Source organism: Rhea pennata, chromosome Z, assembly GCF_028389875.1.
Source record: "Rhea pennata isolate bPtePen1 chromosome Z, bPtePen1.pri, whole genome shotgun sequence".
Taxonomy (NCBI): Eukaryota; Metazoa; Chordata; class Aves; order Rheiformes; family Rheidae; genus Rhea; species Rhea pennata.
This window is the reverse complement of record NC_084702.1, coordinates 33,118,275-33,406,632: the sequence shown is the minus strand read 5'-3', so window position 1 is coordinate 33,406,632 and position 288,358 is coordinate 33,118,275. Positions and strand designations below refer to the sequence as shown.

The window sequence follows — 288,358 nt, the reverse complement described above, 5'->3', positions numbered from 1 at the left end:
CTGGCTTTCGCCTACTGAAGAAAGGACATCTTTGAAATTGCTGCAGGACAACAGCAAGAAACTGTGTGCATTTATAGACATGCTAACATGTCTTCTTCTCATATACTGTGTTTAACTTAAGGCATTGATTTTTCACTACAAAACTTAAATGCTTCAGATGGTTTTTCCTCTTCCAGTAGGATACTACAACAGGCAAGATCATAAAAGGTCTGAATACCTCTCTAGCTAGCTAGAGAGAGGGTGATACCTGGGGCTGTGTGCAAGGTAGGATTCATTTCCACTTCTTTTTCAGCTCTGAAATTGTAGATTTTGGAGCAATCTCAAAGCAACTTCCTCAATAGCTGTCACTCTTCGGTCTTAGTTTTTATTAGTTCACGTATTACTGATCGCTTCTACCCTATTTGTGTTTTTTCACTTCCTGCAAGAGATTTTGGCTTGAGAAGTGAGGTGGGTGGATACATGGGCTGTTTAAAAATCCTCCTCTCTACCCAAGGAGATAAATTCCCAGGCAGTGTATGGGCCCGTTTACGTAGCTGTGCAAAATTACCGACCTCCGTTTGCATAGACTTTACCTCTAGGTTACCTGGTCGCATTTGTTAAATGGGGACAAAAACCGCTCCAGACAAAACTGCCACAAAGCACGTGCTCACTGTCTCTCAGCACACCGAAGCCTCACTCCCAGTGACCTAGGCACAACACCGGGGCATCCTGGTGCAAAATATCTGATAAAGAAATCAGCCTTTCCTGGTTGCTTACCGCATGCTTCAAGAGGACTTAATAAAATTAACACAGAAGCCTCCATCTCTCTCAAAGCACTTATAAAAAGTATCAGAACCAAACAAGATTAGCAACAATTACACTTGTCCATCATAAATGGTTATAAAACAATCGTACCATAGGCCACCGCACTTTCTGCTTCATCAGCAGGACTCTCACCACACACACTTTGTGCTCCAGGCACGCTACGCTTATAAATAAAGCATCACCCACTAGAGACACAGATGTCTACGTAACACTCACTGAGTATACCTGCATGAAAAAAAAGTCAACTTATGTCATACTGGTTACAGTATTTCAAATTATTCATAGCCAGAAAAGGTGCTGTGAGAAGCTCACACAATCTGCCTGCAGAATTAAAGTAGTCACAGAGGCAGCAGAGTCACGTCTGACTCAGCCGTCACACATGAGTGACTGCGTTTGCCTATCGGTATATGCTCTGCAAGGAGATTGCTTCAGGTAGGAATGGAGGCAGTGAATGATGCAATCGCCTCTATAACTGTTCCCATTTCAGCATTTCCATGATCTATTCCAAAAAGGTGTTGCATGCTTACAGGAGTCTGGACTTAAAAGATATTTTAGACAAATGACCTGTTTATCTAGGCCGCCTCCTGGGGATTTTTCAGGAGTCTGTAGATAACACATACAGCTCACACAACTACATGACTATATTTATGCATCTATGAGTATCCAACTGCCATCTCACATGCAGGAACAAAGCTTCATTCCTAAATCTTGGGAATAACCTTTGGGGATTTTTTTTTTTTATGAAGGTTGCAGAATGATAAGAGGTTTTGCACAAAGCCATTATTTCAGTGGAAAAGGCAAAATACTTGCAATCAGCACACAATGTGCAAATCTACCGGAAAGATAACAGGAGGAAATGGCTCATCGGAAGAGCTAGCGCCTTCTTCTTTGTGAATAGGTAGGCACAATCTTCACATAGGCGTATACATTGCCTTGGAAGGCCCCAGTTCGTAACTGCTTTGCAATGTAGCTCATGAAGCTGAGGCACTAGTGTAAAAGTCTTACGAAAGAACCAAATAGTGAGTTTGGATCCCCGGCTTCCATTCAGCTGTGGCGATGAACTGGTAAATTCACGTCATCATTGCTTGTCTCTTTAAAAGGCATGTGCTCTTTGTACAAGTAATATCCCTTTCTTCAAGACTCTTAAATGAAAAACTTCTAACCTTCAGTTTTCTTAAATTTTGTACAAAACTGCTCACTTAACAATAAAAATTAAGAGAGCAGACGAATGATGTCACTTACTTGAAGATAATGCATTTTTTTGTGGACTACACTATGGTTCACAGAATAGTGCAGTATATTTTGTAGTATATAAAAATGGTACCTTTCAAATGTCAGCAAAAAGGCACCTTGGAAAAGTACTTACAATCACAACAAGTACAGAAGTATGTACGTGTAGAAATGCAGTCAAAGACTTTGATCCCTTCTCGTGGGACTCATTCAAATCCTGCAGAAAGTATTATCTAAACACAGTGAGGGAAAAACTTATAATTAATTACAAGATGTCTTTCATAGTTCCATACAACTAAAGTTTTTCTTAGATTTCGTTTGCAGGTAGATCTAGTCACATGACAACATGCACAAAGCCTTTGCATGCTATTAAATTAATCTTTAGCTTTTACAAAATTTTAACAATGTGAGCTTACCCTTCTTGCTTTGGCATACCTAACTGAACAAGCAGCGATGTTTATACAAAGATTGATAAAAAAATTTGTTAAAACCAAGGAAAGGCTTGCATGCATTGACTACCTAATCAGCACGGATGTTAAGGATCTGCTTCATCTTTCCAGGAACTCCTATTTACTCTCCACACAAAAACATCCTTTTCTCGAAAACTACGTAGGCAAGCACAGTGAATATCAAGAAGCATTGTATTTACTAGGAATTTAAAGGAAAGTTTTTCATGAGTTAATGCAGTTAATTGCTGCTAAAAGCATTTTCTCCTCTATTTTACACATTGAAGAAAAATTGCTTACATCGATTTGTTACATAAAGTTTGTAGAAGGCTATTTTGGGGGCAGGGGGGAGCAAGTAGCAAACAAAGCTAAAGGATCAACTGAAAAGACCAAAGAATCAAGCCAGTGAGCAGAAGTCGCTTTCCTCCCAAGCCAGAAGAAAGTACCCTGCACTATGGCAGCGGAGTGAGGGATCCCCGGCAGGGCGATGCACCCAGGCACAGGAGCCTTTTGCCCCGTGGACAGCCCCACGGGCACATACTGCTCCCTCTGTGGCCCCATCCTGCTGTGCGGGGTCTGTGTCAGCCCGGCCAAACTAGCCCGCTCCTGTCCCCGGCAGGCCCACAGGATACGAGGACAGATCTCAAGTTCACTGACAGCCATTAATGTTATTGAACATCATTTTCTACGCGTGCACCTTTGTCGATTCTCCTCCTAACTCCCATAAAGGTTGGTCTCCTCCGAGTGATAAAAACAGCTGCTTTCTTTCAAGGTCCAACTGCAGGAGAGGGACCTGTGGTTAGATCCTTGTACTTCAGTGGCCCTTCAAGGTCAGTGAAACCTTAAGCAAATGTCAGCATCTGATGGGAGCCCAGCAATTCTGTGGACCTCCGAGGCAGCAATCCCTCTTTCCCTTGGGTATATAGTAAGAGTCTCCAACCTAAATAGCACCTTGCTGATCCAAAGGAAGAGTTTTGTATCCATTCCAGAAGCAGGGAGTCTTAAGTTGTGACATCTGGAGTTTTAGGTATCACTTGGTGCCAGGAAAACGAAGACGAGCTGCACTACAAACATTGGCTCTTGCGGTCTGCACTTTGTGATACAGCAGGGATTCATTTCTCATTTTTAGCTCATCTGCAGCTGATTCGTACAACCATGTTATTTCCCTCAGCTGGTGCAAGAGAACGAATAACTCCACTAAAGTCAATGAATCTATGCTGATTCGCTCCATCTTCCCCAAGTTTCTTTATGCATTCCATAAAACACACACCACAGTAATAATCATAATTTCTAAGGAACAAACTAAAAACCTAGCTATAAAATGTGATAATCCACCACTGGTGCAGGTGCCCAGCACTTCAGTCTCTAAGGAAAAAGCTCGTGCAGCTGCTGTTATTCGTCCCTCGCAAGCCGCATGCTACCTTGCCCATAGCTGCTGCTGTAAAGCTATCCTTGGATGCTAGGACAACGAGACTACAGAGCTCTTACGAACTGGAGACCTAGATTCACCTCTGGGTTATGCTCATAGCACAAAATTAATGTTGTGCACAACAGGACACAATGTGGAGCAGGGGACAGTGAAAATTGCTGTACCGTTTCCACGCTCAGAGTATCGACGATGTGGGAGCTGTGGTCAGCGCAATGCAATGAACAAGCACCCGCCTTCGGCAACTCCCCCCTCCCCGAGCCCAGATAGCACCTATAAAGATAAAAGTTGCTTCTGCTTCCAGTCGTTTCAGCAGAGACAAAATCTGAAGCACTGCTTTTCCACCCTATTTTCACAAAATCTAACATCAACCGGCTGTTATGCACTCAGATAGGAATATGACCTTTAATAGCTGAAATACAGTATTCACTGATGTACAAAGATTGCCAATATACAAAAAGCTGAATATGTAATCCCTTTACCACTACTGATTCTGTGTATACATAACCAATGACCATTAATTCAGAGAGTAATGAATGAAAGGCCTTGGCAACAATGTATTACAAAGTTAAAAAATGTCAAGAAATTCTGTGACAGCACAAATCGTTTCACTTTCACATAAGTTTTACAAGAAGCTCACTAGAATTACTCTCAATTTAGAGTGGAAATGAGAATCAGAGCTAACGATAACACAATCCTGTATAAAGACCTTGTGAAAGGATGCATTTTAAAGACAGTATTCTTGGACCCTGGAGTTATTGAAATCATTTCCGCATATCTCTGCCCATTTGTCATAGGATGGAAATTTCAGTATCCTATCGTGTTTCAGTACACTCTTCCTTTTCTCTTACTCATCCATCATACTTCAGATTTCTTATAGTGACCTTCCTAGGCATCGCTGGCCTATTCTCCAGCTCTCTGGTTATCTTAATAGGAAACTTACAATTATTAATATTTCAGAAGAATTTTTTGTTAAGTACTTATTCTGACATCTCACCGTCATTAAGGGAACGGTTCCCATTGAAGCGAATGGCAAAATTCCAGGGAGAGTAGCATCATGCCCAGGGCAATGTTCTGATGTCATTTTCTATTTATAAGTTTTAATAATGGAAAGATTTTGCACACCCCAAATATAAAAGCAATACCCTCATTATCTAAGTTTAGCTTAACTTAGCTTTGAAACTGTTAAAAAGAAAATATCTCTATTCATGTTGGATCCCTTTCAACACTGTCTATTGAAAATAAATCCAATTACTTCTTCCCTCCCTCCCCATCCAGTACAATGTGGTGTCATTATTTCAACCTACACGAAGAATATTTTTAATCAGTGCCTTAGATACAACTTTGGTAACTGCTGAGGCAACTCCTACATTCCTAAAATTGATATCCTACTGTGGTCTGCTTTTCATTTGTGCAAGCTGTCAGGAAGGCAGCCAAGGACTTCAGCCCTGGACTCCGGACTATCAGACTTTACCCCACAAAACACGAATAGGAGTGCAGCTATGCAGTCACAGCCCACGCTCCCGTAAGCCGGATGCTTTCAGGGTGCTTCGCTTTCAAGAAAAGTATTTTACCCGGTCGCATGTGCAACGCAGGTCTACCTGCGGGCTGTGAATCCCAACCTGCATTTTCAGCGTTCCCTGGGCAGAGGCAGTGCCTCATTGCCGGGGCAGGCTTCTGCCGGCTAGAAGCAGCCTCAGATCCAGCTGTTCCTCCTCCTCCAGTGGGGCAATCTGTTGTTTCAGGTAATTTCTTTGTTAGCCATCCAACGCCTTGGGGAAAGAGGAAGCGCAGGCCAGAAGTGTCGTTTCAGCTGCTGCACTTCACAGTTGCCCAAGTTTCTCTCAAGTCGATTGAATTTGGGTTTCCTAATTCCCAAACGCGCTCAGCTCCAAGATTTTGATTCCTACTTGTCTGTAAATAAAAAGGTCACAAAGAAGCATTAAGTGAGAATATCATGGTAATGACACGAGGTGTCTCTTGGAGAAGGACGCAAGAATGAAGCCCTGATTTAAATGGGCTTCTGAAAGACATTAACTTAATTTTGTCTCAGTTTCCTCATTCATAAGGTAATAAAACTTTATAACTTCTCTGGATGTTGTGCGCAATATATCCTTAAACAGAGAGGGGAAAGGAAGCTTTGGAAAAGCTGTAAATCACAGCTAAGGAAAAGAAAATATTGCTAATACTAGAGCACTGAAATACCTGGACTACCCACAGGTATTAGGTGACATGCTCCACCAAATGGGGTCAAATCGCATTCAGCAATACTGTCACTTACAAAGTCTAAGCATGCAGCAAATTATGACCCGCTTGCACAGTTTGACAAGCACAGATAATTTGCTTAAGTCTTTGCACAACAGAGCACTTATAGCCTTAATGGAAATCTTCTCTGTGAAAACCCAGCCCTAGTATTTTCAGTTGGTTCTTGTTTCTTCCAGTTGAGTATCAAGTTCAGCAACAGAACTGCATTTTTTTGAACTTGATTTCCAGAATTGAGAGTCCTCTGGAGAAAATAGAGTAAGAAAATATTTTAAGAGAGTTACGTCTGCACCAGGGCAGAAGAAGGCTCCTCACAGTGGTTGCACGCCTGGCTTGCTTGGCTTCCCACCTTGCGCCCGCAAAGCCTGTGTCAGCCCGTTCCACGAGCCACCAGCACGCCAGCAATATCAGCTCGATATATCCTGGAAGGCCCAAGGCCACTTCGAAAGTTCGCAATAAGGGAGGTGAGTTGCTTTCCAGGGTACACCTCTTATCCTTCCCGGGTGCTGCAGACAGGAGCCTCCTGGAAATGCACTCCAAGCCCTGCAATCACAGCTGTTAGAGCAGGAAAGAATTTGAAAAGTGATTGCTAAAGAAGCATAAAATACCAACTAAGAGATATTCATATCGATATTTGAAACCAGTCACACGTATTTGTCATGAAACTTTTCTGTGAGAGTAGCAGTAACTCTTGGCCACGCAGTATAAAGTAGTAGCACTACACTGATTTGGAGGAAAATTCATCAGTTATGCAAAGGAAAGAGCTGGTCTTATGCATCTACAGTAGCATTTTTCTTCCTGATGGCCAATGAAAATTTGAGTTTCTGTATATTATCTACAGATAGGAAATTGAAAATAAACAAGAAGTAAGTCTTCTTCTGGAAAAATTTGTCATGGTTGCCAGAACATAGCAATTGTCTCCTAATTTTCTGAGCAATTTCACCACCAGTCTCGGCACTGTTTTTCATAAAAGGTATTTACTAATTTTCCAGCACATTTCCAAGCTGGTAACTCTATCCATTATCCATATGCCAAGCATCAGTCTATGGCAGCTGTTTGGAAAACAGTTTAATCTCCTTCAGACAGCTTAAAATCCATGGCTTACAATTATACAAAGGTACAGCCAGGCAATATGTCAGGAAAATGTTAACTTCAAGGCAAATGGGATGTCAGATGCCATCAAGGACTCCTCAAGTTTCCAGGACACACTCCAAAGAAATCCCTTGTTTGTTTGATGTCATTCCCTACCCAGGGCATGTTGGCACCAGAGTCCTGCAAGTGAAATACGAACCCCTTCCAAAGCATCTGCTGGAAAGAACAGTGCTTCTTCCCAAGCTCATGTGAATATCATACATCATATGTGATGATTAAAGAATTGATCACAGAAAGCCTCGGCAGGCAGGCAGTGAGCAGCTAGAGACCACCCAAAGGCAGAAGAGGGCTGCTGCTCTTGCAGGAGGCCCAAAGCGAATGGCTGAATTGTCACCATTACACTCGCTTTTCACGCTGCTATAGGAATTACTGTATTTCCTGGGCAGTGTCAAGAGTCAGCTTGGCAAGCAAGACTTGTCCTGCTAGAAAAGAAGAGTCTGCTCCAGCATCTCATTTTGGTTGAAGCTGTTAGCAAGAGCTTCCGAAGGATTTGTAGGAGTCTCCATAATTTGCCATTTTTGAACAATTTGCACTTGTTCTTCAATACCAAACATCTAGAAGTTGGATTATTACAGGATTCTTTTTTGACCAACCTAGAAAACCTCAGCTAAAATCTTCGTTATTGACCATTCTGCTAATCACAAATCCTCCCACTTAGTCTGCTTAATACTTGATCTTTTCCTCCAGTTCAACTGAAACTATACTAATGAAGTATTTTTTTCATTCTCTTTGAATCTCTGAATTCTCCCCTTGGAGTCTCTTTCCCTGGGAGAAATCTAAAATGTTGCATTATATATCTCTCCTGGTCCCTGCTACAGAACTTCATACCCTGCATCCTGTTGAAGACATGATCACTTAAGCTTTTCAATGGCTACAGTTAAGATCCTAATATTTCAAGAAATACTCAGTTCATGAAAAGAAGAAATTAAAATCTTGAAGTGTTCATGAACTGGTAGTATAGGAAAAGGCACCAGAAAACCATTTTCTATGATGTTCTCAGTTTTCAATTACATCCAAACAAAAGTTTCAAATTCTGTCATTTAGGAAGTATCGAAACTGGTTCTTTAGCTGATTCCTAGCTTTTCTTTTTTTTTGTTTCTTTTTTTTTTAAAGCATCACAACCAATCTGTCTTTGAAAACAATGTTGCTTTGCTAAAGCAGCCTTCTCTTCTGATGAAAAGTCACCGTTTCCCTTTTTTGAGATCACCAGATGTGGGTTTCCCTCCTCCAATCTGGCAAGATAAAAAAAAAAAAAAAAAAAAAAAAGTGGCCTCAAAAACACTTAGTCTTTTCCTATTCATATATGTTATCTATCATTTTAGGGTTTTCCCAGCCACTACGGCTTATCCTTGCCCAGGTGAAAGTCCTCTAGGAATAGACTGCCGAAACATGCATCCTCCATCCCAGGATCTGCCTGCACTTGCCGTGGCTGAAATATGGGCAGGGAGATCGAGTCTTCCCGTCCAATACTGACCACAGGCTCCATGAGGGAGCTGCATGGTTTCATAGCAGCAGCCACACTGTAGCATACAGAAGTAGTCCCTTGCACAGGTGCCGGTGCTAACGGGGCCATTGCCCCATTAATAGCCCTAATAAATTTATGTCTGATGTTGTGTGGAAAGCATTGATGCTTCTTCTAAGCACCGTAAAAGAGCCAAATATTTATTTTTTATTCTTAGAGTTAATAACAAAGGCAATGCATTTCAGATGATTCTTTGAACGGTAGCCTTGATTGTTATATTCAACTGGATAGCTTCCAAAATAATTGCGGAATTGTGATTTTCTTCTCATTTGAAGATTTCACACTTCCTCTTGTTCCTCTTTAGAAACCTCTTTCAGGGCATGTTTTCTATGGCTCCTTTCAACTTGCATCCAGCCTGTCCCTCCCACAGCTTAGTTTCCTTTGCACTCTCATTTCTCTCCGTAGACTTCTCCAAATGCCTACAAGAGCTATGATGCAAACTAACATTAAAAGAAAAAGAGAAGATGAATCCTGGCAGCCTGGAGTTCCCTCCACGCCATCTGCTTTTCCAGAATCCGGCAGCTCTGGAGTAGGATTAACTTTAGGGCAGATCAGCGATCCAGTGAGGCGCTTACGGTTCCCCAGCCTGGCTCCAACACCACTAGGAAAACCATGCGTGAACTCCATGATGCCTAGGGAGGGTGACTCAGAGCTGCAGGAGACATGGACCTGGGTGAGCTCACCTCGCACTGCCCAGGCACGAGATAGCGAGCAGCGTGACTCAGCATGGCCCCGCTCTCCTCGGGGCTGCCCTGAGGTTACCTCTCCAAAGCCCTCCTGTGCTTCATGTGATCCTGATGCAACTCCTGTTACATCACCAACATCATGTTATGGCTCTGCAAAGCGATAGCAGATAAGAGCAAACAGAGCTAAAGCAGAAAAGTAGATCTTCTCTTTTAGCTCAGCCCCGTAAGGAACTTCTGAACTAATCAAAATTTCACCAGGACAACTGCTTTGTGCAGGCCAGGCTGTGCAATCACACAAGTTATGATAGGAAGGATATTTGACTATTGATATGTGCAACCTGTACTCCTACTTAAATATGCTATGGCTTGCATTCTTTGGTTTTCTCTTATCTGAGAGGAGACTAGGGAGAGAAGAGTGCTTTAAGGATTAATGCCCACCTCTGCAGCCCCTGTTTTGACCAGGACTGACTCCCTCCACGGTTTGCTCAGCACTGAATTATGATGGCCTGGACCAGAAAGCATGCAGGTGAGGATCCTCCCTATATTGGGAGAGCAGAGTACCTTGAATTATACATGAATTTTCTTTAAGAATGTGCTTATTCCTTCTCTGCATAATCCCTTTCCCCTTTCCCCTTTTCTAAAATGGTTATGAGCCATAAGCCAATACCGTAAATGAATATCTTTTCCATCACCGGGCTTTGAACCAGGCTTGCTGCCAACGAAAAATATGGAAGGGCAAACTTGCATTATTTTAAACTCATCTCAAAAACATAAGATCCAGATATCCTAGACCAGATTTCTTGCTCATTTTATTCACAAGGGCAAGGCCACAAATTTCGAAGGAATTTATTGCACCAATAAAATCCACAGGGCTTGACCAAGAGGTTATTCAGTGAGTAACGCTACAACCACAGTCAAGTTCTCCCTCACTTTGCTGTGCTTCCTGATGCAATTGGAAGTAAGTGAATTATCTCACTTTGCTGACATACATGTCTCATTACTGCACCTGAGACGAAAATAGAAGCTTACACACACACACTTCGCCACACCTGCCCTGTGCACCCATATTTAGCTGGCACAGCAAGAAGTAGTTTGTAAATAAAAGCATTTAATAAAAGGATTAAATGCCTTCACCGGGCGGACAGGAAACGTATCTCCAGAGTAACTTTGCTTGACGCTTGTCTTCATGAGACTAATTAATGATTCTTTGCACCAAAAAAGTAACAATCCCCCTGCAGCGTTCCTAATTAAATCTGCGGCTGCTGGGAAGAGTATTAGCCCAGCAAGGACTTCCCCTAAGCAAATCTACTGGGAGCCTGCCAGTGACCTTACCCTAGTTGTCAGCTGAACCGAGGACTATGTAACACATTATGCAATGCAGGCAAAAAAAAATCACGCTCGTGGCTGCTCACGAGGAACAACAAACCTTGACGAGGGTAAAACTCAGGCAGAAAGCACCTGCAGTTCCTTACTTGGTAATAGAGATTTTCCTATCCTTTTCTGAAGAGAAGGGGAAGAGAGAAGCAGGAAAGATGTCAGACTTGGGGCAAGCAGGAATTTCTTGTTTTTACATGCAGAGAGCTAGCTGGGATTTATAGCCAGCACAAATAGGCGTAAGCCTGCTTGCTCCCAGCTCCTCAGCAAGCGCCCAAGGAGGGGGGAGCCGTTGCAGGTGCAGCATCTCTTGGAAAAGCGACCGAGTCAGGTTTCAAGATTTTGTCCTCTAGCAGAGAAAATAAACGTATCCAGCTCTCTCTGCCTAGTGCGAGCCTTCACCAAAGTGCAGCCCAAACTGTATGATCGGGAAGGATAAGCAGAAAGGCAGATAGGAAAAGCAGCTGGTTTGGCTTCAGAGGCAAAGCTCTGACAGCCTGTGAAAGATGGACCCCTCTCCACTCCCTACTTTTATCTAGGATTTTTTAACCAGTAGACCTGTAACTTCCTCAGCGCATTGTTTTGTTTTAAACAACGGATTTGGAAGAATCATTAATGAAAGAAGAACACAAGGAAAAAGACTCAGCACGGGGCGGGGGGGGAGGAACATATCAACTTGTCAAAAGACAGGTGAATATGCCTTTATCTGATTGATTTTCCTAGGAACCATAAGACAGGAAGATTCATAACATATGCAAGAAGGCTGCAAGGGGTGCCAAAAGAGTTGCCACCAAGTGATTTTAGCTGGAATTTTCAGTGCCAACAATAGTGCAGAAAATGCACATATTTATTTGTGTATCCACAGCAGTCAGATCTAGTATACACATTTTTTTTTATTATTATTTCAAAGATATTAATTCTACCTCAGATGGACCCTCTAGTCTATCATGTCCTCTGTTCCTCCAAGGATACAGGTATTTGTAACATGCTTAAATATCCTGAGTGATACCTCAGTCCCCCTCCAGTCTGTTATGATGTTCAGCTAATTATCTCGTACTGGTAGTAATATTTTCCTAGTACCTGCTGCTTTCTATTATCCACAACAACTTTAGCTCATTTTCTAGCAACAGTGGGCTTGGAGAACAGTTTATGTCCTTCTCTGAAGTTACCTTTTACGTAGTTGAAGCTTGCTGCCAGGTCTCCCTTCAGGCTTGCTTTCTCTAGACTTCTTCACTCTCGTTCCTTACATCTGGAATGTTTTCCAGGCCCTCCTCCTTAGTGCTTTATTTTGGATCTTACATGGTTACCTGTTTCTTGGCACACAGCATCCAAACAAGGACCCAGCACCCCCGGTGGGGGTTGAGCCCAGCCGTCACGCGTCTTGCAGATGACAGCCCCTGGTTAGCTGTCTCAGGGCAGTGTTTACCTCTTACACAACAGGACGACATTGCTGGCTTGGGTTCAGCGCGTGAGCTGCTAGCACTGCCAGCAGCGCTCCTGCAAAATCCCTATTTTCTTTGGGATTGTCCATGCTAGATTTATTCCGTGTCATTAGCCTGACACACTCCCTGAAGCAGTCCTTACCAAATTGTATCTTTTTTTTTTTTTTTTAATCGTAACCCACTTGCTGCCATCATTTTGTCCTCTAGTCCTGTCCCTTGGCACGACACTAGCTCTCCTCAGCGTAGCGCCATGGGAAATTATTGAGCGCACTCTCCATATAACATAGAAGTAATTTACGGAAACATTGAACAGATTGCTGCAAAATCATACTCTGGAGCCTGACACGAGGCAGCTCTTTGACCCCGGTTTCCTCCCAGCTGAGCGCTCACTTTAAAGACGTTTTGCTAGAGTCCCTCTCCTTAACTTCCCTATTAGGATGCCGCTTGAGTGTCAAGAAAACTGCTCTAGAAATCAGGAAAGCCGACTGTTGCGCACAAGGCCTGCTACCCTGTCAAAGCAGGAAATTAGATCAATTTGGCATCATCGGTCCTGAACAAGTTCGTTTTCATCCCTGTATTTATCTTCTTGGTATTTTCAAACAGTTTGAGCATTTGTTCCAGGACTTTTCTGGGAATTGAAGTGAAGCTTACAGCTGATAATGCCACTCTCCTCCTCTTTCTCTTTTTTAAAGCTACGCACTACCGCTGCCTTTTTGCGGTCCCCGCTCAGATATTCCCAAAGATGATGGTTCTACGCTGGATTTGGCTGGTTCTCAAAGTTCAGGTCAGGTCTCAACAGTCTGGAAAGAGTGGTTTAGCCAAATATTCTCTAGCTTATTCTGCCCTTGATTTTTACTTCTATACTTGTTGGGGTCAACTGTGATTGCAGCTGGCCTTTCTAGTAAAGAATGAACCATAACAAACATCAAGCTTTTTAGCTTCCTCAGTACCATCTTACTTTTCCTTCCTCTTAAATGCTGGATTACATCTTGTCTTGCTGTTCCTCTTACTATTAATATATTTACAGAATGCTGTCTTGGTACCCTCTTGAATCTCCGTCCATGGCCTGACTTTTCTATTTCATCCCTACCAGTTCGTGCTTTTCCCTTGTATTCATTCTTAGTTACCTGAACAAGTTTGCACCTCTTCCATGTTTCTGTTTATATTTAAAGTCAAGATTCAAGATTTAGATGATCCACTTCCTAGACTTTCCATCTTCCCACACTGGGATAGGTTGAGCCCGGACCCTTAACCTATCTCCCTTAAGGAAATTACCAATTCTTAAACAGGTTCCCCTCCATCCACAACATATTTTCAATTAGATTTTTTTCAAGTATATTCTAAGATATCATCTGGCTTTCTGAAAGCTGATTGTTTTTCCCTTCCTGTTCTTCCTCTCCCAGAGGCTTTTTTTTTCTCTGTGATCCTTCTCACCCAAAATGCTGTCATGTTCATACTCCCACAGCTCCTTCCCTTGACTGTAGTCACATCTCTTGGTACTTTATCTTCTATATCAGGGTGTTCTGAGACATAGCACACAAGTGCATAGTTAATAATGCCATAACATATACCTTGATTTACTTCAGTGACCCAGTTCTTACCCCTCCCATGTCAGCCCCACTCATCCTACAACCCATACCACAGAAAAGCCATTTCAGCATATCGTGTTGCATATAAATCTCCCCATCGAATTCAGGATGGTTCCATAAATATATTAGCCCAAGAGTCAAACTAGCCTCATGACGTCTTTGTCAGTTACATGTACCTGCTGAACTAAATTTGGTAGGATTTTGTTTTGTTTTGTTTCGAAAAGGAACACCAGCACTGAAGTAAAAACTTTTGCATTTGAAGGCACTGAGCGTCAACTACTCAAGCAGGGATAGGAGCATAATTTGGCACCTCTGTACCTCTTTGGCACTGCCATACCTCTGCAGGTAATGCAGAAATGACACTTTGGGGAGACTGCAGTTCTCCAGGTTACTTCTTCCACATGCTCATGGGATAGCTTCTGCACCAGGGTGTAAAACTGGAGCTAACTGGCATTTTTACAAGCCTGTGCATCTCACAAGAACCCGAGCCTGTGTACATGTATTTCCTCTCTTTCTGACATCGTTAAGGGCTTTAAAGCTGTGCCTTCTGACTAACTGTATCTTTAAAGCATTAGTCAAATGGAAATAGGCCTGACACTGCAAAGTGAGTTTTCATTTGTAAACCTCAGTCCAACTGAAGTGGATTATGGCTTCTTAAGAGCGTGCTGGATAAATAGACATCAAACACAACCTGAGAACAAACCTAGCGCTCTTTTCAAGAGAAGCAAATTGAGATCTCCTACCTGCAAGCAAATGGAAAAATAAAAGTTACAAGAACAGAAATTGCGATTTCATACATTGTGCTAAGACGTGAAGGAATACACTCACAGAGCCATTTTTCTTCAGTATAAAAGGCAATGAGTTTGGAGGTAACAATGAGAAAACAACAAATTACTCCAGTTTGTGTAAAAACAAAAACAAAACTCAAAACAAAAAAGATTGCCTTTTTTCTTTTTATTAGTAGTAGTACTGATCTGCACACATGCTAAAATTTATCATCTACATCAAATATCACAGTGGACCTTTTGAGAAAAATCAGCACAGCTGAGAAGAATAGGTGAGCTTTGGAAGATTATTCCAAACTCGAGAAGCAGCGAATTAGTTTTTTGTCACCTTACAGAAGGATCTCTTTACATAATCACTCATTCATGCGCCACAAATGGAGTTTTATTAGATGATTATTTTCATGCATTTGTGTTAGTTATATTTAGTTCTCATGCATTCATTTCCTGAAGAACCTTAAATAAGGGTTATTTGGGTTGTGGCCATTCCTTTTTGGGCTATAGCAAAATTTATAGCCTTAAAAGGACAGAAAAGTGATTTTTATATGGGAAATATCTAGGTCCTGCAATATGTGAGGTTATCTGAATAACTGTCCCTTTTCTCCAGATACTGGAGCAATGGTTTGCCAGTGTGCCTCCAGAAGGACAGAAGATTTCCCTTCAAGAAGAGCCTGTTGTTCCTGTGAGGTAAAGTCCCACACTCCCTGGAAAATGAATTGAAACCAAGTGCCCACATTTCAGAAATGTTGACCGCACGTTTGACAGCTTGGACAGAGTTAAAGAGAATGGATTGGTCCAGCACAGGTTCTTGCAGCTCAGGTCTGGGACTTGCTGTGCATCAGCGTTGGGTTGGTCGAGTTATCTAGCTAACTTAGAGCGTGCTTGTCCTCATCTGGTATCGAGCATGAGAACTTAAACAACTAATGAACAAAGACTTCCCTTAAGGATTCCTGCAGTGCTGTTTTATTCCTTCTTCAGCCAAACTAAGTTTATTAACCCCAGCAACTTGGCCAAAGGCCACTTTGGAGAACACTGTGTTGCCTGACCAGCGTTCTCCCTGCCACTTCAGCTGCCTGCAGTATGCTTCAGTCCTTACTCTAGACCATGACCCTGCAAGGATATCTGCCTGCGTAGATGCTGACATTGCACCGACAGCTAAAGAGGTAAACTGAGCACAGCCCAGATGCACAGCGCTGCTGGGGCAGGTTTCCTAGGAGCCAACTGCACGGCTGCTGTGCAACCTTGTCACGGCCGTGGTAGTCACTTTTTGTCCTCCAAATTCCCCTGCATTTCTTTACTGGAAGAGTTGGTTCCTTGGCGACAATCCTGAAGCACTTCCCATTGCATCCAAAGAAGCATCGTCTTCATGCTTGGTTGCAGCATGCTATATTTAAACTGATCAGGCATTCTTCAAGAGGCAAGATTTTGCATGCAAAAATTGATGCATTATCTTCTGCTACTAGGATAGTCCTAATTTCTGCACTTTATGATTCATGTCAGTTTAGTGAGCTGTAACTTTTTGATGGGAGCAGTTGAATTCTACACTTGGAACTTGTTGCTGACTTCCATAATTTTATTTGTTGATTATGTGGCATCAGAGATTATATCTGACAAACTTTGATGTATTTTTATTGATTGCACAGAGCAGCAAGGCAATACTCTTATCTGTATTCTTCAGGTAGTAAATGTTAGAAGACTGACTAAAAATAGACATGCATAACTGTGCAAAAGACATACATGTGACCCATTTTCTGAAGATAAAATTCACACTGAAAATTCTGCAAGTACAAATCAAAATATTTGCATGTTACTGGTTTCCTGTGCCACTGAAATTTGTCCTGATGTTGTGCCTCCTTAAGGAAACCTCAGAATCAAGTCCCAGCATTGCACCCGAGATGGCCAGGCTGTCCTGGAAGCTGCCCTGCAATGTGCCCAGTGATAAGGAGCAAGCTGCTGCCTTCCCACTCACTAGCACGTGCCCATCCCAAGCATCTTGGTTTTGCACAACCCGATCTGGATCTGAGTTTATGTATTCTCTAAAACTTGTTACGAACTTTGGGGCAGGTACTGCAGGTGCTGCACCAGTTGGCCTGGAAGACCTGCCAATGCACTTGCCCCTGAGGCCATGTCCTTTGGTGGCCAGCGGCCCACCCCTTTTCTCCTACTTGGAGACCACCAGCAACTCGTGCACAAACATGAGACATGCAGAAATGTCACTATGTGAAATCACCAAACTCATTCAAATATGCAACTGTAAGAAATCAAACTATCAGGCTGCAGATGACAACACCTGATGAATACAAAACTATTTGAGCAAACCTCTCCCGACCTTAAAATGAAGTCAGTGGTCCGTAAATGATGCTTTATGATCCAGGGGTTTCTAGGACGACAAATACTATATTTATATTTTATATCCCTAAAACTGTATGCTTACTTGACATTAAAATTAGTATTCCACATCAAAGGAAAACAAGTACTTTAATTCTGTTGTCATTTGTCTGACTACAGAGAGGAGAATTTACTTCTACAAAGCAAAAACAAACTACTCAGGCCCGATCCAAAGAGAAGCATTTAAGCATGCACTTAATGCTGTGTTGATGCTATGATGTGCTCGGAAGAGAGCTGTCTACTGTGCATTTTGCTGGTCTGGAGGTAACAAAGTTATTTCAAAGCACATGATCCTATCTTTTTATAGAAAACACTGATTTTTCTGCTCTATATTTGCATTGTAATTTAAGAAATAGTCCTACCTACAGGTTTATCCGTGTTTAAACATGCAATATAGTTAAAACCCTACCCCAGTTTATAGACTGAAGGGAGCTTCGCTAAAATTCAGAAGCAGCATTTTCAGAAGTGGGCAGTCCAAAAATTAATGCCTGCCAAGACAAGCAAAATAGTCTCATGTCGCTGGGTTTGGAGTGCCTACGATCCACTGAAGTTTCAGGGAGGAGTCAGGAAATAATGATTTCTCTCAAGCACTGTCCTGGGCAACAAGTGTTTTGCAAGAACACCAAGTCGAAGACAACTTTCTTCCCTCTTCCCCATCACCCTGCACTGTTCTAAAGAAAACTAAAGAGCTCAGTTCCATCTGCCTCCTTTAGCCCACAAAGTCAAACAGGGATTAACCAAACAGTGCCAAATAAATTTTAACTAATAAGGTACTGTTAAAGGACAGTATCTTGGAAAAAAGCCCAGCTGGGATGACTTTAAGTAAACAGATTCTGGACCAAAATGGTAGTCATACGGTTAAGGTAGTTAGCTATAATATCTGGATTCATTTTGTTACTCCACCAGTATCTCAGAATGATTTTAAACAAATCTTGCTCTTTCTGTACCTCCAATTTCTGTCTGTAAATGAGAAGCAACAGTACAGTATGTCCCTTGTCATATACATTAAGGCTACAGGTGGAGATGCAATCCATGAGAGCCCAGCAAGGTCTTCCTATACCTGCATGTACTATGGAGGCGCATAGGACAGCACATCTTATTTGGGCCTCATACTGTAATACAGAACTGAAGAATTACTTGTATGCTTATTAACTCTAAAAGCTACATACTCTAACCATTATTGCAAAGTGTACTTATCATTCTGGCAGTTGCTAGCTGTTGAATGCTTGGTTTTAGAGTCTTAAAGTTCTTTTAACACATATTTTGGTATGTCATATTATTTGCAGATACGACTGTACAACTCATACAGCACTATATTCTTTCTGTGTCAAACCTTACGGAATAAGCTCTATAACAGCGCTTAATAACAATTACAAAATATCAGTCCGGATTAGTTCGTCCTATGCCTCCACTTGCCAATACCTTTGAACTTGGATGGTTCACGTAGAAGGTCAGAAGGAATAATTTCAGTAGAACTAGTCAGGGTTTAGCTGCAGCAATCAGTGGCACACAGTAACTTTAACTGCTTGCTTAGAGCTTCATTTTGTCACAAGTTTGTGGCCATCGGGGTGGAGAGCACATGAGCCAGTGCATGCACGCCTAGGCCTCGGGTCCCCCGAGGACTAGACCATATTTTCCCGAGTTGGCAACATAACAAAGCCAAAAGCTGATCCTATGAGTGATGGTTTAAAGGCACATATTTAAGATAGTCCTATGGGTGTCTCTGATCGTTGGCTATCAAAGTAAGGAAAAGACCACTAATTAAATCGTTGTCACAGAGTATTATTTCCATTTCCTTTTGCCTTCAAGGAAACAGAGGCAGTTTTCACAAAAGCGGTAGGCTAAGAAAACATTCCTGCTATATAAAACAGGACTTATACTTCACAAATACTCAAGCTTTTGACAGGAGAAAGAGGGAGGGGGGAAAAAAATAAAAATACTGTCTTTCTAAGTTGGGACTCCTCAAAAAAGATTTTAACACTGCAGATTTCACGTATGTCAAAAAGGCACAAGCAGCACCTTGCCAGATTGTGTGGGAATATGCCAACTGTTAAAGAATTTTGAAAAGGAAAAAAATCACAGGACCATTTAACCATTCAAAAGCTCTGACCAGAGTCTTAGCGCAGCTTTAATACCTTGAAGTCATGTCCTATAATAATTGACTCATACCTTTGCTGAGAGCAGGGAGCTGCAGAGACGGAAGGTAGAGAAAGGGCATTAACAGAGCACCGCCAGCTGCAGTAATTTAAAAGCAAGAAACACTAATATCCTTCCATGCCTTTGAAGACTTACAGTAGCAATGCAAACATACCGTCTCATGACTGATTTCAATTACTGCACAAGATCACTTTGCTGCTCTAAAATTATAGCTTGAAAAAAAACCCTAATTGTACGCTCTAAACTGTCAGCTATTTTTTCATCTTACAAAATAAAGGAGCTCTACAAATCTTTAAGATGAATGTTTATTGGCAGCAACCTCCAACTATAAAGATCAGTCACCTAGAGATGATCAAAGAGGTTTGTATCCGGAAACTGCAGTTTTCCCTTGTGAAAGTCGCCCTTCACAAATTGGTGTTAGATGTTTGAATGCTCTTCTGAGAAACATGGATCCTAATCTGAACTTAGAGATCCTGAGCAGGAATAAATGTATCTTTGTCTGCTCCTTGTAAACTGGCCCCTTACAGTTCTGTAGGTTAGCTTTTATTCCAGAGGTCATTTTAGAAATTTAGTGTATAATTGCAAGCAAAAGAAGGAAGCCACCATTTAAAAAAGAAAGAAAGAAAGAAAGAAAGAAAGAAAGAAAGAAGAATCCCTTTCTCCACGGGTCAAGCAAGTACACACAAATATTAAAAATAACAAAAAGGAAGTAATTGTGTCATGTGCTCTTATCTAGAAACTAAAAATAGTGCTGTTTCCGTTTGCAAAGAGTTATTAAGAATTATTTGTGCAGCTCTAAGTTATCAGCAGCTACTAACATAAAGCAGACAGTCACACATGCCACATTGTACGGTCTCCTGCAAGTGCCTGTCATTCCTTGCTAGCAGAACAAAAATGAGTGCATGCCTGCAGAATCAGGGCTCACGGGTTCATACTCCTCTGTGCAGTCTGCAAGGGGAAAACTAACCCTAAATACCCTAAATGCCATGACCCAGAGTCCACTCAATCCCAGCTGAGTGCACTGCCAAAACTTGGATTTGAAATAGGTTCCCACGTGGACTTTGAACGTGACCCTGGCTTATGGGAGCGGGTGTCAGCCGGCAACTGTGTCATGTTTTGCACTTTGGAGGGGACTTTTCTGCCTGCTGCTCAGTCTTGGTTGGTGGAGATCCTCATGGATCTCTGGGCGCCCCGTGAGTATGGGGTCTTGCCTTCCCTAGAGACACATAGCTGCAGGCATGGGGTTTGACATACCTGAGATTTCCCCCAACAGAACTTTCTCAAGTCCCTCTAATGCTTTAAATTTTTGGGTGCAACTCAGTGGGCAAAACCTAAGGGTCTGCTTGCTCGCAGAGAAATTCGAACTAGGAGCTTTGGTATGAACAGCAGCAGCAGGCGGCATCACTACTGTGCTGATCTGCAACCACTTGCTTTTCCCCATTAACATCACCAAGCATTAGAGGAAAAAAAAAAAAAAAAAAGTTGTGCACAGAGAGATTGGGAGGAAGCTGCCAAGTGATTATGGAGCAATGACAGAAGCATGTGTGTTTAAATCAGGTGCTCTCCTGGCCCTCCGCATCCTGCAGGAAGCCAGCAGGCTCTGTTCTGGAGGCCAGCAGCACTGGCAAGGTGCCCAACGGCAGTGTTGATGGACGCCCTGGAGAGCTGGTGACCTCCCATATGTGATTCCTGAAAGCTGCCCCATTGGCCGTCGCGCCTCGCATGTGGAGGGGATGGTGCTGGGCAGAGCGGGCTCGTGAAAAAGGTGATGGTGCTGGGCTCCGTATGCAGACCGCGGACATCTAAGGGATATTTGCCATGGCCACCTTGTCATTTGGTGGGGAAGCACCTGGCTATCAAGAGCGGAGGCAGTCTTCGCTCCCATCCAAAACAGAAACATCATTATCTCGTCAGATTTGCTTTCCCAACTAATTTGCGTGATTATGATGTACTATCACCTTTACAACAGGTTTTTTTCTTTAAAAGTTATGCCTCCCTCCGCAACCCAGCTTTGCCAAACGAGACCAAGCCATTGCTGCTGCCTCCTGCACGAGCAGGGAAGGAACCGGGAAGTATATCAGCCAATGCAACAGTGAAAAAAAAAATAAATAAAAAGAAAAAGAAAAAAGTGGCACAAATTATTTCACTCTTTTCTGCTCTGGTCGGTGAAGCTCTGTAGCTGCTTCACCCCTATCCATGTTAATGTCCACCAAACTGCCCCTTTCCAGGCAGCTGAGCTGAGGCATTGGTCGCCATGCAAGGTGGACTACCTAGCAAAATCCCTTCATAAACAGCTGCTGTCACCGCAACAGTAGAGTCTGAGCTTATCCAAAGGAAGAAATACATTTCCAGCTTAACACAAGATTATTAAAATCTCATTTAGGCACCTGAATAGACACAGGGAAATCTAGCACTGCAGGATAAGTCTCACATGCAAAGTCCCTTCAAGGAAAAAATCAGGGCAAGCGCTAGGAGTGCCAGGGCCTCTCCATATGCCCTCTAGGAGCTGTTATTTTTATCTTTCATAACGTTTCTTCAAAAGCATCTCGAGTCCAGGGTTCATCCTGTATTTCAGTGAAACTGCTGCATGTGCAACTCATTCTGTACAGTGACCAGGCACTGAAGTATGAAACAGCAGGTGAAACGTATCTAGCTCATTTCAATGGGAAATAATTCATTGTCTAATATAACAGGTCTCTTAACAAGAAAACAACATACTTTTAATGTCGTAAAGGCAAATATTTTGTAACGTACTAATGGCAGAAAAACACGCAGCACGGGCGCCACAGCTTTCTCCATTTCCATACTTAAAGGCGGTGGCGTGGCTCCCGAATCATACGTCAGCGGAGGGCCGTACGGGGTTCGTAAAGCAACAGTGTCCTCTCACCGGCAGCCCCAGGAGCCCCTCGTGGGAGCAGCGGCAGAGCCGCGACGCCCCTCGTGCGAGCTGCCAGGCTGGAGGAGAGCATCTCCCGCGAGCGGGAATGCCAACGGCAGCCGGACCTCCATGAGACCATGAGAGAAAAAGGCGATTTTGCCCCGTGACGCCGCTGTAGCACTCGTCGGTCAACTGCAATGCTTTGGGTGGTGGCATACGATGTCCCCAAATTTGGAAGACATTAATTAGCAAAAAAAACGATTTGCTATTTTTCAAGTAGATCCTGCGTTACATGTTAGAAGCAAACCCCAAGTATTTAGAGGAATTGCAAGTCAATGAACATTCAAACATGTACATGCTGCATATTCCCCTCTGCCTCCCTACACTTACTCCACTTCCTAGTAGCAAGATACCTTTTATATTGACAGTCTTGCTACCTAGAGGCAGAATAGCTGCTAACTCTTTAAAAAACACTGTTATTTTGAGACCCACCCCTGCCCTCAAAAGAAGTTGTTTCCTCTAAAATGTTTTTTTTGTTATTGTTATTTGTTTTTAAAAAGTGATTTTAACTCGGAATAACATTAAAGATACCTATTTGTTGTCCAAGAGTCCCATTTTCACCCATTTTAAAAGCAAACAAGACATGCCTTGTCATTACACGAAGACATCACACCAAGTTACGAGAAGAGGAAAATGATTATTCAAATATCTGATATGAGCTAAGGAAATAATTTCCCAGTTGGATCTCTGCGATGCTGCTCAGTGTGCATTTGCTCCACAGCCAATAAGCAGAAATGCATCCTATTTGGGACAATAGAGCCCACTGACAATGGCTACACCAAAAGAAAATTTTATTTTTATTTTTATATATATATATGCATGTATGTATGTATGTGTATATTCCTGGCTGTTCTAACAGGTGGCTAAGAAGCAATGTTATTAGCATGGCAGAATATCAGCAGTGTTTGAAACTGGAACAAATGGCTTGATTAGCAAAGGATAATCACTTCAGACTTCACTGTGTTTTTCACTGAAATGAGAGATTTTGATCCCTTGGAAAGCCAAGCACACGGCTGAATGTTAAATGGTCATAATAATTCTATACCCAAGCTTGAAACACAGTCTCACTTTGCCATTAAGACAGGCTCCTTTGTCAAAAAAGCACAGATTGCAGATATACTTGAGCCTCATGGTCAGGGACTGTGGACCTGTTTCAGCAAAGCTTGTACCCCTGCCATCTCATAAACTTTAAATAAGAAATTCAGAAGGTTAAATCAGCTGAACCAATCTGCTTATCCAGCTATAAAAGGGGTGAAACACTTCATACACAATCTGGAATAAACATGTGTAAAACATACCCGAAGGCATGAGAGAAGACACTAACTCAGGTAAATTATGTAATCCAATGCAAGCAAGACAAATGTACCCAATTTTGCCTGTTTGTGCTAGGGAGAGCATACTGTTTGCCTCCTTTTCCTACGGTCGCTTATGAAAGCCCCTCTGCCGTGCTAATTATCCTTCCTTATCAAAGCCAATTTTCTTTTGGACCAAATCATTCGCGGGTTCACGTGCATGTAAACACTGCCGCAAGCACACACGCTGAACGTGGCGAAACGTGCTGCGCTTGGGCTGGGACACGCGTAACTGCAGTGCTACCTACTGCATTAACCTAGGAACCCAGAACCTCGGAAGTGTGGTGGCAAGGGTTACCCATACAGGGGCAACCTTGTTGACGTACTTTTACCAATAAGCTCATCAAGCAAACTGCCACTTAATTTAGCATATAGTGGTTTTTTGTTTTTTTTTTCCCTCCCTCCCTATGTGCATGCACAAATAAGCCACTGCTGTACAGTGCCTCTGGCACAGTACGGCTCACACATTTTCATCTCGGTGGTGAGCATTTTCAACGGTAAATGCATTGATCCCTTTGTTCTCCACCCACGTAGCGTGCTGGGAGGCGCTAGGTAAGTGAGAAGAGTATCAAGAGCTGCTCAGCCAGGCCTTGGCGTCCCCGGCCAAGGAAAACGCGATTATACCACATATTTGCTGCCAGATCAGAGCCCTGTGACAAGGGCTGCCAACATCCAGCCCAAGACTGGTCATATCCTACCTCACTCCCATCCAACACTGTCCCAGCACAAGGCAAACGAAATGCAAAACTTGTTGGTAGCACAACTAGGAAAGAGTTGAGATAAATTGTTTTTCCTCCCACCTTGCTAGAAGATACAATCCCTGCATGAGCATACAGATCACTGTGCACACACAAAACAAACTAATTCTGCTCTGGCAAGTGACAGTCTAAAGGCAGGATTACCCCAGGCAGCTATATCACAGACTGGAAGGAAGATAATATAGTTCATGGGTATGACACGACATTTGGTAAGGCTCCCGTCAGCTTTTATTTGGTGATAATTAAAAGATAAGAAAGGGTTTGATGAGGAGCAATACAGACTATAGAAGGGAAACCCACAAAATCTCACTGAGAAAGTTTGACAGCTCTGCTTTCAGGGAAGCCTTTCACTTGATTTCTACTGCTTGTACACAGTAGGTGGGCAGTGATTGATCATCAGATAGTGCACCTTGCAGATTTTTGAATTATAGTCCATTTTCAGTTCATACTGTTTTGTCTACTTTCACGAAGTTTCCTCAGGATTTGGGGTATTCATCACCTTACAGCAGAAGGGACTGCTGGCAGCTGCTTTCTTCCATCCTTCTTTCCAAAACAACTGGGTGGGAATTTGTGACATTTAGATTTAATGCAATTGGTCTGAAGAGAACAGAAGTGGTTTTAATGCATCAGTGCAAGAATTAAGTAAGTGTGCACTGTAAGAATAACTTTTGTAACTTCATTCCTGCCACCAAGATACGGGCAGTCTGCAAAGGAGTCTCCTCATAACCATATTTGCAGGCTAACTGCAAACAGTTATCCCAAGGCAGATAATGGCTTGAAAGAGAAATTAGCTCTTTAATCATTTAGCTGCTGAAATTAAAAGAGACGAAGATCCCCATATTTCTGAGATACCCACAATATGGTTCTCACACATGAGCATATGACTTTAAAGGTACAAAGACTGAACTGTGTTTGGTCAAGAGGATCCCAAGTCTGAAAACTCCACATATCAATAATGTATTAAAAGTCCAAAAGAGATTTTACTGAGTGACAGGTTTACCCAGTGCTATGTAGTGCTATGTGAGCTCCTGAAAGAAGAGACTGTCCCACAGGACAGTCTACAGCAGCACTGTAAGGAACCGCGTTGCCAGGGACTGGAGAATAAAGCAGCTCTTGGTTGCCACATCCACCTGACCTTCAGCAGGGCCTGAGCCAGCTTGTACAGCCAAAATGTGCTGAATGACTCCCGTCCTGTTGCCCTACTGAGCTGGATCAAAAACTCCCAACACATTCAAAATCTTGACCTGAGATTTGTAGCTTTAATTCATAACCTGTTCGTATTTCATGTTTCAAATAAAAGCATTCTCCAGCTCTACACAGATTTGATAACATGTCAGGCCAGAAGAATGCATTCATCATCAGTACCTTCTTTAGAAGAGTGAACCATATGTATTTCTAAAAAGTGTTGGTCGACTCCAAAAAGATGCATTGTTTTTTCTACTGCCAAGAAATACATTATTATCAGAGAAGAAAGAAAAGAGAGATTAGCTAGATTTCTAAGGTCAAAATTTGCTCAGCTGTGAGGTTAACATGATGCATTCACTTGTATTTCAGAGCATATGCTTTCACTCTGTTGCAAACAAAGTGCAAGAGTCAAAATCAGCCTCACCTGTGCAAGTCTGCATTCTTCTGCCAGCCCTAACAGGACCTATACGTGTGTGCAGTAAGCTTGAATTTATGCATAAAAACACAGTATGGACATCATCTGTATTCATTCAAGCACATATGCAGCAATTGCTCATTTTTCACAGCTCTGTATATGCAAGGACACATCAACTCACTTTCAAACTCCAGAAAGCACCTTACACTCTCTGGAGATACTATTGCTGAAACACAGGCATCTCTCTTTATATTTTAGGGGGTAGCGGAGACATCTGAATGGGGCTGACAGATGGTGCAGGACCTCTGCACCCTTCTGGAGAAGTGCCTGAGGAGCCTCAGGCAAGATACCCTCACCTCCCAAAGAGTATTAGATGCTACGTTTAGGCCACAGACTCCCAACCTGTGCATCCACAGATTACAATTCCAGCCCTTTTCAAACTTGATTTCTCCTCTCTGAGCTCTAGCCCTCTGGAAGCGTTAGGCCAGAGCTAAAGGACAGTCTTCAGGCACTCCATGCTGTGCCACGCGGACCTGGAAAGCAGCCATTCCCGAGCAGGAATGCTTCCTAATTACACCCTGTTTATAGGAAAATGAGTCCAGAAAGCCCAATTTGTGTAAACAAGCTTTTCTAACAAATCCTCTCTCCCTTCTGAAGGAAAATCTCTAAACATGCCTTGATTTTTGCTTATTATACAACTCAGTAAAACTCAAGAATGTTAACTTTGCCCAATTACGAAGTTTTCCCGTGAACTCTCTAAGCAGCTATTCAGAGTCAGGTTTATATCCCTGTGACTGATCGAAGAATCGGGGAATTTGCTCCCTCTGATATCTCCAGACTGCCTTCTGGCAGGATAATATATCCCTGATATCTGTACAATAACAGGCAATTCAAGACTATAAGCTGTAATTTAATGCAAGGCAGGTATCAAAGAATAAAAGAGGGAAAGGGTATTTTAAGTAGAGCAAAGCCCTAGGAAATAATTGCTTGAATTGGTTAGGAAAGATGAGAGAGCTGAAAAGCCACCATTTTTTCTTCCAAGGCTCAGAAGAGACAACATTGCTTGCCTGGACAGAGTATAGCACTGCACACATTGGAAAAAAATAATCCACATAGTCACTGTTAAATATGGAAACTTCTCGCTTAAAGTATACCGGCTGTATGGTACGAAAACCAATTTAGCACTCTTAAAAATGGAGTCTCAGAGTTGCGTGGCATGTCGTAAAGGTGGCTGAATATCTTTCATTTAAAAAGAATTGAGTATTTCAGGAGACATCATTTTACTGCTGTTATTATCTTAGCGTTAAGGGTGGGCTTCCCCAGAACCAGACCAGGGTATCCCTGCACTCTAGGCACAACAAAATACACCTCTGCTCGTTAAAGAGTGCAACACAATGAACACACACGCACTCAGGTTCAGCGTGCTGGTGAGCAGACCCATGCAAGAGAAGAGCCACCGTCCTGCCTGATGGGCCTTTAATTCAGGATACACAGTGAGTGACAGCAGGCACTAAGGGTTCCTGCTCCTTGCTGCAGGCACCTAGCCCCGATTTCCACGAACACCTTTCTGGGATCAACATTCCCAGCTTAATCTTCAGTAATACCACGTATAGCAAGGCACACTGAAACCCTCTCTGACCCAAAGGGATTATATACTGAATAAAATCTCTCCACTTCAGTAACCGCGTTAGTGTCGGCTTTCGGGAGAGTTAAAGCAGGCAGTCCGAGCGTGCAAACCTTGGAGTAAAACCAAAATGGCTCAAGCTTGAAGTTGCATCTACTCTGAGATCAGATTCTGACTTCCTCCTTGGAAGGGGTTTTGATTAAATCGGGATGGCGCTGGCACGTAATGCCAAGAACGGACGCAGCAGGGCTTGGCTGTGCTGTACAGCAAGCATGCTAGCCATTAGGAGGAGGAGGAGGAGATCTTCATCCCCTGCTCCTCCTCGGGGCAGCCGTGGCTTCAAGCGGAGCCACCTCCGCTTCACCATTAGGTCTCTCGACAGGCATTTGTAGCTTTAACCAGGCTGTGCACGCCAAATTTGCTGTGGCACGAGTAAGCCAGCTACACGTTAGCCACTTGGCTAATTAGTTATCGGGGCTGGAAAGGCCGTCAGTACACCCGTGAGGTAGCAAGACCGGAGCGGCGCGTCCAGCGCAGCACGGCTTGCTCATCCATGAATTATGTAAGACTTTTTATCTTTCTGTCACATGTCTGGGTATGTGCATGTGCGTGGGGGCATGGGGAGCGCAGAACAGCTAGGTGGCCGTTACATAGGTATCCGGCAATGAAAAAGCCCATCTCCATATCCCCCTCTCCTTCCCCTTCTCAGAATTTCAGCTGTCATATTTCTTGCCCTGACATCAGATCGTGACTGCTGTGCCAAGCGCAATTTCGTGCAAGTCTTGCATCAGTGTTTCTCGGGGTTTAATCTTTGGGTTTATTCTGCAGCGGTTAATCACTGCGTCTGAAATTCAGCTCTTCCCACTTCTGCCTCCTGCCGTGATGCTTGGCACAAATCCATCTTTTAAGCACACAGCTCTCATTAGAGATCTGATGAAATACTAGCTGAGAAAATGTTGCTCTCCGATTTAATCATTTGCATCACATGTAATAACTCATTTATTAATATGCTCTATTAAAACAAAAGCCAATCCATGGCAATGCTAGAGGTGCTGCAAAACTATGACTAACACCGCTATTTAGATTCTGGACCTCTCTGTGCGAGCGGACATTGGATTCAACTATGCTAAATTATCTGAGGTTGGCAAAGACACATGAAGATTTCACTTGCCTGCACTTCCAGGACCTCCCTGCTCTCTTCCTGGGGAAGATCACCTGCAAGCAGGCAAGCAATGTTTCCTCTGCCACCTTCACTCAAGTTTACCAGGGAAAGACAGAAGGATTCGATCGGACCACATCTACTCCAGGGCTGCACTGTTTTCCTTGTGCAAATGAAACAGCAGCAACACCACTCTAGTGTAATCCTGCTTGGAGTCAAGAGTCTGGTCCTGGGGCTCCCTGCCAACAAATATGATCTAATATTCAACCCCGGGAAGCCCTTTACAACTGTAAGGGCTGCACCCAGACCATATCTTCCTATGCCTCAGTCACATTCAGTCAGGAACTTACCTTTATGGCAGGAAAACAAAAAAAGAAAAGAAAAAAAAGCTTTTGGAATAGTTTTTGTTTGACCAAAAATTTTTCTCAGAAACAGAAAATAGATACAGCTCAGCTAGTCGTTTTCAAAGGACTTTAATAACACCACAAGCAGCAATGTGCAGAGACCTAGCAAGAACATAAGCCTAAATTGCTCCTTGCTTTCTTAAAGCTTGTAAATCCCAACACTAATAGGAGTAGCTTTTTAATCATCTAAAAATTCTCAATAAATGACAATCAAAACCAGAAGGATTCATCTAAGATGCACCATCACAAATTAACCTTTTTTTCTCCAGCATTATTTTCATCTCTTTCACACTGATGCTGCATGTACAGTTTCTGTGGTTTCTATGGTACTTCCTAGAGAGAGGAGCCTTAAAGGACAGGAACATATTAATTGGCCAGTAGGATGTTTCTTGTTATAAATTTCTAAACACAAAATTAATGGGTGCCAAAGCACAGCAGCTCAGTAAAACAGCAGCCATGTAGCATGTGTAATGCCTCCCACACTCAACGTGACCAGCCAAAGACACCTTCCTTGACCTCTTCATCCCATGGAGGTTCGAAATTATTTATTTCGCTTGAACACAATTACGTATAACGACAGCCCGGTCTCCTCTCAGTCTCGTGCAAGCTACACGAGCACTTCGCCCACCAGATAGGGAGAGCGCGCAACGTCTCCGGCCACGTCACAAGCCCACGGATGGACCCGACTGACGGAGTAGTGCTCATCAGGACATGCTCATCTGGCATTTTGGGCTGAGAAGGGCATTTCCAGCAGTTTAGGGCTGTCAAGAGTGCCAAAACCAGCAACACCCACCCCAGACCCATTCCCCCCGGTCTGCTCTCGTGAACCCAGTTTTGTTCTCCTGTAAAGTAGGGAATGATTCTGCTGGACACTGTGTATTTAGTGCCACTCACCCTCTTCATTTTTCACATTAACATTACCTGGGGTGGGTGGGGGCGGATTTGGGGGACGGGGATAGATAGTTTTTTGCACTCAACTGCACTGATATATTAAGCCAGGCTATGGTGACATACATGGTGATTTTGTTACTGTACCCACAGAAATGACAGAAAAAAAATCAGAATATTTGTGTTTCCTTTAGCCACCCTGGTTTGCAGCACAGTAAATTCATTTAAGCTATTGAGCCAGGGCCGCTGTGCTGCTGTGCTACTCAGAGCCTAAAACAGCCACACATCCTACCCGACACCGCTGCAAAGGAGGTGGTGAACATTACCAGGAGGTTGCGGCTGGCGACTAGGACCAGAGATGTTTTTAATGACCATAGCTAGGCCTGCTCAGGGTGCTCTGCCTTAAAGGCTGGTGAGACATTTGAAAATTAGTCCATTGCATTTAAATGCCTGATTTGAGGCTGTCCAATTTCAAAACTTGTGCCTGAAATAAAAAATCTTATTACAGTAGGTTGATTAACAGGCAAGCACGGAAAAAGAGCAAACTGAACAGAGCCACACAAAAGAAAATTTGTGTTTACCAGTGTCTATTCATAACTGTTAAACTCCAGACAATTAGAGACCAGCAAGACCAAAATGTCATTTAAATAGACTAAATATCCTGTGATCTCATTAGTGAGAGTCATGAAATATGGCACGAAACACATTGCATAACATTTTCCTAATTAAGCAGCTGAGCTCTTTATCAGGGTGCCAGTTAAGGTGATCTGTCTGTCTTGTCTTCTATGTTCATCATATGGATGCTCACACATTTCTCTGACTCCGTACTGGCAACTAGAGCTGAAATCCCAAAGGAAGTAAACGGACAAGTCCTAATGAAAAATTCAAATATCGAGCAAATTGCAGCTAGAGCACAAATTTCAGGTAATTTGGCAAAAACCATTTTACTGAGCTGATGATTTTTTACTATTATTTCCATGGCTTCCTCCCCCCCCCGCCAGCTTCGCGCCTTTTGGACCAGTACAAACACCACTCTCTGCCAAGCGGGTCCCATAATTCTGTTGCCACTAGATCGTTCTGCTCTGTGCACTCGTCTGGAGGCTACTGTTTAGTGACTCAGTGCAGTATCACACCTCAAAATAATTTAGCTTCCTATCAAACCTGCTAAGAATTTGTGGAAAGGTGAATCGGAAGACATCCTCTGCATTCATGAAGCTTCACAAGGTTTATCTCCCTCATAGGAAAAGTTTTGTCATCATTCTAAATGGGTGAAATGAATGTAAAGTGAATATCAAAGGTCGTCGTCAGTCATTGTACAGCAACAAATAGAAACCATGGAAATAGAAACCACAAATCTATTGCTTGACAACTGGTTGTCATTTTTTCAAAAAAGAAAGATCTGTATGTCCAATTTTCCAGCGCTGCTGAATTACCTTTCTACCATACAAAGCATAGCAAAGCATAGCAAAAATTGTACCCAGCCCTATGAGTTTCAACTAGATCCTCATGAGTACTAGACCGTTAATTCTGGGTTATTTCAGAAGTTGGGTACTTCAAAATTTGGGTTTTTAGTTTCTTTTAGAGATCTGAGCTCATGGTCAAAATGAGAGAGAGAGCTCTGGAGTAGAAAACGTAAATACTGCAATTATTTTTTCAAACAAGGAAGCCAGGCACAAACAGTAAAACTGAGATATTTCCAGCACTGATTTACACATCCAAGACAGTGATATCAAGAATACCATTTGATTTTAATGACCCTAGAATTAGATAAACACAAGGGATTTTTTAAAAGTCACTTTGACTCTTGCAAAATAGTCTGTGGCAGAAATATTAACTGAACTGAGAGCTCTGAATTCCCAATCTATTTCCACTTCTGTATTTTTGCCATGTTTAATTGGATGGATTTTTTTGGGGGGGAGGTCTATTTTTTGATCTATCCCTAAAGTTTTACTTTTTCAATTTTCAATCTAAAGTGTACTAGCTTTAGTAGCGAACGGGAAAAAATGGCTTAAGCAATAATTACAAGGCTGCATGGAATCCTCAGCACTTCCTCAGACTCTTGAAAGGGAAGTTTGCAATCAGTCTCTGGTTTTGCTTCCATCAGAAGGTTTTGCTTCTTCAAACAAAATATTCTCCCTCTTAAAAACAAACAAAAAGCTTTCATGACAGCATGCACTTTCACAGAACTGGGCATGTTCAACCGAAATATTCTTTGCAAAGGACACGCTCTACAGACCTTAACACGAAAGTCACGAGTGTGAATCTTGAGCGATCAGGGGGTCGCCCTCTTGCATTGCTGTCAGCCAACACGACAGGCTGAAAAGAGAACAGATTGATATCTGTCTGGTTTAATCCCACAACAATAAACTCTGTAATTCTACAACAAATTACCTTTGACTTCTTATGATGGACAAACAGTGAAGCCATTAAGCATATCCATTACACTGCAAATAACATTGGAGCTTTATCAAGTTGGAGACCTGATATAGCCTGGAGACCGACATAAACAAAGCTCCTGGAGAAAAAATTACGAGAGCTATTCAGCTTCTTCATAGCCTGCATTACGAGAAGAAAAATAATGTGTATCCACTGTGGTGGTTGCGTGTCATCCATAAGCAATAACTTAGTCAATGAGAACATTATTTATGACTCTGTATTTGCAGCTCTGCAAGGATATTTTGTTTCATTATGCAATTCATTTTAAATGCAGCATCCCTCTTTAACATGGCTAGGATTTTATAAATACATCCTTGCCATTCCTACCTAATTGTGTATTATTTCATTTCCGTATACAAGCATAACAAGCAGTTGGTGATTACACTTTGCTGGCCTTCCCCCAGTCATCTTTATTGCATTATAGTAGCCTATAGTCTCCTAGTATTTTTTGTTATTTGACATAAAATTCTTCTTAGTGTTATTCATTCTTGCCCTTTTCAATATCATGACTATGTGTTATTTGAGAAAAAAGAAAGAAGTTATAGTACATTCTCTCAGACTTTGGGGAAGTCTCAGACTTTTCATCCAGCTGGAAAAAAAAAGTTAGAATCCCTTAAAATCTAACCTTAAGCCATATCTAGGAGTTCACACTTACGAAATTACAAATTTCACTAAAGAATCACTATGCAGTTTCATCATGGGTTAATGAACTTGAAGATCTAGCATGCTAATGAACAGTAATCCTCAAAACACAGAAGATCAGCAATATTGCCATAAAACACCGGCATTCAGTTTGATACTGCACTTGTGATAAGATTGGAAAGATGAGAGAGTAGTACGAAATTAACCTGCTCTCTTGACTGAAAGTTCTTGAAGAAACGTGAAACCCTCAAAGATTGTGGCATCGGGTCAGCTACAGTACCTTCTCCATGCTAGCCCATGGGAGCAGCTGCTTACAGATCATTTTTGACCAGCTACATTCCCACTTCCTTCCATAGCCCAGCTCTGGTCTTTTTATGGGTGAAATGCACTCGCATAATAACATACATGAGAAATTCACCCTTATCTTTCAGAATTACATATGGTTCTTACTTTGGTTTCCTCTGCAAGGTCTGACATTGTCATTATCTCAGAGCAGGAAAGGGGCTGCATCGGTGAGAGTGCTCTGGCCTTCAGGCCCAATAGCATGGACTGACTCAAGTAAACACAGCTCTTAGCTAACACCTTCCAGAGCAACAGGTCTCCTTTGGATCCCAAGGATAATCTCAAGTATAATTTTTCAGTAGCTTTCTGGTTCAAAATGCTCAAAATAATGAGAGACTATCACAGCCCAACAGAGCAGTTTTCACAGCATGATGCTAGGACTTAGCATGATAAGCCCATACTTTTCATCCAGAGGTATCCCAGAGCAAACTATCCTACCAATAAAAAACAAGAGCGGGAGGCAGGATCTTGGAGTCAAACAAGGCGCAAGTCAAATCAACACTGCAGACACCTGGAATGAGCCAAGTAGATTCCCTGACACAAAAACACAAGCTTAGCTTACACTCCCTGTAGGCTGTGGAGACACTTCACACAAAATGAAACCTGCCCACAAAAGCAATGGAGAAGAGCTGGCTCCTAACCTAACATAAATATGGCAGTACTAGGTCAGATCGAAAGTTCATACAGCACAATATCCTCTTTCCAGTTGTAGCTGTTATTTTATTAAGGACGGGCACAAGTATCTCTGAACATGGACAGCCCAGGTGCCCACAGACTCTCGCAAAGTTCCACCAGAGTTCCCTCTGCAATGGCAAGTTGGCCATTTACCCCTCCTCTATTTGCACCTTTTCACTTATTATTTATTTATGCCCTCGCTCACACACCTAGACTATTTATCTAATTGACTTTAAAGCCTTTGATGAAGGAAGCTTGCCAAAAGCCTTTCAGAAATCCAAGTAGGTCTATAGCAAATGGTCTTTCATACTTAACATGTTTCAGCAAACTGCTTCAAAGAACAAATAGGTTTATGAGGTAGGACTTTCCTTTATACAAGCCGTATTAACTCTTTCTAAACAAATTAGTTGTCTGTGCACCTGCTATTATTGTTGCTACTAGTTTTCCAGCTACATGCATCTCTCACAGGCCTATAGTTCCCTAGACATCAGCTGGAAGCCATCTTAAAAAGCAGTTATCAAAAGTAGAGTTGAGCAAGAGGTTACAAACCAATGTTAAACACGCTGACATTTCACACCAGATTTCCCCAGAACGCTTGGACTGATACCATCTGCTTCTACAGGTGTGTTTCCATTCATTTTCTCCCTAGTTTGTTCCTTTACTTTTAGAGTCTCTTCGATTTGGGGCTGATCCTCTGATGAGTCCCACGCAAAGAACAGGCCCAAGCCAGGAATCTCCCCAGATTCTTTTACTCCGCAAAGTGTTTATTTACTTGCTCTGCAACAGCCTTATCTCATCTAAGTGATCCTTTTATACCTGTATCATCTATTGGCCCTACAAACTCTCTGGCAGGCTTCCTGTTCTTGATACACTTGAAGAAAGATTTATTACTTCTGTGAGCTGTTCCTCAAACTCTTTTTCGGGGGAGGTAAGTTTATATATTTAATCCTCCAGAGTTTATGACCCTTTTTGTTTTCTTCATTCGGATAGCACTTCAACACTTTGAAGGATTCCTTCTAACATCAGATACATCCTCTTTCCCTGTTCTGTCACTTCTGGCTTCCTTTCACCCTCAGTCCTTCCTTAGGTGGTATGCTTGGCTCTGTGCTTTCGATACGGGTCTGCCAGAAACCTCTATGCTGAATTTAATTCCCTCAGCTGCTGCTTTTTGGCTCTTTCGAAAGAGCTCAGGTGCTTTGAGTCATCTTTTGAACATCCCACTGGCCTATGAATTTACCCTAACTTCCTATTTCAACACCAAATTCAACGCCTGAAGTTTCATAGGGTCAGCCCTCCCTTAGGTATCAGAAGGAAAAGCTAATTGTGAAACCTTTAAAAGAAGTATTGTAATAAACTGTTCTGACTTCCAATTGAAAAACTTGATCCTTAGCACTTACTTATTTACTAACACTTACAAGAGTAAGTATTAAAGTAGCATAAAGTACTTATAAGAAAAAGCACTTGAGGATTTGTCCTCAGAAAAGCTAAGCACACTCTGAGGCCAAGTCCACACAAATGCTGAGCACACTTTATTAATTTGGTTCACCCAGCTTTTATTGCCTTCAGAGGGAAGAAAGCAGATAGAGTCCCCTTTCCCCTGCTACAAATGTCCTTTCTTGCGGACAATCCCAGTATCCAGCGACTTACATGCACCTTCTGGAAGAGTGAGATTTGACTCACCATGATTAAAGGTGATAGAGTTAGCCCCAGAATGAAGCACTATAACATGACAGCTCTAGCATTACGTTACACTTCAGACTTTCAACAGCAGATTCAAAGAGAGAGCCAGTCAATCTTTGAATTTCTTGCCTTTGAAGGTGTTGATCAATGGAATTCTTTTTTTTTTTTTTTATAACAAATGGCTTTGAGATTTATATTAATGCAGGTCCTTAAGAAGTTTACTATTCTACTCGCTACAGAAAAGGAAAAGTCCTCTTAGCTGTACATCTGCAAATACACAGCCTCCCCGAGGCAGCTCCCAGAAGGCCAGGCCTCCTTTTATTTTTCAATGCAAAGTATTTTTTTTTCTCCTAGTGATTTACTGAATCAAGAAATCTTACTTTCTTGTTCTTGAACACAGAATCAAGAAGGACAAGTCAAGTTTCATGACCATGGCAAAATGCCAGCTAGCAGCTCAGGGCCCAACAGATTATGAAGCAGAGGGCTGCAATGAGGCTTTTGCCAAAAATGTTTTTTTTCAGCTAGTTTGTATAAAGGACAAGTGCTTCATCTCTTTGACATTCTTCTAATACTTGAAAGAGCAGCGTTCACTTCTAAATGCAGCTGCCTGCTTTTATAGGCATCTCTTATATTTGCCTGGAGGCATGTTAATCTGACCCAACTGAAAGCTGCTGATGGGCATCTGCCATCACTAAGCACAGTTAATCATCCCAGAGAGAGGCACCAAAGCTCAAGTTCTTCTCAATGGCACTTTGCAGTGGAGGGGGGGAAGGTGCCACATTTTAGAACAGTTCATCAGAAAAAAGTTATGTGACTGAACCCAGTGTTCGTAAGAGATTTGCTGCTTGGAGTCGTACAGACTCCTTGCGGATATCACCCATACTTAATGCAGCATTTACTATTGATTTCAATTTGACCTCTGCAGCGTCCTCCAACTGTCTCAGTTAAAGTTACAGCTCAAAGTCCTGTAGTCGACTGTGGCATGAGAACACCTGCAGTGGGACCAGAGTGGCCTTCATCTTTTGGTAGAAAAAAGAGCAGCATAGGAGAACACCAGACTTGCCCCGACGTTGTGCAGGTGGAAGACGTCTACAAGTATGACCCAGTCCGGTTGAATTTTGAATAGTGGTTTCCAGCTAAGGAAGAAATAGACTTTAACTACAAATGCAAAGGTCAGTAGTAGAATAGAAAGACCTGCCAAGCAGGGCAGGATATTTCCATAGATCAGTGGGTGCAAAAGTGCCCCAAAGCACCTCACTTGCCCTATTCCTTTGTACAGGAGGAGCCAAAGCAGTGCTGTCCTGAAACCCATCTGGCCCCTTTCTGAGGGCTGGAGGGGGCCAGAGGGCCTGGGAAAGGCAAGGGTCCCCCATATTTACCAAACTTGGTTACAACATCGTGCCCTGAAGACTGCAGTCAGTTATCCAAATAGGTTACTCTAACTTGCCTCGGGAATGAAGCTGATGCCCCGATGTTCTTGGTCACACAAGAGCCTTGAGGCACAGCTGAGGCATAGCTGACCTTTTGCTGCTCTCGTACTCTTTGGCTTTGCAGCTTCGGAGAGGATGAAATATCAGGACCGTGGACTATACAAGTGACTCTCCTACTGCTCTTCTAGGCAGGAGAAGGAAGCTGGCTTCTTGGAGAAAGTTAATTTGTAAGTATGTTCATGTGTATGAATTCATTGCTTGAGATCTGAATGAGCTGGGGCAGAGCAGTCCTAAAATATTTGCTCATTTCGGCCTAAGATTATCGTTTCACATTCAATCTGTTAAAAAAAGAAAGTGCCATTCAGCAAGGAAGCAGAAAGAGATGAAGCCAACCACTTCACGGAAGTAGGGAATGTGCAGATACACACAGCCCGTCTAGCATAAAAGAAAACATATAGAAATCCTGACCAGCCCACAAACACTATTTTAAGAAACTCTATTTGCAAGGAATAATTTGGCTCCTTCTAATAACACACATCAATATTGCTTTGCAGTTTAGGAGGGGGAATGTGGTCCTAGCTTGATCAAAGATTGTGTGCTCTTGCCAGGACTTTTGCTTTGAAAAGAAGCTATGTAAACAATTCTATGTGCTAGGAAGCATATCTTTAGTGTTAATGAAAAAGTCAGATAAACCTCTGGGGCGCACAAAAATGCAAGTTCATGCAAGCAGACACTGAACAACACGGTAAACAGATCAGCACGGCACCATAGCCTTTTCTGCGGAGCTTCACAAGGTTTTTGTGCGCTCCCTCCAGCTTCCCCCCTCACATCCGAAGCATACAACTTTTTTGTAGGATATTTAACACAAATCTCAAAATTTGCAGCTCACTTGACACCCATGTCCAAGCTGACGTCCTCAGATTTTAGTCTGAAGTTCTGTTTAACATCATGATGTCACTTTCCAAAGCTGAGTTTCATTTTATTTATTTTAAGGGAGATTTTTCTTTTTTGGGGGGAACATTATTTTCAACTGGTAGCACAGCCTGGAATTTCCACGTTTCAGACAATCTGCCAGTGATGCACCTGAGTTAACTTCCTCTTGCCTTTGATGTTCTTTATTTCTCACACAAGCTCTCCTTAGTTATAAGAAAGCTGGTTAGAAAAGATTTTAGAATCTCTTTTATCACAGACCAGAAAAAGAAACTTAAAAGCAGAGCACTACATTTTCTAAACCACCTGCAAGCTCATGAAAAAGCCTCAGACTTAAAAGAAAAACCTTACAGAGGTGCTTAACCAAAACAGGCTGGGTATGTACTGAAAAACCACAAGAAAAATTTCCCCTCTTATGTGGGAAGATTATTCAGAAGAGCTAAATATTAGTGGAGTTTTGTGGGTTTTATTACAAATATCAAAGAGGAGTTTGCTACATTAAAAAAAAAAAAAGAAGAAGGTGACTCAGCTGAGAAGCAAAAGTTTGCAGGATGTTTTTCATTTGTGAAGCTTGATCACATTTTGACTTTTTAACTGCTGTTCCACCTTGCATGCAAGCATTTCACAAGAAAAGAAATAGCACGATGGGCTTTGACACTAAGATCTTCCAAAGCATGTACCAATGTGCCCCCTCCTCCAAAACAGCCCCTCCGGACTTCCTTCAAAACCGAGCACTGCGGAGAATCACTTCTCTTCGCTTCATCCCACGATATTGTTTAACAAAAGCCCGTCTGCGGTGGAGGGCAGCCTGCACAGAAGGCCTGACAGTGATTTATCCCGTCGGCACCACCGAGATAGCCCGTGCGGACGCCGCGAAGCTCGCGCCCCGCTCCTCTGCAAGCGCCGCCGCTCTCCCCGGCCCCCCAGCGCGCCCTTCTGTACGCCGGGGCTCGGTCCCCCAGCAGAAGAAGCTCGGCTGCGCGTTTCCCGGCGGTGCCTCGGCGGGACGGCGGCTTTTTGCAACGCCGCCCGCCTTCGCCGAGCCCCAGCTGTGCCCCCTTTTTGTCTCCCGCCGGCAGCGGGCTCCTGCGTTGATATTTGCTGTAACCCGCCTTCCCGTCTCGGCAGCTCCTGCGGGCGCTCCTCCCGGGCGGGAGGGCACTGCGTCCCGGTGGTCTTCCAGCAGACGCGGCCCCGTAGGCTTGCACCGGGCAACGTCGCCCGCCGCCACCGGTGCGACAACCCGCCCGTGCTGCGAGCCACTTGGATGAGGGGAGCGGACAACCAGAGGGGCAGCCGTGGGAAATGTTTAGATTACTCCGTACCAGCCCTTAAGAGTTGACGCTGATCTTGTCCCGTTTTTGACAGCTCGGGAATAACTTCTACGCATTTGTGGTTTAAAGTGTTACGCAAGAAGATAATCCAGCCAGGGATGATAATAAGGGGGGGGGGCGAGGGAGTACAAGGAGATAAAGGGAAAAATGATTAAAGGAGTGGAAAAAAGCTAAGTGAAAGCTACAAAGCACTTTTCCTCTCCAAAAAGATGCCCCAAAGTGAGAAGTTGCCATACAGTGTGAACATCATCATCTAGGCTTGTCACCTCTTTGTCAGTTTGACTGATGGCCTCGCTGCACATTTGTGCAACACTAGCAAAAAGTCAGCTGCAGCTGGGTGACTAATTCAGTCTTCAATAGCAAAGGAGAGGAGACGTTTAAGTAATTCAGCTACGGAACGACATCATCTACTGAAGATTACAGACTGCAAGATGGTAAAATAGTGCTGGCTCTTGCTATTGCCTGCCACCAAGCTTAGGACAAGTCACTGGCTTGAAAAGTCTGCTGCTACCACAAGGGTTCTTGCAGCCTGCTTCTCACATAAAATATTTTGTGCAAGGTCTACTGCTGCTGTCACACATATCTGGGAGGTGAATCTTGACAGCCCTGAAAATATAAGCCACCAGTGTTTGAATCAGTGCGTGGCCACAAGCTGAGAGAGGAGGATGCTGTGGGGCAATGGCATGGGGGTCCTCAAGGCAGGTACACTCCTTCTCAGGCACAGCCCTGGCCCCGGAGGGTTGTGTCCCGATGGGAGCAGAGCGGCCGCTGCCTGCACGCAGGACCTGGGCTATTGCCCTAACTCTTTTCCACGACTTCATCGCTTCTAAGGGAGCAGAAGCAATATTGTAGCCTATTGCTTTTAAACACCTTTGAGAAGACGTGAGTTTTTCATATGCGCTTCCACTACCAGTCAAGGCCAGCAAATACCCTGGCTTTAAGGGCTATTTTTCTTAAATGCATCCTCAAAAGCAAGTAACAGTGGGTAGGTAGCGGGGGAGGGTGATGTTCACTGTCCTGGCTGTCTGCAGTGATATACAGCAGCCCTGTACTTGGTCTGCTGAATTTAAGACATATCAGGGCTAGAAGGTGGCACATGGACCCCAACCTAGCAGCTGAACAAACTTCACAGCCATAAATTATTAAAACACACAAAGAGAAAGGTCAGAAGGAAGTGCTTCCTCATCATTGCCAAGTGACAGATTCTCACTCCAAATGTTAGCATTACCCATATGAACTGCACTGGTTGGGCAGTTAAAGAAAAGCAGCTGGGGAGAGAGAGGATGTGGTTACTGCTTGGGAGACTTAGAATGAAAACAAGCTTTTTTTCTCGCTTGCTTTTTCTTTTTTCTTTTTTTTTTTTTTTAATAAATGCGTTTCCTTCAAAGCCTTTTCCACTTCATAAAATTTGTCTCCGAGAGGATTATGTATGCTGCCATGTCTTATGGCAGGAACTAGTACCCCTTAAAGTTTTCTTTTTGTCTTCAGTTTTTCTTTTTTCCCTGTCTTGGCCATATATCCTGTTTGGCTTTGGATTATCACTGCACCTAGAGCAGAGAGGTTTTTCAGGGCCTTCTCTTCACACTTGCACCACTACCTCCTCTGGAGTGGTTACAGAATCACAGAATGGTTGAGGCTGGAAGGGACCTCTGGAGATCATCTACTTCAACCCCCTTCTCAAGCAGGGTCACCTAGAGCACGTTGCACAGGATCGCAACCAGGTGGGTTTTGAATATCTCCAGAGAAGGAGACTCCACTAGCTCTCTGGGCAACCTGTGCCAGTGCTCTGTTACAGATAGTTTGAAATTCCCACCCAGAGAAGACGCTCTCCTTCAGTACCTGCTCTCTTCCCCTGCTCAGAAATAATGCATGGCTCATCAAGGCTGATCACTGTCTCTATATTTAGGAGGACACTGGTAAGACAAACTCAGCTTCTCAATTTCCACCCTCTGTGTGACCACCCTGGGCTTTGGGAGGGCATGTTACATGTAGCTGTCCACCCACCACACTCGTGAGAAGTGAAGGAGAGACACCATCCTTTTGGATGGGCATCTCTGTGAAGGCTTCTCCCCAGATGCTGAACTCCTGCATAGCTGAAAGAACAAGCATCGATTTCTAGATTTCTGTTCAAGAACAAATCTCTTATATTAGAAAGGGCAGCAGCATAAAGGCAAATTCCTTGAATTACTTGAGAGATGGGAAAATATTACCACGAAAAATGTGACAGAGAATTCTGAAGAGTCATTTGTAGCTTATTACGGTTTCATCCAAAAAGCTTTTAGCCAGCCTTGAATAAATACCCTCTGTAATATTGGTCTAATACACTTAACATATTTTTCAAAAAGCTTCCAAACAGTTTTACTTAGAACATAGCTGTCAACAAATTAAAACATGATTGGTTTTGGAGTAATATCTACTTCGTTTCTCCTTAGTCATTTGTAACATGACAGCCACTGTGGGTTTTCAGCTTATATTTGTCCTTAACTGTATTATTTTAATGGTAGACAAAGGTGTATATCAGTACCCAGGTTCCCAGAAAGGACAGACAAGTTAACTTTCCAGGTTAGTTTGACAGGACCTCAAGAGCCTGAATACTATGAAAACCAGCAGCTACTGTTAAGCAACAAGCATGTACACAGTGAGCCGGTGTTTAGATGACGTGGTTGTCAGTGTCTCAGCAGCATGTCTGTGAATGCTGAAGCAATGCACATAGATGCATCACTGCACTACAGGTGACATTCAAGTCTATAGGGCATTTGGAGTGCTTTATGTTAGAGGTTGCCATCAAAACGGGGAAAAAAAAAAACTAAACACAGAAGACAAATCCCTGTCATCTGCAGTCACTATGCCAATGATATCTGCAAGAAGGCCACCTTTGAAGACCAAGCAGTTCCCTGTTGGGGCTGGGCCATGACATACACAGAAGAATCTGCCTTTCAAGACTGGCTGAAGAAGAAAGAAAATATCAGAGAGCCATCTCATTTTCTAGGCCTAATAAAGGCTTTTCATTGAAAATATTAGAAATTGTCCTCTTTTAGTCCATATAGAAGAGGATCCTTTTCCCCCTTCACCTACCTACTAAACCAGAATCTGTTCACAGACTATATTTTTAACAGAATTTATTTCTAATGCCGTCAAACTTACAGGAGATTGAATATTCTTTCAATTCTATAGGTAGGAAAATCCAGATAATTGTGACAGGACAAAAACAACCATCCATTCTGAAAAAGTTTTTTTTTTTTTTTTTAAGCATATTGAAGTTGTTCTGATTTACCGAATTTCTTTAATCAAGTTCCATCAAAAGTTGGTGTTTTGCCCCATTATAATCTAATCACACCATAGTGTTATCATGAACAGCATGTAACCAATCAATCATGACAAAGGTGCACTTCTATGAAGCACATGTTCCCAGAGCAAAGTATTACAGAAAAATGAAGTCTTATGTTTTCATTAAAGTTAACTTAATGAAAGAAAAATCATGAGTTTTGAATATATTCCTCTAACTACAGTAAGATTTACATACCAGAGAACAAGCAGCTGGCAAGTGAGAGCTTTATAAGTCAGACTATTATTGGTGTTCACAAATGTTATAAAAGTAAATTCAATACTGAGGATATTTTTCTCCCATCATTCATATACCCAGCTATGCTACTGACCAGAAATCAACTTAAATAACTCAGGCTCCAGAAAGTTAGACTGGCACAAATGTACATTTTGCAGCAAGAAAAGAAAAGAAAAGAAAAGAAAAGAAAAGAAAAGAAAAGAAAAGAGAAGAAAAGAGAAGAAAAGAAAAAAGAAAAAAGAAAAAAGAAAAAAGAAAAAAGAAAAAAGAAAAAAGAAAAAAGAAAAAAGAAAAAAGAAAAAAGAAAAGAAAATCTCCTCCAGGTATTTTGCTTGTTTTGAAAGGGAAGTCAGAAGGTCGAGTTTGAGTTACAGTGGAATACCTTAAGTGGTGTTCTGCTTCTCTCATAGCCTCTCCAACAAAACACAAATATCACATTGAACTCTAACCACTACCACATTATTCCCTATGTCTTGCCTTTCATTACTGTCTTATAACACCAGTTACACACTGGGAAATGGATGGAAAAAGTAAAAACAGTCCAAAGGAAGGACTGTATCATGCAGTGCTTCAGCACACTTGCATTTTTATCCCTGTAAAGCAAATTTCTACGCAGTAGAGTTTTCACAATACTTACTCGCATTTTATTTGGACGCTGATGAGAAAATGATACATACATAGATCCTCCCCCTCCCCATAAGGAGAAAAAAGAAAAACATGGAGAAAAAGCATTTCACTCATGGGAAATGGCTTGATTAATGTGTTCAGAAGAGGATGCAGGAAAATGCTCCGCAGCAAATTAAAGCAGATAGGATGACTGCAACTTCACTGTGTAATGCACACATCAGAGACTACTGTCAACAAATCTGCAGCCCTGTTGAGCACAGGGCAGAAGGACAGCAGGTTCACCCGCACGCAGCCAACCTTGCCGAATGGCAATACAGCCATGGGAAAAAGCCAATAATGTTAGTGACACAATTAAAACTCCCCCAAATTTGCATTCCTCCTTCTGGATGCCCATCTTTGCAACAACACAGGTATCATGGGTGGTTTATTCCTGCGCCTGCACATTGCCCTTGTGCTCTGATGGGACTGCATGAGCCCCACGCTGCTGCAGTGTCCCCAGCCCCTGGGTCCCCTTTGATTGCCACCAAAGGTCTCCTGGGCTGTTCGAGGCTCCCGCCACAGTGGCTGCAACAATAGAAAAGGCAGTGATAAACATTCACCTATTGCAGCCTGCTGCTTACTCGCAAAGTCTATTTTGGATTTTATGAGAAAGTCAAGCTGTTTTTTCCTTTAGCCTCAGTAACTAATTAAAGAGCTGTGACCTAGGTGTCCTGCTAGGGAAGGAGAGGAGGCATCAGAGACCTCCTTACTCATGCTGCCAGCTTATCTCACCCTTTCCTGGTGGGCTGGGAAGCTAAAGACAGTAGCTACAGCTATTGTAGTAAGTCAGGTGCATGAAGGACCACTCTGGCACAGAGGATAACAGGCGCAGGATGGCCTGGACTCATACTGTTAGTCTTCTCTTCCCAGAAGGGGATGGCTGGATGCAAACTGGCTGTTGGACAGGGTCCCTGGCCCATTCTAACTTCCAAATAAGTGCCTGGCAACTGGTTGGGAGAATGTCACTTGGCAAGAGCTGAAACTGCAAGCAGGACACTTCATAATTTAAGAGCATAGATAGTCAGGTTCCAGCGCCCGGGAACATTTTTTGCACCGTATAGCTTACAAATATAGACAAAACCCACAAGCATAACTATGTACTGTCCTCAGCCCCATGTGAGCACGGTTTGGCAGCGAGGGAAAGGACGAGTTAGAGCATCAGGCTACACTCAGCAAGGCATGGGGCACCACGGCTGAATCACAGCTCTCAGGGCTGATTCACTGCTGATCTCGGTTCCACACATGGTTTGTTTTAAATTCTCTCCCCTGGAAGCCAAATAGGTTCCCCGATGCCAGTGACTAATGTAGAACCAGGAGGATGGGACAGGAGAGTTCCCCTTCTGCACAGCAAGAAGCAGCAAAAAAATTGTTTTTACTTCAGTGTCACTGGGACCCAACCTAGCTTAAATACTTAAGATTATGCAGGTGTTTCTGGATGAGCTGTTCAGCCTGGAATATAACATGCAAAAAGTGCAGGTAGCTTGGTGAATCAGTGGAAGAACTAAAAATAAGAGTGTTCATTACGCACGATTTTTTGCACACCATAAGGAACACTGCAAACCATACGGTTACAGTGCCACGGGCCATAAGCAAATATCACTCATTTCCCCAAAAGAAGGAAATGAGCTAAAACCATGAGATTTTCAATAAATAATGAGAGATTAGTTTCCTGCAGCTTCCCCGTGCCACCTCCCCCATCTTGTAACCTCAATCTCAAGCTATCTTTGTAGAAATGGTGCTCTCCAAACTATTATGAGAGCTGGCTAGAATAGCAACCAAATGCTGCCAGAAAGGTAACAGGTCCCCTTCTTCAGAAGGTGGCACGTGAGGACAAGAGGAGCTCCTCTCCCCTGCCCTGTTTGGCACGTCTCGGGTAGGAGCACAGGCTCCCTCGGCTCCTTCCACCACCATTAGCAGAGAGGCTCCCGCAGCGCTTGCACTGGCTCATGGTCGTGCTCCTCCGAAGCAGCAAGGCTCAGAGGACGAAGCCTATCAAATGCCAACACATCAGAACAGAAGCGGTTCACAGAAATTAAAGAGATCTTATTTCATTCCATTCCTATAGGAAATGAGACTTCTATCTTACTTCTAATCAACCTCTGATAGGAAAAATATATATATCATTTATTGAATTCTGTGTCAAGTTTCAGAAAACAAAGGAGGCAGGAGGAAGCTTTTTGGAATTGATATCTCAAAAAAGGGCAAGAGGACAAAGTATCTGGCACCACCAGGGCTACCCTTTTTCTGCAGTAAGATCCATTACCATGTTTAGGATCTGCTGCTGCCCAGTGGGGAGTGCGATACAACTGACAACTAAAAGCAAATGGATTAAGTTTCAGGTGTTAGAAAGCACTTTTCGCTCTAACCCTGCCTAGAGCAAAAGCTGCTTCTTAGACACAGAAGGCCGTATTTCAGCAGAGAAAGAAAACTGACATCAGCAGCCACCTCCAAGCAAAAAGAAGTAGATGAAATATTATACACAAAATCATGTCTGAGGGAAGACTTTAATAAGCCTTGAGTGTTGAGCTAGTTGCAATATCCAGCAGAAGGGCTCTGTCCATCCTTCTTCTCCTTTGAAGAAAATCTCTATAAATCGTGCTGAAATCTTAGCAGAAGACTTATGAGGCCATGCTTTTTTCAAAGACTAAACCTTTCATATTCAAGGCAGGTTCCAGATACAATTTTATATTCTTACATTAAAAGATAAGCTGACGCATCCCCCAATTCTCTTCCCCTTTCTTGCAACTCTGACTAAAGAGATCATGTTGCCAAAAACCATCGTGTCACCAAAAGCAATCTTATCTAGGGAACACACTGCACAGCAGTATTCCCCAGTCCAGATTTATATATACTCTATGGAAAGAATATTAAATGATTTTTCTGAAACATAAAACTTTTTACAGCAGGTGGGACAAATGACTATGGTTGTCATTTAACCACTTAAGAATAATTAATTGCCTTTATCTGACAGCTGGATCCAGTAAAACATGAAGAAATCTGACAGCTGCCAGAGCCAGGGACTGACTGGCTCCACTGTGATCCGAGCTGATCTGCTGCTTTGCACAGATAGCGACCGAGGGAAATGAAGGCCAAGTCCACACTCTGCAGCTCAGCTTTTGCCAGTACTATCATGTCAACAAGGGAAATTATTTACGATGACATTTCTATGATGGGAAGAGACCTGATTTCAGTGCAATTTCATGGAGAGCACTTTGCCACTGTCGGGTTTTTTCCACTTAAACTATACCACTAAACGTACCTTTACGCATGTACACAGTAAAGGGAGCCTGCACATGCAGCCATCCCAGCAAATCTTTTCTAGTGACTTTCTGAAGACAGTTGAGGAAAATCATGTAAAACTGAGACAAGCATTACGCCCCAAGAAGAGAAACAATGATGGAAAACGGCGTTCCTCAAACAGTATTGCCACAGGAGGTTTTGCTTCTCAATCCAGAGTGGGCTCTGCCACGGCTCATCCTAGCACAGCAATAACTGGAACGGGCAGGATGGGTGCACGACGCTTTGAGAACCACGTGGCTGGGCAATGCTTCCTGAGGGCCCTCCCAGGCAGGGGCAGGCAGGACTAGGGGCAAGGACTGCTCGCTGAGGAGGGCAGTGGGCTGCTGCAGCTCCTACGGAGCTGGAGCACTTCGGGAAGCGTGCAGCGCCTGCTCCCAGCCCAACCAACACCGGCACCACCTTCCCCTTGGCCTCTCACTGGAGAAGAAGCCCACAAGACCAAGCCATGGAACAAAGCGAGGTCTTGTCCTGTCCCCTCGCAGACTCATGAGCCTCTGGCTTCTGAATACTCTGCACCACTTGCATGGTTTTGTATTTATTGAATACCACTATGATAGAAGGGAGAAAGTAAGTTAAGATACAGCACAGAGAGGCACTTTAAAGATGTTCTGAGCCCAATACAGGATCAGCATTTTAACCAGTGGGAGAAAAGCCATCTGGATACTTTTTGGGAAAAGCAAATATCCACAACTCATTTATTTTTATGCAAAATATGCATTCGCAAACCCCATCCTGAATATAGACAGGGTTGCAAACAAGCATTTAAACATTTCATCTGCAAGTACAAATGCTTATTAATGAATGCCAAAGGCACTGAATGTCCTGAAAGAAGATCCTCCTTCATAGTATGGCTTGTACCAGTTATGTTTTGAAAATGTCATTAGATTCTAACTGTTACACCCTCGTGGGAGGAACCATCAAATATTACTTGAACTACATCTTACCAGGGATCACAAGTGACTTTAGGAAAGATCTCCGTAACTGACTCTGGAGACAAGTAGCTTCTTTACATCTGAATCTCTCAAACTAGAAACAAGGCAGGGAGGGAGAAAGAAATCTAAGAAGAACAAATGCTGCCTTACCATTTTACACAGTGCTGCGAGTTATATTAAAAAAAATGGAGACAAAAACCAAACGCAGCTACCCATTAGTTAAGTAAAAATCAAGCACAAAGTTTAGTACACTGAGTTATTTTGTAGTCTCTGATGTTCATAGGGGAATTTGGTTTTGTTTGGCTGGTACAGAAATCCACTTTTTCTACCCTTTAGATAAGATGTTTGATTCTGTAGCATTTTTATTTGAATGCACAAGGGAAAGCACTATTTAATTTGTTTAATTGATGAATACCCTGCCCAGTTATTGCATGTGATTATGTTATGATTGCTCAGTATGCTCTGATTTTGCAATCTCCACCCTAGTGTTTCAGTCTGGAATAGCAAAAGTACAAGAAAACAACTGCAATGGACAAGTTATTTACTTGACATTGTTTTTGCCTTAACATCTTTGGATAGTTTGAAGAAAGATCGGGTGAATTCGAGCTCAGATGTCACACAAACAGAAGTCATCAGTCTTTTAGGGTCTGCCCTGGGCAGGTTGAAGAAACTCTGTACGGGAGATTAGCTCCGGTTTGGTATGCATTTTTAACAGAGAATGGCCCAAACAACATTTTTCAAGGTTTTGCTTCTGTATCTGAGTCACAATACTCAGTCTCTCATCCAGCTCTGCGCGGGTTTCTGGCATGTCCCTGATTTTTACCTAAACAAGTCTGGATGAACAGCAGTGTTATGCAAGAGAACCCAAATCCGTTCCTAATGAGTTATATATACAGATACTCTGCAGTCTCTTATATTAGAGTTTTTAAAACTGCCGGCTAGCGGAGCAAAGCCTGTGGTACAAGACAACCTGAAACACAGACCCGTTTGTGCCTGTTCTCTGCAGATGGTAGGTGTGCGCAGGGAGGTCTCTTAGGCAAACCTTGCATCTTCGCTCCCCTCTTCTCTCCTCCTCCACAGTATTCACATTCAACAAAGTGCTTCTCTGAACACTTGTGTCCCGCTGGTTTATTCAAGCCAGCCGCTATACCCATGGCAAAGAGTGCCTTCTTAACAGCTGCGGACACATGAGCCAAAGGAATTGATTTTTACAGAGCAGAGAAATCAGAGAAAGTTTACACAACCCTAATACACAGCTATTTTCAGGGGAAGAAAAAAAGAATACACATACACACACACCCTGGCCGAATGCACTTCACAAGTCAGTGATTAACAAGTTTCTACCCAATCCACAAAATTGTGTCAGCACCTGCCAAGCATGGAAAGAGAAAAATGTACTGTCTGCAAAGTACAGTGCAATTCAGTGAAGCAGTACGTCGGAGTTTACGCCAGCCCCCAAGCCCAGGCAAGTAACCCCGGAAAGATTTAACGTGCTTCTTTCCTTTCACATTCAGTCAATGTTAACAAACGTAGAGCAATTCTCCTTTTCACAGAGGGAATCTCCCAAACCCGCAGAAAGGGTAAATTAAAGCGCACAGATACTACACAGATTAGCCTGGCATAAGAAACGCTCCAGTGAGATGCAGTTCCACGTGGTAAAAATGGTAAAAACGACAGCTCGCCGCATACGCTTATCTGAAACGCTTTGCTTTTCTGCTGTTATCTTTCATCAAGTTTCTAGCAACACCACTTCCTGCTCTTCCTCCAGCAACAGCCCAGAGGTTTCTTCATTTCGTGTGTTTCCTTTTGTGTGGGAAACTAGTATTTACGCAAGGGCAAAGTTTGCAAAGGTGGAAACTTAGGTCCTTTTCCCTTACAAGAGGCAGCGTAGGGAAAACTGCTGCTTTGGATAGCACAGCGTACCACCTCTATCTCACAGTACACTGCTTTTGTCCTCAGTCTTTGTTGGTGACACTTGCCAGTGACTTAGGGCTATGAGACAGCTTGAAGGCGCTTCTTGGTACGAGTGAGAATAGAGAGCAACTCTCTTCAGGAGAAAATGCCAAGCTACCTCTTCAGCTAGCATCGAATGGCCAAAGTCCACTTCACCTACATGGATTTACTGCAGCTGACAGTCTGCCTCTCCCTCTATCTAAGCGACAGGAGTTGATCCCAAGATGGCTCTAGGTATATTTTGGCTAGACCTGATAGGCTGATTGCAGCAGCTGAAAGTCTGACCTACTGGCGTGAGAAAATGTCAGCAGCAGAACAAATCAAGGAAGACAAGAAAAGCCATCATCTGTAGGGTCAGGCATGAAAAGACCTGAGCAAAGGCAGAAACAGAAATCTCTTGGGTCTATATCTGCGCTTAGGGAGGGTGTACATTAGCCACGGGATGGGAATCTCACCTCTGCCTGCTACAGGAGGAGGCAGTTACAGATTGCTGCAGCAAGTGCTGCTGGAAGCCCTTCAGAGCCAGCAAGAGCACCCTGACACCAATGCCTCCAGGAAGGCAGGGGCAGCCCACCTGCAGCCCTGCTCACTCTTGCCCTGTCCCCAGTGTGGGTCTGGGTCCCTCATCTCCCCAGAGGAGAGGGTTTCTTCTCCCACCTCCTCCCCCCACTGAGTGGACCTATCACTGGACTAACCTCTGTGGGCAGCCCAACTGCCCCACCTGCTTGGCCCTTTTACAACCTCTTCTAAAGCCAAGCAAAGGGTGAGAAGAGATTATCAGCCACCTTCGTTACAAGTTAACTGGTTTCAGCACTGAGATAGGGCGCTGCACTGTTCCAGCCAGTCTATTTTTCAGTTAGTATCTCCCTCACACTATGAAGTTCAAGTCACAAAATTGAAGCATGACCTGCAAAATACTGCACTGAGGAGGAGCTGAGCAGACTAGAGGTTTATGTCTGGAAGCCCATTTGCTTCCCCCACGCAGGTCCCCAGCCTTACAGGAGAAACTATTTTTAAATTATTCTCTTTTTCCTTTAAGGACATGGAACCTTTGCCCTTCACATAGGAATTTGCAACACTTCTCTAGTGAAACCTGACTCCAAGCTGCCACACTTCTGGCCTTTAAAAAGATGATACTTCAGTCACTGATGCCTTTACCTGTGTCTCACAGTGGGCTGCTAGGTATAAATTAACAGGAACCCTGCATGGCCACAAACAGTTGCAGGTGCTTCTTCTCTTCAGCACTAACATGTTAAGCAAAGCACCACATTCCAGGCCCTGCAGATCTTATCCAAGGTCAAATGCTTCCACCTCTATGCACCACAAGCTAGTTTTTCAAGCAGGCACAGACTATTTTGCAACAAACAAGCAACCCAGAATGATCCCAGTCTATCACTGAAGTTCTTCACTATTTCACAAAAAGTTCTTTTTACTTCTCTTCTGTTGGGACCCTCGCATGTCAGCAGCTCTCTGCTGCCCTCACACCAGCTTCTCCAATCTTTACCCAGGAAATTGGAGGACAGGCCAAGACATCTCTGCATTTCACCATCTCAAGAGTGCTAGCCCAATGCACTTGTTAAGGAGTCCGTGCAACCTCCAACTGCACAGGGAAAGGCAGCCCCCCTGCTCACGGCGCTGCAGCTCCCTGCTGCTGCTTCCCGGGCTCATGAGCAGGGCTGCTACTGGCAGGACACGGCAGCGGTGGGACACGTGCCTGCTCCTCACACAGGCATGCTTCTGGCTTTCAAGGGGGGGGGCAGGCTCCGAAATCTGACCCGCAGGACTTCAGACCTGGCCTTTATAAAATTAAATTAAGCAGCAATATATTGCACACCATTTAAAATCTCACACACCAGAAATTGTATAGGATCTCCGGTTATGGAGATCGCTGAGCACTGCTTCACTATTTCTTGAAAGATAACTAGAAACGGACTGCAAATAAATAAGAAAGTCCCCCATACACAGTTTAGCTCTGAAAAGAGAATTTAACGCCAAGGAAATGGAAGCTGTTGGTTGGACACCGTACTGCTTCAGCTGGTTATCTTCACTCTGGAGCAATATAGGTCAAACAGAAGTTACCCAGGAGCAGACGCAAGCTCAAAAGTAAAATGATTTAAAAAGAAAATTGAAGTTTTACAGGAATCTTCTCCAAACAGTTAGTATGTTTTGTTCACACACTTATGTATAAGTGTGAAATGTCAAGCATGGAAGACTGATATTTATATAATTACATGTAATAAAATCATTTGTATGAATGACAGGGGATGCTGGAATTTCCACGGAGCATGGAGCAGAGCAAAGAGGGATTAAAACACTGCTCCAGGATGGCACTACTCCAATAGCACTTAATTATACTCAGCAGAGATGTTCACCTAGAGTCCTGCTAGTCCAGCAAAACCCACCATCTCCGACATAACTGCACAACACTAAGAAGAGAAACTCCTCCAGAGTCTGTATATATAAATAGGATGAAGACAACTGCTACAGGTATAACAGTAGTATAACAGGAACTGCTGGTCATGACCAGGATATTTAGCTCCTCACTTGTACCGTTATGCACCAAATCGTATCTCAGCCAGTCTCTTAGCATTTAGCCTGTCAGTATCACACCAAAATCTGAATTCACAGGTGGAGTATAATCATCAAGCCAGGCAGAATTTCATTATAAATTAACATCCCATTGATAATCAACCATTGTAATCCAACAGTTGTGTTAGAGCCATAATTGTGCATTTAGTCAAAATCAACTATGCAATCGTTTGGGGGTATCTGGGACTACTTACAAGCGGGTCTGGAATAGGCTCCTGGAACAGCTGCTCAGATCAGCTGTAACGATATCTTTATGGGATATTCTCGTGCCGCTGAGCAGAGTAGGTGAAGGCTGAGTATGGCAAGGCCCACGTCAGGTACAAAGCAGTGCAGATTCTACCGTGCAGTGCCTGTGAAACAGGGTGAAAGGGAGTCGTTGTGACAAACAGACAAGAGGGGGGAAAATAAGCCTGAGTGTATCACACTGCTTAAAGCCTGATCTACATCAGGAATTTTTTTGCAAGAGTTTATCGCGATGATATCACGCTCACAAAACAAACGCCCCAGTATTGATGCACTGAAAGAGTGAAAAACAGAACGAATACCTAGCTTACTCTACTGATTTGGAAGCTTTTTACGGAGGAGAAGCTGATCATGGTGCCTCTGTCGGTCCAACCAACGGCCAATGGGAATTTTGCTTCCACAGGATACGCACCTTCCCAAAGTCTGCAGTATGCAAATCCACTGGAGAAAACACTAACGATTTTCTAATAGTTACCATGTTCTACTCTGGAAGCTAGGCTTTCACTTGAAAATAAATAAATAAATAAATAAATAAATGGCACTACTTCCCCAGCCTCTGGGCTGTAGAGACAGCTTTACAGGAAGAGTAAGGTGTAAATCAGTGCAGTAGTGCATGACCATGGCTGTAGACAACCTGAAACAACAGTTCTGAGAGATGTGTGCTCCTGTGGTTCATTTAGGTGAGCTCTTATCACAAACTATTAGCACATGTTCAAAGAGGAATGGAGGGTCCTTTGTTGACGTTTCTCAGTTTTCTCTGAAATTCGAAATTTGAAAGACTTCATGCAAGGATGCACCTGGTAGCTTTTGACATTCCGTTAAATATATATATTATTTATTACAAATTCAGCTTCAGTTACACCGCACAGCACTTGTTTTTTAAATGGGTGGTGACCATAGTTTCCAAAGAATAATAAAAATTATGATTCGACACCTATAGCGCTCTACTTTATCACTGCAGCAGAAGAGTGTCCTTTAAAGAAAGATTAATTAACCTCTTCAAATCATCATTCAGCTGGCCTTTTTTAGGAATTTTTATTGGTTCTGCTCTGTGTTATAGTTAAGCTTCCTGGATGGGTACATTTTAAGGTAAGCAGGAATCTTGAACAAAGCAGCTCCAGATGACTTTAGCACATCTTGAATATTTTGCATCACTGAACTGAGCACCCTTTAATACTGAAGACAATACTCTAGTGTTGTCTAATTTGGATAAAAACTTGGTCTTTAAGCAGAACCCATAGTTTCCTCTTATTAAAACAATTACATGACATACTATGTCTTAAAAGTCAGTTCTTTGACTGACACTTTCACACTAGATGTTCCATCAAGCTGTTGTTTGCATGACAGAAGTTTATTTGCGTTATGCTAGGTCTGTAGGTGACTACGTAAAACATTGCCTAAAAAGCAAGCATACGTATGCCTGCAGCATTTGTTTATTTTTATAGCTTTGTTATATGGAAACAAGGAAGATGAGGAAATACTAGCTTTGAAAAAGGTAGGATAATACTGATGAAAACACAATATTTCACCTAAGTAATCTGGAGAAAACGACAGTGCTTGTTAGATTTTGATGACAGGGACCTTTATTTGTGATTATACTGCTAGTGTTTCCAGTTACAACTAATAGTACCCCAAGGTAAACCTCGATGGTGAATGCCTCGAGTACTGGAAAATGGATTTAGACCAGCCTTTTGCTTAAAAAGTGTTCTCCAAGCACTGGCATTTCAGGGCACAGCACGGAGGAGCCGGCCTGCTTCATTAAGGGCCTCCTCGGCCAAGGTCCATTGTGGTGGGACGGAGACACAACCGAGCTGCAGCCGTCCCCTGACGGCTGCGCGCCCTTGCACTGCTCTAACCCGAATCGCCTACGCAAGGGTTTCCTCATCTTTGTGCAGCCGAGCCTGTCATCCTTCTGCCCCACTGCAATTAGAGGCCTGCCCAGCTGCTCTGACGTCCACGTCACCTACACTTCCCTCTACTTAAGAGCACAGATGCTGTGATGGAGGATTGTTTTTTTTTTTTTACCCATCACCTAACAGCATGACTCCCTTTTATCTTTTATGGTGCCTTTTATCCACCCACCACCTCCACCTTTCTACTATTTGAAGCTCGAACTTCATGTTTTTGCCCTGGAGGCTCTGCACAGCTCTGCCCCTTTTCCATCTCCCGCTGCTGCGATCCATCTCCAGAAAAAGGTGGCAGGACTCCCTCCCTCTGTGGAGGTTTTGATATCCCGGAGGGATGTCAGATATGCCAGAAATCACCTCCCGGTGACGGGCGTGGGGACCACACTGCTGCCCGAGGCCTCAGCAGCGTGCCCCACACAGCGATGATTCATCCGGCGCTGGAGGGCTGAGAGAGGAGCTCCAGCCTCCGTGCTTTGGTCCGGGGCTGAGCCTTCACCCAGTTTCAATCCTGTCTCCTCCAAGTGACTCAGAAAAGATCTGCACCAGCACATCTTCCCCCGCCCACTCCGGAAAAGGGCACCCCCTGTGAAAGGCATTAATTCAGAAAACCCCAGCAGAATCGGGTGAGAATTTGCATTACTCATATTGAAAGAGGGCTGGAACCGAGCTGAAGAAATGGCAAATCTTCTAACTGTACCAAATAAGCTGGAAGAGAAAAACCAACAGGCTGATTTCTGCAATAGGACAGGCTTGCTTGCACCCCGTGCCTAGCAAGAACCCAAGCAGCAATTTCCAATCATCTGTGCAAATTAATGCAGTATTACTTGTGTCCTGAATAAAAGGCATAGGAAACTCCTGCTCCTACTATGTCCTACAGCATAGGAAACTGCAGTTGAAGGCCCCAGCATTGACTTTCCCCACAGGACTGCAGTGCACTACCAAAGCAGCTAATGCAACCAACCCATCATAGAAAGCGCCACCCAGCAAAGTGCGAACCTCTCACACTGCCAGGCCTGAGGCTTTGGAGAGCTATCTTGCTCAACCAGACAGAGGTATCGCCAAGCAAGACTTTCAGGTTCGTAGAAAAGTATGAACAGCTGGAGGAGGGACACACCAAGCTGCCAGAGGGAATCTCTGGACATCCCTGGAGAAAACAAGAAATTCCCAGATATTCTTAAAATAAAGATTTCTCACATTAGAAGAAGTGGTCCATAGTGAAAATTAATGATTAATCATCACTCATGTTGTTTGAAGGCATCACATATGTATATCTGCTTGTATTCAGGTATCTCCCTGCAGCTTCCATACCTGACTTCCCCAAGCACTTCACAAAGTACGTGTGTGCAATCTCCCTTCCCTGCAGTCATTGCTTTTCTAGAGTTTCTGTTCTTTCGTTCCTCCAAAATGCATGTAGCAGTCAGAGCCATGACTCAAAATATTCAGCCTGTGTTCTCCTTCCTATGCTGTGAGAAGTTACTCCTATATTCCAGATAGGAATTGGCACCAAAGCCCCAGCTAAGCAAGGCGGGTACCCTCCAGTTGCTTAGGTTTTTTTGACATCTGTTAAATTCAGCAGCAGGCTTAAGTATTTCTGCTGAGCAGATGTATATGTCAGCACGCACCATAAGCAAAGAGCAGTCCGCAGAGCTCTGCTGAATCAGAGGCAGGGAGGCAGCACGGCGCGTAAGGTCAAGCAGCAACAAAACACGCATCTTCCGTGTGCCAGAGGAGTGCCATAACCACAAGACCGTCCTCCTTCCTTCCGGCGCTCCACCTCAGGCAGCAGCTCACCGAACGCATACACAGGCTGCCTGCATGCATATGCATGCACATGATACCAGAAACAAGGAAGCTAGCGCGCTCGGTCCCACTACCCTAAGTCTGCAGACATGCTAGAAGAGGGAAGGGACAAACTGTTGCTGTTCCTCCATACACCGGTAAACAGATTAAAATGCAAAGCGCAGTTAAGCTGCTTGGTCACTTGGATCCACTGCAAGTGATGCAATGATTCGCTGGCCCAAAAAGAAGCCAGGCTGGAGTCTGTGCCTTGCCTCCTGCGTTTTCCCTACCCTCCCTTTTGTTCCTGCTCTTATTCCTTCATTCGTGCTGCAAGGTGTATTTTCTCCTGGTCACGCTTTAACTTCTGGAAGGCAAAAAAGACAAAAAAATATAGCAAAAAATGTTCCAGCAGGGTTGGGACTATGCGAACAAAAGTTCTCCCCTGACAAAATCAACAAGGAAAGAAATTACATTCCAAGTATCATATGGGTTGGGAGGGCTCTATACTGTCTCTTTTTCTTTTTCTTTCTTTTTTTTTTTTTTTTTCTGGTTTCTGGAGAAACAAAAGCCAGTGTGTAGGAAGAAGAATGTTAATTTTGATGCTTACAAGGACATTATTAATATTTCCCTCTAAAAGTATCAAACATGGCCCTGGAAAAAAAATCAGGTTATGCCTAAGTGTGTATATTTACATATTTATTAGGACATGCACTCAAAAAAACATGAAGTTAAAAAAAGCCTGGGTGAGCCCTTCGGCTAGGCAGCATCTGCCAGGGGTTTGTTCCTTCCCATGGGAAGTCCCTTGAGCCCATCCCAAACACTAAGGCTCATCCAGGGGGTTGAATTTAACCCAGGACAGAAACTGGGAATTTCCAACAGCTGTATATGGAGCTAACTCACTTGCCAGCTGCAGCATACACAGGTCACCTGAGGCCTCCCGTCACTCACACTCACAAGCAGAAGGATCCTAATGTGTTTTAGAGCACACAGAGGACACGGGCCGTGAAAAACCCCTTTCTCCAGCACAACGGAGAGACGAAAGCAAGTTGCCTGATGTTTCCTGATATATTTGCTCCACATCGGAGAGCTGTAGTCTACACAGTTGTTTTACCACCACTGTAGACTGGTTGTATCTACTGCCTCTTAAACTAGTATTAAAACTTTCCTTACTAGAAACACCAGCAGTGCAGCCCAGCGGTGTCTCTCACATAAAGCCTTTATGTAAATGTCCTGGCAAATGCTGGACACATGAATTTGCTGTAGGTTTCGGTAATCACAGCTGAGGGAAAACTTGCTATCTGATTCAGAATTAGCATTCTGTGACCAAAGCCTATGAATTTTTCAAATCAGTCCCACTGGGCCACAACGTCTACTTGTTGTGACGCAGCCAGTCAAGGTACAATAGCACAGTAGTAAGCACCTTGAGACAGGAGGTTAGGCATTACTGAAAAAAAAAAATCTCTATTTTTTGCAAGAAACTAAAATGTGGCTCAAGTCAGGCAGAAACAAAAATCACTGGGAGCTGCAAGCAGATGCATACAGACTGTCACATGTATTAGCACTGCCCTTTAACTGTGATATCGTATTCTTTAAGATTAAGATGCATACATTAATTGTACCTATCTTACAGTAAATAATAAGCATCTTATTTACAGGGTTTACCATAGATAACATTTTTTTGCAGGGCGATTTGCTTTCAAGCATTCTTCTATCAGCTTTCGAGTTTCTAGAGCTCTCTCTAAATCCTCCTGCTTTCAGTATCTCCAAGATAGGCCGCGAGGGTTGATGATTTCCCATTGCAGCCTGGGTGTCGCTCCTCGCACTGGCAAAGGTCGGGTGTCTCCAAGTTCACCCCACGGCCCATGCTACCTGGGACGTCCCTGGTCTGTGCCTTGGTCGAAGTACGAGAGGCTGAGACTGGGGTAACTTCTAAGAAGCCTATTTTGCACCAGTCACTCCCACCAACAGGACAGCACGGCTTAGTGTCTGAAGAACCGAGCGGGAGGACAGATTTTCCCCACATCTAAGGTGTCTCCAGAGCACAGGAATAATTCATGCACCTAACTGTTCAAAGAAGTTACCTCTCCTTGTTGAAAATGTGAGAGATTTCAAAACAGTATTTGTGTACTTTCAGTTCTTTTACAAAAACATTTCACAAATGCCACCTGAGGAATAGCTGCCAATGCAAAGCTGGTATCCTCAAGCAACATGCATTCACTGTATTTGGGAACAAAGCACTAAGGCAATGTACAGCTTGCTGTTTTCCCCTGCTGAAGGTCAGAGTGCCCAGACATTATGCTCACATTGCCATAAAACATATAAACCTATGCTGCATGATGCAGCAGCAGAAAATTTAATTCATTAAACTTTGGCATCAAATACAGTTTATTTTTTTCCATGATCAAATAGAAACCAGGGGTTTTTGTGGGGAAAATTTCACAAAGCTTAAAGCATGCTTAACCCAAAATGATTTATCACCTCCATGCACAATAGCTGTGCATATGGTATCGCTGGCATTTGGCTTTTACAAGCTATGTGCTATCCATGATTGAGCAGAGGTGGGTAGTTCTACCTGCGGCAAGTTCAAGCAGATGCTACACATGCAAAGATGTTTATTGTAGTTATACCAGCTAGTTAGTTATTTTCCACCAAGACTGAGTCACCAGTGTTTCTCCGGAATCGCTGACAAAGGATTATTGATGATGGCTGTAAAAATCACAGGACCCCGTACTGCACAATTGCTGTACAACTGCTTGACTAAGTTTGAAGTTTACAGGCACCACAGGCCTGTACCACAGGCGTGCACCACAACGGTGTGACAGCACTCTGACCCAGCGCCGTGAGACCGGGGCTCTCCTCTGTCAGCTCCAGATCATCAGCTTCCTTCTCGCTATCAAGTTCTGGCAGAAAACATTGCGCCCTCGCAGTCTGATCCCACATCAAACTCCAGCTTTCAAACATTTCAGGAAAGAAGCTATCAATGTTGAAACAAGCAAGAGCATTCAATATTAAGCAACGTGTGGCTCCTCAGCATCTGACAGGCTTATCATTGGGGATGGTGCTCACCTGCTCCCCGTGTCCCCACTCGCCATCTGTTCCCCCGTGGCAGAAGACTGGCCACCAGCCTGCTGCCATTCGTCACACACAACCCTGCATGTGTAATTACACCACACATGAGAAGCCCTGCGTCCTCCCCTTCTGCACTGCTTGCTAGCACCCAGGTTGGGCAACGCAGCACCAGCTTAGTGCTGTTGTACAGTTGGGACTTTGGAGCTATTGAAGCTGGCCCTGCCTTTCTGTACGGATCTCTTCGACCATTTCCAGCACTCCTGTCCTGAGGACAACTCCTGCAATGCAACCTACCTTCCCTAATATGCATAAAATCCAGCTGGAGAATGGAATAATTTTCACTGCCAGCAACACCCGCATTTCTGGCTCCCATCCTACCATCCCTGCTCTGTTCTGACCTTCCGTGTCCTCCCCCGAGCCTGGGAAGCACACGGTTTACACGCAACAGTCTTCGCGGCTGTGGCCGACGTAACTACCCACGCAATACCTGGGGAAGTCCACATAACGATGCACACTGCCACTTTATGAGACATATACTAAGACACGAAAACCAGGGAAGACCACCTGTTAAGTAATTATCACTGGCGTGGCAGCCACAGTTGACAGATATACTGTGTATGGCCCCAGCTCTAAGCAAACACTCAGCCCAGCATAGCAAACATTTACAAGCATAAAGCTGAGCTGGAATCAGTGGGACTCCCCTGAAAAATCGGTGCATGTGGCCGCAATTATTTTCCCGCAGGCCTTGTTGACAGCCATATTCTCCTTTTTTTTTTTTTCTTTTTCCTATCTCAGGGATCATCTCCATAGGGGATTTCAGCCACTAATGACCAGTTAGAGATAAAGCTGGAGCAATTCAAACCCCTTGTGCATGATCACTATAATCCCATAATCCCTATAATTTGCACCAGCACAATTTATCCATTGCTTGGAGTTAGGATATTCTGCAAAGCGAAGCAAGTTGTGATTCTGTGCAATAGTGACTCAGGACAGAGCCCCTTGCCTTCAGTGAAGCAAAGACAGCGAGGTCCTGGCGTTTCTTGTTTTATATTTTAGAGGGGAGGAAAAAGAAACAAACATGCACATGCCTTTAAGACACCAGTTATTTGGCTAACGTGCTTTGGACTAATGAGGATAAGGAAGAAGTGAGACTACTCGATCCCTCTAGAAGCTTTGGAGCAAAAATGCGAGGAGCAGCACCCTTCAGGCTAAGCTCGGCCAAATCAGCAAGGCAAACAAGTGCATTGCTCAGCCCGGGCGAGCGAGTGGCGCCTCCCAGAAGACCAGCCACCGAGGTCGAGCAGATTGAGCCAGCTGATACTCACCTGCTGCCCAAATGGGACAGCGAGAGGCAGAGAGAAAACAAATGGGACCCATCGCGGCTGAACTGATGTTATCTGCAGGCAGCTGTGCCTTTTGTGCGAGAAGCACACAGCGCCACAATTTGCAAATGTCACTGATGAATTGCTGCTGTCTCTGCAGCGCATTGTAAAGAACTGCCTGCTCTTAATTACCAGGACTTTGGCTTTTTGTAGCAGTGATGCAGTAATGTCATCTAGTAATGAGTAAACCTATTCCCCAGGACAATTAACTTCACATTAAACAAAGCCTTCCCTACCTTTTTCACATACTAGCATACGGAGGGGAAACTGCATGCATATTTCAGTTTTCAGTTCACATTTCTTAAACCTGAAGCTAATATGCATGGCATGTGTGAGGATGGTGAGAGGTGGAAAATTTTAAACTAAGGTCCAGATTGAAGAGTAAATTTGGAGATAGTAGGAGACGTTAGAACAGAGGTTCTGGTTCAGACTGTCATAGTATGATGGCCAGCCACAGGAATACACCAAGAAAGGGCTATAGGGACTTAAAACTCACGTATTTCAAAAGATAGTTAAATTGCCAAATTCACTTCTGGAGCTGAGCCACGAAACCTAACTGCACAAAGCGTGTATCAGTTCCAACCCCAATCTTGAAAACTCTTATCTTGGATACTCTTCCTGACAAAAGGAGAATTAAAAGTCAGTCATTCCAAAGCATTCATGAATTAATCTCCATTTTGTACTTCTCACCTGCTGCGCCACTGCATGTGGGATACTGGTATTGACGGGTCTAACTTGACCAGCGATATAGAGATATTTAAGCACAACAATCACTCTAGTTTCAGTTTCAAAAATAAATTGTTCTGAGCTGTTTGGCTCTGGGCGTATATTTCAAGCCCCACCACAACGTGCAAAAGGAACAGTTTGAAATTGGGCAGCATGAATGATGTTGTGCCATAACGTGCAGTAAGTGAGCAGCGAGGAGTGCAGCTTTATGAACTGGTATCGCCACTTGTTCTCCGTGTTCAGAAACAGCCGCGTTACCATTTTTTCCCCTCTAAATAGCAAGAGAGAGACCTCACAAATGCCAGGAATGTCTGCTATTGTTCATGCTATTCTCAAAAAATTCTTCACTTAGTTCTTTTCCTTTGACCCAACAGAGCTGATGTGGCTGGGAGACAAGATACCAGACAGGAGTCCCGCTTCAGATCAAAACAAGCCATCAGGTGAACTGCATTTTTGACATTCACCGCTAAATCACGTTATGTTCGCAAGGCACTGTGTTGGTTTCAGTCGTCCCATATTTTCTGCAGCTTGCAGTGCTTATGCGCGCCTTTTTGCTCTTTCTAACATTTAGCAGAAGACTTGCCACGACTCCCGGCTTTGGAGAAGTTCCCTGCCTGTACTTTGGAACAGGCAAGCACACGAACGCTATGTAAACACCGGCCGGAGCACAGTACAGCTCCGGCCATGCTGACTAAACAGGGCACTCCGACAACTACTAAGCTCACTATTTTCCTAGATGAACATCATGAAGATTAACCTCTTCATTTCTCAAGCTACTGAAAGTTCTTGAACTACTTCTCAATGCAAAACCATACATTATGCCCCTTTATTCCCTGTAGTATCAATCTGACAGACTTGTGATTTCAGTGAGCTGTCAAGGATTAATTTGGCACCTGCACTGTATTCCCCAGAGTGAGTGATTCAAGCTTTCCTACACAGTGAGTATGGCCCAGATTCTCATTTTACACCTGTTTTACATTGGACTGTTTCCACCAGCATCAGTGGTGTCACACCTGCTGAACATGCCCATAATTTTTTAGCTAAAGAGAAGTCTGGGCTACAATTATCAAAGGGCAAAAGTCTCTAGTTGAGACAAGATCGAAATGCATATACAGAAATTAACAGCATGTCCCAGTGCATTGTTTTTCTCATCCTCAGTGTAACTTGCCCCTGCTTTATATTTCTATTTCCAGACATCCTCAAACTTTCTGTCCTCCTTTTTTTTGCAGGCACAGCATAAAGCTTAGGTAGAATACAGTCCTCTGGTATTTTAGCACAAAGTAAACTTTTTAAGCCTGAACAAACTCAAAATCAGTCAGAACAAACTGACATAACTCTGGTGAAAATCAATTTACATATTTTTGTGGAGTTCATCTCTGTCGAATCTTGTCACAGAAAACTGAGGGAAAATCTAAAGTGCAAATACACTGGTTTAAATGTACCTTGTAAATAAAACTAATGGTTCTATTTGATAAGAAAAATGTGCCAGTAATCCTGTGAAATAAAAAGACATTCGTCTTCTTGATACACGGGATATTTCATCACGATACACAGGATTCTTAGGATATATAGGATTCTCCGACGTCCGCCACGGAAGGGGCATTCTTCACCAGTGTCATCCACCCAGTCCATATACTCCTCTAGCTAGCTCCACGCCTGCAGAGAAGCCAGAAGGTGCCTGTTCAGGTAGGGCGCTCGAAGCAGCCAAAACCTTCTCCCGTTCGTGGCGCACCATCCCAGGCCGAGGAGCTGCCCCGGCAGCAACCGACCCATGGACACGGGCTACGAGCCGGGATCTGGCCCCTGTTCGGCCGCTCTTTGATACACAGAGCATTAGAGGCTGCTTCAATTATATCACCACGGTTATTCAAAGCTGCACCGCTGATTAAAGGAGCCACTTCTATGCTAGGGTTTCTGGTCAATTTGCAGAGTCCTCTCAAAAATATATAATTTCCCTATCATTCAGTGCTTTTGCTGTTTGCCCTGCATTCCTTACATTCCTCTGCCCCATATGCAGCTGAATGTGCTCCAGTTGCTTCCCTGTTTGACCACAGCACGACCCGTCAGAAAGCCGACCAAAGCAACGCCGGGGCCGCTGACTTGTGCGATCCCTGCTGACGGCCCAGCAGCAGGCTGCAACGTCGCTGCAGCCATTTACCCCCCGAAGGAGGGACCCGCACCAGGAAAGCCCAGGAAACATATGCCAGCAGATTTCAAAGAGGCATTCAAAGAGCCGCCTGCTCAAAAGCAGCACGGGGCCGGGCCGGGGGGAGGTGACGGCAAGCCTCGCTGCGCGCGCGCCTGTGTGTGGCAGCCCGCTTTTCCCAAGGAGCGGGGGCCTCCTGGAGAAGATCCCCGCTCGCAGCTAGCTGGCCTTTACTCATCTCTATCCGCCAGCGCCTGCGGCCGGGTCTTGCAAAGGACCGGGGCTGGCGCGCTGCCCCACGCCTGCTGCAGACTCCTCTAAGCCAACGAGCCGGGGGCCCCCGGCCGCCGCCGGGGCGACGTCCGGCCGCAGGCCCCGCTCGGCCGCGGGCCCCGCTCCGGCGCCGCGTGTCGGGGCGGACGACAAACGGCGGGGAGCCGCGCGGGGAGCCGCGGCCCGCTTCTCTGCCGTCCCGCCACGTACTTGGACTAATCGGCGTTCAAGTCCTCTAGGTGCAAACCTGTAACGGGAAAAACGAGGGAGAGAAAAGCGCGCGTGGCAGCACGCCCGGGGAGGCCCTGGGTGCCCCTCGGCGGCGGCGGCGGGCGCTTCGCTCCCCGGGGGCGAAGCGTGGCCTCCCCTTTCTTCCCCCGGCCCCGTTGTGTTTGTGAAAGGAGCGTCTCAAATTTCTTGTGCGGCAGCAGCTGTCGCTGCGCCGCGGCGGCCTTTTCAGCGGCGCGGCGGCCGCTCCGCCGGGCCCGGGGCCGGCTTTTCACGTCGCCTCCTCCTCCTCCTCCTCCTCCTCCTCCTCCGGCCTTTTGTCTCCCTCAAAGCACGGGCCCCCGCTGACCCTTCGCCTCGCTCCAGCCTGCCGCTTTTGTCCGCCGCTGCCGGCCACGTCCGCCCTCAATCAAGCGTTTGTCTGCGGCCCCAGCAGCCAGCACGTGCCCGCATCCCCCTAATCTTTTAATTTCCCCCCGGGAGAAGGCAGCTGTTAGCGATACGCGCGCTGCACAGCTGTCAGCTGGGGCCCCGCTGCCCGCCGGCCCCCCGAAACAATGCGCGCGGCCCCGCGGCCGCCCTCGACGTGCCTTCGGCAACAGTTGGCAGCAGGCGCCGCGCGAGCCGCCGGCGCCGGCAGAGCCCCCCCGCCGCCGCCGCCGCCGCCGCTGCCGCCACGGCCGCCGCCGCCGCGCGTCCCCGGGTTTCCTCCGGGCGGGGATGACCGGAGCGGGCACGGACAGCGATACGCGCGGGTTAGCTGGCGATCTCGCCACGTTAACGTGCCGCAAGGGAGAGTCGTTTCGCATCGAGGTGGAGAAAAAGGGGGTTATTTCGGCCCGGAAGAATGCACGGCGCAACTGCAGCCGCGCGAGCGCACGCACGTTTGCGTGCCGAGTTCGTACCTGCAACCCGGCGAGCGTGCGCGCCAGTGCTAAATGACACAACGCCGCAGTCACCTGCCGGCGCGGCTGCCACAAGCGGGCCTGCACACACAGCCGCCGCAGGCTCCAGTTAGTCACGTAAGCGTGCGTGCCTCTCCCCATGTGCCATGCATGCAACTTTCCACAAACCTTGCCTCTCTGCTCCCCGTTAGCATCTGTGGGAACACAGGGAAGAAGTCTCTTAAGGAAATTCACTTTGCAGACTCATGTCTTTGTGGTGAGGATATGTAAAAACCTCATACGTTGAAAAACGTTTCATTTCCTTTTCCCATGCAGATTTTTTTTAAGTATGCATGTATTCCTCTTCCCAACCTTCTGGCTAATCCCTGAGTGGGGACTTGACTGATTCCTACACGCAGTGGTTCCCAAGGACTAAGCGTTTTAGAAGTGACTGCCTCATCGGTTGCAGGTCTGTCGCACAGCTTCCTCTCCAGGCCAGGGAACGGACACGGCTTCCCCGTGCCCTCCATCACCGTAACCCTTTTGCAAGTCAAGCACACAGCTCTGGGTTTACTCCACTGGTCTTGGTCGCTTCGGATGATAAACAGCGACTTACGTATTATTTGTGCATATTCCCCCACTCGCTGCCTACACGTGTTTTTACTTGCTTTATCTCACCTGGCCTGTAATTTAAAGGCCTTTAAAGACCGAGCGTGCTGAGTAGACCATATGGCGAGCGGTACACCTGCCCCGTGCTCAGCACCTGCCGAGTGCCCCGCGGCTGTCAGGCTGCTGGATGCAACACTCCTGGCCAGAGGGCAAAAGCATTTCCACGCATTTGCATGCTGGACGGGGGCCACGTGCCTCGGCACATCTGACAGAGCAGCATGTCAGCGCTTTCAGCATTAGCAATTCTGTAGAAAGCAATGGGCTTGACTGCCAAAGGGGACGCCACATCCCCGAGCCCTGCGTGCAGACGGAGACCTCAGGGATCCTGGCAGCCCCGCAGCGATGGGCCAGGACCTGCAGCAAGCAGCAGGTAGTTTTGGGCAGCGAGTGTCGGTGTTAGGCATTTGGGCGCAGTCACCGCCGTTTCCCTACGGCACGCGACGAAATCACCACGGGACGCGTTTTGCCTTCAGTCAAGCACGTACGAGTGCAAACCCGACTTACGGCCCGTGCGCGGAGCCACCGAGGGCAGAGGCAGGTAGCAGCAAAACAGAATAAAAAAACGCTGGGCATTAAATGAAAAGGGGGAAAAGGGATGAAACCGGAGGAGTCATCAGAGAGAGACTCACTCTCCTGCTCTGCAAAAGCCAGCCAGCAGCCCCGAATTCCTGCTTCAAAGGTCTGCAAGACATAGTAGGGAGAAGGGGGACGCAGCGGGCGCCATCCATTACATCGCTGCTGGCAGCAGCGCGGGTAGTCGAGAGGCAGCCGGGACAGGCAGCAGGCGCGGGGGCTGCATCCCCCTGCCACCAGGCAAGGGCAAAACCAGGGTGCTGCGAGGGCCCCATCCCCCTTGCAGGCCCGCGGCAAGGGCCAGCTGGGCACAGGTGGGGACCACCGCAGGAGGGGGATGGCATACGCAGGGTCTGCACCCCCAAAAAAACAAAAAAAAAAGCCTGAATCTTGGAAAGCGTCGAGTAGTAAATTTCTTTTCCTTATGGAGTTAGCAAAAATACCATTTTCTTCCAACTCTGTCATTATTTCTACCTTCAAAACTTGCAAAGTAACAGTTTTGGCAAGTGGAGCTGCTGGCGGAGGTGCTGACAGCCGCCTCGGTTCCTCTGCTCCGAGGTGGTGTGGGGGCAGCGGGCTGGAGGAACCCATGGAGATGTGACACAGCAGTTCCCCAGATGCCCTGGGGTAGGTCAGCCAGCAGACGTTGGTGAACATCCCAACAGAAATCGTATTTTTTTAAAGCCGGTGTGATTTTGTGGCTGCATTTCTCAAACTCATTCACAGTGCTTTTGGGCAGTTCTCAATCATTCCCTCTTTGGAAAAGAACTGTTCCCCTGGCACGGTCCCAAGCCATTGCAGGACACCTAAACCAGGCACTTGGCCTTAAACAAGCTGACATCCCTTGTCTTCATGATCTATTTTCCCTCCAGTTCACGATCATGCAAATAATTGCTGATCAAGCAGCAAATGCAATTGCTCCCATTGGAAAAAATAATATTAGGAAACTATGAAGAGTATTTTTAGCTACAGAGGTGGATACAAGGAGAAGGAGCCAGCACCTTGTGATCAGTTCACTTTGTGCAGACTATCATCAGGCACTCTTTGGACCACTGACCATCCACAAAATGCTCTTTGGGAGCCGCAGGGTTGGTAAAGCTTGCAACTGCCATGTGGTGTGCAGCAATAAGTCTCAGTATTCAAATCAACACTGTGTATGCCTTCTTCAAATAGTTTTTCCTTGTCCACACTATGGAGCTTACACTTTGCTTTCTTATACATCTTTCCTCTCCTGGTTGATCTGGAATTTTTCCTGTTTTTTTTTTTTTTCTTTCTTTTTTTTTCTTTCTTTCCTTTTTTTTTTTGGTTATTCATGCGTTCTGATTTAAACTTACCATAGTCTACAATTTCAGATTTATTCTGGCCACAGCTCAACTGACCAGATTAGGAATGTATTGGGAGTGAATCTGGAAATCAGTCTGACTCCTTTTACTTTTTGCCACTGATGGGCTACTGTTTCTATTCTACTTTTTGCAGGTCCACCCCAGATCAGTTGAGGCCTCTGGCACACAGTGCACAAGTGAGGGCAGGCTGCAAAGCGTGGCATAGGGTGGCCAGTGGAAAAACCAGTAGGGGTGGAGATTGAGGTCTCCTTGCACTGGCATTGCCATTTGAAGAAACCACAACTGAATGAGGCTCACAAACAGGTTAAGTCACGGACACTAGCTGGAATCTGAACTTACACACCAGCCATGAAACAAATCACCGCGTCGTAAACATTTATGCAGATATAGGGATAGTTAGTGCTAACTTAAAACTCCCAATGTTATTCTTCACCTATAGCAGCAGATAGGAAGGAGAATTCATAATCCAATACAAACTTCTGAGAACTGGGAGACCTGATCTTGTATGACGTTGACAGCTGTGGTATCTCTTCCAAGAAAGACAAAACCCCCTTTCTAATTACCTAGGCAGAAGTAACTAGTTTTGAGCTAATCTTCAGATACTATGGTAATGAAAAAAGTGTAAATAGCTGTGCAAACAGGCTATGCAAAAAATAGTGCAAACTGGCAGCTTTGATTACAGAATCAGACACAGTATGGAAAAATATGGCAAAGCTCTCATACATGGATCTGCAAAGGGTTTACCCTCTGCCAAGATCAGTAGCATTCTCCTGTCCTGATCTTGAAATGTTACGTGCCATTTGCAAAGCCTGTCAGAAAATCAAAAGAAAAGAAAAAGAAAAGGAAAAGCAGTAAGAAGTCTTGCTCTGCAAGCAGCTGCCACATCAAACACTGGGACTACAATTTGTTGAAAAAATTCCAAAATTTTACAAGTATCTGACTAGCAAAGGGGATGAAACCTGCTCCAGAAAGCTGGGTACTTGGGTTAGAAGAGATTCAGAAACTGTTGGGCTCTTTTCACAAGAGCATTTTGCCTGCGCATTTGCAGCAAGCCACTTGGATAGTTTCCAGCGCTTTTGAGCCGGGTCCCTGAAGGTCCTTCCGTCTTTCTATTGTGAAACCAGAATGTTTGCTGCTGCCCCTGGTAACTTGGAGAGTCAAACCACTGCCGCCAGGAGCTGCAAGCTCCTTAGACCGGCCACTTCTCAACAGCCTTGTACCCACATTCCCCTATCTTATCGTTTCATGTCAATATTAATTCTCTGGATAGCATGATTGGAAAGGTCCAAAAAGCAAACACTTCTTCTGCCAGTGGAAACTTGCAGCACATGGGGAATAGTGAAAAAATAACCATCTGACTCTGACACCATGTTCTCGGCACGGGGCTTTCTGTCCTTCACTGCAGATGAGTTCATGACTCAGATGACAACAACTTTGCTCTCTGACCCTGCAGCAAATTCCCCAAAGCCAGCAAACACGCGAGAGGTAGGGCAAAGTCAAAACACATGCAAGTGGTGTCAATGCAGAGCCACTCTTTGAGGAGGAGACAGGGCTGTAGGGTCACGCTGCTCCTTTGCAGAGCACATTTCAGCCTGTGAATGCTGACAGATGCAGGCTACCGGGGGTGCAATGTTATAGCTGTGCCTGTGTCCTACTGCACATCACCTCTACAGTGAGCAAAAGCCAAGAATATCAACTAGATAGGAGAGGAACCACATCTCACAGGTCTGCAATTTCTCTTTAAAAGCCTTTAATGAGGTCAGGGAGCACATGTCTGTGCCTGTGCACAGATTGCAAATGTTTTAAGATCATATAGTGCTTGCACCCTGAAAAACTTCCAGCAAGCTTTTACTTGACAATATACAGAAATTAATTTAAGTCCGATAGAGACCTGCCACCAAAGTCGCCATGATTCTGAGTAAATTTTTTTCCATACAAATGTCTATTTACAGACTTAATTATTCATTTGTGCATGTAAACGACTTGCATTCATAATGCCCGTAACTATGGCTGAAGATGAAAGCACACTTTTTTCACAAGTGCTCTTGTTTATGGGCCTCAGCATTCAGTTTTGAAAACAGAGTCCTTGGCCACCACGCTGAAGGAAAACAGCCACCACACGCCGCTTAGAGACCTGTCTTGTCAAGAGGTGAGCTTGGCGCACGCAGGCCCTAACAGGGCAGTAGCACCAAGGTAAGCATCAGCTCTGCGGTGCCGGCACATGGGGCTGTTCACGGGGGAAGTCAAGTCCACTTCATTTCTACCTGGAGTGATTAAACCATGCAGTGCCTGTGCCAGAAATAATTTAAAACCGCACCTCGGGCAGCTGTTGCAGCATCTTTGTTTTTCAGCCCTTTTAAGTGTGATGAAAGGAAAGGATATATATGCATTCTTACCCTAGTTTCCAAATGACATGTAGTACTCCTATCGTCTTCCTGGAGCAGAAGTCACATGTACCCTCTTTCCAGGATTAGACTGCCCATTTCCTAGAAAAGAAGTTCATACAAATCTAAGCAGTTTGCAGGAATCGAGCTGTCTTCTAAAGCGTACGCACTTAGACTTTTTCTTTTGGACGCTCGGTGGATTGCAACAGGAAGTACCCTGAATTTACTGCTCCGTAACCGAGAGCAGAGTCTGGCCCGTACTCCTAGTGCGATTTCTACACGAGGGCGCCTTTTCCGACAAGGCTTCCGAATGTGCCTGTCCAAAGAACCACTGCATGCCTATTTGTGCCTTTTGGCGACACGTGCAAATATCTGCAGGCGATCTTCGAATAATCGTACACCTGTAAACATGCCTGTGTGCACGGCCATAAAATCAATGTATGCACCTGCACTTTCCTGAGCGTTAATCCAGTGCAGTGAAACCACAGGCAGGGCTAACGGAGACTCTTGGTGACGTGTAGTTTGTGCAGGCAAAAGCTTTGCAGCGGTGAGGCCGTAAGCAGGTTGTTGGTCACCTATCCGCGTTCGTTACCCTTCAGTTAAATGGAGTGTCGCTTTATGGTTTATGTGTTTTCTTCCATTAGAGTGTATTCAGTAAATGCAAGCATGCTCAGCAGCAGCAGATCCTTGCCCGCCTGGAGCTCACTGGATAGGATTTGGCTTCCCTCCTGCCTGCCTTGCCGGAGGCGAGGGGAGCGGGAGGCGGGCGCCGTGCCGCTCTCCGCTCGCCCCCTCCGCCGAGCCCACCGGGGGCCCGGCGGCCGCGCGCCAACAACGCACGCGGGTCGGCGCAGCACTGGACAGGCCTTGCTGAAAGCCGCGGTGGGCAAAGGGGCAGCTCCGCGGCTAATGCCGCAAAAGCGGAGCAGCGTGTGACTGTGGCTACTGTGGGATTAACTGCAAAATTCCCATTTACAAACAGCTCCCTGGCACATGGTAATTGTGCAACTTTGCCAGCGGATTCGGTGCCTCCTAACCGGTGCCAGGGCACTGAACTGAGGAGGACTTAAAGCAGAAAACACATGCCCAAAGACAGCCCTGTGTATGCTGGATTTCAGCTCTTGCAATGCATTTTATGCCTGGTAAATCAGCACTGGAAATGACTGCTGTAAGGTGAATAAGGATGGCTGTGTTACTACCAGACCCCGAGCTTCACAGCTGCTGTGTCCAGCTCCTTATGTAATTGCAGAAGCTTGTTTTGCAGAGAGCGTGTTACAAAACAAACTCCAGCTTCCTTGGGTGCCTGCAAAAAGGGAAACCAAGATTTATTTTCCTCCTCTCATGATCATCAGCAGACACACTGTTTTCACAGGGATCTCGAGTAAAGGGACAAACAACAGTGCAAATTGTGCAATTTTCACAGTATTCCTTCTGTCGGTCCCCCGAGCTGCCTGAAACTCCTTCCACTCTAAAGCGAAAGCAACAACACGGGACAGTTTGTACATAAACAGGGCTGCGCAGCGTCGGATGAGCAAAAGCCGAGCTGAATTTCATAACTAGATGCCGTCCTAGTCATCAATTAGTGTAGGAGGTGGGAAGCTGTTTTCCCTCTGCGAGTGGTGTTGCTGTTGGGAGCTTATTTATAAGCACTTTGTACCAAGGAATAAGAAGCTGCTCTCGGAAAGAACGATTGCTGTCCTCTAGCTATCAGGATACTTTCCTAACTTAGCTTCCTCCCCCTTCCCCACCACACCACACCACCCTCTTCCCTTGGCCATGGCATTTTGCTTGAAGGGTTTTTTGGCAGCGACTCTGGAAGAGCCTATTTCGGATTGCCCAGGAGTAAAAAGCGGCGATGTCCCTATTTGCCGACAGATAAATTCAGCTGCAAACCTTTTCCAAATTAGTCAAGACCTTTAATAAGTGCAAATGTGTTTCCTCTAGGCCCTTTGCAAATCCCAAACGTGGTGCAATTGAGCGATAAGAGTCATGTCAGCAAGTCTGCCCTGCATCTGCTGTTGCCGGTCACATCATGTTCTGCCAGGAGCAGCGCAGAACGCAGCGCCAGAGGAGCATGAAGCTGGTGGGAAAGGGGGGCAGAAAATGCCTACCTTCTCCTTTACAGCTTTGCTGAGAATAGAGTATAACCTCTCACAAAGGGCTGACTCGGGGGTCCACCTGGCCGGTGTGGGGCAGGAAAGCAAGGCGAGAAAGCTGCAGAGGTGCCTGTCACAAGTGGTGCCCAGAAGGCATCCCCTTGGCTCGAGGGGCACTGCTGCCTCATCTTTCCCTTCCTAATCCTGCAACATAGGTCTAGTGTCATGATACTAGGAGAGGAGCAGCACAGCTAGGCTGCAGGTGAGCAAAGGGCTTCTCAGAGGTGCTCCTCCAAGCAGGCGTCACCTGCAGCCACGTTGGGCGCACGGGGATTTCGGGAAGGAAAGAGGTCAGCACCAGTTCCTTACTTCCCCACCCCTGCCCGCAAGCCCACGTCCTCTCTCTAACTGCAAAGCCAAAATCAGTTGATTTTGGTGCTGCAGAAGAAGAAAAGGTTCTCCTCTGAGGTCATGCCAGCGTAGCGGTGCTGTTTCTCAGCACGGCTTGCAAGACACGGGGAAACTTGTCCTGTGAATCTGCACAGTGCATGCGTTCACTGCATTTGAGTAAACACAGCCCTTTTCTTATTTGGATTAGCTCTACTCACTGAAACCACATCCATATGTGTGTGTATATATATATATATGTATATTTCTTTTTTTGCTGGCTGCTTATACAGTAAACTAACCCAAAGAGGATGTTAATAAAACACTTTGAGGCCCTTTATTGTGTAGCGTGTGGGTTATTTTCACCTTGCCCGCTACCTTTAGGGTAGTCATTAATGTCATGTAACGAATTAACACAGAACTGCCATTTTCCTTTCGTCCTGTCTTCTCTCTCCCTCCTTGGCTCACGGCGAAGTTTGTGCAGTGCGAGTGCCACCGCGGCGTCTGGCTGCCTCGCGCTCCCTCCCTTTCCGACTAGCAATTACGTTCCTGCCTCGTTCCCACACCGCCGGGGTGGCGTGGGGCTCGCTCTGTGTGCAGTGAACCCGTTCGGACGTGCGTGTGTTGCTGCGGTCGGGAATGAGCCGGTTATAGGCTGGCGGCGCCCGCTGCGGTGCCTGGAAACTCTGCCACTTTCCTCGCGACCCGACGGCCGGGTGCTGCATCGCCATCCTGTGTGGGCTGCCGCTTGCGCTCCTTCCAAGCGATTTAGATGTCAGGGATACCCTCGCCTCCGTATACGGTCCCAGTTTTGCACGCCATAAGTGGTGAAACAAGAAGATAGGTCAGAGGAGTCCAAGGGGCAGAGGTGGCAGCCAGGTGGGAGCAGCGAGCCTATAGCATTAGAAGTGCCAAAAAATTTGTGCTCTTATGCTGGAAAGAAATCTTGATCTGATTTTGCTAAACAATGAGGGATTTCATGACCTTTAAGAAGGTGCTTGTTTAAGCAGCAAATACTCTTGCATCTTTTCAAAGTGGGCATGGCTAAGTGAGGCTTTCTTTGCCCAAAGGGCAAGTGAACTGACTTACTTTTCCATTGCCTAAAAACATGCCTTAAACGCCCAAAATGTAAGTTATAACAATGATAAGTTCCTCAGCAACAGACAAAAATGCCGTAAGAGTAAGCTCCTCCCAGCAAGTGGTCACATAACTATTTATCAGATGTATCAAAGGACAAACTGTACACATAACAAATGCTAAATTGCCTCCCTAAATAGTCAGGTAACAGCTGCAGAGACCACAGGAATAGTCACATGAGGGAAAAATCAGCCTTTGTCCCAAGCCCTGCAGAAGAGAAGATGCAAATGAATTTTTATGTGCACCTACGGGGCTCACGTATGGGGGAGAGGGGTGTTTTGCTAGGAGTCGGGCTTTCGGGACAGGGGACGGAGGGATGGCGAGCAGAGGGGGAAGAGTCTTGCCACTGCAGTGTTTCCCTTTGAGGATCAGTCGTCGCTGATAACTTCCATCACTCCTCGGGCTCCTTCACAAACTCGGAATATAATCTGTACGGTGTGTTTTTTCCAGGATGGAGCTCAACATGCAGCTTCAGCGTGGGTGGCTATGGGGCAAAGACTGTGTTAGCAATCTTTGTGCTGGCTGTTTTGGAGAGGTAGATCTCTGGCATAATACCAAGAAACAGGGAGTAGACGATAAGGCACGCTTTGGGGAAGGAAAGGGTCTGTTTTGCCTTCAGTCTAGGTAAGTAACTCACCTTAGCATTAATGGAGTCATACGTAAAGGCTAAAGGAAAAACCGTACCTGCACAGCATTAGTCACTGATGGCATCAAATCAAAGGATCCAACTCTCCTCCTGCAGCACTATACTAAATAAAGAGAAATTGTGAAGAGGAAATTCAGGAAGTGGATGGAAAGGGAACTGAGTCCACAAATAACAGCGCTTTCCTGTAGTACATACAGAAATTTGCCCACTTTGGAAAAGTACAATGCCTCTTCTGCTTGGCTTTCGACTTATCATCATTTCCGGAGAGGACCAACGATTGCCCAAAAGGCACTGTAAAATGAGTTTATGGACAGCATGGTTCTCACTGTGCACAGGCTTTTGGGGGACTGACAGGCCGAGCTGAAGTAGATCTCATGTCCCATATCCCATACAGACCTATCACATTTCACATACTTAAATGTCAGCTTCCACTAGATAGGTATTTCACTAAAATCCTAATAAATTGTCATAGTAAACCCAAGAGAGAAGATGAAGAACTCCAAAACCCCCTCGACTATGTGAATGCTACATGCCAGCCGCAGATGCTGGTGCCTATGCAAGACACACACGGCATGGTAGCTTTAGACTCTAGGGTGTAGAAGACCGTGGGTAGAGAAGGAAGACATGAATGGATGTTGCTCAGAAACAAAAAAAGTGATATATATATATTTTTTTAAAAAAAATAAGCATTATATAGCACTTGTAAAGCAAAGCGTGTAAAGCTTGCAAACCAGCTACAGATCTGCCCATCCTTTGGTCCCACACAACTTGATGGATTGTCATTGACAAAATTTTTGTGATTAATGATTCTGCAAATGCCAGGTGATGCTAGACATTAAAATGGAATGACTGCAAAGATAGTTTCTTTAAAACTCCTGGCTACTTTCTCCTTACAGTTGTGCTGCACTTTGTTTTCATGCACTGATTAGTCTCTATTGCCCTCTGCTTCAGAACAGAAAATTGTAAAAGCAGTATGTGCTTACAAACTGAGGAGGAAGGAAGGAAAATGCTTAAGCTTATGCATTTATACATTTACTGAATAGCAATCAAACAATTGTCAAACGTGCAGCTAAAGCCTCTTCACTTCAGACTTGTACAAGCATGGTGATTACAGAACAAAATTACAATTACTGCCAGATAATGTTTAAGCTGGTTCACAAAAGTGCACTTTCAGCAGGGAGAGCGATTCATATCTTTGGGTTTCCTTCTCTCTGAAATAGATTTTGGAAAATCCCTTTGTAGTAAACTTTATTGCATGGGGGTGTGCTCTGTTCTGTGTTTGAGTATCTCAGATTAAGTCAGCCTAATTTCCATATATGCTAGATAAAGACTGTATACTAATGAAGGCATTGCCTGATTCTGGTAATTGAGATATGAGAGGAAAAAAGGATCTGTTAGTTTCGACCAAAGCTAGATATGAGGAAATGAATGAATGTTATCTTGCATTATCTGGCTGACCTGCAAAGAACTTGCTTTGCACGGATCCAGTTAAGGGCAAAAAATTAGAGTATCTTCATCTTCACCAATGGTGAAAATGAAGCAATGGTCCAACCTTACTCTCTCCCCCCCCCCCCCCCCCCCATCAACATCTCCCTCTAAGTTCAGCAGAGAAAGAGAAGCACCTCCGGAAGAAGATTCAGCTAAGATCTAAATTGCACTGTAGAAGCGCATTTCTCTTTCGCCACTAGCTAAAGAAGGAGCCTAAAGTAACTGTGATGAGACCCCCCTCGCTGGGTATTTGAAGCCAAGTGGAGGGCGTCCAGCTCACTGAGCCCAACCCTGCAAGCAGTCGGCAGCCCCAATGTCCACCATGAGGAGGACAAGGTGCCCTCTTCCCCTAAGGAAAGCTCTGTCGGCACAAAACCAGCCAAACAGACCCTGCAGCGAGGCCAGAGTTGAAAACACTGAATGACCCAGCCCTTATTTTGGCACCATGGAGGCCAGAAAACCTGAACGGGGATGCTGATAGCAGAAAAGTGGAGCTGGTAGCACCAGTTCGTTGTAAGAGCTGGGCAACAGCTCCCGACAGCTTCCACAGTGCTCACTTGAGCAAGGGATTGAGTTCACTCTTCCCACCGAGTCCGTGGCCCTTTGGCATCTAATTTTTCAAGGCTGTTGCAGTGGACTGCTTGACTGAAAGGGACATCTCCAGAATTTGTGAATTTAAGTCTTGGAGAGGAATATTAGAGAAACGTACACTCATAGTTTAAAAACATAACCATTTACAGATAACCAAACTGTGAGTTGAAGCAACTCTCTTGATAGAAAGTAGAGGTAATGTTAGCCCAGGCAGAAATAGAATACACAGCTTGGTACCCCGTAAGTGATCGGCATAGTAAGGACAGCTCTTTAATAAATATAGACTATGACACAACTCTCACTTAAAGCACTTTACAGAGAAAGGCTTCGACCTTACAAATAACGATGCACACATTTAACTACTCTCACTTTGAGCAATGGGAGTCACTGGGGTTTGTGATCATGCCCAAAGTTGGCATGTACAGCACTAAGACGGGGGTATGAAGTCTTAATCCTGCGAATACCCCCGCTGTGTATGCAGACGCAGGGAGGCCAAGGATGCTCCTTGTCTCTTCAGCACACGAGCAGCAGCAAAGCGTAGCAAAGAAATACTCCCTTGCTGCAGACCAGCATGGCAGAAGGTGCAGCCTAGATTAACTGCATGTGGCCACAGATGCACTGCTCGTTTAAATCAAACTTTGGGGTTATTCACCCCACACTTGACTCAGCTTTGAAGCCTGACTTGTTGATCTGCATTTGCTGCCAGCAAGTGGTTATAGTAATGTCAGCCTTTCACTATAGTGCCTTTCCTAAAGTCTTCTTATAATTATTGGATCAAATGGGTAACCAAAAGTACACAGTGAGTGAAGACTCCTGATTTCTGTCCAGCGTCGTGTTGTGATCCTGAAACACTGTGTACCCTAGTGACTAAGATTTTAAATGTGTACCAAATAGAGCATGCGTTTAAGAATGCTATGCGAGAGAAACTGGAGTTCAACAGGAGAGACTGAGACAGCCCCTGACAAACTCATCGTAATATAGCGAGTAGAAAATGTGGGAGATGCAAATGCATGCTGTTTTTATGAATGATGCCTAATTCTAGACATTCATTTGCATGCTTTCATTAGAAGGTCCCCAAATGGGAATGGCATATTTCTTTCATGTCAAAAGAATTTTTTTGCTTGACCCAGAAGAGGCATTTTCTGAGTTTTCTTTTCTGCAAGAAAAGCAAAATTAAATTTCATTTTGGATCACGACTGCATTTCTCTCTCTAGCAGTTTGAAGGTCAAACAAAAACATCAAATATTCAGATGCACCGCCTGCTAGAAAACTCTTATCAATCTCCAGTAGACAGAAAATAAATGATAACTGCTTTAAGACAGTTTACTGAATAACTATTTAGCTGCAACTATGTTCATATAAAATATGTGGTTCATTCCTTGTTGATATTCCCACATAATATATGGAATTCAAATGGTTGCATTTCCCAGCAGTAGAAAGCCTCATGTCCAGGAAACGAACAGTTAAGCTTCTACAAAATAAAATACTGGGCAGCAATTTCAGTACCATATTTACTTATGGAGTATCTGACCTATTCATTGTGCACATTATTCATGCTACAATGAAAATAAAATGTGTTGTCTCCCTCTCTCTTTTTTTTTTTTAATTTGCTGTCTTTGTTCATAACTAAACTTGACTTTTCAAGACCACTTTCATCACCCTGGGGTTGAGCTGAACTTTTGCTGCTGGGCCAAGCTGTAGTGACCGACTGGCACTATGAGTTCTTTCCACCCACTGCTGCACCCATGCACAAAATGAAGGTGAAATTCTGGACCATTAGCCCCTCGTATCTCTAGCAGGAGGTCAGGATGCTGTCCCTGGAACTTCTCTTTGCAACCACTCAGACAAATGCTGCATGCTCCCTGCTGGCAGCCCCTTTCGTGGGCGTGCAGCTTTTGCAAGGTCCCATGTCCATCAAACACAGGTATAGGCCTGGAAGAGGACGTGACCATGGGGATGACTCAACACCCACTACAGTCACCAGCAGTTTTTTCAAGTTGACCTTAATAGGGGTTGGGCTTGGAGATGCTGGCCCATATGCTGCATTGCCTGTAGCCTCCTCTCTCAGCAGCCAGGCAGAAGCTGCAGAGAGCTGCTTTGCAGGCCAGGCTGGATACAAGTAATGCCTTCACCCCCATGTGCAGTGGCATATTCTGGGCCCTGTGCTCGGGAGGCATAACGAGCTGTAAGGAGGTCAGATTTGTCACGTTCTTTGGGCATGAAATAAAAGTACTAATTAATGGTTGGGATACGTATAAGACCTTAAATTTAGCAGAAGCTATTTCAGTAGCACCGTGCTGTCTTTGTCACCAAGCAGCAGCCCTAGCATTGCCTATGCTGGAGAAGACGGGGCTTCGTGTTGATGCACAATGCCAAGTACCTTCTTGAGACAGCAGGAGAAGAGAAGAGAAGAGAGGAGAGGAGAGGAGAGGACAGGAGAGGACAGGAGAGGAGAGGAGAGGAGAGGAGAGGAGAGGAGAGGAGGGGAGGGGATGGGAGGGGAGGGGAGGAGAGGAGAGGAGGCATATGTTACTGTGAAGTCAAATCCTGGTCCTCACCCAGCACCCCATTCCCATGAGTTGTGGGTGGCCTGCGAGCCCTGGGCATGGTGGGGACACTGGTGCTGTGTGAGGTCGGTCAGCACCACCGAGTTTGGAGGGAGCCAGGGACTTCTGCTAGGAAGATTCGATTCCTGTCGCATGAGGCCTCTGCTGATCTTGTTTTGCGTCCTCACTTGACATAAACCCTTTAGAGCTACCTTCCAAAGCCTACTATAAGGATATTATTAGAAACGAGCAGACTTGGAGCTCTTTAAAGGCTCTGCAACCCCAAGCTGGCCTGACTGTGCCTTCTGGCCGGATGGCCCCAGCAGGAGCCCGCTGTGGGTTTCGGTACACGGGCCCCCCGGCACTCGCAGCTCACTCGCCCAGCTCACTCCATGCTGCCGTGGCCCCGGGGAACGGCTTGACGGCACAGCCATCGGCACACGCTGGTTGCTGTCGCAGCAGCCAGCCCTCCTTCCTCTCCTCCCCGATGAGCCCATGCTGCCGCAGAGCCAATGGCAGAGATTTCATCCCAAAACTATTTGCACCGGTGCCTTGTTGAGCAATATTTCTGAGACACGCTTGCAGCTGGAGTGTGCGCTGGGTGAGTGGTCTTGCTGGATACATTTAATAGGCTTCCTTGGGTTTGAACTTTTTTCTTTTTAAGCAGAAAGCTCAACAACCTTTCGCTTTCCATCTGCAAGGTAAGAGGATCGCTGTAAAATGTAAGCACCAAGCGTGTCTCTCCTGGAAATATCAGATTACACTCTGGGTTTTGACGAATGCTTTTTGAAACGCAATTTTTGGACACAGAAGCTACGGGAGGTATTGCTTACAACCAGTGCCAAGGAAATCACAAAGCAAGATGAAACAATCTGATAGGAGATACAGTTACATTCTTGAAAGCAAATTTGATAATGAGAAGGAGAAAATTTTTCTGTCCTGACACTTGAAATATAAGCAGGAAATCAGTGAAAAATATTTACTAGGTACCTCAGGCTCAGATGCCCTCTGGACACTAATGACTGCAAACCTGTGTATGTGTTTTACTGCTGAAACATCTGGCTATCACATCCCGGAGAGCATTTGAAGAAAAAGCTCCTAAGTAAATGCAGCCAGGGCTGAAATAACAACATCAAGGAGGAGAAACTGGCCGCTATCCATGAAGTTTGTTCCAGCTTACCACTTGTTCCAAGAAACCAGACCCATGATTGATGGTGGGAATGCCGAGAATGCTTGGTCCAAGCCGAGCCGCCACCGGCTCCTCGGCCGAGGCACGGGAAAAATAATCAAGCTACTGCTCCTGCTTCGTGCTAATGGATATTTATGCCTGGCTATGGGAATGAGAGTCGGCTAAATAGTTGCAGAACGTGTTTACGCATTGCTGTCTTCATACGACCGCTCGGTGAGGGCCCTTGTGTTCCTGCAAGCGAGGGAACTGCTCGGCTGCGCGCCACCTCGGTCCCAGCGCGGCATCGGGCGCCGCGGCGCGTGCAGGCAGGAGGCTCCACGGCACGGCTGCTCCACAGCACGGCTGCTCTGCGGCACGGCGGGGCTGTCAGGGAGTGAGGGCATGGCCCATATTTGGGGAAGCTCCCCTCGGGCTGGAGGGTGGAACCGGTTTTCGCTCCCCAGTAAGCAAGCTGCAAGCACAGAGAAGGCGGCCTGGATGGGGAAGCGTGTTTCTGCTTGCCCCACAGAAAATCCCAGCCGGAAGCAGGAAAAAGGAGGGAGTCTCTGGCAGAGTATCACTTTCCACATCCCACAGCCTCTCACTTCCGACCCAAAGATGGGTCAGCGCTGACACACGAGCAACACAGGAGTGCCAGCTCAACATTATGCCAGAAACCCTCCACTTTGCCCCTGCTTCCTGCAACCTACTGCTTGCAAAGCATCAGTTTAACATCTGTGCAACACTTCAGCAATGCTTAAACATTTTTTTTTCCTTAGGAGTTTAAGTGGAATGCAAGTCATAAATAGACTTGTGCTGGCCGTTTGAACGGAGCAAACCTCACTTTTAAGACATGCACCTTGATTTTCTTATAAGCGTCACAGCCTCAGCATTACAGTAGCTACTCACACCACTGCCTAGACTCAAGGTGCATGAAGCAGCACCAGGGAAGGTAGGCCAGAGCTGCATATAATTCTGGTTTCCCACATTTCCACCAGCATGGAAGCACTGTCATCTCATATGTCTGTATATGCTACTCTCTCGCTCAGGCTTAGGAGCGGGAAGAGAAAGGAAGGCTCTAAGCAGTGCCAGAGAAGTGGACATCAGAGCTCCACAGCTTTCAGTGTGACATACTACTCCAGAAACATGAAGGACTCTCTTCAATAGCACAGAAATGGGGCTATGGAAAGTGGGAATGGCAATATGGAAGTGGGGGATCATGTGAGGAGTTATAAACAGCAGATGAATCCATAGACATGCATCAGCTGTGAGCAAAGTGCAGGAAGCTATCACAGAGGAAAAACACGCAACCAGTGAGTTGGCTGTTTCTGTTCTGCCCTGTAGATACATCCTTCACAGAGCTGGCCAAGTGGTATGTCACTCCCCAAAATGTGTGTTGTAAGTTTAGCAATTTCCCCTATTCATAAATTGGATTAATCTTCTTGCAACATCTCAGCAACTCATAAGCATTCGCAGAAGACTTCACGTGCCCAAGCCTTGGCCTGTCACTGGCTCAAGGACTGTTCCCATCAGCTACCCATTATAGTAAATAGCCACCTCAGGTGTGTGGATTTTCTTTGTTCTGTGATAGCATGACCGTTAAATTTATGCAGATCAGTACAACTGGGTTTATGGTTATTGTAATTCAAAGAAAAGACTGCCATCAGAAACCGATATGGTTCAAAGAAGGCAATTCCTGCTTTCCCATAAAAGGCAAAATATGGAGCAGCTTTTTAAGCTTGTCTCGGAAAGACCCTGTCTGTAGCGTGTAACCTTAAAATCACAGCTCTGGCTGGGACTGATAGCATCAGTGAAAATTCATAAGCATGTAGAAGTAAAGCACGCCTTTCTGCTTTGTGCAAGAGTGAAAAGAGAAAGAAAGGTGGAGTCAGGGAGTTGCCAGTGCTCCGTGTCTGAGCTGGTAGGAGCTCTGCCAAGTAAAATGGATCCTGGAGCAGGACAAGCACTGGCAGGAGCCAGCACAAGGAAATGGTGTCGAATCAGGGAGGAGAAAGCTCTGACCGAAACAGTGTCAAGTGAATATGGATTTCAAGTAAGGCCAAGATGTCTTTATTCAGACAGAAAGGCTCAGGACACAAACGGTTTTGGTTTTCCCCTCCGCTCATGGCTTTTACATGCACACTCCCACTCACTGGTTGTGGCGGGGGGCAAGTATGGAGTGCTCACCACAGATCTGCAGACAAGGGAGCACAGAGTCCTCGTGAGGAGTGCTCTCCAGGCACTAAGTGGATGAGAGTATGTTGTACAGGAGAAGCATATCTTTCTTGGGGAGAAATGTACCTGAAATCGGTTTTGAAATGCATGGCCAGCTATTGCCACACCAGGCTTATGCTAGTATACTAAGGGACATTGAGGGCTGATTTCTGTTTCTCTGACCTTAAATCTGTCCTTACAAGTCAGCTGTGAACTAGGATATTAAGGTTCTTGAAATTAACCCAGGAGTTGAATTAACACATGGCAATCCCAGGAAATCAAGAAAGGAATACATGACTTGAAAGACATTTTCCTGCTTCATCCGTTCTAAGTGGTATTCAGGCAGCTTAGTCTCCCTTGAAGATCAAGGCCTGGAAATAAGCAAGGTCTACAAGTATCCATAGAATAAAATAGAATCACAGAATAATGTATATTGGAAAAGATATCTGGAAGCCATCCAGTCCTCCCCCCCCCCCCCGACCCCCTTCCCCCCGCTCAAAACAAGGCTAAATCCAAGATTAGATCAAGATCATGTCCGGCTGAGTTTCAGCATCTCTAGGGATGGGAGTCGACCACCCCTCCAGGCAGCTTGCTTCGATATTTGTCCACTCTCAAGTCAAAAATATATATATATATATATCTAGTTTCAATTCCCTTGCTGCAATTTGTCACAATTGCCTCTTGTCCTTTTGCTGTGCATCACTGGGAAGAGTTTGGCTCCTTGACGACCACCCATCAGGCAGCCGAAGACAGCAATAAATCAAGTGCTCCAACCCCCAGACCATCGTGGGTTCACTCCAGTTCATCAGTGTCTTCCTTGTGCTGAACACAGGGCTCCAGCTGCAGCCTCACCAGTGCTGAGGAGAGATAACCCTGTCCACGATGTGCAGGTGCCACTCTTGCTAGTGCAGCCCAGGGTGCATCTCCTCTTCCTCACTGCCAGGGCATGCTGCTGGCTCATGTTCAGCTTGCTGGCCACCAGGACCGACCATCGTTTCTGCAAAGCTGCCATTTCCTCCAGGCGGCCTCCAGACGATTTGGTTGCACAAGTTCATCTTCAAACTTGATGAACTTGATGAAGATGTGCTTGTCCCCAGCATCCAGAGAGTTACCAAAAATGGCACAAATGGCCAAATCCTTGGATGATGCAAATCGGACCTAATGCTATCATCTCATTGGCTTTGTGTGTCACTTCAGTGCATAACAAATGGCTGAAGCCAAAGGAGACAGGAATTTTTTCACATTATAGTTAGTTGTCTGGCTTACAGGAAATACTTTATGGAATTTTTTCCTAGATTTTTTCCCCCCTAAGTGGACATTTTTGGACCCAATTCTGGTAAGTTCACAATACTTCCAACTTTCATTGTTAGTGGTTTCCTTTTTTATGCATTTTTTAACTAGTAAACAATTCCTAGAAAATACTTGTTCTCAGTTTTATAAACTGACTTCATATTCCCTGAGGATTTGTGCTGCACACAGAACGAAAGTCTTCCTCAAACAGTTCTCCCCAGTGAAATTAACTATTCACCACTCTTTTTCCTTCAAGGCAAAGCATCCTGACAGCAGAAGTGGGGTTTTGTTGGCTGATTTTCTGCCACATTGCGTGGTTTGTTTTATCTTCTCTTATTTTTTAGTAATTATTTTCTCTTTGGCTGTGCCCTCATAATTTCAATTTATTTTTCATACAGAAATTTTAAATAAATATTGTAGGTATTATGGGTCTACAATATTAGTGGCTGGCCCTCTGTGTCTAAATTTGGTTTTCTGTCTAAAGTGAAGTGAATCTGAAGACAGAACAAATCTCTAACTATACTAAAGAGTTTTATTTTTTGTTACAAGCTTGTTTAAAATCTCACAATCTCATGCACTTAACATGTCCAAAGACAAAATACGAACATGTTATTTTCCTCATTTCTCCTTCCTGAAGATTAAAAATTGAATCAGGCCCATCCTCAAAGTAATGGCAGACTCATCACTCTCATCTTTAAGAGAGAGCTTTTCTTTTCTCAGCTTTCACACCGTTTAGTTACTGACAGGCTCTACAAAATTGCTTTTGCTCTTAAATTTTGTCTCCAATTTAGCTGCTTCAATATTTCAGATCCAGAGATGCACTATAAAGTACAGCAAGCTCCAGACCTTGACCTGTGAGCAACATGCACTAAGCAGCCAGTTTTGCAAGAAAGGCCCCCTTGGCTTTGGCTTTGGCTTAGCGTAAAGAGGATATTGCCAATATTTTTGGCCTGCAAAACTCCATTTCTACAGAAAAGGTTGTGGTGACCTGGGGATTTGTCAGGACTGGTCACAAAGCCAAAGTCAACCTGTGAGCAGAAGAGCTTTCACTGCATCCATGCTCTCTGACCAAGCCGGATACAAGTGTCATTCACTACTGTTCTGTTCTGAGGCACTAGAGAAACACATCATATCCAGTCTTATAGGGAAGAAAAATACAGAAATATCCTTAAGAAAACACAATATTGGAATTAAAATCATCTACATTTTATTCATGCTTGCCAAGACATTGCCACTTTGCCAGGTGCTAAAAAAGCCTTGGAGAACAAAGTCCTTTCTGTGTGGAAGAAATATCCTTCTATACGCACGTAACAAGTAACACTACAGCCACAGCCACAGCCTGGGCGAAGGAGAAAATAATAATCAACGGTGTGAGCTCTTCGAGCTTGCCGCAATTTTAAGAGAAAGGCGAGAGAGATTTGCACTGAGGACCATCACCTCGCAGCCGAGGGCTCACCCACACTATCAGTCGGCTGGCCTTGGCAAGTCATCACTGCTGCTCTTGCCCCTGAGCCCTCCGACCTGCCGTTGCAAACGGGACACATGCCAGGTCTACACCAGGAGCATCTGCAGTGTCAGCCAAAGTGATGGCAGTGAGAGGCGCAGCTCTTCATGCTGTCATCTGAAAAGCCCCAGTGCAGTTGTGCTTCTATCAGTACTAAACTGCTGTTGACAGCACTGCTTATTTTGCCTTACAAACTTTCTACAAACTGTTTCTCAACAAAAGTCTAAGTCTCCTGCTTAGACATAGACATCATCTGTTCCTAGATACTAGACCATATCTGTATCCTACAGTGTAGGTAAGGCAGTAGACATCTAAGAGGGTAAGTTGTAGAAGCTTTTTAAAATGCTGTGCTCTAGGCTATGTCTAGAACATCATTTAAATCCAAGTGATTTACACATTTGGCAGTGGCAGACCCCCAATGACTTTTATTTTCTGAGCCAATATAAACCTGCTTTATAAACATATGAATGCAGATTTCTAGGACCTGACTCTCAAAGTGACCTATCTGCCTCTTCTGCTGAAGTCACTGCTGCTTGCAGATTGCCTTTGCTTTTGTGAGCCAGGCTCCAAGCCTAACTTCTGCATCCTGTGTGTGCGGAGCCAGTAGTTATGATAGGAGTCCAAATTTGGCAAGTTAGTTTATGAATGCCTTGGGGGTAACCCAGTACATTTTTCTAGTGGGAAACAACTGCAGAGCACAGAAAGCAAATGCAAAGTTTAGTTCTACTATGTCAATCAGATTGTTTTCATTTCTTTTGCACACTAAGGATAACAGCGCTGCATTTTACATGTGTTTTCCATCAGCCACAATCACAGAGCATTCTCGGGATAGAAAGAAAGAAATCCATGGGAGACTCACATTCTGGGTCATGCTTTCAGAAATCCTTACTTGGTCTTGAATACACTGAGCAGATCCAGTAACTCAAGGAGCCGTGCATACAGGAGGCCATCTCATTTCCACGTAGTGTTCATAGATATGCCTCCACGATAGGAAGGAGGCGGTTTTGCACTCGGTCCCAATTTCATTTAAATTTGTCCCTATATATTACTTTCCCACTTGCTGCTCCTCATTTGTGAGCATAATGCTGAGATTTGTCTTAGCCTGAAATACAGAAATGGGAAAAGAGAGGAACTGTAGTTAGTCCTCTTTGGCTTTCAGAAGAAATCTGAACAATCTGCTTCACTGAAGAGAATTAAAAAGCCTGCACTCTGTATTTCTGAAGTTATTTCCCTTCCCTAAGCCCCCAGCTCAGTTGTTGTACGTAGGAATGAGAATGGCATTGGGAGCATGCACAGGGAAACAAATATGGCTTTCCTTCATACCTCACCACATAGCACACTTCACTTCCTTACAATAACTACCAGCAACAGACCCCTAGGAAGGGCGCAAGGGGTAGTCTTTCCATTCAGGACATGAAAATCATCGTTTGCTTCATCTGCTGGAGGAGGAGGTGTGCACGCGTGGATGGATCTCACCAAAAAAAAAAAAAGAAAGAAAGAAAGAAAGAAAAAGAGAGGGGCCATATAATGGCAAACTTAAAGAAACGCATCTGTGGTTTAAGGCATCCTACCTGCATAAATGTGTGGACCAGCACCAAAGAGATTAGCACTGTTTTAACAAACTGTATATCAAAAGCGCCATGCAGATTTTCAAGGCAGCAAAGTACTTGGCACCAAGCAGGCCCTTCCAAGAAAAGGATATGAAGGGCTAAGAGAATTGTGCTAAGGAACAAAAAAAATTTCTTTACTTCAAGGCCCAGAAACTCAGCAGAATAGCTTTCACTGGAAACCACCTTTGAGGTTTTTTTTCTGAAGGGTAAGTGGTCCCTAAGTTTTTAGGTATGTAACTTCTCAGACGCGATGGTTATCTTTGCAGCAGTGGGTTTTTCAGGGGTCACGCTTACTAAAAAGCTTGCAAGTTCTTGAAGAAAGCCGAGAATTGTAATGACGCTTGCAACAGCTACATTCTAGTTTTATGGCTCCTAACCGCTTCATTTTTAATTTTGGCTGCGTTACTGCCATGCCAGCAAAAAAAAAAAAAAAAAAAAAAAAAAAAAATCCCCTGTCTTTCCCAGCCGGCGTGACTCCCTGCGTGGGTGAGCGTGCATAGCTGGCGCCGCCGCTCGCGTGCTTACAGGCTAGAGGCACTTGTTGCCTGCCCGTCCTTCCCGAGGAGAGAGTGAGGGCTGTGGCAGAGGCAGCTGCACAGGAATGCAGAGTACCCAGCGCCGGTGCCATGCTATGCTGCAGGCCCCCGCGCCGGCTTGAACCCCTGCGGGAGCAGCCAGTGCTGAGGCTCAAAGGGCAGAGCTTGCACCTTGGATGAGTGGTGCTTCTTCTCCTTCCAGCTGGAAGGTCAGAAACCCACTGCCTTATTTTTTATTTCAGAGCAAAAATCAGCAGCTGCCCATGTTTCTTCTTCTTCTTCTTCTTTTTTTTTTTTTTTTTTTTTTTTTTTTTTTGGGGGGGGGGTGTTCTTTTTGAAGCGAGCTACTTGCAGTGTTTCCACAAGGGAATCTAGTATTTCAACACTAAGACTTAGGTGTTGTCTCTAATTAAAGGCACACCGCAAAAAGTAAACACAGAGACAGCCCCAGGAGGAGCAGCAGCTAGGTGAGACTGAAGATGGCCAAACCATAAGGAAAATATTGGGAGTTTGTTGTTTCAGTGTTACCCAAAAAAAACAGGGACAAGTCTCGGCTCCGTGCGCCCATAGATTGCAAAGGGCGCGAGCTTCCTTCAGCCTCTGCAAAACAGAGTCTCTCTCCAGCGTCACTGCATGGCCCCGGTAATTAGCAGCATCACATGTGAGGAGAAGGCTCCTCTAACACACGCTGAGTTTTCTGTTCCTCTCGAGGAGGATGCAAAAGGCAACAATCACAACATCCAGATCCATCTGGCTCACACTGGAAAAATAATGGTCCGGCAAACGAAATCCCCCCGGAGAAAGTCCAGGGCTGTTTCTCTCTGTCTCGTGCTCTCCAGAGTGAGGGCCAGTTTACAGTTGTCTGGTCCAAATCCTTGGCTGCATAAAGCCACATTGAGCCACTTTGCTACCCAAAATAGGCCAAGATTCGGCCTGTTGGCTGTCACACCACTGTGGGGTTTACGTGCTATAAAACCTCCACGTCTGGGGCTATTCAACTAGGAAAAATTAGAGCAAGCCTCCAGCTGATGAAATTACACCACTAAGCACCTAGGCTGGCACCAGGAGGGAGAAGAAGGAGACCAATGAGCACTATATCAAATTTTGGCCCTGAGCTGAACTGTTGACCCTTCTGGTACTGGCAGATGCTCCTGCAAGGTGCAAGGAAACCTCACCCCAGGAACCAGCGTTTCTTATTCTCACCCAATTTTCCAAATTGCAATAGATTTAAACCTCTCTAATGGCGCCCATACCCTGGTCGTGGTACACTGCTTTTTACAAAGAGCCCCTTCCCGCTATCAGGAGTGCTTGTCTCCTCTCTATTGCCCAATCAAACCATAAAAAAAATCTCTTTCTGACCACATAGAGATCTTCACTTGTGGTGTCTGTGAATGGTTTCTGATGACAAATTCTACTTTCATGGAAGATATTCCTCCAAATAAAGTTTGTCTCCCATGCTGTGTTCTAGGTTACCATAAATTGTGCCTGGGATAATCAGGTACTGCTGAACCTTATTACTCATCCTTGGCAGTCATAAGGCTGTTGTGTTTAGCTTTTTTGGCCCCAGTGACAATAACAGGCATTAAATAATGATCAGACTACCATGAATTGCATGACTGAAATCATTTTTGCTTAGTAAGCAGCACAAATCTTCCCAACTCCTCAAATATGACTTTTATGACTTTTACCAGAATAAAAGGCCTTCTTCAGAGGCAACTATAAAAGTAAAGGCTTGCAATCCACTCATAGAAAGGCGTATCCCTAAGTGTGCTCATTGGGTCCTTGCAATGATAACTCTGCCTTTAAAAGCAAGGAAAAAACTATAGCTTCCCCTTTTCCTTTTCTAATGATGAAAGGCTCTGTGGAACCAGCCTGCAGTGACAAGAATTAGCACCTTCTTGGACATCTTTTATACATTTCACCTCTAAACTGCTGGCAATTCTCTTTTGCCAGATTCCTGGGAATAGAGTCCTTCTTCAGGGTCTTTCTGATATGCTTTTGACCTGCCTATTCATTTCACATGCATCCACTGCCAGCATCTGAATTTTAAACACTCAGCCTCCAAGCACAGTGTATGTTGAAAACATATAATGGATACAGTGTTAGGCACAAAAAGTCCCAGGACTGTTAAGTTTCTAAAGGTATCGTATAAGGGAAGGATCCTTATACACTTGCCCTTCTCTGATATTCTTCTCCAGTCGTCTGCTCTTGGCTACTATCAGAAACAAGGTAGTGGGTAGACCTTTGGTTTGGCCCAATATGGTTAGATACTTTCCTGAAGGTGCCCTAAAAAAAAAAAAAGAAAGAAAAGGGACATTGCTTACCATGTCATTTACGTAAATGCTATAAAACATCATTTTGAATGATTATATACTGTTACATGATTATCTGCTGGGAAGAAAACATAGTATCTAAATAGAACGACAGTGCGAAAATGTGTTATATTAGCCAATCCATCTTGCCAATGTACAGTATACCCTATGACTTTTCTGTGGTTTATCTAAACTAAGCTAAAACTTAGATTTAAATATTGCCATAATGCAGCATAGGAAAGGCTTGCATTAGTACATCTAGCTGGTATCTTAAAGAAAAAGAATTAACGTGAAGAATTATTTTTAAAAAATGCACCAAAAATCAAATGTAAGCAACTGGAAGGACATCGAATCTTTTAAGAAGAGGTCACATTTCAGAAATAACTTGTTACTTCTTCTGCAAGGAGTTTCTTTGTAAATTAATTGCTTAGGCACCCATAACAGCATCAGTGAAGGAACTCAGATGATAAATGCTGTCTTGTCCAACATTACTTGCGTTTTTCCAAACGTGCAGAGCCCATATCTGCTACTTGGGAGCAGAAAGTTGGTAAGGAGACACCATCTTCAGAAATGAGAAGTGCTGGCAGCAGCACACTTTTAACAGGGATGATTATTACAGGCAATTAGGCTGCATAATTACCCTAAGAGAGGAAATCATCTGCTGCTAAGAAACAAAGAAACCTTAGTTTCTAGTAGCAGCCCTACCAGCTGATGTACATTGCCCTGAAAAGCTTTCCCCCCTTGTTTACATAAGTGTATTTGGTAACCTCAGTTGTGGGCTATATTCAGTTTTCATTTTAGTAAACAACATGCCCATGGCAGATTAAAATATTACTGCAAAAGCTGAATCAGGTGGCTGCTTTCTATTGCACTTACAAAAAAAGGATATTTTATCTCCAGCTCCAGGAAAGAACCACAGCTTCTTAATTTTTCCCTTCATCATCTGAATTTCCCTGTAGCTTCAGCTTGTTGGAAAGCTACCCGGTGATGCTGTCAGCAGATAAATGATTTGCTCAGTTTAGAGAAATCAGTGGGGCAATGGGGAGCTTTCACTTCACCGTCTTTGTCACGGTAGAAACCAAACCTTAGGTAGGTCCCTGAGAAGCCTGGAACAGCTTGCCTGGACCTTCCTGATCCTGCAGGAGGAAGCTGCAGGGCTACCTCCGCATGTGAGGGCTCTGCAGCAGCAGCTGTAGCAATACCGGATGTGGGCCTACGAGGGAGAAATGCAGGTTTGCAAGGTGCAGAACCGGTTCCTGTAAAATGCCCTCGGCCAGCCAAGACTCGAGAGGTAACATCGGCACCTCGGGGAGCAGAGAGCGCTCCAGCACCTTCTCTGCAGGGTCCTCCTGGACCTGGTCTGCATGGACTTATTAGCGTAATTACCACTCTGCCATTTGCTTCGAATAGCACATCACAGTGAGCTATTGGTAATTCAGGTGAAGGTACAGCGAGGCCAGTTGAATGTTTGCCTTGTAAACAAAGCACCGTGCTGGGCTTTGGTTGCGCACAGCTGATCATCTTGGCCTGACCTGCTGCGGCCAGGCTGCAACAGCATCCACGAGCTCTGGAGCTGGCTTGGGACACGGGACCTGTGGCTGGCTGTGTGCTGCCTGAGACTGCTCCTGAGCATTTAGAAAGCCTCTCCCAAAAGAGGGTTCTTTGAAGTCTGTAGTAAGTTATGAGTGTGCACCATGACTTGGCATCAGTCAGGGCACTGAGTGCTCTGATTTACTGGCCACCTATCTTTATGGCTCTCACAGGGCCTAGTTATCATTGAGAGCTCTGGTCCCGTGGCAAATCTAGGCAGACATCAGCCATCTGGTTCACAAATTGTACACAGAGATCTGCATGGGGGCTCAATGTTGCAACTGTAGGTGTAGGACATCTGCTTCTGCCACCAAGGCTACCTCTCTGGCTCCGCTTCTTCAGCAGGATGTTTCTACCATGTTCTCATTTGGCCTAGCCAAAGCACTGCTTAGCTCCTCTGGCAAAGCAGGTAGAGAGCAGCATGAACTTCCCATTGTTTAGATACGGGATAATTAGGATATCAAAACTGCATTATTCCATTGCTTTAAAACACACCTCGCTGCATTGCCTTTGGGTGCTCTGCAAGATGAACTCTTGCCCAACTCTCACTCCATCCTGGCTTGAGCAAATTCTGTGTCACCTCATCTGCCCCCATACCTCGGTTGCCAAGTCATGAGCCCTTGACATCAGTGAATTAGCAGATCTTGAGGAGCAGGGTATGACACAAGCATGTCTTTGAAAATGTAGCCCAGGCCCCATGGGAGACGTGGGGGTAGACGAGGTACGAGAGTTCAGTAACCCTTTGCATATTTTCCAAGTGTTGCTGTCATTTTTCCATTAAATGACCTGCCCAAGGGAGAGTATGTAACAGAGCCAGGCTTTCATAGCACAATATCAAGTTTATATATATAAAAACAAGGTATGTTTGCAGAGAGTCGTAAGCCAGGGAATTCCACCTTGTAGCAGCTTTTCATTGATAATTTGTCCTCTGACAAAAGATGGAGCAGAGCATATGGTGACAAAACACAACTCTGTGCAAGATCTGAATCATCTCGTATCTCCTTCATGTGTATATATGCAGCTATCCACTGTGGAACACATATTTGTGGGGAAGATATCAATCGTTATACGCACTATGGGGGTACAGAGCCTCTGCTTCGGTAAGTGCATTGTGTCTCTGATGTAGTGTACCTCTTCTGCAGATGCACCTGATTATTTTATGAGTACAACCACCACGATTTGTTGCTAGTATTATTTATCTATATCATTATTTTAGCTAGCCAGCTCCTCTAGTGCTTTTCAGCTCTTTGGTCTAAACTGGGAATTTTTCACACACTGCACATTAAGCTCAAAAAACTCATGTCTTGAAGTGAAAAAAAGCCTCATAAAAACAAAAGGTACATTTGCATAGGGATAAATACATGATAACCTTCCCAATTAAACAGTATTTGCACATGTATATGTGCAAATGCCATGCCATGCCACGTGGCTGTGCGCTCAAAAGCTGCTTTAGAAATGATAAAAGCAAACAAACAGCAGCAATTTTCTTCCTTTATTTAAAACAGGAAACCAGATTCTAGATTGGGATTCCACCACAACTCCCCTCCCCCCCCCCCAAAAAAAAAAAAAAAAAAAAGCTGTGCAGTCCGCCTTTAAGTTACATTTGTTATCCAGGAAGTTGGGGAGTCCTGGGACAGGTTTTAACAGCCAGTCGACCTGCTCCTATTTACACAGGGCACAACCGGGCACCTGTTTGCAGCCCCATGAGATTCAGCCCAACTTCGCTGACCGGCGTAAGGATAAGGCTGGAGTCGGTGGAGGTGAGCGCTCCCGGCGCGGGCTGCACGCAGCCCGTCGATCGTCCCCGCGGCCTTCCTGCCGCGCTGGGGTCCCGTAGTGGAGCTGTTCAGTGCGGACCATGTGCCACTCATTGGTGCTTTTTCCCTCTTTATTTGAAGGACTTCATAGCCTAAGTGGAGCAGTAGGGAAGACGGAGAACATCTGTATTAGCGAAGGATCCTGCGGGTCCTCTGGAAACGCTTTACCACGTTTCTAGTTTTAGCTGTGTGCAAGCAGCTTCCACTTTATTGCAAACTTTTATCAATAAAAGTCTGACCTTCGGTGGCCTGAGACCATCTACAATGACGGTATGGATCTTTATTTCTAATACATTAGCTCTTAAATGTAGAAAAATAGCCTATGGAACAGAATTTGCTTTTCACATGGGCCCACTCAAACCACCGAAAAGACATATAGAAATGCTAGATGTTGACAATGGTGACAGATTTATAGTCTCCATTACGATAGTCATCATCTCCCACTGTGCAAGAAGATACCTCATCAGGAGCTTATCTGTGCTAAAACATGGTTTGTGACATTGTCACAATTTACCTGGGTGATTCAGCATACTCTGTAATATCTTTTCTCTGGGCACAGTCCTACTCATCGTTATGTCATCTGGAAATCATCCTCAAATATCGCATGCCATTTCATCGACGAAGACAGTCCGACTGCACTGGGACTGGCAGCCGAAAGAGATGGGGTCTGCCCTGGGGTGGTTCCCCACTGGGTCCCCACAGGGCAGGAGTGCTGCTGCTGGCCTGGGCTCTTCCCTGAGAAACCGCAGGCTCCAAGGCTGTTGGGTGATGAGAGCCAAAGCAAGTAACTTGGGGTGATCTGGAGACTTGCTTTTAAACAAGGGAATAAAACCTGAGCCTTCATGTAGAAGTTTATGGCTGTACACCTCAACAAGCCTGCTGGTTGACTCCGGGGTCCTTAATGAGAATATAGGTATCTGAAAGTGGGTCTAAGTGCCTAGTTTTTGGAAAGCAAATCTGAACATTTTAGCCTCTCTTATAGGCATTCAAATGGCAATTATCAGGTACTATTGCTTCCTGCTGACTTCAGTAGGATGCTGGTCTCCGGTGAAAGCTAGGCCACCTTCACTAAGTGCCCCAAAATGGGAAGTAGAAATCTAACTTTAGTTTCAAAGGTCTGAAAGCCTTAATTTCACAACATGGTGGAACAGTAAAAATGTGTTGCGATTGCAAAATTCGTCTCGGGTTTTCTTTACTGAATTTTATCACAGTATTCTGCCATGAATTTTAACCTGTGGCAGTTTCTATAAGAAAGTAGAACAGCTCTTTTGTTCTTGAAAAAAAAGGAGAGAGGGGGGAATGAATCACAGCATGCAGATAATAATAAATCAATCAATAGATTGCCTCATATACCTCTATAGTTTTCTTTCCAATATAGAAAAAAATCAGCTGAACACACTACACTTAAATCACCAGTGTGCATTCATATGAACTTTTCAAATTCATGGTCCTTGGAGTAAAGATAACTCCACAGAGAGTGGACATACAGAAGAGAAAAACTTTGTGTTCTTTCCATGCATAAAAATCAGAAAACAAGCATAGCAAATTAACCCATATGCCAGTGCAGTGGGAGGTTGGAGGAGCTCTTGCAACCAATGTAGCTTTAATGCTTTGGATCTAATCATGCACTTAAAGATGCTGATGCATCCAATTAATTCTTCATATACACTCTAATATTTTGAATATGGTATGCAAGGATATCTTGCTGCAGGACACTGAAGAATAGTAGAAGTATTCACTCTTTCAATATGATATAATTACATGTCAAGCATTTACTCAGCTCTTCCAATATCCTGTCATTGCTTGTCCAGACTTTACAAAGTGAGCAGATCATACCTGCCATGACGGAGTGGATGAAGTATGAGCAGGAATCCAAGGTGATTTTCATAAGAGCCTCTAGAAAGTGTGGCTCCAGTTACGCACACTCTCTGTATGGCTCCGTCTTTCCGCCAAACTCAGCTTTCGCCACTGCTGCTTAAACAGATGCCATGAATTTGAGATCCTGCAGATGTATAGCCACCAGCACAGCTGACCTCCATGTGTGTCCCTACAAGGAATACAATATTCACACATCCTTCTCCATACATTTCTCTTGATCACACATGCGATGACGCTTGCTCCCAGTGCTAATGCATTTTCTCTGCGCTTGACATGGCGTAACCTGGGCATGCTCTGCTCGTTCCTTTGGATGACAGGGGATCTCGGAATGGGAGATAATAGATTTGTTGACATGAATCATGACTCCTTTACATATCTGACAGTGGTGCAATGGCATGTTTCTGCTGTTAGTGCTTTTGCAAAGGCTGGCTCCTTGCAGAACCTAGGTTAATTCCAGCAGCCTCCACCTACGATTAAAACTCCACCAGTTTTGCAGAATTTTAAGCCTGCAAGAGAGCATATCAGCTTTCCTTCCCTGAACATCTGATGCTATAAGCACTTTTGGAGCAGGTCTCCTAGCAGATGCACAGATTTTATGCCCACATGATTCCATGGAGCAGTTTGCCTGCCTCTAATATACTTTTTATTGGTTTCCGTTTTGTACTTCCGACTTGAGCAAAGAGAAAGCTTTGTTTTCAACAACTGTGTCCTGTGGGCCAATACGCATTTATATTCTGGTAAGGCGATAAGGCGGTTAACTCAATACAGCATACACTGAAAGAATCAGGCATCTAAGGCAGAGATCTGCATCTATAACTATAAGAGAGGAAGAATTACCTAGAGTGATGTGCAGAAGTTTAACAGGAAGAAAACAGAATTAAGGGAAGGAAACAAACCACGTACAAGGGGAAATTCCTGTCAGTCAGCACTGTTAGATGGTGGAATAGATACGTAGGCAAAGAAATGAAAAACCGTTGCTCAAGAAATCTAAAATGAAACTTTATACATCGCCAAGCACAAAACAGCACTCGCAGAGGTATAGGAAGGACAACCTAAATAATAGTTCCTATACTTAAATGCCTGTGATTATAATATTAAAATACACAGTTTTGACCTCTCCATGGCACATGAGTGAATGGCTTCAGGTGCAGACCTCCTTGGCTATAACAGACCTCCTGGTTAAAACCTGCACTCAGGAGAGGGCCCATAAAAGCCCTGCCTCCCCAAGCCCCGCTGAAATCATGTACCTCCGAGCTGCACCCCATATGCCTTTCACCCCATAAGCTCTTTTCCAATTTTAACTAAACCTCCCTTTCTTCTCTGGCTCCCAGCACAGGCACCAGCACATCTACCATAGCTCCACCACCTCTCCCATCTGCTCTCACACCCAGCATTGCTCCCAGCCCACCACAAAAAGCAGAGCTTCATGAGCAGAGTGCTGTCTCCCTGACTTCAACCAACCAGCACCAGGGTCCTGCCCCCGCCTCTCGTTAGGCTGGCTTGTATCCTCACAAGCCACCTTTATTAATTATTATGAACCTCAGTCTCTCTCCTAGAGCCCCCCGATATGGCCACCATGCCATGGTATACGCAGACCCTGCAGCATGGAGGATGCCAGCCCTCTGGAAGACCTCACAGCAGGATTTGCTGCTGCTATAAACCTTCACTAGCTCGGGCTGGGAACTTCTGTTTCCCGGGAAGGTGAGCTATGTGGGGCAGGTCGTTCCCAGATGCAAGCAGTTACCATTCTCTCCTCCGTACACCTGGCAAAATCCCTTGAACATCTGGGGAGGCAACCAAAGCCACCTAGACAGTCATCCCCACCACAGGCAGCAGTACCCACGTCCGCTGTCTATGTTTAACAAGCATATGGTTGCTCATTGCACCGTTATATGGCTGAGTGTGGAAAGATGTTGTCTGCTTGTATCAGTGGATACCAGCTGCTGAATTTTTGTTACATTAAGTAGTGTTGATCGCTGGAAATATTTGCAGCAGTACATAGCTTGCAAGTTATATCTGTCTTTGGTTGCAAAGCTGTATTAATAACATTACCAGGCTGACTAGGGTTTAATACTATTTGCGTTACACTGTATCTGCACTGAGCCAGAATGGACTTCAGTAGACTAGTGTGGTCACTAAAATAAGAAATTGCGTACTTCTCATAAGGCACACTTTATAGCTTCCTAGAACAATCGGAGAAGCCAAGCTGGCCTCCCATCTTCCAAAGGCCCAGAGGCAACATCCTTACAAGGGTATTTTGGTGTTGCTTCATTAGTTTCATTGCTTGTTGTGCAGTGTGTTTATTCCATGCAGGCTGGAAGGTTAAACTTCCTACCAGGTACAACCATCTGTGCCTGCAGTCTCAACCACCAAATTTGCCACATAGCTCTCTGCTGTAATTGTTATACCTGTTTGAGAACTTCCTTCAATCTTATCTACTCAGCCATTTGTTTGAACTACTCAAGGCTGCAATGTACTGGTCATACTTTGCAGAAAAGTTGATTTCAGGACACTTCATTTTAATCTGTTCTTGGCTCAGCACACTGAGAGCAAAGAGCAAAATTCTCTTAGCTGTAAAACCACTGAAAATAAAGCAGCTGGTATTTACACGTGCGAAAATATAAAACGTCTAATAAGGCATCTAGACTTGATATAAAACAGTTTCTATTGGTGTGTACTACAGCTCCTGGAGCAGTTTTTTTTTTCCTGAGTCGCAGGACTTTTCTCAAACTCCTAGAGCAAAGACCATCAATGAGTACAGGTTAGACAGAAAAACATGCTGCATAGTAAGTTCTTCACCTTAAGTGTAAGAAGGATTATTTACAGGGCTGAGTTCCTTAGTTTCTTGCTTCAGCTTAAGCTCTGATGATACTGTCATCATACTGTATCACACCACACAGTAACAAAGGCCAGGCAGCACCACATACCGAGAATACAATGGAGCATATTCCTGCACAGGAATGTCAGGACTGAATCCAAACTTCCCCTTTGAAGAACAATGAAACTGAGAGCAAGCAGTTTCCCAGAAGCCACGACTGTAAGTTACTCCACATAGAGATGGCCACTTCTCTGCAAATGCTACTGTCAGTCACTGCAAGCCCATCTAGAGGAAATGCAAGTGTGATACTGAATATTTTTAGTCTATAGAGGAAGCGAATAGTTTAGCTTTCTTACTCTCTGGAGAAGGGATTAATTACTATGCTGCTTTAATGCTTGTAGAGCACAAATATAGACTGTGCAGAGAAATGGGAAGTCCCATTGCTGGAGATGGTATTTTTCCCCTTTTAACATAAGGCAAGATCCATCCACCCCTCTTAACTTTCCATGACAGGATCTCTTAAAAGGAGAGAAGGGGGAAAAAAAAGCCACACAATTCATAAGTGTTTTGAACTTAATTTGAAGTTGTCATGCAATTCAGTTTCACGAAATTGCCTTCAGGAGTGACAGCTTCTATTGTTGCAACATATGGCAATCAGACAGCAGCTTGTGGCAGATGTGATGTTTATTCAGCATTAGCTAGTTTTAGATTTAACTATGTCACTCCAACCAAAGCAAACATTATATGTTTTTGACATCTCAGGGTCCTGCAGACCCCCATCATGTTTAAGCTGCTTTGTCAAGTAGAAACACTGCAGCTCCGACTGAGTCTTACTAAGTCATATTTAGTAGCTAATGAGGTAATTCACTGGAGGTCTGTATTCTGAAAATCCATGTTTCTAGTGCATATTGTGTTCCTTCAGCAGACTACAAAGACCACCTATTACAATAACTGAGCTCATTAAGTATGCAGCTCCTTAGTCTTGCAAGCTGTTGCGATAAGCAGCTGTTGCAAGAGGGTGAGAGGTTGAATTATCAACTTGGAAAGCATAGCTCTTCATTTGCTTGGCCCAGGAGAGAAAGTATGACTGAAATAACTCCATTACTACAGAATATACCTCAGACTACAACACATGACTAAAACATCATTGGTATTTTAGTGACGTTTCCCTACCCAGTAAGCAAGACACTCCCAGAAATTAATTGTCAAAAGTTTATTATGAAAGCTTCAATAGCAGCAATTTCAGTAAAAATATTGCATTATTAAAACTACTTCTGCAGAGTGGCCCAGAGGCCTGTTGAAGTCTGTCTGCTTAAGAAGTCTCTGTATATTTGTCTCAATAACCAGTCTCAAGCAGTCCATCAAATATTGACTCTCCTCTCATGTTTTGTAGACAGCACCAACAGTTCCTAGATACAGTTTTCTGTCCAGTCCTTCCGTAAAGTTTTGGCCCACTTCCCCCGACCTTCTCTGCCTTCCGAAACAGCTCCACTTGACTGGAAAACTTGCAATACTTCTTTCAGTTCCATGGTATGTCAGCCTCTCCGCTGCTGCAGCCTACCAGGGCTCACTGCTGGAGTGAGCTGGTCTTTTCCTTTCTTCTCCATAAGAGCCCACTGCATGCCAGTCTGAGCGACTTTAATCCAGTCTCTTGACCAGGCTAATCCATGGAATCAGCAGCTTGTTGCACACTTCGGTGAACCAACACCACATTGAGAATGCAACAAAGGTTTCAGCCTCCCTAGTGCACTGGGTCACCATCACTCAGGCAGGGTGATAGTTGGCACCCAGTCATTGACATTCCGGCTCTCTTCACAAAAGAAGTTCAGCTTTTCTAGAGCTGGGTCTTTCCAGCCATCTTCATTTGGGTTCTGCTAGAGGAAAAGTTGCACACTGTAAGTACAGCCTGCCAGCTGAAGTCATCACAGTATTTACAGAAGTATTAGCATAAGAAGCAAAGCATTTAACCGGCTTCTCTGCCCTGATATGGACAATGCAGGAAGCAGAAATGTTACCCTTGTGAGCAACAGGGTAAGTCCACAGTTACAAGTGTAGTCTGATACTACTTGTTTACTCTACAGCTGTCCCAAAACCCCTTTCCTTGCCCAAGAGGGAATTTAGCCACTTGGGGGAAGCCAGGACCCCTCCACACACACACGGGTCTGCATGCCCACAGCAGAGGGACTAGCAGAGCCAACACAGCCCCAGCGGCAGCTCACAGCCCTCCCCCTGCCTCCGAGGGCACCCACCGTGATGAGGATGCAGTGGAGGTCCCGCGGCTCGCCCGACTCCTCGCTGGGCCCCACGATGGCCGCCAGCTTGGGCACATCGTTCACCCGCACGATGTCAATGTCGTTCTCACAGCAGAAAGCCTGGATGAGGGTGAAGTGGATCTGCAGGGCAATGTCCCCCTCGTCCTCCTCGTCCGTGGCTAGCACGCAGAAGGCAACGTTGTCCGGGTCGCTGCGAGGGGGGGAAGCAGCGCGTTAAGCCTCACGGCCGGCGCGGGCGACCCCCGCGTCCCGCCGCCACCGCCGCCCGGCCCCGGGATACTCACACATTCATCAGCTTGGCCGACTCGTAGACGCCTGCGGTGAGGCAGCCTCGGCGCTGCGCCGACACCAGCAGCTCGTGGAGGGCTTTGCCGGCGCCCTGCATCCTGCAAGCCGGGCAGAGCGGCACAGAGTCAGCGCGGCGCCGCAACGGTCCCCAACGGTCCCCAACGGCCCCGCAGCCCGCCCGCCCGCCCCGCAGCCCCGGCCGAGACGCACCGGTCGTGGCCCTCGGGCACGGGCTCCTGTCCGTGAATTTCCTCCAGAGTCATAACGGCGACGGCTTCCCCCGCGCGCGGCCGCCAATAGATCCAAGCGCCCCGCTCGCCGCGCACTGCCCAGGCAGTCTGAGGCGGCAGCCCCGCGGCCGCCGTATTTATAGCCCACGCGGCTGCCGCGCCGGCAGCTGGCGGCGCCTCGCGGCCTCCCATTGGCCGGCAGGGGAAGGGAGGTATTATTATGCTAAACGGCGCGCGCCGGCGCGGGGGGAGGAGCGGGCTGGCTCGTGCCGGGAGGCCACGTGGGGAGGGGGCGGGGCCGGGGGTGACAATGCGGCGGGGCCGCCGCCGCCTTTGTTGTGGTGTTACCGGGCAGACTGCGGCGGGGGCCGCCGGCGCCCCCCACCGGGGCGGCACACGCTGCCGCCGCGCGCCGGCACGGCCCCGCCCCGCCCCGCCCCGCCCCGCCGCGCGTGCCGCCCGCGGGGGGGGGGAGCCGCGCGGGGGCGCCCCGCTCCAACGGCCCCCAGCTCCTCACAGGGGCAGCAGCTCCCCCGGGGGCCCCCAGCTCCTCACAGGGGCACCAGCTCCCCCGGGGACCCCCAGCTCCCCCGGGGGCCCCCAGCTCCTCACAGGGGCACCAGGTTGTCACAGGACCCCCAGCTCCCTCGAGGACTCCCAGCCCCCTTACAGCGCCCCCCATCGCCCCAGGAACCCCCAGCTCCCCTACTCTATGGCCCAAAAGCGCGATCCCTCTCCCCCATTACCCGTCACCCTGGCGCTGCGCCCCGCGCGCAGGCCACATGCAGGCCTCCCCCCTTGCTGCCCGGAGCCCAGCTTAGGCCAGGTGCCCCAGCCCCAGGGGACGGTGCCAGAACGGTGCCAGGTCAGCTTCGCGCCTACTGCAGGCTGGCGCCGGGCGAAAGGCTCCCGCTGGTGCTGGGGAAGTCACCCCGGGGCGCCTGAGGCTGCTGCGAGTGGCCTGTGGGTCGGGGAGTTTAATGATTAAGTTCTTCTGGCACCACTTATCTTCCCAGTTTATCTGCTTCGCAGCCCCCGAGTCACAGCGCTGTCTGCTGGGTGCGCGAACGGCGGGGGGCCAAGTGCAGCTTCCCCTGCCCTGCCATCATGCCTACAAAATCACCCGATAGCAAGAGGGCTGTGCCAGGCACAGGAGCCAACGCGTGCAGACTGAAGCGGGCTGGACACCGTGTGCTGTTACTGAAGCAAATTCGCAGAACGCTTTATATTTACTCTCCTGCTTTCTGCTTGCTGTAACGAAGGGATAAATCTATACGGGACAAAATACAAACACATTGAAGGAGAATGGGAGTCAGGATGAGAGTGGGATTGCATGACCTTGTGGCTTTCTGGTTTAAATACTACTTCACCGAGTAATGACAAAAAGATTGTGTTGACAAGGTCTGAAATTAAACATTAAATACACAATCTGCCCTATCTGTGAGTGTGTGTTGCCTTTTTGAAAAACACAAACTAGTTTTGTCAGTTGCACAAATATTATCCATTTCTGTGGATATGGCATTTTTTGCAGTATACAATCAACCCACTTCCCTTGTATCACTGAAGACGGTAGAAAAGAAGGGAGAAACTCTGTTAATATTAAATCTCTCCATTATTGTAGATAATGAAAAGTAAATATAGCATTTTTCTTTTCAAGACCTAGAAGTGAAAATCCCAACAGTGCAACAAAAAAAGAGAATATTGATTTGATTTCAGTAGACCTGCAAAATGCTGCCCCCAAGAGGAGGGAAGAGCCCCTTGCAGCGACACAGGTTGGGCACTGTGGGGTTGGGGCAGCTCTGCTGAGAAGCCCCAGGGCCCTGGCGGGCTGCGAGCTGGGCACAGGCCAGGCTGTTGAAGGATGTGGCTGTGTCTGCTGCTCAGCACTCGTGAGACCGTATCTACAAGCTGAGTCCTGTGCTTTTCCCAGCAAGGAAAGACATGGATAAACTGGAGCAAGTTCAGTGGAGGGGCACCACACTGGAGAGGTCTGGAGCACTTGCCCTGACCTGCAGGCTGAGGGACAGGGCTGGTCCAGCCTGGAGAAGGGATGGCTCCGGGGGGACCTCTCGGCAGCCCCCTAAAGCCTACAGGGAGGTCATCAAGAAGGTGGAGCCAGGCACTTCCCAATGGTGCGTGGCAGGAGGATGGGAGATGATAGCCATAAGTTGAAACAAGAGACGTTCAGAATGGATATAAAGAAAAACATTTTTCCCCCATGAGGACAGTGAAGCAGTGGAGCAGGCTGCCCAGAGACCTTGTGCAGGCTCCATCCTTGGAGGTTCTCAAGCCTCAACAGGACACAGCCTTGAGCATCCTGCTCTGGTCTCATGGTGACCCTGCTTTGAGCAGGAGGGTGGGCTAGAGACCACCTGAGTCTGAATTGTCCTATGATCCTGTCGGTCTAAGATTTTAAAACTTCGTTTTCAGCAAATGGGGATTTTTTTTCAATTGAGCTTTATTAAAAACCAATTTAATTTGGAGACTCACTTAAGCTTGAGTGTATCTTTTAAAATTAATTTAGTGTGAAATTTGTATGGTTGCTGAACTCAGATCTGAAGCTGTTTGTCAGAAATCCAAGCAACAATAAAACAGATTTTCCCATGGTGGATGAATTACGTCTAAATATTACAGGATAGATGAGTCTCCATGTCTTTTCAGTTACTGGCATCTCAGCCTAGGCTGCCATTTAGTGCTTGTTGTCCCCTAGGTAATAGCACCAAGTCATTTCATAATGGCCATGGAGAGCCACCTTGAGGTAGATATAACATATGTTGCAGACCTGAGCTGGATATTATCCAGAGGGTTACAAAGATTTCTGTAACCTGTTGCCATCACTGCTGCCTTCCCTGAAGTTACATCATCCCTCTTTAAATGTGCTGTGCTATTTAAGCCACACTGGAGATGTCCTTTTCAGTACTTCACTGGAAATCCTATATCAAGTGGTGCATGAGTTAGAAATTCTTACTTGATTTTGGACACTAATAGTGCATGGTATATACTGCCTACTCAATAGTTTCAGCCTTTTCAAGCGCCATAATTTCACAGATATTTCCTCAAATTGAGCACTTTAATGGTTAGCTGTGTTTCTCCTTCCAGTTCTTTCTATTTAATGTCCTGGGCATTAATATAGATGACAGCATCAGGCCCCTGCAGTCATCTCTTAGTGAGTTTCCATTTTAAACTGATGACAACAGCAGGGTCTGCCAGATACATCTGACTTCTTCGAGAACGTTTCTCTGTTGATACCTACTGAGTTCTCAGAACTGAGGAAACAAAAATTTGTTCTATTAATTCTCAAGTCAAATGATTTTTTCATTCTACTAATGTGCATACACATTCCTGCTACACTGAATTTGTGTGAGCAGGGCATAAACTCTCAGTTCATTTACTTTTAAAATGTGTGAAAAGTTTTCAGAAAATTATTTTAGGTCCATATTTATGATATGGCAATTGTATTCACTTTTATTAGAATGAGGTTTAGCATAATGTGTACAGTTCATTCTCAAGAAGTAAAAATGCTTTGTAGGTCTGCCCCTTTTTTTACTCTAAATAGATAAATGAGAAGGAATGCAGAATCACAGTTTGAGTAGTAAATAGTTGCTTCAGATCCTGTATGAAATTGGGCTAGCCATATTAAACAGTAAAACTTAATTAAGGTATCTGTTAGGAGTATTACAGGGCCTATTTGTGATGTACTACAGCTTCAATGCACAATGAAACAGGTGGAAAATCCAGAACTGATTCAGTGCTTTGAAAGATGCTGATTGCAACTATGACTTCAATGAGTTTCCCATTACAGTGAAAATAAAAGTTTCTCAAAATAGATCCAGATTAGCAGGCAGAAACAACTCATGGTGGATAATGATGCATATGTAGTAGTACTTACATATGTAAGTAATAAACTAACTTAGGCAAAAATACTAACCCCTTCACATGCAAGCTGCCAGTTTTGGCTTTAAAAACCTTTGGCCATAACACAATTACGTTTTGGCAGCTGGGCACTCGAATTAGGGCTTCCTGTCATCACAGTTCTCGGCTGACTCCATACCTGGGTCTCTTAGCACATATGTTGCAGAGGACCACGAAACACCTTTAGACACTTGACCCAGCTTATTTGGAGTGACAGTATCAATGCCAGATCCCAGCATAGCAAAGGCTGAGTTTCCTCCGCCAGGTTTTGTCCTCCACGAGGAAGGGGCAGGTGTGCACCCAGGAAGTGCCAAGGGCCGAGCATTTCCCTCCCTGCAGCCAGGGAGGGCATGGAGAGCAAAGCAGGCCAGGGGCCAGTGGGGGAGAAGGGCAGAGGCAGCGCAGGTCAGGGTGCACGGTGGTAGGGAAGGCCACTGGCAAGCTGAGAGGAAGCCGGTGTGAACCGGGGCAGGAGGTAGAGCCCTGCCTGCCCCCGATCCCGGCCCAGTCCCCTCTCTGCTCTGAAAGACGTCATGCTCTGCTGGCTCGATGCCTTTGACGTCTGATGAACAAACTCCAACTTAAGTGGAGGCCAGGCTCTGCTGCTTGTTTTCTTGGTCATTTCCTCCTATGACTTTAATACAACCATTAAAAAAAAATAAAAATAAAAAGGAGAGATCAGACATCCTTTTTATTTTTCAGTGTTACTGACTGCAAACCACAGTGTAAAGGTACTCAATGTTTTCATCTGAAAGTGGAAGGTACATCCTCCGTTATCATGGGGTGCCTGAGCATACTTAGGTATATTTAAGTGCCCTTGATATACTTTGAGCCAAATATCAAAATTTACTACTATAAATATAGGTCAGTACTGTCTATCCATTTACTGGAAAGCTGATAGGCAGTGGGTCGCTGGAGGATCAGCTGTTGAGTGCTTGAAGCCATCCTATGGACCCAGCTGGGAATATCACTTGGCAACTGTAATCAGACGTGGATAAGTGGATTTTGCCACTATATTTGACAGCACAGTAAGCACTACTTAATCATGTTTTCCATAGCATAAAAGGCCAGCCTACAAACCTTTCTTTACTGGCACCCTTAGCACATCACCAAATACTGCTCAATGAAATGCACCATTCAAGGTAAAACTGTGACCTCTGGTGGCCATCTAAATTTTTACATCTACAAAAAGATCATTAATCCACTGTCGTGAGACACCTAGATTCAATTATTTTTATATCTTTAATGTTTTAAATGAACATTTTTTAAAAATTTTGGCACTAATATTTCCTGCATGAAGAAACGGATCTTATAAAAAAGTCAGGTGAAGTGTAAGGGGGAAATAATGGCTCATTTAAGTAATCTAAGTGAAATGTGACAGATACAACTGCAGATTAGGTAACTGGACAACAAATGTGTTTTTGTCCCAACTAAGTGAGGAAACTCATAATGTGTATTGAAATGAAGAGCAGCAGACTCAGATATTCAGCTTAAGTAAAAGGAGACGCAAACCTTACACATCAACAAAGTCAAACAAGCAAGTGTAACTGCCAGTCCACCATGGGGCCCTTACATTGCCATCGCCTGTCTGGTGCTTTCCTGGTTTGTGCTACATAGCTGGACTTCTCATCACAAGACCATTTTCACCAAGATTTCTTAGCTCTTTCGGTTTGGGTACCCCCCGTCTCCAAGTCTTTACAAATCTGTGAGAGCTTCTCCTCTTCCTGTTCAAGTCCTCCATCTAGTCCTCCAAATTTGCAGCCTTCTTATTTGGGGTTCTTCACCTGACAAGCTTCTTCCTCCAGATACTTTGTCACAGGTCTCTCTACAAAACCTTGAAGTTTTAGGGAAACTGGAAGCCACATTCTCCTCAGGCTAAACTCAGCCTGTCTTTGTATTTCCCATCAGACCAATAGGTCTTTGTATCATTTCCTTCCACTTGGGAAAGAGAAATGAGCTAAATCTAACCCAGACATTGCTGATCCCTTTGCGTAATAAGACAGGCAACTCACGCTGTTCATATGCCTTAGCCACTGAAATGCCAGTTGCCAAGATCAAAGGTCCAAGATCTGTAAACAGCAGAGAGACATTTAACTTAAAAAAAAGTGAAGTAAGGCTTCTTATCACATGATCTTTTCTTTTTTTGATAAAGAAAGCTGCATATTACAAGTCACAATTGAAAAAAGACAATGTGAGAGTGGAAGCAATATTGATCCAAATGAAGTTTTTTACTATTTTTTTACAAATGGAGTATTTGCATAAATAGAACTGATGCAGAATGGACACAGTTTAACTGGCTGTGTAGATCTGACTATAACAGCAGATGTAGTGCAGCTGAGCCCAGGGCCCTTATTTCTGTTCTCTTTTCAGGTTTTGAGCTAGAAAGGGTAAAAGTACCCCTTGGATTAATTTCTGGTTGCTTGACATTTTGTGTAGGCAATGGCAGGCACTGATGAGGCTGATGTAGGCACTGATGAGCCAAAATGGTAGGCGCTGATGAGCCAAAAAAATTGTGTTTGTAAGTGTTGTTGAATGCACCCTGTTAATGCATTTTTTCTTCTTGCAGATGCTGTCCTTAAAATAAAAGCAAGAAAACAGAAATGTTGATCTAATAACAGAGAACCATTTTCTAATAAGAGGTGAATGTTTCTCTCCTGGTCTAAGAAAAGAAATGATTGCTTTAGAGATTTTAAAGAGGATGGCTATTATTAGTCAACTCTTTCCTCTTATATGGGTGGGAGGTTGAAAGAACTAATTTTGAAAGCACGTATTTGGCATGAGTGAGAGCCTTCTTCAAGGAAGAGCCAAGGACAGCAGCGGCCAAGGGGAGTGAAGAAATACTGCACCCAGCAATTCACAGTGGAGGATCACTGCATATACTGCCTTGTTTTGCTTCAGCCCTTGTCTGATAACTGTGAACAGACATCACTGGCCCTGACACCCTGCAATTACGCATCAGCTAAAAGCATCAGCCAGCATAACAGGAAGTTTGGGATCGGGATGTGAGTGACAATCCTGGAAACTGGTTGGGTGAAATGGTTCCTTCATCTACCTCTCACCCCAAAACACAGTGCTATTTTCCCCAGTGGATCTGCCTTCTCTGCTGCTATTAAGCAGAATTATTCTGCAAATTCAAGCACTTTTTCCTCCAGCAAATGATTTATTTACACAGCTGCTTAGATTCCTATACTGCATTTATCTAGGCAATGTGATGCCTCAGTTAAAGATAGTCACATATAATGTCTTGATATAGCATTGTATATTTGGCTTTCATATTCTAAACAAGACATTTATCTCCTACCCAACTATCTACACCAGAAAAGTCGCTGAAGGAGTTATTGATGGGTACCATTTTTCTTTTCATGCCTATCTTCAAAATGTCAATATTATACCAAATAATGCTCCTGACAAAGCCAGTATCGTTTACCTTTTTCAAAAAACAAAAACAAAAAAAAACCCACAAAGTACAATGAAAGGTCTGAAAACAAAAAACAAAGCTTGCACCTAAAGCTAAAGAGACAGTGTTTGGTATTCAGAATACAACTTTTATTGTTAGTTTACTTTTACTTCTAATTCATTTGTCGAAAAGCTGCCTAGTAGTACTAATCCATCTAATTAACTTTGGGATTCCTTGTTTTCTTGTTGACAGAGGGCCCATCTCATCCCAGCTGTAAAAGAGCAAAATAATAAAGAAAAGGGGTGAGGGGCTGGTATCACATCTGAGTGGAGAAGAATAACTCATAAGAGCACAGAGCCAGGCAGTATTTAGGACTGGTTTGATTTTGACATTTTCTAGTTGTTTGCAGCAGCATAATTCATTGAGGATTTTACCTCTGTCAAATGTGGTCCTTCTAAATTCCTTTACACTTGCATTGGAAAACCTTTAAGAAAGTCCCTTGTTCCAGATACTGATGACAAATTTTGTTGCCTTTTCCCTGGGTTTGAGCCTGTAACTTTTATTGCTCATTCTATATTCAAGCTGTGGTGAGCATGTCTGGGATGGCTAGCCTGCTGGTGCCCAAATCTTCATAATTCACGTCACACAGAGAGCTGAGCAGCGCAGCCTGAAGCAGCTCACCAGGGGAGGCTGATAACAGACATCAGGAGACGGTCACCACACCCCAGCTAAATAGTCCCTCAGAAACACTGGAAAACATGACTTTTTTTTATTATTATCACTGTTTTTAATTAAGACCTGCTGAATGCCAGTTTTTCTTAGCTGTGCCTTCTGTTTGTCAGCCGCACATTTTTCCGTGGCAAATTTTCAGGATCCTCTCCTGGGATTTCCAGGTATCTGTAGGAGCAGCCACTGAGACCTTATTGTGCATTCACAGCAGCTCTGACGGGCTGTTGTGTGACTGGAAATTCTAGACGTATTCACAGCCCATATGCACTGCGGCTGCATAACACCCAGCTCAGAAAATCCCAGGGTTTTAGGCCAGACTGGACAGACTGTGCTTGCATGTTCAATCGAACTCTGCATGCCAGCAAACCTGCAACATCACATTTACTATTCCTGAACACATATCTTTGTCCAGGAAAACCTGGAAGCCTTATTTTGGACAATAACTTCAGACAGCCACTCAAGGTTCGAAAATTACCTAAGCGATGGCAAAAATAATATTTGCTAATAAATTTGCTCTCTCCTCTGCCGACGATATTCTCAAGTGAGCAGCAGTTACAAAGCTGGGAATTTCATGTAGGATAGTTGATTTTCATCTGCACTTACCTTAGTTCCTTAGCATATTTTTTCTACCATATCCATTAATTTGTTGCACAGGGGCTCCTCTGTCAGTAGATTAAAGCTACCAAAAAAAGTCTTGCTTAGCTAGCTTTCCAGCCCAACCAGATGACGTTATAAGACTACTTTGAATTATGATATATGTTTTCCCAGTGCTGATGGCTCCAGAAGGTGCCAAAAAGAATTTTAAACAGATGAACATAACTTGATCAGCATAGAGTTAGAGTCTCGTTTTATTGTGTTGTATAATGAATTTTCTTAGAGATGCCAATGAAAGCTGAAAATCAAATGCTTAAGATCTCCAAACTGCTGTCTTTATGTTATAATGAAAGAAGAGTGTAGTCTTTCCTCAGCACAGATGCTGACAGAATTAATCCTTTCATTGGGTAATTCTGCAGCATGAAGATGTGCAATTCACAAAGATAGCAGATGTGTTGCTGTACATCAAGTGCCCCTCATATCTCAGGTTATGACAGTCGAATGCAACTTCCATTGCAGAAGTCTGCCAAATGGGGCAAAACACTCTGATCCTTGGTTAGTTCTGTCATGTCTTCTATTATAGGTGTAAGAAAATAGACAACCAATGAATGGAAACTCAGATGGTCAGCTGAGGTCTTAAATTTGTACATCTGAGTTTCTCCAATTGCATTTTCCTGCCTTAAAAAAAAATCTATGAGCCTCGCATATATTTAAACAGATTAAACAGTGAGGAAGGGGGTTAATTTATCCAGACCTCTCCTTTAAAACAGACAGAAGGGTAAAAATCATTACTGACCTCAGTTATTTACCAGGACACCTCTGCAGATGCTGTATTTCCCTGATCACAAGCCACATCATATCCAAACATTTGTATCATCCCGCTTTAGTAGTAGTAAAATAAGAAGCAGTTTAAAGCTAGAAAATGAACACATCTTCTCTTTCCTCTTCACCCATCCAGAACAAACAGCAAGGTTTGCTTTAGATGTAAGAGGAAAAGTAATTAAGCTACTATGCAACGGCTTCTGCAAGTTCCCATTTCCTCTCTTTGAAGTCTTATTAATTGAATGCTTAAAACACCGTAGTGAGAAGTGTGCCATAAACACCTCCCATAAAGCAAAATCCCATTATACTGTTTGATACGTAAGGTTACAAAAAGAAAAGGGTAATACTTGCTAAATATGCAGAAGTAGATCCTGGCATTTAGATGTATTTTAGCATTGAACTGAGGAGCAGAAGGCCAGCTGGTAGCTATCAAGTAGGAAATCACTACAGTTTGACTATTAGTCTTGCCTATCCCTATTTATGAATGGGGAGTTTTAGTCAGTTTGTTCCAATAGTCACTGGGATGATTATAGCTGATTTTATTGAAATATGTGCATGATGGCTGGCTCAGTTTCCAGTGTTTGTTGCTTTTTATGTCTTAGCCTTCTCTTGCTCCTATCTATAATTCTTTGCATTTTTCCCATGCAGCCCTAAACTTCAGTCACCGACTATGGGACTTTGGAACAAAACCAAAATTTACAGGTTTTCCTCTACACACTGGGTGGTCATCTGCCACATGAGGTGGGACAGATGGATGCACAGAAGGAGGGGTGGTGGCAGCAAGCTATTACTTGAAGCACTTGCTTTGACCACTTGCAATCCAGGATGTGGATATGACACTATTTTCAGAAAACATAGATACCTAAAGCCTCTCTGACTCCTGCCAGTTTGAGTATGACCCTAGTTATGATGGGGAGGGGGGGCCGGCACAGTAGCATTGATAGACACCGACAATATTAAAGTCCATCAACTAGGATTTATACTGTCTGTACCGCTAGAGCTCATACTTTGAACCCAAGATAAACCTGGGCCCAGGGAACAGAAACAGGAGTATTTTAGACCATTGAACCAAGACTTTTCTGCTCAACTGAATAAAAGGGAGAAGTAGGAACAGTTCCACCACAAGCCTTGGTTTTGACTAGCTAGAGCACCTATATTTTAAAGATATTTGCTGTGTACTGGGGCTGTCAGGGCTGAGTTCGAGGAGGCCAGTTTAGCTTAGTTGTGGAGAAACCACACTGAAAGGCTGAGATTGTCTAGACATTCGCATAGGCAAGAATTTGGCCCTGGGATCTTTAGCAAAAACTGAGGCATGCCCAGGAAGAGGCTGGAGGACTGAGAACTATGCTTTTCAGCTTGCACCTCCCCCCAGACCTTTGTGCTTATAAACCTTTTTGTAGCTGTTTATCAAAGCCGCATATGAAATATTCAACTGGAAAGTGGTTCTTCAAAGTCTGAGACAAGTTTATTGAACAGTGACTCTTCTCCCCTGACTCCACCTTTCATAATTCATTTTAAGCCAGTGTGTCTCGTTTTCCAGTATGCAGCTCTGAGGCTGAAACTTGTCTAATAGAGATAAGAGAAGCCATTAGCAAGCTCTTTTGGCTTGTGCCTCCAAAATTTTCTCAGGAAAAGATAAGGATGCTAAAGTGAGCTTTCATGAATTATCTTGCACAGTGATTTCATCCTCTCTGCTTTGTGGGGGGATGTAATGAGTAAAATTACTAGCAGACACACACTGATCTAGTCTTGTCTGGTTTAGTATTTTCTGGTAGTCTCCTAAGCAGCCAAGTGTTAAAAAGAAGAACAAAAATCTACAGGCTTCCATAAGAAATGTTTATGCCAGAAAACTAAAAATGCATGTAATCCTTTAAGGTGACCTTCTTGCAATAGCCACTTAAAGCAAAATAGTTTAGATAATTTGTTATTATATGTAAGAGTTTTAAATTTTGATGTTCACATTTAATTGTTCCTATGCTTTGCCAAAGACCTGTGTGAAACAGACCTCTAGTGGTTAAAATGGGCATTTCTTCAAATTCTTATTCCTCCATGAAGTCCCATGTCCTGTATTTTGTTAGGAGTCCTTGATTCAGGATCCTATTTGAATATTTCCAACTCTAACAGTAATATACAATTTTCAGAAATGTAATCCCCTTTGGTCCCAATCTATGTGGATACAATCGGAGGAAAATTTGAATATCATTTGTCAGTATACACAGATTTGGATGTTTGGATACAGAGATGGATGTTGTTGGATGTTTGGATACATAGATTTGGAGATGTGGACCCCTCATGGCTGATTAAAGAAATCTGGAGATGTGGGTAACAATGATTAGATAACAATAACCAGATTGAATCTGCAATATTGATCTTTCACTGCACAGTGCTATGCAACCAGCAGTCATCATTCAGAGAGTGAAAACAAGCATAAAACATCTCTATTGAAAAAAAACCAAACAAAAAAACCCTCAATCACTAAAGGAGAGAAGTCCAAAATTTATATGTCTGACTTGACTTACACTTGCAAAGATTGGAGATGGTGCAACCTCCACATAACCCTGTATTATAAACATGACTTGAAATGGAGAACTGGTCATTTCAATTCTTCATCAGAGAAAGTCTCATGTGATAGCTAGATGTCAATTCAGGACATCTGGCTCTGTGCAAGATGATATGTAACCTTGGCCTAAATCTTTAATCTCTCTGTGCTTGGCCTAGTTCCACATGTGTAAAATAGGAATGATAGTATAGCTGAGTATCAGTATATTTTCTGTCATTTTAAAGTGCTCCAGTTCTTGGAGTCATACTATTGATGGGGAGCGTAATGTTTTTTTTTAATTAAAGCTTCCTGAGTCTCACAGCTTGAGAGAAAAGCTAGAAGTGAATGAACCATGGAGAGTGACACTAAGAACAGTGAAAAGCATTTGTCAGTTGAAGAGATCTCACATTCTTTAAATCAAACTCCTGACACTTTTGTGGGCCTGACTCATGATTTATGTATTGCTTTTATCACGTGAGGGTGACAAGTTTGCAATAACATTGCCTTTCTCACATTCCATCTTGTCCTGGTCAACCTGATTTGTCATACTTTCAGGACAAGGACTGCCTGTTACCACTCTCCCTTGCACTGTGATGCTAACTCAGCCCTCCAGGTGCAACCATAATATGGAGGATGATATTGTAGAAGAACTTTAAACCAAAGGACCCAGTTGAAAGGATTGTTTTTCTCTCCATAGCAAGATGATAATTTAGGAAAGGTGGCTGCCAAGTTTAGGTGAAGTCTCAGCCTTTGTTTACTAACCCCAGTTGCTCAACTTTTATGTAAAAAGAAATAATCGATTCATAAAATCATTTTCCTCTGGAAAATCACCTAAACACAACCACAGGCTGTGTCTGCTTATTGTCCCCATAGCCCCATATTAAAAGTTACTCAATTTTCAAGTAGTGTGTGGACTCTTTTTTTTGCACTTGGCCTTGAAAATCAAGTCAAGCCAGGTCTTCCTTGGAAAGGTCTTCCTTTACATGCAATATTATCAAGAACAAGAAGAGATTGGCCTTAGTTATCTTCCCGGTTGTGTCTCTGCGACCCCAAACTGAGGACCAACACCTCAAGACAAACCATTTAAGCTCACAAGTTAAATTCAATTAGGATTACTGAATACTACCACCGGTTGCAACTATTTTTTGGATCTATTTTATTTTTATGTTTTAGCAAAATAGATGTCCCATCTGATAAAAAAAAAAAAAAAAAAAAAAAAAGTGAAACACATCAGGTCATTTTCCAGTAGTGAGAAATGATTTACAAGTGAGCAAAATTTGCTAATTAACAGTAATTTTTTTAAAAGAAGAATATTTTTGATAAAATGGAGCGCATGTCCGTCATTGCCCATACTGACAATTGTGAAGGAATGATACTGAATGTTATCAGTTTGACAAGACCTCAAATACTGAAAACACTGCTTTCATGAGAGGCAGAAAACCAATTCATCAGTAAAGCTGGAGATTATTCTAGCATAAAGATAGATTTTTGTGTGTGTGTTTGTGATCACAAGAGATAACTCACAGCAATACTTCATGAAAGTGAAGCTTCAGGATGAAAGTGTATCTCAGCAACAGAAGAGAAGTGATAATCTTTTATCTGCTTTCCATTTGATAAAGCTGGGGAATATTCATTACCAAAGAAATGCCCAAAGCACGTAACAGAATGGCCCTTCTGCTGTAAATACCATTTTCCCAACACGGGGTTGAGTCAGAGAAAAACACAGATGACAACGAAAATGAGTGAGAAGACCTTTTATTAATCAGGCAGTCATTATTAATAGCTGATAATAGCAGATAACTGCCCATGTGGCATCTTCACTGCCCGGCGAGGGCTCCCCCGAGCTGCCCCGGAATGGGGGCCACATTGGCTTTGGGGATTCCCGAAGCCCCGTGGTGGCCCCCATTCCCATGAGGGTGTATAGCATCTCACAGGCTCTGCCAGCGCGCAGCAGCCACCACCACTGAGGATGAGGAGCTGCACAGCCCACCATGGGTGCCCTAGCAGCCTCGGACAGGGGCGGCCAACTCTCAGTGTCACGAGTTGATCTGTTCTTGTGGGTTCAGCAGTGCATCCAGAGTGTATTGCTTCTCAGGAGGCTTTCACACGCCGCCTCTCGGCACATGCTTTTCCTCTCCTCCACCTTCTGCTTCCTGGGTTCCCCATACACACACCTCACACAAGCACAGCGGGAGCTATTGCTGTGGACAGCAGCAGAATACCTTTTTTTCTGGGGGGGGGGGGGGGGGGGAATAGGCAAATATTGGTGCTGGATGCTGGGCAGACGCGTTGCTTTCCGCCTTCCGTCGGCCTGGTGCCGTCCCTGCGGCGCCCACGTGGTGGCACAGCAGCTCCAGCTCCAGCTCCAGCTCCAGCTCCAGCTCCCGTGCAAGGAGCAGCGCAGGGAGGCACAGCAAAAGCCTGACATGATGCGCAGTGAGCTGGCCTTGTCAAATGTGATTATCTTGCACTAATATTGCAAGAGAGAATTAGGATTTACTTCTTTTTGCGTGTTTTATCATTTTTGCCGGGGGAGCACTTCCCTCTGTTTAGGTCAGATTGGGCAATCAGAAAAAAGGAAAAGAGACTGCAGTGATGTCTGTTCATGTGTTAGGTTACACCCAAATACACAGTTTCAAAGTATTAAACACAGCGAGACTGTTCAAAATGTGTAAGCATGGATTGTACTCCTGCAAATTTCCTAAATGCACCTTCCACCTTACTTTGGAATAGCTATGGAAATTTTCCACCAGCACCAGGTTTTCTGCTGCAGCCCAGATTAGCCAGACCAGCCTGAGTTCACAGGAAAACAAAACTGAATATGCACTTGTTGGTCACCACTCTGCTGAGCACACCTCAAAACTTGCCAAAACTACTCTTGCCATCACTTTCTGAAGTTAAATGTGAATTTACCTACCTTCTTCTTTCATTATTCTTAGCTGGCCTTTATGTGCAAAGAGGTCCAAATATGAGTGACATTGCATGACCGTGCCTAATGCAATGCTTTACAGACCAAGGAGGAAGTAGGATTGCAAAGTGGGATTTTCGAAAGATGTTCAGTGTCAGCCCATTTATAAAGCTCTTGACCTTCAGAGTAGTGACTTTCTATCCTTTCTATACTGAGAGTATCTCTGGCAACCATCTATGAAAAGAATTACTTCTGAAAGTTGAAAGTAACCAAAAAGCATGACTGAGGGTGAAAGAATGATTGACTACTATGGAAATAAAAGAAGCATAAAACAGTATCAGCCTTCTTGATACAGTATCTTACTGCAATCATTTAGTATTTAATGCAGTGAGTATTCAATACCTGAAGTGTTGCATATATTGTGACGAGGGATATCAAAGCTATTGTTACAAGCTGGGAAACTGCTCCTTTCTGTTCATACCTTGGATTATGTGTGACTATGTAACTTGAAAGTCTTGTTGCTACAAGACTGCTCACTATGTATCAATTTAAGCATGGATTAAACTCTTGAAGACTCAGGATCCAAAAGTTTATCCCCTCATGCAGGTTTTGGAGAGCATTTTGCACTGTCTCGACAATTTTGTGATATATCCATAACAGACAGAAAGAGTTTAATAGCATCCCATTTGCAGTCAGACAGTCTCAGATCCCTGCAATTAGATGTTATCATTGCATTTCTGCCTGTAAAATGTCTGAAAAATCCTATTATTTCATCCATTTGTAAACCCACAAGTCTGGTTAAAATTACGCTATAATAAAAGCTGAATAAATATTTGTAATTTTCCACAATGGTTAGATTTATAATAATAACCATAACAAGGACAGAGCTGACGGTTTTACACACTGCTCTTTTTCCCAGAGTCAAACCCCAGAAAAGTAACATTTGCAACACTTGAAGGTCTAGCGGAAGAGATAAGTTACGTATTAGGTGCCTTATGCACCCTTCCCCCTCCAACGTACCAACTCCCTTGGGTCTCTCACTCTTCCTTCCAGCTCCGCTTGCAGTTCTCCCCCTCTCCGCATCCCCTACACATCTGCCTCTTCCTGCATTCTCACGAGAGTTGCTCCATTCCAGAGAGAAACACCCTGATCCCCTTGCCCCCTATTTTCCTCTGTAAACCTGTGGCCTGCACATCTGTGCTCCTGCACGCACAGCTGGCCAACATGCTGGAAACGCTCCACTCGTAAGGCTCAGACAGACCTTACATCAGCATGCAGGAAATCAAGAATAGCCTTTGCAGCTTGACTGAAGAAAAGAAAAAAACACATTTGAGGTGAAGAACATGCTTTTTGTTCTGCTTTCTCACTCCAGGCTCTCACGCAGCGAAATAGAAACAGAATATTTTAGGCTCCATCCTGGCAGACTCCAGGTGGTCTCTTCACAGCACAGCACCACCTGCAAGCCAGAAGATGGCCAGGGTCCTGCAGTCTGTTCAAGGTATGGCACATCCCAGGATCTGCACAGAGTCCCACTGGCTGCAGGAAGACCCTGCTGAATCCCTCTGGCCTACGGTCACAAAATAATGCCCTCAACCCTGTTGTTTCAAAAAGAGTCTTCAGAAAGCTGGAAGAAATATCCCTTAAATCTTTAGACCAAGTTTGCTGCCTCAGCTTATGCTTTTGCACTGCATCTCCAGCACGCAAGGAACAAAAGCCAGTGATAATTTGGGGCGATGTGGATTCTCCTGACACAGAAGAGTCCCCTTCATAACTGAGCTGTGGTAGCCAATGGCCTGTGTTCCCACCACCGCAGTCCCGAGCTGGCGCTGGTTGCAGAAGCAGTGCTTGGGAGAGGGCACAGGGTACCTGCCCTGGCATCCACGTGCCGTGGAGAGGTCCTGCGCTGCAGTATCCTTGTGGTGCTAAACCAACAGCAAGCGCCAATTTCTCAGCCGACTGTCCAGATCATGCCTGTAGTTCAATAGTACCAAATGGCACTAGGCACACACAGACTGGCTTTGTCTTGATGGGGGTTTTGCAATGTTTAAATGGGAATGTATGAGATTCTGAGTTTATTCTGGGCAACCCAAGGCTGGAAATCTGGTCTCCTGTGTCACTTAATCACAGACGACGCTCGCTGTCTCCTCAATTTAATAGCCTTCATGGAACATTTCAACTCATCTCCTTGTAATGAACTTCTATAATTTCATTAAATTAGAGTTGCAGACAGCCCAAGGACAGATACCAAACCTGAAAATAATTTGCAAGATGACTTAACTATTTTTAGCAACTTGGGCCAGCTCAAGACGAGGGGAACAGGCACCTGTTTCTGATAAATTCAGAGAGTCCACTTCAGAGAAAGAGGAAGACATATAACCAAGCTGCCCCGAACCCAAACTTGATGCTACTGCGTGAAATGAGTGCTCATCTTTTTAGGATATAGCAAAAGGTAAATGAAAAATAAGCCACTAGTGGCCTCAGCCATACGTTGTCTGAGGCATAATAGGCACAGTTGCTTGACTTTGATTTTTAATTTGCTCTTGCACTTGAATTTACAACAGCAACAGCATCATGGGAATAAACAAATTACTCTCCTAACCCAATTTAAAGGAGTTTTGGCTGATTCACACCCTCTAGAGAATAATATTTAACTCATATTAGCAGATGTGTAGTTCTAAAAATGCATGAGATACAGCCTTGCGTAGGGAGCAGCGGGAGGCAGGGCCCGACTGCACAAGCTTTCTGCTTAATGCATGGGACTTGGCAGCCCTGTATATACAAAGGTAATGCTGTACATCTCTGAAGAACAGCGCCGGGGACCTAAGCAGAGCAGGGCATGGTGAGCCAGTGTAGAAATAGCCTCATTCATAGAGCTCCCCTGCCCTTTGAAGAACCACAGCACACTACTGCGCTCAGCCTCCCAGGCGGCCTCTCGTCTGTGTTTCCAGACCTTCCCCTATGCTGTTTTCAAACACACGTTTCCACAAGCCCAGAATAAACAGCCTAGCTCAGCTTATTTAACCGCCTCCTTCCTATCGTTGCTTACCATTATGCCGAATGGGGTGCTCAGCTGTGTGTTTTACCAGCAAGGACCTCAAATTTCCTTTCGGAGAAAGACCTCGTTGAAAGGCAGCGGGCACAGAGTGGATCCCTGTGAGATAAGGCTACAGAATATCCCCCCTGCACAGCAGCTCCCCGCATGCGGTCGCTTTTTGTGCTCTCCGGTTACCCAGTTGGTAATTCATTCAGTAGGGGGCTAGAGTCATTTTGGAGAGTGGTGATTATTATTGTTTTTGATCAGGGCTTCGTAGAGGCTAAGACCTTTCACTCTCTGCCAATTATGTCCTGTATCAGCCTTTCCATTATCTTCCTCGTGATTGATGTCAGCCTCATGAGCCTTTACTGCCCCTGTCATCCCTTCCATTTACTCTTTTAAAAGACTGGCTTTTTTCCAACCCTTTTCAATTTCTTTACTGTTCCATTTTTATTTTTTCTGTCTATCGATGTTAATGGTTCAGAGTGCTCTTTGGCCAATTCCTGGAAGTTCTCCAATCCTGCAGATTTTTAAATGTTTAAGTTTAATACCTGCCATTTAACATTCTCCCTAGTCACTCACTAATGGAACAGAAAGTAATCATCACTGTATTCTTTTACCTTTCGCACATCAATCACAGACTAAAACATCTTTTCCACACAGAAGCTTGCTTCAGATTGCTTGTCTCTGTTGGAAGCCCTCCCCACCACAGGCACGCACCCCTAGGCAGCATGAAGCCACACCAAACTGCCAGCTGGAAACCCCATGGGAGCAGTGGCTGCCCTTAAGCTCCAAACTGACTTATGTCCTTTATTCTTGTATTACTGTCTACATCCTCTTATCTTTCCACAAGCCCTCCTTGGCTAATCCCTCCATGCAACCATAAGGAAAGCCGCTCTGCTTTTGCCGTTACAAGGGAGCGGCCTAATGCTCTTTCCCTTGGCTGTGATTTTTTCCGATTACTTCACCATCGCCCCTGGAAGCCCTTCTAATGGATCAGGGAAGGATTGCACTACGCGTTGGATTAAGACAGAAGAGCAGCCCCTGTCCCGAAGGATTTGCTCTCTACAGTAGAGCAGTTGACCTTGGCTGGGTTTAATCTCATAGCTTTGGTGATGGGAAGCTGATGAGGTCTAACCCTCAGGTCTAGCCATGGTTGAGAGGAACGGCCTTGAGGAACTCACTGAGCTTCATGTTACCCTAACTGAGCCAGTTAGGCTGACCATTATCCAGGTCAAAAGCAGCATGAGGACAGTAAGAGGCAACACAGAGAGACTGCCAGAAAGCAGCAAGCCAATATTGCTTAACATGCAGGGAAGTGGTTTCAATAAGTCAGCAGTCAGAAGTAGGATTTGACACTTCCTCCTTTCTCACGTGTCTGTGGTCTCTACTTTCCCTTGAAAACGTGGCTTTTAAAAAGATGAACCTGGATCACATCTGGGCTGAAACAAGACTTGCCCTCAAACGTACCCTGGTGTTTTTCACCAAGATGTAGACATACTTTGAAAAACAGCATGGAAAACACAGGGACTTCTACTTGAAACTCTTTCTCCAAAGCTAGCTATATCACTACTCTCAGACAATAGTTACCCCTAACTTTGGACAGTGCTTGCAGCAGAGCCTCTAAATGGTCTTTACAAAGGAGATAAGCATTATTATTATTATTTCTGTTTTACAGCTATCCATCTGTAAGCTACCGTATGGAGAGGCCAAGAGGCTTAAGGTCACTCAGCCAGCCAGTGGTGGAGCTAGTCATCTGACTTCCAGGCAAATGTTCTGGCCACTCACCTGGCTACAGGACAATTATCTTTTGCCTTGGTCACTTACAGCAGTATAAGTATTGTAAATACTTACCACTGAGTATTACTAATGTAAATAAGTTACCTGGTTGACCAGTTCATGACCACAAGAATGGGCAAATGACAAACAGAGGACATCACTAGGTTTTTAAAATGTAAGGTATTTTTTTCTTTTTCTATCTATGTTATGATCTATGAAATCATAATGTGTTCTTACATTTTCTTAATCTAACAGGAAAGATTTAAATGATCATCAAAGATTCCCATAAAGATCGACGGGGTTACCAATAGTGCCTAACCATCCATTTCATTGAATTTACTCATGAAAGAATGATAAGCTTTTATTGTTATTTGCATTAACTTCAGGCCTAACGATACACATTTTCAAAGTTGTTCATAGTGGAAAAATCCTTAGGTGGGCTCTGACAAGAATTGGCAACATATTGCCAACATACTGTTTGAGGAGCTGGTCATGGTATAAAATGCATTTGCCTCCACGGAGAGCAGCTCTGATACTGCACATATTCCATATGGTACAAAAGCTGGTTAGGAAATGGTGCTTTTCTTGTGTACTGCTGACACTCCTGAAGGCTTTATATCCTTCGGCACCCTTTCTTGCACAAAGCAGATGGAGTTCTCCAGCTGTGAACACTGCATATCTTTAAAGTCCTTGAGGAAGGAACTAGCAACTCTCCAGACATGAAACTGTCAGTGATTTGGGCAAAAATAGGTTTCCCTTTTCCTAAAGCATGAATTAAGGAAACCTCACATTTCTACAAGGAGGCTAAACTTTGTCAGAAAACACCAGAAGTAAAGTCACAGCTTCTTCAAAAGCCTGAGATGTTTAAGAAGGGCAGAGAAGTAGAAATACTTAAGGCGAGGAACACATAGCTTTGAGGGTAAATTTTCCCTTTCATACATTGATGCAAATTGGAAATGATGTTCTTGATATCACTTCATGCTTCAGTGGTGTAATCAAGAGTGAACTCGGTGGACTATTAAGAATTGTACATCAGACTTTATAAATGCACTTTTTTGATGAAATTATCTGACTGGGCTTCGCTCTTTTCTCCATGGTACGGATGCATAGCCCTGGATTTCAGCAGAGACATACTGCAGGAAAATAGGTTCAGCATTTGGTTCTGGTAATCTGTGTGCTTTGCAATTACAAATCCAATGCAAACTGGCAAATTAGCACCTACGGAAAAGTGAGAGCTTTCCCAAGCACATTTCAAATTAGGTATGTTTACGAAACAGCTATAACTGGAAGGATCATTTCATGTTTTATCCAATCCTATGCATAATAAATGCAATCATTCTCTGAGAACTGTAAATTCTCTGAAACAGGGCTGGGAGCTAGATGCAGCAAAGACCTGCTCAGAAGTTAAGTGCTGCAGTGGATTATTTTTAAACACTTGATGCTTGGAAGAAGATGTATATCTTTATGTTATTTGCCTGGGCTTTTGATCCATTGTACCGGAAATCTTTGTCACCTCATACTGGAAATACAAAATATCTGTATTTTGCCACAAAAAACAAACACCAAGCACCAAAAACCTGTGAAATGCTGTCCAACTTGGAGATTACTCTGTCGGGGCTGTCAGAACCCACCACCCAAGACCCTCTTCTGAAAAACAGTTCATTTTATTACATCTTGGTGCAATAATGTGATTACTTACAGTACAGAAAGCAATGCAAGAGTTAAATTGCATCATAAAATCTGGGAGACTGAAAAGCCTGAGTTCTAGACTGTGCTCCAGAGAATGTTTCTCTCAATGAGCCAAGAGATATTAAATGTAAAAACAGCCTATAGAGCAGACTAACCTTACCGATAGGCTACAGTTATGCCCCCTCTTGAGTTCCCTCTCTCTCCTTCTTGTTCTAGTTTAGATATCAATGCCAAAGGATTTTCAGTTTGGAGAATCACCTTTGCAACTCGAGCAGAGTCAAAGCATTGCCACAACCAAAATGAGGGCAAAGAGGGGAAAAAAACTATCTGCAGAGAAACAGAAGTGGCTGGCCTAGTGGCTGTTGGTGACCCTAGGACTGAAAACTGCCATTCGGGTGTAGGTGACAACACCTGTACAGACACTAGGGACACCTCGGAGAGCTCTGTCTGCTGTCATAGCCCACGAAACACCAAGGATGTCAGCTGAATATACAACTGCAGTCAGAGAAGCTAATTTCACAGAAGCAGAGCATTCAATAATTGCAAATAATACAGGATTAGCTGCCTGTGCTTGCTTCAGAACATGAAAAGGACGTGGTTGGGAGGCACGAAGCAGAGGAGAAATCAGATTTCATGAGCAGGCCTTGCATTTTATGAAGCAGTGAGCAGCCCAGTCATGGGACTTGATGTATTGAATAAGTAAAATGAAAGAGACCTGTTTAGTGAGGCTCTGCACAATAGCACTCTCAAGTAATTATATGATAGTCTTGGCTGCCAGAAAGATGTGTTTTAACTTGTACTTTGGCCTCCCTCACATGGCATGGTGGTGTACTTTTGCCTTGACAAGCTCTCTCATTTTGCTCTCTGGGAGCCAAACTAATCTGTGGTACAAGCCAGTTCAGTTCCACTTGAGTTACAGTATGGACAAATTTGGCATTCAGCACTTAAAATTGTTCTTCTTCTCAGGCCTGCTCTTGCATAGCCCTGAGCACCTACTGTTCAGTCACTGTAAAACAAGCAGAAGATGCTTAGCCTTTTTTTCTTTTTCTTTTTTTTTTTTTTTATTTATTTATTTGTTTTTTTTTATTAGACTTGAAACAATTAAAATGATCTGGAAACAGCCAACCAAACCTGAAGAGTAGGTTTGCTCACCCTGATCTCAGGCTTGGATTTTAACTTTTTGCTGATGATCAGATTATTGACTATGTCAGGAAGGCTTTTCACGATCCTGGTAAACAAACAAACAGAGTTATGGTTTCAGAAGACCTAGCTAAAAGCTGTCACAGCTGCTATAAAACTAAAAGTCTTTAGATTTTAGAGATGAATGAATTAAGTATGTAATAATTTGTTTTATTTTAGGAAAGATCATAGGGTTCCTGTAATAATGGAATACTGGGAGCAATCAGCGTCTGGCACTCCAAATGCCTGAAAAGTGTGGGGATGTTTATAGAATAAAATGCTTCTATATTAGTAGTGTCAAGCTGTCTTTTCCAGTATATTTGCCAACTTAATCTCTGCCAGCTATGGAAATGGTGGTATGATAATGCACATGCAAAGGAAATCAGTATGCTGAGTGCTCGTTGAACTAATGTGGATAACTATTTTCCTGAGAGGAGATCTGACATCCATCCTCACACCAAGCCAGGAAGTAATTAGACATACTGCTAAAGATATAGGTTAGTGAGAAAGCTGATCTACTGGACAGTAATCAAGAATATTGGATGAGATGATCTCCAGAGGTCCCTTCTGACCTCAACCATCTTGTGATTCTGTGATTTTGTGAATATTAAACATATGCTTTGTTTTACTGCACTGCTTTCATAATGTTCCTGCAACTGCTTGGTGAAAAGAATTCAATTAAAGAACAAGTGCTGAACCCACCTATCCTTATCTCTGCATTTATCCAACAGTCTGCAAGCTACTGAGGGCAAATAGTACGCTAATGCAAGCTGCAAGTGATCCCAAAGGGGCAGCACTACAGGCAACGGTAGTAATAGAGTGGGGAAAACAAAAGACCAAAATCCCAGCCAGGGATCAGAGAAGCCGTAGGAAGACTGCACCAACCCTGCTCCTTTCTCGCTCTCGCCCTACGGCGCGAAGAGCAGTTTTCGGAGATGTTCATAGGCCCTTGCACGCCCTCCGAGAAGAGATCACAGCCGCTCCTGGTGGCTCACGCTATCCATTCCCGCGGCCCGATTCTCACCTCTCTCGTGAGCGGAGGCTCCAGATGACGCCCGGTGCCATCTGGCAAATCCGCAGGGGAGGAGTAAACACCAGCAAACTGCCTTCCCCGCCTGGCCTGCTGGAGGAACTTGGCTGGCGCTCACATTCCCTCGGAGGCAAAGCATGATTACGCCAACCGCCAGCTCTGATGGGAAGGAAGGTATGCGATCGAGGGCCCCTCCTCGCGCCGCCTGGCTGTGGCGGGCCATCCCCGAGCCCAGGCGCAGTAAGAAAAGTGACAGGATCAGGGCTGCTCTTTTGATGTGCCGCCGAATCACTTTAGCTCGACTTAAGCTCGTGGGTCTGCATCTGCTCTGCAGATAAGCAAAGGGGGGAAAAGTAAGGGTGAAAGATCTACTGATTTTAATAAGGAGCAGCCTGGGGTAGGTTCTGTTCTCAGTTAAATTTTCACAGAGTAAAGAAAAAAAATAAAGTGAAAGAAAACCCCTTAAGTGCAGTAAGTAATTCCTTAAGCTATTTTAGTGGAGAGAAATTTCGTTTAACCAAAGCCAAACCTTCAAACTCTTTCCTTTTGTAATTAGATCTCCATGAAGATGTATTTTTACATCTACCAAAACTGCATAACAATTTTAAATTTTTATATATATATTTATTTATTCATGTATACATTTTAGGGTCTTGGCCACATGGCTAATAGTGCCTAAAGATAGGCAGGTACATAACTGTCCCATCAAGTAGCTAAAGAATTTGGAGGAGGTGATTTTTTGAAGGAGGTCCAACGTGCCCCACACCATGCATGCCCCCCCCCCCAACCACCAGCACTGACACCAGTTCAGAATCACTAGCCAAGGCAGGGCCTGACAGATTGCTGCTTCCCGCAGTAGGTTCTTGGCGGAAGGAAAAGGGTTTGTCAAGTGCATCCTGGTTAGAGGATGAAAAATGAGATGTCTAAAGAGACTGTGCAAGTCACTGCAACATGTGGTGGAGGAAAACAAAATAGTGTTCCTTAAACTTCTTGCCATATCATGGGGAAAATGAGAAAAGAAAGCACAAAAAGAAAAAAAAAAGAAAAGAAAAAGAAAAAGTCACAGTGCCCTTGTAAAGACTATGCGAGCCTGTGCTTTGGGGAGAAGGACAGCTGGCAGCCACGCTGGAGAGCAGCTCCAGGCAGTTGTGGGGATGCTCAGTAAACTGTTGGGCCGGGGGTACTTCTTCAATGCACGAAAGAAAATACTCCAAATGTGAGACATTTTTGGCAAACCCCGAGGACAGCAGCAGTAGCAAAGATAGGCAAAAAGAAAAAAGGGGAGTGGGAGTAAAAAAAATCCATCATAGAGCAGCTGCGTCCCAGGAGGGACCCAAAAATGCGCATGAGCTAAATCCCCCAAGAAGCAAATACCAGAGAGAGAATAAAAACACTTGTGATCCTTCCTCTGGCATTCACCTGCACCTGGGGAGATGGCAGAGGGGAAAACCACGCTCACAGGACCACCAGCCCCCTGGGAAGAGCCGGCCACCGGCCCCAGCTCAGCGAGAGTGCGGCCAGGAGCAGGGCTGGCTCTGCCCTGGCCACCCAGCAGGAAGCAGCTGCAGGCAGGGATTTTGCAGCCTGTGCAGACAGGTCCTGCAAAGGGAGCGACTTTTGAGGTTTCACCTGGGTTTTTTGTTTGTTTTGAAACACCAGCCCTATTTCCCAATGATTGTACTCATGTTTGCAATCATTAGCAAAAGTTAGTGCAACGCCTTTGCCCTGAAGTTTGGGGATTCATAATTCGTCACTTGGGCAGAAGCTTCCTTAGCCAGAGGGTGTTTGGTTTGTGCAATGCAGTGTAGGAAATCTCCCTGGATTTTCCCGGGTTTTGTGCACTTTTCATCTAACTGATGGCTTTGCTCAGCGCTTCAAAGCCCTCTTTGCTTTTGATACATTTCCATGGCCCTGTTCCACGGCACTCTGAGGCCAGATGGGAAACAAAAAGGGAGAAACCACTTAAGGTCAGAAAGCCTTTGGCTGACACACCAGCTAACGTGCTGCTCGGCCCTGCTACAGATTAATGTTTACTTGGAGGAAAAACTGTTTTTGAAGTTTTCCAAGAGCATTAAGTGGTTAAGGAGGTAAGCTATATATGCTTTTTTTCCCACATTAACAGCATTAATTTTGGTAAGAGCCGTTAGGATAAAATTAGAAAAACACATGAGCTAGGCATGATTAATGCTAAGCTCTGAACATTACTCCAACCTACTAACACCTGCTTAAGCATAACTATCTTTGGCTATACTTCCATTATATTTTGCTGTATTTTCATTAATACCTTTAGTTAATACTAAGTTGACAGGTTTTCTAACACCAAACTTTTGCCTCTCCATCTCCCATAGCTTTGCAATAAAACATTTACACATAGTTAGGAAGACATCACATATTTAGGAAGGCTTTTTGGTTAATTCCTCCAAAAAGAGAATGAGCAAAAATCACACTTCTGCTAAGGCTTTATGGGTGCAGGCTATCTGGCTTCACAACAAACTAATGCAGCCGGCTACTAGGTAAAAATAAATTGCAGGCAGGCATAGTGCAAATATAGAAATGACCTCTCCTGTGTGCTGTCTCCTACCAGACCTCCTCCCTTCTCCACTCCCTAGTTCCCCCCCCCTTCACTGCACTTCTGCCCTCTCCGTACCCATCGACCCCGTTCCCCTCCCACAGCCACCTCTGTGCTGAGACCTGGGAACTCATCGCAGGACAGAAAGCTGCAGGCCAGAGCCCCTGCCCCACCGTATCAGGCTCTGGGAGATCCGGTCAGACCGGGAAATTCAGGTAAATCAAGGGCCAGTCTAAGAGGAAAGAAGCGGGTGCGAAGCATGCGCAGCCATTAACCTGAGCTGTTACGGCAAGCTGAGCCTTTTCTTGAGCGGGCTGGTAGATAGCTCAGAGTTTTGGGGACATGCCAGTGCCCACTTGAAGATGAGGACATCGTTGTTATCAGACTCCGCTTTCCTCTTCTTCCTTTTTATATCTGACAGTTAAGCCCTGAGGCTTACACAAATCGCAGCCATCAGTTCTTTAACCATTTCATCCCTCATAGGATTGTTTTCTCCTCTAAAAGCTTCCTTAAAATGTAGATTATGGCTTTTGGTCTTACCTGATTAGTCCAGAAGCGACCAGCCGGAGAACTGAGAGAGCTGGGCAGGGAGCGGTGCGTGCCGCTAGCGGGGCACGTGTTATCTGTGTTTTCACACTGCTTTTGGACCAAGCGGCCGAGACCAGAGGTAGAAGTGCCAAAATTTCCAAAAATGACAAACTTAACAAAAGCCACTCGGCTTTTGTTTGAACTATTACTCCAGAAAAAAATGCCCCCTGAACTCGACCCCAAATGTTATACTTTCTTAAGAGTAGGAAAATTTACTTTTTGCTGCAGGCTTCGTTCACGCAAATGGCAAAGCCAAATGCATAATACCTTCTTTTATTATTTTCTGGATCAGTCAGTGCCTCCTTCTCCAACAGTCTAAGCTTCACGTAACAAATATTTTCCTCCTCTGCAGCTGGCATCAGACACATTAAGCATGCAACAAAATTCAGGTCCAATTATTTATTCATAAATAACAATATTTATTCCTAAGGAATGCAAATTTCAGGTATTTCCTCCTGAAAGGGTTAAAGCACCGTTTGGCTGTTTCCCGCTTACTACCCATTTGCGTCGCTAATCCAGTGGGAATTGAAGAGTCAGGCTGTGAGTTATTTTATATTTGCAGTGCATGTATACAGTGGAAACCCAACACCGTATAAAGCAAATGAAGATGCAGCCATGTACAACACTTATTTGCACTATGAATTTTGTCCCTCTTTCAGCAAGAAAATTGAGAATGTTGACAAATAAGGCTGGATAGCAAATATTTTAGCCTCTGCCATAGGAGCCTAGTGATAAACAGAGATTCCTGTAATGTTAATGCTGGCTGGAGCCGTAGCTGTGCACACAGGCATGCTGCGTACCATGAGATCTGGGCAGAAACAAGTCATTCGTACCATTCTTCGGGGCTGCATAAATACTATCATAATGTAACTGCTTTCTGCAAAAATTGCTTGTGCATCATTTCTCCTGATGTTTCGTTGTGCTGGTTCATACCAACAGGTTCCCCAAACAACAGCTTTCTTATAAGGAGACGTTGATTTCTGTTCTGAGGTTGCATCTTCCTGTTACAACATTGCACTTGAGAAATGAAACCAGCCACGGGAGGATGCAGCAGCTACATGGAAAGGCGGTGTTGCAAGGCGCTTACGGCTGTCAGCACCAGTTCCACTTGCAAGGCTGCAGCATGGGAAGCTTTTTCTGCATCCCAAATGAGCAATAGCTCCCACAAGAGTGGAAAATTAGGGTGATAAGAAGCTGCCCAAGCCCTTGCCGAGCAGGCTGCAGGCCCTGAAGGACTTGCGAAGAGGAGGGCTGGGTCAGCAGGGTGGTGCGGGAAGGGCCTTTGGAGGGACACCCTCTCACAAGAGCATGACGGCACTTTTGGAGGAGCTCTTCAGTGAGCCCTGGCCGCCAGGACATGGGCAGGGGCTCGAATTAACACCCACCTTCCCTGCATGGCCTCCTCACATGGCCCTCTGCGTAGCCCTGCTGCAGCAGGGCTAGAAGGAGCTGGAGAGGTACTGAGTGCTCCAGACTTCCCTGACTGACTCCTTAAATATCACAAGCCCTGGATCTTTCCCGTATGGCCTGTCTTCCCTGCACTAATCCATGAAATCAGCAGAAGTGCTGACCAAAGTGCAATTACTTAGGCTGTGCTTCATGATACAAAGTGTTTGGTGGCCACAAAGGTCTCCTCATTCCCCTCACCTGTGGCCAGAGCTTGCTGCGGAGGAGGAGACCACCCCAGCAGCTGCAGGGCACCGGGCAGCCCAGCCCAAGGACATGCCCTGGCTCAAAATAAAGGGGAAACCTGTGTGAACTGAATGGCACATCTCTGAGAGTACCTAGCAGATGAGACAGGGTGGGAGGAGAGCTGCCTTCAGAGCCTCATCCATGTCAATGTTTGGAGGGGTTTGTCTTAGGTTATAAACTCTCCAAGGAGGAACTTGCTGTATTTTGTGTGCCGGAAGATTGCTGGCCTGGCCAGCAATAAACAGCTAAGGAGTGTGATCATGTTTCCACTGGGGAAGATGCGCTTGCATCCAAGTTGAGCACATGATCGAGAGCCTGTGACAGCTTTATGCCTAAAGAGTCATCAGCGCACCTTCCTTTTCCTACTGTGCTCCCAAGTGCAGCCGATATCTCTGTCCATGAGGTCAGAGCCAAGCATATTGCTCTTTCTTTCTGTCGGAAAAAAATGACATTTTGGCTTTGTGAGATGCTTTATTTAATGAAAAAAGGAAATAAGGGCTTTTATTCCTGTGCAGGCTACGGAGGCAGGAGCTGCTATTATGCAGCTTTGAGAACAATTGCTTTCAGGAAAATTATTTTCCAAAGGGAGGCAGAGGGCACTGACCATGGCGCCCAGGACGGTGATAAGTAATTCCGTTACTTGTACTGCACTAAGCTGCCTAGGCTTATCGGTACCCTCAAAACCAGACGAGCGCATTGGCTCGTAACACTGAGCTGGGCTGCTAAGGTTGGTACAATCTTCTCCAGCTCCACAAAAGAGCAGTAGCTCATTGATCACCCCTCAGTTTAAACAGACCACATGCTGCTGGCATCCTGAAAGTGCTTCGGTTAGCACTTGGGGCCACACTGCTGTTAGACGCTCTCGTGGAATCACCCTACATACAGCAAATCTGCTCAATTCCCACTTGCGCTTGGTTTTCAAACTTACAGCCTCCATGATGGGGAGGGATGGGAGAAAATCACCAGTCAAACCGTCATTCCCTTGAGCTTTGTGATGCCTTATTTTACTGTACGCAATCCTTTTTGATCTGCAATGCCACATGTACCAGTACAGGATCCTTTGTACTTTCTGGCACTTTGAATGTAGGAGGCTTTCTATCAGAGATGAATAGCAATCTTGCATGACAGGTATTTATATATATGCATATACATTTGTATGTGGCTTTCATGTCTGTGAATGATGCCGGACAGATAATCATGAAAACAGACTTCCTCTGCTTCAAAGCAGCAGCATGAGAAACAATTTCAGGCTCTTTGAGTAGCATCCAGACAAGCTTCTCACACTGTAAAACACAGGGTTGCAATCTGGGCCTGGAGGAGACAATTGCCTCCTTCCATCTTTATTCGATCTTCAAACAAGACTACTCATACTATGCTCCAGGAAAAATCCTAGTGCTTATCATTTGCCCTAGCTGCAGGAATCCCTGGCTGAAATGCTTTGACCTCAGTCCTTAAAATCTACAAGCAGAAAGAAAGAAGTGAGCAGCTTCCTGCACCAGGAGCTATTTTGTCAGCGAGGGCACAAGCCCACGCACATAAGGCTCTGCATTTGCTATACTCCCTCATAAAATCCTGCATTTAGAACGGGTGTCAGCACTGGGTGTAACTAAGCCAGCACTGAAAGCGGTTTCACAGCGTGTCTAAACAAGACTGAGCAATGCAAATCGCAGCTCCTGCAACTGCTCTGGGGCTGTTCTTGGAACAGGGAGGAGTGATACACAATCAAGAGTGAAAAGTCCGGTTGTATTTCTCCTTCTCTAGCTTTTACTTCTCATGAGCAAATTCATATTGCTCTGATTAGTTCTGGTTGTTGGATACCTTTGGGTGTTTTGTGAGCCCGAAAACACATCCCACCTCCGTTCGGGTTACAAAACAAGCACAGCAAACACGCCTGTTGACTGAGTATCCGGAATTGTGTTTTGTCACTCGAGAAAGTTGGTCCCCATAAAGCCAAATGGAACTGCGAGGGCAGGAGAAAGGTGGAAGTAGGGGCTGCCCCGAGGCCTGCACATTGCACACGCACTGCAGCTACAGGAGGTGTGGGCAGGCCATTTCAGTTCTCCTGGCAGTCCACCGCTCCACACGTTGGTGACAGCAATATGTTTAATTCAAAGAATATACCTTAGTTCAATCAGATGCAGGGGATTTTTAATGTGTCTTTAAGTCTTCACATCCTACTTTCTGTGAGCCAGGGTTGACTGAATACCACAGTAAAAAATCTCTTGTCCAATTTATTAATTTAATTTACTTGGTCCTAAAACATCAAAGGGAGCATCAGTGAGGTGGACAGGAACCCCAAACTGAATTTCTCAGGCTTTAAATAGGCTTACTTTTTATTTTGAAATGACTACTTATTTTTTTTCCTAAGTAGATTTCCAGCTAACCATTAAGACCAATTCCTACTGAAGTCCCTGCTACACCTGTTTTTCACAAAGCCACCTAAAACTGGCCAAGTATTAACTGTAAAGTCCAAAAATGAACAGAGAAGAATTGGCAAAATTAAGGGGAAGAGAAGAATTGGCAAAATTAAGGGGAATAGAAGAACTAACAAAATTAAGGGGGAAAATGTGAACTTTTAAAAATAATGGCATTGCCCTATTTCCTTCTGCGTGAAGCACTGAACCTCTGTGAAGGAGGCTGTCCTTGTAAAGTTTTTCCCAAATCCTACTGAGAAGGGAATGATTGCCCGGGGGCAACAGGTTGTCCTCTGTGGCTACCAAAGAGGAACACGCTGTTCCTCAGCATCAGCTCAGGGTTTTCCTCAGCTTGCTGTGGTGCAGAAGGGAGGGCCAGCACCTCCAACTGCTGTTATGCGTGAAATAGCAATTTAACACATGAATAGTGATTTAGATCACATGAAACTTTAACAAAACCGTGGTACAAGTCAACATTGTGTCACTAGGGCATTGTATCTGAAGTTGGAGATAATGTGGCTTCTCACTCTAAGCTATTACAGCTTCAAGACTTTTCTTGAGCTCCTATCACTGATGATTCACTGCACAAATGGGCAATCAAACCCTGCTCTTTGGATTCCTATTTAGCCTTTAGTAGACCTATCACTTAACATTTGAGTAAGCAGCTGTTACTGTGGCAGACACTTTAACCTGTTTGCATTTTGGCTTGGTTTATTTTCTTCTTTTCTTCACAAAAAAATTGTGAGCTGCTTTTTTGTTGCTTTTATTTGTTTTTGCCTCATTTCATACCAGCATTTAATCTTTCCATATCACCATGCTACCAGACTTTCTTATGTGTTACATATAAAATGAGTTTCAAGTGACTGACCTGGGAAGTCTCATCACTGGTAAGTGATAGAGGTTGGGCCCTGGTCCAGGGAAGCGAGAGCCAGCAGGGAAGCCCAGCTTTGTGCCAGGCTTGCCTCAAAATAGTGTAATTTCATGCCAAAAGAAGGCGGTGGGGTCTGTCCAAAGTGTGGTGACCACCAGAAGAGACTGATATGATAGCAATCCCTAAAATCCATTCAGCCTGTCTTTGGTTGAACTACTTGTTCAGGTGCAAGATCACAGAAAAAATAGGCATGGAGAGCAACAAATACCATTTTCTTATCCTTTGTTGTAGGGTCATGTACTTTTTGCAGATAAAGGAGTACACACAATAGAAGTAGACATAATACACATTACAAGCAAACTATCGGTGACTCTGAAAAGCATTGCTTTAAAACACCTGCCTCTGAAGATGGCTATAAGAACCGGAAATGGCAAGCCTTGAAAGCAACTTCAAAACCCTAAAAGGTCTGAGGGTGAATTTTCTTTATTGCTCATAATTATAGAATATTCATTATCTTTCTCCTCACATCAGTGCAAAAATGCATTTTTACTTGTGAGCAACATAAAAAACAGATCCAGCTGAGTCATTATATTTTTCTAACATTTTCGTCTGATCGTTTTTTCTTTTTTTTTTTTTTTTTTGGCTTTTCTTTCTCTTGCCTAATTCTTAGAAGAGGTACTTTCTTTCCACTAGACTTTTCTTTCCTTACCTATTCTCATTCCTAAAGCCAGGGCAAATAACAATGATTACCAGCCGATAATGTCCTTACTGATTCCTTTGTTGACACTTCTCTTTTAGTCTTTCTCTTATCTCTGCCACCCGAAAATAATTAGAAATCAAAAAACATTGATCAAATAAAATGAAGAGTAAATATCATAATGCCCCTCCTTCTGAGTTAGTCGTGAGTTAAGCAGACGATGGCTAAGAGCGCCCGATTGAATTTAAGTTGGTGGCTAAGAGCGCCTGATTGAATTTAAGTCACAGCGCCTCATCAATTAGGTTTAAGGCAGCAGCCTATGTAATCCATCTGAAAACTCTTTTTAAAATTTTTTTTTCTGTCTCTCTCTCTTTTTTTTTTATCTTAGCCAAGCATATTAAACAGATGGAGAATGTTGAGCTACAATCAGAGCTAACAGATTTTACCTAACAATTTTACCAGCTTAAGTACACGTGCATTAGTTATAATGGCCCAGCTGGTGGCTTGCAATTTGCTGAGTGACTGTACCCTGCATTGCTAGTGGCATTTGCCCCGTAGTTGTGTCACACTGTCATGAAATCATGTAGCACAGATGTGGGTGACAAACAGGCTTTTACTATTATTATGTTGCAGTACCCAGAGGACAAATCGTAATTTTGGCCTCTTCTCTTGTCCTAGAAAAGATTTCTTGCTTTTGAAGTATTACTAGCTTAAAACTAAAAGTCAACAGAGAAAATTGTTCCCAGATAAATTATCTAATCTGATTCATTTATATTTCAGGATTTTTATTTGTTTTTAGTGTTTATTGATAAAAGTAACCACAGTTTCCAAAGAAGTCCTTCAGGATAAAAACATTTGGTTAAGGATCTCTTGATAGTTTTAAAGCACAAAATAAATATTTAATCACAAGAATGACTGAAATTGCCTCCTTGTGAACAGTTTTGATTTTGACCAATTGAGAATTTCCAGCAATAAAATAAAATCTAACTTGCTCTGCAATATGACTTTTACCTTCTCCTTTTCTTATATTCTTTTTCTTTCTTTTGGATAATTTCCCTGTATGGTCTGGGCAGTTCTGCAGAGAAATGAATGAAGAAGTTCTGAGCATGGATGTTTCAGACAGCTAAAAACACATCTTTTGCAGGTAACCAGAAAGCTCAGCTTCTATAAGTACCAACTTCTTCAGAAGCAGGTTGTATATTTTAATAAGTGATAGGAAACACATTTGTAAAATGCAATAACCATAAGTATTTGCATATGTTTTTGTAGGAGGGATGGGAATTGAGAGATACAGCTGTGAATATTTATATTTTGCACTTTGACTCACTTAGCTATGCAAGGCATAGGAAAGCTATACAATTTTTCTTTAATTTCTGTGAGCTTAAAGTGATCTTTTATGTCTTTATAAGTCTCTTGTGAAAGAATATCCTTGATCTTTACTCCTTTCACCCTATTCTTTATTTGCCTGTTTTTCATTCTCTGGAACAGAGAGCTGTGTTCCCAAGAGGTTTTTGTTAGTTACAAATTACTCATATCATCTTAGAAAATCCCATCCTTTCCTGTACTGTGTGTCCTTTTATTTAATTTAAAATAGCAAGGCAACTGGATCCCCTGCTATTGTTCTCCATGTGAAATAACAGAAATTTAAGAGGAGCAACCCGTGGAAAGTAAAGCCTTACTGCAGGACAGGAAAGAAATGTCGGTGTAACTCAACACTTTTAGGGGAATCATGGCCTGGTTTAGCCTCAGCAAAGGGATTGCTTTGAGGGCAACTTTGTTCAGGCAGCGAGTTGCATCAGATTTGTGCATTCTTGTAGAGCGAGAAGGACAAAGGCTGCCAGCCCAGAAATACCAGACCGATACACTGAAAAAAGAGGACATGGGCACAGAAGGTGAGAACAGGAGTCTGCTTTCATGTTTTATTCATGGCATATTTCTGTTGACGACCTCTCCGTTTTCCAGGTCTGTGGCTGTACCAGTGTTTACAGGAATTCAGTGGCCTGTGTGTTACTCAAAGTAGATGCCCAGGAGGAGAGTAGCAACAATGACAAGAAATACATTTTTTAAAGTTAATATTCTTTGCTTATCAGAGCCCAGACTCAGCATCTACAAGTCTTACTTAGGTAACTCAGCTTTATGGGTATAAACTGAAGAATCTGACCATTTAAGCAAGTCCTCTCCTAGTAAACTGGCACGTGTGGAAATAAATAGGATTAAGGTATGCTGAATGATAAAAGGTAATCTCTTCACCCACTATGTAACAGAGACTGGTATACAGCTATTAACTTTTACAATCAAATTAGCAACCAGACAAATACCTTAGAATTCCAGTTCTTAACTTGTATTTGTGAAGTGTCATATGAATCTACTAGTCCAAAATAATTATGATAGAAAATATAAAAGAAGTAATAAGATACTGTAATAATGCAGCTAATAAAAATACAGGGTTCATATAGGAATCAGGCAAGCTTGGTGTAAAGTTTGTAAATGGCTTGAACCATTGCTGTCATACTTTTACTTTTCCTATGTTAATAACTGAATCATTTTGTTACTGTTCCGGCTTCACAGTTCTTCATCACTAGCACAGTTATTCCACAGTAACAGTCTGATATTGAATTGTATGAAAAACATAATTCCAGTGATTGTGGTTGCTGTGACTCTTATTTTAAAATCTTCATTAACCTTGGTCTTTGTGGAGATGTAAGTCACATTTTCAAAGGAGAAGAAAAACAATATATTGAGCTTTAGTTTCTTCATCATCTTCACATATGATGTGACTACTGCTGCCTCATTCACCCTGTCCCATAGGCAGGCACTGCTGACATATTTTTTTATTATTTCTCTTGTTAATAAATATATTTTGACACCCCCCACTAGCCCATGCACTTTTCCTGCTATATGTAGAGGATAAAGATGCCGATAAGTGAAAACTGTTAGCATTTAAAATATTTCTTTCAGTTGCTGCTATTTGGATGTTTTGCCTACAAAGGGCTGTGATAATATTTGCACCACAGTAACATACTTTGCTGGTGAGTTCTGTTTGTAAAATACGCATACTTAGAGAGAACCAGAATTAGGGAAGTTCTTAACCACTTTTGCCAGCCTTTCCTATATTCAGCCTGTCCCTCATTCCCTCATCCCCTTAGCAAACTTGTTAACAGGCTTTCCACTGAGATTTAATGGGGACTGGACCACTGATGACTCTTTTTGTCCATGGACTGGATACTGACCTACAGCATAACTCCACTAAAGCAGCTATTCTAGAGGGAAGGGAAGGGAAGGGAAGGGAAGGGAAGGGAAGGGAAGGGAAGGGAAGGGAAGGGAAGGGAAGGGAAGGGAAGGGAAGGGAAGGGAAGGGAAGGGAAGGGAAGGAAAAAGGGGGAAAGAGGGGGGAAGAGAAGAGAAGAGAGAAGAGAAGAGAAGAGAAGCAAAGTGAAGCAAAGAGAAGAGAAGCGAAGCAAAGCAAAGAGAAGAGAAGCGAAGAGAAGAGAAGCAAAGAGAAGAGAAGAATATTCTCTGTGGCCAGTATGGGGTTTTTAGCCACTAGATCCATCAAAAGAGGAGAGAACTCCCACGTCACCCTCTGTAGTGCATGATCTAAATGCAGTGTCACAGCTACCTCCCCCTCTCCTTTTCTTTCTTAGACATACAGAGGGACACAGGGCAACATGGAGACAATTTTAAAGTCTTGGAGTGTATCCTTTACATAATTGCCACGTTTATCCATAATGACACAGGAAGCATTTAGACCAAAAAATCCCCGCAGGGTTGGGAGATAACGCCCTTTGACTATTATAATTTAGTTCCATTGCCTCTGTAATTGCAAAAGTGAATGGCAGTGCATTTTCTCCGCCTTATGAGGAAGATGCAGAACTGAAAGGTCAAGGTTTTCTCTGCCTGTAGTTTTGCCACTGGCTGACTCTGTAATCTTGTATAAATCACTTCAAGCTGCTGTACATCATCTTCCCAATCTGGGATAAAGGGTTAATGTTTTCCTATTCTGCAAATAATTTTAGGTCTATGCCAATTATTACTAGCTTTAAGATGTTAATATTAAGTGACATGAATTTCTTGACTATTTTTATTTGCATTTGAATTCTTTTTGTTGTGCCTCTTCTTCTTCCATATTTTTGTTGTTTCTTATTCTTCCATATTAAGATTTCCAAAGACTAATATCATGACTACAAAGTGCACTTAAAATTTACATGATTACTATGCTATTTTTCCAAGAGTGTGAATTGAAATTGTTTCTTTTTTTGGGGGGGGCGGGGGAGGAGGGAATGAATGTTGTTCTCCTTTAGCACCAACATCTGTGGTGCTAAATTTATCAGTGATAAATTATTTGAAAAGTGATGGCATCACCTCAACTATCTATTTTTTTATTCTCTCATGTAGTCTGCTACTGATCTGTTCATTGCGTTATATATTTGCCTGGAAACCTCCAGACACATTCACTCTTCCTTTCACTGACCAACTAAATACCTACCACCTGTTCATTCACTCACTCTTGAACTTACCTGTCCTCAGCTTCAGACCTAGCTTCCGAGCCAGCTTCAGTCTTCCTCTCATTCCCTGCTATTCTCTGGTATCTTTTATCCCTGCAGCTTATTTCTTCCTGAGTTTAATTAAGGGCTTTATTTTTGAGAGGATGGTCAACTATTAGTCTATTAGTGCTTTCTGTAGCTTTTCCTTGCTTGATTCCTCTATCTTTTCATTTATTTATTTATTTATTTTTTATTTTTTCTGGCACAAATTTTGTACACCTTGCCTGGACTTAACACACCAATGCGTATATTCCTCTGAACATGATTTCAGAAACAGGTGTATCATGCCTGCGCTAGTTTTCATATATTATCATTTTGCAGCATATATTATGTGTACTTTTGAAGATCATACTTTATTACACTTCTAATAGAGTTCTTAAAAGCATGTTTCATGTGCATCTTTGGAATTGCTATTGTAAAACTGATGCAGATACGTATTAATAACTGTTCATTATATGACCTCATTACCACATCATGTAGCGTTTCAAAAGACGAAGACCATTTCCAGCAAAAGAAATCCAGTTTTAATCACTGTGAGGGCCTGTGGCTTTAACTCTGCATCACTAGCTGGATCATCACTATAATCCAGATTAATGTTACATATCTGAAAAACTCTGAAATCTGTAGGAAGGTGGCTGTCTAGGAGGCAACTCTCCACAGAATACAGCACAGGCTGGTACCGATCTCAGGGCTGAATGAAGCAGGGAAGTTACTATGAAGACAGATTGGCAAGGTGATATTACAAAGGTCCTTCTGTCCCGTCCGTACTTGTTCGTTGGTAGAAATAAAGGGTCATAAAGCCCTCAGTCAGAACATTTTGCAAGCACTGCATCCACTGTTTAACACAATGCTGCTTTTTGTTTTCAGATCCTCTGAAAGATGTTATTTATAATGGGAACTGATAGAATTTCAGTGGCACAAGTTATGCTACTTGTTACATGTTCCTGACAGTGTGGGCATTTCTTATTTCTCACCAAATCCCGACTGGTAACACTTTTTACTGGAAAGAAAATCTTGAATCTGATGGTGAATCCCATATTTGACAAAGTCCAGATACCAATTCCTTGTTTTACCTCTGTCCTTTGCATCTGCGAGATGTACCAACCCTTCCCCCTATGTTCTACTGAGAATGAAAACTGCACTGTACAAATGAACAGCATAGTTCTTAACAGCCATGAAATCTAACCTGCATAGTCACAGTAGGAGTAATGGAAATTTTGGCAGGGTGCTGGCTTTTGCTCCTGTTCCTACATACTACTGCGGATATCTGGAAGTGCTATATAGAGCGTAGCCCCCCTGGGGAAGCCTGGCAGCACCCCTGTGATTTTACTAGTCTATGTTAAGAATCATCTCAGCCTAGGATTTGTACAATGCAAAAGAGAGGGGAAAAAAACCACCTTTACGTTTCTTCCCTTGGAATATCATTTCATAGCTGTATCCCTCAGGAAATGCTTAAAGCTTTGTCTATGCTAGAAAGGTTTTGCTGGTATATTAATACCAGCAGCCATTCCCAGAGGAGTTGCGGCTTATTCTTTTGCTGTTGCAAACTATAGCAATTCCTCAAATAGAATACAATATACCGTGAAGATTTTTTTACGTTGTTTTACTGTATTTACGTAAGGGGTTTTCCAACATGGCTATGGGGGTTCAGAGTTTAATCCCTTTTCATGCTCCTACCTGACAGGCAAATTGTCAGGAATGGGTCTTTCCCCCCTTTCCGGAGCATGCCGTTTCTGCAGCTTCTCCTGTTCGCTGTTGCTTTTGTCAGGCTGCCACAGCATCTCCAGAGCCCTGCATTACTACCTTCTTCTTGATGCCTCAAATCTAATGTTTTTATGGTGTGTGACCCTGTTTGATGTCAGTGGGGTACGGACACCAATAGCACAATATCAGGCCGGCCTAAGTTAAATCACCATTTGGAAAATGTAATGAGAGGAAGTGGATTTCTCTGTGTTCTCCATATAATAAGAACATCCTCCCTCAAAGGCTACAATTTCAAATGCCCTGAATCATACATAGCTGGCCTAAAATATCAAGGTGGCTGGGTCTTGCCTTGCATGTAAGCTTTCTTTGTCTGGGGCTATCTTCATGACTCCATGTTTTTAAGAGACTCTATTTCCTCAGCAATTTCATTTTGACAGCATTTAATGTGATTATATTTAATGTGAAGTGCAGACATTACAACTCAACTATTATGTTTTTGTAACAATACGTACATTTTGCCAGGCTGGAATTAAAGGGTCTGTTGGGTGATGGATTTCTGGTGGGGTAAAAGCCAATGTCCAATAAACTAAATATGTTGTCCAGTCTTGCTGAACTGGCTCCTGGAAACTAAGCTATAGTAACCAGAGGACATTGGATATTACCTTTTGCACAGTAAACGAGATCAACCATCCATGCCTGCAGCGCTGGTTCACCTCCTTCACCAGAACAAGTCATCGCAGGCACACATGGACACGAGGGCAATCGATAACTCATCAGTGACTCAGCACAAGCATCCTGGGTGAAATCTCTGTAGTCGCTGACCTATTTTCTCTTTTATGCCAAGCTGTTGCTCCTTTAATATTACCAAGCAGTCACCTAAGTGGGCCCACGCTTTGAGAAAGTGCAGTAATTCCAGTAATGTTTGCTTTTAATATAAATCATTCATATTTTGGCGGTGCCAAGAGGTTGCATAGCAGACTTGAATCATGTTGTGGTTTGCAGCGAGGCTGCCGCTGCCTGGATCTGTCTCGTCCGAGAGCAGATACAGCAGGGGAATGTGACAAACAGCAGTAGGCACGAGGAGGTGAGGTAGCTATTGCATGACCCGGTGATTCCTGGAGGCACCAGGTCTGCTCTCAGTAGAAGCGCATTAATGTATTTTCAAGCGACACGGCACTAAATCACTAGTGAGGAGCTGGTCTGTTTATACCATTACTATAGCTGTCATCAAGTGGGTGTTGTGTAGCTGCCGTGCTCCTCTCCCGCCTAACGGGAGCCTTCGGGGGAGCCGGAGCTAGTGGAAAGCTTGAGGGTGGCGGGAAGGAAAAGGCAGACACGTTATTGAGAAGAGCAGACGAGCCTAAAGGCAATCCTGGCCGAGGGGCGCCGGGGGGCAGTGGGGCTTCGCCGCCTCCCGGGACCAGCCCCCCGCTGCGCGGCCACCGCGGGCTCGGGGCGTGCGCAACGGCCGGGAGCCGTAACGGCCGGGGGGGGGGGGGCGCGCAACGGCCGGGGGACCGTAACGGTCGGGGGCCGTAACGGCCGAGGGAGCACGCGCAACGGCCGGGGGGCCGTAACGGCCGGGGAGGGGCACGCAACGGCCGGGGCGCGCGGCGGGGCCGGCGGACCGCCCCTCGGCGGCGGGGAAGCGGCGGCGCCCCGGCGCCTCCGGCCGCCATACTGTGGGGCAACCCAAACTTGTTACACACTGGCACCCACTCCTGCTCCTCCCCCGCCGCCGCCCTGCCCCCGCCCCGCGCTCGCCGCCGCGGCGCAGGGAGAGGAGGGGGCGGCCGCTGCCCACCCTGCCCCGCGAAGGCGCCGAGGCGGGGGCGAGGCGAGGCGAGGCGAGGCGGGCGCCGGCAACCCCTTCGCGGCAGCAGGTAGGCGCCGCCGCCGCGGGGACGGCCAGCAGGCGGAGGAAGAGCAGGAGGCGGCAGAGCTGCCGCCGCCGCCGCCACCGCCGCCTCGGGGGCGAGTGGCTGGGCTGCGCGGGTGGTGGCTGGGCGCCGCGGTCTACGGCGGGGGCCTGGCGGTGCGCGGCGGGCGGCCCCGCGGAGAGCGGGAGGGCGGGCGGTACGGCGCGCACCTGCGGCGCCGGGCCGGGCCGGGCCGCGCCGCGCCGCGCCGCGCCGCGCCGCCGCGGGGCACCGCGAGGCCCGGGCGCTGCGCAGCGCGCCCGCTTTGTTCGGGCGGGCGGCGGCGGGCGGCGGCCGCGGAGCCCCACACAGCTCCGCGCGGGGCGGCCCCGGCCGCGCCGAAGCGAAGCGGGGCGGAGAGGTGCGGCGCCGCTAGGCTCCTGCATTTTTCATTAGCGCTCATTATAAATCCGGCTGGAGTCGGACGAAGAGGAGGAGCCTCTCTCGACAAATGAGTGAGAGTTGACAGGTTTATAAATGTATCTATTTATTTTTTTTCTCTTTTCCCTTCCCCGTGAAGCCGTGGCGGCTCTGCGGCCGCCGCGCTGTGCAGCAGCCGCGGTGCCTGAGCTCGGCTCGGAGCAGCGGTCCTCCGGCAGGCTGGCGCGGGGGAGCCGCCAGGTCTGTGTGTGCGCCTTTCGGGTGTTTAAATTCTGATCGCAACCTTGTGTGTGTGGGGGGGGGTGTTACTCTAAATAGCGAAGAGAGTGCTTTTGGCCTGTGCTGCACCTGCTGTAGCAGTTTGGCTACACAGTGTTGAACCTCTTGGTGCACTGCCAGTGTAAACATGTAAAGGATATTTGAGCTGGCTGCTGCTTTTTGGTAAATATGGATGTGAGACATTTTCATTCAGCTGGGAAGTGACTTGGTTATTTCGAAGTGCCAGGCAGGCTACAAATTGCAATTAAAGTATCTTGGCACTTCAATAAAGACTTCTGTCCGTTTGGAAACTCAGTCTTTTATTAAATGAATAGCTGTACTCGAAGCTTGCTGTTTGAAAACTGGCTGCATATGTTTTGAAGAGCTATTATAAGTTGTTTTGGTTTTCAGCTGTCAGGAGAGTTTAAATCAGGTCTGTACAGAGGTGCTGAGTTTGCAAGAGATGGGTAAAGTGACTTGAAGAGTTTCTTGTCTGTTCCTGTTTGCCCTCAAGCTAATTATAAATGGATGTCTCCTCTGCTGTTTCGCTGAGGTGTGGGTCATTCGCTAATGCTTTCTAAATATATGAAACCATGCAGCTTCAGTCTTTAAGAGCTCTCCATGAAGAGAAGGCATTGATTGTAACTTTAGTACTGCAGCTTTTTTTTCTATTATATGACTGCCATCAGAAGGGAGGAGAAAAGAAACTTGGGCCTGCCCTGAAGTGGGGGTGAACCTGATAGTCCTGTATCCAGAATGGATTTTTCATATATAGCCTTTTGGTTTTATGCAGAAATATTTTCCTGTTCTCCTCTTGTCTCCTGTCTATTAGCATATACCCCTTGCAAGGAGGTACTTCAGCTGAGAAATGTGAAGTGTCTCCTTTTAGTCATTAGACCCAAGTAGTTCTAGCATGCTCTGGAAATCAATATGGTAGTAAAGTCTCAATTTTTTTAATTAGAGTTCTTACAGAAATTGGCTGGAGGCTGTTTCTACTTTATGACTGTTGAGGTCAGAAGTAGCCACTGATCTCATACTAACTTTTGGATACCTTATTTCTTAAGAGAACTGGTTAATGACTTCTTTTATTAGAAAGAATGCAAACTTAGGCAATTATGCAAGTATACCTAAACAAAGTTCTGCTGACTTTGTGGTTGCGCAGATGTAGATCATTCTGGAGGCTGTTCCGGAGTAGGAGTATCATTTACAAACTCGGTGAGAATGAGGCATTGTATGGAGTACAAGTAGCTCATGTATGGCAAAACTCTGCACTTAGCTATGTTCCATGTTGTGCAGGGAAGCGTATGAATACAGTGTGTTATGTGGGATGAGCAGGTTGTGGACAGTTATTCTGTAATTCAGGTAGCAGAGTTGTGGTGCAGGCAATTCTGCAGTACATGAGAGGAATGGTAAATAAATCAGTGGGGGGGAAATAGGTTTCTACATGTATGTTGGTAAGGGGAAAAGAAAAGCAAGTTTTGCAAACATAGAGCTGCACTGACAAATGAAGTCTATCTCTGTTGGGATTTCTTGGTCTAGAGAGCAAATAATCTCCCCCTCCCAAACAATTATTCTTTGTACACTTAGACTTTGCAATGGTCAAGGATTGCTGCAGAATGCTTTTACAAAAGGCTGCTTGCAGTCATGCCTACCAGAATAGGTCCATACCTGTTTTTAAGAAACAAGAATCATAGTAGCTGACAGGGAGGACACAAAGAGTGAAGCATTTTATTTCAGTATTTGATGTGAATAGGTTTATTTTGCAACAGTAAGACCGGTTCATAGATCTTCTGGACAGTATAGGTACAGATGTGCCTGGAGATTTCCTTTAATTTGTTGTGTTGCCCTGTCTTTGCTAGTGTTATCCTGCCCCAGTATAAACAGCTATTACATTAAACGTTTGATAACCTTTTGTTAACCTGCTTGCATTAACACAGCTGTGCATTGCTGAAACACTTAGAGGTCTTGCAAGAATGGCTGTCTGTGAGATGATTCAGTTGCCCTGCCACTGTCCCTAGTTGGCCCACTTTGTGAACAGGTTATGCAACATCTTATTCTTTTTCTTTATGCAACATCTTATTGGGGAGGTTTTGGAGACCTGTTCAGAGGGTATGTAAACTGCTGGGGGCCACTTGACTAGAGTTAGAGGTTGCAGTCTTCGCATTCTGCTGTTTTTTCTCTCACACAAACACCTTTTTTCTCTCTCGTGCAACTATCTGAAGTGTTGCATGTCTAATGAACATTATATTGTAGAATATATTGCCTTAGATGTTTTATTGCAGTTAAAATAAATGAAGGTCTTTCAGCCATGCCAAAATTAATTCTTGATCTGGACTGCTGTCTTTAGATGTAATACTGATGTATACCATCTGGTTTGCAAAAGGTCATGGGTAAATTGCTTGTGCTTTACTTTTGCTGGATCTTCCAAACATTCAATTTACTCTATGATTTAAATGAGTTAAAAAGTAATTTCTGAAGCTCCAAGACTATTGACGTGTTATTTGTGAATGGATGCTAGTGTGCCAGAATTCCTACTAAACTAAAGTTTGATTACTTCTGAATATGACTGAGAGAATTTTTCACAATGGTTCATTTTTGGAAAAAGACATGAAATATAGTAATATATTCTGGGTAGCATGTAATAATGAGGGTAGAGACTTAAAGTGATAACAAAAAGTACAGCAGAACCTAAGCTTCCCTGATGTATTTAGTATCTTTTTGAAGGGTTGTTTTGTACACATGTACATAAATGATTTTATTGGAAGTTTTAAATTAAGAATTCAAATTTTCATTGTTCTGATAATATTACACAGTTTTGGAGCGTTCTCTTGTGCCCAGTATGCAGCTACTGTTTGCTGTGGTCAACTAGGTAGAAAAAGATGTGCCTGGTTGGGAGGTTGTACAATTAATAAGGCACTGCTAAGTGCTTCTGTCTGCTTTAGTTAATTTTCTTTCTCTAAAGCTTTCCTGCCCTCCTTTCTAACCTGTTGTTTCTCTGCTGGTAAAGAAGCATTTCATAAGGCCTCCCTCCTCTGACCTTGTCTAGCCACGTGGTTGAGGTGTCTTTAAGTACATAGATGAAGTGTATCAAAAATAGCAGAGGGACCCTCTTGCTTTAGCTGAGCCTTGAGTGGTAGGAGGGTGAAGTGACTGCAGAGTTGTTTTTTTTCAGTGTAGCACGTCGTCTTGTTTGCATACTAGGAGGAGCCTGTGAACCCAAAAGGATGCTGCAGCTTCCATTTGGAGAGTTAACTTTCCTGTGCATTGGTGTGTAAGTGCACACACAAGTTACATGTCTCAGCTGCATAGAAGCTGTTTCAGTTGTTTGCCCTCTCATAGGAGGGTTTTGTTGTTATTTTCAAATGAGTTGAAGAAAAGAAGGAATTAAAGTGACTTCTTCTCACACAACTGGTTAGTTACAGACCAAAAAGTACCACCTAGGATTTCAGACTACACTCTGTTACCCACTAATGCATAGTAACTTCCTCGATGGAGAAGCTACAAGTCTTGTTATTCAGAATTGGCTAAGTAAGGTATTGCATTTAATTGTATTCTAGCAGAAAAAAACCCTTGTATTCGTCTTTTATGTAAGTAGAAAGTTTTAACAATGCAAAAGGTTGTTCGTCCGTCTGAATAGACGTATTACTGTAGCTTATCTAGAGGATGTTTTGCTCTATTTTTATTTACCTCAAGTGTCCAGAATCCTCTTTGCCTCCCTCTTCTCCCCCCATGTCATGCCAAGCTGTGCAGCAACAAGCTTCTGATAATGTGAATAGGTTTCTGCAAATGGCATAAATGAAAAAGAAGGAACTTTTAAGTTAAGCACTTTTTGTGAAGTGCTGGAAGGAGAACAGTCAAATAACATTTTTTTTTTTTTTTTAATGAGTGGACATGCATATTGTTTGCACACAGTACTGCGATTGTGAGAGTTCTGGACAGTGTTTTAAAGCACAAAAAAAGACTTCTCTACTGCAAGAATATGTTTTTATGCTACTGGAGGAAGGGGAAAAAATTGGACTACAGCTATAACCAGATAAAGAACTTTGCAAAGGACAATCAAAAAGCTTAAGTGAACCCCGTCTATCAAGTTTGAACAAGTGTCTTACTATAGCAATAATATTCATATTTCTGTCTTTCCCTCTCTTCTTCCACTCACTTCTTTTCCCCTTCCAGTTTGTGTGCAGCAGTGAACTCATTATCTACTAGGCATTTTCTACAGTGATCCTCTTAAAAAAAAAAAAAAATAGTATTAGCCTATATATGAGCCAAGCCAAAGAGGATTGAACATTGTGCAGCAAAATTAGTACCTGTTGGCCTCATTACAAGGACAAGTAAGATTTGTGGGTTGTAGTTTGTTTGCTCACCCTCTCCTAAGGAGTGCTTTTGGCACTGTAACATGGAATGGGCTTGAAAGGAGAGAAGGTGATTGTGCATTATGAGGAACTTGGTTTGTGTATTGACATGCACTGTTGTGCATACTGAGTAGATGTGGACATTACTGAATAGTTAAAGAAAGGAAATATATTGAAATATGTGGAATGAGACACTTGGAAGATCTTGGTGTCCTTAACAGTACTGATTGCTGAATTGAGCTGGGGGACAGAAGAGGAGATGCAAAATTTAGGAGAGTTTATAGAGCTAGGCGTTTCTGTTCAGAAAGCAGACAGGAAGGTAGAAACTTCTGTATGCTGCTTGCTTAGCTCTTTCTTGGCTTGCAGGAGAGACTAATGGGTGGCTGGCAGCTAGAGCAGGTCTAAGGCTGCTGCAGCGAGCTGATCCAGGACAGGACAGGGAACTTGTTCTTGTGCACTTGAATATGGCCTGCCAGGTCTATGCATACTTGCTTGGATTGCATAATGACAGAGAGGGGAGAAGGGGGATAAAACGAATAAAACATGATTATAGTTGTTATTTTATTTAAGATAGTGTTCAAGGGCAGGCTTTAACTGTCTTTCTTCTGTGTTCCCCTCCCATATATAAAGCAGGCATTCTTCTTGCCCCAAGTGATTGTATTTTGTATGTATATGTTTAGTTGTGTCTGTTTTTCATAAACAAGTGATTCTGTATGGATTTTGTCACTATATATACAAAGATGCGCATAGAAAAGTGGAGACTTTCTTTTTTTTAAGTCTTCTTTTTTATTTCTACTGAAAGAGGTAATGTTCTCTAGTTGTTTGTGAGCGGAAAAACAATGCAAGACGTAGGAGAAAGCTGAAGATGTGAAAAGTCTTGGATTTATGTTTGAGTTCTCGCTCATTTATTGCATGTTGGGAGAATGGAACAATACAGACTTACTTTAAGTGAGCTATGAATTTATATCATAAATCAGGTCCCTGAGGTTGTGTTTGGCTTTGCTTAGGTTTGTTGTAGTTGAACTCCCAAGTTTGAAATAATTCAGAAGAGGCTAGCTGTTTCTTTATGTTGTTTAGCAAAAAAATAAGCTGGTCAAATTTTGCACGAGGGGGCTTTAAATTTGGTAATTTATTTCTATAAAATGCATTATTATAACTAACCAGTTTGCAAGTCATCTCTTGTGATACTGGGAAAGAATAACTCTGCTTTGCGTTGTGGTGTTTGAGACCGTCATTTAGTTGATTGATTCTCTGACATCCTAGTTACTTGCTAATCTGCAGTGATAAGAATATGAATAGATACAGTATTTTAAGGATATACTTCTGTGCTTTGACCTCGTCCTTTAATGCATGAACTTATTCAGATGCCATTATTTAAGAAATGTCAGTTGTTAGCACAAGCAGAGCACTTACCTGAAATACTCAGAGAAACCAGACGAGATTGCGCTCGTTCATCTGAACTCTGTCGCAGGTTTTGCAGAAATAGCTAGCTGCAATGGACTGTTTCAGTCCTGAATCTTCTTTAATGTTCTAAATGGTGATACTGCTTTTTTTTTTTTTTTTTTTTTTTTTTTTTTTTTTTTAACTGTGATAATCTGAGGATGTAAATAAGGCAAAGCTTGTAGAGAGAGGTAACACCTTCTATTGGATCAATTGCTATAATTGGGAAAGTTATGAGAATAGACAGACTTGTGTGCATTTAATCTCTTTTTTAAACCTACACTAATGAAATATCTATTACCCTTCCCTGTAAGCCCCATCTTGCATTTTCCTAGCAGGCTCTATAATTCTAACTTTCCAGACATTTTAGTGTGGCTTGGGAGACGTTTCTGTGTGTAAATCTGTGTTTAGTGTGAATACGGTAAGAACCATCTGCAAAGCATTTAGAAACAGAGGCGTGTTGTGCCCGCACAAGTTAATAATCAGTGGCCCTGACCTTGCAAGAGAGTTTGTGCAGATGCATTTGGGGATGTGCCCGCGGACGCTTACCTGCTGCGTAGGGGCCTTGCACAAGCCTCCTGTCCTGACTGTTCCAAAAAAGGTTGCTGTAATAACAGAGTGCTAATGCCAAATGGGGTGAAGGTGGCGGGAAAGTTTTTTGAGGGGTAAGTTTTTAAATGTGAGAACTGGCTAAATCAGCTGAAGTTCTGGTGTGCCTTGGCCACAGATCTCCTTGTAGTTCACCATTTTGCACGCAGGGGTCTGCAAAAGCAGTGTGGTGCCCACAAATTTAAGTGGTCTCTCCCCCCATTCCCCAAGTGCCACACACAGATCCTCTTCCGTTTTTGTCTGCAAAGGTACCCCACCTGAAGGATCTGTTTGTCTGAAAACTAGTCTTCTCTCACACCAGAACTGTAGGGGTGAAGAAAATAAATACCTCTGGTAGAATTGATCAAACAAAAATGCAGAATCACTGGGAATTATCTTTCTCTTTTGTGCTAGGGGAAGAACTACATTAGTTTTATTTTCTGCTAAAATCTGTGTCTGTCTTAGTTCAGAGATTGACTGTCATTTTTTCTGTTGAAATTACTGAGTTTTTAAAAATCTACACTTATGTGTTTAAATGCATGGACCTGTTGAAAGAAATTTACTACTCAGTTGAATGTGACCAAGTTCTTACTCCAAGTATCGGCAAAACTGATAAACTGCTTCAAGAGGTCATCTTGATCATCTACTGGGTGAGTGAGATGCATATTGGCATTTAACTCCTCATGCACAGGAATCAGTTTTGAAGGGATTGTGCGATAAATATGAGGTAAGTCTTTGCAGGCTTGAGAGCTTTCGTGTTGATGAAATTGTATCTCCAAAAAGAATTAAGTAATTAAAAACATAAATATGTGTGTGCATTTACAGCATGCTTAATTGTTTAAAATACTTGACTAGTTATTGTCAGGAGGGATAGATGCTAGAGAAATTGTTTTGTTCTCAAATATATGAACAGATAAAGTAACCCTAAATGCATTTTAAAGCTTGCATGTTCTGTTTGTTGGAGGAATTTCTTCTTGCAGTGGCAGAGGCTGTATGCAATAGATATGTTTGTATGGTTATGTGAATTAAATGCATATATATCTAAAGTTAAAATAAGTATTTTCTCACGATATGTAGATGCTGATATAGAGATATACTCAAATGATTGTATTTGCCTATCTAAAATTGATTTCTTTTTGAAAGCTCTGCTTGCCTCTGCCCTGAAATAGGCCTCCCATGTGCATAGATTGATTGTGCATCAAATGATACATGCTGATATTCAGGAATTCCACTGAGGTTTTAACGAACTTCTTTTTCCTGCTTTAGCAGTGATGGTCACTAGGGGAAAAAGTAACTGTTATTCAGAGCCTGTCTTCTGTCCTTTAATTTAATTGTTGGCTTTTATGAGAGTTCAGTTCCTGTAGCTGCGTGTCTGTCTCTGCTTTTGTTTTTTCACAGCTAAGTCTTTAGCATATAGCTCGTAGGATAGGATGCAAATTTATTTTATTTCAGTTGCTTTGGGGGAAAAAATACTAGATTCTGAAACAATGCTTTTGATCAGTATCTCATAGCTTTTGCTGTCTCAGATTTCTGTTTAGCGTTTGTGCAGAATATTGGACACACTTGAGATCGATTTGCCATTGTATAAAAGATGGTGCTGACATGGATTTGGGAGAGAGTCGGGGGGAAGGGGAGAGTGCAGCAGAAGTAGTTAATGCTTGCCTATGGAAGGTGAGTGGAATCAGCTGTGATGATTTCTACACAGTAAATGGGCTTGGGGAGTCAAAGGTGTTAATGTGACCCTGTCATTACACAGCACTCAATGGTAAAGGAAGCTTTGAGGTTCCAACAGAGAGATCTTGGCCTGCATATCTCCATGGCAACTGCCATCATTTAAACATTTATAACCTTTGATTAAAGATACAAAAAAAAAAGAGGGGAAAACCCTTTAAACATTACAAATGTAAAGCTTTAACTGGGTCTTTCATTTTAACAATATCCCTTATTTACATTCCTTAGAGTGAGAGGTTTATAAGGAACCCAGCTGTCCCTTCCCCATTTGGTAGACTTTGAGATGACATTTCAGGGCAAATGCAGTGTTCTGAAGGTAGCAGTCTGACTTTGATCATAGCTGCACTGAAATAACTTCACTAATTTAGTTGCTATTTATTTACATTTGTATATTTTACACCAAAATTATGCTTGCAAGCAATTATGCAAGGAGATTTGTCACTCTGATAAAGGGCTTTAAAACTGTTTTCTTCAACACAGAAATAGCTATTTTCTTTAAAGAACAACATCAAATCCACCCTGAACTGTAGTCTCCTGAGCTGTAAAATGGCTGATACACAGAAGTCTACAGCTGGTGGGAAGACTAGCTGTTACAGCAGAAACTAAGGCTTGTTGCTAACTTGCAAACTGTGTAGAAGGGCATGTTTATGCTTGGTGTATCATCCCTTGCCTCCCTCCTCTCCTCCACATGCATGTTCCTTATTTTACTTTATGCTATGATGGCTGTGTAGCAGTACTTTGAAGGAAATGCTGTCCATTCAGGTCAGGTATCCTGCTTTCTGGGACTATCTCACTGCTGGGAAGCAATGGAATTTTGGGGGCAACTTGAATAATTTTCCGTTATATTTTTGTGGATTTTTTTTCTTTTTAATCCTACATTTTGCCACATACCACCATTTTCAAATCATTCCTGGGGAAATGGAGGAAATACTGAATATGATAGTGGATTTCATGGATATGCTATTTAAAATTGTGGATTCATGTCAGGATTAGGGCAGTGGGAACTCTGAAGAGGGCTGCCGTCAGGTGTATTTCTTCTGTATCTTTTCATCGGGCAACTAAAATCTGATTTGGGATTGAAATACTGACGGTAGGGGATGATAAAGGTGGTATGACTGGCTTAGTGAGAGAACTCATAAATGTAAAGAGTTGTTTTCGTAGGGTTGCACACTGCATTTCCTCAGCTTTTTACTATCACTTCTTTTCCATCAGGAAGAAATGTATAGATACTGTGATGCCTAATAGCTTGGTTGATTAAATGGTGGAAAGCAGGTGAAGGTTACCAAAATAGAGAATCTGACTACTACAAATACTTTATCTCATCCAGCTTCCCAAGTGTGGGCATTGTACCCTTAGATAGCTTCATGTGCTGATTCTGTTGGGATTGTGAGGGGCTTTTGTGCTGCTCTTTGCCCCTTAAAATTCCTTGTGGAAGTTTTTAGCATTGAAAGACCTGGTTGGTTACTATACAAAGTTCATGAAGCCTGTGCAGAAGAGACTGGAAAGTTCACTATACCTAGATATTTATACAGATGGACTCCATTATGGAGGAAAGTAGAAAACAAAAGAAAATTTGAAAGAAGAAAGAATAAGAAAAGTATTAAAAATACTTTTTTTCCATCCATACTGGCTACAGACATTGATGTTGGTACTCATCCATGCAATTTTGGTGTTGGGGGATGCTTTTCAGTAGCTGTTGAAATGTGAGATAGTACCTCTGGCTACTCTGTGAAATGAGAGTGATATATTTTCTAGTGGCATATTATCTCTTTGGAATGTGAATGTGCATTTGGATGATAGAAAAGTATAGAAAGCATCATGATGGCAGGAACGTATGTGAAAAAACGTCTTGGGATAGCTACTGTGTTTCCCACCATTTTTGTGAGACAGAATCAGGTAGGTGGGCTGGGAGTTGCTCACTCTTTTCCTGTATAGTCAGAGGATCCGGTCCTACCCTTAAGTAATAAAAGTATCAAGAAACAACCCAAGGGCTTCTCTATGTTGTGCTGTGTTTATACTAGTGTGGACAGGTCAATAGTATATATTATATTGCATATTATATTGCATTTTTTGTCTTTGCTTATATAGTATATTAAAAAGGTTGTAATCTAGTGCAAATTCTGGCAACTACAGGCCAGTCAGCCTCACCTCCGTCCCTGGAAAGGGAATGGAACAGCTCATTCTGGATGTCATCTCCAGGCATAGGGAGGAAAAGAAGGTGAACAGGAGTAGTCAGCATGGTTTCACCAATGAAAAATCCTGCTTAACCAATCTGATAGCCTTCTCTGATGGAATGACTGGCTGGGTAGATGAGGGAAGAGCAGTGGACGTTGTGTACCTTGACTTCAGCAAGGCTTTTGACACTGTCTTTCATTAACATCTTCCTACATAAGCTCAGGAAGTGTGGGTTCGATGAGTGGACAGTGAGGTGGATTAAGAACTGGCTGAATGGCAGAGCTCAGAGGGTCGTCATCGGTGGCGTGGAGTCTAGTTGGAGGCCTGTGGCTAGTGGTGTCCCCCAGGGCTCAGTAGTGAGTCCCATCCTGTTCAACATTTTCATCAGTGGCCTGGATGAGGGGACAGAGTGCCTCCTCAGCAAGTTTGCTGATGATCCCAAGCTGGGAGGAGTGGCTGAGACACCTGAGGGCTGTGCTGCCATTCAGAGAGACCTGGACAGGCTGGAGAATTGGGCGGAGAGGAACCTCATGAGGTTCAACAAGGGCAAGTGCAGGGTCCTGCACCTAGGGAGGAATAACTCCATGCACCAGTACAAGCTGGGGGCTGACCTGCTGGAGAGCAGCTCTGCAGAGAAGGACCTGGCAGTGCTGGTGGATGACAAGTTGACCATGAGCCAGCAATATGCCCTTGTGGCCAGGAAGGCCAATGGTCTCCTGGGCTGCATTGGGAAGAGTGTTGCCAGCAGATGGAGGGAGGTGATCCTGCCCCTCTACTCGGCCCTGGGGAGGCCTCACCTTGAGTACTGTGTCCAGTTCTGGACTCCTCAGTCCAAGAGAGACATGGAGCTACTGGAGAGTCCAGCGTAAGGCTACAAAGATGACCAGAGGGCTGGAGCATCTGCCCTCTGAGGAACAGCTGCGAGAGCTGGGCCTCTTCAGCCTGGGGAAGAGAAGCCTGAGGGGGGGATCTTATCAATGTTTATAAAGTACCTGAAGGGAGGGTGTCAAGGGGATGGGGACAAACTCTTCTCATTTGTCCTGTGTGACAGGACAAGAGGCAATGGGCAGAAATTGAAGCACGGGAAGTTCCGCCTGAACGTGAGGGGGAATTTCTTCCCTGTGAGAGTGACAGAGCCGTGGAAGAGGTTGCCCAGAGCGATTGTGGAGTCTCCTTCTCTGGAGATCTTCAAGGCCCGCCTGGATGCAACCGTGTCTAACATGCTCTAGGTGACCCTGCTGAGCAGGGAGGTTGGGCTAGATGATCTCCAGAGGTCCCTTCCAACCTCACCGGTTCTGTGATTCTGTAACAATGAGGTCTTCATGAAATGGAAGGGACTCTGCCACTAGCGTTGTGAATATTAGGATCCTCAGGTGTTAAAGGAACTCATAGTTTTTTTTTCTGTTGTACAAATTTAAAAGATGTTGTGCTTCGGAGCAGGGTTTTTTTTCTGCCTTCCTTATCCTGTCTTTCTCTTCCTACTTTTAAAACAGCCACTCATTCTTTCTTTTTTTACCTACCATCAGCCATTCTACAGCTAAAGTAGCTTTTTGTGAAAGTCCTGATTAAGTCTTGTATTATTTCCCTTCTGAAGATGTATAGGTGAAGGGGTTTTGTAAGCAAAGGAGTGTGGTTACATTTTGCATGTTGCGAGGAAAATGTGAGGATCTGGGCAGACTTTGGGGCACACTCATCTGATGAATGACAGTGCTCCCCTAGCAGGTGTGTTTTGTGGGGAAGACTCCTGCAGCAGAGTGGCAAACTCTGAGAAACATGCTGTTTCTGTGTATCCTCTAGTGTTTGGGGCAAGTGCGGTCATTTGAGCCTCCTGCCTTCTGGTTTAGTTTCACCTCTTCAGACATTAGTAGAGGTAGTTCAGAGTCTCCAAAGCTGCTTACCTTAAGGGGTAGCCAATCTGTCTGGTTGCCAGTAGCGAAGTGTTATGTACAGGAAGGGTTTGTCTAGCAGAGGTAGATTTGGGGTTTCATGTGGGGCAGCACCTGGCATGAGCTCTCCATAGTCATTTAGCAGGTCTCTCAGCTCATTGCAGCCCTGCAAGGGGCCTGGTGGTTTCCGTCGCTTGGCGTTTGTCTGTAATGCCTATTTCCATGCTTCTGTTGTGTGCCAGCAAAACAAAGCTCCCCATGTCCAAGCCCCATGTTCAATCCCCGCTTCTTCCTTGGGAGTGGCAATACTCAGTGTTGGGTGCTGTGTTCCCCAGGGAGGGCAGCAGCGTTTGGCACAGGAACCTGGCCCAGCTCACTGGTGCCCTGAGAGAGGAAGCAGTTTGGCAGTGGTGCAAGCAAACTAATTAGTGTTTTTTAAAAGCACAGTAATCTGGAATGTAGTACCAGACAACTCAATCTGACCTACTAAAAAACAGCTAAGGAAACATAAGCTCTAAAACTTTTGCAAGTTAACTGGAAGATGCACTCCAGAATATAAGGACCCATGAAATAGACTCATCCAAGAATGAAATCTTTGGAGTTAGTAAGGATTTTTTACCTTCAACACAGCACTTACATTTTTGGTTAGGTGAATACATGTCTCTGAGAGATTGGTCATGTTGGTCTGAGTCACTGGTTAGTCCAGAGAGGTCTCTGTCTTGAAACACTCCCAAGATCTTTAAAAATAAGGGTTTCTCTTTGATGGAGCTGCTTTTCAGTAGGTAGGAGGTGCTATTTTGACACCTTTGACTTTTAACAACAGTTAAACAATTGTCTTTTAAGGCCGAAATAACCATTAGGTCAAATTTCCTTACCACTTGTATAAAACAGATTCCAGAAGTGTATCCAGTTACACCTATGAAGAGGTAGTGATTTGTACTTTGATTAATGCATACTTTTAATGAGATGCAAAAAGTCACAAACCTACTTTCTGAGGTAATTTTGTTCTAGCTTAATCACCAGAAAAGAAAAGCACCGTTAGAAACATTTGCCATGAGGTTCTCACTGACTGGTCTTGGGGAGGGAGGGCACTAGTACCTATAGCACTAAGAAGAAAGTGCATTGGGAATATGCTTGGAGTGGGTGGGAGGGAACCCCGCCTTCCTAACTGCTCTGGCTAAACAGGTTTTTATGCCTGATTCTACTTCTGGTATCAGCAATGAGGAAAATATATATTATGGTGTTTTTTTCCTGGTGTTCAGTTATATAGTGCACTGGTGATTTTTGGCTTGCTTCTATATCTTCCACAACTAATGTTTTAATCAGTGTTTCTGGATCCTAAAAGCTTGTTTCACAAGATTAAAAAATCTAGCTGGTCATGTTGGACATCTGTGTGGGAGCTTTGTGAGGATTTGTGTCCATAAACGGTTTGATCACAGAGTGTGACAATAAGCAAACTCCAAATAAGTAGTACCACTAGAAATGTTTTCAGAGGCAGCTGGAGATCTGTAGAGATGGGGAACTGAGTTGTCCAGAGATAAAGGATGGTGAAATGTGCCCAGCTTCAGACCCTTGAAGTTATCATGATCTTAGTGTGCAAGTCCAGCTGGAAAGGTGCTGTAGCAGCTCTGAACTTGTCCAGATCATGACTTCAGGGAAGTCCTGGTGATCTGTTCGTTTAGATCCTGGAGAGTCTGTTTGGTTGAAGCTCAGCGTGAATAGATCCGTACACAGGAGAGAGTACTGTAGCCTTTGTTCAGAATTGCCATATTTTTATGTTGATTTTTGAAAATTATTTTTAGTAGTTTACCTCTGACCTTGCAAAAAGTTCTGTTGGTTTTCAACATCATACTTGTATTACAGTTAATAGCACCATGAACATTTTATTTGCTTCTATATCTATGTAGGGTCGTGATTGTGGCATTGACTTTAAAAGTTCTTCAGCTATGATCAAAGGATTTCAGTAAGCCTTTCTGAGACCCTTCTTGCAGTGCTGAAATCCTTTGTGATTAGATATATTTGATGAAGATCTTCAAGTACTGAGTTTAAGACTTCATACAATGCAAAATTGCAAATGTGGTATTGATACTGAGATGCTGTATTTAGTCATCTGACCAATACACTATTACTTTGACTTTTTATCCATTACCACCTATGAATATTCCCTTCCTAGACAGACCGAGGAACCTTCAGTTATATTTAAAATCGATTAAGTGTTGACAGTAAGGTCATTGGCATTTTATAGGTCGTACTAGATGATTTTCTAATACTGGCATACATTAATATTCTTACAGGAAGCAAGAAAAAAAAGTTACGCTACTATGATGTTGATTGTGTTAGTACCCATGGATTTCATTGTTCAGAGAGAAAAGCATGGAAAGTTTTGAGTCAGTGTATAAATTATAAAAAGTAATTTTTTTGGAAAATACATTGATAGAACTATTTGTGGTGTTGTGAACCAGAATGTTAGGTGGGTACTGTTTGTACTGAAAAGTCTTATTGTTTCCTGCTTCATCTTGTATAAGAATGTGAAGGCTGAAATTGAAATAAAAGCAGACTATTCAATTACTTTTAATTCAAAGATGAAAGCAGCAACTAAAACATATTTTAGGTTTAAATTTGAATATTTCATTTCCTTTATTTCAAAGTAGTTGATCTGAAAAAAAAAGAAGTAGTAGTAGTTCATACTTTGTTTTGAAGCTGAGTATGGTACCTTGGATTTAGAAATCAGGCTTTATTAATAATTATAGCTTGTTTTAATCTAAATTTTAATATTAGACCATGTTCAGACATTTACATAGGTAGAGCAAAGTTGGTATTTTCAATCACTTTTAATAACTAGTATATGTAAGTTAAGTTAATGAGGTGGTATAGAATTTAATACCTAAGACAGAAGAATTGTGTGTAAGGTGTGTCTTTATGACTGACTCAAATTTCTAATATATAACAAATGTGTATGTAGCTGTCTGTTCCTTTGCAAATTATTTGGTACAAGTAACTGTGGGTTCAATGAGAAAATTTATGTTATCGGTGGGATGTATGCAAAAGGGTTAAGTAAATGGAGTAAGAGATAGCATACTGTATCCAGCATTGGAAGTTTTGGGGCCTAACATTTGTCTTTTCTGGGCTTTGTTGTAATTCCTAACATTTGTTGAGCTATCTTTCAAAACTTTGCATTTCTTTTGCTGCTGTGAGTGCTGAGGTTTCTGGCAGAGGCAGGGGGTAGGAGGGTAAATGCCATACTGTTTTCTAAAATACACAGCATAATGCAAACTTATGCGAAGGCTTTCACAGTACCTGTGACAGCAGCCTGTGGTCTACTTGCAGGAGTAAAGTACTCGTACTTGTTTCGGAACTGGACTTTATGGTAGGTGAATGTTGCAGTTCATTAACACAGCTGAATATTTGCAATGGATGTTTTGGAATAATTATGGACTTTGACTGTAATTCTCTACTTAACTGTTTGGCAGGAGGACGGAACAACTTGATTAACAATTCAGCTACTAAAATTTTTCCATCTGTGAGGGTCATGCGTAACAGAAGTCTAGCTGAGAAGTCAGTAAAGGGGAAAAAACTGTGACAGAAGTGAGAAGATCAGTAATAAAGCTTTACATTTGTTTAGGCCATCTGCAGAATGGAAAACATGTTTGTGATTCTTAATAGGTCTTGTGTAACAGCTATTTTAGTGCAGTGGGGGGTTACAAAGTGGGAGGTTCTTGACTTAAATGTTTTAAGTACTCATCAAAATTCACCTGCAGTCAAACTTTCTGTATCTACTTAGGTTGCTATCCAGTTTTTTTTCTTCCTACTTCTTACATTTGTCTTATGTACCTATGATCATTTTGAGAATATAAAACTTTTTTTTATTTCTGATCTTTCAAAGCAAGGATTTTTTCCCCTCTATTTTAAAACTCTTTGCTTTACTTCTGATACCTAATTACACTTTAACCTGTTTTTCAAAGTTTATATGGAGAGGTTTAAAGGTTTCTGTGTGACTGTGATGTGGGAAGGACCAAAGGCAACTTAAGCTATTATAATGATGAAAATGTGATTGTTTAAAAATGTTTGTTAAAAATGTAAATCTTTATGAAGCTGTGGAGGAGGAAAGGATGATTCTATCAAATGGGAGTCCTGAAAATTTCAGTACAACAGTAAAAAGGTGTTATGGTTGTCTAATATTACAAAATCAGTTGTGTTTGTGTGGAGAGGAGAGACAGGGCTGGGAAAGGACAGCATTTATTATTTTCTCAATTAATAATTTCCATTTTCTGCAAAAATCTGAAGCCATTGGAAATGGGTCTAATTGAAGGTTTTACCATACTCCTGCTGTTGTGTTTCGGTAGCGTTCAAGGCCCCAAAGCAGAGCTGTGGGATGTTAAGTGCTACATAAACATGCTGGGGAGACATGGTCCCTTCTTTGGGAAGTTTACAGCATAGTGTGAAACAACAAGAAAGCGAACCTGAGAGCAGTAGGAGAAGCAGAATTTAGAGGAGCAGGAGGTTAAAGATGTCATGTGGTTTAATTGCATCGGATCATTTAACTGTGCCTTTAATCTGAAAATAGTTTCCTGTGCCAGTTTCCTGTGTGACTGCCAGTGTGGACATCAAGTATTTGAAGAGAGAAAGCGGGTGCTAACTGTATGCTTATTAAGGGAGCTACAAAACGAAAAGGGAGTGAGGCAGGAAATAAAGCCAGCAGGACTGGCTTCAGACTTGCATCTGATCTGCATGGCTTAAAGTGTCAAAATTCAAAATCAGGTAGCTGGGAAGAAAGCAGGGCCATGAAGGACAAAAAAAAAATGGATGGAATGGATAAAAGCAAACAGTAATGGGGTTTAAACATGTCATATCCTATCGCAGAGGATGGTTTTAGTGGCAAATCTAGAATGAGGATGAGGAGGATCAGGTTTAGGTTTTCTTTTTCAGCAAGTGTGCAAGATGGAGAAGGGAAGGTGACTGATTGGTTTAGCAAGAATTTGCAGATGGTGACAGTTCATTCCAGAACAAAAAGTACAGCATATGTGACTGATCTGATGGAAGTTGAAATTTGTATTACTTTGATTCACCTGTTTTCTTTCTTGGTATATCAACTGCAAGTACATTGCCAATACTAGTATAGCCTGGTAACTGTTTTTCTCTGTCTCTCCAATTTGCTAAGCAACATATACCTAGATTTGTTTTTTGAGGTATTTCTGCAGAACTGTTTGGATCTTATTTGTTGCAAATTGATCTGCATTTTTGTAAATCTGGTGTAATTGTCTTGGTATCCTGCCTGTACCAAGGCATAACAATTTACAAAATTATTTTCACTTGTTACCATGCTCACACTGTGATGAAAATTTAAAGATTACATAATTGATTGTTGCTTGCATATATGTACGATATAACACCATGAATCTGTTTCTACAAATGGATTTTTCCCGAGGTTTGTGTGCAGGCTGGGCAGATTGATCTTTGGCAGTGAATGTATTGATAAGCTAAGTCCTAGTAGGCAGCTGGCATAATAGTGTGAAGTAGGATTTTTGGAGCAGGAACCCTATTGGAATAAGAGTCCTTCATTAGGGTAGAACACCACATTTAAAGTCATTGTAATCCTTGGTGATGGAGTACTGTGCTGTGGAGACAGTGCCATTCCTCAAGGGAGAAAGTGGAAATGCCTTGCGTCGCTCAGCTGTCCTGCTACTGATTAAGGAGAACCACTGGCGGAGGTGCCTTTCTGAGGCAGGCAATTATCTGCAGCCGGAGAGATGCAAACCAAGGAGTGAAGCCTTAGGGGAGGAAAGGGTGAGGAGGGCATGGGAGGGAGGCGGGGGACGGGACGGACTCGCAGAACGGGTAGCATTCGTTTTACTGCTTCTGAATATTGGACTATACCTGGAAAGCTTTCGCTCTTTGACATGGTGAGGCATTCAGCTTGTGGCTGACTTTGTACAGAGTTGAGATAAATGTGTTCTGTATTCATAATTTTTATTTTTACACTTGCTTAAGTATAAAACAACTTAGTGCTAATTTGCAGCCTATTGAATGGTTAGCATAACCAGCACAGATGCCTTTTATTCTTGTTTCCCTTTTTGGATGGTATTGGATTTATTTATTTATATTTAAATATTGATCCAAAATCTAGCTTTAAGCAGCAAAGGGACTTGCATGCAGCAGGTTACTGCCATACTGTCATTCTTCTTGTAGCAGACTCATTACTTGATGATAAAATTCAGGCCGGTGCCTACTGCTCAAGGCAGCCTTTTGCTACGGTCTTTTTAAAGAGAACAGCCAGGCAGCTTGGGTTGCAGGTAAGAAATTAGTTTTCCAGTTATTCTGTAAATCTGCTTAAGTTGAAAGCTTATCTAAAGGTTCTTTATCAATTAAATTGTCAAAATAGGGAATAATTTAGTATCAGAACAAAATAATTGCCTCAACTTGTAAAATACTGTAATTTAAGCTCCAAATGAAAGAGCTTATATGGTATTGTCCCTCCTGACTGATTTCATGAACATTGTAGACATCCTTTCATATTTGTGCTGGCTAACAGTAAATCTGTTTAAATTACTTAGTAGATTGAGATTTCTTAATTTGACCATGAGTCATATGGCCTCTATGGAGATTAATTGTAAATTCTCTTATTTTTGTATGTGTGTATTAGAGAGAGATCTTTCTCTGTCTAGTTCTCTTAATTTCTGTAATGGTCTTCAGCCCCTGATTGTAGTTTGAGAACATTCAGACAGACTTAGGTGCAGTCCGTGTGAACGGAAACGCTTCAGCAAGTTCTTCAGTATTATTGTGGTAGGATCTATCAGGAAGTTGGTATGTTGTATACAAATACTGTATCGTTTCCACTGCCAGAGTGTTTAAATATGAAGAATTAGCAAAACCTACCCTTTGATGCATGTGTTGTATAAATTGTAGTCAAATGTGCTGTCACTCTGTTTACACTGCTAGTGTACAAAATTGTAGCTGGACTTCATTTCAAAGACACTAAACTCTAAAGTGACCTATATTTAGTCTATACAGAATAATCCGTGTCAGTGTGTGTAACTGACAGTTGAATATCAGTAGTGGTTTTTTCCCAAAGAATAACCATTCTAATATTAGAAGAGTAAACAGGGAGAAGAAAAAAAAATCTTAGTTGTGGTTGTGCTGTAGGATGTATTACTATTAATTTTTCTGGTTATTGCTCTTAAATCATGCTTTTTTTTTTAAACTGAAACTTAGCATAGATATCACATAACTAATACACTTTTCTGTTTTTGCTCTTTTTTAACTTGAGTCCACCTTGGTTATTGGAATGACACTGGAACTCCCTTAAAGAAGAAATTGAATTTTCTCCAAACAAATCTAAAAATCAGTAGGATGCTCTTTGCAGATACCTCTAAAACAAAAGACAAAGCAAAAATGAAGTCTTCCTTTTAGAAGACATCAAAGGAATCTTTCATGATCCTAAAAGTTCTTTTCCTTTACAATGCAAAGTTATTAAATACTGAAAGGATACTGTTATGCATCATTAGTATTGATGCTTTGTCTAATAAGAAGCAGAAAGCCATAAAGGGGAAGGGAGTTTGAAAGCATTTTGCTAATATTTTAAATAGCAGCTAGCCTTAGGATTTTTTTTTTTTTTTCATTTTGGATTGTTCTGTGGCTGCTAGAGATTTCATGTCTGAGGCTTGATGTCTTAAAATGACTTTTTCCCCCTGCTACTGAAGATGTTTATATAAATATATGTATATCCTAAGGTTATTAGCAGGTAGTAGACAAAAAGAATAATACCATGAGCATGTAGAGTAGGCTGTGGAAGATTTTCTTGATTAAGTAGATTAGTAAGTAATAAATGAGACAATGCTTCAGACAAAGAAACAAATACCTCTCTTAAGGGAATTCACGTTTGTTGACAAGAGGATTTTTCTGAGAAATGTCATGATTGAATAAATTATTGTCACGGGTCAGTATGCAGCAAGTACAGATGTGCTGACAGGAGAATGACATGTTTGGAGACTGTCTGCCCTTAAACAATTGCAGCAGGAGGCAGCGGTAGGCTCAGCCTGACCCGCATGGGGTTACCTTTGTCATAGCTTAATTTGGTTAGGGAGAGTTTGGCTTCTCCTCAAAGGCAGGAATTGGCAGGAGGAGCACTTCTGCTGGACATGCCAGGTGCCGGGCCAAAGAGGTGAGCTCTGCAGGGAGCTCCTTTCACTGGGAAGACATAGAAACAGAGTCTTCCACAGAGCAGGAGAAGGTCTAAACCACGCTCTTGTAAGGTGAAAGTCTTGCTGCGGAAGGTACAGGTCCCATGGGTCCATGGGTGCTTATGAGTTCAGTTCGGCTTTTGGGGCTACCTGGGGATTGGGCATGGTACAGTTGACAATGCCATTGCTTTTTTTCCCGCTCTAGGCTTATTTTTGTTGGCGTAGGTGGCTGTTTCCTATCTCTTGGTGAGAGATGTATATAATACGTATTTATTTTGCTCCTGGGTAATGTCTGGAAACTAACATATGGCATAATTTTTAGGAGTGGTAAATTGATAACTTCTGTACTGGAGTGGCTGTCTTTGATGTCTTGTTTTGCAGTAGGTGCTGTTCTCCCTGTTTCCTGTCTGGATCTGTAGCTGTGTCTGGCTTTTCAATTTTTTAAATCTAATCAGATGCCATGTGACGAGTGTCCTGGATAACTCTCTCTTTCTAGGATCTGGTTTGTTAGTACATTTCAGCAGAAAGCATCTGGCCTTTGCTTTTGTACCTACACTTTAAGGTGAAATCAACTTTCCCCTGAGTTTTGTAAGTGGTGGAAACCTAAGGCGAAGGTAAGACTGCGCAGTGGCTCAGCAGGTCCCCTGCTAACGTTGGGGCTGCTGTTTCTGCATAAGCCCCTCCAGGCCTCTCTATCTTTTCAGAACAGCCTTCTCCATACCAGACCCCCTTTCCCATTCTGCATTATTGCCTGTCCAATGAAGAACAGTTTCCAACCTGGCTGTTAAAGAAGCTCTAATAAAAGGCATGCTAGGCTGTAGAGGCCATCAAGAAGTAAAACTGATATGATTGGTAGTAAGGAGGGAAAAAAGCTCGAGTGTATTTGCAAATTTGGAATGGGCAGTATTCAGATTTACTCTTTTACTGCTTTGTCAAGAGTTTAATGGTTGTAATGCAGTGAAGGGATCTTTTCTGCTACCATGTTTATCAGTTAGCTACATGTTATTCTTACTAATGAAATGTGACAAACCAAATAATTGACATCTGTTATGAGAGAGGGTAAATGAAAGAAGGAAATATCAAAGATTAGTTTTATGACTTGACTTTGTAGACTAGCTGCTTAACACAGTACAATAAAACTTAACAGTTTTAGCATTTCCGAAAGTTTGTCCAGACAGTTTGGTATTGTTTTATTGCCTGAACAAAGTAGCTATTGTTCCTCTGGTTGTTGCTGTTTGCCTTCATCTGTATAAAATAATGTCTGCAAGAACTGCTGTGAAGCTAATGATCTCTCCTGAAAGAATCCCAAATGTTTGGGATTAGTCCGGCATTGCTTCAGTAGTGTGAACAAGGACCAGATGGGGGTGTAAAACACAGCATGCCAGAGCAGGAGCCAGTGGTGCATGCTGACTTTCACAGTTAAAATGGCTTGTAAAAAATAATGCTGACAGTGTAACCTCATTGCATTAGCTTCCAGAGATGCAAACAAGCAAGAGGCTCGAGGAGAGTTTCCTGGCTAAAGTGGTACATTTTGTTCAGCCCTCTGGGAAAGTTGCAGCATAAACAAATACAAAATGAAGGAGTTTATTTTTAAATGTTTTACAGAACTTTAGGAGATAGCATCGTAATTATGAAGTTAAGTTGTGTGGACAACATTAATACACCGTTTAAATGTTCAACTAGAAGGAAAGTTCAAAAAGCACAATGAAGTTAGATACTTAAGTTTGCCTAAAAGGCCAATGGAAAATAAGTGTACAAGCTGACTTTCATGCCTGTTAAGTCTTCTGCTTTTATATTAAGTACTACTTTAAACTTTAAAATCATCAGTCAATTAAAAATGTGTGTACCCTTCTGAAATGTTTTTATAAATATAAGTAATTATATTCCTTGTACTCTATATATTACAGTGCATAACATATAGTATATACTAATATATATTATTATAGGCAATCACAGTAATTACATTAATCATGTAAATATAAATTTTCTTGTCTGGAAATCTAGTGGAGGATAGGATCCTGAAGGGCCCTATTTGCTTGAAGTTCAGATGTTAGGCTGAGGATACACAGGGAACTTGGAGGGAAAATAACGAGTTGTGCCTGTTCCATTGCCTTGAGAAGTTACTACTTACAAGCCTTGGGATCTTCTAATTCTTACAGGATCTTCCTCCTTGCTACAGATTTGTGCCTGACAAACAGAAGGAATAGAAGGGAGGCTAGTCGAGCTCACTGAAAATTGTTGAGGTTTTGTACAGCTTTCTTGTTGATATGGGATTAACACATTATATTATTCTACAAGGATTGCTGCCTGCCTTCGGAGGCAGGAGTTTTTCCAGCCTCCTGGGGAGTGTGTTTAACTGTCCGTTAAGAGTACTTTCACACCGGGCACTAGATCAGTGGTCCCTAGTGCTCCCTCCCACTCTCCTCTCGAGAATTTCCAGTGCTGAGGAGGGAAAGAATGACAGAAAATGCCTGCTGCTGCCTGGTGGAGGTTGTTTCCTCTGCAGTGTTGCTCATGGATAGATATAAAAGGGGAACCATGTATTGTGCCAGTGCACGTCACTGGCTGCCAGTCTGATGGATGGCTTTCAGTGCCATCACTCAGAAAATACTTAATTCTGTTAGGTGTGCTAGTATGTTTTTTTAAGCATGTTGTTCAGTAACCCCTCAACTGCTGCACATCTCCAGCAGGATGGTAACAGTGGGAGTGCAAATGTTTTAGCCAAATAATAATTTGAGAAGGGAGATATGTGTTATATAAGAGTGATGGGAGAGTGCCTGAAAAATGGGAGGCAAAGTGCCACATACTGATGCTCTTTCTTTGCTCCAAATTGTCCTGGACAGCTTCAGATCCTGTGTCAAGCTTTAAAAGAAAGTTTTTGAGGTCTGGTGTGCATGCAGAACATGTAGTGTTTTAATGCCAAAATTTCCTTCCCATTAATTTGATTTTACAATATATCACTTTCCTGGCCTATCATGAGGTTTTTCTCTAACTGAGTTTTCTTATAAAGGTTCCTACTTATGCATAGTTAGGGGAGTTTCCGTTGCATTACCTTGAGTTGATGTTCTGTCAGTCTACTTTGTTGTAATTTATATTGTGTTATAATTGCTGTTTATAAATTACACCTACAGTGTGCTAGAGATTATCTAGAAACTGAGAAGTAAATGGCATAACACATTGTAAGCATAACATGTAAAATAAATGTGTACCAAGATGTTTCCTTTGCAGTATCTTGAAATAGCTCTTAGTTAATTATGCAAAGGTATGCAGAGAGAACATTTACAATTTTGCCATGCAAGGTTGAAGGACTATTATAGAGAACCTGTATTGAAATGATTTTTGGTAAATAAAAGCAGAATTACAGGAGTGTGGCTTTATGAAGAAGTCTTTTAAATCTAGATGATGTTTTCTAAGCTGTGTATATAACCAAATAGAAATCAAGATTTTTTCAAAAAAAATTTTAGGTAATGTCTGAGTGAAGCTGCGTAGTGGTCTGTAATGACCAGACAAGACATTTTCTTTCCAAAGCACATTTGTACCAACACTAGGTTTGGCTTCCAACTTGGATAGAGCAATAGTGAGAAAAATGTGTACTGTAGTGATAAATCTTTTTGTGGAGAGATGTACTTAAATAGAGGCATCCAGATGGCTACTGTGATCTTTACTATCTCTCACAGATAGGTGCGTGAAGTCTTCTGAGTGCTATGTAGGATTGTGAGGTTTCTCTTTTGCTAGCATAGTAGCACTTGAAGGGGCAGTAGTGTTTACAGAGGCTGGAAATTCAGTGTGTTGCTGCCCTACATAAGGGCTAACTAGGAAGGTCTCACATGCTACTGTTGCAGCTCAGCTACAGCTTTCATTGTTTCTAGGCCTTGTAGTTTTATGCATCTTAGCAATTCTCTGCAAAAATTCAAAAGTTAGAGGCTTGAGAAAGCCTCTTGAAAACCAACTGGCTTGTGTAGTGATAGTACTACAGGAGCTGGTAGCCTTCATGTCCCCTCTCATGTCTGAAACAGCAGGTTGTGATGCTGCATAGGGAAACTGAGATCATCCCAGTCAGAAACACAACATGATGGAAAAAAGTAACCCGGCCCTACCACTGAAGAAAAGCATGCTGAAATAAGATGTTACCTTAGCTCTTACGTAGCGTGGCTCTTTGGAACTACTGGGTGAAAATCCATATGAGCCCAGGAGTTTGTGCTTTAGTCCATTTTCCTCTTTTAGAGAAAGGATCTCTCCTCATTTTCCCATTCCTAGTGATTGCAAATCCTCCATGTCATCTTATTGTCAATGGTCAATTTCTCTTCACCTTGAAAATCTGCCCCTTATTTTCAACTTTTTATTGTTTCTCTTTGGTTTCTGGCCACTTTTCTGGCCACTGAATCTTTTTAGAGCTTTATTAAATGAAAGATGACTGTGTTACTCAATAGCACTGTCTTCTAGGAATAGCCTGCTGATAAATTCTGTCTGTTGTTTATACAGTAATAAATACTTCTTTTCTTCCTTAAGTAAATAGTAGATTATTAAAAGTATTGTGCTGTCTATTCTGAGAGGGGTGCGAATGTCCATCATCTGTATTGCTGTAATTCCAGAAAATGGTATCACAAAGTGGAAGGTCTTCAATAATTGTAAAACGAGCTTGTAGAAAAGGCTTGATGATTCGGCAAAATTAATAGTAAATAAAGCTTGATTGTTTTTCTGTTGACTTACTGAATGTTTTAAATGTAACACTAAATACCTCACCACCTAAAAGCACAGCTCTAGGACAATCAACCTGATTATTTGGTTTTAAGTAAATAATTAATTTTGCTGCTTTTAACTTGCTACAGGAAGGTTGAAGGGGAGGGATGGCTGATCATGTTAGCGAGTGGACTAGTTAAAATAACCTCGGTTCTTTACACTGTAACTGATGTTAATACCAAATAGCTCCAGGAAGGAATTTGTTTTTACTTAGTGTGAGCAGGGACCTGAGTTAGCTGCATGCTATATTAAAGATAAAAACAGTGTTTAAATACAGGTGGAGTAGGAATTTCCAAACCAGCAAGTGCAGCAAAACTTGAAATAAGCTTCTTGTTCAAATACAATTGTATGCTGGGAGCCATGCAGTCTGCTGCCTCTCCTCCTGGTAGAAATAAAAGCAGCTGTACCTTCACCAGACACAGCCTGTTTTGTCTGCTTTCTGTGCTTGCTTTTGCTACAGCAAGGAGGTTTTAAAACCCCCTTTGAGCCCTGGGGGAGGGATGTGGCCCCTTCTGCAGCTCTTGTCCTGTGATGGCAGTGGTGGCTGCCTTCTCCCTGCTCCAGGCAGCAGGATGCGGTAGTGGGGGCTGGGATTAGAGTCCCTGAGGACATGAGGTGGGGCTGAAGCTGCTTGGTGTCATTGCCTATAGATATGCCTTGACAATAAAGTAAATCCAATTGCCAAGGTCCTAATTCTGGAACAATAACCTTTTATTCAGCTTTTCATAAGATTTACTTTAGTAGTAGGGAATGATGTATGATCGCTGGGAATGGAAGTGCTTTTACCTCAAGTACAGGGATATTTAGTATAGAAAGTATTTTGATAAACAAGTGTTAAAAGAATCAAGGTTGAAGAGCGAGTAAAGTTATGAAGAAGAGATTTGAAGAGAGTATATTCCTTTGAAAATCAATATGTAGTAGGCTGGAATATTTTGTGGCCCCACAGTCTTTGAAGTAAAAGGGCAAACTGGAATAACTTCTGTTGCTTTGCACCAGATTGGCTTTTGAATTGACATTAAAGTGTTTCTGAACCTGGGACCACCTTTGGTTAGCTCTTGAAGAACTTAACAGAGAAGTGAATATATAGTACCAATTTAGGAGGAGGAGACCATCGCTAACAGTTGCCCAAAACTGTTAGCGGAGATGATGCTGACTTATTACGAAAACAGGTACTGCTGTGTTTATATTCATAACTTTCTGAGGCTGGCATGTTTAAGTGCTGATTCTCATGAGATGTATGTATTCAGTCCTAAGTGTCACCCTTCAAAACAGCTTTTTGTGAACTACGCCCTGCTTTTTGGTGCAGTTTACCTTGATGTCTACTCAAGTAGGCTGCTACGTTGAAAAGGACGTTTTAGCCATCTCTTGGTTAGCTTTACAAAAGTGCGTTGAATTGCTCGTGCTGAAGCGCTCACCCCTGCCCGCTTCTACACATGCTGCCAGTGAAACATGTTAATCCCTTCCCACCCTCCCCCAACTGAAGAATCCTGATACGTTTCCCCTTGCATTAGTTAGGCCTTCTGGGAAATACATGCAGAAATAAAAGCCTTTTCTATAGCCCTTTCTCCCTCAGGAATGCATAGAAACAAGCCCCTTGGATCTGGTCCACAAACTTGAAACTGGATTTAAAAAAAAAAAGAAGAAAGGAAAAAAAACATATAATCCTGTGCACATGTTAGAGAGAGCTAATTACAAATTGAGATAGGGATATAGGATATCATACCATTTTTACTTTTTTCTAAAACATTCCATGTTCGTGGTTTGCCATGCGTATGCTGTGCTGAGGTCTGTTTCTGAAGGAGAGACTTCAAGCTCTCTTAGCTTTATGACCTTTGTTCATCCTTCATCTTTATTAGCAGTGTTCATCTAGACAGTCTATAAGAGTAAACAAAATAGGAGATCTCTAAGATTATTCAAGTATTTAATGGCTTCTCAACTACCAATAGTACTCAGTCATCTTGCCTTAATTACAGCAAAAGGTATGCTCTCTGCCTCAGGGTAACTTTTCCTAGAGGCTAGCCATACATCTATGAAAACCCATGAGAGAAGGCACCATGGTTTTTCACTGCAATATAATTGCTATCAATACTATGCCGAAGGCGAAAAGGCCAGGCTGAAGCCCAGCGAGGTCCCTGCCCCCTGTGCGAGTTGGCACTGGCATGCAGGAGCACTGACAGCTTGGGCTGGACTGACTGTAACGTTGAAAGAAACCTGAGCTCTGGGCTACCAAAAAATTTTGGTCTTGAGGTGCAGAGATGCTGCACCTTCCTACTAAAGATCTTGTGAGGAGGTTAGCGGTGACCCGCACGTGCTGTGCTGGGTTGGGCATGTCGCTAGTCCATGCTGTGGGTAAGGGCTTAGGCAGATGTGGAGATGGCACTGTGCTCTGTACCTGGCCTAAACCAAGCGTGGCTTGAGGCAAGCATAGGCTGAAGGATGAGCCTGAGCACCCGTTGGCAGTACGGTGTGGCACTTCCTGATGTACCCTTACCTGTGGGTCCATCTCGCTTGATGACCTGGTGCAGAAACAGAGTTGCCCTTTTCTCCACTCTGATTATGTGTGGTGCTCTGCTGTAGTTAGAAAGTCATAACGCACCAGCAGCTCTTGCTGTGAATGCATATGCAACATTCTGTTTCTGAGTCATCTGTTGCTCTTTTGCCTAACTCGAAGGGGGATGGTGGTGTGTTTTACACAGTTCAAGTGATCTGAATCATCTTCTGGAAAGCTAGTGCTACTTCACTTGGCACAGTCACAGCCAGCAAAGCCAGCCCAAAGTTTTATTTGCTCTTTCCCTTCTTGCTCTCACGCAGTCTGCAGAAGCAGGGGTTCAGGGTCATGTCATGAGCCACCTCGATGGCTCTTGTTCGCTGCTTGGCCCTGCGAACAACTTAGCAGTGGCCCTGCTGGAGGGCAGGAGCTCCCACAACTGCTTTTGCCAGCAAGAGGAGCGTTGGTGAAACCACAGTGTGGTTTGTATGGCAGGTAGCCGAAGCATGAAAATGGGCATCAACAAATTTGGGGGGAATCTGACTTGACGGAAGTGACAGTTTCTTTCAACTGATAAGAAACGTTTCCTTAATATTGGCTTTCTTTCAGCTGTTATCTAGTATAGAGTTGTAGGCCATAGTCCTTGGCAGTCAATGAAGAAGAAAATTATTTTTAATTCCACGCCTTTCCCCGAAGCATGAGATTAAAATCTCTCTGATGACAGGTCGTCAAGTTGTCTTTTTCTCTTCCTCCTTCCTCCCCCCAAATTTTAGGATGGAATTGCGAAGGGCTCAGCGTGGGAGACCTGTTATGCGGTGTCCTCCTTTCCATGCTGACGTCTTTCCTTCATAACTCAGTGTTCTCTCTACTCCTTGAATTCCATTTCTGCTCTGTTTTAATAACAACATTCAGTGCCATAATGTCTCTGGCCAGCAGTTTCTTATACTGGACTAGGTGTATTTTGTTTTCTCTCTGCTTTAATTGCAGGTTAGCGATTGATCTTGTTTGCTCAGGCCCCAGTTTTCCCCATTGTATGTGCTGTCAGTAGGAGGTATTTTGTGCTGCAGGTAGTCTTGTTTTAAAAAATAGACCCTTCTAGTAGAGGAGGGCTCTCCATAAGGTAGGAAAGGTGGTGTAATCTGGTCCGCAGGTTTTGGGGGTAGTTTTCCAATGCTCTTACAGCACTGACTAGCTCGTGTTGATTAATCACTTTGCTGCTAATGAATCTGAGGGTATTTTTTGTATTTGTGTTATTGTTGGTGTGTGGTGTTTTTTAATAGCTCACATTTTGTTGCTCAAGTGGTATCTCCAGAATTTAGTATGCTACTTGAAGCTGTATTTTAATTATGTGGAACAAGTTGCTGATTTTAATGGGGAATTGTCATTTGGTAATGACTTTGCAGGCAGGCAGTGGTTTGTTACACCTGCTTTGGCTGTCCTTTATGTGACAACCAACATGAACATTGCTGAGGCAGTTGATTTAATGCCGAACTAATTATTAGGTAAGAAGGCTGCAAGCAAAAGTTCTAATTTGAATTTGAAAATTTGTTAACTTTCTGTACATTGATATGCTTTTATAAAAGTGTATACTACATAAATGCAGCATATGGGTAGTCTTATTTGGAGCGTGTTGACTTTTGAACAGCAGAATAATTCTAAGAATAACACATTAGAAACCATAACTGTTTAAAGATAGGCTCTTAATTTACTACTTGGTTTGAGGTTTGTATTTTTAGGAGTACATAAACCTTTCTGTATCAAACATTTGCATCGTATGAACAGAGGGGTGTACAGCTTCCTGTGATTATTTCCCTGAAGGAAAGGATGCTGTAGGCGTGATGAGTCTTGAATCTACTTGCTGAAGAGTGCATGGAGAATGAAATGTGCCTAATCATGTTGAATCTGTGTTTATCTAGCACTTTAAACTTTTAATTGGCCAGGTCTGTATTCTTTAGGCTGTTTTTATTTCAAATTATGCCTTAATCTGTGGGATCAGGTTTGAGTATGGGGAAAGATGTTGGAACTTGTGAGGACTGATCTGATGGGTGAATTTCTCTGCAAAAGATATTTTTATAGAGAAATGAAACTGCATATTTCCTTTGGAGTTTGAACTTTTTTGACTTCTTTTGACTTCTTGAAATTTTGGACATTTTTTGGGGAAAAAGAAGTGAGCTATGGCTCCATCTTGTCAATGCAGTATGTAGAGGGCTTCCTTTACAGTTACTTCAGGAATCAGATACTTTCACAAAAAATACTTGTGTGTGGGGGTGAGAAGAATGTAGATTGGTTGGGTTTCTCCTAAGCTAGAACTGGATAACGGGCAACTTTTATACTAGTTAAAAGAAAAAAGTGTTTGTCCCATCAGTATGACTGAAGAACTTAAGCAAAACCTTGGAGATCTACAGTGTGAACTGGTAAATGCTGTCCGTATATAGTCTTTGTGTGCCTTTGGAAAGAGAGTTGACACTTGTGTCAAACTAATTGATCAATTAATATGTTCAGCATGGGTAAGATACCTTTTAAGGTACAGATAAATCATGTGGTTTAACATTGAACTAAGACAGCACTTTTTAAAATAATAAAGCTGTCTGGTATTATGCCTTGAATTATTAATGGGAGATGATAACTGCTAAGCTTGTGTGTCCTCCTTTTTTCTGTAAAGTCTAATGGTATTAGACCTTCTTTATCTTTTTTTGAGAGAGAAATGTCAATGTCTGTTTTGTAGGGATTCTAGCTGTTGCTGTATGTGTCTCTGTGCAGCAAAGTGTCCCTGTGTTAAACACTTACATTCTTCTAAGATCACTTTTTGGAGAAGTTTAATGTAGGCTTTTAGTGCTCTGCAGTATGTCTTTTTTGTTAATAAAGCTTTTGATAGATATTATGTGTTTATGCATTTATCTATTACTTGCTCATTTATTGTGGAATGAAATGTCATAACTATCTCTATGAAATAAGCCAACTCCTGTGCACTTAAAAAAAAAAAATCAGAAAATCAGTAGGCTAGTGTTACTGGCAGGTTTATGGTGAGAAGAAAGTGTTTATGGGAAAGTTATGCTAAAGAAATTAATCTTATGCTTAGTTCAGAAAATAATTTCACAGATGCTCTTGCTGGCTGTGAATGCTCTAGTTTGGGACTAGCTGCTAAGGAAATATCTTCCTGTGCTCATGAGCTTTCCCAGCAGAAGTGTTCTTGCTCTCTTGGAGTATCGCTGCTGCATGTAGGGTAGTTAGAGGCTGACCAGGTCAGTGAAGTGCTCTGAGGAATCATAGAGGCTTTGATCTGAACTCTTCCCTAAGCAGAAATGCAGCAAAGAGTCCGTTAGGGATGGAATAATTGGCTATGGGGATAGGCTCTTCAAATCTGTATCATCAGGAAGCTTTTTGAAGAGTCTAGAGCTAATTTTTCTCTAAACTAGATGTGAAGTTTTTTACTCTTTGTATTTGACAGTGACTTTTTAACTTCTTGATCCTAACTTTTTTTCTCTTAAGGACATGGAGTCTGACGTAGTGCAGTATGTCCGGTGGAAACAGGGCTGACCCTTATGGCCTTCATGTTCTTCCTACAGATGTCCCTGGCTATGTACAGTGTTTCTCTGCCTGAATCCTTGAAAAGGAGTGTTATCCTTACCAAGCTGTGCTTGGGCCCTTTCCTACAGTAGTGGACAGCCTAGGTGTATGTAGTTTCCCTGAAACACCTTCTTTTGTTAAGAGCTGCTGGAGCTGAACGAGGCAGTTACACATTCTGCTAGGCAATCAGAACAGGCTTCTGTTTTGAATGTGTGCTTTATTTTGTTTTATTTTGTTTTATCTTTTTTTTTTTTTTTTTTTCCTCTGGTTCATGGTGAAGAAAGGTATAGTATTACCTGAGCTCCTTTTGGCACCTCTGCAGTGATGGCCTACCTTTGTAATCATTTTTGAATTTTATTTGTTTTTACCTCATAATATCTTCTGCTGTGATTACTTAGCTTGTTGAGTTTTCTGCTGTCTTGCTCCCTGCTCCCTCTCCTGCCCTCTTTGCAGTTCCAGGCACCTGCAAGAGGTTAACTGCAGTGGAACTGATTCGGGAAGAAGTTGTTAATCAGTAAAAACATCGCAGGCAGGCTCTACATGTTTAAAACATGTTACTTTATAACTTTAATTTTTTGCTCACACTGTGATACTGGAAATGATTTATGTAAAGCTGCTTTGACTTGTGTAATGTACAGCTGAAATAAAGAAAAGGATAGTTTGCTTGGCATAGGATTCATTCAGGCTAATATTTAATGGAGAGGGAGGAGGCATCTAAACCTTTTTATGAGGCAATTGTTTTTTCTGCCTGCCTGGGAAAGGGGGAGCTTACTCTCTTATTACAGCTTCTGTTAATACCTGCTTTTTTTATTTCCAGTGAAGAATTTTGGATTACTGTTTTGTGTCTCTATAGAAAATAAAATTTGTCATCTTTACTTGATGGCATCAAAAAGCTGGTTAATAAATAAGATGCCTGCTTAGAGAATTCCTATTTGCTATGAAGTGGTACAGAATCAATTGTGAAAGTTTAGGCTCTGTTACTTTTAGCACACACTGATGTTAACTTCAGATTTTCTTCTATATAATCTGAGTATTCTGTTATTTGTCCAGACTGTTAAAGATCATTTCCACACTGTAATCTGTTCACCTACTCCATCACACTTCTGTGACTTACTGGGGTTATTTGCAACATAATATTTTATTTCTGCTCTTTCCATTTTAGTGTGGCTAACCTTTTCCCTGAAATCATGTGGGTTGTGTAACCTCTTCTTAGTGTAAGTACAGTTACCTGTATTGCTTAGGAGCCTTCTGCAATAGCTACAACCTTAAATTCCCTTCCCCATCATGAAGCCTCTACTTTCCTGGTGCATTTAACTACTGAATTATGATTACATTATTTGTATCTTAAATTCAGGGGGAAAAAAAACTGACTGTCAAACCAGTAAGACAACTGGCAGAAAACAAAATGCTCTTCCTCTCGCCTCATTGGCGTCACTGCTTCTCTTCCCCAGCAGTGAACAAGGCTCTTGTGTCCGTTGGGGCCGGGGCTGGCCCAGCTGTGGTCCACGCTGCGGACGTGGAGCTGTGACTGGGGGCACGTGCTGCCTCGGCCTGCACCAAATAGGGAGACCCCAGGGCTTTCAGTGTTGCTCCACCGCATCCTCTTCCTCCCTGGCTGTATCTGTCCTGGTATTTTAATTTACTGTTATTCAGATGGTGTTTTACAGTTCACCTGAGAGGAAGATGTTAGGTTTCTTACTGCCTGATGAAGGTAAATTCAGATTATTAATCCAAGTGATTTTAGTTAGTGAAGGCAAAAGTGTTGCTTGCTTGTAATGAATGAAAGGGAAAGAAGGAAATGAGTTAAAGGTTTAATTTTAATAATCCCATTTTCTTTCTTTTCTCTCTGAAACTTTTATGTATGTTTTAGCTGAGGGGAATAAGAGTATGAAGGAGTTTTTGTTCGTATTTTAACAGCAGGAAAATTGGACTCAGTCTTTTGGAGGAATACGTGTATTCATAGGATGGTTCAGAAACAACTGTCAGAGACTGTGCCAGGCGTTGCATACTGGTCCAAGTTGTGTCACTGGAAAAATCTGTTGTTAATTGTCTCAGTAGCTGATCCCATGTCTGCACTTGGCAGCAGGATTTCTGCTGCTGTAGTCTCAGCTCCTTTACCCACATGAAGTGGTGCATCCCAGGCCAGAAAGAGGATGCAGAAGTGTTCTAAAGTGTATACGTGTGTATACACACACACAAGAATATGTAGAGATACACATATTTTTGCATCACTTACTAAAGGCCTCGGTGTGCTGAAACAGCAGCTGAAAGTGGTTAAAAAAAAAAAGAGAGAGAGAGAAAGCCTTAGCCTTATCCCTGTTGTTATAAACAGAATTTATCCGTGTCTTGTGAATTACGGAGAGTAAACACTTGCTGGTAACTGCTGGAGGCTTCTCCAAACTGCCTAAATTGGCTTGGCATGGGAGCAGCTCAGTGCTGAGATACCCTAGGCCTGTCACTCCATCGTAAATGTTATATGTAGAGCTGATGGGCTCCTAAAAAGCTGACAGTAGGGTTTGGGGCTGGGGTTGTATGCAGGGGTATATCTACCTTGTTCCTCCTCAGGAGTTTGCTGCTGGGTGACCTGCTGCAGGGCCTCTACAGAGGTACGGGTCTGAATTTTGGCTCTAAACCTGCTACAGTTGGGAAGACAAAGTCCTGGACAAGCATTGTCTGAATGTCTCATAAAAAAGATTTAAAAGTCACTGCAGAGGGCTTGCGTTAAAGCCTTTGCAATAACTGAGCCATGGCAAGCTCACAGTAAGTACTCTTCCAAATTTGTGGTGATTGTCGTGGAAGTCAGATTACCTGAGCTCAGAATGAAGCTTGGCTTTTGGGCTTCTTCCATTAGTTTGTTTTGCTTGCAGAAGTATACTGAATATTCGCCTAGTCTTGGAGGGTTAAGTACTAGGAGATGTGTTTAGAGTGTGTGGGGGGGAAATTCACAAAGCTTTAGGTGTGTATTGTATCAAAGCAAGAAAATGGCAGCATGCACAAATTGATAAATGAATTTAGGGGAGGAAAAATGTAGCTGCCCCTAAGGAGTAAGGTGCTTAAGATGCCATTATTTTGAAGCTTAAGGCAGGCAATTTCAGACCAGTAATAAAGCATGCCGTTTTCCACAGGAAATTAATAATGGCTTCTACATCTGCAGCAAACTCTTAAGTTGGAGTTTGCTGCATTTCTCTAAGAAGAGATTTCCACTTCAACTGATTTGTGCAGAGGTTCAACGGCCTCTGTTTCCCAGGAGGGCAAACTGATTTCCAGTGACTGCTTTTGACTTTGTAGCTGCACGTGCTTTCACCTATATTTTCCTTCCTGTGAGAGCCGTGCATGTATCAGTTGTTAGTTCTTTGTGGTTTTGTTTCTTTGCTTAGTGTTCTCCCCCCCGGCCCTGTAATTCATAGCCGTGTTACCTGCCTCTGTGCTTCGGCTTTATATACCACATGCGTGTGCACACACAGAGTTTTGCTGGTGCTTGGGAGAATTATAGCTTACATCTACTCTTTTACTTCCTTTTAGTTTATTTTGAAGCACTCCTCCTTCAACCTAGGGACACTGTTATTTAAAGACATCATCTGTCATTTTCTTGAGATTATCACTTACAGACACTTGACATCAGCCAAGCCAAATCCATATTGCTAATTGAAAACAATTTTCTCCCTACATGGATTCCTGAATCGTCCGGGCTCATTGCATAACCTGACAGTAACAGACTCTGAATAGAATAAATCAGTACTATTAGAGGCATTTTTTGGTTTTACCCTGTTATTTCTTTTGCTTCAGGGGTTTCTTTCTTTGATTGTCTCTCTAGCTTTGGACATTATTTCTTTTTCATCCCTTTGTTCTTTTCAGGAAAATTGGGATGGAAGGTATTTATTTATTTTGCCCTTTTGAATTGGGCCTCGTCTTATGCCGCATGTGATTGTTATTTGTAGTTAGTGTAGCTTATAAAGCGTCTAGTTCAGACACAAAGCAACTATGAATGTGAAAGGGTTTTGTTTTTAAATGTATACATTTTATAAAATTACATGTAATACCACCACAAGTTCAAAATCCCCCTTTTTGAAAGGTTTCTCATTCTGGTAAGTGTTTTGCAACAAGTTGTTATGTTTATTTTTTATTAAAGAATAAATGTCATAACGTTTTGGAAGAAATAAAGGTCTCATTTATGAGATGTTTGCCTAATAAATATCATATTTAAATGTCAAAATGTCTTCTTTTATTCATGTTTGAAAGCTTGTGAAGGGCACTGAATGTGACAACTTGGGAGAAGGAGAGAGGAAGAAAAAATTCCTTCTTGAGTGAGGCGTTTTGTGCCAACTTTTCTACTAAAGACAATAGCTAAGTAGTAGTATGTCCAACCTAAAATGGCTGGCATGGTTTATGGGAAGGCACTGCTTAGCGAATAGTTACAACAGAAAGATTTTAGTCTTTCCCACCTCTCCCTTTTTTCCTCTCTTAAGAGTTTTTGCCTCTTCTTTTGGTGCAAAATCTTTTACTGTTAATGCTTATTCCTGGGAAGCTGTGCTACTTGCAGAGGTTTAAGTCCTTGTTGATTGTACCACCGTCCTGTTTTGTTCTGCTGTTGTGTATGTAGAGAAAAGACTAACATTGCTTTTATTACGTGATTGTTCTTGAATGTGCTGTTGCCTGATGGGCAAGGAAGTGACAGTTTTAATTAACGAAGGGTCCATCACTACAGTTAATCTGAGCTGTGCTTGCAGGCTCACTGCTCTGTGATACACTAACTTATAGCAAGATTTAGTTCTCTGCCATTTAACATCCTTTCAGACTAGTGTATGAATTGCAGCTGCGGAAATCTGCTGTTGCAGGGTTTTGACTCATGCCAGTAGTAGTGAATTATGATTTAGCTCCTCTGACGCTCCTCTTTTGAGCAACAGACTTAGCTTTCAGTGTGCTGGGGGGATGTGGGTACCATCCTCCCCTAGACACAATCTTTTTAATCACAAACCTCCTGTTTTTTCTTATTAAGATAATAGCATGTGTCTAAGTTGGTTTGGTAACTGTAAAGCTTTCTCTTTGGGAACCTGTAATAGTGTATATTTGTAGTGAGGTACCTTTTAATTACCTTTCAAAGTAAAATACCACATATTCATAACTCCAGGGTGCAAAGCATGAAGAGCAAAGGTAAAAGATAACAAAATGTATGAAGGTTTTAGTTTTATGTTAACTTTTTGGTTGGTAGCTGTAAGCTTCTGTAACTGTATCTTTGGTAGAAAGCAACAGTTTCTGTCTGCAGCAGAACAGTGATGTGGTCTGTGTAAGTCTTGCTGTTCTGAACTCCAGATTTTCTGCTTTGTGTTTTTTAGTATGTCTGTTACTGGCTTTGCTATGTATTGATACACTCTTGTAGGTTAGAAGGCCTTAGCTGCATGTAGTGAATCCTTTGCAATCAGGTAGCTGCATACTTGGCATTGCTGTTTTTAAAGTACATTCTTACCTATTTGCTCTATATCATGGAAGCACAGTTCATGCATTTATACTCGTATTTATTCAGTTTTCTAATATCAATACATGGCTCTTAGAGCATGTGTTTTCTAGCCTTTAAACTTCTCCCCTTCAACACGCTGGAACTTAAATACAAGTTTAAATAGAATTCAAATAAAATAAATCAGTGTTTGGCTGTGCTTTCTTACTTGCTTAGCAAGGAATCTCTAGGAAATGATTTAATACCTTGTGTGTTGTGAAGAGGCTCCCTTCAGGATTCTTGCAAATCTCTGGTGCAAGTACTAGAGGAAGATTACATAGTAGAAAATCAAAAGAGAGCCCCTTGCAAGTGTTAATTAAAGAGACAGGTGGATCAGTAGAAACTCCCATGTGTGGAACACGTTAAATAACTACAGATGCTTTGTTCCACGGCAACAGCTGGTCCGGGAGCCTCCAGTCTGTTTTCTCTGATTGGCAGAATTTCAGTCAAATTCTTAACATTTCCTAAAGCTGCAGTTCTGCACAGTGGATTTTACAGATGGAACATGCTTTTTCTTGAAAACCTGCAGTTAAATTAATTCTTATCTGCTCCCTTATACTGACGTTAAAACTTAGCTGGCTGCACAGTAGGCGAGATTCAGAAGTTGATCTGGCTGAAAGAAAAGTAACCTGTCATATTTCCCTCATTCCCCCCCTCCAAACAAGCAAACTCCTTGATTTTCACTTGGATGAGTGTCTTGAGTCAACCTAAAATTTACATTTAATGTTTTCGTTTATCTTGGAGAACAAGGGAAGACAACTATGCGCACATAGCTTTTTGCATCTCATATATTGGCATATGGATTTCTTGGCATAGTTTCTGCTGCTGAAGTGTCATTTCAGGCAGTATCAGCCCAAGGGTTGTAGGAAATCTTCTGTGAACTTTTCTGCTTGTCTGTCTGGTCCTGTTCTTCTGGTCCTTTTGGCAATGATGTTTGGTCCCTGCTTGTGGAGGTGGAAAGATCATCTGTACTGTTCACAGATCTCTGCATCTTTGTTAGTGTTCTCCTAATATTTGTTCAAATTCTCTTCCTCTGCAGCCCTCCACACTCCAGATGAGCGAGCTTTGGGATTTTCCTTGCCGAGCAAACTTCAAACAGTTGCTTGTTAGTTTATGGCCCCTTTAATCCTTGATGATACTGGTCAGACAGAAGACAGTAAGGAAAAAAAAAACATTATGTACACAGATGCGATTCTAGCCTGGAAAATATGGTTTTGCTCAACTTGCTTTTACATATCCCAGCATGATACTTTCCAAGCTGTCACAGGCCTCAAAAGTGTTAAGGCAAGTAGCAGTATGGGTCTGCGCTGTAACCCTTTTAGTTAGGACCCTGGTTTAAAAAGGAAGTGGTGGGGGGGAAAGCAATGTTTCTTTTTGCCATATTAATAGCAGAAGGCAGTGCAGGGGAGGAGAGGTGTGTGCTTATTTTAAAGCAGTGAGTGTAACAAATGTCCTGCTTACACCATTATCTTCTGAGTTATATGGTGGTTTGCTTCCCCAGATAGGCAATACTGTGCATCTTCAACACCCATGGCACCTTCTTGGTGTCTCCTCTTCTGGCTTTCATGAACCTCCTGTTTTGGTCATTTAAGATCTGCAGAACATGGAAGTGGCGCCCTTTGCAGCTGGAGAGCTGGCTTCTCATAAAGGTTGAACTTGAGGTTAGTAAAGCCCATTTGGTTGCCTTGGCCTAGTTTGGGACCTTTCTCTGAGAGCCAGATAGATGGATACTCATTCAGACGGCTTATTTGCACCCATCGCTGTAGCAGCACGTCTGCTTTTGGAGAGTCCTGGCAGTGGATGTAAAATGATGTCTTAAATCACTGCCGTGATCACTGCAGCTTCTGCTTCCCCTGCTACAAAATCCAGAAATCACAGCCTTGCTTTTGTTCCTCTGTGAATGAGGAGAGGCCAAATTTGGAATGTGCTCTATTTTTATGAATACAAAACAAAGAGTGGTCTTTATTATGGTGAGCACTGAGAGAAAAAATGTAGGTTGAGATAACCTTTTTTTTCCTAAATATTGAAAAACACTTGGCTTGGTGAAGAAAAGCTGTTTGACTGAATGTTTTTAAGTGCAAGACTGAAACTGGAGTTTTGTGGTTTAATGCTGCAAAGACTGGCTAACTGTTCACACTCCCACTTCTATCTTGACAGATTTTTAATAGCAATTTTACTCTGATTTTGCATCTCCTATTCTGCTGCTGTAACAAATCTATGCTGCAGCTTATTACTGAAATTTTGAATAAAGGCCTAGTATGTCAGATGCAACTCCTACAGTAAGTGATTTGGAGCAGGGATTCTTCTCCCCTTCTTGTCTCTGGAAAGTCCTGCACTGAGCACAGCAAAACCCAGAACGAGCATATATATTCAGGCTTGGACTTTTCGTTGGTGTCATAAGAGCCTGCTGCCCTACAGGTAAGTTCTGGCTTCCCACCCCCTTCATCATCATGCCGCTTGTTGTCTTTTTTTTTTTTTTTTTTTTTTTTTTTTTTAAATGTGGGTGTTTTTTTGTTTTGGGGGCTTTTGATTTCTTTTTTTTTTTTTTAATTTATTTGTGATGGTGTTTTGTTTGTAACTATATAAAATAGTTAATTGTACTGGGAAGTAATTTGGAAGAACTGGGCAAAATTGAAGGCTCCATTGGGTTAGGTTCCATCATGAACGTATTTTCTCTAGACATATTGTAACTATGTAATTAAAGTCTTTTCTTTGAAATACAAGGAAGTAGATTTCTACCTTTTGAACTTGCACTGTGAATGTGAATTTTAGTTTTCAAACAAGGGTGTATTTTTCAGTTGGAAAAGCAGCTTTATGCATGTTTGTACTATCAGGTGCAGCTAATATTATAGTACAGTATATTTCCTTGATAATCATGTTTTAAATTTGCTGCCATAGGGATGCTAATGGAGAGGGTATTAGAAAAACCTGCCTAGAAGTACAGAAGTGTTAAAGCCAATATATGGGAATAAACATCCATTCTGTAGAAGCAACAGCTTCATTTAGGAAAGTGGCCTGAGCTCAGGGTTCATTCTTGCCTGGGTGCTCTTCTCAGGGCCTTCTCTCCCGAACGTCCACGAAGGACAGGCCAAACTGTAACGGCTGAAATTGGCCACCAGAGGTATACGCCAGGTGGGTCATATGCTAGCCCTTTACTATAGTCCATACAACCATTTTTTTTAAATTTGGATTACCTAGTTGGTATTTTACAGATGGGTTGGATAGATGTTTTTTGAAAACTAAATATGCATTCCTGATTTCATTAAGCTTGTATGACACTAGAGCACAGTATTTTAAAATAAGGTATCAAATAATAAGATATTTTTAAATTGTGGATTGATTAAGTGGCTTCCTTAATTGAAAATGTTTATTAAATACCAAATAGCACGTTTAAATACTACTTAAATGTAAGGTCCAATTTTAAATGCGCGTTGCAATTCACTATTTTATCTCCTTTCTTTAAAACATAAATATTGCCAAAATATGGTCAATGATATAGATACATATGTACAGATATGGAAGTATTTTCACATATACATATAGGCACAGTGTTTACAGTTGTGTTTCCTTCTTCTTTTGCTTTCCTCTGTGGAAAGATTGCAGCCTTGGGATGGTAGCCAGGGTTTGACTTGTAAAAGAGAACCGTAAGAATTCAGGATGTTTTCAGTATATGCTGAATGGCGAGCAGATGGCTTCATTAAATTCTCTTTAGGAACAAGGAGAGCGGTGGCTGCTTTTGTAAGAAAATTGGCTGGAGCAAGCTATTTTTACACTACCATTCTGAGTGTGTGGCAGGTAACAAGACTATTTATGTAACAATTCTGTATAAAACACATCGGTCCAGTTAACCTCAAATAGACATGAGGTGGAAATGAGCAGAGTCTCTGTTCTGTAAGTTGAAAGTACACGTTTGGACAAAGACTGAATGTTTCGTCGTTACGCTTTCTGTATGTGTTGTAAACCTTGAGTTGGGGGGCGGGGGAGTAAGCCTTCATAGTTGCTTTATTTTTTGCTCCTCAACCCAGAACAGTTCATGTAGTTCTGTTCTTGCCAGAAAATTCCTTGGGTTTTTTTTTCCCTTGCTTTCTTTTTTGGAGAATACTAAGGAAAGCTGTATTTATAGCTCAGTGTAGTTATAAATGACTTGTGAAGGGGAGCAAGATCTGAAAGATGGGTTTCCTCCTCTATAATACTCCTCCGGATCCACATGAAGACATCTGGAGGAAGCATTTTAATGAGTTTGGTTGCTCAGGAAGTCAGTATTCTTGTGTGGTCGATCAAGTTGAGCATCACTACTCTGAGCGTTTTTGTGCTTTGCTTGGATCTAAGCTTTAACCAGATCTTGCGTGTTCAATTTTCTCCACCCACCTCTCTCAGAAATTCAACCCGCAAACCCTGAGGTTTGGTACAGGCAAATACTCACAAGTTATTGCGTCTCTTTTTAGGCTGAAAAGCCTGCTGAGAACAAAAACGCACATTGGGCTGTAAGGATGCAGATGCATTTAAAGCGGCTGGTTTGAAGCTGGGTTCTTTTTCGTCAGACAGCGTGTTGTTAGTGATATGGAAAAGTGTTTTACGTGTTAAGTCCTTTAAAGATCTTATGCTTCATTTAGTTCACAATTTTTATAAATATTTTTATATATGTATATGCATATATGTGTGTACCTGTATGTACGTATTCTATTTGGAGGCAATAGACCTAGTAGCAGGAAAGAGAGTTTCCTGCCATAGTGGTAGATTTTCCTTGTGTTGCTTACTGATTCTTCTGACTTCATCAAAAATTAGATGTCCACCCATCTTAGCAACAGGAGAGATGGCTGCAGCTGCCAGTAGGTCTGAACTCCTGTGCTGAGGCTTTGCTGTTGGTATATGCTTCTCTCCCGGGGAAGATTTGAGCTCTAGTCAAGCTACGTGGCTGGGTTTAACTCTGTAATTGTTTAAAATGCTTCCAGCAGGAAGTCTGGGCCAGTGACACTGAGAGGGAATTGCTGTTAGAGATCATCATGGTAGGGAAAGACTTATTTCAAGCAATAGTTGCAGATCGGTTTGCAGAAGTACGTACAAATACATGTGCAGAAATTTGTATTTGTATAGAAGAACAAATCCGTATTTTTCCCCAAGTTGGTTTGTTAAAGGGTAAATCCATAATGTATGCATGCATTCCAGAAAGGGTTTGAACCAGACATCATGTTAACTGCTGTTACTGCCGGAAACTTTGTGCTTAATTAGAATCAATACATTTCACAATGAGAGAAGAAGATGACCTTGTGTTTTGAAGGATGAATTACTGGTGCGTTACTGGCCTTGTTTGGAGGTTTTCCTTCCCTTATTCTCACTCCAGCTTCTTCTGATAAGTGTTATGTGTGTATAATATTTATTTTTAAACTATTTTCTGTTGTGTGTTCACCAGAAAAATGTGGTCCTACAAGGAGCTGGGCAGTATGAGTATTTCAATAGAATTGGGTGAGAGGAGCTGCTGTAAATACAGTTCTGGCTCTAGTTAAATCGTACCTGCTAGTTTCTATACCACAGCTTTATCAGTCATCCTGGTGCAAGTTTATTAAGTTGGAAGGTGTGTATCAAGGCTTTAGGTGGAAGCCCTCCTCTTTGCTCCACCTGAGAGGTGTTTCTGGTATTTTCCCACATACATTGGATTGGTTTGGCAGTATTTTTCATAGCTCATTTCTCTGCTCATTTTCCTTGTTCCTCATAGGAGCAACAGTGCTGGCTAAGGGGAGAGAGAGGAGCCCAGTGAGCAGCTTTGTTTAGGACCCAAATTGTATCCCGTTTTTACTTTTTCTTTGAAGAAGAACTGAACGTTGTATGACTACTGCTGCATAGCACGTAAACGGGTTTTATTGATACGTGTTACCAAAAATAGTCTTGTTCTACTCCAGTCCCTGCACGTCCATTGGGCAGGAACTTGGTCATGTATTTGTGTCTGTTATTCTTTTTTGATGTTTTGCAAACATCTCATAACAAAGACTGTTAAGCCACTCGGACATCTGGGCTGAATCACATTTAACCAGCTTATGCGAGCAAATGTTTCTACCCATTCACATGGTGAAATGTTAGCTAGAATGTCTGGGGCGTTCTGCCGCAGAGATGAACAGCTTAATGTGGTTATCATTAAATAAATTCACTCTGCTTATTCTGACTCTGCCTTTTTCCTGTGAATGTGGAAATGATTACCACGTTGCAAACTGGGGTGGGTTTTTTGGTTGTTTAAACCTATGGAAATAATAAATATTTGCACTTGTTCTCTTTTAGCTTTTTGCCAAAAGTAAAACCTTTAAACAGAAAAACTGCTTGCATGCTTACCACAAGTCAGGCACTTCTTGTGTCCAGACAGCATTGGTCTGGACCAAATAGTACATCTGAAAGCATCTTTTGCTAGTGCTGATAATGCTTTTCTGTCTGCCTAATTCAGTGACTGTGGTTGCGCCCTTTTATCTTGTTCCTCCCTCCCGCTACCTCCTGTGCTGCTGCTTCTTCTGCCCTTGAAGTAGATCTTAATGCTAGTGTGTCTGTAGGATGTCCTGAATCGAAGTTTGTTCACCATCTTAGTGCTCCCCAAAACAGTGTTGCACTGAACGAGCTTGTGGATGTGATTCCTCCCACAGCTGCTAGACCCCTACACCGTGTCCCATGCTGGGAGTGAAGCAGGACCACTTTCCTGGCAGCAGCACGGAAGTGCACTGCATTTCATGAAACAGAGGTTGCCTGGTTTTGGTACTAGCAAGTAGGCGTAGTTTTTAGATGCCCTGTTAGTGAAGAAAAGCTCTGAATTCTTAATTCTGTGCATTGCTTTGCGTAAATGAAGTGGCACTGTCTGTAGGATGCTGGAATTTGATCTTTTGTAAGGGAACTTGGTGACGGTGGTGAGAGACCTTGCCTTCATGGGAAGGAATTGAGGAAGAGTGGTGTTGGTAGAGCTTGTGGATCCCCCCCCTCCCCCCCAAGCAGTAGGGATACTGTGAACCCAGATTGGAAATACATTCTTTTCCTTCTTTTCCCCCAACACTTTTTCTCCCTGTGGAGATCACGGAAAATAAAATCACTTGGAGATTGAACTGATTTTCTTTTCCTGTGGCCGTTCCTATACAGAGCACAACTTGCCCAAATAAGCCACGATCGTCCTGTTCTTTATTGCAGGGTCCTCTTTGGCACCTAATCCAAATCCTACTAGGAATTACTGTCCAGGCAGAAAAATTGAGATACTTTTACACTAGCTACCTCAGATCTCGGTAGTAGGGCAGCAGCCACGGTGTGGGTTGAGAGTCTGAACCGACATCAGTGCTCAGTGCCTTAGTTGCTGTCTAAAACTGCAAGAGTTGACTAATGCCTGACTCGCAGGCCTGTAGATTTGCCTTATCCTCCCTCTGCTGGTGAACCATCTTCTGTGGTCTCAAGGATATGATCTTCATGATCTTTCATAAAAGTTCCATCTATATGGATCTAGTAGCATTTCATCATTGGGACCCTTGAACAGTTTACCTTGTACAAAAAGGGGTTTAAAAATGATGTATTATTTAAAATTATTTAAAAATGATGTAACTTCTCCAAACATATTTATTCTGTATTTTCTGTATAAATTCAACAAGCTAATAGAAGAAGCAGCCCAATGTTCTTTTGCTACACCCTGGAGCTCTAAAGAGCTTTTCCTTTTTGAAACAGGGGCTGTGCTCAAGTCATTTTGTTTCGACTGTTGCAGTAATACATTGAAGTATTTATTTCATCTGCCTGCATGGGTCATTTTATGATCTTGCAATCTTATTTATCTCAATTTCAAAGCTATTTGGAAAGCTACCTTTGAATTTGAGGATTTTTATTTTATGAGCCCCTCCTGGGAAAGATGCTCCAGCCCTAGTTTTTAGTATATCTCTGCCTTGCGTTTACCCAGGCAGTGAGAGTGGACCAAAAGATCGGATGATCTTTCAGTTTTTTTTTTTTTATTGTATTATTTTTTTAATTGTGCATCTTTGCACGCTGATGGCCAGCATGTAGCCTAGAACAGGCTGTGTGCTTAGCTGATGGCGGGAGAGCAGTTCTTGTTACTTGTCAGCCATAAAATTTATCACCAGGCCACCAGTCTAAACTGTGAAACGAGACCCTGCGTAGCGGCGGGAGTGAGTCGCTCGCCTGGCACCGCGCAGCATCCGGCAGCGTGCGAGCGAGGGGAAGGGATGGAGTGGTGCCCGTGCTCACACCTGTGTCCCTCATGTATCAGCAGCGTGTGGAGAAGGGCTTATTTATGGCAGCGTGTGGTGTCCGTCAACTCCGTTTTGGCCGCAGCCGCTTGGGGAGCAGATAGCCGATCGCTTTAGCCGCTTCTGTTGGTAATGGATATTACATGGATTAATCGAGAAGAAAGTAAATGATACGCACTCTTGTAAAGTGGTGGCAGGGTTGGATCTGGCTGCTACGGTGATATTTTTATACGTGGTACAGTGTTATTCGGCCTGATCTCTGGATGTAAGCCGTTCAAGGCCAAGTACAATGAGGCTGTGAAAATGGGCAGTCTTTCCAATCTCCCTGTATTCATATGCATAAGACCATAATCTCTACACTGGCAGTGCTTTCTAACCTTGTTAGTAAATATTGGAAATACAGTGTCAAAGCCCTGTAGCAGGCATGGGTTTTTCTGTGCAGCTGGAAGAGCTCTGTGGTGGTTGAGGAGTGACTGCCAGTGTGAGATGGCTCAGGAAGGATTGGAGGAAGACTAGGAATATTTGAGAGAGCTTACCAGGTTGTACCTTTTTCTTTTTAATGGGGAGTAAGTCTGTTAAAGGGCCAGAAAAAGAGTATTTATTAGAATTGTTCCCCCCCCTGCAAGCTTATTATCTCTGACTTTATTTCCAGAGAACCAATTACTATTTTCACTAAAGACACTTTTTTCCCCTAGAATCTCATATAATACATTTTTTTAGATTTTGGAATCACTTGTGCTAGAAATGACTTTGGATGTTTGAAAAAAAAATTATTTGGCAAATTACAAAAGTATTGGAGTGTTCTAAGCTAAAAGTGGGGCAAACTATGTAGTTCTTCAACTCCAGCTATCATTTCTTTTTTCACTAAAAGATGCAAATTTTATTTTTAACAGGAAACAGGAATATCTGTATTACAGTGCTGCAGTTCTCAATAATGCATTCACCATCTTTCTCCTGGAGCTGCTCAAGCCTTTAAGCCTTGCTGGTATGTGAAGTTTTCGATTGCTCTTGTGTTCTATTAACACAACAATTTTCTTGCTTTCCTTATAAAACTTCTGGCTTCCAGAGCCTGGCTTTTGCCAGGAGCTGTTGCACACCACAAGAGCTGATGATGCTCACTGCTGAGTAGCCTTTTCCACAGGCACAACACTTCTGGTTTTACTCTGGCTTTGTCCTTTGAAGGCAAAGTGGTTTCATGCTTGCTGACAACTGCACTGACATGTATCAGGGAAAAGTTAGTCCGAATGTATATCTATGAGAGCTGGAAACGTACCTAAAACACTAGGAAAGAAATGCTTTTGAGAAATTCTGGATCTGGGATGAAAAGACTTGATACCCACAAAGAAATCTAATGAAGTTGTTAGACAGAAGTTTGTCTTCACCAGAATCGGAGCCCATGTATTTGGGGCATGCATTCTTAGAAATGCCCTGACTTTCCTGAGGTGATGTCCTGTGAAACCTCACTGATATGAGATAGCAATTACTCCCATAGGAAATTCTGCAAAAACGTCCTGCAGTAGGATAAGTGAAGCAACCTGTCTCTACATCCTGGGAGACATTAGGAAATAGGGAAGCTTTGGTTCCCTGTGTATCAGTATTGGTGTAGTGAAAATACATCAACAAGATGAAGCATATCATGTATGTTAAAGCAGTGATAAAATAAATCACATTGGTTAGCTCTCCTCTGCTACATCATTATCTTGCAGAAGTTTAGTTTAAAACAGTTTTTATAAATATTAACAGCAAAAGTCTTCATTTCAAGCTGAAAAAAAATGTGTATGCAAGGACTTTATTCCTCCTGAAAAGTAATGTCAGCTCCTATCATCAGAGACAACCTGCAGAGTGACAGTGCTTTGCTAGAAGTCCTGGAGGGAGATCAACTGTAGTGCCATTGCATGACCGCTGGCTGTCGCTTAAACATTGGATGTGCCACCAGTCTTTCGAAGCATGTTAGCATTTAAAAAACTTTAATGTATTTTGATGGTTTTAAAGTGCCATTGCTCCAAAGAGCTAGCAGTAAAATGTGTCATACCCTGCATACAAGAAAGACAGAGAAGCTGTTTGAGCATAGATACTTGATACCTGTATGTCTTCCGCAGGATTGACTGTTCATTTTGGGCTCCATCAAAGGGAATAATTCAAGTTTTAGGGTCAGTAAGGAGCAGACTACATCATGCCTGGCGGTATGCAGAATCAGCTGACCTTGCCACTAGACTTCTCAGGCAATTGCACGCAGGCTGTAATGCAGTTTCTTGTGTGTCACTGCAAGATGAATCTGTTGTTAAGGTTGGTAATCATCTTTGGATAGTAGAAATACATCTGCAGCCTTTAAGAACTAGGAAGCTTAAATGAAGCTCTCTATTTAAAATCTTATCTTAATAAGCAGAGAGCATCAACAAACAGTTGGAAGGGAACAAAAATAGTAACAAAAATAACAAACTGTAGAAGACTAGTAGCAAAACAGCTAATAAATGATTGTTAATCTGGAACAGTGGTGCTGAGCTTGTGCTCTGTATACCCCCAGGTACCATGGTTGACTTCTAAGAGATCTGCAAAAACTACTTAAGAAAAACAAGTTGATCTGTAGTAACTTCAATTCTCTCTACTGGGATCTGCCCCTCCTGTAGGAAATCTTGAGATTAGTGCTTTCCAACTTTTTTTTTTTTTTTTTTTTTTTTTTTTTAGATTTTAATCAACAGTTTGCTGAAAAGCAGGTGGCTAATGTGAAACGTTCACCTGTTCATAAATAAATAAGATGACCTACCTAAGCTCGTGCTTTAAAATTCAGCCAGTGTTTTCATTTTATATTAGGTACTCTTGCTGTAGTATAAAGCTAATAATTTCAGTTAGACAAGAAAAATGCAGGTGGGGGTAGGATGGAGGGAGAGTGTAAAGGAAAGTACTACTTAATAAGAATCATTGACTTGCTTCCAGTTGGAAATCAGCCCTTATTCTAGAAAAAATGATGAAGCTGTTTCAGCAAATCAGCTGTGTAACTATTGCAACTTAGATTTATGAAATGAGTATGTCCACAGAGGTGCTTCAGCTGAAAACTGATTAATTTGAATTAATACAGAATGACAATTTTGATAGAAATGGCACATTTATTTTACAAAATGTAAGGGGCCTAAGGTTTGTTTCTTGATGTAGTAAAGACCCTTTAAAAGGGCATTTTAAAATGCAGAATTATGATTGTAATATATACAGTTACAATATATTCTTGAGGGTTTTTTTTTTCCTCTGACTCTTTTGGGGACGTGCAACAGAAAACCACCTAGCTGTGTGCAGGACACTTTCTTTTCGTATCTTTTGATGGTGTGATTCCTGTATCTGTTGAAAACAGAACGCTATAAAAGGTTACACAGAAATAGCTAACAAGTTAAGTACCTCTACAGTATCTGTTTTCACTTGCAAAAAATGAAATGCTACTGAATTCCCCAGAAAATCTGTCTATATGGTGATTCAATTTTGCATATAACCTAATTTTTGCATCTTGACACTTGAAACATGAAAGTTGTGAGTGGTTTGGGGAGGGGGCGGTCTCTGATTTGAGATAAAATGTGGATGGCTACTGTTGCATTTTGAGGCGAGCTTCCTCAAAAAAAAAAAAAGGACTGTTTCTTCATAGAGCTGTAAACCTTTAAAGAAGTACATAGATCTTTATCTCGCTTTTCACTAATGCTTTCATATAATTTCATAGTTCTACTTTTTGTAATACTAAAAAGCTGTTTTCTTTTTTAGCATTCAAGGCCTAGAAACTTGCCGTAATTATCTGTTTTGTCAACAAACTTTGAGACAGAACCTCTGTAGTATGCGACTCATGTCTATCTTGCCTTTCATAAAGTCCTTAACGATGGCACAAGCAGATCCTTAAAAGTTAATCATCGAGTGTAATAATGACTCTCTGCACTATATTTCGTTCGGCATAAAAAAAAGCTCATTCTAGGCTTGGCAGGAGTTAAAGTCCCAATAATGCTCATGAGAATGTTCTGTGAGCAAAGCTCCTATTAATCCTCTTGCTGACACGCTCGCACATAATTTGATGTGAAATTTGAAGTGTTTATACTGAAAGATCTGCACCTGTGTTTTTGAACATACAGAAAGAAGAAATATGGGTGCCAACTGCTATCCAGTTATTAGCTAAAGGTCAAAGTGACCTTTGCATTGCTAATGTCAACACAAGGCTTATATTGAGGTAGATGATGGTTGATACGCTACAACCTAATAGAGTGGATGTAGTAACATGTGATAAATTGCGGTGTTTTTGTGAGTTCTTCCAGAGTCAGAGTTCAAACTTAGACTGAGTCCTTCCTAACCATTGCTAACTGAGTTTTTGCTAACCATATCCTGCAAAGAAATAACCTTGGTTTAACAAGTTTCTATTCTGCACAAACTTTTTTGTAGTTGCTGGTATGTATCATTGGTTTGCATATCTTGTGGAAGTGTGCAGTGACCCTAGCCAGTTATTTTAAAGAGTAGTTGAGGTTAGTGAGCGACAGTGTAGTTATCCAGTCATAATTAGGAAAATCCATGCTATCTGTGAGAAGCACTGGCAGCTTTTTCCCTCTCAGCTTCTTTAAAGAATAAGCTTGGGTTACTTTTCAGCATCAGAAAACAGCCAGTGTTGCTTTAGAGGTTTTAGCATGAAAAGCATGGAACTTTTCCCAGAGCTAATGTTACCTTGAACGTAACAAAAAACCACCAAACCTTTTAAAGTGCTTATCACTGAAGCTCTTTGCTTCGGGTGATTTTTGTTCTGAGGCAATGATGATTTCCCTAAAGTTATTTTACTGTGTTCTGGTGCCTGGCTGCCTGGCTCCCCCCCCCCCCCCCCCCCCCCCCCCCCCCAAAAAAAAAAAATAAAAAAAGTAAAAAAGTGGATTGCAGTCTGCTATTGGGACTAATCTCCTGTCAAGATCTCAGGTTTTTGAAATGACCTTTGCAGTGCAATGTGAATTCTGAATTCTGCCCCTAAACCGTGGGTGTCCTGATTTGTGCAGGGCCAGCTGGGGCATGCAGTTGTACGTGTGCTTGCCAGAGGAGGCCGAGTGTCTTGAATGTGCAACTGTAGGTAGAGGTAGCAACACCCTTGCGGCCGGAGTTTAGCTGACGAGAAGGAATTGTAGTTTGTTACTCATCCTCGACGGAATAAAGGGAGCTGTTTTTATAATGATGCTGCAGCCGGAAAAGGGCAGTGTTTACAGTCCTCTGCCCCTCAGGTAGTTTTCTAACTTCTTTTCCTTTCAAGATCTCTTGCAGCAAGCAGTGCTGCAGAGAGCTGTTGGGACGCCGGCTCTCGCTCTGCCGCCTGGCTGCCGGGCAGCCTCAGAGAGGAGAACTCCTGCGTACGTGGGTCATGGGCCGGATCCCGCACATCCCAAAACCTGCAACGTGTTCCTCTGCAGGCCAGGAGCTCAAGTTTTTCTTATTTGAGCTCTGAGGTGAGATGGGGAAGGGCTTGGAGCAGGTGAAGCACTTCCCACTCCATTTTTTCCAAGGAAGGCTCAGACGGGCTGTCTCCTAAAGCCGCTCTTTTGCGTGCGTTTAATCTGATCTAAGCTAGCACTGCTGCTGAAAGAGACGTTGTGGGTGGATTTAAACTAACCTGCCACCTCCCCAAAGCTGTTTTTTTGCCTGCGGGAGCTCTGCGGCCCGCTTCTCCTCACGTCTACGCAGTGGCAAGCGCTTGGGCTGGGAGGTGGGTGAGGCCAGGACCTGGGGACAGGTGAGGGGCCCGCGGCAATGGGTCGGCAGGACTGCTTCTCTCAGTACTCGACTTCTGGCTTTGGCTGGCTGGACGTGTGCCTGGAGCTCTGGCCAGAGCTCCTTGCGACTGTTGCTATCTAGGACCCGTAAAGCTCAAACATGGTATTCATAAGTGGATGAGGATATGGCTAGAGGAGCGGGTGACAGGCTGTATCTGCAGACAGTTGTAGGGAACCTGCCGTTTGCTAGTGTTTTTGCAGGAAGACTGTTAAACTGTCTGGTCTGTTACAAGTACTGAAGTAGTGAAATACCTGCAAGTGGAATACAATAGGGAAAAGAACAATGACTTTGGGATAGTCTGGATCTGAGAACCAATCATGTCTAGTCAGGGGGATGTCAACACAGGAGAAACTGTGTTGCTGCTGAAGACTGTCAATGCTGTATCTGAAGGTAAGATTTGAAACCTTACATCCAAAGGCCCGATATCAAAGAAGGGAAAGGAGGGTGAAAATAGGACATTTGTATGTTTTTTCTGTTAATACAGGGATGAACTGACTAGCAGGACACTACCAGTTATTATCAGTTGTCTCTTGTTAATTGTTTTGCTAATCTTTTGGGGCAGGTTCTTGGTGGAAGCAAACTACCTGCTTTAATGTGGACAAGTTCCCTGTGCAGCTGCAGTCCCGTGACTGGGCAATGGGGGACGAGGACTTGATGCTTCTCTCTTGTGGGTAACTCTCGCAAACCCCCTACTACCCCTTCTATGCAAAGGGAAGCGTTGAAACTTGTTGCAGAAAAGGGAGTTAGCAAGCAGAAGGCACGCCACGCGGAGACACTGGCTTCCACTCGCATTTGTGAAAGGGTGAATCAACAGCCCTTGAGCAGTACAAATAGAATTGAATTGAACAAAACAGAGCTAGCGTTTCAAAGGAGGGCATTCCTGCACCTCCTTCAACACGCGGTCTTGCCTGATGTAGAAGAAAAATTGTACCGCATTTCTTGTTTAACCAGCATGACTCATGTCAAACGCGAAGTTAGCTGTGTGCAGCGGACAGGAGCGGCTCAGTGGAACGGCGGATGAAACTTCATTGGGAGCTGCTTAGCGCTCTGTTCACATCTGAAAATAAAAATTCAAATTGTTACTGTAAATTAATTTGCCAATGAAATGCCACGGTTCTTTTGTATCAAAGGAAATGAGGAATCCAATACAGGAGAGTTCAGGAACGTATGAGTTGTCAAAAATTCTGTGGTTCTTCCTGGTAGTTTTAAACAAGCACGTTTTTAACACAATATGATTTCTCAGCCTGAGCAGTCTAATGACATTCTTGTTAGATCTATCTGACTTCATGCAGTTGGATATGAGAGGAGAATAGTTTTAAAAGTATGTGTGTGTTATAGTGGGAATTAATACATGATTAATGAGATAGGAATATCCAGAAGCACAGTAAATTTTACCTGTCTTCATAAATCAGAGATGTCCTTACATAACTCATAAAGCTTGAGGAAATCCTCTTTTATGGCTTTTTGTTTTGGAGGACATGAAAGCTTTTGCTTTGTTTTCACAAAAATGGGGTAAATTCCACCTGTGAGTTTTAATCATATTTCTCATAGTAAATACTGCTGCAAGGTACAACTTCTGAATTTCATATAGCCCATCACAGTAAGATTTTGTTATTTCTCCTCCATTTTGAATAACTTGATTCAAGTTCCCTGGATCATAACCTAGCACGGCTCCCTCGGGGAAATTGTGCTGCCTTATACAACCAGGGCAAGTGAGTCCTCAAAGTTGCCTGTTTTTTCAGCGCAGAATCCTTTACTCGGGATGGATGGGTATATCCTGGGATGTAGCAAAGCTTTTCTTTAGTAAGCTGTAAAAAGCTTCACTGTGCTGACTGGAGAAATCCTGTGTTTATCTTGCATGCCGAGATAAAAATTTACTCCTCCTTTTCTTCCTTCTCCACCTACTGCTAATTCACTTTCAAGAAAAACAAGGCAGTGATTCAGTTTTCGGACACATTTTAAGAACTCACTCTGCCTTTTGGCCTTCTTGCTGTAGCTTCTCCTGGGTGGCGCATGCTGTTCGTGGTGGATATGGGTATGTATAAGGTTATCGAGAGGGTGTTTTGAACAGACAGACTAGCTTAGGCTGTATTTTGGTACTGAAAACCTCCCACTCTGTGGGGAAGGTGTCTTGTGGATTTGCCTTCTTTGAGAGCCAAGAGACTTTAGGATCTGGCACCTGTCAATCGCTGGCATAATCTGCTATACTGTTTTGCAAGCCTTGAACCTGCCACTGAAGGATAGGGTTTTTCTACCTCATCATGATGATAAAACACTCTGCTCTTTATGCATTATAGAATCACTTGCATGTCTTCTCATTCTCTTTGGTTTTGGAAGATGTCCATATATTTGTCAAGGCAAGATAGGGGAGAAAAGGTCAAGATAGAGTTGGAAGAATACTAAATGTGGAACCATTGTAGAGTAACATCTGGGAGTTTTGGAATCTTGGTGCTCAAATGAGTGTCTTAAAGTGAATATAATTAAACTGCTGCCTATAAACAGTGGTAAGTGCATACTGTGTAAAAAGCCAGGGAAAGTCAAAAAAGAAATCTTGAAGCAATTAATATTTGAATAGGGACAAAAGGAGATGTGATCAAAGTTATTAAAAAAATAGATGATACATTACAGCATGTTGATTTTAGCTTTTCAGGGTTGTTGTATTGTCATAATGCATATGGAAATAAATGACACTCATTCACTTCTCTTTTTAATGTTATGAAGCATTTCCACATAAGTAGCAGCTGATGGTCTTTTGGATAGGACGTGTCTATGAAGCAGAGCTTGTAGTGCAGACTTCCTCCCCAGCCCGCTCTGATTTTCTTGTAATGCAGTTTGTTCACTCTGTCGAAGAGCATTAACCAAAACTTTAGGCAGTGTTAAAACTTCCTGATCTTCTTTCATTGACTATTTACAGTAATAATTGGAGGCTCTTCTGTTTCTCCTTGTTTAAATTTTAGCACCAGCAAAATATTGCCTGGATTGCTTTATTTCTTTTTCCTTTTTTTTTTCCTCCTTAGAAAGGAAGAAGGAGACCTTGTAGATTAGTAAGAGGTGGTGCACACGTGGTGAAAGTGGAGACGATTGTCTCCTCTGTGTTGACCTTATCGAGGTAAAAATGTGTTGAATATGGGGATACTCCCATTGATCTCTGCTCTTTCAAGGTACCTTGTTTACTGACCACATAAAATGTTCTGATATTACATCTGAAAGAGCGTCTACTTCCCTAATATGTCTATGTCCTGTAGTAAGTGCACATAAATTTTAGATGTCTGTGAAGCGATGGTTTAAAAAATTGACTCTAAAGCCAAAGTACTGGTGCTTTCCTTGTGCAGTTGTTTCCTCCTTTCTTCTCTTTAGTGCTCCGTGGCTCTTCATCTTAGACAGTTGTGGTTCTGGTGCCCTTCATTTTTATTGGATTTTGATTGAGAAACAGTTTTTAATTAAAATGTTGTTAAAATGATTACTCTTGTGTTGATATTTATATAATATTATAGTTGCAGGAAAGTAGGAAATAAACTCAAATCCTTTCTTCAAGAAGCTTAGATGTACATACACAGAATGACAAATGTGGAAGTTGGGTTGCTTAAATACAGTTTCTCTTAATATCCTTAAAAGTGGAGGAACCTCATTTTCAGATAGTAGTAATAGCTGAACCAACCTCCCTGTTCATAGCTTGTCACTTAAATGCCAGAGGAATCATAGCAGGGTTGGACTCCTCTCCTCTTTGAGCCTCTTTGAGGATGCTTGTAAGGTTTGAGATGTGTAAGAGTGACCAGGGGATTGAAGCTGAAGATCTCAGTCTTATTTGGGCTAAATTAAAATGACTGGTTCCGATGCAAGGGTTTTTTATTATTATTATTTTGTTGTTACAAAACGTGGACTATAATAGGACTCTTTTGCAATTTAAAACTGATTCATGTAAAGTTAGAAAGGTGCAAGGCTATGTATTTTTCCCTTAATGTGATCTTTTGAAAAAGTGGTGGGAAAGTGTTAGGTCAGGAAATGGTGGTTTGAAATAAAATACATTTATGAAAAACGAAGTTTCACAGGTGGGAAAGGAAGGGGAAAACATTTTGGCTTTGCTCTGTAAATCTTGTAGTGTGTTTGTTACTAAAGTCATTTTCTTTTCCTCTTACCCACTGCAGTCTGTCTTGCACAAGTGGTTAGTAGGTATCATCAAGCTGACTGTCAAGCATGAAGGGGCCAGAACTATAGAAATTGTTACAGTAACTAACAATTATTTCGAAATATCAAATGCCCAATTACTAAAATAAAGTGTTGATAATAACTACAAAATCTAAAAACAGTAATACCTATAAGCTACCTTTTCCTAAATTGTTTTCTGTTAGAACTCAAAAACCATACATACTTTACAAGAATGTCTTCAGCGTGTAGTCTGTGGAAAATGCTGTGTGGGTATGGTTATACAGAGTTATTTGTAGGTTTAACCCATGGCTTCTGTATGCGTGTTTAAAATAATCTTTCTAAGAAAACTAGCCTACACGTAGATTGTAGCTGACCAAAAGTGTAAGTAGCAAATGCATCTCTTATCAGGAAATTGTATTTTCGTAAGATGGGTGAATGATGTTGTGCTAGTGCTAACACTTCCAAACTTCAAATCTGCCTCCATCACCCCATAATCTATTGACTTTTCTGAGTGTATTTTAAATTTGCTTATAAAGCAAATTTTACGTGTCTGTAAAGCGATGGTTTAAAAAGTTGACTCTAAAGCCAAAGTGCTTCTTGCTTCTGTATTTTTCTCTCTCTTTTTTTTTTCCTTTGTTTCCTATTTAGAATCTGTAGGACTTATTTGCAGCAAGTGTATTCTTGAATAGAGAGTTAAAGAAATACTTCAGGTGATAATTGATATAAAGAATGAAGTAGTGCAGTTGTTATTTTAATGCAGGTAGTCTTTGATGGTCAGAAGTACTTGTAGTAGGTTAATATGTCGTGGAGTTGGACAGGTTAGAAGAAAATTCTAAAATAAATATTATATATGCGTGTGTGTATATATACATATATACATACATATATATATATATATATATGAAAGACTGCTACTCTTTTATGTAAAGTTTCCTTAAGGTGACTATCATGTTATTCTACATAATATATTCCAGGCTGTCTTTCATTTATAATCCAGTAGGTGTTTTCTTTAATCTTTAAGGATTTAGTCACAGTTGTCAAAATAATGAGCTTTTCATGGTGTAACGTTTTTGTTGTTCATTGGCCTTCCCCCCACCAAAGCTCAAGCAGTTATTCCCAGAAGAAGAAGTTTTTCTTCCCCAAGTTTACACTGAAACAGGATTTTTTTTTTTTTTTAAACTCTGTTCAGACTTGGCAGTGATTTAGGTTTTTAGGGAGTTCTTGCAATGCCTGTTTTAAGAATCACCTGAGAGATTTGGGTCAAAGAGGAGGACCTGGAGGGTGCCTGAGAACTCTGCGTTTACACAAACATTAACCTCACGTTGAAGCCCTGCTTCCCTACCATGTGCAACAGTGACATTTGGCAAGCCGAGGCTTGTTACCTGTCTGGGGTGACTACTGCTGTTGCCCAGAGAGGCAGCCAGCAGAGGCCGGTCGAAGGAGAAGCGTCTGCCTGTGCTACTCACTGTCTTTCGCCCATGCTCAGCTGCCCTCCGGCCAGGCCCTCGATGTGTGGGCCTCCATACCAAAAGGGAATGATACTTAGTTAGGAGGCCCTTTCACTCTTCACAAGAGGAAGTCTCAAGGAGAAATGAAATGCCCTTAAGAGAGCTGCAACTACTGCATCTTGTATGATTTTGTTTTGTCTTAACAAAACTCCTGCTGGCTTTTCTGCTGCAGTTTCATTTCTTGGTGCTAGAAGATTTCCGTGTACTTGTGCTTGCACTTCTGTGATCTGAACGGCTGTATCTAGCTCTTGTATCCTGAGCTAAGGAAAACACTGCGATAGGCCGTATTTAGGAGCTGCTGAAATCTGCTGGTCAGTTAATTTGCTGCAAAGTTTGCTGTCAGCTTGCTTGAGTAGTTTGATGCCTGCTGTGTAGCTATTTATTTAATGTGAATAGTTTATTATAATGAAAGTACTTGTGCAATCCACAGACTTGTTAGAAGTCATCTCGCAGTAGAGGCAAAAGATTTTTTTTTCTTCCTTTTAATGTACCTGCAGTTAAACTGGATGTTTAAATGGATGTTTACTCTGTAAGCAATAAGCAGGAAGAAGCAATCTAGGATCTGAAAATTCCAGTTAATAATAATGCAGTAGCAAGCATGGTCCTGTTGGGTCAAGTAGCAATACTTCAGATTTTAACTTTCCACTTTTAATATAAAGTAGCAACAGCCATAGAGATGCTATGGTGTAAGCTTATGGAAAGCTTCCTATTTGCAGAATGAGTCACTGTTTGCCTGTTCTGGTTTTTCAAGCAAAATGAAAGGCAGGCAATTGTTTCTTCAGCAAAAATAAACCACCTATGTCCTCCTAGAGCTTGTGAAAAATATCTAGTGTGTAATGATACAGACTGACAGCAGACTTCCATGGAGTATCAGGTCCAAAAAGTGTGGTGGGAAAGTTGTAGAGATTCCTCTTTCTCTTTAGCCCAAAAAATCTTGACTTGTGGAGAAAAGAATTTTTTTCTGAACTAAAAATAGGTTTGACAGGCTTACTTGATAACCAGTAACTTACTAGCAGTCACAAAATGGGCTGTATTGAAGAACAGGGCAGAGAGAATAGCCTGAAAAGACACTTTACAGCTTCTCTCTTGCCTTGGAGACATGAAATACTGAGCTCAGCTTCTCATAATTCTGTGTCTGTCTTGTCAGCTTTTCACTCTAACCCCTTGGATCAGGATTGGGAATTCAGCCTTCAGATGCGGAATGGAAGTTTTCAGATGTGTTCTCTTCCCATTTAAATCCATGGGAACTCTCTTACTGTTGACTTAAATGAAATTTGAAATTTAGACTGAGATCTGAGTCTAGATTTGGTCTACGGTGACTTGTATTTGAAAGTACTACCCTACAAGTAGTACACACCCTTCTGAAATCAATTGGGTGAGTGTTAGAAACTATTTCAGGCCAAATACAAACTGATATAACAGTATTATAAGTCTATGTTATTAAAAGCATATTGCCTAAAATGGTGTTACAATAACTGCTTCATCTGCTGTCAGGGTTGCTTCAGAGTGGCCAGAGTGTCTTTGATTATACCAGAGATAAATATGTAAATACATTGGGTTTTATCATAAGTATCTAGACATTCTTGTTACAAGCTTATGCATAGTACAACCATTTAGTTACTTAGAGAATTGTGGAATTACTTTATATAGATTTGATGAGCTAACTGTTTGTGGGATTGGCCAGTGTCCAAACTGTCTGAACGTTTGCCCGTTCAGTACCCAAAGTAAAAAGAGTCCCAGATTCTTACCAGGAGCTGCTAATGCTACTGTAACACAAACACTAAATAATTCTGTACTGAGTAGTTACAGGCTAACCTAGGAGAGGGGGAACAAATCAAATTTGAAAATAGCTGGTCTGTATGCCTTTTACCAGGACTGTTTAATAGTTTTTCATATTAAGTGCAACATCAAAATCTTGACTGATTCGATACAAATATATTGGCTCTGGTTTCTATCAGAAGTAGTCATTCTACTGAGGCTCTGAAAGCCAAACTCTGTGGGAGGATTTCTTAAAATTTCCATATCAAAACTGCACTTCAAATTTGTGTGGTAGTGTATGTCAAGCTCCATTTATTATTTCTTTGCAGAAAAGGAGGACTTCTGACGGTTCCCCAATTCCACAAGTGTGTGGGAGGTTCTAAGAAGTGACAGGTACTGTAAAATGTGACTTATTTCTTCCCTGTTATTGCATTCTCAGTAGCTGTGTTAGATGTGTTCTTATTGATAAAAACAAGTAAATGGATTGTATGATTGAGCAAGAAGATTAAGCCCTTAATTCATGTGGAAAAATGTAAATAAGATAAAGATTTAATGGTAAGCTTCACTTTTATTTTATTTTGCTTTTATTTTTACTTTTGCTGCACTGCCACTGTCGTAATTTGGGTTCGGTATGTGATAGAGCACAGTGAGGCAGAAAAGTGTCTTAAGACTTTTTCTTCTCTTGGGTGGCTCTTGAATTCTGGCTCTGAGACAGCTTGACATCCAGGTTAGGGGCTGGCTGGGGCCTGCCAATATTGCAGCTGTGGATGGATCCTTCTGCTCATCCATGTAGTTTTACATTAACATTTTCTGTCTAGTTTCCTTCTGCACAGCTAGGCTGAGGACCAGCCTGCAGCTGCAGTGCCCACAGCTTTTGCTAGCTCACATGACTGAGCTGTCCAAGGCTAGAATTTGTTTGCTTTTTCTTCAAAAGACAAATCAAACGGATTCAAACCCATTTGCTCTTTCCTGTTGCTTTTTGGAGTTGAAGGCCAACAGAATGCTCCTAACAATCGACTCACAGTAATTTAAAAAATACGGATTTTAATCTGCTATTTGTTGTATTGTAATCTTTGCTTTTTTCCGGAATGACAGTAAGAAAAAGAGAAGAAATGTGGGCTTTTTGTAAAAGGAAAAAGTAAGTATCTCTTCAAGTATGCCATTCAAGTTAGGAAATATTCTCTGCTCTAACTCAAATGTTAGTTTCATGAGTAGTACTTAATGGTGCATTTAACATGCAGGATCAGGAAAATGCTCAGCTTCTGTCTACACAGAAGGTTTCAGCCTAAAGATTTGAGGCAGAACTTAAAATTGAGAATTTAATTTTACTCAGAATTTTTCTCCTCTCCTAGCACTAGCACACATCCTCCAGCAAATTCTGTTGTGTAGGTAAAGACCATATGAAGTTATCTTTAAAAAGTTTCATCTAGGTTGTAAGCATGTGGCAACCTTAAAATATAGTCTGAAATATAAACAGTCCCATACTTTACATGGATATTAAACAGTCATTAAGGGCTACTGCTCTGCTGGTTTGAGGTTTTAATTTACCTCAGCAAAAAATGAGTTCACTTGTACTGAATAGCTTTTTTTTTTTTTTTTTTTTAAAAAAAAGTGTTAAAATCATGTTTTTCATGAGACAGCCTAAAAATGGCAATGTGCTTGAGGCTGTGAAAGGATGAGAACTAAAACAAAGGATATTTCCTGCCAGTCCTTAGGAATCTAAAATGAATGAATTATGTAAATAAAGCTATGTTGTCTAAGGTAAATTATATGTTTCTTGCTGTGTAATTTTGATTGTTTAAAATATAAGCATTGCTTACTTTTCCTTCAAGTTCTATTTTTGGAAACAAAAACTTTGAAATTGGAAAAAATCAAGTGTGAGAAAAATCACCCAGTGGGAGTTGTGTGTGTGTGTGTCGTTTTTTGTTTTTGTTTTTGAACTGAATAAATCCTTCAAATTTTTGTTATCAAATGGGCCTCAGTAAACCTTGAAGCAGGTCTGTATGCTGTCAAAACTTTGGAAAGCCTTTGAGGAAAGTTATTTTGGGAAAGCTTACAGTTCATGCCCTCTGAGAGATGAATAATTTAACCTCCCTTTTCTGCCAGGGGAAGCAATTCTCCTGAAATATAAAGGCCAACATATTGGCCTTCATATGCCTAATCTCATAGTAACTTAAAATTTTTAAAAACACACAATTAAAATATTTTATTTAAAAATATCATGGTAAGATGTCTGGAAAACCTTCTGCAGTTTTATGCTCATGGTTGAAGGGGAGATTGCCTGCCAGTCAGTTAACATTTACTTTGAGGTCCAGACTTCGTTTGGTTTGCCTCAAAAGTTGAGTGGTACGAAAGTAATTCCATGGAAAACATACGGATGTGGATGATGATCCTTCTAGTCCAGAGGACAGGACAGTGATCAGTTATGTTGTAAGTCTCATCAGAGCTTGCATCACTTGTAGTAATGTAGCTGCATACTTCTTTTGACATGCTTAGTTTCCTTTATTTGGAAGTGCAATAGATTCTTAGAATTAAAAGATAAATGTCTCAGTGGTTGTCAGCAGAGGCCCAGTTCTAGAAGTCAATTGTATATTTTCTCGAAGAAAAAAAATGGCCAGACTCACTGTCTCGGCAGATGATATGGAGTACTGATATGTTTCTGCCAGCCAGGGCCACATCAGTGATTCTGTAACTCCTCCCTTCTTCCGTGCTCCTATAACTCATTTCAGCATCCCACTGCCTTCGGTGGCAACTTTGTGCTTTCTCTTGCATGGTATTTAAACTGCTGTGGCTAAAGCAGGTTTAAAAGTGTTTAAAACACTGTAGACCTTTTCATATGAGTGCTCCTTATTGTCCCTGTAGGGTGGGTAGAACGTTACGTGGTGTAAATGTGTCTTCGCTGGAATATTGGAGTTTCTCGGTACAAGCGGTATGCCGTCCTTGCTGCTATGCTGTAGCATACTCTACTGCAGAAATGACCAAGTTCTGGAAGAGCACCAGCATAGCATCAGCCTCAAATAACGTCTTTCGAAGCAATATGAAAACACCTTTCTCTGAGCAAATGTCTTAGGATGGTTTGTGAAATGAGTGGTGCAGGGGGTGTAGACATCATACATTAGCCAAACTAGGTATCATCAGTGGTGCTACTGCAGCTGCTGAGGAAAGAAAAGAGATGGCCAAGGTGTGGATGCGTGAGGAATGGAGAGTTAGGGCCTCGGGGTGGCAGGGTGGGGACTGAACTTGCGGCCTGGAAGCTGGTGCAGAACATACGTTGAGGAGGAGAAGGGGAAGGCAAGTTTGGAGGGAGGAAGCAGAGATGGAGAGCATCAGCACAGAACCTGGGTGAGTTGCAAGAAAAGAAAACCCAAGGGGCAGAATAAAGAGTAGTTGTAAATGAGAGGAAGATGATGTGGATGCTTTCTGTGCCAGGGAGTTGGACAAAACTGGCAAGATTTAAACCAGTAGTGTATAGGTCCGTTTTTGTCTTGTACTGGGAGAGAACAGCTACCACAAGCAATAGTTTCTTGAGGATCATGCAGATCCCAGCTCTAACGCTGCATACTATGAATGTGCCAGTAAATTCTCAAAGGGTGACTTTTTGCCTTTTGATTGTAGGGTTTTTCTGGATTAGGTAAAGGCTTCTTAGCAAAGAGAGATAAACATCATTTAGCAATTTGTGTAATAAAGAAGTTGCACAAGCCAAATAAGTCTTTTTAAAAAAGCAACAAAAAAAAAGGGTTTCAACATTAGAGTTGCAAAACTGGGCATTTCTTAGCTTTGGAGCTCGAGAGTTTTGACTGCTTAGATAACTATCAAATGTACAGGAATTACACTTGAATGCAGTTTTACCATGTTGACTGGGGGAGAAGTCGTAGACCTTGGAGTATTTAATGGTGCAGACATTTATTAATAATTAATAAACTAATTTGGTACTGACAAGAATTGCTGAACTGGCATCTGTGAAAGGTGAGACTTTCTGCTCCCAAATATCTCTCTCTCCACACTAGCTTGCCTTTGTGTTACGGAGGAGGGGAAAGATACCTGTTGTCTTCCGGTTGTTGGTTTCTCAAGGTTGTTTGCTTTCTCATTGTAGCGCTTGTGCTTTGGGATGGGGGCATCTGTCTGGGAGAAAATAGCCCAGGACACTGTTTTGTTCCAACAAATCTGCTAAATACTCGGATGATGCATGCTCAAGTGGGTGGGTGATGTTGGGGCAGATGTTTTTCTGTCTCAGCAGAAGTCAGCGTCCAACTCCCTACTCTTATAATTTGTGTTAATATTTTACATTGGTTGTTCCCTCAAAGTGAGGCAGCCTGAGTTTTTTTTTTTTTTTTTTATCTAGCACTTTCATTTTTCTCTCCTTTGAGACAGCAGGAACTTATGTCTCTTCCTATTTTTCTGCCTATGCACTAAAATTATTGATGTCAACAGGAATCTTCACAACTCTGAAATTCCAGCTGCGCTCTGCCAGACTGACAGGAGCTCTGTTAATTGTTTTTTCTATGGTTGCACTGTTTGTAGTCACCATTAATACAAGCATTACGGAGAGATCATGCAAGCAGTGTATGCGTCATTCTGCTCCAATTCATCATAATACATTGACATAAAAACATAATAAAAAAAAGAAAAACACTGACATCAAAACATTAAAAAAAGTTTAAATTTAACTTCAGAATTTTTTATCAATTTTGCAGAAAACAGTGGTAGACCTGTTGTCAGTTTACTTAGATCTAAATCAAGCATTTCAAAATTTCTATATTATTTCTTAAATGTTCTTGTTTTCAAGCAAATTGTGGCTTCTTTTCAGGAGTAAAACCTCAAGCCTTAGGAGATCTAACTTTTCAAAAATGCAAAGCACTCAGATTTAATCAAAGCAAGTGAACGCTGACAGAGCTGAGCTAATTTGGAAATTAGGCCATTGTTATTTTTCTTGCTCTTTCTCTACCTTATGTGTTATGTAAAAACAGGTTTATATTAGATTATGGTTGACTTCCCAGAGGATGTGAGGGAATGAGTTATTCCGGATAATTTTCAGCACCAAAAGGGGAGAGTAATTAAATTGAAGGCTAAATCAGAGGGTAAGGTCCTGAGTGCATTTTCATTTCTACTTAAACTAATGGAGTTGAGAACATAGTGGATCTTGCACAATTTAGTACTGCATGTTCACTGTGATCTGTCCTGCCTCTTTCCTGAATGTGCAATCATAGAATCGGTAACATTGGAAGGGACCTCTGGAGATCATCTGGTACCTCCCTCCCTCAAGCAGGGTCACCTAGACAAGGTTGGATCCATGTGGGCTTCCAGAGAAGGAGACTCCATAACCTCTCTAGGCAACCTCTTCCATGGCTCTGTCACTCTCACAGTGAAGAAATTCCCCCTCACGGTCAGGCGGAACTTCCTGTGCTTCAGTTTTTGCCCATTTCCTCTTGTCCTGTCACATGGGACAACTGAAAAGAGTTTGTCCCCGTCCCCTTGACACCCTCCCTTCAGGTACTTTATAGACATTGATAAGATCCCCCCCTCAGTCTCCTCCAGGCTGAAGAGGCCCAGCTCTCGCAGCCGTTCCTCAGAGGGCAGATGCTCCAGCCCTCTGGTCATCTTTGTAGCCTTACGCTGGACTCTCTCCAGTAGCTCCATGTCTCTCGTGTAGTGGGGAGTCCAGAACTGGACACAGTACTCAAGGTGAGGCCTCCCCAGGGCTGAGTAGAGGGGTAGGATCACCTCCCTCCACCTGCTGGCAACACTGTTCCCAATGCAGCCCAGGAGACCATTGGCCTTCCTGGCCACAAGGGCACATTGCTGGCTCATGGTCAACTTGTCATCCACCAGCACTGCCAGGTCCTTCTCTGCAGAGCTGCTCTCCAGCAGGTCAGCCCCCAGCTTGTACTGGTGCATGGAGTTATTCCTCCCTAGGTGCAGGACCCTGCACTTGCCCTTGTTGAACCTCATGAGGTTCCTCTCTGCCCAGCTCTCCAGCCTGCCCAGGTCTCTCTGAATGGCAGCACAGCCCTCAGGTGTCTCAGCCACTCCTCCCAGCTTGGGATCATCAGCAAACTTGCTGAGGAGGCACTCTGTCCCCTCATCCAGGCCACTGATGAAAAAGTTGAACAGGATGGGACCCAGTACTGATCCCTGGGGGACGCCACTAGCCACAGGTCTCCAACTCAACTCCACACCATTGATGATGACACTCTGAACTCTGCCTTTCAGCCAGTTCTCAATCCACCTCACTGTCCACTCGTCGAACCCACGCTTCCTGAGCTTATGTAGGAGGCTGTTATGGAAGACAGTGTCAAAAGCCTTGCTGAAGTCAAGGTACACAACGTCCACTGCTCTCCCCTCACCTACCCAGCCAGTCATTCCACCATAGAAGGCTATCAGATTGGTTAAGCAGGATTTTTCATTGGTGAATCTGTGCTGACTACTCCTGTTCACCTTTTCTTCCTCCCTATGCCTGGAGATGACATCCAGAATGAGCTGTTCCATTCCCTTTGCAGGGATGGAGGTGAGGCTGACCGGCCTGTAGTTGCCTGGGTCCTCCTCCTTGTCCTTCTTGAAGACTGGAGTGACATTGGCTTTCTTCCAGTCCTCAGGCACCTCTCCAGTTCTCCATAACTTTTCCAAGATGATGGAGAGCAGCCTGGCAACAACACCTACAGCTCCCTCAGTACTTGTGGGTGCATCCCGTCCAGGCCCGTGGATTTGTGGATGTCTAGCCTGCCCAGAAGGTCTCTAGTCCTATCCTCCTCAGCCAAAGGAAAGTCTTCCTTTCTCCAGACTTTCTCCCTTTTCTCCAGGCTCCGGGATTCCTGAGGGCCGCCCTTAGCAGAGAAGGCTGAAGCAAAGAAGGCCTTCAGTAATTCTGCCTTCTCTGTATCCCTTGTCACCAGGGCACCCGCCCCATGCAGTAGCGGGTCCACATTTTCCCTAGTCCTCCTCTTGCTGCTGATGTATTTGAAGAATCTCTTCTTGTTGTCCTTGACATTCCTTGCCAGACTCAATTCCAGCTGGGCCTTAGCCTTCCTCGTTGCATCTCTACACACTCTGACTGTACTCCTGTAATTCTCCCAAGTAGCCTGTCCCCTCTTCCACAGCCTGTGTATTTTCTTCTTCTGTTTGAATTTGGCCAAGAGCTCCTTGCTCACCCATGCAGGTCTCCTGCCCCCTTTGCTGCACTTCTTACTCATAGGGATGCACTGCTCTTGAGCTTGGAGGAAGTGATGCTTGAATACTAGCCAGCTCTCCTGGACCCCCCCCTTCCTTCTAGGGCCTTAACCCATGAGATTCCTCCAAGTAGGTCTCTGAAGAGTCCAAAGTCTGCTCTCCTGAAGTCCAGGGTAGCAATCCTGCTTGTTGTCTTACTTCTTTCCTGCAGGATCCTGATCTCCACCATCTCATGGTCTCTGCAGCCAAGGCTGCCCCCAGCCTTCACATCCCCAATGAGTTCCTCTCTGTTGGTAAGGACAAGATCCAGCAGGACACCCTTCCTCATAGGCTCCTCCACCACTTGTGACAAGAAGTTATCATTGTATGTGCAAAATTTTACCCTGTCAACAAAAAAGTTCTCATAAGTCAAACTTTTTAATATGAAAAAGGAAAGCTTTTCTTGCAAAACTATACAGTGTGAGTGAAGTGACAAATTTCTGCTTTGTGTAGCCAGAGGAGTTCTCCAGCAACACAGGAAAATAAGCACTAACTGACCCAGACAGACATTTTTTTTTCCTCCTTTGAAAGGTAATATAGTTTGTTTCAGATTTTGTTGTCATTTTATGCCTTCTGAGGAAGGCAAGTTAGCCCAGGAACATAACCATAGCAACAAGGATGCTCCAGATTTTCCATCATGAGGACATGGATTTCCTCATCTAGTTCTAATTTTGAAGTCCAGAAAACTCTCAAGACTTTAGAAGTCTTCTCTGGAATACCTCTCCCATATAATATTACATATAGATGATTGCTTATTATTGGGACTGGTACTGTGTAATTTGTTTTGGCTTTTTGTTCTTTAAAAAAAGAAGAACTTAAGTGAGAACTGCTTGCTGTGTGAAGATCTGTGAAGAGTCTTTTCAGTAACTCAAGGATTGCATGAAAAAAAGAATGATATGTAGAAATACTAGCTTAAAGCTTTTTTTCAAACTGCTATTGTTTCTTACATTGCCATTAAAATAAAATTGCCAAACTACTTTTTTCTTAATTGTAGATCTGTTGTTCACTTTGTAAATATTTTTTCTGTAAAACTGTTTGTATCAGGGTATCTGTGAATATGATGCCTTGCAACTGTGATGAATGAGGAGAGCAAAACAGGGAATTGCTTACATATAATAATAATAAACGGGAAAGATGCAAGACAGAAAAACAAGCCTAGCAGGTATCCTAAAAATATGATGCCTTTAAGCAAAAATGGCTTATATGGTCCATTATAACAGTTGAATCTGATCCAAAAGTGAATACTAGAGCTTAAAAAAAAAAGTTTTAATTCCAAGTTCAGCTTAACCAAGCTTATTTTTATGTGGGGGTCCTTTTTAGTAAAGAAGAATACAGAGAAAGAAAAGAGTTTTCCTTTAACCTTGCTTGTGATCTTTTAGTAAACCAAGTGTAATGCCTTTTAATGTGTTTGTCCATCTTGTACACAGTCATGCAACTTCTGTGGGTGTACCTGTAAATAGATCTGTGTTCTTTGTGGTTTCCAGAGGCTACTTGCCTCTGCATCTTAAACTCTAGACCTCTTCCTCCCAAAGAGGCTGTCAGCATCATGCTTCTCCTAGAAGTTCTTGCTGCAGCTGCTGTTTAGTTTTTATTTCTCTTCTCCTTAAATGCTCCTCCTCTTAAATATTATTTAGAATTCTGCAGTTTTTTCTTGCTCTCGTGCTTAAGATCCTTCAGGTTTTATGTTTGTTTTGGGTTGTGACATGTTTAATAGTAACATCCTACTGGTTTCTCAGGCCATAACACCGGATAAATTCGGTGCATTCTGTGCTTTGCTACAAAGGGCATCTTGCTTTTTGCTCTCTCCCTGAGAGTACAACCCCTGTGAAGATCCCCAAATATTCATCGTAATGCAGTAATCCTGTGGTTAATGGATGCACTCTCTTCTGAACAGTCCATACTTAACGCAAATACTTGCAGGAATCTTGACCTAGGAGCAACTATAGGAAGAGGGGTCAGCAGAAACCCTTGTAAGATGGTGCAAAAAGAAGTGAACGTTCTTTTGATCGTAATTGAGGACAGATCTCTTCTTTGGCCTGGGTGTAACAGCTCAAAGAGCAACTACCGCGTGACTTTCTAGCACTTTTCTAGGGTTTAAGCCTTTTCTCGTTTTGTTTCTGTACATAGTATATTAGTTCTTTGTTTCCTTAGCTGTTTTTCTTTCTCCCCCACCCCAAACCGAAATGCGTTAGTAGTGTAAAAAGACTTTGCTAAAAATGAGACTTCTGTTCTTAAGATCCCAAGAATGGGAGATGGACTAGATTTTTATAACTGATATTTAAAACTAGTGCTACATTTTAACAAAATTTATTTTTGATGTCCTTAGCTCTCTGAATGTAGGCTTAGTGATTTTGTTACCTTGATTTGGGTATTTCATAGGGATTTTTTTTTAACTATTAAAAGTAAGGAAATATGCAAACCAGACTGGAATTCTGTGTAATGAACATAAGAGTTTAAAACATTTATACTACGCATTCTAGATATAAAAGATTGCTTTCAGTAATTGCCTATTTATCACGTAACATGTGGGATGTTTTTAAGAATCATATTTTTGCTAATTAATGTACTCTTTATCCAAATTCAACTATGGAGACAACTGTAGAAGTGTTTCAAAATCAGTGTGTACAGCATTGCTATTTTTGGCAATACTCAGCCCATTTTTTTTTTTCACTTTTTGCTCTTATCCTCTCTCCACAGTTTCATTTATTTCTTCAACAAAACAGAAGAATGTTCTCAGTGGTCTTTCTCAGCAGCTCTTCAGCCTGTGGAAAGTGTGGGCAGTCTCTGTATTCAGTATCCTGGAAAATGTGTGTTCCCTTGAAGAAGTGATCTGTTGAAAGCGCATACTTAAAAGATTGTTCCACTGCTGCTGCACTGCTCAAAAGCCCTGAAATGTCTATTCTCGAATAGTCCTTGGAATTAGGATTTCTTCTGCTGAAGAGACACTAGCTGCTGCAGTTATCCAAGGAGCACCAGAGAGCAAAAACTCTTAAGATGGCTCTGAGCATTTTGTATACAGTGTGGGGCTTGTTACTGGAAGTGGCAGTAGCGTTTGGTCCAGTACCAAGGATCACTTGGGAACACAGAGGTAAGAAGAGGAACCTCAACAGTGTCTTGTACATCATCCCATGGTATCTGGGTTTCTGTGTGGTTCAAAGCTTTTTGCAGCCAATGCGCTCTGCCAGCCTGCTTGCTGAAAGTTCAGATTGTTGTTGCTGGTTTTGCTCAGCTCCTAAAGTGTTTAGGACTAGAATATTCAAAAGTGACTTGGGCACTAGTTACAACTTGAGATACTTCAAATTGTTCTGAAAAACTGATCTTTTTTAAAGGAGGAGTTTCAAATTGGACTTTCTCAGCTGAAGGATCTTGAAGCTGAATTTTACTCCAAGGGAAGAACATGATATATGTATTTTGTTTTAATTATATTATTTTTACTTTCAGTTTGAACATGTAGCAAAATATATCTCACTAGCTAATAATTTTTTTGTGTTTTTTTAAGACTGAGATGTAAGAATAGTGACACTAAATATTCCTGAACACTAAAAAGTTACCAAGTGGGTAAGAATTAGACCCTCTTCCAGCTGTGTTATACAATGCCTAAAGTGGAAACAATCTAGTCTTTATTTCTTTCTTCATTTTTTTTAACAGAAGATGACATTCTTTATATTTTATTTTTCAGCAAATTTTCATAACTTCGGTAATACAGTCGACAAAAGAAGACAAGTGTGGAATAGAGGAGGGAAAAGCGAATCAGATATTCCCTGGGATCCTGTTTGAAATTTTAGCCTGGGCTAGAACAGAACTCTAGAGCAAGGACTATAAAGTAGCTACTTGCTCCTGTTTATGAGTGTGTCTTTTTTTTTTTCTCTCTCTCCACAGGGCATAGATTTTTTTGTTTGTTTGTTTTTAAAACTTTTTGTCTTTTTCCTCTCTTTTTACCACTCACAGGAGTTAGCAACCATTACTTATCCAAGTGCTGTGACAGACCAGGCATATGGGCAGTATGAAGAAACTGTCTTAAGGAAAGATGTTAAATCCTGAATAGTCATACTGCAGGAAGAGAAATGGAGATTAGGAATGTAATAACAATAAGCTGATTTAAAAGATGGCTCTAGAAAATGTTTTTCCTGATTATTGGTGTATCAATGAGAAGTTGATGTACTCTTTTTCAGAAAGAATAGTATAGACAGGGCTTGTAGTTCTTGCTTAGTTCCTTGATGGTTCTGTGTTGTATAGTAGTTAAAATTTGGCAAGTCACTATTTAGTGGTAGTACGACTGGTGTTGTTATTCATCACTGACCTATATCCAGGTTACTCCAAATAGCAGGAGTGAAAGTAAATTCTAGTTATTTCTGCCTGTCTCTGTCAGCTAAAGATTTTTGCATTCAGACATGAGAAGCCTACTTTGAATAGCAGGGACAATTTAATTCAGTGGAGGAGTGAACATGTGGAGTTGTACGAGTTTATCCTTTTGGGGAAAATTTTCCTGCCAACTGAAAGACTTCTAAATGACATGCTTGAAAATCTACTTGAAAATAAATGCTTCCAAAGTCTCCTAGTTGAAAATGCACAATACCAAGTATAAAGATTGGGTGCAATGATAGATTACTTTCTACCTATACCCTTTAAAAAAAATGTTTTATTAATCTTGTGGTAGTTTCTTGCACAAAATATGGTCTCCCAAACTTTGAGTAATTCTTCCACATAGGTTGTACTTACAGAAAAAAATATTTCCTTATATTAATGATTTTTGTATCATCTTTCTCCAAACCATTCTGTTCCAGCTTGCGTGCTTCCTCATTCTGCTGTCATTCTTCCCCATGTCTCCATTTCTCTTGTCTGCTTCCTTTTCATCTTGCTTTTCCATCATGTTAGTTCTTTCTAATCCTGTGTGTTTTATATCCAATCTCCACTTCAAAACCAGCTTATTCACACACTGTAAAGGAAACCTTTTAACTTCTCTCTATCTGCTTTCTACTATGGTTATAAATTGAAGTTTCTTTTGGTAAGGTAAAGGAATTTTTATGAGATTGGGGAAGGTGCAAGGAATGTGGTAACTTTTAAAAATTTTCCACAGTAGATGCATATGTAGAAAGAAGAAGGTGAAGAAAGAGCTAATAGTGGGTGTGAAGTATAAAAAGGAAGGGTAGAAAAAAAGGAATTAATAGGTAGGGGAAAAAAAAGAAGGAAGACATGAGTTATAGGGGATGACCATAGGAGGAAATGTTTAGGCATTTGCGACTGAACTGGCAAGTGGGGACTGAGGATTTTGATGCTGATGATGAGAGGTGGTGTAGCTGCTGAATCAAGCTCCTGAGAGGAGAGGTGTCTCATCTGTTGTACGTGTTGTCTGTACTAAGCTTTATTGTTTTCCAGATATCAAACGAATGTTAGCTTAAAAAAATGACCCGTAAACTTGACCTTAAGTGATTGTGTTTCTTCATGTGGTGCTCTTATCCTTTTATTTCAACAGAGGTCCAACTAATACATTTTCATGAATCAGAAGTGTCAAACTATTCAACCTTATTGTTAAGCGAAGACAAAGATGTTCTGTATGTAGGAGCCAGAGAAGTGATCTTTGCATTAAACTCGCTGAATATTGCTGAAAAGCAGCATGAGGTAGGTATACATTTCAATACACTATGCTTCATTTAAAAATCATAATCTAAAATCTGACTTCATTTGCTGGTATCAGTAGCACTGTATTTTAGATACTGAATACCTAACAGAGAAGGTAGTTTGCAGGTCTGTGATTTTTGTCTGTTATTTCAAGACAGTTTGAAGTATAATATGCAATCAGATATAGGAAGAAAGGAGAAATCTGGAAAGAAACAAGTTATTATAGATAATTCTAAGGCATTTTCTTTTTGAGGACAGGATGCTGGACTGGAAGGACTTTTGGTATAATCCAATATGGTGGTTCTTACACATTTTTATTATGGAGAGTGAGCCATCTCCCATTAATCTAAATTAGAAAGAAATATAATCTGAAATGGAAGCGACGTTGGGGTTATGCTCAGTAGTGGAGGACTCCTGGCCCTACAACCCAAGAGCAACAGGCTGCAGATGTGCATTAAATGCAATGAGAACTGTGTCCTGTAGGCTTCAGCTTCTGTTTTGTGTCTCTAGATAGATCCACAAGATACAGCAAGCTAAGGTGCAGAGAGATCTGATCCAGCTTGTTCAAAGTTAGCTCAGTTGTCAGAAATACTCTAGATGTGCTGACACTGGCTTCTTGGGGTGGCTTAGTCCATGCGTAAATCTGATAACAAGGTTATATTGCTTTGAGCCCTTCCTGGGCTACTGTTTCTCCCTGCTTCCCTGCTTTGGCAGCACAGGCAGATACTCTTGAGATGCAGCACAGAATTCCCCCCACTAGAATGTTTTGGGAAGGCGCTCGTATGAGATGTGTGTGTGTGTGTACATATATATATATAATTTTAATTTGAACAAAATGTTGAGGGATGCTGATAGGGAATTTCCCCAACATATAAAAGTTGTTTTTAATTGTGAATGCATATAACTATCAGAGCTACTGTCCTGCATATAATAATGTATATTGGTCCAAGATGTTTCCTTTGTTGTGTTTTGTTTGTTTTTCTCCAGTGTAAATTAAGTTGAGAACTTAAAACAGTTACAGTGTTATTTCCTTAATGCATATGCTCATGGAGAACTTCATTAGCAAATTGAGGGGAGACATGGTGATGAACCCCAAAAGATAGTAGCAGTGGTTCAGAGCTCCCTTAACACACATGGATTTGGAAGTGTGGTCTCCCCAGAGGGGCAATGGCTTTCAATCTTTGAAAGTTGCCTGCAAAATGACTTGCATTTGCAGCAGATAATCTCCATAGAATTACTTGCTCTGTGATAAATAATTGCATAAGCAAGGTCAGAAGATCTTGTAATTAAATTAGAAGTGCTTTGAATTTGCCTTTTTGTTGCTTATTTTTTCCCTTAGTTACACTGGAAGGTCACTGAAGATAAAAGAATTAAATGTGCCGTCAAGGGCAAATCAGAACAGGTATGTTCACTGAACTTTAAAAGAGATATTGCACATCTCACTTTAAGAGAAATGGTATTAGTAGAAGAAAGGTTCTGGCTGTTTGAAATTAAGAATTTCAAATAATCACAATTTTTTAAATTAAGCTGAGTTTTAGAAGCTGTGGCATGCTTAGTTTTTGTTTGTTTGTTTGCTTGCTTTTCATTTCTAATTCAGTGTTTCTTTTGGTGAGTCTTTGTTTAAAAAGAAAGAATCTGAACACACCCTTATAGTTAAGATTAATAGTCTAACTGTTTCTATTAAGCTGCTGAACGTAGATTACTGGTACTGCCATAAACGATAGCAATAGTGTTTAGCTATTACAATAATTCCTCCCCAACATTTGATTTTACAAAATGACCGATAATTGCGTTTGCTCTGCTCTAGGGCGTAGGCTTTTTTAGGCCAGTGTTTTCTCACCAGTGTTATTTTACATCAGTAATTTATATCCTTATTGTGATGCTCAGCAGTGTGCGCCTTGCAGGAGCTCGGTGTTGCTTGGGCTGCTCGAGCAGTTGCCCAGCGCCGGGGGAGCTGGCTCTGTTCTCAACTTGGCAGCACAGGTGGCTTAGCCCCGGCTTCCCTCAGCCTTTCTGGGAAGTAAGTGCAGGGCTGCCGGCATGCGGGCTGATTTGCTCGCGCACCCTTTCTACGAAGAATGTTTATTGATGGTTTTTGAGTATACGTGGCTCTACCTCTCCTCTTATCTCGAGTCACACCAGACATTGTACTGATCCTATGAAGTGACAACTTATTTAGCAAGATTGATGGCAGGTTTGAAAATGGGAGATTACAAGCATTGCAGATACAAAATCAGTTCTGCTCTATGCTTAGCGAGATTTGATTTATAGAGATTATTACTGATAATTACAATGGATGCAAACCCAGTAAACAAGTACTTTGCTTGATTATACCCAGAGCTGTGAACTCTTCTCCCTTTTTTTCTGCCTCCCATGTGCAAGCGTTAATGAATCGCACTTAACTTCAAGCCACATTTTCCCCACTGTATCCATGGATACATGTATCCATGATGTATTTTGCATAGTATAGTAGTTTCACAAGCATTAAGGTGTTAAGCTGCTGCTATCATCACGTCTTACACTGAAATGGATGGTCCTCTCCTTCAGTGTCTGCTACCTTGTCTAGTGCCAGGGTGTTTAAGCTCACTTAAGTAGTTTTTGGAACTGCAGTGGTGATATCTGGCTGCATATCAGCAAGCATTAAGGGATGCTGATGTTTCTGGGTTTTCCTCTGTTAAGTAGGTGTTTTGAGTTGTTTTTCTTGATTGTTATGCTGAATATTTATGGCTTCCTTAATATTCGAGACTTTACTCAAGCTCCTTGTTCTATTTCAAAGTTAAAGGAATTAGTACGTTTTCTTGGGTCAAAAAACAGTTAATATTAAGGACTGAAGAAACTTGACAGATAAAAGTGACAAAGCTTTATTGAGAATTTAATGGTCTGTCAGGTTTTTCTCTTTAAGTGGTAGTCAAGGTTGTGTCTTACTGTTTCATCCAGACTTGCAAGAGGTAACAAAGTCTAAAACTTAGTCCATTTTTAGCTAGTTGTTCTCATGGATTTGGTTAGTCTTTGGTATTTGTACTTTCATGCAGCAATGTGGGATTTAACTTTCTAAGTGTGTTGGTGTTCAGATATGCTACCCGGGTATACTGAAACAGTGGTGCACTGGTGATTGTGGGAAGCTGGAAGCTGCAGGTCTGCATGCAACTGGTGTTTGCATCTAAAGAGATGATAGCATCAGTCAGCATTACATCTCTGAAGCTTTGGAAATGCTCATGTTGTGTGGCATGAGCGGCAGCGACAGAAGAGTCAGTACTACAACTTAATTGGTTATTTATGTTAGAATGTGGAAGCTGTATTTTATCAGACTGGTCCTTTTTTGTCTTCTATTGCAGACAGAGTGCCGTAATTATGTGCGTGTCTTACAACAACTGAATGAAACTTTTCTCTACGTATGTGGAACTAATGCATTTCAGCCAACGTGTGATTATCTGGTGAGAGCATACATGCATTTTGTCCCAATAACAACTTTAACGTAAAAACAACTCATGTAAACAATGAGTTAATCTTTGTTCCCAAAGACTTTTGTAATTTTAGTGCCAGTCATAGCCTTTGAAGCATTTATGATGTTGTCTTTCTGTAATGGTAGAAAATGGAATTGCACATTAGTGTTCCCTTTTCAAAGCTTTTAATGAATTATTGATTCACCTTGGTTAACTTTTCTTAGCTTTCGTAATGCTCTGTGTATTCTACAGTAGCTGAAAAATATTTTCTAAAACTGAAATGACATTCTTTGCGACTTTCATCCACTTCTGACTCTCCCTGAAATTTTTCAAATTCCTGTCTCTGCTTGTCTTGTCTCTGCTGCTGGCTATGCTAAAGCTCCATAATGCTGAATGCTTCAGAATGAAGTCTTGGCTCAAAATCAAAACTCCCGTTTCATGTAGCTGACTCCATTAACATTCTCCACAGTGTGGATCCTGCATGATTCTGAAGTTCAGAAATCTTGTAATTTTGCTCGAATTTGTTCTTTCTCGTCTCCCCTGTCTGTAAGTCTGTCTGCCATCACCTCTGCAGCATTGCTAGAATTAGTTGTCCTCGGTCTCTGATCTCTTTGCTATACAGTAACAACTGATCGTTTCCCTATATTCTTTTTTTGCTGCTGTTCTCAGTCATCTTCCTGATCCTTATCCCACCAGTCTTTCAGGGGTTTATAAGGTAGTAGCTGAAGTATTGCTGTTTAAAATGTAGTTGGATTATTCCCCATTTCAAATTTAACCTTTTCCTGCGAATTGCTAAATCTGCTTCAGAATGCCTTCTTGATTTCTAAAACTCTCCTTTTTTATGCCATCTAATTTAATAGTTGCCTGCTTTTCCTGTCCATGAGTTGACTGCTCTGCCTTTCCTGTTGTTGGGCTTTTCGGGTGTTCTTTCTTAAGGTCTCCCTCTCTATCTGGATTTGTCTTTAGGCCTTCCATTCTTTTCTGCTCCTGTACTCCTAAATCACAGGATCGTGTTTCCTCTGTCTGATGGACTTGAAAAGATTCTCTGAAAATGCATGTGCCTTTTACAATCTTTCGAAATGTGTGTTTGATGCTGAAAGTTGATGAAATTGTCTGTGGTTTAGTATCAGCTTTTCAGTTATTCAGTCACCTGGTATGTGCAAAGATTAAGAAAAAAAAATATAGCTTTCTGGTTTTCAATTTATTTTTTGTATTTTTTTATTTTTTTACAGAATTTGATTTCATTTGAGCTTGGAGGTAAAAATGAAGATGGTAAAGGTAGATGTCCATTTGACCCTGCTCAGAGCTACACATCTGTTATGGTTGGTAAGTTCAGACTTCACATAGTTCATCATTATACAGAAGTATCCAGTCCTCTCTGCTGTCATTGTCCAGTCCCTCTCAGGATGCTAGATTTAGTCCCTTCTTTAAATCTTTACCATGTATCTAGGCAGACATTGAAATACTTGTGTAGTCAGCTTTTAACGTGTTTCTTCAAAAGCGAACTTACAGTTCTTGTGTGTTTTGGAAATAACTTTTAAAATATTTTAAACTATATTCTTAAGTGTTTAACGTGATTGGTCTGGGTAGTCAAAATGTGATGATATATTCATTCACCATGTACTTCAGTTGCCTCTATAGTATTAATTACTGTCATTTCAGTAAATTTAACAAGTGGAATTTTTAGATATCCTGGAGACATCTCCATGAAACAGACTAGGGAAGTGAGATTACTGCAAGTCTATTACTGCATAATTAAACACCACCAAATCTTGATTTGGTGAAACCTGAGTTCATAGCTGTATCACAGTGTCAAAGATCATAAAAGACAAGTTTAAAATAACACAAAACAGGAAATGAGAAGAAAAGAACACGCTCATTGTATTGTCATCTAAATTCTTAAAAATTTATTTTCGGTAATGTTGGCATAGAGGAAGAGGAAAAGTAATTAGATTCCAAAACTTCTCTGGCATTTAAGTAATTTGCATTTTCATACGTAAACTGCAAGTTTAATATGTTAAATGTTAAAGTACCACAAGAACAGTGGTGCTGACTTTTGTTAGTTGTTTGTATTAGAGCAATAATAAACCAAGTATAAAGTGTTAGCTTTAAAAATGGCCAGCAGAGATATAAACATATAAGAATGTCTGGGGCAATTCAAAGGAAATCCTTGTTTATCTTTTCTTATGGGAAGTTTTAGCTAACTTATTCTCTTGAAATATTTATGTACTACTTTTGGTATTCAGTGTATAAGACAGTCTGAAATATTTGTTTTTGTGTTAAAGATGAGGAGCTTTATTCTGGGACTTCTTATAATTTCTTGGGAAGTGAACCTATTATTTCACGAAACTCTCATCAGAGTCCTTTGAGAACAGAATATGCAATACCTTGGCTTAATGGTAAGTGGGTGTGAGAACAGGCCAAAACAAATAATTTTTCCTTCTTCAAAGTTACAGTTTGAGACAAAAAATTTAAGCTTCTTATCAGAAGTAAGGGGTTGTTGCGCAGTACCTCAGAGATAATGGCTTTTATTTTATTGGCATACATTGACCTCTGAGTGTGCCTAGAAGAGATTTAATTTTGAAAATTCAGGACTTTTATCAGCAGTGACAGTGAAAACAGGTTAGAGACATACAGGCTTTGGCTTGATGTTAAAGGGCAGCAGTTTATTTTGCATTCACTCATTCATCTTAGCTGTATTAAGATATAGCTTGGCAATAAGCAGGAGAACTTTTTTTTGCCTAATATATATATTTTCAAATTGTGCTGAACATAGTTGGCAATTATCTCACTTCCTGAATTTCAAAATTTGCTCAGTTTCATGAATACTCAAAGGACTGTGATTTTCTACAAAAAAAAAAAAAAAAAGACAAAAAATCATGGAGTTAGCATGTTCCAAAAATTGCATTATGGCCAAAAAGCTACACCGTACTGAGTTTTGTAATATATTTTATAATGCTATTGCCATTTTTACTGTTCCAGTTAATAACATGGGTTTTAAGTGTCTGGCACTGTGTATGCCTACCTTGAGGAAATTTGATTTTTCAAGAGAAAAAGGAATTAAATCTTAAGTAAATTTTTATGTTCTGATTTTATTTATGACGGTTTGATGACAAGAATGTGATTACATGTATTTGAAAGCCAGCAGGATTTGGGAGTGTGGTTAGTTGCAGGGTGGGGGGTGGGGGTTCAGGACTGTGTAGACTCTCTAAAAGAATTGACTTAACCGCTAGATTTGCAGGTGTTGCTAGCTGGCCTACCCTAGTGAGTTATTGCTTGTAGGTCTCAGCTAATTCTGTCATCAAAGATGAATGAACCAGCATATACCATTTCCCCTCTCTAAGTTTGTATTTTTTTCTAGGGGGCATCTTGTTTTTTGGTTAGAAAGGGGAGAGACAGGCAAGGGAGGATACCTATTGAGACCTATCACAAAATCATTCTCGAGTGTAGACTGAAAAATATGAAGTAATGAGATATTAGAGCTCAGAGATCTCTCAGATCTCTAAGCTGGTTTGTGTTTCAGTGCAAATGTTTCACATAGTTTTTATCTCCAGTGTTTCTGGGTTTTAGCAGTGATATTGATGGGCTCAACAACAAACTGTGTAGGCAGGTCACCAACCGGACAGCAGTTAAATGCAATAGGAGGTTTGGAAGAAAGAAGGCTCCTAAAGAATTTTAGAGAGAATTAAATTTAAAGAATCATATTTAATATAAAAATCTTTTCTTTATTTGTATCTGTAGAGCCCAATTTTGTTTTTGCTGATGTGATTAGAGCAGATCAAAACAGCACAGATGGAGAAGATGACAAGATATACTTCTTTTTCACTGAAGTGTCTGTGGAGTATGAGTTTGTTGGAAAGCTGATGATTCCAAGAATAGCTAGAGTGTGTAAGGTGGGACAGTTCTGTTTCCTTTATTAACTCAAGTAGATGTTTCTAAGAGTAAAAACCACTAATTACTGTGGACTTTCTGTGTGCAGTTTAAATGGAAATGATCAAGTATATTCTTAGTGAATCAACAGTTTTAATCACTTCTTCATAACTCAAAGTCTAGTTGGCAGTTTGAGAGCAAATGCTTGTTTTAATGCTTGTTAAGTGTTGTGATTTCAGTACTTCTCATTAGTAAAGTAATAAATGATTATAATAACATAAAAATAATCACTTTATTTTTGTTTTGTTTTATTGGTTTTGCTATCGTAAGTTTTAAGTACAAACCTCTGAAAAAAAAGGGACTTTCATTGGAGCAGAATAGAAAGGATGTTTATCAAGAATTCAAGTTATTTGCAAGTAGCTGCAGACAAACAAAACTGCATTCCCTTGTTGACACAGCTTGTTCTTGACTGCAGTGTAGCAGATGGGACTTCCATCACGCTATCATAGCTACCATCACATCAAAAAAACAGTCACCAGCAGCCTGATTCTATCACACTTCGTGTTTAAACCTCAATATGTGAGGCTGAGTCAAGTACATACTCAGGAGTGTTAGTTAAAAATCTTCTGACGAAAGATTTTTTTCCAGCAGAAAGTATTGATTCAACAAAATCCTTTGAACTGGAATGTAACAATTTCCTTGTCTCCTCCCCCCCCCCCCCCAACAAGAAACTTATCTAGCTATTTCATTTTGATGAGGTTGAAATGTTTTATTTTGACTTTGCTGTTTTATATTTAAACATGAAAGTCAAAACATCAATAACAAGTTGGTGCCCTTGAGATTTCCATTAAATAAGCAGCTGGAGGCAGGTTTACATGGAGCTTATTAGTATGGCCCTCTGCCCACTAACAGCTTGTCCATGCTTTAAAGTGGGATATTGTAGAATATGAGAGTGTTTCATTGCTACTGTCTGTTTAAAACAAATTAATGGTAGGTTGCAAAGCTATAGGCATTTATATGTAGTTCTTTTTTGAAATTTTGCAGATTTCCCTCAGTATTTTGGATATAATATTGGATTACTAACAGGAAATATGTTTTTGTTCAAATATATCTGCTTTTGAAAAGAAGTAACACAGCTGCTGCTTGATAATCAAGTATTTTGAAACATTTGTAGTCAATGTATCTTATTTTTCTTTAAGCCTTGATCCAGCAAATGCTTAATAAAGGGGGTAACTGCTTGCAGGAGTAGACCATCACGTGAGTTTCTTTTGATGAAACTATGCAAGCTAAGTGCATATTGCAGCATCAGAATTTAAATTATTAGTGCTTACATGTCACAGAACTGATGCAATATTGTTTGCTTCTTTTAAGGGACAAGTATAGTACCTCTGTGCTTATTTTAATTTTTCTAATGAGCATACTTTTTTATGAACATTCAATTTGCCAGGCATTACTAAGGTGCGGTTCATGTATAAGTCTTATGTCTCATCTTACCTTCATGTGCTGAGAGAAATCATTATGTGTTATTTTTCTTAAATGAAAACATGTTCCTGTGGCTTCCTTACTTTTCTGCCTATGAATATGTATAATATTTCTTGATGTTGTTGTAGATTAAACATGAAAAAGTATTAGGGGTTCAGTATCCTATGTGTGTGTGCCAGTGGTTCTTGAATGAAATAAAAAAATGTTGTTTAATCCCTCTCTCTCCACAATGCACCCTTTTCTACTTTTCTCTCAAAAGAGGGACCAGGGAGGATTAAGGACTTTGCAGAAAAAATGGACTTCCTTTCTCAAGGCCAGACTGATTTGTACCATACCCGATAAGAATTTAATCTTCAATATTATCAATGATGTTTTTATTCTGAAGTCTCCAAGTCTGAAGGAACCAGTAATCTATGGAGTTTTTACTCCACAACTGTAAGTGTAATACAGCCTTTCTTGGATGAGTACTTTCATCTCTGTTCGTTGCTGCAACAAGTAATGAATACTGATGATATTTTTTTTCGTTCTTTCTATACTTTTAGTAATAATGTGGGTCTGTCAGCAGTGTGTGCATACAATCTGTCTACTGTAGAAGAAGTTTTCTCAAAAGGAAAATATATGCAGAGTGCTACAGTAGAACAGTCTCATACAAAGTGGGTACGCTACAATGGGGAAATTCCTAATCCTCGACCTGGGGCGGTAAGTTTGTATAACCTTGGATCTGATGGCTGATGTTTTGTAATGCTAAGGAGTGAAGAAACAAGAAAAAAAAAAGATAACCTAGCAATTATAACTATTGGTAATCTGAGTAATATTAGTTTCTATAATATTAGCTTGCCCTGATCTGAATACTTCTTTGCAAAGACCTCTGAAAAAAATTGCTTCAAGTGGTTTATCCTGAAGTTTCTATCTGGAAATCATCTGGATATTTGTTTTTTTATTTGTTTGTTTGGATTTTTTAAGTATTTGCAGTTTTCTTACTCTCTTTATTTTGTTACTAATTTTCTAGTGATGAAGTAGATGTTGGGAGGAGTGGCTAGTACACCTGAGGGCTGTGCTGCCATTCAGAGAGACCTGGACAGGCTGGAGAGCTGGGCAGAGAGGAACCTCATGAGGTTCAACAGGGGCAAGTGCAGGGTCCTGCATCTAGGGAAAAAATAACCCCATGCACCAGTACAAGCTGGGGGCTGACCTGCTGGAGAGCAGCTCTGCAGAGAAGGACCTGGCAGTGCTGGTGGATGACAAGTTGACCATGAGCCAGCAATATGCCCTTGTGGCCAGGAAGGCCAATGGTCTCCTGGGCTGCATTGGGAAGAGTGTTGCCAGCAGATGGAGGGAGGTGATCCTGCCCCTCTACTCAGCTCTGGGGAGGCCTCACCTTGAGTACTGTGTCCAGTTGTGGGCTCCCCAGTCTAAGAGAAACATGGAGCTACTGGAGAGAGTCCAGCGTAGGGCTATGAGGATGATCAGAGGGCTGGAACACCTGCTCTCTGAGGAACAGCTGCGAGAGCTGGGCCTCTTCAGCCTGGGGAAGAGTAGCCTGAGGGGTGATCTTATCAATGTGTACAAGTACTTGAAGGGAGAGTGTCAAGGGGATGGGGACAGACTCTTTTCAGTTGTCCCATGTGACAGGACGAGAGGAAATGGGCAAAAACTGAAGCACAGGAAGTTCCGCCTGAACGTGAGGGGGAATTTCTTCCCTGTGAGAGTGACAGAGCCGTGGAAGAGGTTGCCCAGAGCGATTGTGGAGTCTCCTTCTCTGGAGATCTTCAAGGCCTGCCTGGATGCAACCTTGTCTGACATGCTCTAGGTGACCCTGCTTGAGCAGGGAGGTTGGGCTAGATGATCTCCAGAGGTCCCTTCCAACCTTACTAATTCTAGGATTCTATGGTTAGTTTACCTTTGGTATCTGCAAAGACCAGGGAGCAAAAGTGCAGCAATCCTTGCGTTATCTTCCTAGTTTCAGAAGATTTATCCAATGTACTGGGCCATTTTCATATTTTTTTATTTTTTAAAAAAGCTTTTTTATGTTTCTGCACTCATTTGGTTGCTATTGCTGAGGAAGATGACAGTAAAAAGTAATTAAGAAGCGTGGGAGTCTGGGAGGATGATTTTCCTTAAATATATTTTGGGCCCCAACAGAAGAGTAGTCCTAAACTCAGAGACTAGTATTTTGTACAAGCTAACATGCTTCAAAAATGATTATGTTCCTGACAGAGTGGAATGAGAGAATTTAAGGGTATGCTTACTGGCCAAACCAATACACAGAAGAAAATACACACATACCTGTTGTTAATTGTCTTCATTATGTACAAGCAAATGCATAATTTGGGTCTTTTTTTTTTTTTTTTTTTTTTTTTTTTTTTTTTTTTTTTTTGCCAGTGTATAAACAACAAAGCTGGAGCATCAAGCTACATGAGTTCTTTGAACTTACCGGACAAAACATTGCAGTTTGTTAAAGATCATCCTCTAATGGATGATTCAGTGACCCCAATGGGAGACAGACCCCGCCTAGTAAAACGAGATGTAAAGTACACCCAGATTGTAGTAGACAGAGTCAGAGCACTCAGTGGTACCATACATGATGTTATGTTCATCAGTACAGGTGAGTTTTTTCAAAAGGCTGTGTTTTAATGATGCACTCATTATTTAGGATGAAATGTGCTGTGAGAGGAACCAGAGATTTCCATATTTCCAGTGCTTTTAAACCAGCAAGTATATTCTCTTTAAAGAGTGAGAGGCCGTGGAAGTAAGTGGAGAATCTTGCATGCTTTGAAGAACTACTGCAAGAAAGAGAACTGCAGAACTGCAAAAACTGCAGCAAAAACATAAAGTATTTCATTCGTTGTCCTGAAACAACATTTCTTGCTCAGTTGCTTTTGATGACAGATATAGTGGTTGCCATTGGCACAGAATTATGTGAAGTCATCTGTTAAGCAGCAGGCAGATTATCAAGAGAAATGATAGCAAGTGTGCAAATTTTTCTTGCCTTTTTATTACAAGACTCTTAGTGAAGTATATTGGTTTGTAATTTCAGATCAAGGAGCCCTGCACAAAGCTATCAGCTGTGAAAACGGAATGCATATTATTGAAGAAACACAGCTTTTCCCAAACTTTGAGCCAGTCCAAACTCTCTTGCTTTCATCCAAAAAAGTAAGTACTATAAGCATGCATCTCCTTTTGTTCTTCCACAAGACTTTAAGGATTTATATTTAACTTCGAAATGAAGAGAGACCATCACTATGAAAAACAACGAAGGCTGTATCTGTAACTTCTCACACTGCAGCAGTGGTGAATACTACCTGATAGGTAGCAGGTAGGTGGTAAGCTTCTGAAGCTCTAGCTGTGGGCAAGGTGGAGCAAGCACATGTGTGCTGATCTTTGCTCTGATCCGTAGTACAGAAGCTAAAAGCCATAACACGTTTGAAGGTACAAGTTTTTAGATGGGGGTAGTGTAAAAATCCTGACCCCTTGTGGTCATTACAAATCCATGAAGGAAAATTCTTGGGAATGTAATAGAATAGTGTATTTTTTCTGAGGAAATTAACCTACAAAGAGAGCAGTATGTCTAGCAGAAAGATTCGTTGTCTCAAATTGTATAGCTAATTGATTGATTTTGATTGTTTAAGTGCCACAGTTTCTTGGGTAGCTTTATCATAAGAGTGGGCACAGCAGTGTCACCATTGGTATCATGTGCCAGCTGGGATCTCTGATTACACTCTGCTTTCCAGATGGAATTCCAACTGCAGCCCCAACTGGAAAATACTTGCTTTGCTGCGGGCTCTAAACTCTGTGGTTGTTCTGCATTATTAAACAATTGCTGGGTTTAATCTCAGAGTGATTTTGTGATGGTGTACACACACAGGATGATCGCTGTGTATACTCTGAATGCTAGTTATTCTTCTGCTCCTAGTTAGTCAGACTTGTAGGTTCATAAATATCCGTGATAATATTGCCATAAACAATGGTTTTTAGCATCACACTCCTCAGTTGGTGAAACTTCTGGGCTTCTTGAGGAAAAAAGATATTTATTTATTTATTTATACTTTAAAGTGTCTGGTAGTGATACTGACATTCAGTGAGTACCTAGTGATCAATAATTGCTCTGCAGTTAGAGATTTAAGAATACTGCTAAAGTATCTCAAAAGCAGCATTTATTTTTGTGTGATTGTGTGCCAACATGATCAACTCTATGGAAAGGAATTCTGTGATTCTGTGAAGAGAGCTCTATGCTGCTGTATACTTAGTCCTCTCATGTTCACCATAGAACAAAATATCATGAGGACAGAGTATACTTTTGATAGGTAAATCAGCAGTGTGATACAGACTTCCATGTTCATGGATTTCAGTAAAAATGTGTTATCTGTATGCATTGCTATGTATGATGCAATTTTCAACCACTGTATGGTTGAAATTCTGAAAGTAAGTTTACTATACTTGAAAGATAGGATAGTTCTTCATTATTTTTTAATTTATTTAATGACATGAACATGTATTTAAGAAATAGTACTTCAAAAAGTAATGTGATGAACTCTTCCTTTTTTCCCTTCTACTGGGCAGTTAATAAACAGTTATATGGGATGTAATTTATATTACAACTTATATTAGTAAGTTTCTTAAATGTAAACATCCTGATATTCTTCAAGTGATTAACTTTATCACAAATACGGTTGAAATTTAACACACACAGTAATATTCTGTGTTTACTTATCAACAGCTACTTTGCTTATTTCTTTTAGTTGTCTTTTACAATATTTCTTAGTTTTCTTTTTCCCCAAATGTTACTTTGCTTTCTTTTAATTACATAGATTTTATTGTAAGTAGACGTGTATATTGGGCATTCAGCATCCGTGGCTTTTTTCTTTTTTGGTTTTGTCTTTTATATGATAGTATGATAGTACTTTGGCTTCTTTTCAAGCTTGTGTACAAGGACATAAAGGGCAAGGGATATATTAGCCTTATCAGTGAGAGAAAGGATGGTGAATGTTCACTTAATAATCTCTTATTATGTCTATATATATTTATAAATGCTTTCAGGCCTCCTCTGCTTCATCTGGAAAGAATACTTCCAATGCTTTACTTTGACTGGAGGTTTCAGCAGCTACCTTGTGATAGAAAATAATGATAGATCACCCTTATAATATCTATTTTAGTATCTATTCTCTTAATTATGGGTAAATCCCACAATCTTTCATATACTGGCTTAGCTATGGTCCCTTTATTTTTGGAAGGGATAGCTATTACAGCCTCATACCAAGTACACATCATTTAGCAGTTTCAGCACGCTCCTGATAAATGGAGATTAGTACAGAAATGATAGCACCAAATTTTTTATCTCTGAATCCAAGCACCAAGTCCTTGCTTACTGAAGTATAACCTCTAAAAGAGGGTAATATGAATGGAGCATAGGGACACAGAGGGAACAAGTTACCTTTTTACAGAGGAAGAGCTTTCAAAGCTTAGGGTTTAAACATAACACTAATTCCTGTAAGGCCCTGTGGATCAGTAGTATTGTATCTGGAGCAAATAAAAACCTCCATGTTGCCAGAATAATCTCTGCAGCTTATACCTGACACTGAAGCCAAGCAGTCTAGTATACTCCCCAAAAAGCTGAAATTCTGTTCAGTGAGGAGGTACCTGGAGGTTGAGCTGGGGTGCAGGAATCATTAATGTCATATTATTGTGGGTACCATCCAAGCTGGGGTTATTTCTCCTTCCCAACAAGAAAGCACATGAAAGCTTTCCTCTTATCCAGTAAGCAATTACAGGTAGTTACTAGTGAAGTCCTTCACAGAGCTGGTAAGTGAAGATGTTTAGTGGCATCTCAGAGTAGATCTGTTAAGCAGAATGGCCCTCTGGAGTAAGAACCCCTTCTGAACATCATCTGGCTGCAGTAGTGTCTGGGCCCTACCCTGTGCCTTTCCCTGGTTTCAAGGGTGGTAGTCAGATGAGCCTGCAGTCGATCCTAGTAAACTCCTGTTTGGCTGAAGGATTTGTTTGAATTTTTGAAATTGTCTCCTCAGCTCTCCTTATGCTTTCTGAACTCCCTGGACGTAGTGGCTCTACACAGTTGGTCCTACACAGAGACTTCGCAACCCATGCACAGCATTGCCTGGTCAGCTTGTATGTTAGCTGTCAGAGCCTAGAGAGCTGGATGGCTCTCAGCAGATCGGAGGAAGTTTTCTGACAGAGTGGACAGCTAAAGGTAGCCAAGTTAGATCTTGTGATCAAAGACCACATTTGAGTGTATGTCACTGACAGCTGGTTCTGTTTCAAAAGGATTCCTTTCAAAGGAATTCTCCTTTCAAAACCCATCTTCCAGTAGTGCCAGCGTTTTCTTTCCTGATACAGTTATGTCTTGCTATGTTTTCTAGTGTCCAGAGTTCCTTGAAAGTCTTCTGCACGCTTCAGTGGGTTGAGGGACCCAACCTGAATTGTGCTACAGCCTCTCGAGGCAAGTTACTGTTAGTCTGAATGCTTTGCTCATTAGTGTACTCTTAAGCAGACTTGCTGGTGGTCATTGTATTAAAGGAAAAAAAAAGCTGCTCTGAGTTCTTATAGCAATACTTTTCCTTTATGGAAAAGTTATGGTGAGCTCCAGAACGTAAATTCAGTCCTAAAACAGGCTATTAGTTATTTTCCTGAAACTGTTCTTGACTGTTCAGGACTGGAAGTCTGCACCTTGAGTGTGAGATGTTTTAAGAATCTTACTTTTTACTAGCAAGCTTTTGGGGGATATCTGCCCATCACTCGGTGACCATATTCATCTTGCCAAAGAGTCAAGCCACCTCACTGCAAAGATGACCACTGAGTGCATTTCTGCATACTGAGATCTGTATGGCTGCCGCCCAGGAAAAGCCACTCGGTGCTTTGATCCGACTTATTTGCCATGCCAACTGCTGGAGAATACTGGTAAATTCACTCAGTATTCTACTCAGGATAAAATCAATCCACTGCCAAGGTGGAATGTGCTTTTTGGCTTTGTACACATAGCCTCTCAAAAATACTAGAGGATAGGTCGTTGATGTTCTGGGGTTGCAGTGTGAGGGTCTTTCCTGAGGCTTTGCATAATAAAGAACAAATTTGCAGTATACCTTGAGCTGCCAGTTTCTATAGACTCTGAGAGAGATGAGAGAAATATGCAGCTGCCTACCTTTTATGGCAAGGATGCTCAGAGTGAGCCCGGTCTTTTCCAGAAGTGCATAGAGTGAGACTTGTTTGTAAAAGGATCCCCAGTGGTTGTAGGTCAGGCAGTCATTCCGTTTATCTCCGCTTTGGCTAGGCATTATGCCAGTGTCCTCAGTATTCTTCCTTAGAAGGCCGGCAATTTTGTTCGAATATTGTAAAGCTGACACTGGTGGGGCCATGGAGGATTAACTGGTTGAGCCGAAGGCAGTAAGGCTGCTTTGGGTACTGGGGAGCAGCAGTAGGTTGTAAATACAGAAAGCCTTTCCTTTTCAGACATGTCAGCACACACACATCCCTCCTCATGCAAAGATTGTCAGTGCATTCGTATTTTTGGAAAAATACAATAAAGCCATGTTTAGATGTTTACTTTCCTTTCTCGTAGAATGTAGCTATTTCAATTTTGTGTTCTTTTTATTTTTTTCCCATTTCCTGTATCGCCAGCTATTTTCAAGATCAGTTTCCTTTCCTTTCTAAAATATAGGCTAACCAAAACAAATGACTATTCCCCTCAAGTTGCAGTTTTTACAGACATATGGCTGTATCTTTTGTGTTTGTTTACTTTTAATCATTTTTTAATTACTTGATGAATTTAACATGATCTACTGATGATTAGCTCTATTTCTTTTCTTTTTTTCTTTTTTTTTTTTCTTTAGGGCAAAAGATACCTCTATGCTGGTTCAAATTCTGGGGTGGTTCAGTCTCCTGTGGCATTCTGCGACAAGTATACCACTTGTGTGGACTGTGTTTTAGCCAGGGATCCCTACTGTGCTTGGAAACCCCTTGAAGCTTCCTGTGTTGAAATTCTTAAAGAAAGTGAAATTGAAAGGTAATGGCAACTTTTGTTTACCTGCAATTAGAATTAAAAAAAAAAAGTTCTCATTGGTACTGTATATGTTCACTTACTAGGTCATGTAATACTGAAACATCCACAAACCTTTTGAAAAGTGATTTTATCGCTGCAATATTGTGTCAGTCTTGCTCCTTACTGGTAACTGGGATTTTTTTTAACATAATGGTTTCAAATACACACCTTTTCCTATCCATTAATTTGCATCTTTCAAAAATGTCTGTTTACACTATTTAGATAAGATAAGCCTCATTTAGTGTAAGAGGCTGGGGAGGCTGTAGGAAGTAAGATTTGAAGTTGTCTTGACATCTTTTTACAGGAGCTGGATTCAGAACATAAGTGGAGATGCTTCTTCTTGTTCTGGTAAGTTAGGGCCTTTGAAAAGCCATTTCCCATTTCTGAGTGGAATAGCGAAAGGGTTCTGTTTCATTTAGCTTGCTTTTCTGTGTTTATCTTGATATGTGTTTGTTTTACTAGGTGCGAAATTCTGCTTTTTGATATTTGAGTATCTGTACAGCCTGCATATCATCTTAAAATGCCTGTATTTGCATAAACTGCAGTGTGCAGTGCACAAACTTCTGAAATGAAACGGGGCACCTCAACAGCGCCTTGTGAATGAAAGCAGTATTTACCATAAGTACTCCTAGTACAGAGGCCTGTGTCTTTATGATATATCATTTGCAATTCTGCTGTTAGCCTTGTAGCCTTAAGTGCTTGATGATTGTTGTTGGATCAGATGAAATGATCCCGAGCAAAGCTGTTTTTATGTTGAAGTGAAGGGGGCTGATGGGGTTAAGAACATCATACAGAGCAGCTGAAACCCCCTCCAGTGTGCTTTAAGGGGAATAATCACAAATCCTTTTTTTCTATAGTATATATTGCTGCCACCAGATCAAGGAGGTCTTAAAAAGTAGTAGTGTTGCAGGAGATTTGTATTGGAGTAAACAAAGCTTTTTAGTTTGCTTTACTCTGTATTATTAATCCAAGCATAGCTTAGGTCATCATAGGAGGTTTTTTGTGCTTGTTAGTTACTTTGTTAAGTTATCTTGCTGTATTCTAGGTGTGCTGTAGGTGCTGATATTTTTAGAAGAGAGTTTGAGTTGCGAATGGCATTCTAAGTAGCTGCACTTTATTCAGTTTCCTTTTGGATAGTTTATCATTACTGATCTACTTAAAATGCCCTAATTGCCTGTAAACTGATACCAAATTCAGCATCTTGTTTCAAACAATGATTCGTCATGAGACAAGGTCTCATCCTATTTCTCTAGAAGTAGAGGCTGTTTTAAGTTTGGGGTATCCTATCTCTTAGTCTCTTTTGACATCTTCCTATACAGATGTAGTTTAGGATTTCATTTAGGTTCTTGCATGCTGTCCTCTTGGTCTTGTGAGGTAATTGTAATGCTGTAACCTTTATGTTTCCATTATGACTGGCACAGTCTCATGAAACTGTACGGATTAGTGCAAACAAAAGTCGTTGCTGATACTTTGCAAATTTATTTTGATGTTCCAGATAAAGTAAGAGAGAATTCTCTACAGCATACATTCAAGCATGGGAGCACAGCAGAACTCAAATGTTCTCAAAAGTCCAATCTGGCACAGGTAGTTTGGAAGTTCAAGGATGACGTACTGAAAGTGGAGAGCCCCAAATACCGTCTGCTGGAAAAGGCGCTGCTCATCTTCAATTTATCAGAGGGAGACAGCGGCGTTTATCAGTGTTTGTCAGAAGAAAAAGTGAAGAATAAGAAATTTTCTCAAGTGCTGGCTAAGCACGTTTTGGAACTGAAAAAAATCCAGCATACTACAGTGGGGCCAACTGTGGCAGCTGCGGCGACAGAAGGTAATAGCGATGTACCAAAAGTGTCAGCTGTATCAACTGAAAGGTCTCCTACTCAGACCTCGACCACTCAGAGTATGCCAGTAACAACAGCAAGGATAATAACAAAGCCAATTGGCCCTGTGCTAACAAGTGCAGCCTCCAACTCGGAGATCTTCAATTTGATTCCTGATGCAGTCCCAGAAAAGACAATGTTCCTAAAGTCAAATGATAACTTCCTTTTAATGTTCCTCTTTTTGTTCTTTTTCATTCTCTTCTTGTGTCTGCTCTCCTACAACTGTTACAAAGGGTATTTGCCAGGCCAGTGCTTGAAATTCCGCTCTGTTATGTTGCTTGGTAAGAAAAAAACAAAGTCAGATTTTTCTGATTGCGAGCAAAGCGTGAAAGAAACCCTGGTGGAGCAAGGTAGCATCAGCCACCAGAACGGGGAGCAGCCGAAGCCGGCCCACGATACCGGGTATGAGACCGAGCCGGACTGCGGGAATGGCCAGGTCCAACCCAGCGATCCGCAGGCCTCACGAGAAGTCAAGGACAAACCTTTCGATGTCAAGTGTGAACTAAAATACGCCGACTCGGACGCAGAGGGTGATTGAAGGCGACCATCTTCCGACTTAATAACAAAATCAACTGTGGTCCTTGCAGCTAACTATTAAGCTGAGCGAGCGTGGGTGTGACAGCTGAGCCAGAGAAGGTTATATGTGCTTAAGCTATTCAGCAAGCCAATTTCCTTGCAAATCTCAGCAGATTAGAAAAGCGATGTTTTTGTCTGCAGATCATAGCATCTTGTATTGTACCGTCGTCTTTTTTTTTTTTTCTTTAAATGGCCAGTTTCAGATCCCCATTTGTTTGTTCCCAAGACTTTTTTTTTCCCCCAGAGTGCTTCACTCTGGCGAATAGTTACTCATTCTTTGACCCGATTCTTCCACTGAATGAAAGTAACTTTCTAATTCAGTTGGCTTTAAAAAGTACTTCAGTCTGCACGTATTTTAGCTGCCGTTAAAAAGAATATCTAGTTTCATTTTAATTCCAAATTGGAAATTAAAGTTTAGTTTATCAGATTGGTAAATTATAGACTTTTGTCCAGATTGGGACATTTTTTTTTCTTCGCTTCTAGTGGTTATTTTTAGTTTGTGTGTTGGCATACTAGGTCTCTTTTAGTTAGTTATATATTTTTTTAACTGCTTTTAAAGTGTTTCTTAGATTTTAATGCATAAGGGGATAGGTTTGGCTTGATTTATGTAAGACTCAGGGATAATATTGTTTAAAGGCTTTTTTTCTTTGAGGCTTTTTAGAAATTTAGGTACAATAATAATAATTGGTTCAAAATATTTGGACTGGAGTAAGTGGGGGAGGAAAGGAATCAGAGATATATTTTTTTTTTCTTCTTCTTCTTCCTTAATCAGCAAGGTGGACATAATCACATTTTGTCTTCTATACAGAACTGGATATTTTGAGGTTTTTTTGTTTAGTTTTTTTAATGAAACGGTACAGGCAAGCAGCTGTCACGTAGCTACGACACCCAAGAGAGGGTTTTGCACTGTGGAAGCGAAGCAGGAGTTGAGAAGAATTCACTACGATAATTCAATTAGTAACTTGCTGGAATGGACTGTTAGGATACAGCCTGATAAGAAAACATTGCAGTTGGGTTTTTTGTTTTTTCTCTTTTTCCAGATTCAGAAATAACTCGGCTTCTTTTTGTGACAAATCTTTGCGACGTCACCCTTTCTGGATGACATCTACCAATCTCCTATGCAACTGGAGTCTGAAACTGGAGCTGCTCAAACAATCAGTCACTCAAACTGTTCATGTGAATCATGCCTGCAAAAGTGAAAATGTGCATTTGTTCTAAGCCTGGTTCACAGCAGCACTGTTTGTCTGTAAAAGCATTTTGTGCGGTACAGTCCTGAAGAATTGTTCCTCTCACTGCATCTTTTCTGTAAATATTACTAGAAGTAGAGTATGTTTTAACAGTAAATAGCAGTATGCCTGGGCTGCTTTTCTATGTTGGAAGTTTCATGCAACCATAACTTTTGACCATCTTAGTGCAAACAGTTTATAAGATTCAGTTTGGTTTTATTTTTCTATTTTTAATTATGTAAATATAAAATGACAGAATAAATATTAAAATAAATTATATTATATCTCGGCTTTTATGAAACTGGACACAGTGGAACCGCTTTCCCTATTGTAAATCGTAATATTCCTTGTGGTTTTCTTTAAGGGGAAAAATGAAAACTTCTGTAATTAATTTGAAATAGGTTCTCTTTTCAGCTTTAAGTGGATGGGTTATATCCCTGTGGGGAATTGGAAGGACGGAGCAAGGAGCGTGGGTGAAGGAGGAGAGCGTTCTGCTGGCAGACTAGGGACATTTCCTTGTATTACCCTTCTAAATTCATTTGTGTTTTGGCATTGTTTCTTCAGTGTGTGATGTATTTCTTGCAACTTTTTTCCTTAGTACCCTCTTTTTTTTTTTTTCTTTTCTGTCCTCTTCTGTCACACAGCCTCATCTCCTATACCTTTCCCTCCTACTGGTACCTCCTTTTTGTCCTGTGTGGGATGTGATTCACCTCCTTCACCCACCAGTGCCCAGCCTGACGTTTGGTCTGGCACAGACCCTGTAAAGGTCATGTTGTTGCCACCTTTCCTAAGTGACCAGGCACAGCATGTTAGTGTCCGGGGACCCTTTCGCCTCTTCTGCCAAGCCACAGGTAAGTCTGAGGACGCCGCGTGAGCCAGCGCTTTCTGCGCGGAAGGGTTAGATGGGCGGCCGTGTCCTGATGAACGCGTTTGACGTAAGAGGCGACCGTTTCGGGACACCTTACGAACGTCGTGGTGACAGTCAGCAGTTTAGTACTTCCAGAATTGGGCACCACAAATACAGTACAGCAAAATACGGGCTCTGTTTTAGCAGCCTGCTTAAGTATGTTAACAGCCAGTTGACTTTAGCAGGCTGACTTTCATGTCCAGGTCGCTCCTGGAGTCATGATTGTGAATGGATAAGCTTAGCAAGGAAATACTTTTGCTGTCAGGATGTACACGGTTTTAAAAATACTTCTGTTGAATCCAAATTCGATTGGATTTGAATTTAGTTTATCTTCCTGGACCTGATCAGTAGCTTTTAAAAATTACTATTTTAAAAGGTTAAATTCTTAAGTAATGATAACTTTCATTTTATGAAGTAAATATTACCTGAGGCATACAGTTGAAGGTCAAAGCTGTTTTTTCAATGGAACTTCAACATTTGTCCTTGTTTGGACAGTAGTTGTCTGTTTAAGCTAAGTGAGTTTTAATGGATATAAACTGGTCTTAAGATACAACTTCATTCCTTGAAATAAGAGAATAAGTTTGAAATTGTTTAATACAGATTGATTTAAAAAGTAGCATGTCTTTTTATTGATATGTCTATGATTGTTAAAATGTTACATGGAATCAGATCAAAATTCTGGCATTTTCATTAGTGTGTGTCTTTACAAGGGTATGATTTGTATTTCCATGGCTAAAACCAACAACAGTGGGACCAGGTTTTCTAAGATGAATTTCTTCACTGCTGTTATAGACAGTATGCTTAAAAGCTTTGTATTTCCAGCATGAGAAAATTCAGAATGGTAGTGTAACTTACGGAGCAAAAGATATTTAAATAGTCTGATAATCATACTACAGATCAGGAATTTATTTTTAAATTATTTCCTTTTTTAATCCAGTGATGTCTCTGTATTTGAGATCTCTTAATGTCTGTTTTAACACATCTTTCACATGCTGCTGCTTAAAAGTTGTCAGTAATTGTAGTTGCCTTGGCAGTAAACTTAAGACAGAAGGAGCTGTGTCCTAAAGTCACCCCAGGGATTTCCCTGCAGAAGGTAGGGACAAGCAGTGCAAGGAGCTGTTATAAGACGCAGACTATGAAAGGCACAGCAATGACTCGGGGCGACCGGGCGCCCCCATACCTGGAGGGTGAGATGAGTCACCTGGGAAGGGGTTTCCACCTTCTCTCACAAAGCAGTGAATCACTAGACTTTTATCTTTTGGATGGGTGTTTCATTCTCTGTAGGAAATGAGACATTTAGCTGATACGTCACACTCCTCTTACTCAGAACCACAATTTTGTTCCATTGATTGAAAAAAAAAGGGAGGGGGAGGAAAAAAAAAAGAGGGGGGGGGAAAGGGTGTGTGGAGGGGAGAACAGAAAAGCAGCATACCGAACTGATACAAGCCTTCTGCATCCTTCTGGGATATGTCTCTGAGGATGTATAAATTTATTCCTGGGGGATAAGGAGACATATTGACCAAGAAACTCTCTACTAGGATTAATTCACATTCCTTCACTGATTGTTGATACTTCTTTAAATAAGCATAGCTCTAATGGAACTCTGTTTCCCCCAGCGATGATGATAATACAAAATGTGCTTGCAAGGAACAGAAGAGTAAAATGAGACTGGCAGAGAGTTAAGTGTCATATTTCGCTTTCTGATTAAAGGATGTGGTTTAAACAAGGTTCCCCCTCTGTAATGCAGACACATAGATTGCCACGTGGTCTGCTCAAAAAACTGAAGCTTTTTTTAATCAGCTTTCTAACATTATTTTAATGAGGATGATTGAGTTTCTTCTTTTAATCATAAATGGCTGCTTCAAGCTGTTTGCAAGTTCGGCAGGGGTTAGTTCTCCTACTCATCTCTCATTCGTCCCACATGTTTTAACCTGAGAGCCGGCCTATGGCTAATATTTCACAATCCTGTAACTGGCTCATTTCAACAGCAGCATTAAGTTGAAGTGGATACGGCACCTACAGCCACTTGTCACGTTTTGTTATTTTTTCTGGAAAAGGGGAAAAATTTTTTTTGAAGACTGAGTTACCTTTGCCCTTCCTGAAAAGAAAGAAATATATCTGCTCTATTAACAAATTGCTTCTCAGCTTTTCTCTCTGCTGCCCTGAAAAAAGTCTTGTGTTTTTCCACGTCTCCAAAGACCTGTTAAATAAGTGCTAGCAAATATTAAGTTTCCTGTATACTTTCTTTAATGCAACTTTGCCTGCATTATAGAATTTTTAAACACTTTAAAGGCATTTGAGGCAGGTGTGAAATAAATTGAACAGACAACTACACCATCTGGTGCAAGGGAAAAGGCGACGAGTTGATGATGTACAGAACTGCTTTGTAATTTATCTCTACAGTGCTCTGTTGAATATAAATGCAGTAGAAACAGGCTTTTTTTTTAGTAGGATTGGTTCTGCTTTAATATGTTACTTTGACACCCCCCCCAACTGTAGAGTATAAGTACATCTTTGACCTTAATTTCACAGGCAAGTTAGGTACCAGAATATTATGCTCAGCAACAGCATAAATGGATTTATAGATAATAAGGAACAGCAAAAAGCATCATGCTTTATTGTTGTGGTTTTGGCCTGCAGCTTTAGGCTGTATTTGTTTCCACGATGGCGAGACTTGCGACCTCCTCCCTTAGTTTTTCTGATGCTGGAGGGTTTCCATTACTGCTCCCTAAACTTTTCACTCCCATTTAAACAACTCTGGGAATGAAAACAAGCATTTTGCAAATGCAGCAATGGACTGCAAAGGAGTTGTTATTTCTCAGAGGTATCGAGACGGGTGCTGCGTGACAGCCAGGTTCGATGCCTGTGCCCTGCGCCTATGCTGTTCCAAGGGCAGGGCACGATGCAGGAACGCTTGCCCTGGCAGTGTGGGAGAAGATCTGTAATTCTCTAGGATCAAAATCACGAGTGAAGCCTGGCGTCCCACTGAAAGGCCTGGAGGGGAGCGGGGGAGGATACGGTACGTGGCACTTCGGGGGGCCCCGCTGCAGGCGGAGGAAAACGAGACAAGGTGTCTGCGTAGCCAGTCCCAAAGAGGCCTTGCCCCAGGCCGCCTCCAAATGCCCGAGCTTTGCCTGATACCGCCAAGAAATGACGCAAAACAGGCCTCGGCAGGGGCCTCCTCCCTCCCGAATCTGCCGATCCTGGATTTGCCCCCCCGGATCGGTCGCAGGGCCGCCAGCCCGCAGCAGCGGGGCAGCTTTCCCTCCCCGCGCGCTCGCGCCCCAAGCAGCAAGGGGCTGCTTGGAGGAATGACTCGTGCTGGGCAGCAAAATGACCGAGTCCAGGGCTGTAAATCACGGCATTTCAGGATCTTGCAACTGAGTTTAGGTGGGATTTTGTTAACACTGTAATCTTGGTTCTAAGTGGAATACATACAGAAAATATATTTGTGCTTTTTTTTTTTAACCAACTGCTGTTCTTTTTTTTTTTGGGGGGGGGGGGGGGGCGGGTTGTTTTATAAAATAATCCCCAGAACATCATCTCTTCTCAGCGTCTTAATACATGTTTCTCAATAACTGTGACTGATGGGTCATCAGTAGTTTTTCAAACATGAAAATGCTACTGTGTGTTTGAGCAGCAGTTAAATCTCTTAAATAGAACTGATAGTCTAGAGAGGAAAAGCTCTGCCTTTCCCAGAAAAATTCAATTCACTGCATAAATACTTCAAAACTTCCTAAAATATTTTGTTAGTTTTTAAGTAGCATATTTTGAGATTAACATGGTGTGCTTTGCTGAAACAGTACTGCTGACTTTAATCTGCACAGTTACTTATTAATCCACACTTGGTTTATCTTTATCCTCATGCGGGAATGCTAAATTTGTACCTTGCCAACCAGTTGTATATCCTGCTTTGTGTATTAGCCTGTCCCCAAACCTCCGGTGTCTTAGCTCCTGCTAGCTGTCTGCAGTTTGCCTGCAGCATCTGTGGCTGCAGGAATCTGATAGTAACTGTGAATTTGTCATTTTGCATAGTGTGGTTTTGTCCTGCCTCCTTTAATGATTCCTGCACTGGCTGCATCACTTGGAGGCACCGGGGTACGATAAGATCATTCCTTCCATGCAGGTTGGTGACATGCCACCTCTTTTTTATTATTTAAAGTCCATGTACAAGGTAACATATTAAGGAAACAATCTTAAATTTTCAAGCTAACAGAAAAGGACTTAAGTAATCACTTGAGCTTGGAAGATCATTTGAATATAAATAAAAATCTCTCAGATATCAAACTAAAAACATCCCTTTCCCTGCTGTAGATTGTGATAGGTCACGGCTGTCAAGTGCTGGCACTGGTTCTTTCAGAAATGGGGACTGCGGGGGCCCTCATAGATCGAGCAATGCGTATACAAAAACAAGAAAGCCTTGTTAAGTGGTGGTATTACCGTCCTAGCTCTGCTGGCTCCTCGGTAGTGGCACCTGTAAGACGATGACATGACTGCAGCATTCTTAAATTCCGGTATCAGCAGCAAGTTTGGCAAAATCATGTAAAAATTTCTTCTGCTGTGCGCTTTTATATGCAAAGACAACGGCCAAGTTAAGAAAAATGTGGAAAATGTGCAAGGACATTTACTATACATATATTTTTTTGTTAACATAGCCTTTCTTTTAAGGACTAGAATAAGCTTACCTTAAAGATAATGTCAGTCTAAGACATATGAGGATAAAGATGGAGGATAAAGTAGATGGGGAAGTAAAGCCAAGGGCATATTATTAACTAACTCCTCTTCAAAAGATTCAAATCAGCACAGAAAAATAAAGGAAATGTTTTCTTGTGCAGTACTGTACAGCTGACTGAACTCGTACAGGTCTTTCCTGTGCAATGAATAATAATGTGCAGAAGTTGGGAAACTTCCTTTGTATGACTTTTCTTATTTTTTGAAGTATTTATAAATTAGCAGGTATCATTAAAATCCTTCCCCCCAGTGAGGAAATCAGTCTGGTTAGGACGAGTAATTGTAGCCTGCAAACAATTGCTACTGTTGTAATGTGCTTAAAGCTTAATACATTTGTAGCCTATCCTGTATTATCAAAATACCAGGGAATTTTGTAAGTATGCTTGTATATTGCTAAATTATATCAACAACCTCATCTGCCAGCAGAGGACTGTATGTAAATTAAGACAATTGATAGTGTTCAAACATCTGAAATGGCCTAATGTAAAAATTTTTGGATCCTTTTGGATCCTTTACCCTTCTGACAGGATAATCTATCTGAAAGGTCTACTGAGAGTCAGGAAAGCAACTGCTACCTTCTGCTTTGGTTAAAAACTGCACAAAGGAATACCTGTGCGAAGCAACAGCTTAGCCCTTTAGTTTTGGAATTAGGTGCTGCCTAGGTTTTTGCAGAGACAAGCTGATTTGATGACAGGGAAAAAAACAACCCCAGCAGTATGCACGATCTGAATTTTAATCTACGCATGCAAGCTAAATGTGTGCGCGTTACTGACAGTCATAGATCCCACCTCTGTCAAGGATTATTGGGGGACCAGGAGAACTGTGCAAGAAAAAGCTGTCATGGGTTCTGCAAAACAGCTTTTATGGTGTGATGAGTTATAAAGAAAATGTGAAGTTTGCTTCACATTTGGGTTTTCAAGATTCAAATAGACCTTCTATAAGGTTTTCCCGCACATCTCTTCTGAAAAATCTCAGGAAGAGATTCACTTTGCTCTGGGTTTGCTTCTATACACCATTTGCTTATAAGGTTTTATTTCACCTCCTTGCTTAGCTGTTCTTCTGTAATTCATCATAAATATTTAAGTTGTTCTCCTTGCCTAATATGGAACTGTGATTCTGTAGTTTCTCAGCTGAAGGCTGGTATTAACTCCTAAACCCTTGTCATGATTGAGAAAGTTGGATTTCCCAATCCTACCTAGTGAGACATATGACAGATTTGGGTTGGTGTCAAACTCCCTGCAATATAATGTCAATGTTCATGTTCTTTTCTTCAGAACTTCTTGCTACCCTGCTTGACCCTGTTTGCAAACTCATGCCCTGGACTATAGTGACTATCTTTACCCTTCTTTTTCTCCACTTGCCTTTAACAGCCACAACCTGTAGGCTTATAATAATTAATCCCTCAATATGATGGCAGATTAACTGGGTAATTATTTAGAACGCTGCTGTCGCTATTTTTTTAAACCATTTCGTCAGAAACTTCTTACCAGAACTGCTTCAACAGTATCACACGTAAGCTAACTCAGACCGGAAACTCGACATCTAGTTCTAGCTGATGTAGCTGGATCTAACTAGTCTCTAGTTCCAGTTTGCTAAGAGTTAGGCTAAGTAATCTTTACAGACTATTATCTAGGTTCCCATTGCAAACCTTTTCTTTCACCCACTGAGCGAGTATCTAAATTCGTCCTGCTGAAGCTGGGCTCCCCGGCAGCCGTGTGTTGCGTTTCCGTCTCGTAGATAACCCAGCCGTCTTCCCCATCTGCTTCTAATTTTTTGCTGAGAAGGCAGATGCTGTGCCCTACTTCCATCTGCGTGCGTTGTGCGTTGCCTGCGCTACTGACAGGAGACTTTTTTCGGCTTATATGTGGCTCATATTTCACACCAACCCCCCCCCCCTTTTTTTTTAAATCTCGTCTCTTTTGATAACACAGCATCAACTTGCAGGGTTGATGTTTTATAAAGGTACTAGTAATTTAACAAAGGCTCTACAGTTTTGAAAGAGGATGTCAGTGTTCTTCCCTGTATGTTACTTGCCACTTGACATGATAATCTTTGGTGGCCTTTATAGAAAGGTCTGTTTTCCTTGGGCTTTTTATGTGAAATTTTCCGCTGCTGTTTCAAGCTATTTGTGCTTTCTTTAGAAGGCTCATGGATTGCGCTTACATTTAAGTAGGAAGACCTGCTTAGCTGGGGTATAGACTGAAATGCAAGGCCCTGCCTAACACGTCCTTTTCAGAAAACTGCAAGGGTATTTGTGTAAAAGAGGATCGTGATTTAAGGATTCTTGTCTTTCCCCCTCCTCCTCCAACCTGCAACCCTTCCGGTTGCTTCGTTTATTCTTCAGCTACTTGTCCCAGTCGCTGCCGTGACTCCTAAGACTCACGGCGCTCTGAGCAGCCTCCAGTTGAGTCTCCCTTCGCTTACGGAGCCGTGCGGGCAGCCGCTTGCCATGTTAATGATTAAGGCTGGGCTAACCTTTTCCTGGGCTCACTTTGATCTGTGATTTAAAATAATCTTTCCGCGCTCAGATTATAGTGTTTTTAAAACTTAATCCCTGCTCTGGATGACAGCTTCCTATATGATCTTGATAGTCTGAAATCTGGGATGTTTAGTTCAGCAGCATTCATGCAAGCAAAGCTGCAAGCTAAATACTGAGCGTTAAACCCAGATGTCATTCTTTTTTTAAGATTAACTTTTCTGATTTTTTTTTAATCTGCTGCTTGCTGTCAACTTTGGCAGGGTTTTTATATATTTCCTTTTTTATATATATGTTGTGGAATAAGGGAGAGCAATTTCCAAACCTAAACTTTCTGTCACTTAAGAAGATCATCTCTGGTGGCACTGCTGTGCTGAGATGATAGGAATTTGTGAAAAAGCCTGTTTGTTACCTTGCTAAAACTTCTCTTCGGGATACCTGTCAGTTATCTTCACTGAATTTTAACTTGTTTTGGGGTCTGGGAGATGAGTTAGCTGGGGAAAGCATTAAGAGGTTGAGACTTGCTGACAGTTCATGCTTTCTTTTACCCTATTTACTTCCCTCCATCTCAAGATGCTTTTGACGACTAAATTTTAGGAAAGCCTCGTTTTGATGTTATCCTTCCGGAACCGCCTAACAATGTGGAAAAATACTGTGCTAAGGCAAACCCGGCACGGTAGCGCTTCGCGAGTATGTCGCTCTACAGCCTCGTTAGGTGGCTTCTGAAACGTGCACGCAGCGCCGCAGGCTTTGGCGTCCGACGGAGGGAAAGGGTCTGGCCAGCATTGCCCCGCCGCTCCCCTCCACCTTGCCGTGTCAATGAGCTCCGCTTCATCCATAGTCTCCTGCCTTTAAATTAGGATCCCAGAGCTTTCTTGAAATCCTGCTGTTCTGAATCTGTAGCTTTATACTTTAGTTTCAATTCCACTGCACTGGATTTTTTCTTTTGTTAAAATGGGGAATTTGCACGAATTCTTCAGTGACTGAAGTTAGGCTCTAGGTAGAAATTTACTTTACGACCAGCTGCAGCGGTGTAAGTAAGTAAGTTTTTTTACTACTACCTCTGTCTGCTGAAATAGTTCCTTGTGGAAGATTGTGAGGGGAAAAATCCATTTGGCTTTTAAATGTATGGTTTCTGCAAACCTGGCTGACTTGGGGTAGGTTACAGAGTCCATGTTGCCAGCAGAGCTGCCAGGGTAGTAACATTTCACTCCAAGCGCTGACAGCAGAGGTATAGAAAATTTAAACCTCTGCAAAAGAAACAAACAACCATATTCACAAATCCTGCAAAACTGAGGAGCTTTCACTGAGAAAATGTATAGGTCTGAAGGTGCAGCAAGGGGTTTTTGTTTGATATGTTTTTATTTTTAATTATAACTCTTAGCCTTCCACCTTTTAAAATAGTCTAGGCATTCATTTAAATTGTTAATAATTATTTATTAAGACATTGGTTTCAAAGTAAAATATTTGAATAGTCTTCCGTTGTTGCTTAAATGGAGCTATCTGCATATCTGGACTGTCTTGCTGTTTAATTCTTTGCTTGAATATTATGTACTAATAAGACCACTTTTTTAAATCTTTCAAGCATTCTTAAAAAGGATGGCAATGTAAGTAGATCAAATATTTTAGAAATGCATACTTTGTAAGGTTTTCACTCAACATATTTCATTTGTGTTATGAAAACTGTAATAAATGTAGAATACATAGTATCTTTGAAAAATAGTTCCCTGTTACATATTTAAGTCTGAATTTATCTTACTTTAGAGTTGTAGCAAATTTAAATTTAAGGAACGGGACGCAAGGTTTTTGCAGATGAAACCGTTTGTCAGCGTAAGCTTCTATTGCTCAATCATGAGACGCAAAAAGTAGAGAAAGCAACGGCCAGCCTTGAGGAGCAGGACTGAACCGCAGTGAAACAGGAAGATCAGGAGATGCCCTCTCTTCCTTGCAGTTCACAACAGACACCTGACCAGTGCTTGCATCCAGCTTTTGCTGCTAAGTAGCTTGCACAAGTCTTGCGCTGACTTGCAGGATTACTCGAATAATAGTTGGATTTCACACTTCGGAAAACGGTGTGTCTAACCTGAGCTTTGGGTAGCGCTGTGATCTTAAACGAAAACAGAGCCAATTCTTTGGTGTAAGTAAGAACAGGAAACATTTGGAATAATTTTAGGGAAGCGGTCTCCTGCACTGTACATGCCGCTCTGTCTCCTGGCTCTAAAATAAGGTTTTTCCAAGACACTGCTTTTAAGCACAAAATAGTTCTAGTCTCACGTTTTAGGACCTGAATTACTGCTAATAAACTTTGTGAGCTTGTGGCCTTACCTAAGCACCTGGCTTTTAGCTTCACAACATTAGAGTAGTAATTCTTTCTTTGACACTTGTCAAAGCTCATCCAGAGATCTTTGTCCCATCATTCCCTCTTCTGATTCATCTTTACTTTGGTCAAGTCAGTCTTCGTTTCTCCATTCTAGATGATAGCTTGACCTCCAGTGATCACTTAATTTCTCCTCTGTATTAATACAGTGTCAGATACAGATGTTGCATCTCTTAGAAGTTCTAATCCAGAATAACCTCCAAGGACATTCTCTGAAGGTAGGTTTCAGGTCTTCGAAACCTCATTTTTTAATTAAAGATTTCTGGTGTGGGACTATGTTCATATTTACTTGGTATTCCTTCTGTTTGTCCAAAACCAACTTCAGCCTTACTATACTGAAATAATTTGTTCATGGTTCCAGATTTCCCATGTTTTTAGCTACATGTCACCTACATACTGTTAACAGCAGCACAATCACCCATAAAAAATTGAGAAATGACTGTCTGCTAGGCTAGCTGTAATCAGCATGTGCTTGCCCACCCCACTTTTGTCAGAGCTGTTGTCAGTGCTTCTAAAGCACTTTAGAGATTGTCCCACTTCTCCCTCTCTCTCTCTGTCTCTCTCTCTTCCTCAGAGATAAACTCTTACCAGTTTTAACCGAATCATGTTCTCTGTCATTCATCCTTGCTCTTAGGACTATTTTATTTCAAATTGTAGGGTATTAGTTTTGTTTCCAAACAAATTAAGAATTTAAGTCATTATACTGAGAACATTCACAAGCAGAAAGACTACCTTCCTTTTTTTGTGTGTCTGCTTGCACAATAATCTACAGTATATGTAGTTTTTGAAAGAGACACAGACTCAAATATTTTTTCTACAGAAAAATGCTGCATCAATTTCCAGTCAAAAATACTCAAAGTTAGTTTCTGTAGTAAGTTACCTGTTCCCTCAGGACATACAAAAATCTTTTATTTTCTCTCAATCTCAAATTTTACATCATCTCTTGCTAAGTCTAGTCTGGATCATACTCCCTCGAGGGCTTAACAGACATGTTTTAAAAGTCAGTGTTACTGCAAAGTTCTTTCTTTGGCCCAGATGTTTTTCTTTTAAATGAAAAAAGCTCTGATGTTGCCAAATACACTTCGGCCAAACTTGCTGCTTTTCTGGGAATAGCTGTTCTGTCCTCTGGGCTACAGTCAACCTCTGATGTATTCAAATTCTGACCTCGCAGGTAAGATGAATAATGACAATAAAGCAAAAGGATTACATTGCTCTTTGTTGTTAATCCAAGCTTCTTCCAACTTCTCTCTTGCCTAATTGCTGTGACTAATGGTTCTGTGCTTTTTCTGATTTTTCTTCTTTCATTAGTTCTAGTATCTTTGATGCACTGAGTTATTCAACTTTTTTCCCCTCCTGTCCCTTATTTCAGGTTTTCAATGCGTGTCTCAGATGGTCTCTACTTTGTTCCATAGCTCAATCAAGCACTAGGTAGCATTACCTAGTTTTGTAGGTAATCGCTGCAGATCACAGATAGTGCCAGTTTCATTATCTAGTCTAATCATGTTTGCAGGGTAAATTCCCACTTGTGCAAATCCAGACACTTCCTTTCTGCAAGGTCATTTACAACTTTGGCTTGAACCTCATTATCAGTGTTAGCTTTCAGCTTTTTGGTACCCAGCATTTTAGTTAAAGAAACCTAAGAAACATTACAATCAACCTTTGAATCCAATCTTAAAGTCTAAGTAAGTAAGTCTTTCATTTTCTATTCAAAGCTTTTATCTTAGTAATTTTCCTGACATAAGCTGACTGATGTTTTTACAGGTCCAAGTGATTCCCATTTTGTCTGGAAGAAGAATGGAGAACAGATGAAGGTGTGCATCATGGAGCAATCTCATACACTGATTGATGGCAAACTGCATATTCTAAGCTGGGTGAAAGATTCAGTATCAGAAAGTACAGAATATAAATGCTCAGTTGTCTCAGAAGTTGGGAACGCAACATCAGAAGTGCTCATCACAGTTGAAGATAAAGGTAGGCTGGTGCTGGATGTACGCCCTGTTTGTCTCCACTCTGGTACACAGAAAGCTCTGTAATTATTTCACCCATAGAACACACACACATAGGTGGAGATGTACCCACTTCAAGTGTTTGGTTATGAAAAGCGTTTACAGCCATAAAAAATAGCTTTTCCCCCCCCCCCTCCCCTAAAGAACTAACCTGCAAATTAGCAGTTATGATCTAGAAATGAAACAGTAACAACTGCTACGTATTACAGAAGCCTTGCAGAAACAAAGGGGGCTAAATACATCTGAGGCAAATCATAAGCTCTTTTTTTCACCTCAAACAAAACTAATAGACACATATTGGAAGTCAGGTTAATATTAAGGAGAACTATAAAGGAGTAATACTTTGCAAGAACTATACTGGGTAACAAAAAAATTTTAATGCCAAGGAAGTCAAATAATAAAGAGACACCCCCATCCCCTCCCCTCTATTAAAAAAAAAAATAAATCATCTGTATCCAGGTGGGGGGACAGTTCTTATCTCTTCATTTTGATACTAATGGACAGGAAGTCAGCTAGTTGACTTGAGCATCTGGACAAGATAAATTCATCTTTAGGTGCTCAGAACCGACTGAAGAAACTCCAGCATTCTTTGCAAGTAGCTTTTGAGAACTTACTTAGACCTGAAGAAGGGTGTATGTAGTCTTTAAAAAGAAAAGGAACAAATATGATAAGAGTATTTTCTGGAGGAAAAAAAATGAATTATTTGTAATTAACTGGTCAACATCAAATGTGAAATTCTCAAGAGCAGCTCATCCCAGCTTTTTTCAGGGATAAAAGAAAGCAGGAAGGAACTTGCATAGTTTCTTGCAAGCATTCCAGTCACTTTAAAGTTAGTCTCAGAAGCAGAATAAAGAGCATTTTGGTAAAACTACTGTAAGTGTAAAACAGTTGGCTGCTTTCACTGTGGTCCAAAAGATTCTATCTTGTCACTAGTGTCTTGAAGGATAAAAAGAAAATATTTATTAAATCTGTGTATGCCACCACAGCAGTAATAGGAGCTGCAAGAGAAGCTGGCAGACAAGAAGATCAGAACTAAAACTTTGTCAAGTTAAGATGTGGTAAAACAGCCTTTTCTTAAATTCTTTTATGACAAACATATAATAACTAGCTACATAACATTATCAAAAAATGGGAAATAACAAACTCAACATAGCTTCTAAATGAATTTAGCTCTTCTAACTGGTAGGTCATATCTTCTAGACCTTGACTCATAGATTAAAGGTGCTAAAGCTATTTGCTCTGGAGGTTAAAAGGTCTGCTGCAGAGGGGAAGATGTGACTGTCTGAATAGAGGTTATTTCCAATTAGCTTGAAAACAGGTAGAGCAGAACAGAGGATGAGATGCTGGATTTTGCTCCTTCAAGTCCTACCCTCTATGAGAATTACTGCAACTGAATAAATCCACTCACTTGGTTATTACTTAGTTATGCAATCATCCTGTTGTTTACAATTTTCAGATAGTACTGGTCAGGATGGATGGACCAAAGAATTTGATAGCTGGAGAACTGCCATCAGTGAACATGACAAGATGATGCAAAACTGGAAGAAGACATGGGTACGAATATGAGGCTGGAATATAACCTCATATTGTACTTCCTACATAACACACTACAGTCTAATTTTATAATAGCCTATGACACTTCTGTAATTGAAAGCATTTGTATAACAAAGTGATGAGTACTCCTGTGCATGCTGTTATTCAGGATCAACCTGCTGAACAGTAAGACCTATTTTGTGTATTACCATTATGTCAGCTTCCTCCTTCTGTCCACTTACCAAGAGCTAGTTCAGTAAGAAATAATTCATTCTACTGAAAAGGGTGAGACTGTGTGTACTATGTTCATAGCAGATTCATTTGATTGCATCTGTAAGACCTTAATTGGGTTGCAGAGGCGATCAGACTTCATAACTGGTATTGTCTATCAAAGCTGGCCTTTCTTTATAAGAAAAAAAAAAATCTGTATGTCGCTTTCAATGTTTTTCTCCAACAGTTAAAACAGATTATTTTTGATATCTCTTGCATATGACAAGTACTTGTTGCATGTGGAATAGATAGTATTTTAAAACCCATTTTATTTTAAACCCGTATTTACACTTTGTTCTGAACTTTTTCTCCTTCAGGAGAGCTGCAACAAGAAAAACACCCTCTAATGGACAAAGCAATGAACTGGCCAGGATAATAAATGTATGTATGTGAGTTAGAACGCTCAGTACTTTAATATCATTTCATTCAAAGGGGTATTTGTGAGTGCTAGTGCTAGCACGGGGGCTGATGTTCAGGAGAATCAGCTGAAGCTCGAGGTGCAACAGGATTTGCTCTGCACCAAAGAATAACTTACTTGCTGCAAGAGAGGCCACCTGTCTTGTGTTAGAAACATCTCTGGTTACCTGATGCCAGTCATTTCAGCTTAATGAAGAACAAAGCAGTCTTAGAAAGACCCGTGCTGCTCAACAATATCATACAAGTCTATGGCTTCTGTTTTGAGTTCATTAAGCAAACCAGTTTTGGGGGAGCTTGATGATCTTGGAAAATAAATTAGAGATAAATAAGTAAAATTTGGATCGCATTTATTTAAAGGCACTTCCACAGTCCCATTTGTTATTATTTTTAAATACGTTTACCCTTAAACCCTGTTCCCAGTGTTTTAAAGAGCATTCCTTTCTGGTGTCAGCACGTTCATTTAATATTTAACTTAGCTGTTCCAAAACCTTTTGGTCACAAAAGTTTCTGTACCAAATAAAGAAAATTATGACAAGTGCTCAAAACAGAGGTGGCTTACAAAGCATGCAAGTTAAAGCAGACTGTTTAGTTACTGCAAATTATTCTTCAAAATTTGAGGTAATTGTTTTAAACAACTGCATGTTCAATGAATTTTAAGACTGAAATTGTATCAAGTTCACTTATTCTTAGTGAACAACTGCAAATTGTAATGTGGGGCCCTACTTATTCCACTGCATTGCTGTTCAGTTTTGTCTTTCCACAACCAATAAATAAAAAGTTTGAGGCACAGTTTAAGTTTTCTCTCTTTATCAATGGTCTTCAGAAACCTGGAAGTAAGATATTGTGCTTACCTAAGAATCACTACAGATTGAGCCACAGGCAATAAGGGAAAGCTTCATGCTTATCCCTACGCTAATCCCAAACTGGTAAGATTTAAATTAGATGGTTTGTTTCTCACTATAAAGAAAATATTCTCTCCCTCCTAAACCTTAATTTTTAGACTTTTCTGAATGACCCATTTTTCAATGCCAGACCACCTTACTGTCATGCATGCAGGGTGAAAACACTTACACAAAAACCATTTTCCCTGTTTTTCGTATTAACAATCACAAATTAATGCTGGTTCAAGATTCAGTGGGAACTATTTTGTTCATTTTGTTTCTGCCTATGACATCTTTTTTGACTGAGGGACAACTAAAAAAAAAAGATTTTTCTTAAATTGTTTCTCTTTCATTTATTCAACTAATTAAATCAACAGATTTAAATTTGGCTTTGTGCTGCTGAATAAGAAGGTACCTTTACCTCACACCTTTACAAGACCGAGGTGAGAGATTTTTGGTTAAGCATAGCTGTGCTTTGCCTTGTCATTGCAAAGAAGGATCATAAGTAGTAGAAATTGGTTGCCTGTTCTTTCATGTATCTCTACTTTTTGCAAGGTATATGAGGCATACAAACTGCTGACAATCAGAACGCTAACCTAGTAGAGGTGAGGAACCACTATGAAGAAAAAAGGGTGCTAACAATCAGAGTGGGTACATCTGTTAGATCACACTATTTTATATCCATTAGCTTTTTCTGATATTACCTCAATCTTAAATTAATTTATTCTTCAATTTATTTTGCTCCATTCTTTGCAAACAGAACAATTTATCTTATTGCTCGAGGTGTCAGAGGCCCTCTGATCCTTAGCTCTGGTGCAGCAGAGAGCCTAGCCTTAATACACTAGCAGAATTGTTACCAATAAAACCTGCCATAACAAGAAAGCAAAGCTTTCTACACCTGTAATTAAGCAGATCACAGGCTCTTTTTTCTAATTCTCATTTCTTTGGCCTACATGTGTGGGCCAAATCAGTTTTGGCTTCATCACACATTCTTAATCTGCATAAGACAATTTCAGTAGGAGATTATATACAAATGCCTCTGAAGTCGTTATGAAAAAACATCTGTTTAACAGAATTAGTAAACAGACCCATACAGTGAATGCCCCTTAGAAAGTGGCTAAGATTTTGACAAGCCATAATGCTTCCAAAGTCGTTCCGAATGCTCCTCTAGGATAAGACAAAAGCTGTACAGGAAATACAGCAAAACATCAGGACGTGCATGCTCCACCAACTATCATTCAATGCTACCATGCAGTGACTAGGAAAAAAAAAATTAGCAGCTTTAAATGTGCATCAGTGTCATGAGTGCCAACAAACAGCAACCTACCTTGGGACCAAGGATATCTCCTGCCAGCCAAAACCATCCTTCATCACTGAGATCTTTAGTCCTCAATTTCCATTTAAGATTAGGTGAAACTAATACCAAAAAAGACATTGCAACTACTGAACAACTCTGCATTTCAGCCCAATACCGGTTCATTTTCTCTAAGAATGTTCTTCCTCAAAGCTCACAGTTCAGATATCCACTAACTACCCACCAGAAGAGTTTACTTAAGTCACAAAGAATTGCACTTCAACCATACTTTATAGAATCAATATATTATAGCAGATTATTTATACATCTTTCTTACATTCTACAAAATTCTTTGAACTTTAAAATTATTTATAGGTTTTTATATATACATGTGTGTGTGTATGCGTGTGTACATATCACCTCTAGCTTCACAGGACAGCTACTTTCTGAAGTATTGCACTACAACTGCTAAGTAAGCAAGCAAGTAATTGTGGTAAAGCATTTACAAACATACTTCAGAGCTGCTGGCTGTAGCACCAGGCATCAATACCATCTTTCAGAATGCTTGATAGAACTTACATATGTATCCTCCACTGCAGAAAAGGGAGCTCTCTAGGCTTATCATCTGATGTGTGCAAGCTGTAAACAATAGTATTTATATAGGGAGTTCCCCCTAATACGCTCTACCACCATTATGTGCTTGTTTAGTTTTACAAAGTTTCTATCCTATATAAAATTTCCCTACCTTAGATGCAAACCAAGATTGACTAAAAACTCCTCTTTCTTACATTTATACAATGACAGAACCCCAAAATGGAGCACAGAGGAATCTGCATGAGTGGAGAAGCAGAGAGAGCAGACTGGCCTCTTTCCTGACCTTCAACATCCTCTAAATTCAAGGCAGGACCTATACTAAACTTGTTATAGTAGCAGACCTTTGTAGTCTGTGCTGTCTCCCTTATACCTGCTGTATGATCCCGCAGAAGAACAAGGCATCACAGCTAAAGAGCTAACTGAATTCTGTCATCATGGCTTTCCTTAATTAGTTTCAATCAAGCTGCCTGCCTAAAATGCATTTCTTGCCTACTGGAAGAGAGTGACACTGATGCCAGCCTGCCCACCTTAGCAGCTCTATGTCAACTCCCTCCTGCATCAGTTTAAGGTTTAAGTAAGTTCTTTCTTTAAGCAAGACTTACTTAAAAGTAGAAAGCAGAACACCTCAAACCCAATCACTTTCCCAAAGAAAACCTCATTTCTAGCAAGTTCTTTTGGCATATAGTACCACTAACAAGCCAATGCTAAGTCATTAAACCATTACAAGTAACCACGCCAGTTCAAGTGGTTCTGGGTTAGGACAATTTGTTTACTATTATAGTCCGCTATACTAACCAGCCAAGTACACAGAAACCTAAAAGAATTAGTCAGTGCTTATGTGCTCCAGTGTACATTTTGCTTAAAGAGAGTTAGAACATTTTACTTAGCTGACTTCAGACAGTTCTTAAGTTATCTTAATTTGCTCTATGCCCTCTTCCTACCTGAATCTTTAATTTTAGATAATTCAGTATTTACATGGCTATTAAAAAAAGTCTCATAGAATTGAATCTGGATTTACTGATGCTCTTCTGAATTCAACGCCAGCACGTCAGTGGTTGCACTCTTTTCCAATTCCAAGGCATAAGGGTTATATTCTTCTTCAAGCTTTTTTTTCCAGATTTTAACTACAGAATATTAGAATGAAAAAAAAAAAAAAGTTACAGTATAATACTCAAGGAAGAACTTAAAATGAAAAGGCACACTGATTCTCTACTTCTTCCTCAAAGTAAGCGCTGAGGAAATCTGACATGTAGGCAGATATAGTCATCAGATGTGACATCAGATTGAGAATAAAAGACTGCTTTAGGTTAGAAGGTGTCCACTGAGGTCCTTTGGTACAACTCCATGGTCCAGCCACCTTCTCAAGCAACACCAACTCTGAAGTTGGATCCAACTCAAAAAAAAAAAAAAAAAAAAAATCTAAAACTTTCAGAGAATTTTGAGTTGTCTAGCATCTGCAATAACTGTTTGGTGACTGCATTAGCAGCACTGGAAGAATGTGCTCCTGAAAGTGCAAGGCCTTTACGTAACATGAACATTTTTGGACAGGAAGATGCATCTCAAACAAGCTTGAGTACAAAACTTATATCCAACAAAATGCTCGAATGAGTAGTTCTAGAAAAATACTAAAAGGATTTTTCTTTTTTGTTTAAAAAAAGTAAGTAACAAAGGACCTCATCAGAAAAGGCAATGTGTGCCACCTGCCCTCAGGGGATTTCAGAAAGGGAATTTCTCAGCAATAACCTAACCATAGATTTATAAAGTTATGAAGAAAAACAAACAAACAAACAAAAAAAATCACAGAAAATTAGAGTTCTCCATTTACTAACCACTAATGTGTCAAGTGTCATTTGTTTCAGTGAAAACGCTGCATTAGAAGAGAACTTTGATATATACTCACTATAATTTGGTACATCCTCATCAGAGTCTCTGGAAGATGTTTGACTGGTTTCTGATACGCCACTTTTTTCATTTTCAGTGGCTGAGATGCTGGAGGGTTTTTCACTTAATCCTCCTTCAGCTTCTTCCTCTAAAGCTGCTACCATATCTTTGTACGCCTTCCTGGCCTCTGTGGTCAGCTGCACCATTCTATGAAAATGGTCCTATGGAAACGTAAAATATTAGTAGAGCTTGGATCACACAGTAAATAAGTTTTAACATCTCCATGAAAATCTATAATGAACGTTCCTTATGCATTCCTTATACATTTATGGATACAGGCAAGCAACACAGTAAGCCTCATATTAAATGGTTTAGCTAAAACCCAAAGCACATTTTTATTCATAAGACAGAAAGGAAAACGTGCCTAGGGATATATTACTGCAGTATCATAAATGAAGAAACACATTTTAGAACTAACTGATGTAGCTTTGTCCACACAACTGAGCACTGCAATATTTAAAACTGTTTTCTAAATAGTACATCCTTTTTCAAGACTAGCTCATTATCCTGAAGTTTCATTCAGACACTCAGCTAATCAGAATAGGGTGATCTTTAAAATTATCTTCTATATTCACTTTTGGCCTTAGCTTTTTGACTACTCTGTGAGAAAATTGTTTATAAGCATCTATGGGCTACCAAAATGCTGGAACTCCACATGAGCCAAGTATTTATAAAGACACTAGAAACAAACTAAGCATTTATAAAAATACCAATTCTCTTTGAAGAAAAATTTCAGGAAAGAGATCTAGCTGGAGACAGAACCAGGAAAAGGTGGCCAAACTCCTTACTTGAGCAGTGCTGAGCAGCTGCACATTTTTAATCACATTTTTACATAAGCTACTGACATCCGTTAGAAGATTTAAGTGTGCAAAAGCATTATCTTCAACCAGTAAAAAGCAAAGTTGAAGAAAAATATGACCCTGTATCTTGCAACTCACCTGAGCCCCATCATAGCTAAAAATTCCAACCACACTCACAGGCACTGCTTTATTCACACAGCGGCCTAGAGCCTTGCGGTTAAGGGCGAAGACAAACGGGATATTTTGTTCACAGGCACAGTCGATAATGTTGTGTAGGGTCTCATCCAACCCACCTGGAGCAGATAACAGAATTAACAGAGAATGACACTATTCAAGCTGATCCTAACTAAAAAGACAGTACTCTCAAAAAACTACAAAAACTAGGGGATTATGGGAGCATTTTGAAAACTTATGGGGGCATTTTTAAAGTTTATAAAAGTGAACACATGGAGCTCAATAACAGTGTTAGATCTCCTTGTTTAGAAGAGAATTTGTCATTTTTTCTTAATTAGCAGTATTCTCAGACTGCTACTATTCCATATTTTGTGTTATGTGAGGCACAATGGGTGATAGCGTTACAAAGCTAGGCAAAGAAACAAAACTGGTATAAAAAAACCCTGAATGCTAAGAAATAACTTAAAAGTTAGTAGAAAGTAATGACAAGACCTACTAAAACAATTTTTAAACAAAACATCATCGATAACTTATTGCCAATCTATGGCCTAAAAGAAGCTGAAAATGAGGATTTCTGGTGGCACAACTGACATCAGTAACTCTTTTTTCCTCTCAGCTGTGCCAGCACAACCAGTAGCGCAGCTGCACTGCAAAACAGATCCTAATTTCAAATAACTTCCCCACCCTACATATTCTTGACGCAGTTCACGCTTTAGCTGCACAGCAGTAAACAGTCTGAACAAGGAAGGCCTCTTTATATGGCTGGATTTCAAAGGCTACTCAAGATAAGGCCCTCCAATAATAATATTGCTGCCTTAATACTGCTGAGTCTGCTTTTTCACATTTTTTTTAATTAAGCAAATATAAGCAACATGAAGCAAACATTACCCTTTGACTGAATCTTTTCACAGTTAGGAGAGATGATGACACATTTGAGCTTTTTCAGCCTCAGATGTTTTAAAACTTCTCTAAGCCCCATAACAAGACGGCGTTTTATCTTGGCCTTTACTGGGTCTTTCTGATACAAGCGATCTTGGAAACGAACCAGTTCTTTTAAGAGATCTGTCACACAACTGTCAACTTCTTTACTAAGTACCTGGCTGCAATAACTGGGAGAAAGAATCAATTAAATGTTAAAAAAATCTGAAATTATAAATATATCTTTATAGTTTTTCTATTCCCACTCCAAACATACTTCTATACACAAAAAAAAAAAAAAAAAAAAAGAAAATTTACTTCAGATTTTTTTCAGTGACTGAGAAGTTACAGAAAAATTTGTTACTTACAATATGTGGCTCCCATACCAAACTATAAAACCCTCCCTTTCTTAAAAAAAGAAAAAAAAATCAAGCATTCTTCTGAAGACATTCATGATCTATGCAAATTGAAGCATGGCTAACAAATTCAGCTTCATTTCTATAAATACAAAGATACTTATGATAAAGGTGGTAAATCTGAATCAATTCCCCCTTCCCAGATTTGTATTTTTTCTCTTTTGTTCTGTGGCACTTATCTTTACCGTTAGACCACACCCTTGTGGGTTTCATAAGGAAAGGATAAAAAATAGATCCTTCATCCTCTCATTCTGGGAAAAGATTAGGGTTCCATATTAATTTTTCCTCAAGCATGTCTTCCACACAAATAAAGAAGATGCTCAAAGAGTAAAAATTAAAGATGCCTCAATTGCCCAAAATCAACAGAAATGTGCCAACCTACCAAATTTACATAAGGTTGTGAGAACAAATCCAAGATGCACCCTGCATATAAAAGAGCTACAACTACTCAGAATTTCACTTAATTTTTAGGAGTGTCTTACTTATTATTTCAAGTTTGTTTCATTAAGTCTCAAAGAGAAGTCTACTAAAATACTGAAAACTCCAAAAGACTAATCTAAAGCCATAAGCTATTCTAAGCCTGGCTGAATATTTTATGGATCTGCAATAGCCAGGACTGAGTCAGCCTCAATCCAAATAGAGCCTTCAGTAAAACACTGTTGCACGCATGTGAATTAAGTATTTTTAATGCAATTAAAAGTTAAAATAGAGCTAAGACATAGCATCAGAAAAGAAAAGAATGCCTGTATCAAAATTAACATATACTATAAACATGAGCTGCAGAAAAAGCCAGTGGTGTCTGTATAGGAGCAGAATTAAGACTTAAAGCACTACTTACCTAAAATAACTGTTATAAACTATCATAACTACTATGCTGCATTTCTGATCTCTTCAAACATGGTAATGAGTATTTTTTTTTGTTTTATAAGGAAACATGCATAGACACCTGTTTAAACAGAATTAGTGTCTTCCTTTTATTTCTCTTGCCTAGCCATGACATGAAAATGTCATCTGACTAGTCCCATTCTTTTATTTTTGTCATTTAGTCTGGCAGCAGAGAACCAAGGAACACACTAAACATAATTACGGTGTCCTACTAAGCTGGTACTCCATTTATTTAACATCAGGTATTTATACTTTAATAGAAGTTCATTTTCCTTCTATAGTTTCTAAGAAATGTCTCATTTTCAGGGAACTCGTATTTGTAAGAAAGAATTACAAGGTGCTGTTTCGCTGGATATCATTTCTTCTTTTATATGCCAATTTACAGAAAAAATGAGGAAAAAAATCAGAACCTTCAGTCTAAACTTCAATTAGTGTTGCAAAGAATGCAACGAAAGTTATCTTGTTTGGAAAACACTATTCTTGTGGTACTGTGGAAAAACAGAACAGTAAAATCAACACTTACTCTCTAAATCTCCTACTGTGGATTTTCGGAAGATTGGAGTTTAGCTGCTTTGAAGCTGTAGAGCTTTCTGTAAAATCCTTGATCCCTGGGCCCTCCAGCAATCCTTCAGAGTTGTTCTGAGCCACAGCAACTTGTGTTACAGGAACAGCTATCATGTGTAAATAAAGATATGTCAATTAAAAGATAGACCAAAAAGCTGACACGTGAATAGAACTGAGAAAGTACACAGAATGTCAGCTTTGACATGCTCTAAATTCTCAGTAAGTCCCTACTGAATCTTTGAAAATTCTAAAATTACAGTTTTCACTTGGCAGTATTTTGGTACACATTTTTGAAAGCAGTAAGTGTACTCACTCTCATAACTCCATCTACATACTGTATCCTATCCTACTCTTGAAAAGTACCTGCTTGGCTATCCTGTGGAAGTGTTTCATCTTCATTAGTATTTTCTACAGTCTGACAAATGTTATCTCCATCCTTTGATACTGCTGTCTGTTCTAACAGGTGCTGCTGTTTTCGTTGTTCTCTTTCTTTTAAAATAATCTAAAAAAAAAAAAATTCATTGTCACATATGCAACAGAGCAGTCTTCTCTTACTAAGTGTTTACATGCAGACTGCACTAAAGAAATTTGGCACTATCATTCAAAGTCCACAACATATTTTTATACTTTAAAAATAAATTTTACAGTTCCTCAAAATATCACAGAGAAGGAAACATATTCCCTAGAAGTACATCAAAAGTAATTTTTCTTGACTATGAATGTCCAGGGGGAGAAAATGATTTCTAGTCATCAACTACAAGGGCAGAAATAAAGGTAAAGCAACAAATTGGTTCAACGCAGAGAAGCAGATGAAAAGGTTTCTCTCTTTACCTCTCTTTTTCAGACTATCAATTTGTAGCAATTCAGCTAAGCACTCAAGCACATATATATACTTAAAGCATGCACAGTCCTCTGTCATACACACTGTAGTTTGCTTAACTAAGGCTTTACTCTTTCCCACTTACTCTCCTATGGAAAAGCCAGACTCAGTCTGCATTGGATTGCTGTTTCTGAACTTGTACATTGAAGAGAGGGAGAAAAAAATCACAAAAGATAGCTAATCTGAATGGTACATGGAAGAAAGTAGAAGAATAGGACATGTGCTGGACCCAAGTGCTACTGCAAGTAAAAGCAATTATTAGTTTATTGAAAGCCACCTTACCTCTCTGCCTTTGTAACTGGCTAATAAGCTCTTACTGTACACATAGCTACTAGCTATGGCCAAACTTTGCAAGGAACCACACCAGATTTGCCCATCTGCATTTGCCAAAGAACACAGAACAAAAATAAGCTTCATAACGTACTCAGAGCACAGATGTGATAAAGCCCATCTTTCCCTTCTCAAACTTACTTGGGAAAATAGATGGCGTGAAGACAGAATAGCCAAAACACACAAAACGAAATCCCAGAGTTTGCTACAGCTTTATGTTGCCCCATCCTCAAATTCAACTAAGCAGCACAGAATGACCATTAAACCATCTTCACTAGCTCCATAAGAATATTTCTAGACCAAAAGTGACCTAGTGATGGAGTGTTACCCCTAGGGCAAGGAAAACGCTAAATACGAAATCAGTGGTACCTCGAAATCCTCTGTATAGAAGACGTGACAGGAAGAAGCATGAATAGGCAAGGAGGGAGAGATCAGAGAAACCTTCAGGTTGATCTAAGATTAGTTGCTGGAGAATCAGGTGAAGTTCTGGCTTGGAAGAGCACAGATACATTACATACTACCTTCGCTTGTTCCATTCTCTCCAGTCCTGCAAATTAAGCACATCTTGTCCAAACCTCCAAAGGTGTTTTTGGATGTCCCCCTATACCAACGATTTGAACACACTTTTTCATTGGCTGTTCTTGAGCTGTCAAGTGACTTAAGTGAGGAAATACATCTTGGGAAGGATTTTTATGCTGTTGGGAAAGACTCCTCTGCTTCTCTCCCCCCTTTTTTTAAAAAAAAAAAAATAAGGAAAGCTAAAGTTGATTTCATAGACAAGTGGAAGCCAAGATGGAGGTCTTGATACTAGGAGGCTGCTCAGTGAAGAACACTGAAGTTATACTAAAGTTACATTAGCCTTTATTATGCTCTCAGGTAAAAAACGAGCACCTTTTTAAGAGGTGTTGGTCTCTTTGCTTTAGGAACTTCTCTCTGCTTCCCTTTCTTTACCAAAGGAGCACTGGAATCCAAAGGGTTATGAGGCATCTTTCCTTCGTTTAACCGATGATTTTTTGTTGCTGTAGAAGGTTCTTTAGAAAGCAATGGTATGGCACCACCAACTGCGATAAAAGAAAGTCTACGTCAGACAACCGTAACACATACCTGAACCAAAATACAATTCAAGTTTAATAACTGAATTAGGACAAGTATAAACACAGCAAATTTGTATTGTCGTGCTATTTAGAGTGTTCATAAACTATCCTGAACCATTAAACTGATTTTTTTTTTTTTTATTAAAGATAGCCTTTGTTCCCTTCCAAATTAATTACATGTCCTCTACCAGTAGCATACAACCAGAATCATGAGCTCTATCCCTCAAATCTCGCAAGCAGTATTTGGCAAAACAGTGCACTCCAAGCTACCTTCAATATCAAGCCATTTCAGCTTGGTAAACCTTCAGAAATCTCCATGTTCGACTGTATCTATTAGCAGCATTTCTTCCACTACTGTCAGATTCTGTACTGTGTTAAGATTGAATTGTAGCACTAGAGTTTTTAGATTTAATTGCTATAAATAATTTGAAGCACTCACTCCTACCATTTGTTTCATTTCATTAAAGTTAACTGAAGATAATTTGCAGATGAGCAATGAGCAATGTAAAGCTACTGCTAAGTCTCATTTGCTTGTCAACACAGCTCTCATAAGGTAGGTCTATTTTACTTGTATTTTACAGAGGATTTAAGGCATTGAAGCTTTAAATTACTGGCCAAGAGACTGAACTTGGAACTTCCAAACTCTTACCTAACACCCTAACAAGTAGGCTCCATTTTCAACTCACTATCAATAAGAATTAAGGTATCAAGAGAGAGCACTCTTTGTCAAACTTCTGCTACTTGCGATATAAATCAGGTTACATCAGCAATTAAATGAGTAGGATGACCTGAGTAACAGTGGAATGTACTTGACACATCCCCCCCCAAAACACCCAAAGCTTTTGGTAGTTTGCCTTATGCCATCTTTATGTAATGCTTCCAAAGTATTTATATGCTGGTCCTCCAGTAACACATATACTACTATAGCATAAACAGGTTACTTCATAAAACTCCTATACAGCAACTTTTTTTTGCCTCACTGTAACAAATGCAAACTGAGAAACACTGCCACAGAAGTTGTGTAAATGTCAGTATAGGCTGCTAAAAATAATCATAACTATAACTGGATTTGAAGCAATGTGGAAGTATACATCCCTTAACATTCAGTATTTCTTTCTCTGTGTATATCACCTGTTCACTTCAAATTCACAGAGCTCTTATGTGCTTGAACTTGATGGCTTTTACACTTTGTCATCTTGCATGCTTGATACACTTCCAAAACCAAATTTGAATTCATGTGACTACTGCTTTACTATGCTGTTCTAGCTATACATTATTTACTAAATGAAGTACTAAGTGGAAGGAAATAACTTGATCTGCAGTCACATTCCTTGCCTTTCTTGTTCACTTTGTTTCTTTTCTGGTTACACAGGTCAGTACAATGCCATTTTATAAGCCGAACTTAACATTTAGGTATACACTGATTTAATGTGAGCACTGAATATTATAAAATATAAAGCTGTGGTAACATCTGCCTTGTACTTCCAGGATATCAATATGACACATCAATTCCTCTTGTGCAGCAACTCCAGATTCGAGCAACTTAATGTTAGAAAGCAGGTATTCTGACCCATAAATTTGTGTTTTCCTGTCTTTTTGCCAATCTATGTATTGTGCAATTTTATATACTGGTTACTGGCACCTCTGCAGCACTAAATTTGCCTAACTCCAATGAAAAATTGCAAGTTTCTTCATTTGCAGAAGAATGATAAAACATCTTACAAATTCTCTCAGCTGAGGCAAATCTCATTGATGCTCAGTATTTTCTTTTTCTTTAAAAGCTAAGATAGCTATCATATTAAACATTGACAGTTGAACATTCCTGCAATTAGCTTTCTTTCCAAAGTACCAAAATATACCAAAATATGGAGAGAAGTTTTATCATCATTAAATTCTAGCAAACATCATGTTTCATTTTGCAGAATGGATTGTACTAACACAGCCAAGACTACATTTTGACTTATAATACAAAAGACACTTGAGCTATTTGTTTCTGCTTCCTTGATAAGGAAACAACAAGGTTTGACTGATTCACTCCATCACCAAAATCTGGAATTTTGTTAAACTGCAATTATTTCAGAGTTTTCAGGCACGTCTCATCTTCCGGTTGATCGACTCTCTCCTAACTCCTATGTCTGCAAAGGCGATTTTTCACTAAAGTTACAGCTCTGGGATCTTCAGCAATGAGGAGCTTAAAAAGGCCTTTGGTTCCTGCACAACAAAATGAGACCTTCAGTTTTGCTAGTGCAACTATTTGCTAGGTTGTACTACAAGCTAAATCACTGAACTGATCCAGGTTAAAAACAGAGTCTTTTTTGCAGGTTCACATTGCAACAAAAGCACATTTATTTAACACAAAGCAAAAACTTCCAAAACCATAAATATTTTTCTCCAAGCTAGCTTTCAATCACCTCTCATACAAGAAATTCTTTTACAATTCATTGTCCCAAGAATTTTTCTTTTCTCAAATTTTCCTCTAACACTTTAGATTTTTCTTAAGATTTTCAGATTTTTGCTTTTTTTAAGATTCCGTTTTCTTTTGCGTCACACTAACTGTGCTCTGGTTTGCATATTCAGAGATCATTACATATCAGAAATTAGGCTACATGTAAAATTTGAACACTTAAAAGCAATGCTAGTTGAAAGAAAGAAAATTTATTCATAACCAATACCTGTAAACACCACAGGTTTAGAAGACTGTTTTGACTTCCCTGTTTGCTGTTTCTGCTCCAAGACTGCCAACATGCCACCCAAATCCAACTGCACAGGAATTTGACTCTTCTTCCCACTGCTCTTAGGTGTTTCCTGAACAAGTTCAGTACAGATTAGGAACATTCTCCATTTCAGAATGTGAAAGACTGCATTTCATATAGTATATAATATACTCTTAATATCTTCACCCGGAATACTTTCAATTTTTAACTTAATTAAATCAAAGTACTTTGATATTTAAATATACATTAATTTTAATGCAAAAAAAGAAAAGTCCAAAAGTAACAGTAAATTATTTGAATTGGTTCTACTAGCTACGGGGATAAAGCATAAGAATATCAAGTCTTTTAAAAAAATGCTGCTTCATGTCAGGATCCTACTTTGATCCAGGAGCCACTTACCTTTGAAAAAGAAAAAAAAGGCTTAACAGAATTGCAAAGTTGTGTTAAAAGTATTCTCTTAAAATTCTTAACCTTGGGTACTCTGTGAAACTTCTAGGGCACGTGATTGCAATGTATGTATATCAGCTCTGGTGTCTTTTTGAAAAGAGAAGTCATTAGCCTTTCCTTTAAGCAATATCTCCTGATAAAACTAACAGTAACTTTCCTATCTCCTTTGAAGAGAAGGTAAAAGTAGTGTCCCACACTGGCATCTCATTCAACAATTCAGATTATAAGTGTCACATTTCAGACTAGAAATTAAAACAAGAACATTCATGTTATTACAAATGCATAGTCTAACACAGACTAAGAAAGCTACGACTGTAGAACATGCTAAGGAAATGACTCTCAGATTTTGTACTTTTAGAAGCCCCACCATGGAGGTTCAATTCATTACAGCTTCTGTTACAACAGGGCTAAGGGATGAGACTTTTTCCCTCTGAACCCAGGACCTCATCTTGCATCAGAGCTATGCAACAACCTACTCCTCCCCATGGAACTACATACTCACCTCACTGTTGCTCCATTTTCCTCCTCCATCTCCCAAGCTAAGCGAACCTTCTTATCTGAATGAGACAGAACCACTTTTAAGTGGTTCCCAACTTCTGAAGACAATCAGTTAGGACAAGACTTGTCATGATCAAATAAGACAGGCAAAAAAATAACTCTTGATACCTGAAACTTGCATACATTAACGAAAAGCTAATATTTTTTCCTACAAACTGCAACATTGAAACTGGGGCCTAGTAAGCATTTCCAATCAAGAAGAACTTGTCATTTATCTCAGTGACAAAGTATGAATACAGTGATGCTTGGACTTAGGTCTTGCATTTAATATGTTTGTGTCCCCTGTCATTTTGGGTAGCCAACTTATTTTCATATGAATTGAGTTTACCTGCATTTTCTTTCTTTCTAATGCAACAGATACAGTTTGCTTCCCTGATACTCCATCCACCTTGGGTGTTCCATCCAGCTTGGGAGAATGACTATCACAGGACATTTCGCGGAGATCGACCTTTGAAATTTAGAGACAAAGGTTGACAAGAAGGAAGAGAAAATATTTAAAGACATACATAAATGGAGAAAACAAAGACATCATTATTCAGACTATCTACAGTAAAAGGGATGTAAAGCTATGATCCAGACCTGAAGCAGTGAGCAACAAGATTCTTCTAAAAATACAACTGTTTATTGGCTGCCATATTAATTAGTGAGACTCATGCTTTCCTTCTTTTTTTTCAGATTTGAGGAAAAAAAAAATAAAACCCAGCAAGGCAGCTCCCTACTTATTAAAGAGGGGTATGAGTGTCTTTTAGCAGGCCTCTACGATTTATGTACATTTTAAGAAGTTATATTTCACTTAAGCTTACAAAGCTAAAAGGTTCATCTCATTTAAAGTGCAGGTCTCCATTACACTTTCTTCATAACAAAGCTGGTCTGAGCAATTAGCATACCTTTTCCTGCTCATTCCTACTTGTCAATACAATTTATTGTCCCAAGCAAAGCAAACAAAGTTTTTTTTTCCCTTTTCAGCCACTAATAGTGACATTGAAACAAAACCAAAGGACAAAAACTTCTAGCAGCAAAGCTACCTTCAAAGAAAATGAAACCTGGAACTTCACTTTTATTATTTCTTTTATTTTCTTTGTTTTGAAAGAGCAGTCATAGTCTCAATCCTTGGGATTCATGTATGAGTAACACTCACATTAAAAAAAGAAAAAAGCTTGGATTTCTAACTCTTCAATGGAAATTCATGCTTCTTTCATCTCTGTTTTAACATGCCCTGCTTTGGTTAAGTTTTAATGTAATAGCTTGCATTTGGGATGTAGTCTATGTCAGACTCACAAGTTCTTACCCTTGCACGGTTTGACATTGAAATGTTATACTGTTCAGATGCCCCAGAAACATAATTATATGCACAACGCAATTAAGAAATGCAAAATTAAACCAAAACATTACCTGTAGGAAGACAAACCACAGAGAAAGAAATCACCTCACCTAACACAGCGCAGGTGTCTGCATATGAGTCAGCTGTCCAGAGTTTAGGGAACAATTCACAGACCAAATAGGCCTCTCCTTCGGGATGATACGCATATGGACTACACTGACTTCACTGTCCACTGGGTACCTAAGGTGACACCTAAGGTGTGATGTGGGCACAGGCCCACATCTACACTTACACTTAGTCAGATGAATTCTACCTTTAGTTTCATTTAAACTTGTAATTTTTTCGTGCTTATTTTCTGAATATTCAGGTAATGTCCTAAAATCACTTACTTCAGACTCCTTTCTGACAGCAGGAGAAAATGATGACTTCTGAGATCCCACTCTGCTTCTCCTATCAGAAGCTGCTGTCAGATCAGGAAATTCTTCAGCATCCTAAATAAATAAAAGATATTCTTTTTGAACTATTAAGTTCAAATTTCTAAAACTGAGTTTTCCTATGTTTAAATGTTTTTTCCCCTACTCCTTATCAAACACTCATCATAATTTGTTTTACTATACCAAAACACATGAAGCTGAGCCAGTCACCAACTGTAATCAGCACTACAATAATTAAGTGTCATCTGTGAGGCCGAGTAGCTAATTCAGGCATGAAAGAGTTACCTAAAAATGCTTCCAACAGCAGCTTGTTATTGCTGTCATCTGATACAAATAATTAGACTTAAATGGCTCCTCAAGGAGTGTTTCTCAGACCATTTAAAAGCCTTGTAAACCACTTCCCGTCTTTTTCTACTAAGTCTCCAGCTGTGCAATCTTGCCTTAAACATGCAAATGGTGAAGAATGAAAGAGCAGGCAAAAGGGTCATAACTCTTGACTACAGTATGAAAATACTGCATAAATACAGAGAAATCAGTAAAGTGATTATGTATGCCTGGATATATGAGTAAATTTTACTAGCAGTGGATACATTATCCAGATCATGGATTAACTAAATCACTGGCACAGACACATGGAGCTTGCTCTGCACAGGCCACCTTGTGTCCAGGGGAGCTCACTACCTCAGGCAGCAATGACCCTGATCCACCGGAGATATTCTTGTTTGATTGCTTCTCCTTGGACTTTTTAGCTGTGATACAACACTACTGCACATACCCATACTTCTTCTGGAGTCTAAAATCTTAATTTAAATAGCCCATGCTAATAAAGTCTCTCAAGAACAGACATGCTGAGTCAGAGCATTCATACCTTAACTCAATATTTTATTTTGAAGAGAAGCTTGTAAGTATACCAAAATAAAAACGCAAGAAAGGGAAAATTAATTTACAAACACACACTTCTGCCTTAGGGACTTCTTGAGTCAGAGGTAATATCTGGATTTAGAAAGCCCTCACTGGAATAAATTTTTATTTCAGCTTGCCCAATTACTTTTTGAATTCCCATTAATTTCGAGCATTTGCAACATCCTGTAACAACGTGAATAGGCAAGATCTAGCACTCAGAGTGATGTAACACATCCTTTTATTTGTTCTCATTACCTGTAACAACCAGAGGACATCAAACAAAATTATGAGAAAAAGCAAACAACTTATTTTTACTTTCTTGTCACTTCTGATTCCCAGCCGTCTATTTTACAGACTGAGAAGTCCTAGTTTATTCAGTCTTTCCTCACATGGAAAGTGTTTCACACCTTTGATCATTTCTGGAGCCTTTCCTGCATCTTTTTTAGTGTAAGTGTATAAACATAATTTTAAGGAGTAGAGAACAGAGAAGAAAACAGAATCTACATCTTATTTAGATCAGACATGTCCTGGATTTTTTTTATGGTCATAATGTTTCCTGTTTTCTTTTCTATTTTCCTAATAATTCCTAACATTGTTTGCCTGTTTGATCAGTACTACCAGCATTGACCTATCAGTAACAACTACAAAACCTCCTTCCTGAAGGAAAATACCTAGTTCAGAGCCATCACTGGCTACAAAAAGATGAGATTACTTCTCCCCATATGCATCACTTTATGCTCTTTAACAGGTTCTATAAATTAGTGATTTATACAAAACTAACCAGCAATCCAATTTATTGCTCTAATAAACTTCTGAACATAGCAGAACTTTCTTAAATCCCCTGTATCCCAAGAAATTCCATGTGTACAATCTTCTCATGCTCTTACATTTCAAGAGAATCATACAAACATTTCACCCCTTTTTCACAGTAATGAGCATTCCCAGCAAACCAGGAGCTCCTGAAAGCTGTCCCCCCACTACAACAATAGATGTTGCATCCACTTCATGGATTTTGGTGCAATGTGCGTGTCCTGTACTGTTATCCCACAGAGTGTTTTTTTTTTCCATTTTTCTCTTTAACAATGCCATTATCTTCTTAATATTTTCTATGATTCCTGCTATTCTCTTTCTGTTTGGGTAATAAGACATTCACAGGTCAGATACTGGATTGTGGTACATAGTAAAAATGAGGATGTTGTCAGGCAGGGAAGCACCTGCAGATCTCTGACTCTACCTACAATTCAATAACAAACAGGTCTGTTAACAGTCATTTCTTGTGCTCTTCCAGGACAATGAACCATACAATGAAAAGAATGTATAGCCACAACTGTGCTATCTATTCTATATCAAAATGTACAGAGCAGAAGGCAGCAAGGAAGGCTCCTTTACACTGCCACTCCACAGACTGAACATTATGTATGCTAGGTTAAACATACAAATTAACACAATACATACAGCTGTATAATACAGTACTTAAAAGGAAGCTTTGTTAAACCACAGAATCACAGGATGGTTGAGGGACCTCTGGAGATCACCTACTCCAACGCCCTTGCTCAAGCAGGGTCACCTAGAGCACATCGCACAGGATCACGTCCAAGCAGGTTTTGATATCTCCAGAGAAGGAGACTCAACAGCCTCTCTGGGCAACCTGTTCCAGTGCTCTGTCACCCTCACAGTAAAGAGGTTTTCCCTCATATTCAGATGGAACTTCTCGTGTTTCAGTTCACGCCTGTTGCCTCTTGTCCTGCCAACAGGCACCAGTGAAAAGCGTCTGATCCAATCCTCTTTACATCCTCCCTTCAGATATTTAAACTCATTGATAAGATCCCCTCTCAGCTGTCTCTTCTCCAGGCTAAAGAGGCCCAGCTCTTGCAGCCGTTCCTCATATGAGAGATGCTCCAGTCCTTTAATCATCTTACTGGACCTTCGTTGGACTGACTCCAGTAGCTCCATGTCTCTCTTATAATTGAGGAGCCCAGCACCGGACACAGCACTACAGATGTGGCCTCCCCAAGACTAAGAAGAGTGGAAGGATCACCTCCCTCGACCTGCTGGCAATGCTCTGCCTAATGCCACCCAGGATACCATTGGCCTTCTTGGCCACAAGGCCACACTGCCGGCTCATGGCCAACTTGTTGTCCACCAGAACTCCCAGGTCCTTCTCCACAGAGCTGCTTTCCTGCAGGTCAACCTTCAGCCTGTACTGCTGCACGGGGCTTTCCTCCCTAGGTGCAGGACTCTGTACCTCCCTTTATCAAATTTAATAGAGTACCTCTCCACTCAACTCTCCAACCTGTCCAGATCTCTCTGAATGATAGCACAGCCTTCTGGTGCATCAGCCACTCCTCCTAGTTTTGTATCGCCAGCAAACTTGCTGAGGATGCACTCTGTCCCTTCATCTAGGTCACTGATGAGTAAGTTGAACAGGACTGAACCTGGTACTGACCCCTGGGGTACACCACTAGTTACTGACCTCCAACTAGATTTTGCGCCACTGATGACAACCCTCTCAGCTCTGCCTTTCAGCCAGTTCTCAATCCACCTTACTGTCTGTTTATCTAGCTCACACTTCCTGGGCTTACCTATGAGGACGTTATGGGAGACAGTGTCAGAAGGCTGACTTAGGTGAAGGTAGACAACATCCACTGCTCTCCTCTCATCTACCAAGCCAGTCAGTCCATCATAGAAGGCTATGAGAGATCAGAACAGAGACACCTAACCACAGACCATACAACAATTCTCTAACATGGGAGAGTCTAAAGCATTCATGATACTGATACACAGAAATATCAAAATACTAGTACACATGCTATGACAATCAGTAACAACTGTGCTCCATAAAAATTACTTCCAGATTTGAGATGATATTACTACCACACTCTTTAAAACAATGGCATCACTACTGTACCTAGTATATTCAATTGCTTTTTATTGGAACCTGTTAACATCCAGACACTTAAGATTCATCATTCCAAATTTGCTCCCAAGTCTTTTCTGTCTATGCTTTCCATTTGTCTCTCCTGCCCTCCTCTGTGCTCATTCAATCCTTGGTAAATCAAAAGGCAGTCTCTTCCTTACCCGTAAGCTCTGACAAAGCTCAGATGACAAACATCTTAACTGAAACAGTCTTGGCCAAATTTCCTCTACAAAAGAGATCTGAACTTGAATATGTAGAAAATTGAGTTAACATCTGGCTTTCCACTACACGATGCACTTGAAACAACAATAAAAACAAATCACAACAACCACCTTTCCACTGTACCTCAATCCTTGGTGGTTCCTGTACAGTAGTAGTTTCATTTTGAGGTTTCTCTACTTCAGTGGATGATTTAGGTTTCTTTTTCTTTTTTCTCTTTTTCTTCTTCTTTTCTGACCCGTCTTCAGGCTCGGTTTCACTAGCATCATTTCTTGTTTCTAACTGTCAACAAAAATCATGGGAAGTGACTGTTTTACATTGATGTATTTCAATATGAAAATAAAAGTAAAATTCAAAATAATCACAAGTGATCAGACTTATACAACTAAAGTATATCTTAGTTAACCTTTGCCAAGATACCAAGCAGACAAGGTGAATTCAAGACCTATCATAAATTCAGAGGTAATGCAAGAACTCTTCACTTGAAGAACATTAAACAGGTATCAGAACATATCTGAGATTTCGGTAGGAAGTATTCATCCATAATAGATTTCCATGTTTCCTGTCTGATTTTGAAATTAGAAATTTATAAAAAGTCTAGCTCAAAAGTAATGTATTCAAATCAGCTATTTTAGAAGTTAGTATTGCTGAAGCTGCACTGTCTCGTTATTCTTTTTAACTACACGAAAAATGTTCTAATATATACAAGCTAATTTTAATTAGTTCTTAAAAGCTATGTTAGAAGTGGACACTGTGTACGGAGTCGAGAAAAAACGGCAATGCATCATGTCAAGAGACACCAATACACAGTAACAGAAATGAGCTTAGAGTCGACAATTCTCAAGTACCTTTGCCTGACTATCCTGCTTCCCTCTGCTTCTGGAAAGACCTTCAGATGCTGGCGATGACAAAATTTTCTTTGGGGGCTGTGAAAGAACCATGGCCCAAGACACATGTGGCTGAGCAGAACCATCTGCAGATGTTTGAGGAAGTGCTGTTGCATAAAAAGTGATATGCAAAGTTGTCACAAAAATATTTCTCAGGGATACAGAAGCAAAGGATCAGTAATGAATGAATCAAGTATAGTAGAGAACCATGTTCTTTCCTCATAAAAAGTGAGATAAGATGCTCATTTGCACATTTTGATTCTCCAGAGGGCTTTCTAGAATATACAAGTGGAAAGGTTTTCTTTTGTGCTTTAGCATGCAAGAGTTTCATCCATACTACCATTCAGAGATAGCAGACTTTTGAAAGAATTCACACTTGATTCATCTTGTGAATATTCTTAACACACAACAAATAATGAGAAAAATCTAATTTCTTCTTTAAGAATAAGAGAAACTTTACTGAGCAAATAAATACTGCAGCTATTTTATTCTGAGGTAAGAACTAAGGAGGATAGCATTTAGGGAAAAAAGTGCTATCAGATAACTTCAAAATTTCTAGAAAAACCTTATCTTTAGTAGGCCTTTCAAGGTACTTAAGTAGATCAGCCTGTCATTTCTGAATCCTTGTTGCAGTCAGAGGGAAGATAAGCACTGAACTGTCCAGACTGGTGCAGTTCTGTGCATGCACAGAGATGTGAACATATGTGCATGAACAGGAGAGATATGTAGGCAACTTCAGCGTGAGCACCTTTGATGGCTCCAGGAATGAATCTTGCTGACAATTCATACAATTTTGGACTTGGGTAACTCAATTATGTCTGAATACTTACTTGATATTTTTGTGGAAAAAAAAAAAACAAACAAACAAAAAAAACACTCTTTATCCCCATAGCCACAAAACTGGTAAGCAAAAACAACAAATAGGACATTTCAGCACTAACATGGACTATCACAGTACTCCACTGCAATTTTCTTTTTTAACAGGCTTGACAAAAATAACGTATGAAACAGAATAAAAACATGTATCTACTACCAGCTATTTAAAGCAAATTTGCTTACCCAGCCTGACCAAATATTTACCTCTCGCTTATTCCTGAAAAATTTTGAAAATGACTCAATAGACTTCCAGTAAATCAATAGGCATTACTCTCTCTCCTCATAATCAAAACAGGAGGCAACTACACCAACATTTGCCCTTGAGCATCAATGAGACCACAGAGAAAAACAGGACAATCATAGTTCTGATCTGCTAATGAAATCTGTAAGAGCGAGCCATAACTGATTATTTCATTTGAAAGAAACTGATAAAGCTCTGTACTACTTAAAACTGATGAAAGCCATTAGCACAGTGCACACTACACAGCCTATTATCAATTTGCATATTAATGACAAGAAAATTTGAATTCATTCAGATACTTGCTTCCAAAATATTTTTGGCATTGCTCTTGAAGATTAACTTTAAATGATTTCTCACTTGAATTCTTTTCATGATTATCTGTTTTTATTTCAAAGAATGTTAAGTTAAAAATTTTACAAATGTTATAAATTACAAAATCTATTCAAATCACTCTAGTATTGCCAAAGAAAAGATACAACCAGTCTGCTTTACTAAAAGGCCCCTAGAGAAGGGTTGCAGTTGCATTTTTTTTGTTGTTTTGCAATGAGTTTACTGCTTAGTTCCTTGTTTACATTATTGTTCAACAGCTGCTGCAAACACTTTATCTTTCCAAATTAATAAGATGCAAACAGTTCAAACACAAGGGAATAATTTATGTCTGTAATACTTACCTCTACCATCAAATGATGAAGGAATTAGACTGGCTACTGGTTCATTGGTTTTTGATGGAGCTTTGCTTTCCACAGAAATATCTTCCTACAAAATAATTGGTCAGATATCTTAAAACCAGGAATATAACTACTGCTCTAACCTGAACAAAATATTACAAAGGCCCCAACTCATGCATAAATCAAGCTGTAGGGAATTTTGTAGCCCAGTATTTTTGTTGTTTTTCTTACTGGAACTATTTGGACCCTCTAACATTCATTACAAAATGCAAGCAAGATGCCTGTTACTGCTTCCAACAGCATCCAAACAATAATTCTAAGAACAAACAAGAAAGTTAAAACAAAGTCCATGATCAAATTCAAATAAGCAATACAAAAAGGAAATTACAGTGTCAGCAGCAAGGTATTTTCTCTATCACAGGCATTTCCACTGAAAGGCAACAACTGGAAAAATTATGGTATGTGGATCCTTCAAATGGAAGGATCATCTCTAATTACTGTTGGGAACTCAGATACAACATATCTGACATGCGTCAGTATTGTATTTACTAACAACCAGAGAAACAAGGAAATCAACAAGAAGGAATTAAACTAAATAACCACACATCTTAAAAATATCTCCTTCCCTCCTTCAGGAACTCAGTTTCTTATTTTTATTCTTTAGCACACAGCAATTAAGGGCAATATTACAGACACAGGACTCCTTTTTTTAATCTGTTAAAACTGCTGAATAAATGGCTGCTTACGTATTATTTCCAGGAGAGAAATAAAGCAAAAAGCCATTAAGAAACATCTGGAATATATGTGCTCTGTATAGGCAAGTTAAAAGTCTACACCACAGCAGTACCAGTCTACATTCTACATGGTTTTCCCCTACCTACTACCAGCATAGTCAGGGAAGGAATCGCGAGAATGAGTAAAAGAGGAGAGATAGCCCTGGCATTACCATCACCAAAAAGAACTGTAAAAACTCAGGCTATGAAACTTCCTTACAAGCTACTTAAACAAGTATTAAATTACCACACTGAACGCAAAAGTAACTTCTTGAATTTCGTACAAGTTTTGTTTTTATGAGCTCCACAACACGAAAGCCTCAGCTAACCTCTGTGTTGAACAACGGAGAGGTCTGTGTTTTCAGTGGTTGACTAAGGCACATAATGTTATTTTCTGCTGAACATACTGATCCGTTTCTACACTGTACATCCAATACCTCACTGCTTCCCAAACTCTGTGACTTGGAGAAATCCAAAATTGGAGCTTCAATGGTGGGTACAGGAAGACTCTCTCTTTTTGGAGTTTGTGTTGACTTCCTGTTTGTAGCTTTATTGAACCTGTCTGAATAAAGTACACAAAGTCAGCAACAGAACTTGTTGCTTGTGATCAGTTCTATATATATATATATATCTTACAGCACATGAATTGACATAACCACAGTATTTGTCACAAGAACTATGGCTACACTTATTTCATATTTTAAAAAAAAGAAAGCAGCTATTATAATCAAAATGCATAGACAACACCGAATCCACAGCAACTGTAAATTCAGGTGGCTGCTTAGGAAATTCTTTGTATCAGTTTACACGAACCTGAGGAATTGGCAAAAAGGAGAAGTCATTATTTCTTATAAAAAAGTTACCTGGGAAAAAAAAACACTCTATATATTTGTAACCAGACAGCACATTTGTACCTGGTTTCATGGAATCTCTGCTGCATGCAGAGGTCTGGAAAGAAGTCCTGTTCACAATTCTGCCAGAAGAGTCATCTCCACCATGCCTTTTCTTGTCTATTTTTTTCATACCCTCTTTCGACCTCCTCTGCTGCAAATATTTGTGACATATTTAGTTGACTTTGAGTTTTGTCAAATCATCAAATTTGCCCTAGTATAACTTGAGTTATAGTTAACTAAATGTGCATCTGAGTTGGTTAACTGAGTTACTTTTGGCATATACTGTAGCCTAAGCAAGATTAATCTAACCCATATGCTTTCAGAAAACTGTATTTTCAAGATCTCATTTAAAGTAATTGGAGAATTTCCAATAATTTAAAACATAAATGTAAACCTCATCTTAAATCATCCACTCTGACTTTCTAAAACTGAGTTTCATCTAGAAAACGGCTAAAATCTTTTCAGCATTCCAAGCCTTTGACTAATCTACATACTATGAACAAAACCAGGCAAGACTGATGTGCCAGCAACATCCAGACTAGGAACAGCCAGAAAGTAACTTGAAAAGAAGCACCTATGTGATCCCAGTAAGGCAAACGTATTCTCATGAATCCTGAAGTCTTGTGATTCTTTCCAGGCATTTACCTGGCCAGATTTTGGCTCAGGAATCAGTATGGTCTAAACAGGCAAGAAAAAAGCACTAAACATGCACTCATGCCAACAAAGAAGAGTGGCTTAACTTTTTCTGATTATAGGGTAGTGGACTAAGTACATCTGGCACAAGTATTCTTTTCTTGGGTAGGAGGAAAAGGTATTTCCTGACCTCCAAAGTTAACATGTTAAGGCCTTATGAGATGTGCTCATATTAATGCAAAGCCACACAGGTCAGTAACTTCTCTCTTCAAGTTCGTAAAGAAATACATGTACAACAGTGCCCAAAAGACCATTCAACAGCACTCAACCCAGCCCTATACAGATCATAGAATTCCTCCCAGAAGTTAAATTACTTTTCTTAATATTACTTCACCTGTACTGTGAACCATATGGCTTCAGCGTTTAACTCACCACCAAAAATATTTATTTTAAGTCTCTAGCCCTTGTATCTTAATATACCTGCTAATGCACGCTTAGGATCTGATTGTGCAATTCCTCTACACATGCCTAACCATAGTGAAGATATCAGGTCTCTGCCTAGGCAATAAGGTCTACCCAGAGGGATGTGACTGGAGTACAGATGACTTTAATTTGTAAGGCTGTTCTCATTGTATATTATCAAAGATTCAGTGTCCAACCTCAGATGGAAATGGCTTAATAATACACTTGATTTTTTTCTGATTTTAAAATTTGGATTAGCTTGTCTATTCTTTCTTTGAAATTTTTGTCTAAGTTTCAGGGAATTTATCCTCAAATGAACACACAAACAAAATCACACAAGATGTTCTCCAATCAAAAGGAAAACAGATGTTTAATGAACATGTCCAACATTAACTCTTATTCTCTCTGCACTCCAACACGTTTCTTCTCGCTTGTGGATTGTTTTCCACCTGTAACAGATGGAATTTCTTCACCGATAAATGTGGTCTGTATTACTAATTAGCCACTTGGCTGATTACAGCCGTTGGGTGTCTCTAACTCAGGTCAAGGGGGCTGACGTCAGACTCTGAAAAAGCCCAGACAATGAATGAGGTAAAGCACAGTTCACAAATACATGTTTTCCCCTCCCCCCATGCTACTTTCCGAGAGAGGGAAAAAAAAAAACCCACAGGCCCCTCATTTTCCAAATATACTGCTTGAGAAACTGTATTCACTCAAATTATACAATTCATAGACTTCGTTGAAATCTAAAGTCAAGTGTATTAATACTACCATCCTATTAATATGTCACTCATCATTGCAACAAGAATAGAAAGTGATTATTCACATCAAAAACGAACACAACATTTAGAAAGATTGATTTATAATAAGAATGTCTTAATTTAAATTTTTTAAAATCATGTATTTGCTTACCTTTGAAATGTTCTTACTTTCTGGTCTGATCAGACATGTTTGTTCAGCAGATTCACTGACTGTTCTGGAACTATTATAGTATGTAGAGTTGTTAGAATGATATTGCGAGCTTGCTACTGGATATACACTTGAAACAACATCAGGCAAATAAGAGCAGCTGGAGTATTCACTGAGCGTAGGATCTCCCACAACACTATGTGAGGGACATTGAGAAAGACATGAGAAATCATGGGACAAAGCTTCATCAAATACTCATTGTCTAGATAAAGACATCATTCCTTGGCTGAAGAGTTTAACAAGAAGGCTATATTTCAAACGAAAAGTATTCCATGTTATTTAAATTAAGTATTCACTCACTGTTATAGACAGTTTTTAATGATACTTAAATTCTGTTTTGAGGAAAATATATATTTTAGTTAATATTTAAAAATACAGACATTATCTGAAAACTTATCTCCAAGGTTGAAAGCTAGTCTGTGTTACAGTTACAAGCCCCATTTCCGTGTAGAGATATCAACATTCTTTCTACTCATTTTTGGTAGGCTTTTTCTTGTGAAATAAATCAAAAGCACAGTATAATTACATGGCATGCATTACATATTTGCCTGGAAAAAACAGAAATATTAAACAGTAAAACTTGTCTTAAAATGCCTCAATAACAAGATAAGAGCATAGCACATTATGGGGTATAAGGCATGTATGAAACACAATACAGGATTATAAGACAATCAAAAACAGAGCTGAAATTAGCCATCACAGTTTATGAAAATATAACACATCTGCAGCATGCCTTTTTCTTTAAAAGCATACCGAAAGTCCTCTTCCAATTTCCTCCCACACTTTCTGCATAAACTGTATACTGAGATCCAAATTTGATAAGGGAGGAAGGAATTTCTCAACTTGAAAAAGTTGCATCTAGTTTTTATAACAGTTTACTGTAACCTTGGGTAGATAATGAAAACAAGAAAACATCTTTATCAGAAGAAGAGACTTCAGATAACACATTTTTTATTGTCTGTTTAATTTCTGATAGACTGAAGTCAAAGCAATGCTCATTATCATAATTTACATGCATAGAAGAAAAATAACTCATTTCAGTTAAAATGATAACTATGGTTCAACCCCAGCAAGGCAAAAAGTTGACAGGAATACTACTCCTGCTGTCTGCTGAATTTTCTCAATGTTAAAAAAAAAAAAAAAAAAAAAAAAAAAAAAAAAAAAAAAAACACTAGATCAGGCCATACTCACCTCACTGTTAAATTTAAATTACAAACCAAAATGGGTTGAAAATACTGAGATTCCCTGTAGTATAAAATGGTTAAGTAGTACTAAGGAAGCTTACAATTAATGCGTTCTCCTAGGCTCTAACTGAATTTCTTAGGACACTGCAATAGTTTTGCAATAATTGCAAAATTAATCCACTGTTTAGCGTTCTGCAGGATTATGGAACATGACAAGCTTCTTACAAAACTGAGTTATTTCCTATCCTTATATGTAGACTTTATTTCTAGATTGCCGCAGGGTTAACAATACATTTATAAATTTACACCAAAGGCTTGTTTCTAGGCCTCATAAGAAAAAAACATTTAGAAAACTGTAACATTCTTAATGAAATTGCCTTTTGGGGGTGGGAGGTATGAGGGAATGAGGGAGAAAGGAGATCCAGGAAAAATCTCGTATGTTATTTAAATGTTTTATAGTAAGAGCAATGGCTTCTTCAGCCTGAGGAAGAGCAGACTGAGGGGGGATCTTACCAATGCGTGTAAGCACCTGAAGGGAGGGTGTCAAGGGGACGAGGACAAACTCTTTTCAGAGCCCCGTGTGACAGGACAAGAGGCAATGGGCAAAAACTGAAGCACAGGAAGTACCGCCTGACTGGGAGGGGGAATTTCTTCCCTGTGAGAGTGACAGAGCACTGGACCAGGTTGCCCAGAGAGGTTGTGGAGTCTCCTTCTCTGGAGATCTTCAAGGCCCGTCTGGATGCAACCCTGTCTAACGTGCTCTAAGTGCCCCTGCTGAGCAGGGAGGTTGGACTAGATGATCTCCAGAGGTCCCTTCCAACCTTACCGATTCTATGATTCTAAGAGGAACCTTCTTGGAGGATCTTCCTCTTCCTTTTACACAACCATATTTATCTCAGTTTTGTCATAGCAACTGTTCTGTTACCCAAAGACTGGATTTAGCTCCTTCCCAAACATAAAATAGCCAGATCAATCACTATAGACCAACACAACTTTCCCTTATTCTCTGTAATGCTCAGTAACACTATAGGTCCTTGTGAGCAAGAGACTAGGTAACAGATGTATGCCCAAAGAACAGAAACATAAAAACTGAAATGCTGCAGACAACGAACAAGCGTTTCTATAATTAAATACTAACATGTCACTGCTTCAACTTGGTACTCAGTGTCAGAAACTGGAAAGGTAAAAACACCCCAAGAAATAAGATTCAGAAAATATACATACTTATCCAAAGCTGGTTCCTGAACAAACGGGTAGCATGTAGTTAAGTACCTAGGAAAGACACATGCTGCTGAGGGTTCTGACCATGCCACAGTTACCGCTGCATGTTTGGGTACAAACGGTTTGACCTCTGCTGATAACTTGATGCCCTGAGAAACAAAACGTTTTTTGGCTACATGCATTTTGAGATTAACGTTATATGTGAAAAATATTCATCCTGGTGAGCTTAATCCTCGTAGGAAAGAGTTAGTTTGTGCTCTTCTAACAAAACATGTAAAACTATGAGGTTCACAGAGAGGAAAGAGATGGAAAGGGAGAAGGAATTCTAAGGGAAATGTGACCACTCTAGAAAACTATTTTCTTTTATATCCACCTTTAATATGAAATACTAACAGAGCTCTATTACAAAAACGACAGAAGCCTGCTTCACACAAGAGGCAGTAAACTCCAAAATAAGAATCATTATTTTACATTCTAACAATGTAAACTAAAACTCCTAACACGTAACTACCATTACTGTAAGATCCAGCTCTGGAATTACTTAACAATAATGGCTTTGTGCATACTAATACATTTAAGGGAATTTGTGTGAAATGAATATTAAATTAGGCAGCCATCTAACTTTTTTGACACATCACAAATCTATTCATAACGATTTTCCATTTGTTCTGAATTGCCATTGACTTAAACCAAATACGTTTTTACAAAGGACATCAAAATTAGCCACAAAATGTATTTATTGCCATGACAGTGTTGTATAGTTTTTACTCACTGTAATTCACACAACAAGTCATTTTTATAGCTGATTGTGTATTTTGGGGTAACTAACACACTAGGGGAAAATTGGGACCTGTTTACTTCTTGCCAAAGCCCATTTCAACACCTACAGTAACACAGAAAGCTTTTCAAAATGCAAGAACGCCGATTTCACTGCTTGAGCATGCAAACTAGACGGAGCGCACCCTCTAGTGGTTCAACGTTCCCAGCTGTCCTAAACATTGAACGAGGTTTCTTAAGTAAACAACAGAGAAACTGAGGACCCAAAGAGCTTGCAGTTATCAGGCTGGTCCAATCTATGCAGAACATCCATTTTAACAGTGACAAACACTGCACTGGCATGCAAAAAAATATATATAAATATATACACACACACACACAAATATATTTGTGCATATAGGTGTACATGTATGTACACACACACAGACGCGTACGTGTGCGTGTGTATACAGACACACACAAACTTGGGGGCAATGCCGAACAAGCACGCCAGGCGCCGAGAACAGCCCGTCCGCGGGGGAGGCGGCTGCGCTCTGGGGCTACCGGCTAACTTTACGGCCACCCCAGCCCGAGGAGGAACCGGCGGGCAACGCAGCGCCGCTGCTGTTCCTCGGCATCTGTGGAGGCGCCGTTAGAGGGGCCGAGGTGCCCCCCCCCCCCGCACTCCGCGCTCTCTACAGCCCGCCGCCGGCCCCCGCCCGCGGGGCGAGGCGGAGCGGGCCGGGCCGGGCCGGGCCGGGCCTCGCTCTCCGTCTCGCTCCGCAGCGGCCCGCGCTCCCCCCGGCCTGCCGCGGGGTGGGGGAGGGGGCGGCTCACTGCCCTCGGTTACGTAAGAGGCCGGGGAGGGAGGAGGGAGCGGAGCGGGACCGAGCGGGGCCGCGCCGCGCCGCCGCCGCCGCCGCCGCTGCCGCCCTTACCTCGCCGCCGCCGCCCGGCCGCCGCTCCGAGGACATGGCGAGGACGGGCCGCGGCCCCGCGCCGCGCCGCGCTCCCGCTCCCCAGCCCGCGCCGGCGCCGCCCGATGACGTCGCCGCCAATCAGCAACGGCCGGCGGGGCGCGAGCGGCGGCGGGGAGCGGGGCGCGAGCGGCGCCCGCGGGCGGGCCGCGGCGGCGCGAGCAGGTACCGACCAGGGGAGAGCGGCACCCGGAGGCAGCACCCGCGAGCCTGCCGCCAGCGCCCCGAGGAAGAGCCAGGCTCAGGGTGACAGCTTCTGAGATGGTTCCTCCCGTTAGGCCGCCTGAAGCGCCACTTTAGGGCGGCACCCGTCCTGTCGACCAGCACAGAGCTACCTCCAAGACAGGAGGCCATGCTAGCACCTCTGAAGTCAAGCCCACGAGGATTATTTGCCTTATCAAATTTGACATAAGTATCTATGCCATGAACGTGTATGTTTGTAAATCAATAGGAAGGATAGTGGGGAAATCATGCTTCCTGTTAGATGAAAGCTCCGGAAGGGGATATTAACATCTTGAACACAGCTCTGCTCTCTCCAACCTCCAGGCATAAGTTTTATAAAAGTCTGTAAGGTCACTTACCTCCATCTGGCACTGTAACATCACTTTAATGTCCACATTACACAAGATCATATACTACATCATTTAGGTGACCATACAGATTTAAGACTAGCTTGCATTTGAAGTTAACCAGCTGGTTTCACCAATACTGAGCAAAATTATTCTGAGGAGTTATACTAAAGGCACCCATTCAAAAAGTTGACTGTAGGGCTACTGCTACCAGGTTTCAGTATGCCATTGGCACCAGTTTGAACTTGTGTGCCAGTAGAGGTGAGCTGGTGTATAGACTCAATCTAGCAAACAACTTTCTAAATTAGGAAAAAATTTGCAAGTTTTACTGCATTGGCTGTGACCCTTTATACTTGAAGTCAACTACCAGCAGCTGCTCTTTAATTAGAGGAAAAGCACTCACTTGACTGACTATGCTTCTAAGAACTACTGTCTACATAGCAAGACAGTACAAGTTTTGCTTCCCAGGAAAAAAGTGAAAGGCCAGAAGCATAGGCTAAGACTCTGGTCCAATTGAGGCTTGAGACTGGAAGATAGTTTAGTACAAGCAAAGTAAACAGGCAGGAGTAGAAAGCTTATTAAAAGTTAAATATATTTAAGTTCTTACAAGTTAACACCATAGAGATAGTCCTGCGGTGACTTACAATCACCATTAACTCTGGAATCCTGTAACTTCTGATGTCCAAGTATAACCTCAATTTAAACAGCATGCCCCCATCTAATTAAATACCTTGAGCATTAGCACTGCCAGCTTCATTTTCAGATTAGCAAGAAGCAGTTGCAAAACCCACTTGATGTAGTCTTAAGAGAAGTTCAGGTGATGCTCAGTAACTAGAGACTATAAGGCAAAACAATTCTTGTAGAGAAACAAAGTAGCTTTTTAACTCCCAAGTTCTCAAGTAAGTACCCCCCTCAGCATGATGTTAGATGGTAATCATTTGTCTGGTGAATTAAAACTTCAGACATTTAGGTATTATAGAGCATTAAAAATAGTTTATTTCTTTATGCCTACTACTGAACAAGTGAGCCATTGGATTTGAACATGCTACACTGTTTAGCAGAAAAGCTCAGTGTGAAAGTTATTGAACACATGTAACAAGTGATCATCTAGTCAGAACATGCAACATGTAAACTTCAATAAACAAAAATTAAATGAGAAGTCAAATAGGCACTTACATTAACAGTAAAGAATTTCATTAATCTTTGAACACCATAGCAGCCTACTTGGAATTGCATTTGACTGAGCTTTGTTGCTGTGAATAATACAGCTCATGCACAGGTATGGATGTATGTTTTGTACATTTTCAAGTATTCACTGAATACTACCAACATATATACACTCATATACATAAAGTTCCAGAAGAAGTTTTAGGAGAAGATTTCTAGAAGGTAGTTCATTTTTGCTCATCCTTTGGAAGAGGTCTTCTGAAGAGAAGAATGTGTGGCTCTGGAAATAAAATTGAACAAAGCATTAGTCCATCCTTAAGTTCTGATTACAGGGACAACTTCTGTTCAAGAGAGCTTGAACAATAACTGAAGCTTATTGTCAGTACTAAACAGAAATTAAGTCCATAGCCAGGTCCCCATGGAGAACAGTTAAGAATCACTTTGCAGTAATTTAAGAAACCAAACAGATACTTTCAAAAGTTATACCAGAACTTGGCAGTCCCCTAATCTGAGATATTTAGAAGGAAGTACAGATAAATACAGCAGACCTGGTTCTAGTTCTGTTTCTGTACACTAGGCTATTTCATGAGCTGTATCACTAACTTACTCTAACAAGCTAGTGATATTGTCCTGGTCAGATACATACTAACTGTCAAGTATCAACAGAAGCCACTTACATTAATACAGGCAGCTTAATTAATGACCTTAGTTGTCCACTCCTCCAAAAAAGGAGGATAATCAGAATATCAAAGCCGTCCAGATAAGGCAGACACTGGAAGATTAGGCTAATTGTTTCTTCCGGATCTTTGGAAGCTTGGAACTCCATAGGACCAGTTGCAATTCAGCCATCACCAATTAAGTTACCCTCTGGTTAGTCCTGTCAATGTTATCTTGAATGGCCATTTTTGGTACACTGTACTTAAGTTTTAGAGCTGCAATACACCATTAATGGGAAGACTGACTTCAGTGCAGCTTTTAGCAAGCACTGTAGCTAGAGCTCAAACTGTGCTATAGACTTTTCAGAGCATTAGCACAAGATCTTGTTTCGGAGAGCATCTGCCAGGGTTTTGTAGGTGTGAAAACTTACCGGTTTCATGATATAAAGACATGCTGCTGTATAAAGTTTGGGGCCATCACTGAGTCATTCAACACCTCAATAAAACCTAATTCTATAGGCAGAGGTAGAAACATCATACCTAGCACATTTTGTCTGCTAAGAGACTGCAAATACCTAGGTGTCTACCACTGTACTTGACGAGTTCTGGGAGTGAGAAAGGAAGTTTAGTCTAAAGGCTGCTACATTGCTTGCTTTCCCAAGCAGCTAAAGTATCAAACAGATAAAGATGAGTCTAAACATCTAGTAGGAGATTCCAACTGGATTCTAGAGCAAAAGCAATTATACACTTGAACCTTCAGTTCTGGGCACCAGAGAGTTGATATTTTAGACTTCATTCATCTGTGCTTACCTGGTTCATGGATCATATAGTGAACCCAGCCAAGACTTTGCTGAACACCAAGTCGTCTCCATTCCTCTTCAGACATTAGATGGGTTTTCGGTACTTGTTTGGAAAGTTCTCTTGGCAGCATCACATGTCTGTATAAGTTTAATAGTCTCACATTACACAGCTCAATGTTTGTCTTGGTAGACACTAGAAAATCTGCACATATCAATATTGTAAGAGTAAGCAAGTTCAGTTATGAATACCTCTTCCCTAGCATCAAGTATTGATGGATGCTAATAAATTTATTATGCATCAGTTCCAAAAGCTATTTTGAAATTCACTCTGCCTACAAAACATTGCATCTTCCTACTTCCTAGAATGCAAGAGTCATTCCCCTGTGTGCTGTAATCATTCTACTTAGAGAAGTGCATATATCCCTGGTCAGATTTGAAATACATGAACTTTGCACTTTAGAGTGACTGATAAGATCACTTCTGTTAGTATTTGGCAATCACAAATATCTATTTCCCCCTCTCAGAGATTAAGGTGTTGGTGGTTGGGAAGCACAAAGCCTGTTTTCCACATTTGCAAGTTTTTATTAATAGAAAGCAGAGGCAAGTGTTCAGTCTAGCTTTTGAGATCAAGCGACTTTAATAGTAAAAGCCCAGCAGTTAACTGGCACTGTATTTCTACATACAGAACTGAGCAGAAAGCTGTTTTGTAGTAGCAATTTCAGGTAACCCAAGGGATTGAACAGTATCAGTTACTGAGGCAGTACAAGACATCACTCTCAGTTCTGTAGACTCTCGAAAGCATGGATTTGAGCACCCCGCTTCACTTCGCTGGGGCAGATAAGAGTGGGGCGGCAGCGGGACCTGCCGCAGCTCGAGGCACAAGCCTTCTGCCCCGCGAGGGAGGCGCCGGGCCGGGCAGGTAGCGATCGCTGCTGCCACGCAGTGGCCGCCGCCCAGGTCTCGTCACTAGGGACTGAGCGCCCTCAGCCACGACCGCGGGGGCCCAGCGAGCCTCTCCCCGGCCTCCCTCCCCCCTTCCGGTGCCCCCTGACTGGGGCTGGCGCTGCCCGCTCACTGAAGGCCACTCCGGAAGCGGCCCAGACCAGCGCCCCGTCCCCCCCCCCGCCACCAGCATCTAGAAGCTCCGCAAATGCCTGTGCTCAAGAAGCGAGACGCTGCTCCTCCCTGCAGGCTGGAAGCCACCACGGAGGCAGCGGAGCGGAGCCGCTCTCCAGGGCCGCACTACCCCCTCTTGCCCCCCGGCCGCGGGGCGAAGCGCCTGCTCGAGCCGCCCCCCAGCAAAAGCCGGCAGGGAGCACACGCCCCCCAGCCGGGTCTCGTACCGGTACTCGTACTGCTCGTCGAAGTACTTGTCGGAATAGTAGATCTGCTTGTGGGCCATGGCGCGAGGCGGAGGCGGCGGTAACGGCACGGCACAGCGCGCTCCCTCACAGGCGGCCGCCGCAGACTAACCGCCCGCTGCCGCGCCCCACTCGATTTGAATCTAGCAGCCCCGTGCTCATTGGCGGGCTGGGCCAGCCAATGGCGTGCCGCGCCGCCGCGCCGGCGGAGGCGGCCGCGTGACTCGGGCTCTCGCTTTTCCACCAATCCCCGGAAGCGGCAGTGGAGGGTTACGTAAGGGGGTGGCGGTTGGGAGCGGCGCGAGGCGGGGCAGAAGGGCGCGCACGTCGGCCTGAACGTGAGTTCCGGGCTCTGCGGCGTTTCCAAGGCAGCGGCGCCCCGCGTGAGCGCCGGCGGCGCTGCGATTGGCCAGCTGCGGCCGGGGGCGCGGCGGTTCCAGCAGTTTCTAGAGCACCCTCGGCGGGGTGTGACCGTTGGGAGTGTTAGGGGTTGCTGCTGCTGTGCTCTGCTGTGTGGCGTTCCGTTGGGACGGCTGCTGCGGCCGCCCCGGACCCTCCTCGCAGCCTAAGTAGCTGTACTGCCCTGCTATGCAGGGCTGGCCTTGTGGAGGTTGGTCAGGGCAGGCTGTGGGGAGGGAGCTTGCTTTGATCTGCTAATAAAGCTTCAGGTTTGCATTAAATGTATCCCTGCTTTCATGTCACTTCTGTTTCACATCACCTAGGGCCTTGCTGGGTTTATGAACTCTTCGTTCACTGAGCCGTGGCTATTCCTATCTAGGCAGATCTGTGTTGCTTACATTAATATGCTGTGGCTGCTGCAATACTGCTGTGCAGCCTGTAGAACAAATAGTTGTATTTCCTGGAAAACTTTCTTGTAATGCAGAGACAATTGGGGGGCTATCATAGTGTTTCTTACACTGTTTTTGTGTTGGCTTCAGGACTGCATTAACAGCTCAGGCTTAGAGTGCAGCAGAAAATGCGTCTGAGGAAGCAGGGACATTCAGGGACATTCTGTGGAAGCAGATTCTCACTTAGAATGGTTCTGAATATCAGAAATACAGCATAGTTAACACTTATGTAGTAAAATGAAGTAGCAACTTTCCAGAATTTGACTACAGGTATTTCAGTCTCTAGGCTATGAGTGTTACTTTTAACATGGAACTTTTTCAGTAGGTAAGTACTGAATTCTGTACTTTCCTAAATTCCTGTGGTATTTCTTGGGTGTATGGCCCCCTAGGATTAGGTAAACCTGTCTAATGCGTATGTCAGCAGAAAGGATGAGCTCAATATTCCTTTCTCACCTTTTCCATTCCTAGTCTACAATGTGTTCCTCTCCTGTCCTTGTGCTTCTAAAGTAAAAGAAGACTAGTTTAATTTTCTGCTTCCATAATGCTAGCACACTCACATAGTCCTTCTGATCATGTAATAAATACAGCTGAAAACTACCCTGGTGCAAAAAAAACCCCTCCAGTCTGTAGTCATGTGAGGCTCTAGTGCTGACATACAGTTTATCCATGTTTGTGGATCACAGAATCATAAAATCAGGTTGGAAGGGACTTCTGGAGATCATCTAGTCCAACCTCCCTGCACAGCAGGGTCACCTAGAGCATGTTAGACAGGGCTGCATCGAGGCGGGCCTTGAATATCTCCAGAGAAGGAGACTCCACAACCTCTCTGGGCAACCTGGTCCAGTGCTCTGTCACTCTCACAGTGAAGAAATTCCCCCTCATGTTCAGGCGGAACTGCCTGTGGTTCAATTGCTGCCCATTGCCTCTTGCCATGTCACGCAGGACAACTGAGAATAGTTTGTCCCCGTCCCCTTGACACCCTCCCTTCAGGTACTTATACACATTGATAAGATCCCCCCGAGTCTTCTCTTCCCCAGGCTGAAGAGGCCCAGCTCTCGCAGCCGTTCCTCATAGGGCAGGTGCTCCAGCCCTCTGATCATTGTAGCCCTACACTGGACTCTCTTCAGGAGCTTCATGTTTCTCTTGTACTGGGGAGTCCGGAACTGGATGCAGTGCTCCAGATGAGGCCTCACCAGGGGTACCATTCTTTTTAGCAGCAGCTCAACTGAAAGTCACCGTGTTTACTGGTACTGCAGCCTGAATGTGAAGTTAAATGCTAAAGCTTTAACAGTCTCATAACCTTTAAAAGATGTTTGCTCATCTCTAGCAGATAACGTGGCCTCGAGTAATGATTATGAATGGTAGTGGTACATGCTAGTACTTTTCATAGCCCACCAGTGATATTTTTCTCTTCACTGGACTGAATCTTTAGGATTGTCAAAGTTCTTGTTTACAAAGATCCTCAATAGAAGTATCAATTCTAATATCAAAGAGGACTTCAAGGCCTTGGGCATGGTGGTCAAGGGTCTGGGAGCCCAGGTGGTCTTCTCGTTGGTCCTGCCTATTAGGGTGAGGCATGGGAGGAGGAGTTGAGAAAATTTTCCAAATCAACAACTGGCTACACCGCTGGTGTTGGCAACAGGGTTTTGGATTCTATGACCATGGAACATGATCAGCTGGTGGGGAGAGATGGGATTCACCTCACCAAGCGGGACACATTTGCATTTGTGAAGAAGTTGGCCAGCCTAGTAAAGAGGGCTTTAAACTAGGTGAGAAGGGGAAGGGAGGGTGTTGTAGAGACAGGGTAGACAACAAAACACAAGCTGAGTTGGGGGGCCTGCAACGGGTTCATGCAGCTGGGAATGTGCGTTTGGGGCATGACTATGGGGGACCCCGGTACACCCTTCCTGGGAAACTGCATGCATGACTACGTCTCTGAAATGCCTGTACACCAATGCATGCAGCATGGGGAACAAACACGAGGAGCTGGAGATCTGTGTGCGCTCGCAGGGACATGATCTCTTTGCAATCACAGAGACATGGTGGGATAGCTCACGTGACTGGAATGCAGTCATGGATGGCTATGTGCTTTTTAGGAAAGACAGACCAGGAAGGCGAGGTGGTGGAGTTGCTCTTTATGTGAGAGAGCAACTGGAATGCATCGAGTTCTGCCTAGGGGTGGAGGAGGAGGCAGTTGAGTGCTTAGGGGTAAAGCTCAAAGGGCAGTCTAACATGGGGGATGCTGTTGTGTGTGTCTACTACAGGCCACCTGACCAGGAAGAGAAAGTCAATGAGGCCTTCTATAGACAACTGGAAGTAGCCTCATGATCACAGGCCCTAATTCTCATGGGGGACTTCAACCACCCTGACATCTGCTGGAAGGACTACACTGCAGGGCACAAACAGTCCAGGAGGTTCCTGCAGTGCATTGACGATAAATTCTTTACACAGGTCATGGAGGAGCCTGTGAGGAAGGGTGTCCTGCTGGATCTTGTCCTTACCAACAGAGAGGGACTCGTTGGACAGGTGAAGGTTGGGGGCAGCCTTGGCTGCAGTGACCATGAGATGGTGGAGATCAGGATCCTGCAGGAAGAAGTAAGACAACAAGCAGGATTGCTACCCTGGACTTCAGGAGAGCGGACTTTGGACTCTTCAGAGACCTGCTTGGAGGAATCTCACAGGTTAAGGCCCTAGAAGGAAGGGGGGTGGTCCAAGAGAGCTGGCTAGTACTCAAACATCGCTTCCTCCAAGCTCAAGAGCAGTGCATCCCTATGAGTAAGAAGTGCAGCAAAAGGAGCAGGAGACCTGCATGGGTGAGCAAGGAGCTCTTGGCCAAATTCAAACAGAAGAAGAAAATACACAGGCTGTGGAAGAGGAGACAGGCTACTTGGGAGAATTACAGGAGTGCAGTCAGAGTGTGTAGAGATGCGACGAGGAAGGCTAAGGCCCAGTTGGAATTGAGTCTGGCAAGGAATGTCAAGGACAACAAGAAGGGATTCTTCAAATACATCAGCAGCAAGAGGAGGACTAGGGAAAATGTGGGCCCCCTGCTGAATGGGGCGGGTGCCCTGGTGACAAGGGATACAGAGAAGGCAGAATTACTGAAGGCCTTCTTTGCTTCAGCCTTCTCTGCTAAGGGCGGCCCTCAGGAATCCCGGAGCCTTGAGTCAAGGGAGAAAGTCTGGAGAAAGGAAGACTTTCCTTTGGTTGAGGAGGATAAGACTAGAGACCTTCTGGGCAGGCTAGACATCCACAAATCTATGGGCCCGGACGGGATGCACCCACGAGTACTGAGGGAGCTGGCGGATGTTGTTGCCAGGCTGCTCTCCATCATCTTTGAAAAGTTGTGGAGAACTGGAGAGGTGCCTGAGGACTGGAAGAAAGCCAATGTCACTCCAGTCTTCAAGAAGGACAAGGAGGAGGACCCAGGCAACTACAGGCCGGTCAGCCTCACCTCCATCCCTGCAAAGGGAATGGAACAGCTCATTCTGGATGTCATCTCCAGGCATAGGGAGGAAAAGAAGGTGGTGAAGAGTAGTCAGCATGGATTCACCAAGGGGAAATCCTGCTTAACCAATCTGATAGCCTTCTATGGTGGAATGACTGGCTGGGTAGGTGAGGGGAGAGCAGTGGATGTTGTGTACCTTAACTTCAGCAAGGCTTTTGACACTGTCTCCCATAACATCCTCCTAGAGAAGCTCAGGAAGTCCGTGTTAGACGAGTGGACAGTGAGGTGGATTGAGAACTGGCTGAAAGGCAGAGCTCAGAGGGTCGTCATCGGTGGTGTGGAGTCTAGTTGAAGGCCTATGGTTAGTGGCATCCCCGGGGCTCAGTCCTGGGTCCCATCCTGTTCAACTTCTTCATCAGTGACCTGGATGGGGGGACAGAGTGCCTCCTCAGCAAGTTTGCTGATGATCCCAAGCTGGGAGGAGTGGCTGATACACCTGAGGGCTGTGCTGCCCTTCAGAGAGACCTGGGCAGGGTGGAGAGCTGGGTGGAGAGGAACCTCATGAGGTTCAACAAGGGCAAGTGCAGGGTCCTGCACCTAGGGAGGAATAACTCCATGCAGCAGTACAAGCTGGGGGCTGACCTTCTGGAAAGTGGCTCTGCAGAGAAGGACCTGGGAGTGCTGGTGGATGACAAGTTGACCATGATCCAGCAATGTGCCGTTGTGGCCAGGAAGGCCAATGGTCTCCTGGGCTGCATTGGGAAGAGTGTTGCCAGCAGGTGGAGGGAGGTGATCCTGCCCCTCTACTCAGCCCTGGGGAGGCCTCATCCTGAGTACTGCATCCAGTTGTGGGCTGCCCAGTCTAAGAGAGACA

At 42.2% G+C, this 288,358-nt stretch overlaps 4 protein-coding genes across 12 annotated transcripts; 1 reads left to right on the top strand and 3 right to left on the bottom strand.

Moving 5' to 3' along the window:
* Positions 1-98,886: 98,886 nt before the first annotated feature.
* On the bottom strand, positions 98,887-100,600 carry GADD45G (growth arrest and DNA damage inducible gamma). 2 transcript variants are annotated; one of them, XM_062599387.1, is made up of 4 exons: positions 100,460-100,600; positions 100,246-100,347; positions 99,938-100,151; positions 98,887-99,562 (listed from the first exon to the last, which is right to left on the bottom strand). In XM_062599387.1, the coding sequence occupies exons 1-4, from the start codon at positions 100,510-100,512 to the stop codon at positions 99,449-99,451; spliced, it is 483 nt and encodes a 160-aa protein (XP_062455371.1). In that variant the 5' UTR covers positions 100,513-100,600; the 3' UTR covers positions 98,887-99,448. The 2 variants fall into 2 exon arrangements, with proteins under 2 accessions (XP_062455371.1, XP_062455373.1); XM_062599389.1 differs by having other exon boundaries at positions 98,887-99,559.
* Positions 100,601-140,949: 40,349 nt separating this feature from the next.
* Positions 140,950-248,604, top strand: SEMA4D (semaphorin 4D). 6 transcript variants are annotated; one of them, XM_062600618.1, is made up of 21 exons: positions 140,950-141,053; positions 187,467-187,558; positions 200,081-200,144; positions 209,652-210,042; positions 212,428-212,573; positions 213,913-213,975; positions 215,909-216,007; positions 217,249-217,342; positions 218,302-218,415; positions 219,758-219,909; positions 221,628-221,803; positions 221,911-222,067; positions 223,751-223,973; positions 224,406-224,521; positions 229,210-229,382; positions 229,723-229,766; positions 230,914-231,240; positions 233,739-233,945; positions 245,347-245,556; positions 247,048-247,145; positions 247,712-248,604. In XM_062600618.1, the coding sequence occupies exons 4-21, from the start codon at positions 209,949-209,951 to the stop codon at positions 247,739-247,741; spliced, it is 2,523 nt and encodes an 840-aa protein (XP_062456602.1). In that variant the 5' UTR covers positions 140,950-141,053; positions 187,467-187,558; positions 200,081-200,144; positions 209,652-209,948; the 3' UTR covers positions 247,742-248,604. The 6 variants fall into 6 exon arrangements, 5 of the variants coding, with proteins under 5 accessions (XP_062456602.1, XP_062456603.1, XP_062456599.1 ...); XM_062600619.1 differs by lacking the exon at positions 230,914-231,240; XR_009961304.1 differs by lacking the exons at positions 245,347-245,556; positions 247,048-247,145; positions 247,712-248,604 and having other exon boundaries at positions 230,914-233,114; positions 233,739-233,761.
* On the bottom strand, positions 248,142-278,681 carry SECISBP2 (SECIS binding protein 2). Of its 3 annotated transcripts, none has more exons than XM_062600611.1 (18): positions 278,597-278,681; positions 276,906-277,051; positions 274,441-274,633; positions 272,455-272,584; positions 271,870-272,102; positions 270,771-270,855; positions 268,944-269,089; positions 268,222-268,377; positions 264,012-264,113; positions 262,630-262,749; positions 261,255-261,387; positions 258,380-258,549; positions 256,642-256,780; positions 256,238-256,385; positions 254,384-254,604; positions 253,460-253,614; positions 252,481-252,682; positions 248,142-251,704 (listed from the first exon to the last, which is right to left on the bottom strand). In XM_062600611.1, the coding sequence occupies exons 1-18, from the start codon at positions 278,630-278,632 to the stop codon at positions 251,595-251,597; spliced, it is 2,625 nt and encodes an 874-aa protein (XP_062456595.1). In that variant the 5' UTR covers positions 278,633-278,681; the 3' UTR covers positions 248,142-251,594. The 3 variants fall into 3 exon arrangements, with proteins under 3 accessions (XP_062456595.1, XP_062456597.1, XP_062456596.1); XM_062600613.1 differs by having other exon boundaries at positions 271,978-272,102; XM_062600612.1 differs by having other exon boundaries at positions 272,455-272,581.
* Positions 278,682-280,175: 1,494 nt separating this feature from the next.
* Positions 280,176-283,280, bottom strand: CKS2 (CDC28 protein kinase regulatory subunit 2). Its single transcript, XM_062599892.1, has 3 exons — positions 283,171-283,280; positions 281,838-281,965; positions 280,176-280,651 (listed from the first exon to the last, which is right to left on the bottom strand). Exons 1-3 carry the CDS (start codon positions 283,227-283,229, stop codon positions 280,599-280,601), a joined length of 240 nt encoding a protein of 79 aa, XP_062455876.1. The 5' UTR covers positions 283,230-283,280; the 3' UTR covers positions 280,176-280,598.
* Positions 283,281-288,358: the final 5,078 nt, after the last annotated feature.

What these genes read in the sequence shown, in the direction of transcription:
- SECISBP2 (XM_062600611.1), bottom strand. Translation starts at nt 278,632, where the DNA reads ATGTCCTCGGAGCGGCGGCCGGGCGGCGGCGGCGAG. An exon ending in CAGAGATTCCATGAAACCAG is followed by an intron (nt 272,103 to 272,454) that starts GTACAAATGTGC and finishes TACTTTATTCAG; the next exon opens with ACAGGTTCAATAAAGCTACA. An exon ending in CACAGTAGGAGATTTAGAGA is followed by an intron (nt 254,605 to 256,237) that starts GTAAGTGTTGAT and finishes TCTTTCTCCCAG; the next exon opens with TTATTGCAGCCAGGTACTTA.
- CKS2 (XM_062599892.1), bottom strand. Translation starts at nt 283,229, where the DNA reads ATGGCCCACAAGCAGATCTACTATTCCGACAAGTACTTCGACGAGCAG. An exon ending in GACGAGCAGTACGAGTACCG is followed by an intron (nt 281,966 to 283,170) that starts GTACGAGACCCG and finishes AAACTTATACAG; the next exon opens with ACATGTGATGCTGCCAAGAG. An exon ending in CTATATGATCCATGAACCAG is followed by an intron (nt 280,652 to 281,837) that starts GTAAGCACAGAT and finishes TTTTATTTCCAG; the next exon opens with AGCCACACATTCTTCTCTTC.
- GADD45G (XM_062599387.1), bottom strand. Translation starts at nt 100,512, where the DNA reads ATGACTCTGGAGGAAATTCACGGACAGGAGCCCGTGCCCGAGGGCCAC. An exon ending in GTGCCCGAGGGCCACGACCG is followed by an intron (nt 100,348 to 100,459) that starts GTGCGTCTCGGC and finishes CCCGGCTTGCAG; the next exon opens with GATGCAGGGCGCCGGCAAAG. An exon ending in TCGGCCAAGCTGATGAATGT is followed by an intron (nt 100,152 to 100,245) that starts GTGAGTATCCCG and finishes CCCCCCTCGCAG; the next exon opens with CGACCCGGACAACGTTGCCT.
- SEMA4D (XM_062600617.1), top strand. Translation starts at nt 209,949, where the DNA reads ATGGCTCTGAGCATTTTGTATACAGTGTGGGGCTTGTTACTGGAAGTG. An exon ending in GATCACTTGGGAACACAGAG is followed by an intron (nt 210,043 to 212,427) that starts GTAAGAAGAGGA and finishes TTATTTCAACAG; the next exon opens with AGGTCCAACTAATACATTTT. An exon ending in AGATGCTTCTTCTTGTTCTG is followed by an intron (nt 229,767 to 230,913) that starts GTAAGTTAGGGC and finishes TTGATGTTCCAG; the next exon opens with ATAAAGTAAGAGAGAATTCT.